At 35.9% G+C, this 288,358-nt stretch overlaps 10 protein-coding genes across 31 annotated transcripts in view; 5 read left to right on the forward strand and 5 right to left on the reverse strand.

Moving 5' to 3' along the window:
* Positions 1–3,208: 3,208 nt before the first annotated feature.
* chrm2b (cholinergic receptor, muscarinic 2b) lies at positions 3,209–7,594 on the forward strand. Its single transcript, XM_068219405.2, has 3 exons — positions 3,209–3,246; positions 4,176–5,024; positions 6,939–7,594. The coding sequence occupies exons 2-3, from the start codon at positions 4,202–4,204 to the stop codon at positions 7,514–7,516; spliced, it is 1,401 nt and encodes a 466-aa protein (XP_068075506.1). The 5' UTR covers positions 3,209–3,246; positions 4,176–4,201; the 3' UTR covers positions 7,517–7,594.
* A 6,572-nt stretch (positions 7,595–14,166) lies between these two features.
* On the reverse strand, positions 14,167–16,286 carry fbxl14a (F-box and leucine-rich repeat protein 14a). The gene is given in 1 exon segment (NM_201482.1): positions 14,167–16,286. A coding segment is annotated over 1 exon segment (1,236 nt). The 5' UTR covers positions 15,904–16,286; the 3' UTR covers positions 14,167–14,667.
* A 5,025-nt stretch (positions 16,287–21,311) lies between these two features.
* On the reverse strand, positions 21,312–48,816 carry prr5a (proline rich 5a (renal)). Of its 5 annotated transcripts, none has more exons than XM_073942081.1 (12): positions 48,677–48,816; positions 47,626–47,653; positions 45,489–45,561; positions 35,658–35,841; positions 33,297–33,407; positions 32,194–32,274; positions 30,628–30,676; positions 30,497–30,554; positions 30,278–30,369; positions 27,553–27,693; positions 27,212–27,350; positions 21,312–25,864 (listed from the first exon to the last, which is right to left on the reverse strand). In XM_073942081.1, exons 4-12 carry the CDS (start codon positions 35,786–35,788, stop codon positions 25,338–25,340), a joined length of 1,329 nt encoding a protein of 442 aa, XP_073798182.1. In that variant the 5' UTR covers positions 35,789–35,841; positions 45,489–45,561; positions 47,626–47,653; positions 48,677–48,816; the 3' UTR covers positions 21,312–25,337.
* A 38-nt stretch (positions 48,817–48,854) lies between these two features.
* Positions 48,855–66,000, forward strand: rad52 (RAD52 homolog, DNA repair protein). Of its 5 annotated transcripts, none has more exons than XR_012399892.1 (11): positions 48,855–49,204; positions 49,319–49,420; positions 50,646–50,739; positions 52,408–52,475; positions 52,548–52,666; positions 55,806–55,881; positions 57,139–57,416; positions 57,500–57,820; positions 59,850–60,867; positions 61,767–61,961; positions 65,751–66,000. XR_012399892.1 is itself a non-coding variant. In XM_005163057.6 (11 exons), exons 1-11 carry the CDS (start codon positions 49,139–49,141, stop codon positions 65,810–65,812), a joined length of 1,305 nt encoding a protein of 434 aa, XP_005163114.2. In that variant the 5' UTR covers positions 48,855–49,138; the 3' UTR covers positions 65,813–66,000. The 5 variants fall into 5 exon arrangements, 2 of the variants coding, with proteins under 2 accessions (XP_005163114.2, NP_001019622.1); XR_012399890.1 differs by having other exon boundaries at positions 57,500–57,669; positions 60,793–60,867; positions 61,767–62,294; positions 62,565–66,000; XM_005163057.6 differs by having other exon boundaries at positions 57,500–57,669; positions 60,793–60,867.
* A 116-nt stretch (positions 66,001–66,116) lies between these two features.
* wnk1a (WNK lysine deficient protein kinase 1a) lies at positions 66,117–106,015 on the reverse strand. 4 transcript variants are annotated; one of them, XM_009298027.5, is made up of 25 exons: positions 105,303–106,015; positions 102,757–103,910; positions 92,443–92,615; positions 92,132–92,352; positions 90,546–90,703; positions 86,217–86,305; positions 84,095–84,314; positions 82,774–83,038; positions 82,131–82,261; positions 79,564–79,647; positions 79,343–79,465; positions 79,079–79,162; positions 76,892–76,971; positions 76,660–76,804; positions 76,422–76,538; positions 75,677–75,790; positions 75,527–75,581; positions 75,306–75,446; positions 74,505–75,217; positions 73,136–73,228; positions 72,625–73,052; positions 72,329–72,525; positions 70,603–70,701; positions 70,342–70,526; positions 66,117–67,783 (listed from the first exon to the last, which is right to left on the reverse strand). In XM_009298027.5, the coding sequence occupies exons 2-25, from the start codon at positions 103,456–103,458 to the stop codon at positions 67,499–67,501; spliced, it is 4,902 nt and encodes a 1,633-aa protein (XP_009296302.2). In that variant the 5' UTR covers positions 103,459–103,910; positions 105,303–106,015; the 3' UTR covers positions 66,117–67,498. The 4 variants fall into 4 exon arrangements, with proteins under 4 accessions (XP_009296302.2, XP_002666892.4, XP_073799242.1 ...); XM_002666846.8 differs by lacking the exon at positions 79,079–79,162; XM_073943141.1 differs by lacking the exon at positions 79,079–79,162 and having other exon boundaries at positions 82,131–82,313; positions 82,719–83,038.
* A 7,273-nt stretch (positions 106,016–113,288) lies between these two features.
* On the forward strand, positions 113,289–203,576 carry erc1a (ELKS/RAB6-interacting/CAST family member 1a). Of its 9 annotated transcripts, none has more exons than XM_068217369.2 (20): positions 113,289–113,450; positions 116,614–117,462; positions 130,338–130,715; positions 133,671–133,745; positions 138,289–138,444; positions 141,471–141,638; positions 141,714–141,881; positions 143,506–143,643; positions 157,305–157,445; positions 159,701–159,841; positions 161,078–161,271; positions 161,556–161,567; positions 165,738–165,822; positions 165,937–166,068; positions 174,553–174,713; positions 184,399–184,546; positions 184,818–184,919; positions 192,656–192,712; positions 199,127–199,293; positions 202,583–203,576. In XM_068217369.2, the coding sequence occupies exons 2-18, from the start codon at positions 116,776–116,778 to the stop codon at positions 192,680–192,682; spliced, it is 2,913 nt and encodes a 970-aa protein (XP_068073470.1). In that variant the 5' UTR covers positions 113,289–113,450; positions 116,614–116,775; the 3' UTR covers positions 192,683–192,712; positions 199,127–199,293; positions 202,583–203,576.
* A 7,362-nt stretch (positions 203,577–210,938) lies between these two features.
* Positions 210,939–219,634, forward strand: fgl2b (fibrinogen-like 2b). The gene is made up of 3 exons (XM_021470544.3): positions 210,939–211,164; positions 213,792–217,591; positions 218,597–219,634. The coding sequence occupies exons 2-3, from the start codon at positions 213,952–213,954 to the stop codon at positions 219,298–219,300; spliced, it is 4,344 nt and encodes a 1,447-aa protein (XP_021326219.2). The 5' UTR covers positions 210,939–211,164; positions 213,792–213,951; the 3' UTR covers positions 219,301–219,634.
* A 2,627-nt stretch (positions 219,635–222,261) lies between these two features.
* On the reverse strand, positions 222,262–226,471 carry tmem60 (transmembrane protein 60). Of its 2 annotated transcripts, XM_073941993.1 has the most exons (3): positions 226,312–226,471; positions 223,897–224,349; positions 222,262–223,758 (listed from the first exon to the last, which is right to left on the reverse strand). In XM_073941993.1, the coding sequence occupies exon 2, from the start codon at positions 224,310–224,312 to the stop codon at positions 223,908–223,910; it is 405 nt and encodes a 134-aa protein (XP_073798094.1). In that variant the 5' UTR covers positions 224,313–224,349; positions 226,312–226,471; the 3' UTR covers positions 222,262–223,758; positions 223,897–223,907.
* Positions 226,472–246,402: 19,931 nt separating this feature from the next.
* immp2l (inner mitochondrial membrane peptidase subunit 2) overlaps positions 246,403–288,358 on the reverse strand; it is a 191,557-nt gene continuing 149,601 nt past the window's right edge. Inside the window, exons 4-6 of one of the 2 annotated variants that reach the window (NM_001003755.2) lie at positions 261,344–261,409; positions 256,214–256,316; positions 246,403–246,775 (exon numbers count right to left, since the gene is read on the reverse strand). In NM_001003755.2, coding sequence (NP_001003755.1) covers positions 246,629–246,775; positions 256,214–256,316; positions 261,344–261,409 — 316 coding nt within the window. In that variant the 3' untranslated portion in view covers positions 246,403–246,628. Of the gene's footprint in view, positions 246,776–253,896; positions 255,294–255,688; positions 256,317–261,343; positions 261,410–288,358 lie in introns of those variants that run through there. The other variant, XR_012399851.1, reaches the window with a different exon arrangement.
* Positions 272,528–288,358, forward strand: part of lrrn3a (leucine rich repeat neuronal 3a) — a 20,417-nt gene continuing 4,586 nt past the window's right edge. Inside the window, exon 1 of the mRNA XM_021473860.3 lies at positions 272,528–272,766. The gene's annotated coding sequence lies outside the window, so the exon portion shown is untranslated. The remainder of the gene's footprint in view (positions 272,767–288,358) is intronic.

Genomic DNA, 288,358 nt, shown 5'->3' on the forward strand with positions numbered 1-288,358 from the left:
TACACACTCATACACCTCAGACATTTTAGCCTACCCAATTCACCTTTACCGCATGTCTTTGGACTTGTGAGGGAAACCGGAGCACCAAGAGGTAACCCATGCGAACACGGGGAGAACATGCAAACTCCACACAGAAATGCCAACTGACCCAGCCGAGGCTTGAATCAGTGACCTTTTTGCTGTGAGGCGAACATGCTACCCACTGTGCCACAGCTCAGCCCTAAATTCAAATATACTTTGTCCATAATGTCCATAATGGCATTTTTGGTCCTGGTCCAAACTGAAGAATGAAGTACAGTACATGCTGTCCTGCTAAAGGTAATAAGCTTATGGCCCTTACCAGACCTTCCTGGCTACAGTAAATAAGACTATGTGCTATCAGAGTCCATTCTTCCATGCGACATTACAATCTCAGAGATCATATCACAGTCAGTTATGTGTTCTCTGCAGCATTATCACTCCCATCAATGTGATGCTGCTCTCCTTTGCCTTAATGGAAATCTGGCAGCATCAAGACCAACAAAACAATCCAGATGAACTCTCTGTTTGAGAATGATGTTTGGCAAACAGACTCCATCTGCAAAGATACACTCTAGTTGTCTTTACATGGTACAAGATGTCATATTCTGAACAATAAAATCAGGAATGGTCTTTTGCACATAGATTTTGTGCGTTTAAGAAAAAGCACTGGTACTCACTAAAAAGCCTAGTGTACAATGTATTTTAATACAGTAAAAGACAAAAAATAAAGTGGTCTCAAAAATGATATTCAGAAAAAAATCAAATAGAAATAATAAAATTAAAATGTCATCAAAATAATTGTAGTTTTGCGACAAAATATATAGAACAAATTAGAATATTACCAACAAAATCCAAATTATATACCATTGTTTTGTATGTTGCTAGGGTGTTTAAATTTTTTATACTGTTGCTAGGGTGTTTAAAAGTTTTTATCCTGTTGCTATGTTCGTAACGAACTGGTGTCCGATGACGGGTTGGATGCAATTGTCAGGCAGGCAAGGTTCAGTACAGGAGCAGACAGTAATATGTATGATTCATAGGGATGGCTGACGTGAAATTGACGTTTCGACACAGTGAAGAGATCCTGAATGTAAGTGTTTTGAAAACCATTTGAAGCCTCAACTCTACAATGTGGGGTAAAGCCAATCAATTTGCTGTTTCTTTGCTAACGCTGTTACAGAGCAATACATAAAAATGAGACGGGTTTTGAAACGTTTCAAAACTTTAACACATTTGCTTAGACTGTTTGAGTGTTTCATAAAGCCTCGCTTTGCCCACCACTAATAGTTCAAAGAGCAAACGATGAAAAACGCAAAAGGGCCAAGACATGCGGCAAACATGGCAAGGCACAACAAGAAAAACATTTAGAAATGTTCACTACAACATAATAAGACTCAGCACTGGATGTGTGTTTGAGTGGGGTATATTTAGTCCATGTAGTGATAATATAGTGATGATGTCCTTCAGCTGTGTGTAATCAGGGTGGACTTAAACAAAGACTACAAAATACACAAGACATGTGACTCGTATCTTTTTGAATAGGGACAAGTGTATCTGTCAATATGGTGAGTAAAGCCCCGATTACAATTACAGGAGCCAATCATCGATCACTATAAACTGACAATACTCTGGGGGAGGGGCTCGGACCAGACGTGAGTTTTGCAGTTTCTGCAGATTTTGGGATTTGGACGTTTAGAAATGAAACTTAAAGGGACAGTTATTGTTTAGTTTTATTGGTGATTCCTAATATGAAATTCAACCGTAAGCTTGGCAAGCAATTTTGGAGAATTTGATGTTTCCCCATTCAAAAGAGGCGTTTCAAAGATTGCCACAGAGTGAAATAACTTGCCTTAGAGAGACTTTGACTTGAATCAAGTGGAATCAGGTGTGAATCAGGAGGAATCAGGTATGTAAACCAGTGTATGACTGCAGGGCATTATGGGATTTGTAGTTCGGGTGAATGAGTGTTTTCCAGTATTGCAAACATGTTCTGAGTGTTTATCTCTGTTGCTATGCATTTGTTACAGTTCCAAGTGGTTTATCCCATTGCTTTGTACCTAGATAGCAAATAATTCTGGCTCAGATTTGGTTAAAACATGGCCCATGTTTGGCAGAAGTGGCACCGTCTTTAAGGTAATAAAACTTGGGCCAGATATCAAATGTAGTATTTGGCCCTGATGTTAAATATGTGGACCATATAAACTTGGACTATCTTGATCCACTTTTAAAATTCATTTAAATTGTAATTGAGTAAAAAATAAATTGTACCAATCGTGTCAATCCAAGATAAAAGCACTTCCATAAAGCGAAATTCTTCACGGGTTTATCAGTCTCATTGCAGTCATGTCACACCAGCATATCTGGCCCAGATCAGGCCTAGTTATGGGTTAATAACTTAGCAGAGACTTGGCCCAGATATGGTCCATGTTTGGATTGCTTGTATGGGAACCAGACATGGTCCAATCATGTACAGTAATTCACTGCTGCATGTGGGCCAAGCAAAAGCTGATTGTGTGGGCCAGATCTGGGCCAGAGAAATTTTGCTATGTTTTTTAGGTAGTTTAAATGGTTTTTATTTTCAATGCAGTCTAATGAATTTATTATGTTGCTTTGTAGTTGCCAGGGATCTGAGTGAATTTATCTCATTGCTATTACTGTACTACTGCATTACTGTATTTACCAGTGGCGTAAAGTAACAAACTACAAATATTGTAAGTAGTATCTTTCCTCTGGAATTGTGATATAATAAAAAGTAATATAAACTACTTTTACTAAAGTACATTTTTAGTGCTGTATCAGTACATTACTTTTACTCCACTACTTTCCTTCAACTTGCAGTCACTACTTTATATGTTTATTTTTTCTTGAGTACGCTGATTGGCTGAGTAGATTAATTTGTCTTGTGATTCCTCTGAATGATGAGAAGTTGAAGTATTCCTGATGCATGATGAGAATAATAACAATAACTAAATACACTACAGAATGTTACCTTTTCAAACGCATACACAAATTGCACATTTTCCCCCCACTGTTATTTACTAGGGATGTGATTGTGGTTTTATCCTGTTGCTAGGATGTAGTTGCTATGATGTTCTAAGCATTTTAGAGGTTACTACAGTGTTTAAATGTTTTTTATTCCATTGCTATGGTTTTGTTTATGCAGTCTCTTTGTTTTGTTGTTATGCAGATGCTTGGTATCTGAGAAGATTTGCAGTTGCTAGGAATGTGAGTATATTAATCCTGTTGGTATGCAGTTGCTAAGGTGTCCTCAATGGTTTTATCTTGATGTTATGCGGTTGCAAAGGTATCCCCACTGATTTTGTTTTACTGATAAACAGTTGTAGTATTTACTTATCGTTTTAATCCCATTGCTAGGCTTCAAGGCTGTGGAGTTGCTAGTGTGCTCTGAGCAATTATATTCTGCTGCTATGAGGTGCTAAGGCTTACCAAATTGCTTAATTGTTAATGAAGCCAATTATTATATGGGGATGGTTAGGAGGTCACAATGGACCGAGTCCAGTGGGCAAATTTGGCCAGGATGCCGGGGGTAAACCCCTACTCTTTTCCGAAGGACATCCTGGGATTTTTTAATGACCTCAGAGATTCAGGACCTCAGTTTAACGTGTCATCCGAAAGCGTATATGTCATTTCTACCAGAAAAACCAGGGGCATAAATTTACTAAATTACATTTATTTGATGAGTATAATTTGACAAAAGTATCAATCACAAAAAGATAGGATTTCTTTACTGTAGGCCCAGTCCGTAGCTTGAATTGGGAACTTTTAGATCCAGCTATGACTGCCGAGAAAGAAGGCAGGGGTGTAGCCAACCCCCCTAGACAGGGCAAACCTGGTTTTGGTGGGGAGGATAGTAGGTGAATGTTTGCGTCAGTATCTGTAACCATGTGAATGAAGTGAATGGACAGCTTATATACTTCTTGTGTGTTATCGTGATGAGTTATGTTACATTTGGTCTTCCTTGTAGAACTAGCAATAAAAGCTACAATTCTATGCATTTGCTAGTGTTTTTATTCAATTGCAAGCATATTGCGAGTGAGTGAGTTGCTAGGTTGCTAGTTTTTGGGACTTTTTACCTAAATCCTAACTTTCACAAATCTAAAAAGAGGCTAATAGTATTATTTTCTATCCTATAGGTTCTGATGTATTGTGGTAAGGAAAGATGGAGACTTTCAACTTAACGCTTTCTCCAAGCTCCAGCCACGCTAACAAGACCAACATCTTCCAAGACGGTCCGTTCAAACCAGTGGAGTTTGTTCTCATTGTTCTCGGACTGAGCATCTTAAGCTTGATCACAATCATTGGCAACGTGCTGGTCATGCTCTCCATCAAGGTCAACAGGAACCTCCAGACGGTCAACAACTACTTTCTGTTCAGCCTTGCGTGCGCTGACCTGTTCATTGGCGTTTTCTCCATGAATCTCTACACTGTGTACATTGTGACCGGTCATTGGCCTTTAGGAGCTTTGGTGTGTGACCTCTGGTTGGCTCTGGACTATGTGGTGAGCAACGCCTCAGTTATGAACCTTCTCATCATCAGCTTTGACCGCTATTTCTGTGTCACCAAACCTCTCAGTTACCCAGTCAAACGGACCCACAAGATGGCAGGAATGATGATTGCCGCTGCTTGGATCCTGTCATTCATTCTCTGGGCTCCAGCTATTCTGTTCTGGCAGTTCATCACCGGCAGCAGGACAGTTCCTGAAGGCGAGTGCTATATCCAGTTTTTCTCCAACGCTGTGGTCACTTTTGGCACCGCCATTGCTGCTTTTTACCTGCCGGTGATCACCATGACCATCCTCTACTGGCAGATCTCCAAAGCAAGTCGCAGCCGTGTCAGACGCAGAGACAACCGGAGAGTTTCTAGAGTCAGTAATGATGGAGGTCAGGCTGGACTCGGGAATGAGAGAAATATGGATAGGAAGTCAACTCAGGAAGGAGAGGAAATGGTTTCACGTAAGCAGAGCGCTTCAGATACCACTACAGGCAAGTGTGTGATATAGTAGCAATTCAAGTTTAATCATTAATTATTGTGTCAAACCTGGGTGACTTTTGTAGAAAATTCACAATGTACTTTTCTATACACCCACATGAAAAATACTATAGTAAATTACAGTTAAGGGCAAAATTATTAGCTATACTGTGAAATATTGATTCTTTTTCAAATATTTCTCAAGTGATATTTGTTGGACCAATGAAATGTTCACAGTATTTCCGACTTTTTCTTTTGGAGAAAGTCTAGAATAAAAACTGTTTTTTAATTTTTTAAAACCATCTATCTTTACAAACTATCTTTATACAATGATTTCTTTGAGCTGTATAAAAGTATTTTGAAAATATTATCTACTGTGATAAAACAAAACAAACAGTTAGTAGAGATGAGTTATTCAAACTGAAATGTTTAGAAATGTGTTCAAAAAATCTTCTCTTCGGTAAACAGAAATTGGGAACAAAATTCAAAATAATTGCAATTTAACATGAGGGAAAATAATTATGAAAACAGTATTTACTATACATTACTATAGTATTTTTTTATTTGGGCAGAGATCAGTGGTTGTCAAATGACAAATTATTAGAAAAAAGTAATCAAACTACTTGTTATCAAAGAAACTGAATTTTTAAGTTTTAAAAGGGTATTTAAATCGGTAGATTTGAAACAAAATAAAAAAACATAAAATGCATATAGAAGTACAAAAAAAATAGAAATGACATCCAAAAAAAGTGTATAAAGACCCATTTAAAACGCATGTTATGCATGAAAAAAATAATATTTACAATTATATATATAAAAATGAGTCAAAATGTTGCTTGCAAAGATATTAAATTACATAATTATTTGAATAATGAAATTAATAAATTAATAAAACAAATGCATATTAAATATACATTTGAAAATGTTTTTACAAAATTATTAAAACATTTTCTTTTACATTTTTTATACTTTTTAATGTTCATTATTATTTAAAAAGTACTGTATTACATAAAGGTGTTTTATATAAATACTCTCCCATACTGTATACTGTACATAGATAGATTGTATTGGGTTAATCTCTAAAGTGCCAAAATAATTTAATAAATTAGGAAAAACATGTTATCTATAATAAATGTTAAATTAAAATTTTAACATTTAAATTAAATTAATGTTAAAGCAAATTACATTTTTGTTCATTCAAATTATTCTGCAGAAATCCTTGTTAGCATTTGTACTACCATATTATATTTATATGTTTAAATAAAATAAACGAAACAATACAGAACTAAGCTAACTTCTATTTATTATTCAAAGAGTTTAAGATAAACTAAATAATATGAGATTTAGTTAAAATTATTAGTTAAAATTAGTTAAAATTATTAGCTCCACCTTTGAATGTTATTTTTTAAATATTTCCAAATGATGTTTAACAGAGCAAGGAAATTTTCACAGTGTGTTTGACAATATTTTTTCCTTTAGAGAAATTCTTGTTTGTTTTATTTCGGCTAGTATAAAAGCAGTTTTTAATTTTTAAAAAACAGTTTAAGGTCAAAATGATCAGCCCCTTTAAGCTATTTATTTTATTTGATAGTCTACAGAACAAATCATGGTTATACCTAATTATGCTAACCTGCCTAGTTAAACTAATTAACCTAGTTAGGCCTTTGAATGCCACTTTAAGCTGTATAGAAGTGTCTTAAAAAATATCTAGTCAAATATTTTTTACTGTCATCATGACAAAGATCAAATAAATCAGTTATTAGAAATGAGTTATTAAAACAATCATGTTTAAAAATGTGTTGAAAAAAATCTCTCGGTTAAACAGAAATTGGGGAAAAAAATAAACAAGGGGCGAATATTTCAGGAGGGCTAATAATACTGACTTCAACTGTATACCTGACTAAAAATATCATTGTTCCCACCTGCAGGAGAAGAGCGGGACAGTGAGAATGACTCTATATCCGGAAGTGTGCTTGCATCATCAAATCAGCGGGATGACGAGGCCGTGTCAATAAGCACCAACGGTGACATTAGAGCTCGCCAGAACCAATCAGCTTCACTGGCCACAGAAAGTTGGGTCAGATTCACATGCTTCAAAACGGCCTCCCAGAAAGACCTGCAAAACACATATAAGGTCAACAGCGAAAGTCAGGGCATGACAAATGGGAAGGAAAGATTGAGTCTGGTGTCGCAGAAGATTATCAGTCCACATTCTCAAAAGAGAAAGAGTTCCTCCTCCAGAGAAAAGAAAGTGACAAGAACCATTATGGCCATTTTGGTGGCATTCGCAACCACGTGGACCCCTTACAATGTGATGGTGCTCATCAACACTTTCTGCTCGGACTGTATTCCGAACACAGTGTGGATCTTTGGCTACTGGCTCTGCTATATAAACAGCACGGTTAACCCGGCCTGCTATGCGCTGTGCAATGTCACCTTTAAGAACACCTTCAAACAGCTGCTGACGTGCAAGTACAGGAATATTCACGCCACCAGAAAACAGTAGAGTTGGCAAAAGAGTTGCTAACTAAAAATAGTTGAGAATATGCAGAGTCTGGAGGCTTCAAGTTCAAACTGTTGAAACATTCAAGTGATGCTTCAACAGCACAAATATGAGGACGAGGCTTACTCATGAAGCAGCGGAGATGGTTTATTTCTTTGTATTTAAAAAAAAATATGGCCACACTTTTACACTAAGGTTCCATTACTTAATATTAGTTTAAGAGACACTCTGCTTTTTAAGAAATAAGCTGATTTTACAAGTCACCCAGAGGAAAACAGTTGAGTTTAACCATTTTTGAATTAATTCAGCTGATCTCTGGGTCTGGTGGAAGTACTTTTAGCCAGTGTTAGGCAAGCTCCTTGAAAAATGTTGAGAGCTAAGCTATTAGCTACTCAATACGTAACTTAACTACACTAAAAGATACCCTCTTGGAAATGTAGCAAGCTAAGCTAAAAGCTGCTTGGCAAAAATAGATTAGCTACATCTAAGCTACTTTTGCAATTTTCATTTTTAAATCAAATCAACTTAAATCCAAGTCGATCATAACTTAGTGACCAATAAAACTGTCCATAAAACATAGAGGCTCAGTTTAGTTCCAACCCTGCTCCAACACACTTAGCCTACCTGTATGGTTTCAAACAAACCTGAAAGACTCAATTAGTTTGATCAGGTGTGGTTAATTAGGGTTGGAACTAAACGGTGCAGGGCTGCGGCCCTCCAGGAATTGACTTTGACATCCCTGTTCTATATCTAGTAAGAGCCTGATTAGCGGGTTCAGGTGTTTTTGATTAGGGTTGGAACTGAACTCTCCAGGACACCGGCCCCCCAGGGCCAATTTGGACACCCCTGTTTTAGATTCATATAATTATTAATCACCTGTTTCTAAATAGTCTGTCTCTAAAAGTTAGGGGGACGTATCCCCTGTCCTCCCTGGTGATTTATGGTAAAGGGAAATATTTAGTAAAAAGCATTATTCATTTATTTAATTTCTTTTTGGCTTACTCCCTTTATTAATCTGGGGTCACCACAGCGGAATGAACCGACTTATCCAGCTTATCCAGCCCCTTTTTTCGCAGCGGATGCCCTTCCAGCCACAACCCATCTCTGGGAAACATCCACACACACATATATACTATATAATGTTTCTTTTTGGGTGACTCACTACCTACTGCGCCACTGCGTCACCCAAAAAGAAACATTATATTGTATATATATTTACGACTCTTCATTATTGAATTACGCTACATAATGTAGTATTATTAATAACTATCATGAACTAATAGTAATTACCATAGTATACTTTAGTCTTTACTACAGTAAACTATATAAATATTATATATATATATATATATTTATCTATATCTTCTCTCCCTCAGTCTCCCTCTGTTATCTTTATATCTGTCCATCAAGCAAATTTCTCCGTCGTTTTCTCTGTTGTTACAAACATAATTTGTTGATTTGCCGTTTCCCAAATCTGTCGCTCCGACGAACATTCATAAACTGCATCGCAAGCTTGAGCACTCGCTGTAGTTTGAAACATTCTGGCTGTTCTATTGCCACTTATGCCCCTATGCCCTATTTAAAACATTCTTACTTTCAATGTTGGAATTATTAAAAATTATATATATACATATATATATATATATATATATATATATATATATATATATATATATATATATATATATATATATATATATATATATATATATATATATATATAGCCGGGCTACTATCCGCTTGTTAAGTGGTGACGTGTTTGTGACGTAAGTAATACTGTTTCGCAACAATCTCTGGGCTTGCTGCATACCAAAATATCAAAAATTTTACAATTTATAAAAAATAATCACTTTCTGGCCATCGGATATTAGGCTAGGATATTGCGATCGTGATTTTCGAAAGCCTTAAATCGCTGTGTAAATGTTTATTATTACCATTTCATGAGTCTCCCCATTCAGTTGAATAGAGCGCTTGGACCCGGAAGCCGCTTCGCATGATGTCACACTTAACAAGCGGATAGCCAATGACAAACATCAATTCAATGCTGATAGCAGCAAAAATCTTGGGCTGTGGACAATGTGAAACAAAAATTGTTCTCTGATGAGTCCCATATAATGGTGAAGAGTTATGGTGTGGAGAAGCCCCAAAGAAGTGAAGCATGCCCAGAGTAGAGCATGGGTGTGGATCAGTGATGGTTTGGGCTGCAATATCATGGTATTCCCTAAGCATAATACTTGTGCTAGATGGGCTCATCACTGTTGAGGATGACCAAACGATTCAAGAGGACAATGTGCACCCATTGGTTCAAACATTGTATCCTGAAGGCGGTGCTGTGTATCAGGATGATAATGCACCAATATACACAGCAGGACTGGTGACAGAGTGGTTTGATGAACATGAAAGTGAATTTAAACATGACCTGAACAGTCACCAAATCCAAATATTATTGAGCAACTTTGGGGTGTTTTGGAGGAGCGCGTCAAAAATGTTTTCCTCTAACAGCATCCTCTAACAGCATCACCAGGCCACTGGCTACTATTTTGCAGGAAGATAGTATCAAAATCCCTCTGGCCAAAGTGCAGGACTTGTATCTGTCATTTCCAAGATGAAGTGATGCTGTTTTGGCTGCAAAAGGAGGCCCTGCACCATACTATTGAATTATTGTGGGATAAAACCAGGCGTTTCAGTTTCATCGTCCAACCCCTATATATACATATATATATAGTGTACTAAAGCCATAACCATGGAAACTGTGTGACCATCTCAATCATTTTGACTTTACTAAAACTAAATAAATAAATAATTTTTACTTTTTATTAATCAACAATAATCTATATACCTAAAATAGTTTCAGTCTTGTTGAACAAGGATTGTTTTAGGTCATAAATTTTAAGGATCACAAATAACTCTTTTAAGATTTACTTGATAAAATCTTCATAATAATTTGCACAAGTGAAATTTAAGTCAATTTTACTATCGTACATCAAGTCAATATTACATTAAATGCACTTAATATTAAACTCGACACTCCTAAATAAAGTGAAAGTTAATTGATTGTCTTTAATTTGACGTCTATATTTATTTAAATGAAAAGTAATGTCATTTTTTTGCGAATAAAACACTGAATCTTATTGAATGCAAGTTAGTTCACTTGGCGTAACGTAATTTAATTTAGACACACATCTCCAAAAATGTTTTTATTAAAAATGTAAATAGAACAAAAGAGCAATTTTACTTTGAAATGCCTACTGATCGTACAGTTAGTATCAGCACAGTTATGGCTCTCTGAGTGAAGTCTCAATAGTAATGCTGTTAATAAAAATGCAAAAAGACAAAGCATAAGTGCTACGTTTCTGCGTAATCCACTGCATAATGTCTCCTTCACTATATTGGGGCATTAGGACTCACAAAGACTGCAGGTTGAGCGTCCCCTGCTGGCCTCACTAACACCTTCAGCTACCTAGTTTTCCCATCAACCCTATAGCTTCAGTGAGTAACCGGTCTTGGGTTGCAGGGTGATATGGCTGTGGCCACTGAAATCTGATCCGGCACCTCATTTACCGATCCCCCTCATCAACTGCCTAACCCCCTGTTCATTTTCACTTTCTTCCACGACTCCCCAAGCCTCTTCACTCTTCTGGCTATTCTGCAAGAGGACTGGCTGAAAAACCCTTCATTTATTCTCAACACAAAACAATTAAGTTAAAGTGGACTAAACAGAAGAAAATAAGTGTCTATTGTACAGTTTTGCACAAGCAGCAATGTAGATGACATTTTTTTTCTGTAAAGTTTTCACTTATTTTGTTATATTTTAACAAAATTTTGTTTATATTTTCAATTTTATAACAGATGGATATGTTTTTGTAAGTTTCCTTGTCCTGTTCCTGTCCAAATCAATACTTTTCTAATAAAATTTCTGAAATATTTATTTGCAACGATTAAAAAATATTACAAGTAAATGAATATTAAAACTTTAACCCACTCATTTCATTTATTACATCAAATGAATGTGTAAATATTAAATATTTTACTTAGGAAATTCTAGTTATTTTTGCCATTTATTATATTATATCCAAAATATAAATGAATTGTCCATTGAAATCTTTATACTATTTTAGTATCCTTTGAACCTGCAGGTTTTACCCACTTTCAGCAAGAAGTATGATCCCTGTATATTTGTATATACTGTTAATACATATTAGAACAAGTTTGTTGTTTCACTGAATAATCATGGACATTATATCACAAATGTTATTTGAATCATTCGACACTTTCTATGAATATAAAATATGTCCTGTGTGTGTTTGTGTGTGTGTGTATATAATGCATCACTTGTGAACAGCTCAACTTTTGTATGATAATTAAACTGCCAGCACATTTTCTGTTGTTTTACAGACTCTGCATATTAGTTATTATACATTACATCATTTCAAACTACTAAAATGTCAATAAAAGTCATTTTTTAACTGTAGAGTTGAATTTTCGACATCACAATTTGACAGAGCAGAGATCACAGTCTCATAATGCAATTTACAACCGTATAAATAACAGATAGTTTTTAGTGTATAATTATTATTGATATTATAAGAACTATTTTGAGCAGCAGATCATTATGAAGATTTCAGTAGAATCATGTGACTCCGAAAACTGCAAAAATCATTCTGAAAAACAGCTTTGTGTCACATGATTAATATTTTACATACAATTGAAATCAGAATTATTAGCCCTGTTTGAAATGTTTCTTTTTTGATTATTTTCCAAATGATGTTTAACAGAGCAAGGAAATTTTCACAGTATGTCTGAAAATATTTTTTTCTTCTGGAGAAAGTCTTATTTGCTTTATTTTGGTTAGAATAAAAGCAGTTTTAAATTTTTTAAATACATTTTAAGCACAAAAATTTTAGCCCCTTTAAGCTATATTTTTCTCAATAGTCTACAGAACAAACCATCGTAATACAATAACTTGCCTAATTACCCTAACCTGCCTAGTTAACTTAGTTAAGCCTTTAAATGTCATTTTAAGCTGTAAATAGGTGTCAAAAAAATGTTTGATAGTCTACAGAACAAACCATCATGACCTAACCTGCCTAGTTAACCTAATTAACCTGGTTAAGCCTTTAAATGTGACTTTAAGCTGTATAGAAATGTCTTGAATAAATATCTAGTAAAAGATTATTTACTTTGATCATGGCAAAGATAAAATAAATCAGTTAATATTAAAAATGAGTGATTAAAACTATTATGTTTAGAAATGTGTTGAAAAAAAATCTCTCCGTTAAACAGAGATTGGAGGAAAAACAAACAAGGAGGCTAATAATTCTGACCAACTGTATACTGAAAAAGAAGACATTTTAAGCTGCAATCAAATTTCCACAAATATTACTGCTTTTAGACCTCCATTGTATTTAAAATGATAATCACATACAGTTCTCTAAAACAGTGAAAAGTTTTTAACGTGAACAGATTTTTAAAAAATGTTTAATGTTAATATAATTAACAGTGCATTTTAGGAATCCTGAAGCCAGAATTATTTAACCCCCTGAAGTATTAGCCTTCTTTTATTATTTTTCTACCCAACTTCTAATTTCTCTCCAAAGTTTAACGGAGAGATTTGTTCAACACATTTCTAATCATATTATTTTTTAATAACTCATTTCTAAGAACTGATTTATTTTATTTGTGAAGACAGTAAATAATATTTGACTAGATATTTTTTAGACTTTCCCCAGAAGAAAAAATATTATCATTACTGTGAAAAATTTCTTGCTCTGTTAAACATAATTTGGGAATTATTTAAATAAGAAAAAAATTCAAAGGGGGGCTAATAATTCTGACTTCAACTGTATGTATGCTGAAAATGTGTCAGTAAATGCAAACCTAAGATTCATAAAACTATTTTTCCTGCTTTTTCAAGCTACTTATTTAAAAAAAGCTGAATCAACAAAATTTCTAAGGGTTTTTTTTACGGCTTAGCTTAATTGTTTGATGTTCAACCAACTTAAATTTGCAAAAACAATTAAGTTCACCTAATCGATTTGTGATGGGGCAACATGAAGGATTTGTGTGAAACCCAGCATTTTTACAATGTAAAGATTTCAGCTTTGCACAAGCTAAACGTGTAATAGCTTTGGTATAGAATCTTGGTTTTGAAAAATTAACATACACTAAAAAAGCATCATCATTTAATTAAAAAAAATGTAATTATTGCATATTAAATTACAGAAATTTACTGTAAAATAACAGATGGTAAATTACAGAAATATACTGGAAATTAAAATGTAAGTAAATTTTTTAAATTGCAGTTAAGTTTTTTTTCCAGACACATCAGCTGCTGAAAAAATAAAATAACAGATTTTATTTACTGTGTATGTAATCAGAGGTAAAGCAAAGACTTTTAAAAAAAGTGTGATCTCCTTTCAGTTACTTTATAAATGGATAGGAAAAACATTGGATGTTTTTCACACATTGGTCAATTTAAATGTATTTTTATAGTATATAATAGTTTTAAAATTTATTTCAAAATCATTTCTGTTTAACAAATGTTGGTGTGGGAAAGTACATTGTGAAATATTATATCAGTTAATATTCTGTATTGTTAGCGGGTTTTGGAATAGAATTAACACAGTACAAAAAAAAAGTCAAATGAACAACAATTTAGTTAAAAACAACTTTAGCTTTAATCATTTATCATAGGAAAATAAACAGACATCTTGTAGGTCTTTAACAAGCAAACTGGCCTTCTTTTTTTCTCTTCTTTTTTTTTAAACAAAGTTTTAATTGCATATGTTCAATTTTACCATGGAGTAATCCCAAACAACCAACAGGCGGCTTTTCCATCCACAGTAAACATTTTCCCTCCAATCACACAGTATAATGCTGGTATTTCAGGATAAATACTTAAAGGCAGTGACAAAGTGTGTTTGTCAGTGGAAATGAGAATAAAAGTTAGTTTAACCTCAATATGAAGCTCTAAACGAGTACAGGAAAAACAACAACAACACAAAAGGCATTCAAGGGAAGCGTCATCATTCAGACTATATAGGCTGCTCAGTGTTTTATTGCTGATTCAATTTGAACTACAACAGCCCCCTTTCTTTTCAGATGTGCGTCTTAATAATATGAGTCTTTAAAACAAATCTGAGGTAGCGGAAGTTTTAGGAGGCGTATAAAGGTAGGATCTCAGAGGCGTCTCCTAAACCCTTGACCTCGGTCATCTGCCAAAGTCCCAAGTTCAACACCTTAAGGCAGGGCAGCTGCGTGATTCTCTCCAGTCCTCTTTTGGTGATTTTGGTGCAACCGTACAGGTCGATCCCTGTCAGCTGGGTTAGGTGGTCAGCAATGAGCTCCAGGCCTTTATCAGTGATGCGTACGCACTGGCCGATGTTCAGCGTCTTGAGCTCATGCATCTGCCGGACCATCCTGTTAATCCCATCATCACTAATGTGGCATGAACAAAGGGACAGGGATTTGAGTTGGTACAAGCCCTGCGCGATGTAAGCCAGACTTTGGTCGCCCACTTTGTCGCAGAAAGACACGTCGAGGCCGTACAACCTCAAAGCGCCCATTGAGAGGTGCATAATGCCTGTATCGCTAATATTATCGCAGGAACGCAGGTTCAGCGTCCAGAGTTGGGTCATGTGTGACAGGTGGATCATCCCGGCGTCGGATATCCCACCGCAGAAACTCAGGTTGAGAACTTTCAACTTGTTTAGACCCTTGGAGATGTGCTTGAGGGACAAATCGGTGAGCTTCTGACAGTCCTGAAGGGTGAGGTGCTCCAAAGTCAAACAGCCCTCCGCTGCGCTCCTGGTCATTCCTGCTAAGTGTCCGATTCCTACATCTGAAACATGTCGGCAGCTTCTCAGATTCAGGCTTTTGAGATTGTGAAGGCCCCAAGCGATAAGCAACAACCCCGTGTTGGTGATATTACTACACCCACCGAGATCCAGAAGTTCCAAGTTCTTTAAATACTGCGCGATCCGTCCCAAACTGGAATCAGTGATCTGCTTGCAAAGACTGAGGTTGAGTATCCTCAATGATGGAATGTCCTGGACGAAGGCATGACCGAGACCATTGTCGGTAAGGTTGTAGCATCCGCTCAAGTTCAGGCTTTCGATGTTGGGCATTCCTTGGATAACGTAGCTAAGACTTCGTCTCAGACTGAGGATCTGGACTTTTTTGATGCCTCTGGTTTGGAGGCTTGGAAAGAGTGACGGGTTTGCTCTTCTCAGATGGAGTTTGGCTTCTACTCCTCTCCATACGGATTTGTGATATGAAGCATCCCTCCATGCCGTGCACACTTGAGCGACTCTGCCTTTGCCTTTAACGTCCAGGTAGTTGAAGATCATCGCCAGGATCTCCGGGAAGAGGCTCGAGATGTGGATCTCCATTTCTGCGAGCTGCTCGTTAGCTTAGCGAAGTTTCTACTGCCGGCGAGGAGCGCATGTACAAAGAATGCGAGGGAAATGTTCGAATAAAAGCACGACAAGAACGAAAATAAAGGCGTTTTGTTGCATTTAAAACTTGCTTTGGGATTCATTCGACTGGAAAAGCCAGCTTACGTCGGAGTAGACGCTGTTTTCGCACCGCCGGGTCTTCGGAACGACTGTTTGCAGATCGCGACGCATGTTTAGTAAACAAAGATGTAACTTAGGTCCATGAAAAAGCTCGCCGATAAGACTCGGGAAAAGAAAACATTCGCGGTTTGAGAAAACAAACGATTTCGCTCGAATACAAATCAGCCATTTGGCGAAAACCATGGAGTCTGGTTTCCGGTAGCCTTTGTCTGCGTCTATTCAAAAAGGGGAGGGTGACTGTTCACAAGCGTGATGTTATTGTATGGAAAAAGTCGTGTGTTTTTGTTCAAAAGGTTCGAAATATATACTAAAAGGAATCATTTATGATTAAAAAAATGTCGAGCGTTATATTTGGTAAACTGAATTTCAATTCTGATTATTTAAAAAAACAACAACCCCTCTTTAAAGGATGGGATGTCCGACTCATTTTCGCGAATCGGTTCTTTTGAACAGTTCAAAACGGAGTGAATCTTTATGTCTTGACGTATAGTTACGTACGTAAGGTTCCAAGGCACGTCGTTTAATGCTATTTAATTCGTCAAAGAAAGTATTTTGTTAAAAAGAAAAATATTTACAATATTTCATAAAAACAGTAACATAATAATGTATTAATTATAATATATTTTATTCGTTTGTATTAAAAACAAAATATTTTTGTTATATGTAGAATTAGGTCGTAAATACGTATTTATATAAAGCATGTGATAGTGTAGGCCCTATTATTAAATATACTTTGAGCTAACGTTAAATGTCAAAATCTAAACATTCAGCTTATAAAACAGAACCAGGCCCGGCGCCAGGAAGTCAAAACTGAGGGGGCACTTTAAATCCATAAGGGGGCACTAGACCTGATGACTGATTTTGGTCTCTTGTTTCTTTCATTTAGGCTATTTATTCACATTTATTATTACTTTGCATTACTGCCTAAGTTACTGACCTAAGGCAGTAATATAGGCTATACGTTTTAATAGTAATAACAATATGCAGTTTCGCTATTACGAAATTTATTAACGATGGTAATGCAGACGGTACTGCTATTTCATAATTGCCTAAATATCATTCTGAAATCCCGCCAAGACTCTCAAAGAGCGTAAAAGAATAATAAGAGTTGAGCATGATATGACTTGAATACTAGTTAGCTCCCATAGAAATATACATTGGATGTCGCCTACCCTGATGTTGTCTATTGGAAGGAATGCGTCAATAGAGCCGCCATTTTAGTACAGGGTAGCGCTCCTTTTAATTGAGCGCCATCTAGCGGTCACATAATCTAATGACTAAATATTGTGACAACTTGTTCAACTTCTTTTATAAATATATATAACTTAATATTACTTTTTTTTCTCACCACCACACTGGTCTTTTTCACAAGACAAAATTTTGTTGTTGGAAACTGTATTTTATATACTTAAATGTGACTTTTGCAGGCTAAAAGTACTTAGGTAAGAGACGTTTTACTTGATTTGGGTCATTAAAAAAACTCCCTATGATGTATGTAGCCTATACCTGCTGTAGTCAACCTTAATCCTAATGTAGGTTGCCATAAAACCAAAACAACACCCATTCTTGTCTTAGGACATCTTATTAAGCAAATTTTAAAATAACAGCAAGTTCATGACATGTTAAATATTTAGTATAATTTGCTGGTTTTAATCATACAGAATAAAATTAAGTATAGTTATGAAACAACCATAACATAACCCTTATGTCTTAGGACATCTTTGATTAACTTTTTATTACCTACCGCAAATGTTGACTAATGAAAGTACATTTATAACAACCATTTATTTGTTAGACTACTGTATTGTCAAACCATGTTGCATACAAATGCATTCAACAGACTTACATGACAGTGCATTGCTGTAGAGCAGTGATTCTCAAAGTGGGGGTCGGGACCCCCTGGGGGGTCGCGGGACAATGACAAGGGGTCGCTTGGTGATATCTAAAACTCGAATAAATTTTATTAAACTATAAGAATTACCATATTTTATTGATAACCGACAGAATATAGTTAATAGTTGCATTAAAGAAACAACAACATAAAAATAACAATCAGCCATCAGCCTTTAATTTTAAAAGCAAAATGTAATTAAATCCATAAATGACTTTAAAAAAACATTATATGGCTAATAGATTGTTGCATTTTTGTGTTGTCAATAAGCTCATGTTTATATTTGCCTATAGTTGTGTCTGCAACGTTTACATATTTACATTACAACCACCTTGAAAAATGGGGGTCGCGTGCCACTGATATGATTATTTTTGGGGTTGCGGGCTGAAAAGTTTGGGAACCCCTGCTGTAGAGGACAAATAAAACATGAGACAGGTGTTTAGAAAGAGTATAGTTTATTTAGTTTGACATGCAAACAAGACAAACTTTCAGAAAACAACCCCGAAACATTATAACGCGCACGCTCGTGAATATAACCCGCAGTTGTCTTCAATAGTCCTTCTTTGCTCAACAGCTTAGCTGAAAAAAAAAAGCAAAACATTACAACAGTCAGACAAAGAGCAAATAGCATAGAATCACCAAGAGGCGACACTCTACAATTTGGGAAACAATAACGCGCTTTTTGAATAAATTAAATAAAAACAAAGCAGCTGCTTTCCATCGCGACAGCAATGAGATCCAATGGACGGCCGATTGCCTTTACTTAAAACGGCGGAATCCGGGGCTGTTGCTCTTGGTCATTCTAAGCTCTTTGCATAAATTTAAATCATAACAGTTACCATGGTGTCTATTTCAAACTATAGTAAACTAAAGTTTGAAACTATAGTTTAAAATAGACGATGAGTGGGCCTCGCTACTCCCACCCACCATAACCCTCGCAGCGAGGTCCCACTACCGGCCCCCCGTGTTTCCCTGAGGGTCCTCGGGGGTTGTTTGTTCCCTGCCTAGGGCTCAAAGGCCGCCTCGCCCCAGGGAGTGCACAAGAAGACCGGGCGCCAGGCCGTGCCAGTATTCACTGGATGTTGCTCGGCGGCACATTTCAAGCAACAAACACGTAATATTCCTTGCGATGTTACGTTTATGTACGCAAACCACAAGGAACTACAGCACAGACGGGCCCGAGTGAAGCTTCACGAAGCGGACTTCGTGAGATCGGCGTGGCTCCACTCGTACCGTCGGTATTGAACTCACCTTGGTCAAGTACAAACAGCAACACGAGCGAACTGACAACGCTGACAGAGAGCACATGAGCTTTATAGGAATGCAGATGCAAATTTTTACAAGGCAGGTCACTGCTATCTCGTTGTCATGGCAAGCGCTGAAGAGGGCTCACCTGATTGGAGCACACAGACTCTGGAATCTGCGTCACGGCGAGTTGCCGTCTGACGTACACAAAAATATATTAAATATATTCAATATATATATTTTTGACATTTTTGGTGCTGTGTAATATTTTGGGATGCAGTGGAATATGGAGACAGATGAATATAATTGGGTATATGCCGAGCTAGTGTTGTTCCCATATACTTATAAACTTCCGCTGACCGGTTATTGTGAGTTTTTTCCATTTTATACGGTTCCTTTTACAGCATTCATGTTGTAATGTAATTAAAATACATTCAGTTAAATAAACGTTGGCATTCATTACGTTGTTCAAGCGTAAAACGAGACAAAAGGCCTTTTACTCACACTCGCCCTTCAGAATCGGCAGGGTTAAGCGCTTCCGGCGAACTGTATGCCAAAGGAAAAGTCTGCACGTTTTTAAGGTCTGTTTTCTTTAAAAATCAGCGATCTCCACTGGCTGAGTGATATCCGATATGAAGTGGTTCTCAGATTGTACTAGAAGCACTGCATTAAATTACATTTTCCCCGCCATATCTTTATAATATGAGCATTTATTTTACCCCAGTATTTTCAATGTAGCGTCTGCGCTAGCCAGGTACTGGCAAATTAAAAGTCCTATTAGCATGCTTTAGCATATACCCTAAAATCCCAGAATGTCTTTCGAAAAAGAGTACGGGTTTAACCCCGGCATCCTGCCCAAATTTACCCACTGGCCTCTGTCCATCATGGCCTCCTAACCATCCCCATATCATAATTGGCTTCATTACTCTTTCTTCTCTCTCTGTGATGTGCGGTCTGGTGATGAGGAGATTGCTATCCAATAAATACCAAACTAGCTAAATTTAATAACAATATTTCCCCTAAATGCTTATTTTGTACTCAATATGATGAAACTCTAAACCATTTATTTTGGGAGTGTACTTACTGTAAAGTGTTTTGGGTTGACTTTTCCAATTTCATTTAAAAATTCTTATTTCCAAACTTCTGTATTTCCCCAAAAATTGTAAAAATTGTAGAATTCATTTGAATTTAACGTACATGAAACAATACATTTTATGGTCGCCATTTTAATACGCCAATGTTAGGCGTATTACCTAAAATAAATCAGTTTTGTTTGTTAAGTAAACAGTTAGGTGGTAAATATACATTGGTATGAAGTTACTGTTTATAAATATTCTGATATTTAGGGTATTAAACGTTCTTACATCGAACCCATTGAGGGGTCAAACCAAATGTGCTAAACAAATGGGTTCAGTGAGTCGGCGAGTCAATAGATTCCAGTATCGCATTCACATGATTCTCGAAAGAATCATTTTCTAAAGCCCTTCAGCTGGATTTTGAAGAAAATGTTCGGTTCAAAAGAACAAATCGACTCAGGAATTGAATCTTGCTTCTGCCTCAGGAGGTCACAACAAACGTTATCGACCAAAAATAATAAATTAAAGGTTGTTTTTCACGGTTCCTTCAAATGTAAACCTGTTTATCTATAAGAAATTGTTATCAACAAGATGCAAATTATACATAGATAGGGGGGGTCAACCTTTTCCGTAAGTTTGTGTTGGTTTCTGTAAAACATATGCGTTATAAAAATGTATTTTTAAATAACATCTAATATAATAATAAAACCTAATAAATTTTTCAGTGATTTATAAATTTAGTGTATTCTGTTCTACAGTCACCTCCGATTAGCTATTGAGGATACTGTAGGTCAAATAAATCTAATTTTACTTTGCTTTTAAGACATATGTAGATGTGATCAAGCGGTAATTAGCGGGGGTCAGACCCCCCACTCCACCGCCAAACCCCCATGTAATCCGCATATCAATGAAAATTACTTTCAACTCTATCAAGCACAGAATCGCCGAACCATTTTAAAACGTAGCCGTTCACACAAGTTCCCTTTTGTACTTTGAAACACTCGTAAACATGAAGCATAAAAGTATTTTACTACAAATTCGATTTTGTTGAGGTTGTCCACAGCAGCACACATGAAAGCTGATAACAAATTCAGTATGAAACAAAGTACAGACTTCATAAATGACAGTGCAAGGTATTAAAGTACCACTGTAAACGTTTTAGATGTCTAAAAATGTTGCTCGTTTAAAAATCTATGCAAGATATGCTCAAATTACTCCTATAAAACTACAGAGAAACTGATCAGTTAAAAAGATTTCATACACAGTAATAACAAACAAAAATCACAACAAAAAAAAACTCTTTAAAGTACCTTACAGTTTTTACACCATTGGATTTTTACGCTTTCAATTTCATTTTCTTAAATAAACATTTTTCAATTAAGCCCATTAAATTATGTCCTAAATTTAAAAAGAATATTTTTAAATTACACCATTTGATATAAAAATCACATTATAAAAAAAATTTTTATTGCCAGTAAGCCAACTTTCGTATTCCAGTTACATCTAACATAGCCTCTCTCTATTTAAGCTATATTATCGACTAACTAACTAAAAGGAAATATTTGTTAACACATTCAATTATCAAACCCTGTTCACTCACTGGCAGCTCATTATCACCACATAAAAAGCATGAAAGCCAGACAACATTTTCAAAAAGTACAATGTTCTGCACTGTATTATCCTTAGCGCAACTTAAAGAGAATCATTTCATTCCATACCATTAAGAGTGCAGCTCAGATTGCCAATGATTTAAAGCACTAAATGTAGTTCGTTTAAAGCCCTATGATAATAAATAGTGCACAAGAGCGACAAAAATGGAAGCAATATTTCTACTTTTAGTGATTCTGTCGCCTTCGCACATTATATTACGTTAAGCTCACTTAAAGTGCGATCAAATTGGTGAATTCTTGCGAGTCACTTTTAGACCAAAATGTTTAATTTTGATTAACACACAGCAAATTACGCTACATAGAGTTAAATTGTCAGAATAGCTGCAGTCTGAAGTGCACTAGCCTATCTTGTCTCAAAAATTTTCAAAATGTATTTATTAACATTACTAGTTTTCCTGTAGGTTGCAGCACACAACAAAGAGTGGTAAAACTGTAGTCATTAACTTAGTCCAAAATCGAATACTTCCATAATAAATAGTACGCAAAAAAAAAAAAAAAAAAAAATGCGAGCGGAGTAGGATGTCCGAATTCAAAAAATTCGAAAATCAGTCTGCGAGAAGTACCCAGGATGACCTACTACTTCCAGTGAGATTCTGAAGTGTGCATCCGATGCACGCTACACTATCCGATGATGCGCTGTGAGAGAATTCATGAATGGGAGTGAAGCGACGCTACTCACATGGGGAGGTCAAATGATCGTGACAAAATGTCGGATGTATTACATCTAAGTTCCCTTCATCCTACTCGCATTCATACTGTATAGAACGTATTTTTCTAGCAGCCGAATAGTATGTTTAAATTTAAATGCAGTACCTACTGAGTGGCAGGTGGTTTCGGACGCAGCCACAGACTTCATAGTAGCTATTTGAGAAAGTGCACCTTTTTATGTTGTCATTGTAGCTGCGTGGTTTATAGCTTTGCTTTGAAACCATGGCTATGTGTACACTAATTCATATTAATATGAAAATTGCACGGCAATTACAGATCCAATTGAAGAAATGAAATCTGAAGATTTAACAATGGTATCAAACTGAAAAGCAGCCAAAACAATGGCAGTAAAACGTCAACATTGAATGGGTCACATGACTGCTTCGCAGATTTCAGTCTACACCAACAGGAAACAATGTTATTTTAAAGATTTTTTGAAAAGCTCTGAATTCATAAACAAAACAGCCATCTCCGTGTGGACAGAAGCCAAAAGAGAAGGAAAAAAGATGCGTCGTTAAACATTACTGAAAATTAAAGATGTTTTGGACTAATTCTTTGAAACTGGTTGTAGTCATCAAGAAAATGCTAAACAACACCTTGAGTAAATTATGTTTTCTTCAAGTGACTCTCTGAAAAGACAAACTGTCTATGTCCCACCTCTGCCTCATTTTTATGCAAACACAATGAGGAGTGTATTGCGTCATGCCTATATATTGTGTAAAATAATAATAATCTTGACACCATAGGGTGACAAACGACATAGATTGTCTGTGTTATTTTACTTTCCGCTGAGGTAAATATAAAGTTAAATGTAGTTTTTTTAAAGTGTTTTATTAAACACAGAGTGATCCATTATATGAAACACGGTAAATGTCCGGAAATTGTATGTTTTCTTTCAACATACCTTCTATTATCTATTCATGTTATCCAGCTATAACTATAGCAAATCAATTCTCCATCTGATGACTCTATGCTCTCGGTTATGTTTAATTTCCATTGAGCGGTACAGTACAATATGGTTTAATTTATTTTACTTCTACTGTCAGATGTAATAACAGCGTACCATACTACTTCTTTGGGACCCTTTCATAAGGGCACCGAGCACAACAGTAAAATAACAAAAGGGTGGAGCTAGACTCGCTGCTGAATGCTATTGGTTTACAACACAACCAATAACACAACACAGGAAGCTGCATTTTTAAAAACGCAGCCAAAATACAATACTGTAATAATACAATGCCAGCGAGCAGCAATTAAACATGGTTGATCCAAGCTCAAATAAAGTCGACTTCTTGTGACAACCAGCCACATGCAAGACGAGGATCTGCTGTATGTCCTCTATTGTTGTTTACGGGGCTGTTGAAATGTCGCATGTAAATGTTTGGAAAGCGTAAGTCGCGCTGCTTCCTCTCTTTATTTGGGTGTGATTGGTACTCATCTATATTTGAAATCATGAACTTGACGCGATATGGCCAGAATGCCTTTCCTCTTGATGCTAGAGAAATAATCACAATGAAATGAATTAAAACTTTCTGGCATACATCACACTCACTGAGTAAGGGTCGAGGAAAAGTACTGGGCGACCCATAACTAGGCCCACACGGAATTATTGAGTCTTTTTATCTACTTGAGTAAATGTGTGTTCATTTATATTTATTCAGTTTTTAAATCAATTTCACTAATATTATTGACTAATATAAAAATGTTCCTATGATTTATTTACTATACAGTTTGTATAGTAACATTTTCTGTCTTTTAGTAGATATATTATATGAGAGACTTTGTTAACCTAATAAGTGGATCTAATTGGATTTGCATTGCAAACATTTAATAAAAGTTGAAAAGTTATTTTTTATTAATTTCATATATTAAGTTTTTAGTTGCAATACTCATTCCACATAAATCTGGAGATTTTTTACAAAATTTTGTGCAGAAATTGCCAAAAATGTCTGCAGATTCTGTCTGGCACTACCTATAACGTACTGTACTGAACCGCACCACTCACTGGAAATGAGACATTACTGACGATGGATGAAACTGCAACTTCACACACTGCAACTTTTGTTCTTTAAAGTATACTATCACATGACTGACTACCATTAAATAGGTTGTTTTTAGATGACGATGACTACTACTAGCGCTCAGCAATGAAGAATTAAATATGGGACAAAACTAGATTTTTCATAATAAGTCTAGACACTAAAAACAGAGCTGAAATACAGGACTACTCTGGGGAAAAAAAAGATGGGACACCTGGTCAATTCTAGCCTACAACACTGCAAAATCTTTTGTGAAATTTCTAATTTCAATACATAATATTTTGCTCGCAAAAATTCACCAAATAGAGGTAAATCTAACCGCGCATTTAAACACAAAGTGAGAGACAGTAAACTGCGTAATAATAATAATTAACGAAGACATTCGACATCTATTATCGTCTATGAAAAAACTATGTAGAAAATGTCAAAAACTCATCCACAGGTTTTAGAACGTTATGAAAAAGATCACTTTAAATCGAGTCCTCTCCCCATTAAAGCAGCCTTGTCGTTTTTGCGCAAAGCTGGAATAAAAACTCCAGTTTAAAAAATAACACGTAACATAGCTACTTCACAAGTTCACAGAAAATAGTGGTAGATAATAATCATGGAATCATCACAATCAGCTTGTTTTCCTGCTCGTTCCGAAAGAATCAGAGCGGCAGTGGGAAAAATCAATGAAGATTCCTTCGGGATCCGATTCCAGTGAATCCAGTCCTTGCATTACAATCGTCTCCGGACTGGAGGAGCAACTCGGGGGTGACGAAACCACCTTTTCTGATTCGGATGACGCAATCTGGGCGTCGGGAGCGTGTAGACACCCAGTGGAGGTGTGGATGAACACGGGTGGAGATATAAGAGAGGGTTGTCCCGCGGCTCCTCGCATCATAAGGTCGTGATCGAGTGAGAGTCTGGGGGTGGAGCTGGTCTCTATTCCCACAGATAGGGCCGAATAGCCCTGGTGCTCTATACAGGAAGTGACATCACATGCTGAGTGGCGCCGGATGCCCACGCTCCCAACTGAGCTCACTTCAGAGTCATACTCCGCCACGGGTGTCAGCATGGGGATGTTGTAACTTTTGGAGCGAACTACTGGATTAGTGGACGGCAGATCTGCAGATTTGGACCAGCAATACTGCAAACGCCGCTCTGGAAAGAGTTGCAAGATGTTAATAATGATAAACAGTTGTTTTCTACATTTAGTTGTAGTAGTTTAGTTCTGATGGTTAAATGAATTCTTGCGAGATGTTTAAAGTGGTACTTCATCTGTTGTTTTGTAAAACCTTTACATATTGGTACTTTTTGCACACTTATGTATTGGTACCTTTTAATTTTGTGATTGGAATTCATGAGATTAATCATACTAATTGTATTCTTTTACAGCTCATGTTATTTAACAGTAAGAAATGCACATTTTAAAGGGTGTCCGTGGAGTTATAAAATGTCTTCAAAATCTCAAAAACTACATTTTAGGCCTTAAAAAGTCTTTAATTTGCTGAAATGTTGACCTGTGGGTCTTAAATCATTTTAAACTGGTCACAAGTTTTCTATGGCTATGTAAAGTTACCCAATAAGGCTTACACCAATCCAATCACAACTATCCATCTCAATAAAGCTTAACAAAACTGTATTTTATGACTCCATTTACCAACATAATTTAATTATCTTCCTTACAAAAACATTTGTTTAAGTTCTCCATGTATTTATAGACTATATGTGACGAGGACACTGACCTGGACAGATCAATCTATTTTAAACCAAGGTTAGCTTGTTTTAACACATTATAAAAAATATGTGGCCAAGAAATAATTCATTAGAATATTTTAACGGGGCAAGTAAAAATCTTCTCCACTGGCCTAACTGGGCCATTAGAAGAAATCATTGGTATTTAGCCAAGTTTAAAATTGTACTCATTGGGGTCTTAAAAAGGTATTAAAAAGTCTTTGACTTGGTGAAACCTGCAGAAACCCTGTTTTAAAAGCTTTGAAAGTGTTGTTGTTGTTGAAATTTAAAATGAAAAAAAAAAAACAACAACTTTTAAATAAATTGTTTTAATGTCACATGACCAGAAGAGTTTCTCTACTCTCTGTTCACACTTCTACATGAAACAATTTAATTGTAATGTAATTCTGACTATGCTGTTTAAGCTGTTCAGTATATAAACCTAATACAACCAAAATAATATCAAAAGAACAGATGTTAAGTGTGTGTGTTCGGGAGGTCAAAGAAGTAAAATGACTTAAAATGATGAAGTATTCATCTTTGCTACGAATAAATACTGTCCTTTTGAACTTTATATTCAAAAATCGTGCAAATGACCATGGCTTCAAGTAAATAAATATATTTTTTATATTTTTAAAAATAAAAAAACAGCTTTAACTGGATAAAAACTAATATTACCAAAGCAAAAAAAAAAAAAAAAAAAAAAAACAATATATGTAATTTCAATGCTATAATATGCAATATTGTATGTCCAAAATGCGGTTCCTCTCTCACCAATAAAGCAGGAGCAGTGAGAAGCTCCACACTCGTGTGAACACAGTCCTTGTGTGCCCAGATACGGGGACACCACCTTCTGAAGGAGAGACTCCAGCTTCAGGTACTCTTCGCTCACACCTTTAGACTCGTGAACCCCCTGGAAGATGTAAAGATGACACATTTTTGACTTCATCCTTTTTTCTAAAACAATAATCACAGTCATTTAACTTGAGATGCACAAAGCTTATGAGTAATGTCTCACTCAGTATGACGCGAGTGCTGCAATGACCGGTCCTGTAGTGACTATGCTATGATTTTTGGGTGTAGCTTGTGACAGAATGGCTGGAATTTTTTGATACCTGTAATACCAGAAGCATCTGGACGATGGAGGGCGGGACCCGGGCTCGTGGTCTAGACAGAGCCTCGTCCAGCTTCATGTTAAGGGTGATGGTGTTTCGGAAGTGCAGCAGGGCCAGTTGACGCACAGACGGCTCCTTCCCCTGAACATTAACATCACACACACATTCAGTCATAATGGATTTTCAGTTTACGCTAATACGTTGTTTTAACAATATGTGAGCTTGATATGATTCACTATGGCCCCGTTTATGATCCAATTCTGATGTTTTGCTCATATGTGACACAGTTTGGATCTGTTCTATGACTGTGTAGACACGAAAAAAAAAAGAAAAAAAACATGCATTCAGATATTTAGAGATTGGTTTCAGGCCTCCTTCATATGTGGAAATAAATCAGATATGTGACAATGCGACTATCATGTATACTGGCAGATCAGATATATTGAGGGATTCCGTTTTGCACGTCATTAAACGTGTGACAATGTGGTATTTCTCCAAGGTTTGTTTATAGAAGGAGAAGCGTGTGTGTGCTCATCCTAAAATTTTGGACCCACTGCTCCTCATTAAAGCCTGCCACAATTATCTCCCACCAGACCAGAGACACATATATAAACCATAGGTGCAAGCTGCTATGACGGCCCTTTCCCTCCTCCTCCGCCTCAAAATCACTTGGTTGGGTGAACTTCGCATATTTCGCAGTACTAAAAGCAAGACAATTTCTTTCATCGTGGCTAGTGTGGCGCAGATGATAGAACCCACCTTTACGCAGGTGCAATGTCATTAATTGTATGGCAAGTGTAAACACAATTAAAAGAACGTGTAAGGGGACAGGCAAAAAAAAATCTGACAGTGTAAACGGGGCCTATGTCACTCCCTTTGCAAAACAAATTTCAAACTGAATAAACCAAAGCATTAACCGTGTGTGTTACGTATTTTCTTTAAATAATTAAAAAAATAATACAAAAATATTAATATAAATAAATATCCTAAGTAGTGAGTTTTTTGTTTGTTATTGTGTGTGCATTGCTTGTGGTTCTTTTATCTCCGCCTCTGTCTCCGAATAGGTTTCAATGTCATTCAGAGAGTCTCCTCTCTCCTGGTTTGTGTTGTGAAGTAGAAACTGTGCTGTATTTACTAGGCTAAATTGTTGAAAGTAAATGTTGAGTGTTGACTTTGAGATCTATGCGGAGACACGTGTGCTGAGGTGGGTGCCTTTTTGTTTTATAACATTTTCCTCATGTTGTGTGGTTAGTAGGGATGTAAGTGAATGTTATTTTATTTGTTTAATTTCATGTGCAGGTAAGAGGGTTAAAAACTTAGCTTTTGAGTTTTGTTTGTTACTTTGGCATTTACCTTTGCAAGCTTTTTATTGTCTCCTTTTTGAAAATTAAATGTCAAATAAATTTGACTTTACGTTATTTCCTTGGTCATTCGTCTTTGTTGTTGTTATTACTTTTAAACGGGAGATGAGACTCCGGGCTCCTCATTAATTTAGAGGTAGTTCTAGGTACCCCAGCATTAGTGAGAAACTGGACATGAACATCTTCTGAAGTTATATTTAACCCTTTCACGTGTGAGTTTTAAATACTCCAGCAGACCCTCCTTTTTTGTGACTGTTACTTAGAATTCATTGCTTTCTAAATTTCCCATGGCGACGCATCAAGTTTATCACATATTTTGTTTCTTTTTTTCCCCTTTTCTGTAAATATTGACAAATTTTCTGATTGTATTATGAAAGTTCTTACACTCTGATTCTCAAAAATGTCACTGAACATATAGTTTGTCTTTTAAACAGCTTAATAATGATCATATTATTTGTTATCTAATGGGTAATGGGCACCAGCGTGATACAGCTGCGCTTGGAAGTTAACAAGCATTTATATTATTTAATAAATTAAGCATTAATTATACTTTATTACCGTCTACCCCTTCCTCAACCCATACGGTAATGTAAAAATATTATTTGTTGTAAAGTGTCCCAAAAGTTATGCTATATTGACTCGAGTAGCCTCAGCTGTATCCCATCTAGACATTATCTGGGAGAGGAATAGAGAAAATATTTTAGTAACATAAACAGTGTGTATCCTACATGAACAAAGCACATTGTCTAGTTATATTAAAAAATTATTTATTATTGCAATCTCCTAATACATCCGTGTGTATTTTACAAACCTTATAATGGTATGTTTTGCTTGTGGTTATGTGTATTTGAAACCTAAAATAAATGTTATTTGTTTGAAAGCATGGATAAATTGTTATTTACAACAAGCTCTGCGCACCTATTTCTATGCCTCAGTGCGCATCTGTCAGATTTGAATTTTAGTAGTTGATGAAGTGCACTCTGAACGTTCTAATCACACCGGTGTGATTGTATGCTTCAGGGACCAGCCAAGATTGATCACACCAGTGTGATCGTATGCATGAAAGGGTTAATGCTGGAACTTTTTTGATGATCTAGTTCTGGTAAAATGTTTATATGGTTTATGCTTCAACAACAACAATAGAGGGTTGAATTTACAACTTTAGAGGTGGGAAGTTCAGCATTTTTGATAGCATGTATAGACCCCATTTGACATATGACATATTTTATGATCTATTGGTGGTTTTCACTTTACATTTATTTAAACCAAAAATACCACGATGTTAATGTTTGGTCAAAATTCCAGATACATCCCTACTGTACTTGCTGCCTATCAGCTTATTTCACTGTATGACTGGACTGTACCTGGACGGGGTGAAAGATGGCTTGAAGCATGGTGAGAACATCACAAAAGAAAAAGTCCCACGTCTCAGCCAAAGAGTCCAGTAACTTCTGACCTATTTCAGCCAGAAAAACAAAAAGGTGTCTGCATTGTTTGTGCAACACTGTATAATTCTGTATACAGGGCATAAATAAAATGTACAAGTGTACCAGAATGTGTTGTTTTTAAAATTGAAGAAATACCTTCGTAAAACCTTATTTTGTCCCGTAAAATGACCATGCCTTTAGTTAAAAGTTGATTCTGATAATAAAAAAATGAAAAAATTAATTTATTTACAATTAACAAACATATGACACATCAGAACAAATCTCACCTGAAGATACTCTGTAAAGAATGAGCCCAGCTCAGTCTTTAATAGCTGCCTGAACAAAAAAAGAGAAATTACAGACATATTTTTCAGAACAAACCTTTGATTTGAAATTATTGACAAATTATAATATATATATGTACATGTAGTTCTCAATGGTAAAGGCAGTACTGCTGTGTAATGTATTGCAATAAATGATTACAAGATATTTTTCTATTTCAGTGCTTTACAGGGTTTCCCATTAATTACAGTTAAAAGATGAAAGAAACAATATTTAGTTGAAATATATCTTGAAATAGTATAAAAATCTTTTGTAATTTTTCATCAGTGTCATGCATCCTTGCTAAATATAATCTTACCAAATCTAAAGGTTTCAATCATAGTACATGTTTAGAATTTTTTTCCCAAAATTGTACCTTTTTCTATGCTTTTTCTTAACTTTTATTCAAATACACACATACATACATACATACATACATACATACATACAGTGTTGGGTTAACATTACATTTAACGCAAGTAATGCCATGAGTAAAATAACACATTACTTAAAAAGTTAAGTGATAATATTTAAGTTACTTTTTAAAAATGTTGAAATGGTTACTTTTTAGATTGAATCGCTTTAAAAAACTAATTTACAGAATTACAATTAGTGTAATCATGCTGAATTACACTTAATGAGAGAATGAGCTCTCCAGAGGAAAAGACAGAACCAAGATGGCAGAGCCTCACATTTCTGTGATGGAAGTGTTATTTTGAACATGGAAGAAAAGGGGATTTTAGTCTTAATGGACATCGATTTTACTGAACTAATATGACAAAAATACAAAAGTAGCAAACACATCGCTTTTATTAATATGCATATACAGCATGTGTGTGTGTGTATGTATACACACACACACACACACACATACACACACACACACACGCACACACGCACGCACACGCACACACGCACGCACACGCACACACGCGCACACACACACACACACACACACACACACACACACACACACACACACACACACACACACACACACACACACACACACACACACACACTTGTACTTCAAGGTTGTGCTATGAATGTTAATATCTGTAATATATCTGTATTATTGTTAATATATATAAATTATTGGTAATATATCCTTATAAAAATATATACAATTCTGGCATAAACATAAGAATTACATATTTAAAATAAGGTTTCTAACATTAGGAAGTAAAATGGAAAGTGAAAACACATTGCCATAATGATAATGAGTGGAAAACGTACTTAATTAGGATAAACATATCAACCATAGCTCCTTACATTTTGGGGTGAAATACAGTGTGTTTTTCATCTTTTTGGGTTGTTATTGCTTCACAACTTTAATAGTTACGTAACAGCAAACTGAAACCATGCGTCCTCTGACAACTGTTCAGTGCTGATAATGTGATCCTCAGACATTTTTCATTTTAGACACGGCTGCACATAGACAGCTTTATTATGCTACAAATTAATTATTCACAAAACCCATTATCTGTTTTTATGAAAATAAACATTAGCTCAGTATCTTGTTTTTTTCTCACCTCACGCCTTCGTTGAGTGTATAGAGTTCATTGTCTGCCAGTCCTTTCTTTTGAAAAACAGCAATAACTGCGTTGTGAATGCTGCAATAAAATGACAGACACAAATGTTTATGATATGCAGATAAAACATATGTATAAGCCTGTTCCTTGTGGCATTTTTTATAAGATCACTTTTTCCAAACAGATGGATTTTAATTAAATATGAAAAGTAATAAGGATGCCAAACAAACAAGAGTAAAACAACAGATGCATTACAGTAAAAAAAGGGAGCAAAATATCAAATCAAATCAGGCCTTTATTTGTCACATACACTTTTGTATAGTAAAACTGAACCCCCCCCGACCGTACACAAACATTACAATTTTCAGGGAAAGACAGGTCACAGGAGGTAGCATTTAAAAAACGGAAGTACGATACATCAGAAGAGTAGGGCAAAAAAAAAAAACCTCTAACCTTGCTCTTGAATTGGAGCAAAGTGAGACCAATAATTAATTAAGACCAATAAGCGAACAACCAATAATGAGACCAATAAAAGACTTGATTAAATAATTAAAATAATAAAACAATGTAAAGACAAATAAACAAATAAATCAGCTATAACAGTCAATATAACAGTACAACAGTCAATTTGTAATTAATAAAATATTATTATTTTAAAATATATTATTATTAATTGTAAAATTAAAACTTATCCATAATTATATTTTTTATTCGTTTTAAAATTAATTTTAGTGAGTAAAAAAACGTATTATTTTATTTTATGCTTTATATACAACAGTTATATATATACTTTTATTTTTTCTATAAAATGGCATACAATGAAAACATATTAATAAAACAATATCATATTTAGTATAAGTATACAACAATAAAACACAAGATTGTTGTACATTGAGGGGAGAAACAAAAATTGAAAGACGAGAAAAAAAACTATTTTGTAAAAAAAAAAAAAAAAAAAAAAAATCTAATAAAACGTACCTATTAATTATAAATTAAAATATACTCCTCTATAGTACTGTTTTGGATGTGAAAAACAGCCCAGTTTAGTGACATAAACATGCATCTCAGTTAAGAAATGAGCTGCCTATTAAACACCCGCTAACCTGTTCCATGTGGCGTTTGGACCTGATCCTCTCTCCTCCAGTGAAGCCTTCTCACTTTTGCCCAGCTGACTCAGATTTGGAGAACTGACCAACTTCAGCCGGTACAGAGTCCTCATGGTGAAAGAGAGCAATAAACACACGTACAGTACAGTTAGTCTAGAGCGGCAACAACAACAACAAGTGAGAGAAGAGGAGGAGCTTGACAGATGCAGATGGAGGAAACTACAGTTTTATTGTTGAGCAACCAATTTCCTTCCTCCTGACATTACATTTCCATCCTTTCCTCACTCACTCTCTCTCTGTAAAACACATACAAACACGCACACAAACACACAAGGATACATTGATCTTGTTTAATGGTTATGCAACACAAAAACTCCCTTTTCTTTCTCACTCCCAGTGCAAGGGAGTGACAGGCGGCGGCTCCTGTTCAGTGTGAGCTGCTGAAAATCAAAATCAGGAGCTTTGTATTATTGTTGGCTGCACTCTGAAACTTTGCATATATATATATAATTATATATATATATGTATATAAAATTTATATAAAATAAAACATTACAAATTATTTATGTAATATTTAAATAAAATAGTATAATTAGTATTCATTTAGTAAAACATTTTTGTGTATATTTATTTAGATTAAACTAAATATTGCATTAATTATATAAAATATAATAGAACTACAAACAAACACACAGATACACACACATATATGTATACATACACACACAGGTAAAGTTAGAATTATTAGCCGCCATGAATTATTGGCCCCTGTGTCCTCCCCAATTTGTTAATGGAGAGAAGATTTTTTCCCCAACATATTTCTAAACATAATAGTTTTAATAACTGATTTATTTTATCTTTGCCATGACGACAGTACATAATATTTCACTAAATATTTTTCAAGACACTTCTATACAGCTTAAAGTGACATTTAAAGGCTTAACTAGGTTAATTAGGTTAACTAGGCAGGTTAGGGTAATTTGCCAAGTTATTGTATAACGATAGTTTGTTCGGTAGACTATCGAGAAACAAATTGCTTAAAGGGGCTAATAATATTGCCCCTAAAATGTTTAATAAAAAAATTAAAAGCTCTTTTTATTCTAGCCAAAATAAAACAAATAAGAATACTCTAGAAGAAAAAAATATTATCAGACATACTGTGAAAATTTCTTTGCTCTGTTAAAAATCATTTGGGAAATATTTAAAAAAGAAAAATAAATTCAAAGAGGGGCTAATAATTCTGACTTCAACTGTATATATATATATGTGTATATACACACACACACACACACACACACACACACACACACACACACACACACACACACACACACACACACACACACACACACACACACACAAACACATAATACACAATATATCGCATCAGCCATGTTGAGTCTGGATTATAATTTATAATTTCGTTAGTGTGCTTGAAGCCTGTGATTGTGAGGGTTTTAAAAGCGTTCAGACCTAAGAAATTGTACCGTTTGTAACTTTGACAAATTAATAACGAATTAATTATTTATAAAACAAAAATATGTGCAGGATCATTTTATCTTTGATTATTTATTTACTGTACACCTGAATACAGTTCAACTCATCAAAAAACAATAAAACGCTGTTTATTTAATTAGTATCTTTCTCTTTATTGCATGCATTTATGCTTGTAGATTATTTTCATATATTTTAACCAGATGTACTCCCCTACAGAATCCCAATCAATCTAAAATTATAAAATATTTCCAAATAGTTATTCAAGTCTTGTAGTGAAATTATGTACATATTGCAATATTTAATCATAGAATAAATAAAAAAGTATTTATATATAGAGATAATAATTATACACAGTTCACACCAAATATTCTGTAAAAACTAACCTTTATATTTTGGATGCGATTAATCTTTGCCCAACAAATATAAAATTTATTCACAATAATAATGCAACAATAAGCTAATAATAAATAATAACATTATTTTGTTTGCATACTCTTATATAAAAAAAATCAATAAATCTATTAGCTTTCATAGCATGTGTCATGTATGGCGCTGACAGTTCTCTATTGATTTTAGCCTGGAAAAATTTGATCCATTTCCCCCTGCTCCTGTCAACACTCATTGATCTGACATTCATTTTAACTAACTCATTCTGGTTCTGGGAAGTGAGTCATTTTTCTCATCACAAACACAAACAGGGTCTCCTCAGCAGTTGGTCACACTGGTATATTTTTGAATGTGGCTTATTTAGCATAGAGGTTAACAAAGGAAACCACAGGACATCACAAACAAATAACAGGATGTGAGTATGTATAGGCGGATGTGAATGTGTGATGGCTCCACTCGCAACATCTGCTGTACCTCCTGAATGGATGACTGCTTCCATCCATGTGAAGGTGGTGCGGCAGAGCGAACAGGCTGGAGAAGCTGAAGGTGGAGGAGGATCTAGAGGAGGGTCGATCGCTGTGGCCTCCACTCAAGTTCTCCAGCATTGTTATCCAAAGGTTGCCAGATCCTCTTTTTATTCAGAACATCTCTGGTGCTTCTGATGACAAAAATAAAGCAGGAGACATAATGAGCAGTGTGTTGAAGCAGAAGTGTAACTGTCAGACCCACTGAAGTGATTTCCAGGGGGCTTGACCCGCTAAATTATACCTAAACAATCCTCCCAGAAGAGCATCAAAATAATGTGCATAATTTATATGTAGGAAATATAATATCATCTGCACTGATCTGAACTTGCCTCAACACACCTGCAAGGATGTTTCTAGAAAGCTTAGTAAAGCTGCGGTCACACTGGCGTTTGATAATGCAAAATTCTGTCGTGCTGCGCTGCGAAAGGGGCGGGATTAAACAAGATAATTAGACATTTAAAAAAGCAAGCGATTGCTTCGTGGTTTAAATTTCTGTCCAGAGAGATCATGTTTTGATCCTCGATTGGTCTCACGCAGTCAAGTGATGCGATTTCGCAGGTCAGAGTTCACCAAGCTTGAACTTTGCACCGCAGCAACCTGCGAAACTTAACGCATGACCCTGCGTTTCTGGTCTGACGCATTCGCGTGTGTATGAATGGAAGTCTATGGGAGGAAAAGCCCAGTGTGACAGCAGCTTTGGAGCTTGATTAGCTAGCCCAGGTGTGTCTGATTGGGGTTGGAACTAAACTTTGCGGGGCCCTCCAGTACCGAGTGTGGACACCCCTGGTGTAGACAAATGGCCAAAATGCATAGAAAAAAAACTGCGATTTTGAAAAGTCCTGTTTGTGTGGACAGGGCCTAAAGGGTGTCGCACAGTGGATTTGCCACTCAGTGCCACGACATGCCGCACACATGACAGTTGGAAGTATAGCACAACAAGCGCACGTATTCGAATGTTATTTAATATGAAGCTATTTCGATGGCGCTCTGTGGCTCTCGACTTGCGGCATTGGTGAGCGTACCCTGATAGAAATCTGTTTACAATTCTAAAATGCATGGCGCTATGTGTGTGGTGCCGAGTAGTGCATCCAGTGTGCGACCCCCTTAAGCATACTAATAGACAATGTAATCCTAAGTTTACACTTGGGCTGGGTGATTTGATTAATTGAACATTTTTACTTAATTGCGATTAATGAAAGATTATTTTATTTACAAGTTTCATATAGTGACAGGTTTTGTGATAGTAACGTGTAGTTCTAATAGTTGTGATGTGTAGCTAAGGTTTTTTTTATAAGGGTGCGAGTGTATGCGGAGGCTGCGCCGGACCGTAGGCGTGCGATTGGCAAAAGCATAAAATCATAACAATATAAGTATAAACTATAATATAATAAGTATAAATCAGCCTTAACAGAATGGGGCCGTGAGACTCCACACACAAGAGGGAAAGAAATAGCAAAAACTGACGTGGAAAATTTTGACTAATTATAGGTTCTAAATGTTGATTTGGATTATCTTTCGATTAATCGCCCAGGCCTAGTTTACACCAAACACAGACACCACGTCACTTGCTCTTGTTTACTCATAGGATGTTTTTCCCCTCACATAATATTTTTGCTTGAGAAACGAGTCATCTATTTCATGTCTTTCATGCTGGGTAATTCACCTCTCTTCTTGCATTTGCATAGACTTTAAGTTATTTACTTGTGCAAATACTTAATTCTGTTTTTGGTGTGAATCAAGCATAAGTGTTCAAAAGACACTTTTCATGACAAATAAAGTCAAATTAGATCACACATCACTAAGTATGTGTGTATTTTAAAAGAAACCTATGGTTATGCATGGAAGTTAGAGATACAGTTTGTAATTTTGGCAGCTAGACAGTGTCTATTGACAAATAAAGGCGTATTTTGATGATGTCGTGACTGAGTGTGGAATCATGGGAGTTGTGATCTTCATTATATTACAAAGCTATTTCATCATGCTAAATACAGTTTATGGTTCTGTTATAATGCTGTTCTGTGCAATAAAACTAATAAATCTAATAAAACTCACAACATATTAAAGCATCTTTGGTGTTTTCCTGTTTTCTATAAAAACCAAACTAAAATTCGAGCATGTATGACCTCATTAGAATGATGACACAGGACACGGTCCGTGTTACTAGTTAAAATTGTTTATTTCTCTGGAGTGAACATTCTTTGAAATATTTGGGATAATGTAAGTAATTAGGTCAGCAAAATATATCACAATGTTCTAATGGTTTTTATTTTATTTTTATGTGAAATTCACATTTGTATCTTAAAAATTAAGCATTTTCAATCACATGTCTGTTGAAATGTTGATTAAAGATTACCAATTAAAGATTACTGTAGATCCGAATCAGCTTATTATTTATCAAACTGCAATCAATTAATCCACAAAAATCAATAAGCAAAATGTAATTTAACTAAAGCATGAATGGGTAATAACAAGCAAACTAATGAAAAAGGTGACCTTCCACCCACCAATGTGGGCAGAAAACAGAAACTGTAATATCTATTTATATCTCCAAAATGATTCTTGAATAAAAAAAGACTTGATTTGTCCATCTAGAAAGACAGGATTTGGTGTGGTTCGCATTTTACTGAACTCATGCGAGTGACAGGCTTTTTGTTTCTGTTATTGTTATTTTTTATAGCTTGAACTGATAAGAACCTCAGAAAGTCCAAGGGATCACAGATAGGTCTTTAGGAGGTCAATAATATACATGGTCATAAGAAAAACAATAATCACATATGCATACAAATAACATATCAATAGAGAGAAAGGGAAACAAATGACTAATAAAATAAATAAAAAATAATAAAAATAATAATTTTATAGTATTGATAATAATAATAAAATTACTCAATTAAACAAACAAAATTAGACAAAGAAATGAAATTAAAATGACACTTAACCAAATAACCATTGGGAAATCAACTAAAAACGAGGATCTTCTTTAAAAACATCTGTATAATATATCAGGAATCTTAGGTTTTTATTCTTAATAAGATTAAGTGATTTTAGGAGGGAGTTAAATTTTTTTCTAACTGAGAAGGAAAGGATGGGTAATTATTTGCGAATTTCTGAATGTGAACAAAAAATTTGGCATGTATATGTACTAATTTCATCTCTGCTTGTTTGCAGGAAGAACAGGAGCTGTCGATGTCCAAAAATTTAGAAATACTAGAATTTAACGGACAAATTTTATGTCAAATTTCTTTTGCCTTGTTGGAAAATGTAATATTTCCCTGGTAAAAGCCAGTTTATACCCTAAACCAAGGACCTCCAGTAAAACTTTCTCCTAGAAGAAATTTTCCTTTTAAATTGAAAAGTTTAACGCAGAAACCCATTGTTACATTACCTTCTAATAGCAAAGGAGGATGAATATCCACTGAGCTCCTTGGATTAAATCTAGAGTAACTAGGTTTTAACTTGGTTCTAAGGGTCAAACAACAAAAAATAAGGTCAAGAATCTTGGTGTAGTTCTGGAGTCAGATATGAGTTTCAATAGTCATGTCAAAGCAGTCAGTAAATCAGCATACAATCGTCTCAAAACATTGCAAGAATTGGATGCTTGGTTTCTAGTGAAGACTTAGAGAAACTTGTCTATGCTTTTATCAGCAGCAGAGTGGATTACTGTACTTCTCACGAGCCTTCCCAAAAAGTCAGTCAGACAGTTGCAGCTCATCCAGAATGCTTCTTTCTTACCAGAACCAGAGGAAAGGAACCTGGTCAAAGGGATTCTGACCAGAACCAGAAAATCAGAGCACATCACACCTGTCCTCAGGTCATTAAACTAGCGCCCAGTTAAATTCAGAATAGAGTTTAAAGTATTATTACTTGCCTATAAATCACTAAATGGCCTATAACCTCAATACATTACAGATATGCTCACTGAATACAAACCCAACAGATATATCTCAGATCTTTAGGATCATATAAACTAGAAATTCCAATAATTCAGTAAAAGCAGGGTGAATCAGCTTTCAGCTACTACGCCCCTCTCTACTGGAACCAGCTTCCAGAAATGATCAGATGTGCTCCAACATTAGGCACATTCACATCAAGACTGAAAACGCATCTGTTTAGCTGTGCCTTTACTGAATGAGCACTGTGCTGCGTCCGACAGATCGCACTATTATGTTTTACTTTTCTTCATTATTTTATAACCTGTTTTAACACATTTTAATCAGTTTTAATCATTACTATTTGTTGTTATTTTCTTATACTTGTCTCTTTTATTCATGTTTATGTAAAGCACTTTGAATTGCCGCTGTGTATAAATTGTGCTATATAAATAGACTTGCCCTGCCCTGCCTTGGGTTAACTAAACCGGGTGATATTGTTTTAACCACTATGTTGAATTATTTAGGAGGAGTCGGGACTGTTGTATGTTATAAAATATAAATCTAGAATCATGCTAGTAACATGCTAATTCATGCTAGTAACATGCTAATTCATGCTAGAATCATGCTAATAACATGCTAATTTGTACTAGATTCATGCTAATAACATGCTAATTTATGGTAGAATCAGGCTAATAACATGCTAATTCATGCTAGAATCATGCTAATAACATGCTAATTTACACTACAATCATGCTAATAACACGCCAATTCATACTAGAATCATGCTAGTAACATGCTAATTTGTACTGGAATCATGCTAATAACATGCTAATTCATGCTAATCCCTGCTAGAATCATGCTAATATGTTATTTATACTTTTTCAAACTGTTTTTATCTAAATAAACTATTCCCAACAGGCTTTGTCAAGCCAGCCTCAAAGTTTGTCTCGACGAACTTTACTGTCTAGTTTCATATTGTAATATCTCAGATGTGAGTGACAGGTTGCTCCACCCTCAGGCCAGTGTACACGTCATAAAGAAAGGATTTTCTTTTTGTATCCGAGAGCGGAAATTATTTGGATGAAACATTATGAGGGGCACATGAACATTCATCCATAATCACTTATACACTGCGATGTTACTTCATGTATTAACAAAACACAGTTTAAATAACGTCAGTTTATCCATTTGTTTACGAATCTGTCTGAATGTGGTCATGCACTTTACAGCACCAGTTTCCATTTAATGTTTTTTTTAAAGATAATGGTGACCAACACAGTCTTTAAAACGTTTAATTTTGAACGAAATGAGGTGCTAGTGCAAAAATATATATAATTATATTTTAGTAGAACTCTCCCTTTAAATTTTACTAACTCCCTGATGCAAGCGTATAGCGAAAAATTTTAGAAAATAAGATCGTATTACAACCATTTATCACAAATGTAAACTCTTTTCCCCCGATAATTCCGCCCGTCTCATTCATCTCGGTTGCTGTTAAATGACGGATCGATGTGCTTGTTTACGTTATTCATTCTCCATGTGTTCCTCAGCAACACAACACAGCTCGCGCCCCCTGCCGGAGCATCTAGAAAAGAGCATCGCAAAAGAAATAGGCTACTAAAACAAAAGACTTGTCTTGCATCAGGCTGTCATCATTTGCTCACGCGGCCGTAAGAGCTTTTTCTAGGCTCTTAAAAACACACAAACGCATCCCAACAGCCTCGACCCAAATACGTGACTTTGCTTTATGTTCCACTTTCCCTGAAGCATCGCGTCAGTTTCCCTTTGTTCAGTGAACGTGCCAGGACACGCGCCACGGTGTTTTACCGGAGCAGGAGGAGTCCATTTCCCTTTTTAAAGTGCAGACAGGTAAAACGACAACGTCTGGGTAACACCCGAGAAGGATATCTGAGAGGAGAGGGCATCTTTTTCCACGCTGGACTGACAGATATCGCTTGAATGCACAGTTAAACGTAGTCAGGAATCAAACAATCCGCATCATTTTCAGTTGCTCACATATTCCATCAGTATAGCTGTAAGTTATTCATGGCGGGATTGACGCACTGGGTACTCAATGTACCTTGTGGTGAACATGGCACGTTTGTTATTCATAAACAACGCAACAATGCACCATTCATCCGGGGGAAAACGAAACATTACATTAAACCCCGATTTATTTTCAGACTCCACGCAAACGGTAACAATCTTTGAACTCACCGTCATGTGCTCCGCGTGCAAAGTGAATGTGAGCAGTCGGAGATACTGAAGGAAGTTCAATGCGCGCGGATACAATAGAGATGATGGATTACACTTCGGGAGTAACTAATCCATACATGCGGATGTTGGGCTGTGCGGGGTTAATGGATCATTCCTGTGGCATTCCCAATTCTCGCCCCTCCTATTCGCTTCTTCCCGAGTTGCAGACTGTCTGACCAGACGCCAGTCCAGACTGTGGGCGCGTTCACGCCCGAACACGTGCGCGCGCGCCATTGTGCGAAGGGTCAAAATGTGCTTTAAATGAAACTGGAAAATGCTCATTTAAACTAGGGTCTCGTCATTTTTAATAAAAGCGAACGCAGGAAATGATTTATGAGCTCAATGGTTAATGCTCAATCCATATTCAAACCATTCAGTGACTGCAGGCTGCAAGCAGACTGCAATCTTTATTCGGATCCCGTATTTATATTGAGATAATCCCTGCTGAGTTGACAGTGACGGGGATGTTCTTTTGCAAACCAATAAATAATCTTGAAGAGGTGGAGTAGAGAACTCAAATGTTTTAAATACAATTTTACATTATTTCAGCAGTGCTTCTTCTCAATTTATTTTTTCTTCTTCTCAACTTATTTCTCCATTCATTTTTCCCCAAAGGAATTTAAAGGGCACCTATGATGAAAATCATCTTTTGTAAGATGTTCAGACAGAACTGTGAGTAGGTATAGTGTGTCCACAGTCATATTAGGGTGATAAAAAGACAACAAGTCAGTTTTCCTGACGTTAAAATAGAATCCAAATCCCTCGCATTTAGGCCCTGTTTACACTGCCAGTTAAATGTGACCCAATTCCGATTTTTGGCTTATATGTGACACAGATCGCATCTGTTCTATGACCGTGTAAACATGAAAAAAACGTATGCATTCGGATATTCAGAGATCATTTTCAGGCCTCCTTCATATGTGGAAATAAATCAGATATAAATCGGATATGTGACAATGCGACTGTCATGTAAACAGGCAGATTGGGTTTATTTGGGCCTTCCGTTTTGTACATCATTAAACTTGCGAAAATGTGTTGCTTCTCTGTGGCTTAATGACGTAGAAGGAAGAGTGTGTGTGGAGATGCCGACGCGGTAAACAACAACTACAGAGGAAACATGGAGGAGGAAAGTGGTCAGTCACCACAATTTGCTCCCACCAGACCTGGGATCTCTCTCTCCTCGGAATGGTGGATGACATCATCCTGCAAATAAACCATAAGCGCAAACTGCGATGATGGCCCTTTCCCACCTCCTCCGCCTCAAAATCATTTTAAAGTTGGGCGAACTTTGTGTTGTAACTTTAGCTTTTTGTCACTATTAATACACGCACTGCGGGCTACACATATAACAACTTTATTCCCTCCAACACCAGTGCGCACACAGGCAAAGGCTACATCTTCCACTACATACACACATTAGGGCCATACCATTATATAAACTGCATGGGTAAATCTGGCCTAACCATTCACTGCTTATACTACACTTCACATATTTCACAGAGCTAAAAACAAGAACATTTCTTCCATCGTGGCTAGTGTGGCACAGATGCTAAACCCGCGTTTATGCATGCAGGACATCGTAAATTCTATGGCAAGTGTAAACATGAATTGGATATGGGTCACAATTAAAAGAACAAGTAAATGGACAGACAAAAAAAATCTGATATAGGCAACAAATCGGAATTAGGCATCAAGACCTGACAGTGTAAATGGGGCCTAGAAGCCCACCACAACGTGACGTAGAGTGTGGTTTTCTCCACCCACTAAATTGATTGACAGCCCCTTATTAATATGTCTCTGTAGTGACACATATAATCATATCCACAAGACAGGACGTGCGCAAAGTAACTGTGATTAATAGATCTGTTCAGCTCACTGTGATCATAATCAAATGTAATCAAGAAAAAGTTTTACAAGCTTAAATGTCACATATCACATTTGCTGTGCAAAAACAGTGCTAAGTTAAACAAACGTGCTGTGCGTGTGTCTGTGTGTGCGTGCATGAACTTTGTAACAACATTGTCATTGTGTGTGACTCATTGTTGCAACTCCACAACAAATACATCAAATAATCATTGGGAAAGTTCTTACTGTAGCATTTCTCTCAAGCGTTACAACAGATCTGCTTCCTTCATGTCTGCCACTGTGCTGTTTATCTGATGCAGCCGAGTTGGAGATTGAGGCACACTCTGACAGGCACATGGGAACGTAGGCGGGGAGAACTAGCATTAAAGGCACAGGCAACAAAAACAGCTACACTGTGTTCAGAGCAAAAAAATCCAATATTCTGAAAATTATAATAATTACGCTGAAGGGTGTTTTGAGCTAAAAGTTTACAGAAAATTTCTGAAGACACAAAAGACTCATCTTAAATCTTAAAAAGGGGTAAATTAGGTGTCCTTTAAATTGTAATGGTGAACTAATGGTTCCTGTTTGGTTTTATTTGGTTATTTTGTTTTATGGTAAGCAAATAAGTATATTCTATAACGTTATTTGTTGTGTGTGTGTGTGTGTGTGTGTGTGTGTGTGTGTGTGTGTGTGTGTGTGTGTGTGTGTGTTTAGTTGTATTCTAACATTTCAGAATGTTGGAGGAAGTATTAATTTTTTGTTGTTGTAAAAACTTTAAAAAGAACCTAAAGGAAAATGTGCCGTTCTGTCTTAGAAACCAACATTAAATGTTCTGGGAACCAGGTATAAGGCAAAAATAAAACCAACCTTACAAATGAAACAATATAATTAAAATGAGTAGGATACACAAACTTTAAGTTTATTGATAAACAAGCAAATATAGTACATTCATTCATTCATTTTCCTTTAGATTATTCCCTTTATTTATCAGGGGTCACCACAGCGGAATTAACCACCATGTTTTACGCAGCAGATGCCCTACCAGCCGCAACCCAGTACTGGGAAACACACAACTCACGAAATACACTCTCACATTCACATACACACACTCATATACTACTGCCAATTTAGTTCATCCTATTTACCAATAGCGCATGTCTTTGGTCTGTGGGGGAAACCGGAGCACCCGGAGGAAACCCACATGATCACGGTGAGAACATGCAAACTCTATGTAGAAATGCATCTGCAACGTAAAACATATGCTGGATAAGTTGGTGGTTCATTCCACTGAGCTGGAAAGGAAATGAATGAATAAAAATAAGTTGCCTACATGCAAACATGGCTTCAACAAAAGAAAATATATCTGAGCTCAAAAATAATTATTAATTTTAAAACTATAGTGGAGTTTTATCATCCAGAACAAGGCTATTGAGCTCTGTAGATATGTGTAGATCTGAAAACAATTTGTCTTCCAACTAGAAGGCTAAAAGTGCCACCGTTTAGCATTGGTGTAATAATACTAGTTCATTCATTTTATTTTCAGCTTAGTCCCTTTATTAATCGGGGTTGCCACACTGGAATGGACTGCCATCTTGCATATGTTTTACGCAGCGGATGCCCTTCCAGCTGCATCCCAACACTGGGAAACATCCATACACTCTTGCATTCACACACATACACTACTCACCATACTATTATCAGTTATTCATGTTCTTTTCTGACTTCAGTTTTGCTAAGAGCAATTTTTATTGTGTTGTTGTTGAAAGTTTCAACCAAAAAAAATAAAAATCTTCACAAATTACCTTCGCCATTGTGGCACGGATCTCTCCTGAGGTAATCTACACCGACTGAGATTTTGATTCTCAGCTCTCGGTCCTGGATGTAGAGAGTGTCGCACATAAAAAAATTCTGCTTCAGAGTAGAGTTCTGTACTAGAATGGTAAACATAAATTTGCAAAGTGCAAACAAAATCTTGAAAAACAAAAACTTTGGCAGCGTGTTCAAAACTGAACTGAGAATGCAGCTTATATGAACACTTCTTTCCTAATTAGTTGTTTTTTGTTTCAGAGTGTTTTTCTAGTTTATCAATGTCATTTTTTGTTCATTTTCACAAAAGTTTGCTTTGTTATTTGTGGCAATCTAATTTCAAACAATCCCATCATAGACTAGCGCAAAAAAGTAGAATGCATTAGTTCTATGAAAGAGTTGATGACTGCATGTTAAAGTTGCTCTCCAAAATGGAGGCAGATGAATGTGGGATTTTTGAAGTTGACTAAAGGTACATTTTAAGCAACAAACAGAAACAGTTTGTGGTTTTCGCATCATGACACTCAAAAAACAAAATGTTCAAAGGATTCTGTGTAAGTGACTAATTGTTGTTTTATGCATGCCAGTACAAAGATAAAGGAACACTATGTGCCTGCACACATGCACAGTGCATCTGAAAAGTATTAATAGTGCTTCACTTTTTCTACATTCTTTTATGTTACAGCCTTATTCCAAATTGAATTAAATTAATTTATTTTCTCAAAAAAAAAAAAAAAAAAAAAAACCTGAAAAATCACATGTACATAATTACTCACAGCCTTTGCTGTGGCAACAATTACAGCCTCAAGTCCTTTTGAATATGATGCTACAAGCTTGGCACACCTGTCTTTGGGAATTTTTTTTCTCTTTGCAGTACCTCTCAAGCTCTATCAGGTTGGATGGAAAGCGACAGTGTACAGCCATTTTTAGATCTCTTCAGAGATGTTCAATAGGATTTAGTTCTGGGCTCTGGCTGGCCCACTCAAGGACATTCGCCGAGTTGTTGTGAAGCCACTCCATTGATATTTTGGCGGTGTGCTTTGGGTCATTGTCTTGCTGGAAGATGAAGCGTCACCCCAGTTTGAGGTCAAGAGCGTTTTGAAGCAGGTTTTCATTCAGGATGTCTCTGTACATTGCTGCATTCATCTTCCACTCTATCCTGCCTAGTTTTCCAGTTTCTGCTGCTAAAAAACATCCCCATAGCATGATGCTGCCACCACCATGCTTCACTGTAGGGATGGTATTAGCCTGGTTGATGAGCGGTGCCTGGTTTTCACCATAGGTAACGCCTGACATTCACTCCAATTGCTACTAATATAGTTGTCCTATAAGGTTCTGGTCTGTGTGTGAGTGACCATTGGGTTATTGATCACTTCACAGACTAAGGCCCTTCTCCCCGATCACTCAGCTTAGATGGCCGGCCAGCTCAAGAAAGAGTCCTGGTGGTTCCAAACATCTTCCACTTACGGATGATGGAGGCCACTGTGCTCATTGGAACGTTCAGAGCAGCAGAAATCTTTCTGTAACCTTCCCCAGCCTTGTGCCTGAGACAATCCTGTCTCTGAGATCTACAGACAATTCCTTTGTCTTCATCCTTGGTTTGTGCTTTGACATGCACTGTCAACCTTGGGACCTTATGTAGACAGGTGTATGCCTTTTCAAATCATGTCTAATCAACTGAATTTACCACAGGTGAACTCCAATTAAGCTGCTGACACATCGCAAGAATGATCAGTGGAAACAGAATGTTCCTGAGCTCAATTTAGAGCTTCATGGCAAAAGCTGTGAATACTTCTGTACATGTGATTTTTTTTCAGGGTTTTTTATTTTTAATAAATTTGCAGCATTTTCAACAAATCTTTTGTCACATTGTCATTATGGGGTATTGTGTGTAGAATTTTAAGGAAATAAATGAGTTTAATCCAATTTGTAATAAGGCTGTAAAAAGAAAAATGTGGAAAAAGTGAAGCTCAATAAATACTTCCGAATGCACTGTATATTTTAATACAGAGCAAGTGCAGACAATCAAGACAGGTGATAGTCTGTGACAGAGAAACTGTGGTTTCAGAATATTTTGATAAACAAATATACCTTTTTTTAAGTTGTGCAATGCAAAATTGCTGCTTGTATTACCTGCTGCGTCATGCCAGGGAGCCAGCTTCTACAATTAACACAAATTGATTGTCATTTGTATGCAAAACTTTTTAAAATATAGGAACATTTTCAAATTTTAGTAACTTTTGTGGTGTAAAATTCTTAAATATTTCTCAATGAATTAAAAATAAATAAACATAAACACTGTAAAACATTTCTTAAATACCAGTTTCTGTATTTTGTGATTCACAAGTCTTTTTTATTTATTTAGGCGTGTGAATTGTATCATTGATCTCTGTTTTGTTGATTTTTGATGTAGAAAATTTAACCCTAAAGTTTGACGGTGACTTTTATTGACATTTTATTGACATTTTACCTATAAGAACTAACATATAGAAAAACAAGTCTGTAATATAACAGAAAACGTGAAGCAGTTTATTGCTAGGTGTTTGTATCGTAATATACAACACTAACCCTGACAATGCATCACTTTAAACTAAGATATTAATAAAAGACACTTTTTTAACTTTTCAAGGATAAAGGTTGTCAGAAGAAAAATCAAGGTCCCGTAATCGAATTCAAAAGCATAAATAAACAGGACAAAATAAAAACATGAATCACAATTTTTTTTTTAAGTGCACAGATGAATTGTTCTCAATAAGAACTATGACATGCATTTATTCAATGATATGCTATACTGACGACAATTTAGGCAGTAACTATTAGACTGGACTTCAAATATCCTTTAAATATATTTTAAAAATGTAAGAATATATTTACTTTAATTCTGATTTTGCGAATGCAGTGAAACACTAATCTATCATTTCTAACAAATAGATGGATACTGTCATCCGACAATGCAGAGACTTTGGTTAGCAAATCAAGTCAAAGCTAAATTCATTCAGCATTGAACTTCACTGTATTATAAATGCAATTATGCTTTTATTGTAATAAGTTATCATTTTAAAAGTTATACTGCATTAGTTAATACAATTCAAAGTGATTTTTTCTGATAATTTTTAAATATTATGAAATAAATCTAGAAATTACACGTTGGCAACTTTAATGTAATATAATTTGGTATATTTACCTTCGGCACACGGCTCTCAATGACATTTGGTTTTGACCTTTCATAGGAAAAAGATTTGAGCACCCCTGCGTTGGACTGTAAAATTATAGATTAGAACCTGATTTAAACGCGACTATCGTACACGCCCTGACGTGCTCCCTGTTTCTATGACGTAGTACGCAAAAAGACTGGGCGGGGCGTAGTAAACGTCATGACGCGGGTTATTCAAACGCTTATCAAAGGGCAGGATAAACTGTTATTATGTCGGTGTTCGTTTCTCAGTATCAGTAAGTTCATACAGTAGCCGTAACTGAACGGTCAAATGTTAATATTATTGGCGCAACAGAAAGATTTTAACGCGTTATGGGTGTAAACTAACGTTAGCGCGTTATGTTGTAGCAGTTTAGCAACCTCCTCCCGTGTTACGCAACAACAATATCGCTTAAAAGACAACACTGACCGATTTAGGCATCAAACACACACATGGATTATAGCAGCGGGAGGCAAGAGGAGAGAAAACCTCATACAACAAACACGTGTTTTGGGCAGGTAGATGACTTGTGTTTGACATGATAAGAGCATCTACAGAAAGACACGAATTACAGTGTGTTGATGTTATGATATTTTCAGAATTGAAAATGATTTAGTGACTGTTTGTTGTAGTATTCATACAGTGCAGAGGAATACCAGGCAGTCCAGAATGCACTGCGGCAGAAGCTCGGACCTGAATACATCAGCACCAGACAGGCTGGAGGAGGACAAAAGGTGAAGTTTGTCTTTTTTCTATGTAATCATCAATTACATTTCAGCAATGTAAAATGCTAAAGTGTTTTTTAATCAGAAGGACAAGCATGAATTTTAATGAAAGTCAAAATATTAAATGTCATGGATGTATGTTTAATTTGTAGTCCAGGTGGTCAAAATATCTATTTTAGGGGAGAGATTTAGGCCAAATTTAGGGGAAAAGGTTACTTTAGAAAGATGGCAGCATCATTATTTTATTAAGTTAATTCATTCATTCATTTTCCTTTGGTTTAGTACCAATAATTTATTTATCAGGGGTTACCACAGCGGAATGAACCACCTACTTATCCATGTTTTGCACAGCGGATGCCCTTGCAGGCCAGCTGCAACCCAGTACTGGGAAACATTCATATACTCTCAGATTCACAATCATACACTACAGCCAATTTAGTTTTCTTCAATTCTTCTACAGCACATGTCTTCGAACTGTGGGGAAAACCAGAGCACCCAGAAGAAACCCACGCAGACATGCAAACTCCACACAGAAATCCCAACTGACCCAGTCGGGGCTCGAACCAGTGCCCTCCTTTGCTGTGAGGCGACAGTGCTAATCACTGAGCCACTGTGCCATCCTTTATTAAGTATTTATTTATAAAAAAAACAATTTTTGTTTCCCCAATTTCTGTTTAACGGAGAGATTTTTTTAAACACATTTCTAAACATAATAGTTTTAACTCATTTCTAATAACTGATTTTTTTTTATCTTTGCCATGATGACAGTAAATAATATTTTACAAGATATTTATTCAAGACAATTCTATACAGCTTAAAGTGACATTTAAAGGCTTAACTAGGTTAATTGGGGTAATTAGGCAGGTTAGGATAATTAGGCAAGTTATTGTTTATTGATGGTTTATTCTGTAGAAAAAGAAAAATATCTGAAAGGGGCATTAATTTTGACCTTTTGACCTCATTCTTACTCTCATTCTAGCCGAAATATAACAAATAAGACTTTCTCCAGAATTAAAATTATTATCAGACATACTGTGTAAATTTCCTTGCTCTGTTAAACATAGTTTGGGAAATATTTAAAAAAGAAAATGAAACTCAAAGGATTTATTAATTGTGATTTCAACTGTATTTTTGTGGCTCTAGATAAAGGGGTCTCAATGCACTTCTGATTCAGACTCAGCTGGTGGCGGAAATATTCATTTGTAATAGTTTTTCCTTGTTTTTGTGTTTGCAGGTGTGCTACATTGAAGGTCACAAAGTTATAAGCCTGGCCAATGAAATGTTTGGGTACAATGGATGGTCACACTCGATATCTCAACAAAATGTTGGTAAGTACGTACACACAGGGTGCACTTACACTATGCTATCCGAACCATGCCCAGATGCGTTTCCCGGTTTGTTTGACAAGTGTGAGTGCTCTGAATCGCCCAGACGCAGTTCAGTTGGCTGGCCCCTTCTCTGACCTGGTTAGAAGTGTGCCAGAGCGTGGTTCGTTCGGGATTTAGCGCGATACTCTTGTAGTGTGAGTGCAAAACGTGCCTGAGCCTGCAACTGACGACGTGACGTCACTTTTAAGTGACTGTTTCATATGGATTTATTAATCATTCTTACTTTTCAATAAACACAAGCTGTTGTAGTTTATTAAAGACAAAAACCCCTCGCTGCATTTTATGCGTGTCAAAAGTGCTGGTTCTGTTCAGATAAAGTGTTTGACTGCGTGTCACTGTATCCCCGGCAAGAGCACTTCTTTTCCTGTTAAACTGAACAGTCGTATCATTGATGACGTAAACATGCTCAGGTTCGGAAGGCAAAATGCAGATGGGGAGAGGGGGGGAACAATCGCGCTTCGTCACAATTCAAGGCAACTGTACATAGTGTGAGTACGCCCTGTATTACTATACTTTAAGACTTCTGGTTTGTTCATATATATAAATTGTTTTCATTAGTTTAGCCCTGATCAAAATAAAACCCCAAACATAGAATATTCATATGTATAATATTTCTTGATGTAATTTATCTTTCAGTTGAACCATATTTACATCTTGATATTTGGAAGCAGATTGAGAGTTGTCTTTTCATTGGTCTCAGTCTGCTTGTTTAAAACACACAAGATTTGTATGACTCTTTTCATTTAAAGTTTGTTTTAGTCAGATCAAGTACTTTCATTTCTATAGCATTTTGCACATTGTGTCAAAGCTGCTTCACATAGAAGAACCAGCAAATAATTAAAGCCAGATAATAAAACTTCATCATTGTAAAATATATTCAATATATTAATCAGGGAGTAAAATAGTGGTAGAATGCTTGTGTAGTTCTAGTTTAAAATGATTCAGATTAATAAGAATGTCACTGTTATTAATAAGGATAATACACTGACCTGGCACCATGGTGGCTCAGTGGTTAGTGCTGTCTCCTCTCAGCAAGAAAGTCGCTGGTTCGAGTCCCGGCTGGGTCAGTTGGCATTTCTGTTTGGAGTTTGCATGGGTTTCCTCTGGCTGCTCTGGTTTCTATGCATTATAGGTGAATTACGTAACTAATTTGGTATGAGTGGGTGTGTGAATGTGAGAGTGTAAGAGTGTTTCCCAGTACTGGGTTGTGGCTGGAAAGGCATCCGCTGCGTAAAACATATGCTGGAATTGTTGGTTGTTCATTCTGCTGTATAAGGGACTAAGCTGAAGGAAAATGAATAAATGAAAGAATGAATGAATGGCTGGGCGATGCAGTGGCGCAGTAGGTAGTGCTGTCGCCTCACAGCACGAAGGTCGCTAGTTCGAGCCTCAGCTAGGTCAGTTGGCGTTTCTGTGTGGAGTTTGCATGTTCTCGCTGCGTTCGCGGCTGGAAGGGCATCCGCTGCATAAAAACATGCTGGATAAGCTAGCGGTTCATTCCGTTGTGGCGACCCCGGATTAATAAAGGGACTAAGCTGAAAAGAAAATGAATGACTGAATGATACACTGTCAAGCATCAACACAACCTTGTTTGATCTTGTCCTCCAGACTTTGTGGACCTGATCAATGGGAAGTTTTACGTTGGAGTCAGTGCTTTCATTAAGGTCCAGTTAAAGGTAAGAGCTCTGACAATACAGAAGTACAGAGTTGTGAGTAGCATCTAAATTCTTCAGTGTTTTTCTCCATAGGATGGCTCATTTCATGAGGATGTAGGATATGGGGTTAGCGAAGGCCTCAAATCCAAAGCTCTGTCCCTGGAAAAAGCAAGAAAAGAAGCTGTCACAGATGGATTGAAAAGAGCACTCAAGTAACTACATCAGATTTCGATTGGTCATTCTATGGCAAATATTTTTTCATTTCTTTTTAAAGTAATAGGATTTTCTTTAGTTGTATTTAGCTAGTTTTATTTACCTATGTGAATTAACCATTTTAGTTTGAGTATATAAATGTTTGTGAACTGTATTATCATCTTAATAAGCAGACAATCATTGTTGATTTTTTTCCCCTATGAAATATGTCTTTGTTGGCTTTTTTATTTTGTTTGAGGATCCCCACCACTGTGATCAATTGATTGATGTGTATACCTAATGCCTAGTTCAGACTGCATGATTTTAGCCCCGATTTTGGCTCGCCGACAGGTTTTGAGAAATCGCCGACAAATGCCTGAAATCACAGGCAAATCTGTGCTCGTGCACGTGAGTGACAATCACACAGTATGAACGATCAAAGACGTGATCTGAGAGAATCGCCGATGAGTCGCCGATGCCTGTGAGATATTTGGCATGCTAAATATCTGGAGCCGTCGGTGATTCAAATCATGACGTGTGAATTGAGTTTTGACTGAAAATAACATCAGCGATCTCCTACAGCCAATGAGAGAGCAGCTTTCACTTGTGTGTGCATGTGTGTATACCTGCTGCAGGCCAGCGGGAGGCTGGGGGAGAAGTTAAAAGCGCTCTTTTTTCGATTTATTTGGACCGACGAAATGGAGGAAAAACTAGTGGAGGTTTGACAGGACTCAGGAGCAACTGTGTCTGTTTGACGGTTCATACAGAAAGAAGTTAGTTTATCATCAACGTTGAGGAGAAATAGCTAATTCCCTTTAAACCCAGATGAGCAAACATGTACATGTTCTACCCCCTTAAAGGCTTCTTTCTCATTATGTAGTTAATAACAAAAGATAAACTACGTGTTTTTGGCTGTGAGACGTAGTTGTCGGCAATTCTTCCTATAGTAAAGTCATGCAATGTGAAAGTCCCTGTCGCCAATCCATCTTGCAGTGTAAACAAAGCAGCGACGAAACGCTAGCCCAGATAGTCAAGCAGTGTGAAAACATCTGTGACATGACTACCTTGAAAATCATGCAGTCTGAACTCGGCATTACTCAAACAGAGTTGCTAATTGCCAAATAATGATGTGAAAATCGTGTCCCAAGATGTTTGGGTGGAAGATTTTTCAGTACATTAAATATATTTAGTTTAAATTGATAAACTATATAAACTGTGCATGTTTTTCAAGTGTGACCTTAAAATATGGAATGACAGTAAAGGGCTTGAGTTAAAGGGACTTAAATTTCCCATGGAGGGATTACATTTTTTTAACCAATATGATTTATGACAAGAATTGCTAATACAATAATGTGCACCTTGTAGGGTCCAGCCAGTTGGTCCAATGACGGTATCCAATGGTGGATGAAGGTTCACTACATGTTCGGTCTATCCAGTGCACAATGTTGATTTATATTAAACTTAACTCATATCTGACTCCAATTTTAGTATGAGATGGTTTAGAATATTAATATGTTTATCCTCGTTTTATCTGACTCCAATTATAAAACATTGAGAAGATTATTTTGTTTCCTTTCACATTAATTTAGATTATGATTGAATATTCTCTTCGGTTCATCATTTTATGTTATTCTCGTTCATTGGGATCTCTATAACATCCTGAATCTTGTACCGGCCGAGTATACAATTTCTTAAGCACAAGCATGTCAGTCTTGGTCACTAAACAGGGGCGATTGACCGCTATCCTAAAAAGGCAGAACCCTACTTACTCAGATTAGGATATTTTTTATGCGGTCCCCATAGGTCTGCTACCTCCTAAATCAGACAGAGCTATTTAGTCATATAACGATCATTACTATAGAATTAAGCAGACCAGTCGTACTTAAACTAGTAGTAACTTTGAATAATCACTATACTATCTAAATAGTATTAAAAGTTTATCGGGTGAAGGACTATCCCCTTAGATATCATTTTACAGCCTAAGTATACATGAATAAATGCCAATTTGTTAGTCGGAGCTCTAGAGACATCGTGTAACGTGCCGCAATGCTCCGTCTACCGTGTTCTAGTCCGCTACTAACCTGAACAGGGGCTTGTGGTGCTATGAAATTACCACAATCTACTAAAGATAATAACACGAACTCTGTTTGAATCATTCAAAACATAACAATTTATTAGTCAGGTAAATGTATTATGCCAATTCAATCAGTCAATTCATAAATGATCAATACAAAACATCAAATTATCAAAGATAAATCCAAGATGAAAAGATGCATACCTGACTTTGAAATATACATAACATGGGGCAGACCCCATGTTATGGGCTGATCTGGTTAGGCAGAATCGCCCTGAGTTTTTCTCAAACCTTGCCTTAAATAATCCAAGAATTCCCTCAAGGAAGGGGGTGTGTGTAAAAAGTCACACCCTTCACAGTGGTTCAAAAGATGCCTGAAGTTATATATTTATTGTGTTGATTATATCTATTTCTGAGAGAATGAGACCATTGTACCAATCGCACTGAGACATTTCAAATGATATCAAACATGATAGTTAAAGTCAGTTTGGTTAATCTAAAACATTGAAATGACCATATGCGTGAGTTGGGGGGATGAAGCTGAGTTTCAACATAGTCAGATGCAAATGCAGCAGGAACTGGTTTTTCACGCATTCCCCCCTGGTGGGTTGTGGAGTCCATTGGCCCTGTCTTCAGCTCATGTTTTGAATTGTCAAAGACATCAAAAATATTTGTAATATTTCAATTCTTACAACCTTTTGTAAAGCTGCTTTGAAAAAATAACTTTTGTGAAAGGCGATACACAAATTAAATTAAATTGAATTAAAAAATAATGCTTTTATGTTGCAATGATGCATGAAGTTGACCAAAAACAGCAGTAAAGGTATTTATAACCCTATATTAGAATTTTACATCTTTGATGTTTTTTAGCAAAGGTCAGGTTCCATAGAAATATTAAGCCGCACAACGTTTTTACGCCATTGATAAGAACGGAGAAATGTTTTTATATGCCAGATCATCATATTTGAATGATTTCTGAAGGATCATGTGACACTGAAGAATTTTTGTAATGATGTTGGAAATGTAACACTGCCATCACAGGAAATATAGAAATATAATTTCATTTTATTTTATTTACCAATAAGGTGTTTTGGAAATGCGCTTGGAAACTGTATTCTGAACAAGGAGTATCTTATCGCCATCAACAAAATACCAAAGCAGGTAAGAAGTCATTTTATAAGGGTTAAACATGAATGTTTAGTCATTAAAAAAAATGTACTTTTTCATATATTAGAATATGTCCTGTGCAAAAATAATGGATTTATTTATATATTATCATTAGAAGTGCTGGCCAAAGATTATTCACATGCAAAATAAAAGTTGTTTTGACGTAAAATCTGTGTGTGTATTATATTATATATATATATATATATATATATATATATATATATATATATATATATATATATATATATATATATTTGTATGCATGTGTGTGCGATGTACACACATACATAAAAACAATACTATTTTGTTATATAGACAATTAAATTTATACATAACTTCTAAAAACAAAAAAAATAGCATTTGGTCAAACATAAGCACGTATGGGTTTATTGATATACAGTGCTCAGCATATATGAGTACACCCCATTTTGAAAACTGATTTTTTTTTTGTTCATTCTTTAGTGAATATAGGCAATATTTATTGGTGCATTTGAAAAAAAAACATTTTTACTAAACCGATTTATTTATTAAAATAATGTTTTATTCACAGAACCTCTTTAGAAATGGAAAATAATAAATAAATGCTAAATATTGCAAAAAAACAAAAGACAAATTCAGACTATAACATGTTTATATGCACATAATATTGTAATGCTTCCTATAGAAAATATGAATTTTAATGGGAGATTTGTGAGGGGTGTACTCACGTATGCTAAGCACTGTATAATATGAATAATAATAAATAATTATAAATACACACAGATGTATCATGACATTTTTACTGCAGTTTATAAAAGATGCCCACAAAGAATGTAACAATAATTTATGTACCAATAAATATTATTACATCTCTATCTCTATAAGTGAGTGAGTGATTAAATGTTGAATGTGATGAGTTTTCAACAATACTAAATTGAAACTTAATTTTTTCTACATGGTTTTATAGTTTTTTGTTATTAAAATTGAAAAATTGAAGTTCCTGTTTCAAAAGTTACAGATAGATGGCTAATTTGTATGTCATTGATATGTTTAGTGCTAAGGTAAATAAACACTTTTGGCACTTTTTTCGAGTCTTTTCATTAGTTTTGTTTTCCTGTAAATTACTCAATAAATACCGTACCGTGCCATTCATACCGAGGTATTACCGTACCGTGAAATTCTGATACCGTTACATCCCTAATTCATATTGCAAAAAAACAAAATATCGCAATCTGTATGTACCTGAATACAGTGTACTTCCTGTCATCGCAGCCTCCTCCTCCTTTGGACGCAGACAAAACCAAACGTAGCGATTTGGAGCCGTCTGTAGAGAAAGCCAGGTTTGACAGCCTGGCCCAAACAAACAGCAGGCAATTTACCAAACTGGAAAACCCAGCCAACATCCCCATAGAGCAGATGGGAAATCTCCCTGTACGGGAAGGCCATGAGAGCGCCACAGGGCCCAGGACTTCATTGACAAACACAACGGCACTTCTTGGCAACACAACGACTCACCAGGATACAGAAAACAGGCCCAGCAACACCTCCAGGTAAATTTATGTGCTGCTGCTAATGCACAACGTACACAGCTAGACAGCTGCACTTGTGATAAATCCGGTTTCTGTTTTCTTAGGTCAGCATCTGATACCACGGAGCTGTCCTCGTCTGATCCTCTGCTGGACTCGAAGCAGCAGAGGAAGCTGAGACAGCAGCAGCTGCAGCAGAAGTTCAGACAGGAGATGGAGGCTAAGAAGCTGCTGCAAGAGAAGAAAGACCAGCAGCCCACGCTGCACATTAAACAAGGTAAAGAATAGTACTTGTGCATCAAAAGACAAAATGCTCAACTGGTGTTCTGTTTTAACAACGTATACATTACTTTTGCACAAAAAAAATTGTAGTTAAATGTATAAGCATCAATGTGCTGACTGCATTTAATTCGCACTAAAACTAGCCGGTGCTAATGTTGCATTGTTAGCGAATTGAACAGTATTGACAATGCATTTGTTTTGCTCTAAAATTAGTTATTGGTAATGTTGCATTGTTTTTGCAATGTGTTATGAGCTTCAAAACAGCATGTGTGTATATTTATATATATATATATATATATATATATATATATATATATATATTCTGCAAATAGTGCCGTGTTGCGAAACATTTGCATGTATTTTGTTGATGACATCATCAACGACTAGTCAACTTGACTTCAATAATATTAAAGTCGACTTCAAAAAAATCATTCAACCACACAGACCGAGGTATCAAACAGGGGTGTTCTTGGAGGGCTGCAGGCCTGCAAAGTTTAGTTCCAACTCTAAATAAACACACTTGGTCATACTAATTGACTCCTTCAAGCTTGTTTGAAACTTACAGGCAAGTCTGTTGAAGCAGGGTTAGAACTGTGTAGGGCTGTGGGTAGTGATGGTGAAATGAAGCTTTGTGAACCAGTTCGACTCGAATTGTATCGAAAAACAGTTCGTTACTCGAAGTTTTCCAAATTAGAGCTTGATGAGGACCTTTGCTGGTTAAAGTATGGAAAAGCGCTGTGTTGCAAAAATGTTAAATACTCACAACTGACTAACTCATTCATGTAGTAATACAACAATAGTAATATAAACAAATGACTCAATTACTGTAGTTCTTTACACGTTACCTCACACCACCGATGACTGCAGTAAAATCCAAGGTATTCAAAAGTATTTGTTTATCTCATTCCAGCTGGTCCTTCCCCCACCCACTCATTCCAAGCGGGGATTGAACCTGCATGGGAAGCAAATGCACTAAGGAGAAGGCTATGGGAGTGAGGCTTTCAGGCTGCACTCATCAGCTGGCCTCCATTACACACCATACTACAATATGCAGTGGTCTTAAAAATAGTTGTAATTAATACACTTATACACCTGTAGTATGGTCCTAAAGATTTTTACTATAAATTATTATTATTCTTTTTTTTGTTGAATTACTAGTGTGTGAGACCGGTGCAGTGCTTGGAAACAGTGTTTAAACCTTTAATCAAAATTTAAAGCAGTCACGTGTGTGCATAGGCGAAAATGAAGCTTCGGACATCACTAATCATGTGATGGATGGCAAAACTAATCAAACTTCTGATCAAACTAATCAAAGTTCTGCAGGGTGCCATTTTCCAAATTTTGATTGCCAATCTTAAGCCAATTTTATTGGTTTGTTTTGGTTTGGAATTTCCCAACCAATCGCAGAACTCAGGGGACCAGAGTGAGTGCTCCAACTTGGCCCCCCCTGATCCATCATTTTTTTTGATACATGCAACTTCACATTACTAGCTGTGGGTCTTCAGGAACTGAACTTGACACCCCTGCACTAGGGCATACTGGAATTTCAGCAAATAAGTTTTCTTATTGAATTAAAAGTTTATCCTACATGTACGGATAAATCATTGTATAAATTTGATGTACATCTTGGGATTTCCATTGAGCCTTTTTAATGCAATATTTCAAATTGCACATAAAGATAGGTGGATTGAACAATTGCTACTAAAATCTATAGTAAGGAAAAAAATACTACAGAGGTCAACGGAGGCTTCAGAAGAAGGAAACAAAGGGTTTCTGAACAAGTGTAGGATGAGTACACAATGGTTAAATGATTATTTTTGGATGAACATTGAAGGTCCTTGAACTTTTAAATCGTTGTGCACTCAGAGCTGGAAAATCTCACATGTTGAAAAATAAACACAACGTCATAATGTGTGAATCATGTTAACACACCGCCTCCGAAACTTCCATACGTCAGAAAAACAATTCAAGTGGGCTCAATTTTCAGTTTTTTTTTTTTAAATACAAAGGTTGCAAACATTTGAAGAGGTCTTTTGACAAGTTCAGAGCCACAGTACATGTTAAAGTGCTAATGTCAAGAATGGTTTTATGCCACAGTTTAGGGTTTCACATATCTATACCTTTTACATGCTGCCAGTCTCTGTTCAGAATTAATTGTTTCTTGGAACTTTGCAGTCTTTAATATGTGGTTCCTGAATCGCTAGTACAGCACAACACTAATCTTTGTATCTAAATCTTGATATAAAGTTTGTATGCAGTCACAGGATTGGATGGACCCAATGTTCCCTCTTACTTTTTTTTCTTTTTAGGATGAAGCATTAAGAACACTTTTGTGTGGCAAATACCTGTAAAAATGACTTTGTTCACCAATGTCTCCTCTTCCACGTTTACAAACACAATCCTCATATTGCCCATAGTGTACACGTACATTGAGACTTGATGTGTCTAAAAAGGACATGGGCAACGTGATTTTGACAGTTTTTTTGTTTTGTATCTCACAAAAAGTGTTTTTGGAGCTTCTTATGATTACGCCTGATTCACACTGGGCTTCAGTGTCAACACTTAATGGAGGGCGTGCCTGAAGTTGGGGGCCAATGAAATGAATCCACAATCGGTTACTGTCTGAGCTCGGTTATTTGTATAAAGTGATCTGATCTTTCATTGACACTTTTTTTGTCAAATTTACAACTTCTGCAGCGAGCAACTCTGCTGAAGCGGCGCAGACGGATCTATGATTCCGTTCGGCAACGCTTGACGTCACCCATTCGAAGTTAATAGGAAGCATTTATAATAGAAAGCACTGAAGCCCTGTATAATTCAGGGTGTTACAATTGAACCACTGAAGTCACATGGAATGTTTTTGGATCCTTTTCTGGACTTTGAACATCTCTGAGTGAGCTCTGTGATTTATTCTAAAATATCTTTCTTAGTCTTGAAGTTAAACAAAGGTCTCTGAGGATTGAAATGGCATGAGTGTGAGTAACTAATTACAGAATTTTCCTTTTTGAACTAACCCTTAAAGGGTTCATGTTTCAGCCATTAGTATGAAAGATTGAAGTATATACCTGCATGGCTGTCAGGTCTTTTGTGTTCTCCATCAGTGACTTTATTGTTTTAGAACAGGGTGTAGGTCCTGTTAACCATAGTACACCAAACGGACACCTGGTGACCAAGCAGGAGCAGTATCTGGCTGGTAAGGGATGTGTGTGTGCACTTTGGGGAAAAATGGGGGATAAATGATCACTTTAGCACCACCAGTATATTCAATGGAGTTTCTGCACTAGCCTGCTGATCCTGACAGCATTTGCGTGTAAAAGGCTTTTTTATCTAATTTTACGCTTAACTAAATAAATGCTGAAGTCTATTAAACTGAATATATTTTATTTACATTACAACATCGAAGCTGTAAAAAGAACTGTAAAAAGTTGAAAGAAGTCACATTAATCGTTCACCAGAAGTTTATCTTCAGGAAAGAAACACTAGCTGTGCTTATACCCTATACTTTTATATCATTAAACTACATTTTCTCTGAAAGTATTAATAATTTTTTTTCCATTTGGAATCGTAGTATTATAAAATACAAAAAAATTTTCTAACTGGCGCATGACATGATCTAGTGGGTTGTCTACTGTCATCTTTAAGGTGTGCGTTCATGATTTCAGGAGGCATGGCTTTGGGCAGCAGTAAAGGGACTGTGTTTTCAAAGATATTATGCGAAACGATTAGCATTTTGGCAGATCACAGCACCTTTAATACTATTATCTGTATTAATGAAAATATATCAGAATTTTTTTTTTAAATGATAAAATGACTGAATACTTGTCTTATAATGTTTTACGGCCATATTAAATGCATACATAAATAAAAAAAAATGAATTCTGTCAATCCAAAAATATTATTAATAAATTAATATTAATAATAAGTCTTTCACTTATTTACACCAAGAAAATATCTTTTGCATTTCACAATGACACAAAATGGACTAAATCAGTGACTGAATATTCAGATTTGACTTTAATGCGTCTCACTAATGTTAAAGTAATTTCAAATGATGTTTGGTGAACATGAACTAAAAATCTCACTTCTCCTCAGATGACCCAGAATTGTGGGACTTCACTTTGGACGGCATCGATATGCTGGACGATCCTTCAACGAGATCCACTGACCCTCCTCGTCCTTCCACACCAAACCAGCACACGATGACGACACGCAGCAAGACCCCGCAGAGACCCCAATGCCTGAGACCACCAGCCCAACCTCAGGGCCACTTCAGATCTTCCACAGCAGGTACAGTCTGACACAATCACACGAGAGACACACACTCACACAGAATATGTCAGAACGAGGCTTGTTTTCACATGCCCACCTCTGCTTTTGCCTCTTCACTCATGCAAACATCACACGTCCCCATTAATATAAATAGACGGGAACTTCACACTCTCAGAGCTGGCAGACCACAGACTAGATCAAGACTCGGCTTGTTGACTTTGTTCATTAAAAAAAATAGTTTAGATAAGATTTTATTGGTTAATTAAAGGTTAATTAAGGCATTGCTGCTGAGTAGGGTTAAATAAATGAGCAAATGACGCATTGTTTAATTAAACATGTGCTAATTTGCATGTTTTCAGGACATTGTACTGTCAAATTTAAAATCTTTTGACACAAGCATCAAAGGTTTTTATAGAGGAGGTTTCTGAAATCTTACATTAAAAAAATGACATTGTTATACCGAAAATACAACCAAACAATTTTCACAATTTCCCCTGATTCTGATTGTCTGGAAGGTGTGCAATAAAATAATTTCCTGCACAGGCAGTTCTACTCAGTTTTAATCACAATTTGAAGTAATTGCACCATTCTCCAACATTAGTAACCTTCACTCCTCTGTAGGATCAACCAACTCACTTGTATATTTTGAAGATATAGCCAACACGTCACTATGAGTGCAGGTTAATGCTCTCATTTTGATGCAAAATAAACGCGAGTGTCTTCTGGATTTTTTTTTTACATTGATATTTTTATTATAGATTTGACTTTAGACTTATATTAAACGAGAAATATGTTTGCTATGCTAATATTTTCTGTTAGAATTAGTTAATATAAATAGTTGTTTTTTCAATCGGGCTTTTTTTAAAATGCAGTTTTACTTTACTACATTTATTTTTAAGACAGACCGTGTCGCAGCAAAGTTTCACATTTGAAATATTTCAATTATTTCAAATATGTTATTAAAAAATACAATTTCAGCTCACTTAATGTCATAATATATATCCAAATTATTATGTTGGACTCAATAAAATTTTTAAGGGCGATGTATTTATCAGCTCCGAATTTAAAACTACAGATGTGCTAAAGGGTGTACTTACACTAGGCACAGTTGCCTTGAACTGAGCCTGGGCACAATTGTCCCTACTTCTCCAACGCATAATCTTTGCAACTCTTCAGCTTAAACAGGAAGAGATCGCTCTCGCTCATTACAATAGAAATTGCTTTATGCGAAACTCCGACTGCATGATTTTCATAGTAGTTGTGTCACAGATGTTTTTACACTGCATGAATATCTGGGATAGTGTTTCATTGCTGCTGTACGTACACTGTAGGATGGATTGGCGGCAGGGGGTTTCACACTGCATGACATTACAATAGGAAGAATTGTCGAAAAATTTGTCTTGGTCCCCCAACCAAACACATGTGTGACATGAAAACAATACGAGGTCTCGTAATATTTCTTTAGCTTTTAACTACATAATGAGAAAGAAGCCTTTAGTGGGGTAGAAAATGTACTTGTATTCCTCACCTGTGTTTTGAAGGAAATTTGCAATTTCTCCCTTTTTTTTCGACCTGGTTGTAATGTTGCTTAGATGACAGGTCAAACAGTCATGGGTGCTTCTGCCCAATTTACACTAGTTTTTTCTACCTTTCTTGGGCCCAAATTAGGGATGCTCAATATAATCGATTAACTGTTAACCGAAAGGCTGCGTTTGTGACCGATTAATGCTATCAGTTAAACGATTAAAATTATTATTTTATATATTTTTAGTTTGACTGCATAAGGGGCCGATTGAATGCGCCTTTGCGTTAAGAGGGGCATCTTTTGCACGCGGCTCATCCCAAAGCAGCAGTTTGTGTTGTCAAAACAACTACAGAGCTTCATTACTCTTTCAAAAAATTCAGTTATTGTTGTTGTTGTTTTTAATAGCGGATTATTATTGCACCAAAACGTATTAAAAGGTAAGTGTATTATAACAGCGCAAATTTTTCTGTAACCATATAGTGCTGTGCGCTATCTGTTTAATCCTTTGGGGTTACGTGCTGACTGACTGACATGTGCGCAATGCGTGAGCCCAGCAAACACGCAGAAGCTTTCAGTTAAGATGAACACAGTTTCTATAGTTATACTTTATTTATAGATAAAGTATGGCTCTGCATAGAATCACTCTATCTTGTTGGAGTTTATAGCCGTTTCGCTTTACTTCAGGACGCATTAATGCCGCTCTGATGGTCTAATCGCTGTTTTAAGTTATTCAGAGCTGGATGAATATACAAATCTTGAATGTCACAATATTATTAAATATTACAATTGTAACAACACAGACAGCAACACTTTTGCACAATCGCTACCCAGCTGATTCAGTCGTTTCATAAGAGGACCGCGCTTCTTCTCTTCTTTTTTCCTTGTCAACATAAAGGCAGTGAGGTGCGCCTCGCGTTTTTGGAATGAAAAAAGCACATTAGCTGTAGTCAGCCACTTGTTTAACTGCAAGGCATACTTAACTTTGCGGGACGATAACGTATAACCCGTGCCTACAGACACACTTGCCAAAGACGCAAAATAGAAGAAGAATATTGCTGTTTAAAACAGACGTGTTGATGCCAAAAAACGTGTTGATGTTGACCTGGATCTGCTTCATAAACGCAACAAATAGGCTTTACCTTTTATTTTACAGCTTATAAAGCATGTATGTACATTAATGCAATATCATATTTAACAACACAACTGTTTACAAAAAGACAACATATGTGCACGTTGTTGTTGTCTTTTCATCACGCAGCGCGCACACTTGAACCGCGAGGGAGAGAGAGGAAACCATATCAGGACATATTCTTTAAAATAATGATTTCTATTAAAAATGTAAAAAGGTTTTGTGATTATAATAATAACAGCGGGGCATTAAATAAATGCATATTTTCCGTGGAGCGAGCAATTTGAGGAAGTCAGCTGTTTTAATTTGACGGAAGAAAAAAACATATGATTGGAAAAAAAACAGCCTATGCCGGTTATTAAAAAGTATCAGTCAGTATTTTCGTTTTGTAATATAAATTAATTAAGTGAAAATAATTTAGGGCAGTCCTATTTATTTTATTTAGTTTATTCCATTCCTCTGTGCTAAACACTGCAGGTGCGTGAAAATGCCCTGTTGTGTTCTGTTATTAATATGCTAGCATATAAAAATAAATCAGTATTTTAAAATGCAATATTTAATGTGTCGGACACAAAATAGTCGCGTCAATTTGTTTAATATAAAATTAATAGTAATCTGACCAGTTAACCGTTAATAACCGATAAATGAGCGGCGGTTGTCGGTTAGCAAAATTAACCGAAATGAGCATCCCTACATTACCTCATTACTTGACTGCGTGAGACCAATCGAGGATCAAAACATGACCTCTCTGGACAGAAATTTAAAATATGGACCGCTTGCTTGCTTTTTTAAAATGTCTAATCATCTTGTTTAATCCTGTCCATCTTCACAGCTCTGCAAGCTCAAACTCTAGTGTGACCCACAGCTTAAATTGTGGTGTAATACCGCCCACTAGGAGGTCTCTGCGATGGTTCAGTTAACTTAGTGCGAGTACATCTAAATACTCTCTATGTCCTAGTGTCATGAATTTAATAGTTGATCTGGATTGGTCATCTTGTGTATTCATAATGCTTTTAATTCAAAGGGAAAGATAAATGTGTAAATTAAGATTGATTGATAAATTAAGGAACTTTTTTTTTTTTTTTTACATCTAATTACCATTGCAATTAACTTCTAAATTCAAACTGTGCTAATGTTCTAATTATTAATGAAGGTGGACCATCGAGCCCATACAGACACGGCCAGATGATGAAGAAACGAAGATTGGACACGTGATGAATTAAGCTATTTATTGCCTTTTTTTTTTTTTTAAAGATTTTTAAAGTTTTTTTTTTTTTTAAATACATTTTGTTTTATTAATTTGTGTATATGTTAAAATAATAAATGTGTGCCATTTCTTTCCAGCTGAACCTTCTAAAATGTAATTTAAGATTTCTTTTTTAAAATAAACAATATTGCCACCATGTTTGCTTTTTTTTATTGGTACCTGATATGAGGAATTACATAAATGTCAAGTTGTGTGTGACAATGTTTTGGAAAACCCCTTATTAAAAAAAAAAAAAAAAGCAAACTCTAGGGGTAGGAGAAAATGTCCAAAAGGTTTTATTAAGATTTGAATATATATATACATATACTTTTTTACAAGACAGATAAACAAAACCATAGATAGTCACCAAAAGGACCCTGGATGAAAATTATTGACAGAAAACATCTGCAGCAGCTTTTTTTTTTTTTGACCCCACAAATTAATGCTGTCTTCTATGGGAACAAATGTGAGAAGTGGAATGTGAAAACATGTCGTTTTCTAAATTTCAGTTATGTGACAGTAGCTTGTGACTGTGATCAGTGGTACTTTAACAGTTTCACTGTGTCTAAATGTGGTTCTGGGTCAATTACAGAGCACTCAAGTATCAAAAGCAACAAATAACCCTCCCCAGTCGGTTAAACCTTTAAACGGCGCATATTCTGCATTGCAGTAACATTTACCTTCTCTAGAGAAGTCAAGCGGATCATTTCCGAGGCGATTAGACATCACTTCAGCAAACGATTGGCACTCAAATAGTGGAATAGAAAACGATTTAGAGGAAAAAAAATAGGGGGAGTGATATTTCAAAATAAAAATTAAACAAAAACCTGAAATCATGCAGTGCTGTAGTTTAATACTGTCACTACAGTCAATTGCACCATCTTATATTTCCTGTCCATTTCATCAACTGCAGTACATTTGCTTGGAATATGTATGGGGAAGATGGGGAAGACATAACAATCCTGTGTTTTAAGGCTACCTTCATTTAAAGTGATAGGATGAAAAAATATGCATACAGGATGACCACCCATATCCAAGTGTCGACAGGGAATACTGGTGACTGTCTATATAAGATATACTGTATTATTGTAAGTTTATCATAAATGAAAGAAATAAAAAAGTCACGAATGAACAATGCTATGAAATACGTGCAAGTACAAAGAGCTATAAAACCCCGCGCTACCTTCCTCCAATTGCACATCCTTTTGCTTTCATGCCAAACTCAAACTCTCCAACACTTCCCTAAAATGCAACATTCCAACCTTCCAGAAATCTAAACTTGAACTTGTGTTGGTGGCACAGTCTTCTCTCCATCCATCTCTCTATCTGTTTTTGAACTTCTGTAGGTAAACTGCAAAACCATCACTGTATTTCACCAGTTACACTGCCTGACTTTATTACAATAAGGACGGTATCCATACTATAAGGCTATATATCGGATCTTTAAGACACACCAGTTTAACCCATTCGTGCCTCTATCAAAAGTACACATTCAGTCTTTTAAATAGCAGGTTAGATCAGATTCAAATAACCCGAGTCACATTTTATGGACCTGAAAGTTTTTTGTAAACTGTCAGATAAAGTGTGTCCACTTTAAGAACTAGGCCCGATAATCTAAACCCCATGAGGCACAGCTTTACCCTTCGCCAGCTGTCTCAGCTTGCCTGAGTGGTGCGCAGATTGCTTGATCCGCAGTTATTTCCGGTTTGGTGGGCTCCTGATGGGATAAGGAAACCCTGCTGTAGTCCTGCAGGTGGAGCGGTGGATGATATTGTCCCCACCTGATTCCATTGAGGCATGTTGTAGTTGGGACAAGTGTAGCCAAATTGCTGATTGGCCACACCTATTGAACCCTTCCGTCCAGCTGTGGGGTTGATGGTCGCTGGGATGTGGCCACCAGTGGAACAAAGCTGACCTGGTGCGGAGTATTTTCGTGGCATCTGAGGAGAAAGATTGAAGGCTTCGTTTAGTGATAGTTTGAGTCTTATGCCTGACTGGTTGACAGTGTTTAAATTATGGTGAAATTTAGTTTGCAGGACAACTACTACTAGGGTGCTTGTCCACAAAATATAATTTTTTCTTGAGTATATTTTTTCAGTTGTTCTGAAAGGAAGAAGTGTGTAGTGCAGGGGTTCTCAAACTGTTGCAGTAGGGCCGGTGTCCTGAAGATTTTCCCTCCAACTTGCCTCAACACACCTGCAAGGATGTTTCTAGAAAGTGAAGGCTTGATTAGCTAGCTTTGATGTGTCTAAGGTTGGAACACAACTTTGCAGGACACCAGCTCTCCAGAACATAGTTTAAGAACCCCGGTGTAGTGTTTGGAACACCAGCAGAATGGTAAGGCGCTGAGAATTCAATTTAGGCTCAGTATTTTGTAAAATTGCTCTGACATTTTAGGAAGCAACCACAGCTGAGTATTTTTGGAAGAGTGCTAGCTTTTTCAGTTGTGCACAACAGTTTGGTGTGCACACACTCTTAAAGTCAGTATAAAACACCAATTTTGTGAGCTACATCGGAGTGTAATAAATTACTCAGTAGGAAAAATGTGCAAGTAATTGGTTACTGACTCTAGGGCTCGAAATTACATCCGTTTTGGTTGCATATGCTTCCCAAATTTTATGTATGTGACCTCAAAATATATTTCAGAGCATTTGTGCAAGTGCATAAAATTGTTGCCATGCACCGTTTTCACGCAAAATGTTCCCCGCATGCGCAAATGTAGGAGAAATTCAAGCAGAATGCATCTTTGCACCTAAAAAATGCCATAAAATGCTCAAGAATGGGTTAAAACAAACTCTGCCATGCTTGCCCCGCCTTAAAGCTATTATTAGCCCACTGCTCTAAAACAGAAGGCAAATGGATTAGTTAATATCAGCTGTCAAACACTTAGATGACAGGAAGCTACACCTGTGAAAAATGTAAAGGTTTGGATACGAGAGAATGAAAACAACACTCTTAGCCGCCATTGTTGTGTTTAGGGGAACACATGATCATTGTGACACATTTACAACCCTGCTTACAGCAGTATGGGACTGGTAATCAATATAGACAAAAAGATATAATAACAATATAGATTATACAGTATATCGATAAGTAAAAAAAGGACATAAAAAACATTACATATGATCAGTTCTATTTATGATAACTTAAAATTCTTCGCCTGTGTGAGATAGGGATGCTCAAAATAAGCTATTAACCGTTAACTGAAAGGGTGCGTTTTTAACCGATTAATGCTATCAGTTAAACAATTTTACGTTTGGCTGCACAAATGTGCAACACATTTTTTAACTCACAAGATGTTAAAATGTGCAACCACAATGAAAACAACACTGACAGCTTTTGTTTTAGAAACCACCTAAAGTTACAAATAATGGCACATCTTATTACTGATCCAGTAGTGCATGTTAATCCACCATTTACACTTTTCGAAGAGCGGATAGGAAACTTCCAGTGGGTTAAAGTTCGCTATATAAAAAAATAACTTAAACCATTCACTGTTATTTTGGCTGGTGGGCCTATTTTTTTAAATTAGAAGCACCAGTGCTACCATGCAAAAAGGTTCATTTGGGCCCTAGAGTGATTTTTAATTTGTGGGTGTTTCATCCCATATTGTACACAAGTTTGGATTTTTAGGTCTCCATGACAATTGTTGTGTATAAATGGCAAAAAAAAAATTTAAATTGTTATTTTTAAAACAAATATATTGCATGGTGTAGACCAGGGGTCACCAATCTCGGTCCAGGAGGCCCAGTGTCCCTACAGGGTTTAGCTCAAACTTGCCTCAACACACCTGCCTGGATGTTTCAAGTTTACCTAGCAAGACCTTGACTAGCTTGTTCAGGTGTGTTTGATTAGGGTTGAAGCTAAAATCTGCAGGACACTGACCCTCCAGGAACAAGTTAGGTGAACACTGGTGTAGACTAATGTAAAAGAGCATGCAAATTTTATCATTATGAAAGGCATCTACAACTAAGGTGTCTTGTAAATATTGTCTGAGGGCCCCTTTCATTCTTGGAATGCTTGCAAAACTTGCTTGGACTATTATTAAAATGTTTATTGCCACTTTGGTAACTTAGTTGGTTGCAGCCTTGATAGTAATGGCTAAGTTTAAGTCCCAGGTATGAAATGCATTTTAGTCAATTTGGTCACTAGTGCATATGACTAAATACAGGCAGAAATGGGGTTCGAAGTATTTTGAGCTTGTCTATATTAAACTACTTCCAAAATAATTTGAGAACACATTAGATGTGTGAACAGCCTGTAATGACTACCTACTCTCTGCCAGATAACGGGTTTTTTCATTCATTAGTACTACACTTACACAAGAAAGTGTCTAGTGTGACACACGAGTACCATGTCACGAAACAAGAGTAAAAGGGTCTCAATAAAATCTGAACACCAGTGGTCAAGAGAGATGCATGCTAATTCCCAGTGGAAACAGGGCCTCTGATAATCTTTATCAAAACTAAATTGTTCAGTGTAGGTAAATGTTACGTACTTCATGAACATTCTTTTTGGATCCTTTCTTGACCTGTGGCATCATGTTCATGGCATCTCTGGCCCAGTTATCAACCAGCTGATGGAGGTCATCTGTGAATGTGCCCTTGCGTGGCAGATTAGTTGTCGGTGTTTGGTCCTGGTCATGGCTCTGTCCGTTTTCTTTTCTCACTGGACTTGTATTATCTACAAGTTACAATCTATATTAGCAAATTTAAAAGAACTTAAATTCTGAGACCACCTACAAGGGTGACATTCATACCTTGCACATCATTGTTTGAGCTTGGTGCTGTTTCTGAAGGTGAAGTCTTCTCACTGGCTGACTGACTGAGTGAACCACTCTGCACAGCTTGTTTGTTCCCTAGATGAAACCAAAAAACTGTATAGTCATAAGGGACAAGCAAGATGTTACAGTTGGATGTAAATCCGGGACACACCAAGTTGACGTCAAAGAACTAGGGGCCAAATGTGTTGTTATTGAAGCTAAATGTGTTGCCACTATCTGGGCTAAAATGCTGCACTTCAAAAACAAATACATGCTCGCTAACTGTTGAACCAGAAGTGCATTAACGACCTGTAGAGTTTAAATGAAATGGAAGAAATTATGTAATTTCAAACAAAATCTGTCCAAAAAAAGGTCCGTTTGAAACAGCTCACCAAAACAAACTTTTTTGGCCTATTTAGTTTTGACTTCTAAACACCTTTGTGGCTAATAGAAAACAATTTGAAGATGTGGCATGCCACTGTGCTGCTTCTCATTTACGATACGATAAGCTCTAGAAGGCAGCTTGAGATGTTTATGAAACGGTTCTCTCTTAGCCGCCATTGTTGTGTTGAGGGGAAAACATGATCATTGTGACACATTTACAACCCTGCTTACAGCAGTATGGGACTGGTAATCAATATAGACAAAAAGATATAATAACAATATAGATTATACAATAAATCGATAAGTAAAAAAAAAAGGACATTAAATATGATCAGTTCTATTTATGATAACTTAAAATTCTTCGCCTGTGTGAGATAGGGATGCTCAAAATAAGCTATTAACCGTTAACTGAAAGGGTGCGTTTTTAACCGATTAATGCTATCAGTTAAACGATTTTAAGTTTGGCTGCACAAATGTGCAACACATTTGTTAACTCACAAGATGTTAATATGTGCAACCACACATGCCTACAGACGTATTTTGCCAAAGAGGCTAAATGAAAGGATATTGCTGGTAGCGAAGTATTAATTAAATGCATATTTTCTGTGGAGCGATCAATTTGAGGTAGCCTGCTATTTTTATTTGACAAAGGAAAAAAAGACATGATTGGAAAAACTGTCTATGCTGGTTAAAAAAGGATTCGTTCAGTGTTTTTGTTTTGTAATCTAAATTTAAAATTTAACTGAAAAATATCAAGGGCAGGCCTATTTATTATTTTTCTATGCTGTTGAAAACGCTGCAGATGCTTGATGTTCTGTTGTTAATATGTTCTGTACGCTGCTGTATGCATCTTAAAATAAATCAGTATTTTAAAATGTAATATTTCATGCTTCAGACACATTAATATATATTTTTTAATTAAACAGTCATATTTTAAATATTAATCTGACCTGTTAACAGTTAATATTCGGTTAATGAACAACGGTTGTCGATTAGCAAAATTAACCAAAATGAGCATCCCTTGTGTGAGAGGATATACCTGTAGCTGTAGTAGTCTGTCCTGTCATTACAAAAAAAAGAAAAGAAACTGAAACTAGTAACACACACACACACACACACACACACACACACACACACACACACACACACAAAAAGCATCACTCTCTTTTGCCAATGGCCCTAATGCAATTCTACATGCGGAATCAGGTAAACTCCAGCCTATCAGGATCCTGATAACCTAGCCTGATATGCTGATAAGATGCTTGCTGATGGTCAGACATTGACCGATGGCTGAATGTCAGCTTGGTGTGGCCCGACTTAAACCACTAAGCTCTGATACCTTGTTGAAAAGATGCAGCCTGAGTGGCACTACCACTTCTTGGCCTGTTCCCCTTGCCCTTAGCAGGTCTCCGTCTACCAGGCGTCATGGCCACAGTGGGTGGCACAACCACAGATGGTGTTTTGCCCAGACGAGTGAAGAGCTCCTCGATTTCCTTTTTCTGTTTATTCTGCAATGCCATGATCTCAACCTTATGTCTGCAAGAAGATTTAAAAGTGACCACATGACCAACTCTAATGACAACTACAATAGCATCCCTGCCAATACCTGATGTTGTTAAAAAATATGACATGTACCTCTCCTTGAGCCTGTTCATCTCTCGTCTTAAGCCCTCATCTTCTGGTTCTGAGTCGTTGTCGCTACTGAGATAGTGATTGGTAATGGACACACTGGAAGGGGTCAATTTAGGCTCTTTGGCGGTGTCTGGTCCCTCAACTGAGGAAGACTTTCTTTCTGCTGGTGTCACTGAGAAGCGACCAAGTTTGATGTCAGTGCTGGAGGTCACCTGAAAGCGGCCAACTGTAGTGGTAGGTGGTACGGGTTCAGGGCTGACCCTGGGTGGAGGAGTCTGAGATTTATGAATTGTGTTTTCGGGGCTAGAGAGAGATGATGGTGATGAAGAAGAAGATGATGATGATGTTGAAGATGGGGTAGCAGAGGAAGATGAAACCACCACTCCTGGGTCTAGAGCAGTTGGTGGGTCTTGATCACTGGCCACAGACACCTGAAATAAGGAGAGAATATGGTTGAATTTTATTTTCAGGTAACCGGAGCCCTCAGGTAATTCTGAGAAGTCTATAAAGCTACCTGAAATCGGCCAAGTTGGAAAGCTTTCTCAAGTTGTGGTTCTTTCTCCTCAGTACTGTTGTGTCCATCTGGTTGAGTTACACCTACAGAAATCTTTAAAGAGAAAAAATAAATGACTACTATATATTAAGTGACAATATGTCGATATGACAGACAGCATTTTTAACATAAGAATAGCAGTGCTTCCCACAGGTTTAAAATATACTTGTGGTGGTAGCCAGACTGAAATACACCTCTTACCCACAGCACATAAATAGTCAATTAGTTATAAGTTAATATTCAACAAACAAAACATAATTTGAAGCTTTTGTACAAATTTTAAGTAAAACAAAACTTTAAGTGGTGTATAACATATAACAAAAATTAACTGCATGTTTATATTTAAAATTTGAGGAAATGTCTGTAAAATTGATTAAATAAAAATAAACATTTTTGTTTTTGGGAGCGAAAAGGAGCTTTCACACCACATGCGGAAAGCACTGTGCTATAACAGCCATTAATTTCACTCACTTAGATGGTTTGTTGCTACACCGACCAAAGCGCATGAGCAGCAGAGTGCACAGTTGGCATGAGATGATAACCGGTTTCAAGGTTTACCGCAGTTTGGAAAAGTGAAGGTTTTGAAATTGCAAACATTTTTTAATACTGTACCAAAAGGTATTTGTCTGTTTTTTTTATTGTGTTTTTTGAATATATCATTAGGTTTTTTAGGGCAGCATTATCTAAAGCAAAAGGAGCCTCCAAATAAAAAGCTACTGCTCAGCCCACGATTCAGAAATTGTTTAAAAAAAAAAAAAGTCACTTATACATCAACGTACAAGCATGCTTTAGACCTGAACAGTGCCATGACTTTATATCCAAAGAAAAGACAGTTATCCAAAGATGCCTTTTCGAGTTATGAAATCTGTGTTTTTGAAGATGAAGATAGTCAGATTTATAAAAATTAAGTGTGACATGTTTAAAATAGCCAAAATATTTTAAAATGTTTCTTAAAATAAAATATATTTTGTTCAATGGGGAAAAAATATTTTTTTTAACCAAGACATTTTAAAAGAATTATTCAATACAGTCAAATTGTGATATTTTTATCCAAGATTATCATACTGTCAGAATCTTAAACCAGCATTTCTATGTAAAATAGATCTTGACGCCTCTCTAATTAAAATTTTTAGTTCATAAATTACACTGTTTTTAAGCACAAGGAAATTAAAGTTAAATGTAAAATGTCTTACAAAATTACCTTTGATTATTTCATAAAGTAATAAATAATATTACAAAGCTATTTCAGTTTTTGGCCAATTGTATCTAAAATTTAAATATTTGCCGCATCCCTAGCATACATGCAAAATAAGCAGCTTTTCCCCCACACCTGTGGCCTTGGAGGGGACTGGTCGGTAGATGGTGTCTGGGTGTAGCTTGTAGGAGTACCAATGGAGGCGAAAGCACCAGGTGCAAAGTTCCCGCTGGAATTGAGCGACAAACTTGAAGGCGTCACACCAGAGACAAAGCCAGGAGTGTTAGTGCTTATGGTGTTGGGTGGAGAGGTTGTGGAAGTCTCTCCAGACCCGTCAGGTTGGCTGCAAGAGTTCTGGGATGAGTCCTTGAAAAGGGAGCGCAGCTTTTGGTCTAGAGCATGAATGTCTTCAATTCCAGGTGGTTTCCCCTGTACATCGCTCTCACTATCTCCGGTTGCACTCGGTTGAGTTACTTGCTGATTTGAGGCTTGTGCTTGATCCAAGCCATTACTCTCTCCTGGAGCAATTTGAGGTGTCTGGGATGGGCTGGGAAGTGACATACGACGTGCTGCTGGTGGTTCTGTTGGGGCTGGTGAAGGAGACGTCCTCCCTGTTATAGGTTGCGGAGTGGTAGTTGGTGTTGGAGTGGTTACTTGAGTGGTGGTCACAGTCAAAGTTGCAGTGGATGATGGGACAGGATTCTGGTATGGTGATTGAGAAGTAGGTGGAATGGAGCTCTCTGGGGCAAGACCTCCAGGTGTCGGTGGTACCACAGAAATTTGGTTTGAATCAGAGGCAAAGTTGGCTTGGTCCTGCGGAGCACTGCTGGCTGATGTTGGATCAGGTGCTGGAGAAGGGAATCCATAGATAAAAATCAGTCTGAATGTTTGAAATTATATTTAAGAATTGCTTTTCTGAGAATGTGTAAATCAGACCTGGTGCTGTATCTTCAAATGATGTGTTTGCTGAGGGAGTACCAAACAACGGCTCCCGAAGTCGTGCTTCAGGCACGGGGCTGACTATGAAGCGCCTGCCAGCTGAATGTACAACCTGTGCTGCTAAGCTAGGTGGCATACCTGTTAAATGTAGAGAGTGTGAAATATAAATGATGCGAGTGAATTAAATGTAAAAACATCACTGTCAGGTGTACACTTACCAGGCACACTGGATGTTAAAATTTCAGGTACTTGTTGGCTCGAATTACTGATCACCTGAGATGTTATGGGAACATTTTTAATTTCAAGTTCTCAAATGATATACGACTTTTGTAAATTTGTACTTTTGATTTGAAAATCATAGCTCATACCTGAGTTTGGCTATTTTGGGGAGCTTTTCCTTTCTGATCTGCATTCTGAATGACCAGTTGAACCTGTTCTATGAAGGACTCTCGTTCACTCTCCAAAATAAAATCACTTTTGACCTGATAAAAAAAAACAATTTATAACTTTAGAAATAAATTTTGCCCCTCTATTAAGGGTGGAAAAACAAATAATTCTTCAGACAAGCTATTATTAAAATGGTCACTGTGATTCAAATATTTAGGTATATAGATCATATACGTAAACAGTATAACAGTATAAACAGGAAAAAAAATGTTACACAACAAATAATTTTCCCCAAAGACATTTGACAGTTATGATTATAGTTTTTAATTTAAGCTCTGCCTAATATTTCTTCAGTGGAAGGAAATTGAGAAATATCATTGATCATTTTATATTTAAAATGTGTAAGATGCAAAATTGATAAAACATTTTTTACCCTCAAAAAAATTGGAAAACATGTGGGACAAAACATCTAATGTGTCAAAGTCTTGGAGAGTAAATGCCACCTAAATGATTATTTAACGTTGAGCATCCTGGACAATGGAAACCAATATATTACCAAATAAATTGCTAAACAAACAAACAAAAAAGTAAAAAGAAATTAATTATAAAATAATAATATAACAAATGGGGTAATTAATGGTTATGATCATCAACAACTGTTTGATTGATAAGGTTCCCAGCCTAATCCACTATGCTGAAAAAAATAAAAGTATGCAAAAGTTTTACCATAATTTCAGCGATTTCTACAGGATTATCCCCATCCAGATCAAACTTGAATGTGACCATCTTTCTGTTGTGGGTTTCCAGCTGACATTCAGCGACTCTGTCTCCAATATTAGAAATCTATAAAAACAGAACAACCGGACTACATTTTAATATGTACTTATATGCTGTGCTTATAATCAGTTAATCATTATAATGTAATGCCAACATTATAGACCAATCAGATTTGTGAGTAACTTACATTTAGCACATTGAGCTTGACCTTAGCTGTTTTTTCATGACGCGAGCGGCTGCGTACAGAACGGCGTTGGGGTCGTTTCATAGAGCGACCCTCGTGTCTCCCCTCATTCCCATCGCTTAGACCAGATGCCGGATCAGAGTGTCCACTGAAGGGAAAAAAAACTAAATTAACTCAGGTTCTCTCAACTGGAACCTCAATATTCATTCATGTGGATTTTTAAAACAGGTTTCACCTTTCTGTGGAGGCAGGAACCAGAGATGTTTGAGGTTGTGTCTGCTCTACTGGTTGTGATTGGGACACACTTAGTGGTGCCTGTAAAGAAATTACATGTTCAAATTCAGTTTTAAAATCACAGTTTTACATAAACAATCATAGGGAGTAGATGATCTTTGTTGAAAAAAAGCTGTAGTTGTACATTGCTGGCTTATGAAGAAATCTGAAGCCAGGTATATTGACAAGACTTGGGGGAATTTTGGGTAACAGGAAGCTAAACTAGCATTGGTGACAACAGGAAGATAGATCTGAAGCAGAGGGTAAGGGGAAAGCCATTGTAATGTCTACATATATATATATAAAAATAAATTGACTGTAAAAGGCACAGACACTGGCTTTTCAAAAGTTTGAGGTCAGTTTTTATGAAATTATTACTTTTATTTATGGCAAACTGCTTCTATATAGGATATTGAAGAAAATAAGTATGAACATCACAATTTTTAACAGTTTTCTCCGAATTTAACAAATAAAAAAAAATAAAAAACTTTTTTTGAAAGAAATTGCATTAAATTAGGTAAAAGAAAATTTTACACTAAAGAATACTGAAAACAAAACTGTTTAAGGCATTGACAGAAATGTTTCTTATTCAAATAATTTCTGAAGAAAATTAAGACAAGTTATGGCTTCTAAAACTGATCTTAACTAAATTTGATGAATTTAATTTATTTAAATGGAAAACAAATGTAAATTTTTAATATTTACATTATTTTTTCTACTGCTTTATCAAATAAATACTCACTTGATGAGCGTAAATTATTTTTATATAAATTATAAAAGAAAAATACCAACCTATAACTATAGAACAAGACAATATATTTTTTTACTAAATATTTACTAAAAACTACCTTTACTACAATTTTCATTGCCAGTGAAAACTAATTTAAAACAATAATAACACGTAAAGCTATGGAAAACATTAAGAGACCAGTTATGAATTCTCAGTTCCTCTGAAATTATTATATTTGGGATTGAGTAAATGATGTGTAATAAACATCAGAAGCATTATGTTTTATTATATGAAGTTCTAGGGCTGCACAACATTTCGTTTTAGTATCGACATTGCAATGTACGCATCTGCAATAATCACATCCGCAGGATCTGGAATGTCATGTTGGGATTACAATTAACCAGGAATCAGTTCAGTACACATAATTTGTGGATTACTTTGTGTAATTCAAGGGGGCTAATAATTGTTACTTCAACTGTGTATATATATGCACGCACTCACACACACGTGTATATGCTATGTCAGTTTTTCAATATGGTGCAGCCCTATAGAGTTCTAATAACATTTCTTCCAAAATTCAACCAAAAATGTCATTACTGTTATTTTAAAGGTGTAGTAGATGATTGTCTTCAGAAGCATTTTTTGTTGTGCTGGTTGAAAGTCTCTTCACAGTCTAATAGTAATGATTAAAGTAAATGATCTAAATGTATTTATATGTATTTTTATAGTTTGGGTAAGGCATAAAACTAGAAAATGTTCAACCAATTAAAAAGTCAGACCGACATCTCTCATAATTTCGATAAGTAGCCCTATCTGTCTGTCAGCAAATGCAAATTTGAACAACTGCGCAGCCTTTTGTACGCAGATCCGCAGTTTGGCTTGCAAGCCGCCGGACAAGCACTAGTTGCTTTTAACACATGAGAGAGGGTTCTTTTGCTGTGCTCGTGTTTAAGGAGGCGTGGCTATAGACAGCAGGGGAAGATCATTGTAGCATTGTGGAAGATCACTTCTGCACCTTTAAGAGCATTAGTTTTTCAGAATGACAGTTTGTCAAAAGTCAATTGTTTTTTTTCTGAAGTTAAAGCATTGGTATTGCCTTGCCTAAGAAATTATATAAAAAATAATAACTGAAGAAACTGCACTTTTTATCTAATGCAAAAAAACAATCCTTTAATTTGAAACTTGGAATACATGTCAGCAGTAGTATACAGAATAAAACAGGCTTTAATATGAAAAATATAAGCTGCTAATTTAGAGAAACAGAAGTGTTTTAATGTGTTCCATAGCTATACAGTACATCACTAATCTATATTATTTTAATATACAGAAAAAAAAACTTTTTATTAGCCACCAGCACTAAAAACCCACACTGGTGAACCACTATTTCACACACACCACAGTGTTAGGCACATCTAGTACCTGACAGGCCTGATATAGAAAATAGAGCTGTTCGGCATTTGGAGGTGGTGAGAAAACAGGAGGGCTGAGTTGACATGCCCATATCTGACAAGCATGTAAGAACAGTCAGCATGTAAGAAAGAATTGAAAAGTAAAAAAAAAAAAAAAACACACACAATGGCATTAATGCATGAATGGCCAAGAAGTTGGACACATTCATCAAGCAACATGCAGCCCAATTGGAGACATAAAGCCAACCACCAGAGGGCACAATTCATTCTGTACCTGTAAGACTTGAGCGCTGGGCAGGGATTGAGGTAGTGTGATTCCATCCTGAGGTGGCTGACGGTACTGCAGCGGGACAATAGGTTGAACAGTAGAGGGCAGAGAGGCTGTTTGACCAATCACCTATGATATATTAAAAGAGTTTATGCAACTTTGGTTCATGTTTAACAAATCCGTGAAGAAAACTGTTTTTGTCGTGTTAAGGATCACAGGAAGTGTACCTGAGGTGGAGAAGTCTGGGGGACGGGGCCCAGGGTCAAAGTACTGCTCGGCTGCTGCAGAGGGGCCTGGACTGGGTGCTGCGACTGTTGAGAAGAAATGTTTTAGCATTAGTGTTGTCACATAATGGAATTTCCAACTTTAATTAGATACCATAAAAACAGTGACACCCAATACAATTTTGGAAACCATAGAGAAATAATAAAACAACGTTAGTTTAAAAGAAAAAAATATATACTTTTATATATATATATATATATATATATATATATATATATATATATATATATATATATATATATATATATACACACACACGCACGCACGCACGCGCACACACACACACACAGATTATATGTCATTTATATATAGAAGTATATATTTAACTGACATTTTCAGTGTAGTAATATGGAAGACCTGCCTGGAGGGCCGGTGTCCTGGAAAGTTTAGCTTCAATCCTAACCACACACCTAAACCAGGTAATCAAGCTCTTACTAGTTATGCTAGAGTTTCCTGGTAAGTGTGTTGAAGCAAGTTAGGGGCCCTATCATACACCCAGCACAGTGTGGCGCAAGACGCGACGCAATAGTCTTTTGGTAGTTTCAGCTTGACGCAAGAGTCGTTTTGAGGCGTTGCGCTACGCTGTTTAAATAGCAAATGCATAAGCGCTCATTTTTGCGCCCATAGGCATTCTGGTCTAAAAAGTAAGGCGTTCTGAGGCGGACCGCTGGCGCGTTGCTATTTTAGGAAACTATAATAGATTTTTCATTAGACCAAAACTAACCCGGTCTAAACTCTGGTGCAGAGTTGCACCTCGCTTACGCACTGCTTAATACGCACAAGAGAGCAATAGGCAAATATCTACATATGAAAAAATTTAAATATTAAGGATATATATAGGATATAATAAAAAAAGATATAGGATATAAATATAAAGAATTAAAATATTACAAAACATATTATTTTCTAGCCTACATAAATATGAAAAACCACTGCTTTTATGTCTTCTTCATCTCGGGAGGCTTTTTCAGTTCATTCATAACAATTTGCTTTTGTATAATGTTATTATTATTAGCAGTGTTATTTATTATATCCATATGTATATTTGTTTTATTAAAAACAAGATTAGATTTGCCCACCTGTCAGGTTTTAGACCATATGGGGCAAAGCATGTGTTTTAGGATATAACTCAGGTTTTTGAGCACATTTTGCTATTATTATTCATTTATTCGTTTGCTGGAAATTAGAACTGAATTTAGAAATAGTTTTTAAACGAATATTTGAGCTTAACAAACAAAAGTATTTATTTATAGACTAATTGATGTCTGTGCGTAAAAGTTTCCCTATCCAAGAGCAAAAGTGATCCATTATCTCTCATTCTTACGCAGTAGATGCTCTGTTTAACAGTTTTCTGTTAAAAAACTGTTAACTGTTTGCTTGTGAAATGCTCATTTTTTCTACTTAGACTTACTTTGCGTCCTGTAAATAGTGAATGCGCTCTTGGCGCGACGCAGCTGACTCTTAAAGGAAATGGGAAATGAGACTCCAATTGGTTTATTCTTAAGACACAAAACGCAAGCGCAAGGCAGATTTCCCGTCCTTAAATTAGCAAAAACGCGTCCTGACACGCCCTGAAAGCATTTGCGCCCTACGTTTTGCGCATAGACCGTCAAAATAGAGCCCTAAGAGTTAAACTCAGCAGGACACCAGCTCTCCAGGTCCGAGTTTGAACACCTCTGCCTTAAAACATTCATCAGCCAATCAAAATGAAGCATTCAACAGCCCTGTTTTTTTTTAAATGTATATATTATTGCGCTTATTTTTTTCAGTTGCCTGGATTTTTATTTTCGGTCAAGTCAGGCCAGTTGTTTACTTGCCCTGCCAACATTTTCACAGTCTTGACTAAAAAATCATTTTCATGACTTTGAACCATGCATCTAATAAATTATGCCATGTAGCATTCTAAATTTTATTTACAATTATATAAACATTGAATTCAAGTCAACGCTCTGTATTAAAAAATACCAACTAATAACACAAATTAATACAACAAAACAAGCATACATATGAAAACTATGCTTTAATTAACACTCAGTGAAATATTAGTTGTCTGCCAAATGACTCAATGTACACCTTTACACTAAGTGTGTATACCCTTATACACTAAACTGTGTACTGTATGAGTTTAAAGTCATCTCAAATGAAATACTAATATTTTATTTAAATCATTTACAAGGTGACAGATTAATGGTTAGCAAATTAACAACATTACCAAATAACAAACGTTTAAATTTTGATTGGACATAATCCAACCTTATCGCTCATGACTGTTGAGTGCATAAAGTGTTCAACATTTTACACTTATAGTGGTCATGTAAGTTAATTTGCTATTTATACTACAAAATGGCATAGAATAGTGAACAAGAATGCAATTTGTGATGCACATAATTCTTTTGACAATACTAGTTAGCATGAAAGATCAAATATAGTGATTTGTTTTCAGACTAATATGATTTATCTATTTAAAAAAAATCTAAATAGAAAACAAAACAGACAGGAAGTGGCTCACCATGCTTTGTGGACGTATAATTGTGTGCTGTGGCTGCGGATCAGGCTGTGTGGTGCTGAAAGATGTGTTTGGCTGGACAGGATGAGCCTCGAGGATGGTCACTGAACTTTGAGGATCCACAAACCCTACAGCTGTGAAGAAAAACAAGAATTTAACAGCATATTTCATAAAATATGATATTTACTGTTTAGTTAGTAATTTAATCAGTAGCGAAAAAATTTAAAGAGAAAATCATTTACTGATGACGCCCAGAAAAGTACCATTCTGTGTTATAATAATTTGCATACCAAAAACTTTTGTCAAGCAGATTTAATCAAAAATTATTTAATGAGATTTTAGAGACTATTCAAGGATCTAACTGTCCTTCAAACTACTGAATTTAACCTATTTTCAGCCAGTCATTTAAAAATGTTACAATTTAGCATGATCACTTTATCTATGATGATTAAATTACTTTATGTATTTAAATAATATTAATATATCTTGTCCACTAAATAAAATATCCCATATTAAGATTTTGTTTTTCTCCAAAAGAGTCTAAAACATTAACAGACACTTGCATTTAATATTATTATTAACTGCAAACACAGTCATTACCAAAAGGCCCAGAGCAAAAAAAAGGTGTCACTTGTGTGACACTAACCAGAAGCAGAGGCTCCAGGCTGCTGGTGCTGGTCTGTTTCTGCTTCTTCAGACTCCATTATGACCGAGGCCAGAGCAGAACCAGGGGACTTGACTGTGGGGTTAGTTTGCTGGGCGGCGTCATTCTCCTGCTCCATCTTCCTTTTTTCCTGTTCTTCTCTCACCAGTTTTCTCTGCTCTCTCTTACGGGAGATCAGGGACACTCTGTCCTTTATGGCCTTTGCAATGGTTTTGTGGTCACCCTCACAAATGTAGCCTGATTCAACCTAGAATAAAAAACGGTTACGTGAAAATAAGTGTAATTAAACGTCAACTACCTAGTAATAACAACATAAAATGTCAACGTGATAAAACAAAAAACCAATGAGGTCAATTTAAAACGATTTTGAATCTTTAGATGTAGAGGTGCACAATTAATCAAAAAAAGATCGTGATCTCGATTCGACCCCCTAGACGATCTTAATCCAGCATTTGTACGATTCTGCCAATCATATTTTCAAGTTCAGGAGAGAAGATAAGGCGGCCACACAAGTCTTTTCATCGTTTCAAATATGTTGCTCAGCGAAATGGACACCTCCAAATGGTGTTGAAAAAGTCAAATACTGTATTTATATGGTATAATTCACCCCAAAAAATGTCCTTTTTGTCTTCATATAATGCTGTATTCGCGGCCGGGAAATCACACGTGACGTGAGCTGCTGACCGTAAGACAGGGCGGGCGCACGCTCTACTTAATAGACTCAGGAGGGTCTATTTTAGTGAACTGAACCTGCACAGGCTGTGAATAACATATAATAAAGTTGTAAAAACATTCAGTTTGTGGCACAGAGCGATCGTTTGAGAGTTGCGCAAAGTATGAACAGCACTTAGCAGTCAAAATGAAACCGAAAGCGAGCACTTCATTTAAATAATCTGTAAATGTTTACAGTGTCAGTATACCTACTCTAGCCTATATGTTGTTGAATATAATCTGATAATGACAAATGTCCAATATTACCAGTGAATAAAATTGTCTAATAATGTTGTCAATGACAGATTGCAAGCATATATCTCAAACATAATAATTCAACATTAGAATTATTATAAGTAGAATAGAATTATTCATAGAAACCATTAGAACTACACATAATACTATTATTGATGTTTTACCATATGTTTGTTTTTACCATAACTTTATTTTACATCTACAGAACCGTGAGAAAATCGTGATCTTTATTTTAAGCAAAAAATAAAAAAATAAATGAATAAAATTCGCGATTCTCTTTTTAGCCAGTATCATGCAGCTCTATTTGGATGGAACAGAACAGAAATAGGAATATTACCATTTCTTGAGCCACATCATCTGGGTTGTCTTTATCCAAGTCGAAGGAAAACTCGATGGCTTCATTCTCTTTGTATTTGCCTTTAAGTTTCTTAACATCCTCAATGCGCAGCAACAACTTTATAGCCACAAGCTCTCCATCATCCTCCTCAGCCAGTTCTACACGAACTCCAGTCTCCTCCTGGAAGAAGGCATGGCTTAGGAGATCCTTGATGCAGTACCTAAAAAATGAAGATGGAAAAAAAATGACAATGGAAATCAATTGATTAAACAAAACAAGATCAAATTTAGGACTTAAAGGCATAGTTCATCTTAACATTAAAATTCACATATTTATTCATGTCGTTTTAAACCTGTACAAAACAAAATATTTTGAAGAATGTTTGTAACAAAATTTGACAATAGCATTGATTTCCATAGCACAAAAAAATACCATGGAAATTTTCAACTGTTTGTTATCTGCTTTACCGTTCAACAGAAAAAAGAAACTCAAACAGCTTTGGAACAACTTCAGGGTAAATAAATAACTATTTAAATCAGAGGTGACCAAACTACAGCCCGTTAAATAGTTTTTGAAATGCTGCTTCTGAGTAAGGGTTTGGTTTCAGAATTAGAAAATTATTGATGCAATACAAGTGAACACCATTTCATAGCAGTATTGCACACGGTACAATTAGCGAAACCAGAAAAATTAGAACACTCTCAAATATTAAAATGCACTCGACCGTTTTTAAAAAAAAAAAAAAAAAGAAAAGTTGACTCTGAATGTTGTGTGTTTAAGGAAGAATGGACAACAAAATACTTCACCATTATCAGACAGAAAGCGCTGTCTAATATGCCAAAAGAGTATTGCTGTTAAAGAGTAAAGACTACAACGCAAGTTGCCATTTTTCATGCAAACATTCAAATTATTTTATGCGTTAATATGAGATTTTTTTCGATCAGACAATATCTTTTCTATTCTCCACTGTAAAAATTATTATTATTATTGTTATGATCATTATTATATTTTATAAGGGATTATTTTATTATGATTGATAAGTAAATATAAATAGCAGTGCAACTTAATTTGACTTGTAAATATGACTCAATAATAACTATAAAAAATGTGTTAATGTGACACATTTCTGTCCGATTTTAAATGTTCCATGCATACTGCCACTATAAATAGAAGTTATTTTTTTGAAGGATTTGACATGTGGCCCTTCACATGGTTTGCAAAACTTGATGTGGCCCTCGAGTCTAAAAAGTTTGCCCACCACTCACATAAATTGAGGTGAACTATTCTTTTAAAAACATGTATAAATAAAATCAATACAATGCATAAATAAAAGAAACAACCTTGTTTAAAAAAAAGTTATACATATGTACTTAAATGTAACTATACATTTATAAATTGAGACAAACCAAATTATACAAAATACACAAAACTGCTACCATAAAACAGTGCTTACATTTAAGTAAAATCCTAGACATTTACAGTGTATGGTGTTCTCATTCCCTTTTTTTCTATCCAAAAATGTAATCCCTCTTCCAATGAGCCAACTCAAGCACACCAATATGAAAACTGACAACTCGGCCATACCCCCCAAAAAACAGACTTAATAAAATAATATTTTATGTATCTGACTAAGCATGCAAATTATGATCTTAAATAAAGCATTAAAACTCCCAGAGTCTAGCAGGATGTAAATTGTACAAACCCTTATTCATCTCTCAAACATTTCCTTTCTATTAAAAAATCATTATTAAGAAAAATATCTTCCCTAGTAAGTTCCTGACTTGTTCAAAGTCCAGAGAAGTACCAAAAAACATTTTCAAAACAGACAATATCAATCAAATATTTATAATATTAAGCTACAACAATACTTTTGTGCTGTTTTGAAGATTTTTTTTGGTGTAATAACAATTTTAATTTAACTAACTCTTTACGGTTTTATTAAAACAAACCTAAGGTAAAAGAAAAAACAATATTTCATGTGACAAATGAAGAAAAGATTGAGGCTGCAACTGCATCACACCATAACTTTCCAGTGAACAAAAAAACAAAACAAAAAAAAAGGTTGCGGAAACTAGACCATAAGACACTGTGACATCTAGAATGTCACATTCAGTCAACACACCTCTCATCTTTATTCTGACGAATGCAACCCTCAATGATCTCCTTCACCTCTGGAATAGCCACTTTGTCAAAACTGCCAGGCTTCACCCCCTGTGAACACAGCACAGGAAACAATCAAATAATATGCATAAACAAGTGAAGATTTTATAAGTGGGGCTGGATTTTCTAAAAGTTGTCTATATTTTTAACCAATTAGAGATCAATTCCTATTTTTCTATGTAAACACACTTTATGGGCTTGTCTTGTATCTTTGGCTGCATCTTACACATGACTCACAGTAAAAAGTAAAAAAGGCAGGAGCATTCCACTGCCTGTGTCGCATGCTTTTCAAAGCAAAACTGCAATCTGTTAAAATAAGCCCGTATGCAAAAGATGCAGGCACGATGGTCAAACACCCCCATCTTGCGTGTTTGTAAAGTAGAATGAAAAAAATTATGATGTCCTCTTTGATTTTAATTTATTAAAGCACCTTTGCACAAATTACAATAAGTATAATATTAAAACATAATTTTATAAATTGTGTTTATACTTAAAAGTTTGGCTCAGTTGGCTTGTTTTGTCTGAACCAAAAAAAAAAAAAAAAAATCCATTTGGTCCTATTTCACCTAGTATTCACACCATTATTTGTAAGATTGTAACTAAATATACAATAAAAAACATGAAGTACATCTTGTGACAGAACTGAAAGAGATACCATTTATTCGCCCTCAAGTCATTGCAAATCTTTGAGTTTTTTTTTTTTTCTACTTAACACAAAAGGAAAATACCAGAAGCCATTGAAGAAAACTTCTGTGGAAGTCAATGACTACCGGTTTCCAACAGTCTTAAGATTTTCTTAGTTTGTGCTCAACAGAAAAAAAGACACTTAAACAGGTTTGGAACAACTGGATGTTGATAACAGTGAAAAATGCGTTTCTTGTATACGTGTACATAGCATGCACACTTTGTTGAGTACTTGTGAACACAACTATTAAAAATGAAAAGCTAATAAAGAAGCAGGAATCCCCCCAATTATTTACACCAGTGGTTTTCAAACTGTGGTACATGTACCACTAGTGATAAGTGGGCTTACTTCTAGTGGTACATGGAGAAATCAAATGTCATATGTACATGCTACATATATTTCAAAATTTATCAAAAATTATTTATATATAAATATGATGACATTTATAGCCTATATTTTTAAGTTCCAGGCAAATTTCCAGGTGTTGATGATTTGGCTACAATGGTAATACTTCACATTTAAGAACAGTAAACTTTCATTTTTTAACTTTTAAAAGCATATTTTAATTTAAATGTTGACGTTTTAGTTTTATTTTTGTTTGTTTGCTTGCTTGTTTGTCTTTTACATACAAGCACAGTTAAGTGTTATTGTTTTTGAACTGTGCAGTGCTGTCGCTGCTTCATTGGGCCTACTACGCTACTGTATTTCAATTCTGCTCATTATGGTAGTAATTGAAGGGACAATTCTTTTCTGAGGTGGTACTTGATGAAAAAAGTTTGAGAACCACTGATATACACAATTGAAGATCTGCTGCATAGATGCATTTCCCAAAGCATGAATTAGGCAACAGCATGACTATGATCACAAGCAACAGTTTTGCGTGAGGATTCTGTCATGTTTATTGTCCTAATTGTGACATCATGTCCTGTTTTTGGTTCATTTAAACATGTGACCTGTTTTTGTTTTTATAATTAATTGAAATTGCAACAGTTCAGTTGGAAGTGAACTTGAGATCAAGTTTCAGATAACATTCCCTAGTCTTGCATGCATGAATGAAAGTAACAAGAGATAAATCAGTAGATTCACACTTGTCCGGCATAAACGCACCCTAAATTTAACAGTCCAGATGTCCAGACTACTATAAAATAGCAAAAATTCTTTTAAATAATTTCTTCCAATTCTTCTAATAATCCATAAAAAACATTCACAGTCATTACCAATTATATGACTATGTCCAAATTGCAACAATCGTGTTTCTTTCATTTGTAGATGGCAAAAAAAAAATTTTCATTCAATTTGTCCTTACTGGCAAAATATGTCTGTGTTGGAAACAGAAAAACTGGGTTAAAAAGGTCTAATATTTATGCCACCTATATGTGACACTATAAAAAAAACAAACAAAAAAAAAAACAGCATAATCGCTGGATAACCTAAAAATCACAGAAGAATGCAATGAGCACACAAAGTCCTACTTCAGCAAACTGAGTACAGACATAAACAGTGTCTAACAATATCTGAAGAGTGTAACTGGTAACTGTTAATGCGTTTCTGTTGGTCGTACAGTTAATGCAGCATTAGCAGGTTTTGTTGTAATAGTACTAATAAATATAACAGAGCCTGAAACACAAACACAGCTCTGTAATCCACTATTATTGTTTCTCCTATGTCTGGGATATGTACCATGATGCTGGATTAGCTGGCTAGACATTTAAATTTCAGTTTATTTTACAACAATTTTAGGTAACGCGAAAGCAGCTCGGATTTAATCACTCTTTGTTGCCATTTGGATTATGGAGCATCTGAGCTAAGCTACCTTTATGGTACCTAAAATTAAATCTAATCTAACTTCAAGGTACAAGCCCCTGGTCACATTTTTTTAAATTACGTCATTAGCTATGCTTCCATCCAAAAATGCAAATTAAATGTATGTGCTACTATACTGTCTTTTGTGCGCTAATATCGCATAAGAGGTGCGAATAAAGCAGCGTTTCTATCCAATGAGTCAAGGAGAACAATATGATCACTTCCTGATTACTGATGTCAAATATCATAAGCAAAAAAATTTACTGCGATACAAGTTTTGTGAATCTTTTTTTTTATTTAATAAATTACTCACTCAGTATGCTGTCATGCCCTAAGACAGAATGCTGACATGCAATGAACATGTGGTGGTGTCTGAATACATTATTATATGAATAGATTATTCTGGAGGTAATTGTTAATATAATAACACCAATACTGAACTGGTTAAGGTGTTTTAGAAGGGAAAAACAACATTTTAGATATTTTACAATGCGGTCAGTCAACTGGTTTGTCCATTCGCACACGTTTTCATCAGCAAAAAATCTCTTATAATAAAATCATGACTTGGAATTTGCTTGGTAAAAGAGTTTCTATCGTAGTTTATGCGCATCTTTTCTTATAGAATAAAAGGTTTATCCTACTCAGTTATGCACATACATTTTTAATGCACATTTTCAAAATTTATGCACATCTTGGCGTTTTTGTCAACCATTTTTTTTATCAACACAGCTATGCGAGGGGCAATGTTTAGAGATATTTCCACAGTACCCCGTTATCCAAAAGATTTATTTTAGGGCAACGACGATAACAGAGAGAGAGAGAGAGAGAAAGAGAGAGAGAGAGAGAGAGAGAGAGAGAGAGAAAGGAGAGAGAGAGAGAGGGAGAAAAAGAAGAGAGAGAGAGAGAGAGAGTTTTAATTTTATTGCCATTTCAGCTTCTATGGCTATGTCATGGCAAAAAGAAAATAGATCAAGTTTATCACGTTTTATAAACACCAATTTTCTATAATTATAAAAATTAAAAGTCATCAACAGCAATAAATAATGTTAACATGTTGTGGATGAAAGACCGAAACAATACTAAACCTCACAGGCCTCACAGTTTACTACCAAGTCTTGTACAGTAAATATGCTCTCATATTACAAGTGAGAGATTTTTGATGAAGGGTAAATTACTTGATTTTAAAATAATTGAAGAAAACATGCACTATGATTATTTATTAAACATGATAATAGAAAATATGCCATCTCAAGGCATCTTTGGCACAGCTTCCAATTATCGTCGATATAGTGCAAACGATATTGACGAGATCGCGAAGGCTGCGCTGGACCATATCCATGCGTTCGATGCACAAGTATCAGCCTTAACACCGTTGGGTCACATGACTCCATACGCTGTAATTAAAAAAAATGGACCTGAAAAAGCTGAATCGATTATAGATTCTTAATGTTAATTTCAATTTATTTTTCTATTAAATCGCCTAGCCCTAGCATGCACTTATAATAAACAAGACTGTTATAATGGATTGGTGTGGCTATATAGTTTTCGGGGTTGTGAACAGGCTTTTACGGTCTGATTCAATTAGGTTGTTTTATTCCGAACATTATTGGTTTTGTAAGAGACCATGACTTCAAGATTTACTGGTAAAGGTAAAAAACCCGACTTACCACTTTGTGAGAAAAAAGCAGAAAGGAAACACCCCACAGAGGGCAAAAAGTGATAAAAAACTAAAACAGTGCAGCAAACAAGGGGGAGGATGAGTGCACGAGGACTCTCTCCTCCGCCAGTGAAATGTGGACTTACGCTGGTGACTCTGCGATAGATCTGAGCTGCATTCTGACACTCGGAGTACGGGTACTCAGAAGTAGCCATCTCCAGCATACACATCCCAAAGGCATACACATCCACCGACTCGTCATACTTCTCTTCATACATCTCAGGCGCCATGAACTCAGGGGTACCTTAAATTAAAAGAATGGTTCAGAACTCTCTCAGTACCCAATTACACCCTCTCTGTGAAGAGGTGAGAGGAAGATGATGTTGTCGCTGAAGACTGCTTCGGAGCAACCTGCGAGAATAGAGAGAGGTAGAGGGAAGGAGAGCAAAAGGGGGATAGAGAGTAAAACAAAAAAAAAAAACAAAAAAAAAAAAGAGGAAGGGGAAACTGCCCTCAGTTAGACTGCAATGATAAAAAGCCCAAGTTTCTCTGTGTAAGACCTTCAAGGGCAAGAATGTGTATGTGAAAAACCAAACTGGTGCACAGGACTCACTCCATAGCCTGAACTGACCACATGACTCTAAAAAGTAGAATGAATATATAACTTATTTGTACTTTTTAGCCTAAACAGGAAGTTTAAAGCGAGTCCATGGTCAGAGGGCTGTCATCACAAGACCAAACTGAAGCACTAGCTATGGAAAACATAAACCTTTCAAAATCGTCCTACCTTTGGGTTAACCTGTAAAGAGAAAAGGTTAAACAATGCAAACGTGATACACTCCATAGCTTAGCAAAAAGTGAGGTTCTGTGCACCAGGTGAACTAGTAACCAAATTACCCATTGACAAAGGTCTCACACCGACAAACTTAACACATTTATAATGGATTCAGACTGATATGTCACATAATACTGGTGGACTTACCAGGCTCATTTCTGCGTACTTACTGTCTGTACTGCAGTACACTAAATAATCCTTAAGTAGAATAAGGGGAGACCTGAAGTTAAAGCCTAAGGCTTCCAAAACAAAAAAACACAAACAAAAAAGATCTCAAAGCTAAAAGTATGAGGGAGATGAGCAGAGAGTTTAAGCTTTGAGCTCCAGACACTGACACACTGAAAGAAAACAAGCATTTCCTTGTGGGGGGAAAAAATGAACAGATTCATTAGCATCATCATCATTAAATCATTGTTGACTGAAGAAACAGACCACAAATTTCCGAACCAGAGTAAAAGATCACTCACGGTACCTGCCAGCCCAGGGCTCAGCTCTAGCTCTAGTGTTATCCCATGATCAGATCAGGTTTCCCTCCAGACGATTCACAAAAAACCTACAACCGCTTCACAACTACTTACTTTGTCTGTGGGTACCTGTAATTGCTGCAATGAGGGCAGAAGAAAGGAGAAAAAAACTATGTTTGAACTAAAAGGAGGGTGTCAAGAGACAACTTCCATATAGCAGGAGCCCTGGTTTACTGAGGTTTGAGCGGTCAGGGAAACGCTGTGGTCTGCTTTCTCACCACTGTTTTTAAAACGCGCTTTGAAAAGAAGCAGAAGAAGAAAAGAAACTTGAAAAAGAAACATGAAATGAAGGACTTTCTTTCCCCCCAACCACAAATCAGAATCAGGCAGTTCAAACAGATTTCAACTTGGAGTTGTTAATACTTAGCCGTACCTATGACGCTCTTAGCAAAGGAGGCCCTCTTGAGGGTCGCAAGGCCCAAATCTCCAATCTTGACTGATCCAGTAGGCCCAGTGATGAAGATGTTGTCACACTTCAGATCCCGGTGGATGATAGGTGGTGACCTGGTATGAAGGAAGTGTAGGCCCTTCAAAATCTGCCGGCACCAGCTGCGCAAGACTTTGATCTTCATCTCCTTAAACCGTTTTAGATACCTACAAGGGCACAAAAAATGTCAATCATTGCAGGTGGGCTAAAGAGCGTAGTTAAAAACAATACTGACAGGAACAAATAAGAGCACTTACGTCTTGAGTGTCCCAGATGTCATGAGTTCAGTCACCAAGACAATACACTTCCTCCCTTTCAAGGATGATTCCCAGGAGTCATAAAAGCGTACTATGTTGGGATGCTGAAGACCCTTCAACATTCCAGCTTCCTCTTTAAAACGCTGCCGCTCTGACTTGGACAACTTGCGATCCTAAAAAAAATGTCATACTTTAGAATAAAATATAAATTGGGTATGTATAAAGGTATGGTCACATTGGCAAAATTAGTAATGTTTTGTCAGGAGGTATGGCATTAATTTAATCTTTGCTGTGTGATTATTTTGACTAAATGTGATTTAAAGTGCTGGTAGTTTTTTTATACTACATGCAGGTTTATGTGGTTTAAATACAGTGTTCTGTATACGTTTATGAATACACCCCTCACAAATCTATCTTTTAAATTCATATTTTTAATAGGAAGCTATTCAGTATTATATTTGTGCATATACATTAGATTATTCAGTACTGAAGTCAAATCTGGAGCTTATCTAACAGGAAAAACTAACGATAACGGTCCAAAAACTAGTACATCCAAATATGTCATAAAAAAATATTAAATACAAATTTAAAAAGAGGAAAATTTTAATTGAGAAATGACTACTTTACTTTTAAAAATGGGGTGTACTCAATTATGCTGAGCACTGTATAAGTAATTATGTATGTGCATATTGATATACGTTTTACTAGGGTTGCACAATTTACCAGTACTATGGTAGTATCACGATACTATAGCTCCAAAATACTGCGGTGCCACTGTACTTTGTAAACGGTGGTATCATCATTAGTGGTCTGTCTACAAAACAATGTTGCATGTGAAAAAGTCACTAAAATGCTCACAAGTTTGTGCAACAATAGACCATTTTGCTTCAATAGTCTGTAGAGGCCTTTAAGGTTGCAAAACTGCGTAAAATTTACGCCTTTTATGGTAGCTTATTGCACGTTTTCTGACGCTTCAGTTCGAAAGCATATTTGAATCAGTTTATTTTAGTTCCTGTTAATATGATTTAGTAGCTACAACAACCGCAACAAAAAAAAAATTATGAAAAACCCAAAAGAGCAACAGGAAACACTGAAACTATTTGACCACTTCATATAGCTTAATTTTGTTGGACTATTACTATATACTATATACAAATACTATAGTATTTGTTTGTCACAATACTTCAGCTGGTATAGTATCGTTAGGGCTGGGCGATATGGCAAAAAAAAAAAAAAAAAAAATCTAGATTTTTTATAAAGTTTGACCGGTTCACGATTTTGATTTTTTTTTATTGTGTAACTAGTCAACTTAAAACATAGCAACAACATGACTGAAGTAACATTCTCTTTATAAGTAAAATAAAAAAAAAACATCTGGTTAAGGAACATTGTATTTTTAATGGCCATGCCATACATAAATTGATCAACAAGGAGTAAAGAAATGTAAAACAAATTCATGAGTTAAATATTGTTGCAGAAGATTTGAATAAAAAATATTTGTGTAAATATTGCAGTTGCAGAAATACGGAGGTATTTTTTGAAAGTTTTGCTGAGCCTAAGAAAGATTGTCTGTCAGTTCGGCTTTGACTTTGTCATTCGATTGAATGACAGGTTGTAATGCTGCTGCCTTTTACTTAAAAAGATACAGTGGAAATAAAGGACTGAACATGGAACATGGAAGCCTAATTTAACCCAATCTGTGAAGATGTGGACGTATAGCAGGAGCAAATAAAAGCACCAGATGTGTACGTCTAATATAAAATATATTTTTCTTTTTCCCCCTTTTAAATTTTGATCATTTCATGCGCTTTGCACCACTCTGTATTATCCTGCCTGATCTGTAGGTCCGCTAAATGATGTCATGGGAACGGGTACTTTCATTTTCATTGCTACAGCTGCTGAGCTGCTGCTCACCTCTGCTCATGTTCAAACCAAAATATCAGCGCCATTCGAACTAAGAACGGCACGGTTTTCACATGGCAGGTTTTTACGTCCTTCATACATGTTGAGATCGAGTTTATCGACTTGATGAGGGACTATGTCTTGACAATCCAGACGGGACTCAGACTAATGCAACAAGTAAAATCCTACATGACTTCACGCTTTAACAGACAGTCAAGCAAGTCACACACCAGATGTGTGACGCACATGACAGTTTAAAGTATCACACACCAGACGCACACATTCGCATGATATTTAATATGAAACTAATCAGATGGTGCTCTGTGGTGCAGTTGAAATGTGAACTGCGTCCTGAACCGTGGCTGGGTGGCGCCTGTGTATATAGTAACCTGTTTAGAATACTAAAATCCATGGCGCTGCGTGGTCCTGCGTGGCGCATCACCGAGGGGCACTTGTAGTGTGCAACCTGCTTCATACAGAGAGTGAACCAAAGCACATTGGTACCATTATAATGTATCAAATATTGAAGAAAAAAAATTGCGATTTCTCTATTTAATATAAAATTAAATCTTCGTCAAAACGTAAATTCAAATTAATCGAAAAAAATCACCCAGCCCTCAGTATCGTAACGTCATTTAATGGTATCGCAACAACCCTATCTGTAACAATGTTAAGTTATATGTTAAATTACTGTTTTTATTGTAAAAAATAAATAAATAAATAAATAAATAAATAAAAATAAAAGTGGGAAAAAAGTGTTGGTAGTTGTAACTTGAATTTGAAGTATCAGCTACAAATCTTTTAGTACATCTTTAAGTATTTCTTTACTGAGGACAAGTACATTAAACAGCAAATTGACATTTTTAGGTTAACTATCACTTTAAAGAGATAGTTCATTCAAAAATGTAAATTGTCATAATTTACTCATCCTTCCAAACCGGTTTGAGTTTCTTTCTTCAGCTGAACACAAAGATAAACTGAAGAATGTTGAAAAATACAGCCATTGACTTCCACTGTATTTTTGTTTATTATAAATCGCTGCTTTTTGTCAGCATTTTTCTGAAGATCTTGTTTCACGTTTTACAAAAGAAAGGAACTGAAATGTTAAGAATGACTTGAGTGTGAGTATAAGAGGAAATGCTCATTTTTGGGTCAACTATCCCTTTAAGCACATTCAACACCTCTGACTTTTCTGTGTTGAACTGTGGTTTCACAGCAGAGGAAATAACTGCAAAAAATAGTAATAATTTGCTATCAAAGTAGATGGTGCGGCATTAATATTGTCATGTACAATAAAATTGCAAAGTACTTGGATCAATCCCAATCTAGCAAATACACAAAACTGCTCTGTGTGTCAAACAATGCACTCAGTTCAATTGCCGATTCCAAGTTGACCTACATTTGGTGCGGTCAGCTGCCATCTCTGGAATGAGAAACATTTAGCTGCGAGTTTGCCTTTGCCAAGCCCTGTGGGGACGGCTGTTTGCCCCAAGTTAGGGTTCAAAGTTCCCTAACCGCTTAAATGTGCATAACTAACACAATTAGAGGTGTTTAGCATAATGTCTTTAGTAGGGTAATGCTTAACATAAAGCCATTATAGTGGCAATTGATGCGAGTTAGAGGAAGGGGGACTCGCATTGCACCCCACCCTACAGCAGACCTACTTTTTCTCCCTTCCTCTGACTATTCCAAATATGCAGTGCACTCTGTGGCCTGTGGGACCCGGCAAGTGAAGCGTGGGAGCGTCTTTCTCCAGAGGAGAGATGGCCCGCATGCTGAGCTCCAGTATGAGGATTAAGCTCCTGGCATGAATCCGACTCACGTGTGAGGGCACATACCACTTCAGGCGGGAGATAAGGAATTAGGATTAAGGAGAGGATTTGAAAGAAATTACCTGGAAATATTAAGAAATACTTAAAAACTATGCATTTCAGTTGGCTGGGATTGTGTGTAGCAATTGATGATTACAAGGAACAGCACAAGGATTGATATTCCTGGAATCACATGCTTTGTGAACAATTCTATTAGGAGCTGCATGTGCTTATTTCCTATATTAAATGACTATAATGATATTTCTAAGGAGGTATCTAAAACACTACAAAAAATAAAAATTAAAAATTAAGCAAAAGTAAACACCTAACAGACAAAAAAGTATTTTAATAAACATTTTTACTTTAAACTCATCTCATTATTGCTTCAAATAAAGATTAGAAAGGTTTTTAATAAAATATATCATAAATGATGCCAGAAATAAAAAAAAAGAAAAGAAAAAAAAATCTCTCAAAAAATCCTGGTCGAAAAAATTTACTTTTGCTAAAAATCTATCTATGTGCTTTCTTAAATATTTGAAAAATGAAAAATAAATAACATCATTTATTTGCAATAGTAAAGACTTTTACATTGTTCCAAACAAAATTCCACTTTTGATCAATTTAGTGTATTCTTTATAAATTAGACAAATCCCTTACTGACCCCCTAACTTTTAAATAATAGAGTACATACATTGTAAATGTATGACTGTATTTATAAATAAAAAAAGAGCTTTTTAACTTTTAGTAACCAGAACTTTAAGAGACTGTAAATAGGGCAATGCAATATGATAATATACATCATATGGACAAAATAAAAAGTCTATCTTTTCAAATAATGCTCTATTGTTTATTTTGTGGTGCCATAAAATACACTGTTAGAGGTAATAATTTATTTTCATAATTTATACGAGTACAATATTACACGCCATTATGGGGATGCAAACAGAAACATGAACAGCTTTAAACTTTATTAGCCCCCTTCAAATTTTTTTCTTCTTTTTAAAATATTTTCCAAATGATTAACAGAGAAAGGAAATTTTCACAGTATGTCTGATAGTATTTTTTCTCCTGGAAAAAGTAATATTTGTTTTATTTTGGCTAAAATAAAAGCTGTTTTTAATTTTTTTTAAACCATTTTAGGGACAAAATTATTAGCCCCTTTAAACTTAATTTTTTCTCAATAATCTCATGAACAAACCATCGTTATACAATAACTTGCCAAATTACCCTAACTTGCCTAGTTAACCTAATTAAGCCTTTAAATGTCACTTTAAGCTGTATAGAAGTGTCTTGAAAAATACCTAGTCAAATATTATTTACTGTCATCATGGCAAATATAAAATAAATCAATTATTAGAAATGAGTTATTAAAACTATTATGATTGGAAAATGTGTTGGAAAAATCTGCTCTCCATTAAACAGAAATTGGGGGAAAATAAACAAGCTGTCTAATAATTCAGGAGGGCTAATAATTCTGACTTCAACTGTGTGTGCGCGTATGTGTGTATATATATATATATATGTGTGTGTGTGTGTGTGTGTGTGTGTGTATATATATATATATGTATATATATATATATATATATATATATATATATATATATATATATATATATAAATAAATATAAATATAAATATATATATATATATATATATATATATATATATATATATATATAAATATATATATATATGTGTGTGTTTGTGTGTGTGTGTGTGTGTGTGTGTATATATATATGTATATGTATATGTATATATATATATATATATATATATATATATATATATATATATATAAAATGTATAAACTATTATTTGGTTAAATCACTGAAATGGCACTGTATTGTGATCTATAAACAGGATATGAGATCACATGTAGAGATGCTCTGATCGATTGGCCGGAGATCGGTATCTGCTGATTACATTTTTTGACTCAAACAGTACTTGCAAATCTGGCTTATCTCATGAATCGATTTTTAATGGGAAAAAAAAACTTTTTTAACTTGAATATTTAATAATATGCCTTTTTGTAATGTACTTGTCGCAATAAACAAATATGTATTTATAGGTGTGCATTTTAACTTCTTATGCATCAAATATGGGCTCTAAACCTTTTCGTGATTGAGACATGTTGAATTCTTCCATCATTTACAGTGTTTCTTAAATTGCATTATTAGTCATTTTTATACTATTTTTTAATCAGTTTTATCTATTAATTTCTGCATATGACATGTCCACACTAAATGGTTATAAGTAAAATGTTTAAAATCAGGATTATTTGCAAGATCCTTTATTTATTCTCTTAGGTAAGGAGACATTTCCACTCAAGTATATTTAGAGGAAAATGTGCTTTATGCATTTTAAAGCTTGAAGCATTAGTACTCTTGGTACTCTGTATCGGCTGATCAGCATGATAAGGAATCGTTACTTGGTATTGGCTGCAAAAATGCTGATCAGAGCATCCCTATAATATATAGTATTACTTTAATAGATTTTTAAACAAAATATTCAGCACATTAAAACAAAAAGTAGCCATTATAAATGCTGTCAAAGGGCCATAGAAACCTTTTAATAGTTCAAAGTTAGAACAGAAGGCTAAATGGATTTACACGGGTCTGTTAAAGGGATCAAAAGCAGGGCGAAAGCCAAATGCAGGACAACTGGGGTAAAACTTAACAGTTGCTGGAAAGTCAGTGGTATGCAATCGCAACCATGACTCAATTCTCTGGCTAGTTTAGACATAGCATTTAATGTGGTATATTCACTTGGACATATACAGAAACTTCAGTAAAAAAGAAGCATCTGAGAGCTATTTTCCTTTTCTATTTGTGGTGACCTACATATTGTTCAAATGTGTTTAGCATGTGAAAAAAGAAAAGGAGACAAATGTGGGAGGGGAATATCCCTGAGTTTAACATAAGGCGCCGAGGACAGATGGCCTTCTCGGGGAAGATATACAGGCCCTTCCCTTTTTTCTGCAGCACTGTGAACTCACAGCTTGGAACGCATAGCAGCATATCACAAAAAGACAAGCTGAGAGATAAAAACAAGGACAGTGAAATGCGAAAAAAGGATATAAATGGAGACTGAAAGCTAAAGAGAGAGAGAGGCCTTTGTTTCAACTATGTATGAGCTGGCTACGCCTGAGGGCCCAAAGCAAGAGAATTGCAGCTCACGTGGTGCTGCTTCGTCATCGCTCTGCACAAAAAAAAAAAAAAAAGAAGCGAAAAAAATAGGCAGCAGGGGGTGGAGAGAAGCTGTAGAGTCAAGCCGTGGCAAACCAGCTCGAAATACTTCACACAGGAGATTACCATTGCTTTGGTGGTTGAACTTGACCCACTTTTCAAATCACACCTCTCGATATGTTCTCAAAACTGCTTCTTCATGATAAAAACAAAACCGAGGTTGCCTCTGAATGCATGAAGGCTTGTTAGAAGTGAGCTGGTGATTTTCCGATGGAGGTGCTGTTGCTAAGCAAACCTCGTGGAGATTAGTCATGCTTTTATCATATCATAAACTAATAAAAGTCAAAAGATTGCAGGGATGTATTCACTGTGTAATTATTCTAGTGTGCAGTATAAAAGCTCATGTTTCTCACGGTTTGTCACCCATTACAATTCATTTGGAATAAATCTATTAATTAGAGAACAATTAAATGATTGTAGACTGTAAATAAGAATGTAAAAATATTTTGAGCATTAGTTAATAAACACAGCTCAGCTCTAATAAATAATTTTGTCATACATTTTTAAAAGTATAAAGTTGTAATTGTTATTGTTCACATCAAGTATGATTAATAAGTGCATGAAAAGTATTTTTCTCATTAACTAATGTAGCTAACTAACAAACAAAACACTCAGTGTTACCAATATACTTTAACTAAGAATGTCACAAGTAATAATTGAATTGTCACAAGAAATAAACTACAGTTTAAAAATAGATATACAATACAAAACAAATGTAATTATAAATTATATATATATATATATATATATATATATATATATATATATATATATATATATATATATATATATATATATATGTATATATGTATACACACACACACACACACACACACATACTTGCATATATATATATATATATATATATATATATATAGCCAGCCATTGTGAAGCAATCAATTTGCATTAAATTGTTGTTTCAACTAAATATCTTATTAATAACTCACAATCGTGTTATGTGGATGGATGGATGGATGGATGGATGGATGGATGGATGGATGGATGGATGGATAGATGGATAGATGGATAGATAGATAGATATACTGCGGTGAGGAAAAGTCAAGGTTTGAAAACCGCCAAAATGATCTGCTATACCATTCATAAGGTATGTGTAAGATTTTTTTATTTACCTTTTTTACTTTTGTTTTTTAGGACAACAGTATCTCCAGAAGAAAAAAATATCCAAAGATGTTGTTTTAAATTGTGAAGAAATAGGTGTTTTTGAAACTAATGAAGACTGCAGAAGTCAATGACTGATTTGAATGATTTAGCCTGACATGTTTACTGCTCCAAAATAGTTGATATGTTTCTTAAAATAAATTGTGTTAAAGGAGGAAAAAAGTTTTTGTTCTGACATTTAAAAAGAGTATATTTTAGAGCAGTAATCACAATACCATGAAACTGTGATATCCCAGGCTATCATACTGTCAGAATCTTATACCGGCCCATGCCTAATCAGGGATGCTCCGATCAGGGTTTTGCACCCGAAACAAAGTACCAATTCCTTGTCATGATGATCGGCCGATGCAGAGTACCGATTCTGATGCTTTAAGCTTTATAATGCATAAAGCACATTTTTCCTAAGTATGATCTCCCTAAGTGGAGATCTCACCTGCAATCGCTTACACTTAAACGTTTGATGAGATTGACCAGATTGGCGAGTACTGATCGAGTAACTAAATGTGATTATCGGCAAATACGATCTCTGGCCGATTAATCGGAGCATCCCGAATATGAATATTTATATTGTTTTTTTTTACTAATTTAAAATCAAAATAAGATATAAGTAGCAAATAAATAAAAGGGAGAGAAATAAATAATAATAAAAAAATATATGCTATAAGAATATTTTACTTTGATAAAGTAACAAGCTTTGACAGCTATAAGACTATCTAAAAGTTTAAATAAACTTTAAATAAACACCACCAATGTTTTAGTGTGTATATCACACAGCTTAAAATACCTGCCCGGAGGTCTAAAGCCTAATTAGGAATTGAGGGGGTTCTATTTAGAGATGATACTACAATACAAGGGCTAGAGCCAAAGATGACAACAGCTATAAAAACACTGGCCAAATGCCATATGGGTTAAGTGTGAAGGGTGTGTGTTGAGACGTTTCATAGGTGAGAAATGCCAAAGGTGTGACAAAAGGACTAGTAAAAGTGTCTTCCTTCTTCTAAAAAAGATTACACAACTAAATTAAGACTGAACAATACAAGCGGATGACACACCATTTTAAAAGGCCCAGGTGGGGCGCTGAAAATTTAAATCAAACTTAGTCATAAGACTGTAATAACCAGGTGCTGTACCGGAAACACCTTAAGACAGGGTTGTAAGTTCATGAGAATGAGACCGTATTTGCTGTAGAACCAGATGAACAGATCAGATAGTGATTTACCACCGTCAGCGGATAGATCAAGAGTGTTAACAACGTCAAGTGTTGCACTTTGTTATCCTAGCTGTCAAAAACTGTGACGTGCTGCCCACAGATTGCAACAATCAGGATCCATAAATGTAAAAATGCATTCATTTTATGCATGCGGTAACTAATTTTTGATGACAACCTATAAATCTTTATAGACAGAATTTAAACTATATATGTTATTAATAACTCACTATCGTGTTATTCCAATCTCTTGAGACTTTTGTTCAATTTCAGAAAACACATTAAGATATTTTAAACCAGACAGCTCTTATTCAGCATAGCCAGCAATGATCCCAAGACATTCGAAGTCCAGAAAAGAACCATTGTCAAAACTACAAGTGCCTTAATGATCTGATATGTAAGGGCCTACTCACACTATGCTATCCGAACCGTGCCCAGGCTCGTTTTCCGAATTGTTTGAAAAGTGTGAGTGCTCTGAATCGGACTCAGGCACGGTTCACTTGACTGGCCTTGGCCCGGTTGGAAGAGGTGTGCAAGAGCGCGGTTCACTTGGAGACGTGAGTTTTAAGGGACTGATTGATACGGATTTATTAATCATTCTTACTGTTCAGTGAACGCAAACTATCGTAGTTTATTAAAGACGCAAACCCCACACTGCACAACAACTGCACCTTCAGCAAAACTCCTAATTCCTGCAGCATGAGGACTTTATGATTGTTTATTAGCATCAAAAGTGGTTGATCTGTTTGTTCTAAACCACTGAATAACAACTAAACCACTGAAGTGACAATTTTTTTTGTTGGACAATATTTTTGGTTTTCTTGGCATTTGAGATCGCGACCGTTGCTGTTTATGGAGGATGAGGGAGCTCTCAGGTATTTATCATATTTTCGACATTTCAAAATGTTGGTTTCAATAACGCATTCTAACAAAGAAAAATAAATTAATATAACTTTACAAATACACGTACCTGTAACTCACACCATGCAACCTCCACTGTAGTTTCCGTATCCAGTCCCTTGTAGACCGTCTTAAAAGAGCCACGTCCTATCTCGATGTCAAACTTCAAGAAGCGGCCATCCGGTGATGTCCCAACAGCGTTAGTCTCAATTTCCTCATTGTCTTCCTCCTCCTTCTTAGCATCCCGCAACTCAGCCTCAGCACGTGCCGCCTTTTCTTTACTATCTTCATCCTCCTCTTTCTCAACCTCTCGTTTTCCATCAATGCTATCTCCAGACTTCACCTCTGAAACCAAACTAGGTGCTTCTGCAGAAAGATGCAGTGCAGCGTTTGTAATCAACACTGGTGTTGACTCAATAACCATCTCAACAACATCAGCCACTTTTTTTTCTGGTGCAGATTGTGTGATCACTGAAGCGGCTTTGGTTTCTAGGGCAGGAGGTTCACAGACAGGGGCATGGGAGTCAGTGGAGTGGGTTAGGATTGCATTCTTGCTGGGCAGCTCAAGCGCTGTAGCATTGGAGTCGTTGATGACGCTGCGGCGAAAGAAACGGTGCTCTGCCTTCAGCAGTTCTCGATCCATGGTGTGGTGGCGACGACGGACATCGACACCTAGATGCTCACCCACCAGAGTGTCTGAGCTGGAGCCGTTGGTGTTCTTCGAAGGGGGGGAAAGGAACTTGACCATCTTGTCGTTGAGATTTTCTGACATTTCTCCACCAAGTGGAGCGTGAAGTTAGTTGAACCTTATATGCTATCCATGCAAAAAAGTGGCAGTATAAATATCTGATATCAAGAAGAGGCCGCTTTAAACCAAGTGGAAACTTGATAATCCTTCCTCCTCTCGAAACAGCAGTTCAGATAAAGTCAATACTTTTGCAAAATAAAGTGTTGGAGAGAAGCACAGGAAGTCCCTGGTGATAAAAGTAGCGCAGGATCCATGCACAGTTCAAAATACTTTGATGATGATGATGATGATTGTGGTGATTAAAAGGAGACTTCAGCTCATCCATCCTTTGAAAAAATGTGGGGTGTATTCAATCAACATAGGGGGTCTCCTGAGGGGGCAGGGTAGTAAAAGTAATAAAAGCTGATAAAAGTAGTGGTCACTTTCGACCCCAAGGTCGTGCTGGGGAAAAAAGTTTAACCCTTGCGTCCAATTCCCTGAAAAAGATACAAAATATAGTTTTACAAAAATGGCTAGAAGATTAGAAAGTGAGAAAAATGATCACCATATTATGTACATACAGAAATTTAATGGTCTTCACAACAACCCAAAATAAACCTTTGAATCAACTTGACAGTAAAACATTACTATTATACAATAAAATTTGATTATTAATACAAATAAATGTACAGTAATTCAAATCATACATGCATATATGACATGTAAATCTTTATTTTTAAATACATACGTGTGTGTGTGTGTTTATATATCATAATACATATACACAAAATACAAACTTTGGATGTGATTATTCATGATTAATCATTCAACAGCACTAACTTAATGTAATAAATAAAACAGATTTAACAAATCGAGAAGCCAGGAAAGTTAAAACAAGACTGATTTCAGGGCCATAATAAGGGAATGGCTGTTTAGCAAAGGGGCAAATAAATAACTAGTCTATAATTAAAGAGTTTTCTCTCACCTACTAAAAAGATAGGATTTATTTATTTTTTACTTTACAAATAGACCTGTCATACTGAAACCTTCAGAAAAAAACAGCAGGAAGTAACACTTTGATTTTTTTTTCATCACTTTACACTTCGGGTAAATTTTCGTCAACACATTTCGCATCAAGATGGTTCATTAACGTTTGACAAAACTCATTTGACATGAATATAACTAGCAATGTGTTGCTTGCTTGCTTGCTTATATCTTTGACGTAATTTAATGAGTGCACTGTATCTATCTTCAGGACAGTGAACATATGCTGAGGGATTAGTAAATTAGATTCGCCATGTGTACAACAAACTGTCTACCGTTTTATATTAAAAACAAGTTGAATAAAATAAACTAAAATAAGTAAACATTTTTTAAAGTAACATTTATATGCTTGTTGATTGGGTAAAATACTGAATAATGCACTAGACACTTTTTTCATCAAGTAACGTTAATGCCTAAACCATAATGTTAGTTGGGATTTTAGGATGTCAAACTTTTATTTAGAGTGTCAGTTGCCTAAAGTTATCAAAAGACTAAAAAATAATTACGCTAAAATCATGTTGACTAAACTTACGTTACCTTTATGGTAACTTTGTCATTTTAAACTTGAAAGACAATTGTGGAAAACACCGGAAAAGCTAATTATTCGAAACTTATAACGTTATAGGGAAAGGAATTAAAGTTAGACAGCATAATGCTGAACAAATGAACATTAAAACCAAACTTATATTCAAATTTTTAAGATGAGCTGTCCCTTTAAGAGCTTTTTTTAAATGTATCAAAACTGCCGTTACAAATAAATAATCTAAAACATAGGTTGACTTATGTGAACACACAAACTGGATTAGTTTTACCAGTTTATCGTGACATTTAAGACAAAAACTTACCATAATGTAAAGTGTCGTCGTCACTCTTTTCAGTTATCGGCGAATAACCAACGGCTGACTCCAGGTTTAACCGGTAATTCCCCAAACGCGCGTGCTCCGTATTTGAAATAACGTTTACCTCGCGCGAAGCATGTGAGCCACTCAAATACCCTCGATTGACGAGATATTCATCCACTAAAAACCCAACATAATGGCTAAACGTCGGTTTCTGTGCCTCCGGTCCCAACAGTCTCGAGCGATACTGCGAAGTTCGAGTGTCAAACACACAACAGCAGCCGCTTCCGCTAATGGTTGCTCGCGAGACTGCAGAGCAGGTTCTCTTTGTTATTCTCTTTCAACTGACCTCGATTCATCTTCCTTGTGCACTCATCTACTGCATGACGGCGCGCGTGCAAACGTTGCACCTCAAGTTGACGCTGCAATATGTACACCTACAGGAATGACCAAAAACCCTATAAGACACGTTATATCCATTTAATGTTATGCCGACATGAAACTTGGCTTTGGCTGCTGCGCGTTCAGGAGAGCTTTGCGCCTCTATTGTTGACAGCGAAAGATCCCGCGCTGATCTAGACGATATGCACGCGCAGGGCTCAAGACCGCGGAATCTGCATGCCATCGATTCTCTAAATTTTCGCCATTGCATAAATGTATGCTTACATGAACAAACCGGTTTCGTGATCGACAATAACCCGGACTCTGTCCACTCCCCCCGGCTTCTTGTCTTTGTCCAAATAAATGTCGTAGAGTTAGAAAACAGCGCCGCCTGCTGCACCATGAAGAGTGTGAACGTGTGTAAAATGGTGTCTTTAAAGGAACAGTTCCCTCAAAATGACTCGTTAACATTTACTAAACTTGCGTGACTATTCTATTCAGTCTAGCATAAAATATGACTTGATGTGAAGATAATAAATGTTTTTGTTATTTTTATCCGTAGATAATTGGCTTTAATTAATATTTAAAGCTTTTGAGTTTCCTATGAAACTGCTGTTGCGACCCCTGATTAATAAATGGACTTAGCCGAAAAAAAAATGAATAAATGAACTATTCCTTTAACAATACTACACTGCCTGACAAAAAGTCTTGTCGTCGATCTCAGTTGTAAGAGCAACAAATAATAACTTGACTTCTTGTTGATTATTTGGAAAAAATGACAGATCTTTCAAATGAATCATCTGTTGAACCGCATCCTAATCACACAAATACCGCAGAAGACCTATTGGAACCCGCATGGACCCAAGATTCTCGTTAAATCAGTCAAGTTTGGTGAAGGAAAAATCATGGTTTGGAGGTGCATTCAGAATGGGGGCATTCAAGATATGCAGAGAGGATGGCAACATCAACAACAGCCTGAGGTATCAAGATCTCAAGATCCTTGTGCTGTTCTTTACATTGGGCAAATTCTTCAGCAGGATAGTGCTCTTCATACTTAAGCCTCCACATCAAAGTTTCTGAAAGCAAAGAAAGTCAGGGTGCTCCAGGATTGGCCAGCCCAGTCACCAGACATTAACATTATTGAGCATGTCTGGGCAAAGATGGAGGAGGCTTTCTTTGCCAATTCAGTTAACTTTATTAACAAGTTAAAAGTCCAAGCTCATTGGAGTTATACACAATGTTAATTCTTTTTCCACTGCACCATGACTTTATATTCTATACTGTACATGATTTCGGTTAAGTGCCAAGACTTTTGTCTAAGCAAAGTCAGACCTTACTGTCCTAATTAAATCCTTAGAAATCAAGCCATGATCATATTTTATTTTGGTAAATCAAAAAGAGCAACCTAGAGGCCTTTGCCTTTCAGCCACTGCTGATATCAACTGATCAACTAGAAGTCGTTATTATTTGTTGTTTCTTAAACTTGGACAGACGACAAGACTTTAGCCAGGTAGTGTATGGTGTCAATAATAAAGTTTTTTTGTTTACAATAACCATAATTCTACTGTATTCAATTTTATATGCATTTCTTAAGGTATGCGGTAAAATGTATTATACAATCTACTACTTTCTGTTAAATACTTTGTTTAAAACCTTCTGTCTTATAAATAGTCCATACTTTTTACAGACCGTATTTTATACTGTTTTTCGCATAGTATAGTGGAGTATATATTGCAGTATGCAATTTGGATGAAGTGAAATATTTTTACTTGCCTATATGGATTGTTAACATGTTATATGCAAACATCACCATGTTCAAAAATAAAATAAACAAAATCATATTTTGTACTTTATACAGAAATGGTGAAAGCCATGAAAGGTTTTCTGTTTAAAACTGCACTGTGTAAATGACCCCTAGATATTAGTGGGGTATATAATAACAATTGATGCAACTCCTACTTCATAACCATTACATGCAAAAGTACAGTTGAAGTCAGAATTATTAGCCACCCTTTGATTTTTTTTTTCTCTTTTTTAAATATTTCCCAAATGATGTTTAACAGAGCAAATAAATTTTCAGAGTATGTCTGATAATATTTTTTCTTCTGGAGAACGTCTTATTTGTTTTATTTCGGCTAGAATAAAAGCAGTTATTATTATTTTTTTAAACATTTAAGGTCAGAATTATTTGCCTGTAATGGAAATTCATTTTTAGATGAACTTTACATGTTAGAAACTTGTCTAAGACTCATTTTTATATGTGTGTGTATCTGTGTTCTCCATATGTTCATCATAAAACCTATGTGTACATTTTTATACATAACTATATTTCTTTAGGTGAATGCTTTTTAATTATCATAAGGATTTCCCTTATCTGACTATGTAGGGGTGAACACATTTCTTTTCTCTGGGTACGCATCACTGGAATTTATGGTCTATACATCACCTTTGAGGTATGGTTGCTTAAGAAGGATGTGTGGTTGTTATGAGCATATCGCACGAACAGCAGAAGACGCCTGACGTAATTGTAGATGAGGCCTTATTGGGAGTTGACCTCGTAAGCAGTACAAACTAGATAAAAAGGTGAACACACTTTGCTTTAGTATCTCACTCTGCAGAAACTGTTGTTGCTGTATGATTGTGATCTTTTTTATAAAGAATAAAACTTTGAAAAGACATCCCGGGTAAGACTTTGTTTCTTGACCACTGAGAGAGCCTCCTTAGAGAAAATAGCCACTTCAGCCCCTTTAAGCTATTTTTTTTGATAGTCTACAGAACAAACCATCATTATACAATAACTTGCCTTATTACCCTAACCTGCCTAGTTAACCTAATTAACCTAGTTAAGCCTTTAAATGTCTCTTTAAGCTGTATAGAAGTGTCTTGAAAAATATCTAGTAAAATATTATTTACTGTCATCATGGCAAAGATAAAATGAATCAGTGATTAGAAATGAGTTATTAAAATATTATGTTTACAAATGTGTTGAAACAATCTTCTCTCCATTACACAGAAATTGAGAAAAAAATAAATGGGGCGAATAACTCAGTAGGGCTAATAATTCTGACTTCAATTGTATATGAACAACAGATCTGACAATGTTCACTTGTGTGATGTTCACTCACCATTTTAACCGTGATAAAGAAAAGCTTCAATGCACACTGGAGTCCAATCGCACACATTTATACTTTTAATTTCAGACATTTTATTTTGCTCCAGTGTACTGTTAGTCATTTGAGTCTACAGTTTAACAATGTCCAGTCTGAAACTCTGCTGTTTAAATAAAAGATTAGCCCAGTACACTATTTTTTGTATTAGTATATGATATTGGAAAATAAAACAACATATTGTCTAACAGTAAAACCTTCTCTGTGGTTCCATTTGGTTAAACAGACTCCACAATTTTGTTTTCAATCATAGTACACATAGTGTATGACACTACTGGTTTGTTAAAGAGATTGTTTCACCCAATAAAGAATATTCTTTTACTCATCCGTTACCACGAGTTTTGTCTGTTATACACAAAAGAAGATATTTTGAAAAATGCTGGAAACCTGTAACTATTTACTTCCATTGTATTTGTTTTCCTACTATGGACATCAACGGTTACATATTTTCAGATTTCTTCAAAGTATCTTCTTTAGTGTTCAACAAAACAAAGAAACTGATAGGTTTGGAACTACTTGAGTAAATAGTTCAGGAAGAACTATATCTCCTTGAGTAAAGAGTCATTTAGAAAACTGATGAGAAATGATGATCAGAGCTTCAGTTTGATTCACAATATTTTATTTAAATTTTTGAACAATATATAAAAGCAATTCCTTACAAAACAATTTAAAGAACAATACATTACAAAACAATTATGAACACTTAATTATAAAACAATCAGTCTCTCTTAAAACAGAACGCCAGATTCATTTATAAAGTAGAAACATAGTTAAGCAGATCTTTGACGAAACTTTAGAGGAGATAACTGTGACAGCACTGGACTTCCTAATGGAGTTTTGTCATTAATTCAGTTTAATTCATCTTCATTTATAGAGCGCTTTTACAATGTGGATTGTGTCAAAGCAGCTTAACATAGAAGTAAACTGAAACTGTGTCAGTCAAGTTTACAGAGTTAAAGTTTAGTTAAGTTCAGTTCAGTGTGGTTTAATTTTCACTGCTGAAAGTCCAAACACTGAAGAGCAAGTCCATCGAAGCGCAGCTCCACAAGTCCCAACCAAGCAAGCCAGTGGTGACAGTGGCGAGGAACAAAACTTCACCAATTGACAAAAGTGAAAGGAAAAAAACCTTGAGAGAAACCAGGCTCAGTTGGGCATGACCATTTCTCCTATGGCCAAACTTCTTGTGCAGAGCTGCAGTATTTAATTACAATTTTTGCCATTAATTGCTCACCTCATGTCCTTAGTTCATTTTCATGTTTAGTTAATATTGAGAACACAAGTTAAAACATTTTAAATGAAATCTGAGAGCTCTCTGACCCTCAAACTGCACGTTCAGCTTACAGCACATTTACTGTATGCGTGTCACACTGCTGACATTCAACCCAGAGGCCTACGCGACTTCCTGTGACTTAAAGCGTGGGCACATCTAAGGTAAACGTCTGCAGTGCGACACGCATACAGTGCAGGACAGAGCTCTCATGGTTTAATGATTTGATTATATCTCAAATATTTTGGGAAGAAAGGTGTCAGGGGTTTGGAGCTACAGCTGTCATTTTGAAGTGAAACTTCAAAGTCTTTTTTACATAAAGAAAAACACAAAAGTAATATAACAAAAATAATGACTTCAGAAGTACTGCACTGCACTGTATATAAACCCATTTCACACATACAAATCTTTCTGTCTGGTATATATGTGTAAACAGGCCCTTTTTGAAAATACCGGTAAATTCGTTCGGGCTTTTTTCCGGAAAGAAAAGTTGTAACTTTTTTCTTTTTTTTTTTTTTTTTTGCCGGAATGCTGCTCTGTGTGAACGTAGAAGAAACATTGCCGGAAAGCTGACAAAGCTGACAAATAGTCAGTGAGTCATAAGTCCAAATTAGACATCAGGAAAAATCTTATAAGCAACTATTTGCAAAAATAAACATTTCACTCCTGCTTATACAAAATGCAAACAATTATAATAACTCATTTTTGAGTCAATATTTTGTTATATGACTAGTAAAAACTAAGTTTTACCAGTTATAGTTTGAGCTATTTAACAATCACCATCACAATGTTTAATTAAGTTTAAGAAGCCTTTTGTATTTTTGTCAGTGGGTGCTACATCTACATCTACATTCTTTCTCAAGCACCACTTCTCCACCACAAAAAAAAAAAAAAAAACTAATAAAACTAAATCAACATTTTTCAGCTTTCCATTAGCAATCATCAAACTCAAACTCAAAGTGACTCAAACTATTTCTCTTGCTCTGGATCTTCAGTTAAGAAATCTGTCAGTAAATTATAACTTCAAACATTTAATAATCATTAGAACATTTAACAAGTCTTAGAAATCCAAATGAAAAGAGAAGTCTTGCTCTAGAACTTCAGGTGCAGAAACAGAGCTCTAGACATTTAATAAGTCATCCCTGAACAAATAAAGACTTAAATATAATATTCTCACCCAGTTTGCTAAAATATAACAAATATTCCTTCACACCATCAAAAACTAAGAAAATTACTCGGTAGGTCTACACATTAAAGTAATACAAAAATGCTTTCCCCCTGTTTCTGTTGAGTGGAAAGGAGAAACTTAAAAGCTAGATTGTCAATACATAAAATGATAGCAGGGCTCAATCACAAAAATATACAAAACCATAACTAAACACACACACACACACACACACACACACACACACACACACACACACACACACACAAAAAACATTACAATTAAGAGACGTTGCATATTTGCCTCTTAAGTCTGTACACTAATAACCGTACATGGGGATATATTATTATAATTTTACTTTTTACTTAAGAATTTACTGTATTATTAAATAATATGTGGGAATACACTGTTTTTGTAAACTCTCACCTGTTGGGCTTCTCATCTTGGTAGGGGGTGTAGGAAAAGCTGTCCTGTTACTCTGATGATTTTCGTTGACAATGTCAGTTGTGATCCTACTTACTCGAGTAAAAATCACAGTTGACATAATATTTGCCATTTTGTTACTCTGAGGAAATTCTGAACAGTATGCTGTCCTGTGACATAACGGCATTCTATTTGTTCTATTTATTTGTCATAGGTGGTGGGGAAGAGGGGGGGCGCAGGCCACGGGGTGACCCAAGATGGCACTCTGATCGGTCAAGTTCGTTGAGATTGTTATGATAAAAATACAACCCAAACTATCACAATCTGTTGGTTGAGAGACGAGGCGACTTTTGCATAGCATTTCTGTGCAAATCCTAAGATTTCTGAAGCTGTTCGAGGATTTCCGAAAGAAGACTAATTTTAATGAGCACAATTTCTTTATTCAGTTTTTTATTTCAGTTCTTGTTTTCTGATTATTTCATTAAACATTTGTTTTGTTGTACTTTTTTATTTTCACTTATTTTTTTTTTCATTCATTCATTCATTAATTTTCTTATCGCCTTGGTCCCTTTATTAATCCGGGGTTGCCACAGCGGAATAACCCGCCAACTTAGCACATTTTTACGCAGTGGATGCCCTTCCAACCCACCTGGGAAACTATTTATTTATTTATTTTTGTATTTATTTATTTACTTACTTTTATTTATTTATTTCGTTTTATTTACAGTTTTTTTCGTTTTAAATTTATTTTCATATTTTATCTGTGTTTTCTTGTTTTATTGCAGGTTGGAGAAGATTGTTCATGTCCCACAAGAAAGAGTGAAGAAAGAGGAGGTGAGTGTTTTTAATTTGTCATTTGTTTGTCATTGCTCCGGGTGCTCTGGTTTCCACTACAAGTCTAAAAACATGTTGTACAGGTGAATTTGGGTAGGCTAAAGTGTCTGTAGTGTATGTGTGTATGGATGGTGTCCCAGTGTTGATGGGTCGTAAAATATATGCTGGATAAATTGGCAGTTTATTTTACAGTGGTGACCCCAGATTAATAAAGAGACTAAGCCGAAAAGATAATGAATGAATGAATGAATGAATGAATGAATGAATGAATGAATGAATGTTACAACGAGTGTGCAAAAATGATGACAGATTAAGCAGTTTTATGTTTACTGTGCCTTTAAGAGGGATCAAACCCCACCGGCTGCCGTTTATCTCTTTTCTCTATCAGACTGATGAAGTGTGGCTTGGAAATATACATGGTTAGGGGCAGGGTGACTATTGAGAGATGCAAACTAAGATAATATTTTCAACTTTTAGGTCCCATCATGACATATACAAAACATATGTATTTTTTATGAAATGAAGGCTTTCCTTCCATTTAAAATGACAGGGAATATCAGGATATCTAACTAAATAAAATTATTTAGACTAAGTTCTGAAATTGCACAACACACAAAGTGAATATCGGAAACCGAACGCCATTTTTTGTGAGAGAAAACAAAATACTTGTAGCCTATATTTGAAACAAAATGACCTTCGTAGCATGGCGTTGGCATTTTAGAGGCGAGTGTTTGTGAGCGCGCAGCGTAGGCGTTACGTCACTGAAGTCCTCCAGCTCTGGGAAGATGCTGGTCTGTGTCTGCAAATATTAAAATCATTAAGCAATAGAAAGAAAAGAAAAACAGACCGCTTCCTCTCCATCACACAATATCTTGGACGGACGGTCGCTATATCGGATGAAACATCCCAGCCGCAAGGTAAACTGATTTTGGTAAAAAACCTATAGTAGGGATTACATTAAAATACGGCTCGGCTATTCAAAATCTGCATATATTGACATTCAAATAGCGCTTCTCATTGACTGTCGCATTTGCTGGACAGCTATTAATAACAAAAGAGGAGCAAACATGTTAAGCCATGCAATGGTGGAGGAGAAGGACATTGAGGGAGGATGCTGAAGGCTGCGCGAAAGCAGGGCTGGATTTTACGGAACATTACGTTTTAGTGCTAAATTGTACTGATATAACAATTGTAGTCTGTCATTTTGCGCATTTGCAATTCTTATTGACGTGCTGTGTGGGAAATGCCGACGCTTCTGCTTGGTTTGTCTTGGTTTGTTTAAGAGCAGCCTTCACCTAAATACAACAGGATTATTGCATCGACAGCGATGGACACTGGATATATACTGTTGTAGGATATCATTTATGGGCTTGGGCTTGGTAGATCGTAATTATAATGTCGGTAAAGCAGCTGACATTAATTGGTTTATAACCTTGGAGTGTGAGGCTACAATAAAACCCCACCTTTCCTTCGATTCACTCATTCAGTGAGTAAATGGGAGATGCATTACACTATCTGGCTTGTGAATACATTTTCAATATGAGCCTCGTGTGGTGTAAAATAATATATTAACAATGCTGATGTTATAGTTGTTATAGTGGTTAACATTACTGAGTCAACACATAGGCTTTTATTAATATTGAATCATTGTCAAAATCATATTTTATTTGCTGCCTGTAATCCATTTATATAGCCTACAGTTGAAGTCAGAATTATTTGCATCCCTGAATTATTAGCCACCTGTTTATTTCTTTCCCTAATTTCTGTTTAACAGAAAGTAGATTTCTTCAACACATTTCTTAACATAATAGTTTTAATAACTAATTTCTAATAACTGATTTATTTTATCAGTGCCATGATGACAGTAAATAATATTTGACTAGATATTTTTTCAAAACACTTCTATACAGCTTAAAGTGACATTTAAAGGCTTAACTAGGTTAGTTAGGTTAACTAGGCAGGTTAGGGTAATTAAGCAAGTCATTGTATACTGATGGTTTGTTCTGTCGATTGTTGAAAAAAATATCATAAAGGGGCAAATAATTTTGACCTTAAAATGTTTTTTTTTAATTATTATTATTTTTTTAATATTAACAATTTGACATTTTTAGGGCATTTTTAAATATGTCTCAGTATGGCCAAGCATTACTATAATTATATTACTATTAGTACCATACGTTTATATTACATTACGTTTATATTACATTACGTATATTACCATAGAGACCATTTCTGATTGCTGGTTTTCTGGATTTGCCAATAAAAAGCACATGTTTCCTTGTTTTTAATTTTTAATTTTTTTTTCATTTATAAACTACTGATAATGTTTCTTCAGAATTTCGTAAAAGAATTCAGAACATTCGAGACATTTATTTGGAGAAGATAACATTAACGTATTGCATGTTTTCATACGTTATTGGAAATAATGGAAAAATAAATGTATATATCTTGTATATTTTAAATACACACATGCGTACACATATTTCTCCCTATATTTAAGCTCTAAAAACATGGATTACATTTATTTTTGAGTGTTATCAATAGTTTATTATTACATTATTATTACACATACCTGTTAATGGCACACCCAAAAAAGTGGTGATTAATTTTCTAGAGCTGTATATTAGCATCCCATATAAAATCATCCTAAATAATGCACAGTATCATAACAAATTTGAGCAATGACTATACAATACACAAGACATGTCACTCGTGCTTTGAATGGGGAAGAGTGTAATGGTTAACATGGCGAATGATGCCCTGCCTTTAAGTAAAGGTGTCAATCAGTAATTGCTACACTCTAAAAAACGTTAAATTATTTAACCCAGTTAAAATATTTGGTGCTTTGTTGGTTTATTTTTAACCTTTATTAGGTTATTTATTTAATAACTCAACCAGTTGGGTTAAAGATTTAGAATTTTAACAGTCAACTGATTTAACTGATTTGACACAAAACAGCTGTATTATTATGCGTACATAATGTTGTTTTTGCATTGTAAAGTTTATTTAAGCTATAATGCAATAATATATATATATATATATATATATATATATATATATATATATATATATATATATATATATATATATATATATATATATATATATATATATAATTTAATTAAATTACCTCTCCGTGTCGTGTTTTTTATATCCGTTTCACCAGCACTCCTAATTACTGATGATACAAACATGCGATTAGGCGATCTATAATAAACGGACAAAAAACCCTTAAGTGTCTGAAACTTAAAATGTAATGAAAATAAAGCTTTTTCAATGCAATTGCATGTTATTTATATACACAGCCATAATTATAAAATAATAGTAGCACTTGTAATAGTAGCAATAGGAATAGCAGAATGTAAAAAATAAAATTTAATCAAAACAACCCAACGCATTGGGTTAAATCATATAACTCAATGCACTGGGTTAAAATAACCCATAGTTGGGAAGGTGATATAGTAACCTATAGTTGGGTTATATGTTGGGTTTTTTTTAACCCAACTATTTAACTGAGTATAGACTGACGATTCTCTGGGGAGGGGCTTGGACTAGACAGGAGTTTCTGTAGATTTTGTGTGACTCAAACATTTAGAAATTAATCTCAAGATTCAATTGTTGTTTAATTTTATTGGTGATTCCTAATATAATATTTAATCGTAAATTTTGCTCGCAGTTTTATTGAATTTGATCTTTCCCCATTCAGACAGAATGCCTATGCATTGGGTTAGGGAAACATTTCAAAGATGGCCACCGAGTGAAATGACTTGCCTTTAAGGGACTTTGATTTTTACCACTCAAAGAAATATAACATGAGTTTAATATGTGACATAATTTTGCAAACATTTTTTGTTTTGTAGAATTTCTTTTTGAGCATTTACCAATTGTAGTGTTTTTGATCACCCCCCACCAAACTTTAAGTCAGATCATTTAGACATCTACCAAACATCTGGTAGCATGAAACCCAGAGCTAGTAAGGCAAAGAATATAATAAATAGTACTCAAATATATGTTTGATGCCATTTTGTCTCTCTTTGATATATCATTTAGTATGTTTTGCTTTTTGATTTCATTTCACAGGGCAGCACATTTGCTCCATCAGCCAGAAAGATACAGAAGACCATCTTTTGCTTGACCGATCACATTCCTTATACATGAGATGAAGATGATGACCTGGCCTTTGTATTAGCACATTCCTTCACATTCATTTTTGCCTTGGTAAATTGACCAAATTTGCCAAAAATGTACGGAAGTTCACGTTCTGTGAGCAAAATGGACAGTAATCACAGTGCGGGTCGAAACAACCAGAGCAACTCGGGAAGATCGCCTCGACTGCCTCGGTCACCCCGAATGGGCCACCGTCGCACCAACAGCATGGGTGGAAGTGGAGGAGGTCCGGGCGGCTCTGGAGGCAAGACACTATCCATGGAGAACATTCAATCTCTTAATGCTGCCTACGCCACGTCAGGTCCCATGTACATGAGTGACAACGAGGTCGCAATTGGGACTTCATCTGACCACCCTAAGACTGCCGTAGCGACGGGTCGCTTTGGAGGTAGCATACCCTATGGAGTCCGAGGAACGGTTACCGGCAGTACACCTGACATGGCAATGGTGCCGGCAGTATCGACTGACTCTATGGGCTTTGGAGGCGAGATCCATGCAGCTTCAACTGTTCCTCACTCCCTACGCCAGGCGAGAGACAACACCATCATGGAGCTCCAAGCCCAGCTCAAGGAAGTGCTAAGGGAAAACGAGCTCCTTCGGAAGGAGATTGAGGTTAAGGAAAGCAAGCTGAGCTCCTCCATGAGCTCCATCAAAAGCTTCTGGAGCCCGGAGCTGAAGAAGGAACGTGCACTGCGAAAGGACGAGGCGTCTAAAATATCAGTGTGGAAGGAGCAGTACCGCGCTGTGCAAGATGAGACACAGGTGGGTACATCTGGCAGGGTATGCTTGTTTTTTAAGCATAAGTGGACGTTTATTGCTGATCGGAGAGCTGTTTTGGGGTTTCAGTGGGATTTAGGATTAAAGCGTGTGCTTAAAGGAATGTAGTTTTAAATCAGGATCTTGATCAGTACTAAATGGTACTGCGTATCTAAAGTGTACTTATGTTTGGAAATAGATTTTCAGTGATACATTTTGTTTTCCAGCACAGTGCTAGGTTGTGGCTGGAAGGGCATGTGCTGTATAATACATATGAACATGTATTATACATGTATAGTTGGCGGTTCATTCCGCTCTGGCAACCCCTAATAAATCAGGGACTAAGCTGAAGGAAAATTATTAAATGATACATTTTAAATATCACATACTATTTATTGACATATCCCTGTCATATGAACAGCAGAAATGGTGGCAGTAAAATGGCAACTTGTTATGCTAAGTTTACACGAAAAGGATTTCAACTTTAAAGTGCAATTGGTGATTGTCTTAAGGATAGGGCTGCACGATTAATCGAAAAAACATCACGATCTCGATTCGACCCTATACACGATCTTAATTCTGCTTTTCTAAGAATCAGCCAATTATATTTTCAAGGTCAGGAGAGAAGCAAGGCAGTCGCGCAAGTCTTCACAGCAACACTGACACCTTCAAATGGCGTTAAAAGTGTCACATACTGTATTTATAAGGTATAATTCTCCCAAAAAGTGTAATTTCTGTCTTCATGTAATGATGTATTCGCGGCCGGGAAAACACACGTGAGCTGACACACTGTTTGTTTACTTCCAAGAACTCGCGTGTGCACGCAAATGACGCCTACTTTAGTGAACACAGCCTGCATAGGCTTTGAATAACAAGTAGTGAAGTTGTAAATAACGTTTAGTTTGTTGCACAGAGCAATCGTTTGAGGGCCATGGAGGAGGTTTGATTTGCAAGTATGTGTTTTTTCTTACAGTGACAGCAGCCATAAGCCGCACGTGGAAGTGAAAGTGAAACCTGTGCGCACATCATTTAAATGATCATATGGCATTTTAGAGTTATGATTACGACAAGCATTGATATTTTTTTTTCTTTCATAGTGAACACATAGTGTTGTGCATGAAAATAAATGTTTACTATAATTAGCCTATAATGTTGAATATAATGCAAGAAGGAATCTGATAATGACAAAAGTCTCATTTTACCAGTGAAAACAAATGGTCTAATAATGCTGTCAATGACAGATGACAAGCACATGTCTTAAACATAATAAATCAACTTTATAATTATGAATAGTTGTATTCTGATGTCATCATTTTACAGTGAATTAACAAACAGGACATAATGAAAGTCTGTTAAAGTCAATGACTATACAGAATTTAGCATTTTAAGCTACATTCATTTATTCATTTTCTTTTCGGCTTAGTCCTCTTATTAATCTGGGGTTGCCACAGCGGAATGAACCGCCAACTAATCCAGCATGTTTTTACGCAGCGGATGCCCTTCCAGCCGCAACCCATCTATAGGAAACATTCACACACACTCATTCACACTCCGGACAATTTAGCCTACCCAATTCACCTGTACCACATGTCTTTGGACTGTGGGGGAAACCGGAGCACCCGGAGGAAACCCACGCGAACGCAGGGAGAACATGCAAACTCCACACAGAAATGCCAACTGACCCAGCCGAGGTTCAAACCAGCGACCTTCCTGCTGTTAGGCGACAGCACTACCTACTGCGCCACTGTGTCGCCTTCAGTAGTCCTAATTTTATTATAGTTGTTTTACCATATGTTTGAGAATGTACAATAATAATTGGCTAATCATAATAATCTTTATTTTACATTTAAAGAATCGTGAGAAAATCTTGATTTTAAGCAAAAAAAAAAAATCATGATCCACATTTTTGCTAGAATCGTGCAGACTTACTTAAGCAACAAATTTTGGTTGAAAATCTTATCATATCCTGATAGGAATAATTATATTACTTGATCCAAATGTATTTATATCTATTTTAATATTCTGTGTTAGGTGTAGAGCCAAGAAAAGTTTCGATAGGCTACATGCCTGTCAAAATATGTAATTGCATACCTTATCTTGCGCCCACTGTTTGCGCAGATAAGATTGCATCTTAGACATGGACACAGAGTTGACACGGAGGATGGCAGGAAAACATGAACAACCTTGCTTCCTTTTTAAGTTTGGAATTGTAGTTACTCACTGTAAAAAGTTTTCTTTGCGGTAATCATAGTTGTATCGAGTTCCACAGTAACGTGTTACTGTATTTTAATTACATTTTTGGGGAACGCAGTAATGTAACGAATTACATTTTAAATTTACATTTTAAATTTTAAAATGTGTCACGTTACAAATATCGTTTTTGGAAGAAAAAAATGCTTCTTTTCTTTTTGCTGCAACATCAGTTACTAACCATGCGCTTTTAAATTGCTGGAATGGTTGCTGTCGAGAGTGGCTGCTTCTTCAAGTGGAAAACATTACTTTTGGTTTTATTGAGCGTGAAAACTAAAATATTTCTGGAAAATGCCGTCTATGTCCAGTCTCAAAAGAACTTTTAACTGCTTTTAACTCAACCAGCAACATGTTCAAGCACTTGAGCAGAAAGCATTCTAAGACGATACTTCTCACCAAGGAGGTCACCGGTGCCCAAAAACAGGGCGGCCCAACTAATTTGTTAAAATAAATTGTAATTTTGTGCAGGAACGGAAAAGAAGGTACCTTCTCAATGCAAAGAAAAGCGTTTCACATATTGTGTCTTTTCCGAGCACGCATCTTGGGAGTGCATATTGTGCACACTCGCATTTCTCAGGCGCCCCCAGTTGAACACCATGAGTCATGTGACAAGAACTGACCGGTTAGCTTCATACTTTGGAAAATACACATTTCAGTAGACTAATTACCTCAGACAAACACAGAACACCCACACACTGCTGTGCTTTTGCATACTATAGATGCCAGTGGTTACAGGTATCCAGTTTTCTTCTAAATGTTTTTCTTCTGGAAAAAGTGAATGATGAGAAAATTTTAAATTAAACTTTTTAAATATTTTGAATTTGTCAAGCTGCTGTGATCAACCCATTGTAATGTGTATAGGTATATTTTATATGTTTTTAAAAAAGAAACTTCAAAGTAAAGTAATTAGTAATCTGATTACGTTTTACATGAAGTAATCAGTAATGTAATCAGATTACAGTTTTCCTGTAGTAATCAGTAATTTATAATCTATTACTCTTACTTACCCAACACTGGCGGTGAATGTTACATGTATTGTAGTGATGTTGTCTAGTGTGCATTCATGTGTTCAGGAGGCGTGACTTTGGATGGAGATTTGCTGGGTAAGACGTAGTCTTTCAGTGCTATCAGGCTAACATTAGCATTTGCCAAGATCTCCTTTTGCACCTTTAAAGATGGAAGCTTTTTTGTGTTTTGGCTGTACAATAACAAATGTTGTTTTTGGGGGCCTGAATATGCAAACATATGGATTTAAAACTTAGGACAGTGATACAGTTACCATCTCTGTGTAAACAACATAAAATATGCAGAATTGTGTTTAATGCAACACAGGCTCATTGGAAATACGTGCTTCAGCATTTTTCAGCTTATTTAAAAAAATTTTTAAATGTAAAAAAATAATAGCAAAGAAACACACTACAATATTATTTCTGTAGTAAATAAAATGCACACTGTGTAGTAAGAAAGTGACAATGTGCACATCATACTTAAATGCTAATATATTTGTTATAGAGATTGCAAAACCTGTCATATCAGACATGTTTTTGCCTCACTAACAAAAATGAAGAGATTAAGTTGGAGATCAAACTGCAAAACGGCATAGATGCTATTTTTTAAACAATATATACTGCACAGTATTCAATTCAACAGTACCCCATTCCCAAAACTGCATTGAAATGCATGTACGAGGTAGTAACTGTCCAGCTTAAACTAGTTACAACCAGCAAACCATCTTAGTCTGGCTAGAATTATTTTTAGACAGCGATGATATAATCATCACATTTTTATTGCCTCAATATATTTTCATAGATTTATAGGAATGGAAATAGCGTAATTAAAGGTCCAGCTCATCTTCAAAAGAGAGGGGAAAGTGTACCTCTTCTCTGAGGTCATCCTAACGGCCAATCCTGAAATGGACATCCTGGTCCTGCTGCGTGCGGCTCACTGCTGTGTTCACTGCCTGAATTCCTGCAAGCCACAATATGCTCGATGAGCAGCACATCTGAGCTAATTAAGGATGAAAGGCTCTTTTTAGATATTCTGTGATCCTATCGAAGGGTTAGTTCACCATCAAATTATGCAATTTACTACTCACCACTTTGAATCCACAAGAAGCTTGTTCATCTTGGGAAGGAAAATTTACAATAAAATTTAATGTGATATGAAATGCTTAAAATAATTCAATTAAATCAAGTCTCATGCAGCCGTTTGGACTTTTTGACTATTAAATTTTTTTTGTTATTGAAATTTTGCATGCTGTCTAGCATTTTGACAGCCTTATTAACGATTAATATCAGTTTGTACATACTCCACATTGCCTCTGTTTAAGAGACACAAATTGTTGACAGGGAGTTATTGTTTAGTGGCGGACACAGATGACATTTTGCAGTGATGTTTCATAGAGATGGAGAGTAAATATACGCCAGGCGGAGATGACGTAGGTAAAACTAAATGAAGCAACAGTTTTTCAAGGTTTCATTAAAAATACAGAATTTGATTTGCATTTAAGTTGATTTTGACCAATAGGAACACCACATGTGTCAATTAACTATACATATTCATAGGAATGTTTCCTAAGCCTTATTACAAAACCACAAAGTAAACAGATACTGTTGACAACTAATTTTATTAAAAACATTACAAAAGCTAAAGAAAATTAAAAATACTGTGTAACTAATATATAGGCCAACAAATTAAAATATTAATGCCTTCTTAGTCTTATTACAGAAAAAGGAAAACAAGTTGATGTCAATAGCCATGTGGGTAGCACAGAGACATATAGTGCCATCGCACTTCAGAAATCCTGAATTCGGCTGTATTCGATTCCATCTCTCTGTTTCCAACTTCACTTGCACACTGTCCGATCATAATATAGGCAAAAATGCTGAAAAATAAATAAAAAAAACAAAAAAGGCAAAGAAATACAGTGGACAACAAATTAAAAAAACAACTGCAGAAAACAATGAAACCTTAAGAAAAACATAACATGACAAGATGCAAAATCTGTAATTCGTAAAATTGAGTTCATAATAATAAAATTAAACATAAGCATTTAATGGCCCCTACTGACTGCCAATGTATCTTGTTGACAAATGGATTATTTCCATCGGTCGATCCACTTTAGATACATGCATGAAAAACAGAGTTTTAATGACTGAGAAAATAAAGATCTTCATGTTTCCCTGCAGTTTCAGCAGATCTTGTTTATGGCTGTCCACTATTTTTGTTTGCAGTGTTGGGGAGTAGCTACTAGCTTAACTACATTTCTCAGTAGCATGACGGTAGCGTCACTACTTTCTAAATCAAATAGCTTTTCAGTAGTGAAGCTATTTTTTTTTTTGTCAAGTAGTGCAGTAGCATTCACACAAGCTACATTTACCAATCGCAGATTAATAAATGATGCCACCGCCATTCTCAGAGCTGTGAGGCCGGTGTCTAGCCGATGAAAGTAAATCCATATGATTATATAAATGACAATTTATTCTTCTCGTTTTATGGTGGTCGACAACAAACTTTTTGCTGCATTACTGGCACCTCTTGTTCCCGTCGGTGACGTCGCTAACACGAGAAATTTGCTTGATGAAAAGATGACTGAGGGAGAGGATTTATTTCTGAAACAGGATTCCACGTGACTACACCTCAAGAAGTACATGTTAGATTCAATAATGCTAGTTCTGATGCTGTGCTCTAAAATACTTTAGTAATTTATACAAAGTACAATAATGTTTTTGAACTGCACAATAGTAAAGTATTTAAATTTATTTGTTGTGGAACTGTAAAAAAAAAAAAAAAAAAAAAAAAAAATATATATATATATATATATATATATATATACAGTATAGAACCCTTCTTCAACATATTTACATGTAGATTTTAAACAAGCCTAAATGACTTAATTTTGCTCAGGTGTGTTTATATATGGTTAAATCCTAACTTTGCAGAGCTGCAGCCCTCCAGGAATAGGATTTGACACCTGTGACATAAAGAATAATGTGTGCTAGCAAATAACATTGTAAACACAAATTTTATTATTCTATAATATTTATTATTCTATAATTTTTATTATTTTGCAAAAAAATCAGTGGATTTATGAGGAATGATTTTGGGAGCATCATAACTAAAAACATTAAATACATTTTATTTAATGTTTACAATGTAAATTTAATTAGATTCACTTAATTGGTAAACAAAGCAAGTCTCTTATTTAATATATCTACTAAAAGAGAGAAAATATTACTTTACAAACTGAATTGTAAATAAATCATATGAACATTTTCATTCATTTATTCATTTTCTTTTCGGCTTAGTCCCTAAGCATATATTTAGCAAAGTGTTTTACGCAGTGGATGCCCTTCACTGCAACCCATCACTGGGAAAAATTCATACACATTCACATACATACACAACAGACAATTTAGCCTATCCATTTCACCAGTACCGCATGTTTTTGGACTTGTGGGTAAACCCGGAGCACCCGGAGGAAACCTACACAAACACGAGGAGAACATGCAAACTCCACACAGGAATGCCAACTGACTCAGGCGGCGCTCGAACCAGCGACTTTCTTGCTGTGAGGTAATTGTGCTATCCATTGTGCCACCGTACTGCCCCAAACATTTTCATATTTGTCAATGATAGAACTGAAATAAATTAAAAAATAAGAGTAAACACATTTACACAATTAAATAAAAAGACTCAATAGTGGGCTAAAAATCTGGGGATTTCTTCACGGACAGATTCAATGTGGGCCTAGTGACCACTAACCAAAGTTTCTATTTGAATACACCCCTGCCATTAAATGCAATATGTTGAGATACTGAGGCAGGTATTGTTAGCAGTGACAGTAGCAGAGTCCTTCATTGATGTTGCATAATTTGCAACTCTCCCTTATTAGAATGATGAGCTTCAAACTGTGATTCACTGCAACACGGCTGTCATGACAGATTCCCAGATGAAGGGGTGTACAGCGCTAAGCTAACGACAGCTTGCTAATGCACTCTTAGCATAATCAGCATTATCACGCTCCTCACACTGTTCGCTTAAGATTGAAATTATTATGCGAATCATCGGCGAGCTCTGAAGCTTGGGTTGTGTTTCTTATTCTTGGCAAGTAGTTTTGGGCCCGTTGGGCTTAATGAAAGCTTACCATTAATTATGGCACAGTTGTGTATGTGTGAACGATTAAGAAAATGTATAATTACTGTTGTTCAGTCGCTTTTTGGCTGACATCAGGTTTGCGATGTAGCATAGTCACATCTCATTGGCTGATTTTGTGAATGGATGAATAGCAAAAATAGAGAAAAGAGCAGATTGATTGTATAAATCTAGGATTGTTAGAGGAAATTGTATTAAATGAGCCTTATTTATAAAGCTTTATCTCATATTGAGGTTCTATTTCAATAGCTGAGATTGTACAGTGGGTTCATTTTAACTGATGCAAGTAGTAGTAGCAGTTACATGAGATGTTTACAACAGCGCTTACTCATATTACTGCTTCTACTAAAGATGGTGCTTTAGATTCAACTGTACTCACTGATAAATAAAAATAGTTTCAATAAGATACTTTAATAAATAATAGCTGATAAATACACTTTTACATCAAACTACAGATGGCTAGATAATTATATTAATTTATTAGAATGTAATATTTAATATTTTGCCATATACAGTGGTGTGAAAAAGTATTTGCCCCCCCCTCTCATCTTATTTTTCACACTTTAATGTTTCAGATCATCAAACTAAAATATTAAAGATGACACAAGTAAACACATTCAGTTTTGAAATTAATGTTTTTTTGTTATAAGGGTAAAACAAAATCTGAAACAACATAGCCTTGTGTGAAAAAGTTAAGTTTCATATTTCACTGTCATAAGTTCTGCATACTCTGGTATACTTGTTTGCTGTTTTTATTCAGTCTGTTGCTTTGACTGAAAGTGATGTAAATAAGGGAAAACAGGGAAGCAGAGACTAAAACCTGTTTAAATTGGCTTGACAGTGAAAACGCAGCCTGATTTTTAGCTTTGCTACTTGAGCTCTGAGGCTATTGATAAGTTGTAAGTCCAACCTGGCATAGCCCGACACCAAAAACGTTGTAATTGTAATATATATATATATGCAGTAAGACAAGAACTTACCGCCACATAGTCGTGTTTTGTTTTTGTGCCATATTAATCCATGACAGATTGAATCCTGACAATGTAGGACAAAAACACAATGAGCAAGATATAATTTACTCATCATCAGAAAATATATAGAATAGTATACATTTTATATGAGGGCGGGGCGATTTGGCTTAAAATCAAAATATCGATTATTTAAAATTTTACTTCTGTTACGATTAATGAGCTATTATTTTATTTGTTTCTTTTTTTGCCCTCACAGTTCATTGACAGGTTTTGTACAGTAAATCTGCTCATATTACAAGTGAGAGATTTTTGAACGAAGGGTGCATTACTTGATTTTAAAATAATTGAAGGAAACACACACTATTTTACTATTTATGATTATTTACTGAACATCAACGCTGAGCAACTGAAAAACACACTTTGCCTAAAACCAACAGTCACTTTTTTTCTTATATTAAAGTGAAAACAAATAACTTGCACTTTTGGAAACAAAAATAATTATTTTCAATGTTTTCAAAAGTAGAAAATAAAAATAAGTAAAATAACTCTTGTATTGTATATCTTGTAAATACTATTTTAAACAGTGCATTTTTTGAATCTGTAAACAAATATTTAAATGTAAATGATAATTTTATTGTAGTAGAAAATTTACCATCTTAAGGCATCTCTGGTTTTCGATCATCTGCAATATTATGCAAACGTGTGACGTGTAGTTAAATTTTTTGAGAGGTTTTCGGGTATGCAACTGCGCGACGGCTGCGCCGGAACATATCCGTACATTCAACACAGAAGCATAAATCAGTAATCAGTAATAGGATTGACCTGAAAAAATTAGATGTTGATTTAGATTACTTTTCGATTAATCACCCAGCTATATTTTATATACAAACTTTCAATGTTAATATTGCACATTGTGAAGTCTTCTTAATTAAAATGATAGTTCACCAAAACGCTGAAATTCGGACATTATTTACTCACTCTTGACTTATCTAAAGAAAAACAAGCTTCTTTCTAACATTGAAGACTAAAGTAGACATCTTAAAGAATCTTGAACATTTTGAACATTCTCCAAATTATAATTTTGTATCCAACAGAAAAAAGAAACAAAATTACAGTAGTTGTTAGCGCTTAAGATTGAGTAGATGGTTGGTAAATTTTCACATTACATGCTCCAGTCTACAGTCCCTATCATACATCTAGCGCAATAATGCGCAAGAGGTGTTTGGCACGATTTGATGCTATTTTCAGATCAGAGCAACCCTAGTTTTCACGTTTTGCGCCACGTTGTTTAAATAGCAAATCCATTTGAGCCACTGCCATCAATGGCATGTTGCTATTCTGGGAAACTGAAACTGACTGTGCCGTTGACCAAGTAAAAGCTGGTCTAAAGTCCAGCGCAGAGCGCATTAGTTATGTGCCTATGCAAGATCAAACGCTTAAAACACACAGGATGTACAGCAATACACAAATATCTTTACAAAGGAAAAAAAATAAAGGATTAAAATATTATTAAAATTATTATTTACTACATCAATAAAAAAACCACCACCTCCATGCCTTCTTCATTTGCGGGAGCTTTTTCAGTTTATTCATGACAATTTGAATTTGTATAATATTATTATTAACAATATTAATTATTTCTTGCATATTTATATTTGTTTTAATAAAAACAAGTTTAGATTTGTCCACCTGTCAGGTTTTGGAGACGCTTGCATCACCATATGGGGCATAAGAATAGGACGCGTGTTTGGATATAACCACACTTCATTATTATTGTTTATTAATGCATTTGCTGGAAATTAGAACTGAATTTAAAAATAGTTTTGTAACAAATCTTTGCACTTAAACAAAATTAACTATGTAGGCTAAGGGGCCGATCACACTGAATGTGCTTTTTTGCGCTGAGGCGCCTTTTTTGAATGATTTACTAACAGCAGCAAGCATTTTGCATGCTGCTCATGCAATCTTGCGTGCCTCGGGTTTTGACCCTTGCGCTGTGCGCTGGCAGTTGAAAAAAGTCAACTCTAAGTGGAAAAAAGCGTGATACATCACTCACATGTTTTTCATTCTCCACTCAAATGAAAGTAGAGGTGGGGTTTCCGTTGAGGTGCCTGCAGTGTTTGTGTTGTCAAGACAACTATGGAGACTTTTGAAGATGGAGGAGAGACTTGTGGTTGCTGTTTTGAGTTATCCAGAGCTGTATGACTTTTCAAATCTTGAATTTCACAATATTATTAAATAATAAAGTTATATTTATATCAACAGCAACACTCTCACAGAATACCAGCTGATTCAAATGTTGCCTAAAAACGTAAAAAATCCTACCACGCTTCTTTTTTCTTGTCAACAAAAAATGCAGTGTGGTGCGCCTCGTGTTTTTGGAACATAAATGCGCATTTAGGGTGATCGGCCCCTAAATGATGTATTCAGTGAAGTGCGTACAACACCGATTCCTTAACCACGAAAGTAAAGGAGTAAAGAGTATAAGTAAAGTAAAGAGAAAGTAAAGAAACTGAATGGAGGAAGCTCATTGTTTATCCTCGTTTTCTCGCCAGTGAAGCGTGCAGTTTTTCCACTTACAAAGTCCGCCATGTAAATAGCAAATGTGCCATGGCGCGACACAACTGACTCTTAAAGGGAATGGCAGATGAAACTCTGATTGGTTTACGTTTTGCTCAAAACACACCCATAACTCATTAAGAGAATAAGCAACCCTCTTAGACCATGTGCCAGTGTGCAAAGCATATTTTTCCATCTTTCAAATAGCAAAAGTGGATTCAGACACACTCTTAGGGCTCTATTTTGACGGTCAATGCGCAAAGCGCAAAACGCAGGGCGCAAATGCTTTCAGGGCGTGTCAGGACGCGTTTTTGCTAATTTAAGGACGGGAAATCTGCCTTGCGCTTCGGCGCATGCTAAAAGGGTTGAGTTTATTTTCTTAATGAGTTATAGGTGTGTTTTAAGAATAAACCAATTAGAGACTCATCTCCCATTCCCTTTAAGAGTCAGCTGCATCGTGCCAAGAGCGAATTCGCTATTTACAGGACGCAAAGTAAGTCTAAGTGGAAAAAATGAGCATTTCACAAGCAAATAGTTAACAGTTAACAGTTTTTTTTTAACAGAAAACTGTTAAACAGAGCATCTACTGCGTGAGAATGAGAGATAATGGATCACTTTCACTTTCGCTCTTGGATAGGGAAACTTTTACGCACAGACATCAATTAGTCTATAAATAAATACTTTTGTTTGTAAAGCTCAAATATTCGTTTCAAAACTATTTCTAAATTCAGTTCTAATTTCCAGCAAACGAATAAATGAATAATAATAGCAAAATGTGCTCAAAAACCTGAGTTATATCCTAAAACACATGCTTTGCCCCATATGGTCTAAAACCTGACAGGTGGGCAAATCTAAGCTTGTTTTTAATAAAACAAATATAAATATGGATATAATAAATAATACTGCTAATAATAATAACAATATACAAAAGCAAATTGTTAGGAATGAGCTGAAAAAGCCACCCGAGATGAAGAAGACATAAAAGCAGTGGTTTTTCATATTTATGTAGGCTATAAAATAATATGTTTTGTAATATTTAAATCCTTTATATTTATATTCTATATCTATTCTTATTATATCATATATATATATTTCCTTAATATTTACATTTTTCATATGTAAAGATATTTGCCTATTGCTCTCTTGTGCGTATTAAGCAGTGCGTAAGCGAGGCGCAACTTTGCGCCGGAGTTTAGACCGGGTTAGTTTTGGTCTAATGAAAAATCTATTATAGATTCTCAAAATACTCAATAACGCGCCAGCGGTCCACCTCAGAACGCCTTCCTTTTTAGACCAGAACGCCTATGGACGCAAAAATGAACGCTAATGCATTTGCTATTTAAACAGCGTAGTGCAACGCCTTAAAACGACTCTTGCGCCAAGCTTAAACTACCAAAAGACTATTGCGTCACGCCTTGCGCCACACTGCGCCGGGTGTATGATAGGGCCCTTAATGCTTTTGCTCCATGCCCTTTAGACTTTGTGCCTAGACCATTCAAATAGAGCCCTACATTTTTGCAAAACCACAAAGACATACTTAAACATATGTTTGATTGCAGTTTGTAGGTAAGAACACCATAGGGAAATATGACACCAACAACTTTTGCTTCTTTTCACACTAATGATATTTACCGAAACTTATAATCGACGAATAAAAGAATATGTTGTGCAGTTCTTTGCACAACACCAAACAAATACCACAAAACACTGACGTAATTTAATCTGTATGAAGATCTCTCTTCTTGTAGATGTGTACAATAAGGACGTGTATCTGAAACACAATAAAAAGTAGTCTAAGTAACACATTTCAGATTTACAAAAATGTATATAGCGCCTTCTAGTGGATTTGTCATCTGAAATGTGCATTGAAACATATTTCTAATAAGCCTGGGCTGGAACTATGCTGTTAAATCTTAATAATTTGCATATCTTTCATACCTCTTACAGCATCTGCAGACAACAGTGCAGGCGCTGCAGGCCGAGCTGCGTATCCAGCGTGACTTGAACCAGCTTCTCCAGCCGCCCGGGGAGCCTCTGGCCTGCGAACCCAGTGAGGAGCAGGAACGTCAGGCTCGAGAGCTCTTCTTGCTCCGCCGTACGCTGGAGGAGATGGAGCTGCGCATGGAGGCCCAGCGGCAGACGCTCGTTGCTCGCGATGACTCTGTCAAAAAGCTCCTGGAGATGTTGCACAGCAAGGGCCCGTCAGCTAAAGCCAGTGAAGAAGATCATGAGCGAACACGACGCCTGGCAGATGCTGAGATGCACGCGCACCACCTGGAGAACCTGCTAGAACAGCGGGATAAAGAGCTGGTGGCTCTCAGAGAGGTGTGTGACAACTGGAGATGAAACATACATTACAAAATATTACATTTATATCATATACAAGTAACAGTGATTATTTGGTCTAAATTTAGCTTTGAAAAATATTGAACTCTTTAGCTTGAAATCCAAAATCCCTCTGTTATTTTTATATTTTTAGATGTTTTTCTTAGACCGTTTCTTAATTTTTGATATACATGTCAAAACAGAATATTAAAAGTCTGATTTATTTTGAGTTTTAGAAATCAACTATTTGACATACTTTTTGACAAAGTGAAGTTTATTCATAAACTAATTTTGAGAGGATAACGTGCTTATGATTGACACGGCTGGCCCAGAGTCAAGCTAATGTACGAACCACTAATCAGACTATTCCTAACCCAGTATAAATAACCAAATATCTTACCTTTAGTCATCTTTGTCTCGAAGAATCTCCCCTTCCACCCCTTCTCCTCCTCTTTTCAACAGGGCAGCACGACGGCCCTGTGGCTAGCACTGCGGCCTCACAGCAAAAAATGCCTCTGGCTCGGGTATCCACCCAACCAGACAGCATTTTTGTGTGGAGTTCATGTTCTCCCCGTGCTTGCGGAGATCTACCCAAGCTCAAACTCCCCTCTCGCCCTGTAACGTGAGGGAGCTCCGGGCTCGAGGATCTTATGAGCTCAGGGCTCTCTCCCGGGACAGCATGCCAAACTAGCTTATTACCAATCATCAGCTTAGTGTGAACTCTTAAAAGGCAGTTTAGATGCTATTATAACAGAAACTAAATCAAACTATTGCCCAATTCATATACTATCCATCCTAAATAGTATTTGAAAATAGAATTAGTGTGTCCCAAACTATAGTTTGTTGAAAAGAGTATGCTAAAGGTTTCCGGATATTTTACTATTTCCAGTAAAAATTCAAAGTGCAGAACTGTCCGTACTCGAACTGCTAATACATAATGCTAATACTAACGAAAATACATTGCGCGTTGGATGTGAATTTGATTAGAACTACAAAGTATGGAAAAACGTGTAAATAAACTACAAACACGGCGGACACACGAGATAAAAGTCAAGTCAAGAGGCTTCGGTAAATTTGTATAAATGACTATTAATTAATATCTAACTAACTGGAAAATATTTAAATCACATTTTCTGTGGGCGACGCAGAGCACGTTCGCCTAACAGCAAGAAGGTCGCTGGGTCGCTGATTCGATCCTCGGCTCAGTTGGCATTTTTGTGTGGAGTTTGCATGTTCTCCCTGCGTTCGCGTGGGTTTCCTCCGGGTGCTCCGGTTTCCCCCACAGTCCAAAAACATGCGGTACAGGTGAATTGGGTAGGCTAAATTGTCCGTAGTGTATGAGTGTGTGTGTGTATGTGTGGATGTTTCCCAGAGATGGGTTGCGGCTGGAAGGGCATCCGCTGCATAAAAACTTGCTGGATAAGTTGGCGGTTCATTCCGCCGTGGCGACCCCAGATTAATAAAGGGATTAAGCCGACAAGAAAATGAATGAATGAATGAAGGAACATTTTCCGTGTTATATTTCAACTGCAAGAACTATATGAACTTGTTTAATGACTTATTTGGAAGATGACTTGTAAAAGCTTATTTATCCAAAGACCTGATGAGATTTCTATGCATGAAAGTATCACAAATGACAGATTAATCTGCTGCTGCTGAATCCCCAATATAGTAGGTAAATAAATATGACAGAAATGTGGATGATGTGTCGAGATGTTTGACAGGAGACGTAACTAAGCAACATAACAATAGCGAGGAAGTAGTATTATATTATTATATGCATGTCCTACACAAAAGAGTACATACTTTTAGGGGGTAGTATAAGTATGAAAAATGGGACACTGCATATGTAAATTACTTGTAATTATTTTATGTAAATCTATGAAACTAAATAAAGAGAGCACGAATATCTGGTTTTGGCAGGAGCACTTTTAGCTTAGCGTAGCATAGATTATTGAATCAGAGTAGACCATTAGCATCTCGCACAAACTTTAAAAAAAAAATATAATTTTATGTATTTGGTCTTAGAGGACGATGTAAATACAGAAATGTCAAGCTTTAAATAGAAAAATGATCTAAACTTTGAACAAGATGCTAATGGTCTAATCTGATTGAGTTATTTTTGCTAAACTAAGCTAAAAGATTACTCGTCAGACCCGGTGATTGGCTGAATAGTTTAAAAAATGATTGAGTTAAAACTCAACTGTTTAACTTGTAAAATGAGCCTATTTGCACAAAAGTGAGGCGTTCCTTTACATATAAGAAAAAACAATAGAAAGAAATGTCTAATTCTCATTTAGTTTAACCTGATGTGCTAAAACAATTGAAAACTGTTTAAAGATGGTAATAATTTGGCAAAGATTTAGTTACTCAATACTCTCTAGTGTCTAATGTAGTCTTTAAATGTTTTGATTACATTTTTATTTGAGAAACTAACTTTTTTAATTTACATATATATTTATATAAAATACAATCTAATAAATGAGAATCTAAAGTGAATTTTGCAATAACATAGTTTAGATAACTTGAATAACATGGTTGACAAACCTCATACAAAATGGATGACAAATAAAACCACTCATACAATATTAACTACATCCTTCTGAAGATGACGACCAGGTTTTCTGAAGGTTAAGCACCTCCTTTCTCAGGAAAAGTACAAATAAATGAAATATTAAATATCTAAAATATCTGTAGTGAATAAACAACATCACAACATCCTGTCACACAATAAAGGCATCTGCTCTCTTTAAAGCGTAAAAATTAGGATTTGTAATTGAACTAGATAGCAGAACACATTTGCACTCGAAAGCAGCTTCTGCAGTGGGATAGACACAGGCAAAAGTTAAAAAAACAAAAAAACGCTGCTCTCCCTTAAGGTATGATGGCGTATCTGAGAGCTCTATTTCTGGTACTGGTGTGAAGAAAGTGGCAAACATGTGTGTTAAATTGCAGGAGCTGCACCGCCGCCTCGAGGGGACGCCAGAGACCACCAAAACAAAAGCTCTTCAGACTGTCATTGAGATGAAGGTAATACTTTAGCCCCTGTTTTAATACTGTTTATTTATACTGTTTGCTTATCTTTTGTCTGGCAGGGAGGGAAAATAACGTTCTGTCTTCACTGATCAAAATAAACTACAGTCCCATGAAACATTGTGAACGATCTAATCAAATCAAAAAGATTCATGGGAGTGGGCGGAGCTAAAGATCTAATTTGGCACAATTTTCCTTATATGACTTCAATTGGTTTCATTTTCATCAAAAGTATATATAATTGATTAGCATTGTAAAAGCAATGGGTTGGTTTTTCGAGGTTTTTCTGTTTCCCTTTGAAGAAAATCAATGGAGTTTTGCTTATGCAACTCGACTGTCGCTCTCTGTTTAGGCTATTAAAGGGATAGTTCACCCAAAAATGAAAATTCACTGACCAATCACTCACACTCAAGCAGTTCTACATTTTTAGTAAGGAAATGTGCACACAGAATGCGATTTTTTCTTTCCAATGCGCTACTTTTCTATTGTTTTCTATTGTAAACATGCGTGTTTGACTGTTACATTAACACCATTCGCGCCACACACAATCTTTAACTTTCACACGCAGCTCTAAAAGCAGAAGAGCTGACCATTCAGAAGAGCTTTGAAGTGGGGCAAGCTTCCGTTTATAGTAGAAAAATGCCATGACCACTGGTTTTTCTTTTACTGTTATAGACCTTTTTCTTCGTTTGTTGCATGGAGGGCGCCATAGTGACCAGCGCCTTCCGGTAGGGTGCTCAGAACTTTCGTTAAAAATTTTCATCAGCCAGAGCTGCATTTCTCAACTAGATGTCAAAACTGTTTTCAGTGTTTTTGTGATGCAAAACTAATTTTGAAAGAAAGACGTGTGTTAAAACAGTTATACTTCTGTCAGATGCGCTTCAAGTATAAGAGAAAAATGCTCTCCTAATTCAGTGTCTGCCATCAGATCAGATGCTAAAATACAGCTTCATTGTTCCCGACCTGTCAGCAGTTATACTATACTCTGCGGCTCTTCAATACACACACACACACACGCACGCAGCACATACAATACCTTACTGCATTATAAAGAACAAACCATAATACTGGCATTAAACTTACCAATAAAAGTCTGTAACTAATACTTTAATGGCAAATTTGCATGTCAATTCTAATCGGGGGCCGTTTATGTTACATTTAGTTAGTTTTGTGTAGTATTTACCATGGTTTGTGTTTTTCTGTCATTTCAAAATGCCATTTTATTTTCACTTTGTGACACCTATTAAATCAATGAGTTAGTGTGACAGTAGGCTATGTATGTGTGTCAAACATTTTGGTGAAGTATATTTGTTTGGGTTGGTTATATGTTTGAAAGAAAGAGAAAATGATCACTTTAGCAATGATGAGGCTCTATTTAAATGGCACAAGATGCCGTCTGACGATGAGGGAAAAATGCCTCACCGCAGTTGTTTATCATCCCATTAGTTCACATTTTTTAAATAATCAGTCCAGGAGGTGGTTCTGATCGACAGTTCAAAGACGTTAAAAGCACATAAGATAGATTAAAGCCCTATCCCAATTCTATTTTTGTACCCCTTCCCCTTACCCCTGGCCCTTAAAACTGAGTGTGAAGGGGAAGGGTTTCAAAATTTACCCCCAAAAGAAATGGGACAGCACTACAACACCTGCACACGTCATCATATCTCTTGCTTCATATGAGTTTGACGATCGCGAATGCTGTAGTTATTCCAGTTACATTTTTTTTGGTATTTATCTTGAGGAAATAACTGAAGGCAACAATATTATGTTATCATAACGATATAATGTGACAATAAGATCGTAACTTTAGTGCGCATTTACACAGTGGCCATATTATTTTGTGTAAACACACCAAAAACAACATTAACATTGTAGTAGACACTGTAAAAAAAGCCCATTCGCAGCCACTAGACTGTTTTTGACAGGGTATTCGAGTGTCTGTCATCGAGTGTCAGAATGTTGTGGGACTGCTGTACAGGAGTTATTATTATGGATTATAGATAGCGAAATTTAGCGTTTTTTATTTTAGCGTTTTTTTAAGCAAGACAGTAAAACACGAACGTGGTTATGAATATATTTGGTTATGAGTGTGGTCCTGAAAAATATCTGTTTGAAGGGCTTATCTACCTTTTCCTCTTAGCCCTACACCTTCAAGCTGAAGAGAATTGGGAAGGGCTAAGGAGTAGAATTGGGATTGGGCCTAAAACTATCATTTCAAAGCTGTCTGAATTTGAAAGTTCTTAGCATCCTCCTTGCGCATACATGCAAAGCCTTATGGGTAATTTTGCGTTCTAAGAAAAAGATCTACAGTATACCATGGCAGAGGAGGCGCTCATTGTGGCTTTGTCCAAATTATCCTTGGTTGTATGTTGTATCTTCGTGTGCTTATCATAACATTCATTTATTTTTTTATTGGCTTAGTCCCTTTATTAATCAGGGGTCGCCACAGTGGAATAAACCGCCAACGTATCCAGCAAATGTTTTATGCAGCGAATGCCCTTGCAGCTGCAACCCATCCCTGGGAAACACCCATACACTCTCTTTCACAAACATACACTACAGACAATTTAGCTTACCCATTTCCCCTGTAGCGCATGTCTATGGACTTGTGGGGGAAACCCAGAGGAAACCCACGTGGACACAGGGAGAACATACAGAAATGCCAACTGACCCAGCTGAGGCTCGAACCAGTGACCTTCTTGCTGTGAAGTGACATTGCTACCCACTGTGCCACCGAGCCACCCCCTTATCATAACATATTGTTTTTCATTTCTAATAGGTCTGTCATTGTCGCCATGCATTTTAGAATTCTAAACGCAGATTTCTATTAGGGTATGCACACGGGGCCCCAAATAGGTGGCTGTTTGCGGCACCCAGCTACGACTTCATATTTCTGTTGCACCACAGAGTGACATCTGAATAGTTTCATATTAAATAACATGTGAATGTGCGAGTCCGGTGTGCATTACTTTTTACTATCATATACGCGGCATGGTGGTTAGCCCATGGTAACATTTGATTTGGCCCGCCATCCCATCTGAAAAGAGAGGGGGAATGATAGGGAGGTGGTTGGGGCGAATGCCTTTGATGGAAATCAGCATTTCGAATTTAATGTAAACTTTAGGTTCTTTTTATATTGAGGAGCCACAACTACAATTAAATGTTTCAATTAAATGTTGTAAATAAATCAGACTTTTAAAACGTAAATACTGTCAGTTGACAGATGCACAAGACATCGGCGAGCAAATCAAGGCAAAGGCAGGAGCAGCTCAACTGCTGTAATCAGCATTGAACTCCATTGTTCTATAAATGGGATTGTTTATGTTTTTACTGTAATATGTTCATTATAAAATGCCTAAAATGATACTGCTAAAAACTTTACTATGTTTTAAAGAAACATTTTCTAGTTATTTTTAAATATTAGCATATTACCCATGCCATAAATTTGCCATATTTCCCATGGCGAATTTAATGTCATACTGTTTGGTACATTAAGCTTTGGCCCACAGTCCTCAGTCCAGTTTGGTTTTTGGTGCTTTATAAGAAAAAGTTTGGGCACCCCTGATCTTAAGGCTGTTGGGAAAAAAAAACAACTGTTGACATCCATAATACATTTAACTCAAAATGGAAATACAATTGCTGCTTTTCCCAACATTCTTCAGTATATCTTCATTTGTGAAGATCAAAAACCACTCAAAAAGGTTTGTGGAGGATGAGTAAATGATGACAGAATTTACATTTTGTATGAACTATCCTTTTAACATTAATGCTTACTTTTCGAAGCGGTTTATTCTGCTGTGGCTACCCCTTATAAATCAGGGACGAAGCTGAAGGAAAATGAATGAATGCTTGCTTAATTTTGATGATGAATGAAACCACATTTTTTGAGTGCATGTTTTAAGAATGGCCTGACTGTAATGTTTATAAGGGTTCATATCCACCAAAGAGTGTTTTCCCAAAGTGTCCGTCCAATGAAGTGAGCATATTTTTTTCAGCTGTTGTCAATGAATATGGCCTGTTTTTTCTACACCTGCAGTGTGGCAAAGCTCTGAACATCCGCTTTAAGCGTTTATTTTTTTTTTCTTTAAGAGTTTTGGAAGAGCGCTTGCTTCGGTGGACACATACCTTAATACTTAATTTCATAAAAAAGTCATTGTAGTATAAACTGATAATAATCAAATGAACTGACTTGAATAGTTCCCATTTGACTCAAACAAATAGGACTTGGTACATCTTTACATTTTCCGGATCATGTAATACGAACACACAAAAAAGTACATAATTTTGCCAATAGTTCTAGGAACTATGAAAAAGTTCCCCTGGCTCAAAAGTCCCTTAGATGGAAAAAATAAGGTCTTCCATCAATTTCCTAATTCTCTGGAAACAACTCTCATTGATCTGGGCTGGCCTGAGGTTAAATAAATAGCTACAAAATTTAAATTCTTATGAAGTTCCTATCATTGTGAAGCCAAATTGAGACACCGGTGTTGTTCATTATTGACATTAAAGCTGGCGTGACTCATTTTGACGTGTCTCTCAGGATTCTCAGATCGGTTCTCTGGAGCGGGGCCTTAGAGAGTTGGAGGACCAGGTGATGATGCTTCGCTCCAGCAGCATGTTGAGCTGTGAAGAGCGGCAGGAGGAAGCCAAGCAGATGGAAGTCTATCGCAACCACACCAAGTTCATGAAGAACAAGGTATTGCGCACTCTGCTTTAAGATAACACATCAAGATTCTGCCATTTCCTCCTGGTTTAAACATGTGTTTTTGGTGATCGGAACACAAATGGTCAGCGGAAACGCATTATTGCATCTCTCCCGTTGTTTGCTGAGAGATCACTTCTTTTTTTTGGTTAAATATACAGTCCATTTTCAGTAAAAAGTAGTATTAGTTTCAGTTATGTCATGTTTTATCTAATTTAAAAAGTTCAGCAAGGGTAAAAATGATCCTCATAACTAAAAAAAATTTGGGTGTAGTCCGGAGTTTGTGTACTCTCCCTGTCCTGCCTGTTTACTTTATAATCTTTTGTTTATATTTTGTAAAATAATTTCAGCTTGGGAGTTCTTTTTTCTGGATTGAACATCTTGGTCTGAAGACCAAACCTTTATGGTAGTTTGGCCAAGTTTGGTTTTGGCCTTTAACAGTGGTCTTTTATTGACAAATGAAACATATCATATTGTCTAGTGCAGTGTTTCCCAACACTGTTCCTGAAGGCACACCAACAGTACCCATTTTTAACCACTTCCTAATCAAACACACTCGAATCAACTCATCAGAACAATAGAAGAGACTCCAAAACCTGAAATTAATAGGCAGAAAAGGAATACACGCAAAATATGTACTGTTGGTGTGCCGCCAGGAACAGGGTTTGGAAACAATGGTCTAGTGTATAGAAAAATGATTATATAATCAAATCAAGTTGCTTATTGGAGAAAGATGCAACTGGAATTCACAAATTAATTCACCAATTTAACAGGTTAACTGACAAGATTCAGCCTGGACACCGTTATCACATCTCAATTAACAATTTCTTCACTTCAAAATATATTTGTGATGTGTGGCAGAATAAAAAGTATAATATTTTGTTTTGGAACGTTATTAGGTAAAAGTTTCCTAAAATAAAAGTACTCTGATGAGGACAGATTATAATGTGAGGAATAATTGACTATGAGCCATTGTTAGATTATTATTAAAAGTGTTGACACAGCGATGGAGCAAAGTCAAGCCAGTGTGTATTAAGTTCTATTTATTCAAGACATTTGTCAATTTTTTGTCCTCTACCTGCTCCTGTGGGTTGTACTACATTCTTAAACATCTCACCCAAAGCCTTCTTTTTTGTTTTGTTTTGATTTTTGACAGTTGTAGGCCATGCAATAACTGAAATCATTCACAGTGCATCTAAAATCACATAATTTCTTTACTATAAAGTATGCATATAGTTTCAGCATGTGCGAATCTGCAATGGACCCTTTTCACAAGACTATTATGACATGTTTAATGGTCATCATAATCTTAAATCCTTTAAGGTTTTAAATCATTTAGATTAAAAAAAAGTATGAACATTTATATGTATATGTATTACATAATCTTTGAATCAAATTACAAAAAACAAATTACTGCTTATGTAAGACGATGCAGAGTGTATGGGCAGGACAGTAAATTTGACGTTGTTCTCTCTTCTAGGTGCTGTTATCAGTCTCACACAATTTTTTTCTTTTTTCTGAAAGTCTTGATGACACCATCGTCGAGTTTTTCTTTTATTATTTCTGCAAATAATTGTCAAAAATATTTGTTGTTCTCTCCCATTCACTGCTCTCTTGGTTTACTTAACTATGATGACTCCTGCTACTGAAAAACCCAGAAATATGAAAAGGGTCCATAGTCACATCGCATGATCTGCAATGTTGAGGTGGGATTATAATAACCAGCCACTATAGTTCAGAACATGTGATTTGTGGGGTAATAGCAACATCTGAACCCTAACAGAGTGAAAGATTTTCATTTGGATGTGATTTTAAGGTCTGCGACTATGTAAGATTTCAAGCGAATTTAAAGCAAATAGTTATAGCTTTAACTTTAAATTTAAGCTTTAACAAGGATTAATTGTATTTAATTATTTATACAATGAAGACTATACCGTGCTATTTTACATATGATTATTTAATTTATTAAAGCAGATGTGAAGTAAATGTATTATCTACTTGTAATGTGGTCAAAACCTACCTGGTACTTTAGCCCTGTGGTTCCTTAAAACTATTGGATACCTTAGAATGTTCTTCAGCCGACCAAAAAACAAGCATTGAATACCCACAGTATAAATGTTCTTAAGTACCAGTAGTGAAGTAAAAATCCTGTCCCCAATACCTCATAAGAGTTTAAACTATGAAAGCAGCCCACACTAATGCCCTTTGACAACCTTAGGAAGTGAATGAAAGTAGACAAGCTCGTGACATTTGACAGTCATTCACATTTACAATTTAACGTCACCCATTTCTGATCAGATTGTCTTAAATTCATCGTAATATCAGGTGCAGTTGTTTCACATACTGTAAATACAGTATAACAGTGTTTCTCAACTGGTGGGTCGCGACCCAAAAGTAGGTCACTGGAACATTTTCAGTGGGTCGCGACACTCCCAAGAGTGTGTGGTCAGAACAACAACAAAAAATGCGTGCATGAAAACCCTACCTTTTGACGTGAACTTTCATTTAATTATAGCAAAAGATATGTCAAAGCGCAAATACGACCCTGAATATGTAAAGTATGGATTTACATATATTGACAGCAAAAAAGACTTAAAGCCTCAGTGTGTCTTAAGTAGCGAGGTGCTCTCACAAGAGAGCACGAAACCGTCTAAATTAAAACGACTTTTATCAAAGAGTGTTTTATTACCAGTTTAGTTAATGGCAACTGAACCTATCCTTACCCTAACCACTGTTTAAAGTATTTGTCATTTTTACTTTGTAATATTTCTATAATTTGATACATTTTGTTAAATGACAGCAATAAAATATTGTTTATTTGTAAGTCTTGGTGATTTTCTTATGATTTATCTGTCACTATTAGTTTATGTTAACAAATAAATACAAATTAAGTATAATTGCTAAAATTGTATTATAGTTCCTAAAAATTTAGGTCGCGGACTGAAGATCATGTAAAAATGTGGGTGCCAACCCAGTTGAGAACCACTGCAGTATAACAACGAACTTCTTCTGTTTTGTAGATGGACCAAGTTAAGCAAGACCTTTCCAGAAAAGACACCCAGCTTCTTGGCTTGCAGACCAAGTTGGAAACCCTGACTAACCAGTTTTCTGACAGCAAACAGCATATTGAAGTGCTCAAAGAGTCTCTAACTGCCAAAGAGCAACGGGCTGCTATTCTGCAGACAGAGGTAATAGATCTCACCGGTGGTTAGTCTTCGCCCATCGGACCAACAGATTCCCTGATCTCTGACATTGTTTTGCAGGTGGATGCTCTGAGGTTGCGTCTGGAGGAGAAGGAGACCACGTTAAACAAAAAGAGTAAGCAGATTCAAGAAATGTCTGAAGAAAAAAGCACACTCAATGGAGAAATACATGATCTGAAGGACATGCTGGATGTCAAGGAGCGTAAAGTCAACGTGCTCCAGAAAAAAGTGAGGACTGCTTTTTTTAAAAGTCTGTTTAAAAAGTTTTTCATCACCTTGTGATAAAGTCAGCTTGATCCAGAAGTTGTTGAGACATCAGTTTGTTGATGTACAAAAAACTGAATATTGAGTAGAGATGGGGCTTTCTTGTGCTTATAATTTTGTCATAGCAAACTAACGGTAACGGGCGTGGTTAAGAATATTATGAATGAAGCTGTCAAACTGACGTCAACAGAGAAGGACCTCCACTCCAAATGCAGGAGCAAATAGTCAGACTTTGATTCATTAACTATGACAGATTAACATTTTGTGCTAGCAAAAAAAACATTGTTAATTTTGATTTCATCAATCATTCATCCATCTATCCATTATTTGCTGCTTATCCGGAGGTGGGTCACAGGGGCAAAAGTCTCAGGAGAGAACCCCAGACACATCCTCCAGCTCCTCTGGGATGAATCTAAGGCGTCATGTGTCTTCCTCGGGGCTTCCTCTTGGTGGGACATGTCCAGAACACCTCCCTAGGAAGGCATCCATGAAGCATCCGAAATAGATGCCAGGAACCTCAACTAGCTTCTCTCGATATGGAGGAGCAGTGGTTCTACTCTGTGATCCTTCGGGTGACAGAGCTCCTCAGGAGCTTACTCTAATCTATCTCAATCTTTAAGGGTACACCCTGCCACCCTGCAAAAGAAACTCATTTCGGCCACTTGTATCCGGGATCTTGTCCTTTCAATCATGACCATCGGTGAGAGTGGAAACTTAGATTGACCAGTATATTGAAAGCTCTGGGTCCTTCACTCACATTAAGGTGACATTCCATGTCCCAAAAGCCAACTTCTGTGTTATCGCGTCCAGAACTTTAACCACCAACTGTGCCAAAATGCCCCAGCCCCTTTTGGCTCCTCCTGGAGGTGGTGGGCTTTCAGGAGGATGGCCCCATGTTGGTTCTTCGGGCTGAGCCAAGCCAGGTTCTGTGGGGAAAAAAACAGCTTGCATATGAGCCTCAACTTCAGGCCTGGCTCCAGGGTAGGGCCCCGGCTGTGCCATACCAGGCGACGTCATGGTCCTTGATTTCATTTGACTCATAAATCAACCACACTTAGTCTGACCTGTCACCTAGAACATTTTCGCCTTGGAAAAAAGGAAGAAAATTGAGAAATTCTTTTTGAAAGAATTTTGACAAAACTGTGTGTCTGTATATATACATACAGCTATGGAAAAAATTAAGAGACGACTGTATTGTAAATTCAGTTCCAATGAATTTACAATACTTTTGGTATAGAGATTGAGTAAAATGAAAAAAAAATCTGATAAGGATTAATAACAATTATTACAAATGTCAAAAAATATTGAAATCTAGATAATTATTTTCCAGGAAATTACAATTGTTTAATATAAATGTTTTTAATTGTTGTGATTGAAAATTTTGTAATGTTTAAACATGTAACATTCCTAAGAGTAAGTGTGGGTTAAATAATGAAGCATTAATGGGGCAAAATAGGGTCAGATGCTTTGAGATAATCTGTGATATTATAGCCGTTTTTTTCAAAGAGTAAGAGTAAATTAAAAAACTTTTAGACAATTAAAACGTCTCTTCAATGTTACCAATTTCATTTCAACCCATGTGTTTCAGATTGAAAACTTGCAGGAGCAACTGAGGGATAAAGAGAAACAGATGAGCAGTCTGAGAGAGAGGGTTAAATCCTTACAGACGGACACCTCCAATACAGACACAGCCCTGACCACCCTGGAGGACTCACTGGCTGAGAAGGTGAGAAGCTCCTCTAGAGGACGCTCTAACACAGTGCTTACCAACCTGGGGCTCACCAACGATTTGACAGGGGGTCACCAAATTCACTGTAGTTTGTGGGTTAAAAGTAAAGAAGTGTAAACTAAGTGCTGAGGGAAATGATATGAATGAATTCAGACTATAGACTTGTTCATATCAATGCATAGTTTGACTAAATATTAAACCAAAATAACAATAATGTGTGCTCTAAACACATTAAAATATAAAACTTATTAAAAAAAAAGTCAGTACAAAGATAATTGTAAAATGGGTTGTAAATATTGTGAATGTTTTTCTGTTTATTGTTATTTGTTTCCAAAATAACAATGTTTTTTGGGAGAAATTATTCGGTTATGACTGTTTTCAAAACGGTCACAGATGCGTAGTTTGAAGTATGTTAGAACTGTCGTTGGTCAATGATTTTACAAAGCGGCTAATCAGCTAACCTCCATCCAGAGATGGCAAAAGTACACACATCCTTTACTCAAGTAAAAGTACAGATACTCATGCATACATACATTTTGTACTTGTGTAAAAGTAAAGAAGTACAGCCTCAAAAATGTATTTAAGTAAAAAGTACCCATTACTACTACATGTTTAAGGGGTACTAGGTAGGTAAATATCCGGTTTCCCCCACAGTCCAAATACATGCAGTATGGGTGATTAGGTAAACAAAATGGGCTGTTGTGTGTGTAATTCTATTAATGGTCACACTTTACAATAAGATTTATTAGTTAATGTTCATTAATGCATTTACTAACATAAACAAATAATGAACAATACATCTACTACTTTATTTGTTCATGTTAGTTAATGTTAGTTAATGAAAATACAGTAGTTCATTGTTAGTTCATGTTAACTCATGGTGCATTAACTAATGTTAACAAGCACGGACTTGGATGTTAATAACGCATTAGTAAATGTTCAATTATGATTAATAAATGCTGTACATGCGTTGTTCATGATTAGTTCATGTTAGTAAATGTATTAACTAATGAACCTTATTGTAAAATGTTACCCTATCAATACATTTATTTTATGCTAAAAGCAACATTCACAGGCGTGACTACAACCTACAAAACATGGTCAAAAAATTCAGGATCTTTTGCATTATAATTTTATTCATAAATTGCCTAGTATAGTTACTTTTGTTGTTTAAAAATATTTGTTAAAATAACTAATTGAAGAAAACAGTATAGGCCTATATGTAAAATCATATAGTCAATAAAAAAATGTAAATAGCATAAATTCTGTATTAGGAATTATAAACTCATCATAAATAAATAAATAAATCACAATGCATTTTTTTTAAAAGTGTTTGATTGTTTTAGAACTAAATGTACAAATCTTTACAAAAAAACACTTTTCCCACAGTTATTAGATTGAAAGACCAGAGAAAGCCTGTGTAGTATGTTTAGAAGTGGACAAAAGACTTTATTTTTTTTAACTGGAATGTGTCTTTCTTGTTTACCTGTGATAAAAAACAAAAAACAAAAAAAATGTGTCTTAATACTGTGTCAACAGGGCAGCATCAATAATGTTAAATTCGCCAACTCCCTCTGTCTCATTTGCATAGTCATCCTTGGCTTTCTCATGGTAATCTTCATAGCCTACGTAAGTTGCCTTGGTTGAAAAAGCCATGCACTGCAGCATGCAGGGGCGCAAAGACTAAAAATAGATTGATTGCATCAAACAAGCATCTAAATTGCGCAATGAAAAAAAATAATATAGATTGCGCTACTAAACACATAAAAATGAAAGTAACAACTGTGGTTAAAAAATGTAAGGAGTAAAAAGTACAGATATTTGTGTAAAAATTTAAGGAGTAAAAGTAAAAGTTGTCAAAAAAATCTACTAGGGCACAATGACAAACTGTTTGTACTTTATTACTTAACATTTCTGCCTCAATCATTAGAACCACTGTGATCACCTGCTTAAACAGGGAGCGTGCCTTGCAACCATGAAGACATTTTAAAGAGACTAATCAGAAATATTGTTAGGCGTGGTGTAATATCATTGCAGCCGCTGCAGCCATGGTATGGCAGCAATGTTCATTGATTATGTACAGTTCCTAGCCGTATCAGCCAAGAAAGTGGCAGCTTTTAAAGGTTCAGGACACCCCAGAGAACTTTTTTTTTTGTATTAACAGATGTGTGTGTGTTGAGCATCAGTTAAGACAATGTTAGCACCTGTCAGCTTTAATTGTGGGGAAAACTGGATCATTTTGAGCTTTTGTCAGCTAATTTCAGCTTCCTGGTTTAAAATGATTTTTGGGGCGGATCAAAATCGGCGACGTAGCGCAGAACTGCAAGTGCAATGATGACGCGTCGGTTTCTCATTATTATTCATAGCGGAGTTTTCTTATCCTATGAGAAGAGCCGGCTGCTTAATTATTCATGAGACCTGCCAGACCTGCCAGTGTCAAGCCCGAGCTGAGAGACACGGAAACCACGGCACAGTATTTAGCCATTCATGAAGACTCATATGCGTTTGTTTCCATCATCCACAGGTTTTGTTGCATGTTTTCCCCCGCGATCTTGTCAGGGCCGATCATACAGCAAAGCTGTGTGCGTGCTGCTAGCATTTTTGTTGGGAGAGCAGCACGAGAATTAGAGAATGGCGGACGCTGTCTTTCATCAGGAGTTCGTTCACATTCAGACACATCGCCGTGCTGCTGTGTTTGCCTAAATCCTCCAGATTACCAGCAGGGTTAATGGTTAAAATAGACGGGTCAGGAGACCTGCTGCACTGAGTCTGCTGGATACGGGGATTGAGGGAGAAGTCCTCATTTATAGTGTTTACATGAACACGATTATCTTTATAATGTTATAAATTGTTGTTGTCTGTATATGAAATTACAAATAACAAATGTAGCAGGGCATTAAATCACTGTTCATTTCTTTGCATTTTAACTTTGTAAACTATAAACTCATGCGTCTCCTCTTTGTGTCTCATTTTGTGAGCTAACTGACAACAGCAGTTATTCGCTCCCCTTCTCCCCTGCTGGCCACGCCCACTCCTGCCCGATGCTCGCAGAACTCCACGCCCATTAATCATGCATCTTTTGAAAAAATTCTGAAGTAGACTTTAACCGAAAGAGGGGGGTGTCATGGCCCTTTAACTAATCTAATCTGATTCAATATTTTATGCTAAACTAAGCTAAAAGTGGTCCCACCATACAGGAATATAGGCTGAATAGATAAAAAAAAATGTTGTAACTCATAAAAAAATCACTATTGGTCATTTCTGATATTTTGGCTGTGCGGGATTCACTTGTTTTGTTGTTTCTATTAGAATAGCACGTACAAGCTCCGCCCTCTTCTGGGAAGCAGCAGCTCATTCGCATTTAAAAAGAAGTGCATAATACAGTAGCTGAGTCCCAAATTGCAAACTTATGCACTATTCTACGCCCTTTTGTAATATAAATAGTGTAAGTAGTGTGTTCACACTGAAAACTCTAAAAATCATAAGTGCACTTTAATTACCCGGATGATGCACTCATTCAGCTGCTAAAATGAAGTGTGTAATGATGGACACTTCACACACTCAACAACCACAGGTTTGCTCACATAGTGGAAGGGGCGGAGCTATCGGGCGCACATGTTGGATTTCTTTATTTATTTTGGATGGTGAAAGCAAAATTCTCCTACGAGAGTGATTATAGCGCCTCCTGATGGTGAATGCGGTTATACTCATGGGAGGTATTATTTGATAATTCGGTTGTTTATTTCACTGATTTGGCAACCGTCAAACTTATGGAACAAAATCAATGCCTAAAGTCTTGAATTAAAAAGCTTGTTAAATATCACAAACTGAAAAAAATAATACACCGTATTAACAAGTTCTTGCATTTTAATGACTTGAATTCCAGGGTTTGTATTTTTAGGTCCTGAAATTTAACATATCTGTTTATTTAATCTGTGAATATTTCTTTGTCAAATAAGTTTTATTGATGAAGACACAGATTCAAGACAAAATTAATTCTGTTTACATATTTTGTCCACATATAACATAGGCACAGCAAATAAGGAAATTAAAAGGAGAAAATTAAAAATTAAATAAATAAAATTAAAATAAAATCACCCACCCACATAACAAGCAAACTTGTTACAAAGACCTGTTTGAAAAATAGAGTATGATGACAAAGCATGTTAAAACATTACAGAAATGATGCATTATGAGTTTTTTTTTTCAAGGTAACAGATAAAGGGATTCCAAATTTTGTCAAATTGTTCCAGTTTTCTTTTCAAATAGTATCTAATTCGCTCCAAATGTAACATAGAAGCAATTTCTCCAAGCCACAGTTTACATGTAGGGGATTCCTTTTTTTTCCAAAACAGTAGCAGTAGCTTTTTGGCAGTAGTTAAGCAGTATGAGAGCATTTTATGTTGTGCATTTGACAACAAATGTGTTTGTTCAGAGAATCCCAGAATTACAAGCATTGGATCTGGTTGTAATTGCAACTTCAACACTTCGGAAAGCACATCAAAAATTCCATTCCAATAATTCTGTATCTTAGAACAAAAAATAAAACTGTGAGATAGATCCGCATCTGATGAATTACATTTGTCACAAAGAGGTGAAATATTTTGGAAAATTCTATGTAATTTTTTCTTTGAATAATGTAACCTATGAATTATTTTAAATTGAATAAGACAATGTCTAGAATTAATAGATTGTTTATTAATATCCTCCAAACCTGATTGCCACATTTCTTCTGAAATTTTCACTCCCAATTCTTTCTCCCACTCTTCCTTAAAACATTTTGTGGAGGGGGAAGTAACAGATAGTAGTTGTTCATAAATTATTGATAATGGTTTTTTACTACCTTTACACCAATCTAGGCATTTGTCAAGGATGGAAGGGGATGTACTATCCAATGAAGACGTATGGGCATGTATGTAGTTCCTTATCTGTAAAAATCTGAAAAAATTATTCTGAGGGAGTTTAAATTTCTGCTGTAATTGGTTAAATGAAGCTAGATTTCCATCAGCGAAAAGATCTCCTACAGTATGTGCACCCATTTCCTTCCATTGCGTAAAAGTTCCATCTAATGTAGATGGTATAAATGATGGATTCTTAGCAATGGGAGTTAGAAGAGAAATTGACTTTATCTTAAAATGGTGTTTCATCTGTTTCCAAATGCGATGCATATTCCGAATTAAGATACTGCTGTTAAAAATCGAACCTTCTAAAGTTACAGGTGAGAGAATTACTGCCCCTAGATTATATGGATGACACTGATCATACATTAGTTGGAGCCATGTTGGTGGGGCTTCATGGCTATCCAAGCATATTGAAATTAGACTTAAGAAGGAAGCCCAGTAATAAAGGCGAAAGTCTGGAAGTGCCAGACCTCCCACCTGTTTAGACTTACAAAGATGTGTCTTTTTAATTCTATGATTTTTATATCCCCACAAGAACGGAAGAATGGTTGAGTCTAATTGTTTAAAAAAGGATTTTGGTAGAAAGATTGGAATATTTTGAAATAAGTAAAGTATCTGTGGTAAGAATATCATTTTTATTGCATTTATTCTACCATACAAAGATATTGGGAGTGTCTTCCAAAATTGTATATTTGCTTGCAGTTTGGAAATTAGGGGGGTGTAGTTGGCACTAATGAGTGCTGAATATTTATATGTAAATACAATTCCAAGATAAGTAAATTTTTCCATTGAAACTTTAAATGGAGAGGAATGTATTGAGGACAGATCTTTTAGTCCAATGGGCATTAATTCGCTTTTATCAAAATTGATTTTGAACCCTGAAAATGTGCCAAAGGATTGAATAGTGTTCAAAACGTTTGGTATAGTAATATGGGGTTTTGTTATGTATAGTAAAATGTCGTCTGCGTATAGAGATATTTTATTAACTGTTTCTAAAGTATTAAAACCATGTATAGTTGGATCCGAACGAAAATGTTGAGCAAGGGGTTCTATAGACAATGCAAATAACAGGGGAGATAGAGGGCATCCTTGTCTGGTCCCCCTTTGAAGATTAAAAGGACCAGACAAAGTGTTATTAGTTAATACCTGAGCTGTAGGGCATTTATATAAAATCTTTATCCAATTTATAAAGTTATCTCCCATGTCAAATTTTTCTAATACTGCAAATAGATAATGCCATTCTACTCGATCGAATGCTTTTTCTGCATCGAGTGAGATTATTACCAGATTTTCTTGAGCAGCTTTGGAGTGATGCATTATATTAAAAAGGCGCCTTGTATTTTGCGAAACATTCCTACCAGGAATAAATCCATTCTGGTCAGTATGAATTAGACCACTGATTAATTTAGCTAATCTATTGGCGAGTGTCTTTGACAGAATTTTCTGATCTACGTTAAGGAGAGAAATTGGTCTAAATCCTTCCACCTCCTCTGTGTTTTTACCTTTTTTTGGAATAACAGTGATGACTGCTTCATTGAACGTTGGTGGTAATCCGCTCTTTAATGCCTCCTTAAATGTCTCAAGAAGGTAAGGTGAGAGTATATCACTGAAAGTTTTATATAACTCAGAGGGTAGACCATCTGGACCCGGCGTTTTACCGGTCTTTAGGGACTTAACTGTGTTTTTTAACTCCTCAAGGGAAATATCTCTATTAAGGAGATTACGGTCATCTTGGTTAAGAGAAGGGAGATTACATTTGTTTAAGAATTTATCCATAGCTTGCAAATCTATGCGGGGGTCGGATGAGTATAGATTTAAATAGAATTCTTTAAAGCAGTTATTTATATTTTTAGATGAAGTACATTTAGTTCCGAGTTTTGTGTTGATCGAATGAATTGTCTTATCATTTTCTAATTTACGTAACTGTCTTGCAAGTAATTTGTGTGGTTTGTCCCCAAATTCAAAATACCTCTGTCTGATAAAAAGAAATGATTTACTTAATTTATCTGAGACAATTTTATTATACTCGTATCTTAATTTTAATATCTTTTTGTACGTTTCTGATGAAGGATTTTGAGCATTTTCATTATCTAATTGGTGAATTTGTTTCCCCAATTCGGAAAGTTTTGATCTATACAACTTATTTCTAGACCCTTGGTAGGAGATCACACAACCCCTTAAGAAGGCTTTAAGTGTTTCCCACAATAAACCTGGTGAAACTTCAGGAGTATTATTACTTTCAAAAAATATTTCCAATTGTAGTATCAGGTAGTCATGAAATTTAGGGTCGCTGACTAGACTAGGATCCATTTTCCACACAGGACGCGACAATGTTAAATCATCAAGTTCAATTTTTACTGTTATAGGGGCGTGATCAGAAATTAGTATATCATGAATTTTGTTATCCACCACGTTAGAGATTAATTTGTTTTCTACCAAAAAGTAATCTATGCGAGTATATACATTGTGGACTTGTGAGTGAAAAGTGTAATCTCTCTCGACAGGGTGAAAAAGTCTCCATATATCCACTAAATTAGAGTTGTTAATAAAGGTGTTTAAAAAGTTTCTGGAATTAGACTGAGGGGCTCTTTTGGAGGATGATCTGTCCAGATATGGGTCAAGAACACAGTTAAAGTCCCCTCCTATGATTAAATTTGTTTGAGATAAATTTGGGATAAAATCAAATACTTTCTTAAAAAAGTCTGGATTATCAAAATTTGGGGCATAGATATTTAATAATGTAATAGGGAGAGAATGAATTTCACCAGATAATATAATATATCTACCTTCTTTGTCTGTTTTTAATGTATTAAGTTTAAATGGCACACCTTTCCGTATTAAAATGGCAACTCCTCGTGCTTTGACAGAGAAATTTGACTGATATACGTTTTCTATCCACCTACACCTCAACTTAACCCTAGAGTCTAATTTCAGATGTGTTTCCTGTAAAAAAATTATATCTGCTGAAAGTGATTTTAGATGTGATAATATTTTACTTCTTTTAACAGGATGGTTTATTCCTTTCACATTCCAGGAAGCAAAAGTAAGCCCTGGTTTGTTACCTATTGGTACAGTGTTACTCTGCATCATTAAGAACTAAATGGATTTATATAATTATCACCATACATTTTACCATTTAGAAGTATCTTAAACAGGCCTCCCACAACAAACCCACCCACTAATTCAAATAAATCTCTCGCCATCCAACCAGAACCGGCGACGAAGACTAAGTCTAATAAATTAAAATTTTACACACTTAAAGAAAAGGAAAAATTATAAATGAATGAATTAAATATATAACGTTTCAGAACCGCTGTAATTTGAGTGAAAACACACAAATTAAGTAATCCAAAAACACCTTACATAGATAACTTATTCACTAACCTTCAAACATAAAATTATCACAGCTCCACATTAAGGAGACTTACAGAACATCTTAGTGTATGCAAAGAATAGTAGAAAGGAGTAAAAACCGAGTATGTTGACTTAACGAGTGATCACACTTATCTGTTTTTCACCTTACAACTTCAAAACAGTCATTCTGACCCAAAGCAGCTTTCCGCAAACTTAACAGCCTTATCTGGATCCGTGAAATAATGTTCCTTGCCGTTATACGTGACTCTTAATTTTGCTGGATACTGTAGACCATACTTGACACCGGGTTTGTCCCTCAGAAGCTCCCTTGCTCGCTTGAAAAGCGCACGGCGCTTTACCACCGCTGGAGGATAATCGGGAAAGATGTTGATTCTCTGCCCTTTGAACGTAACTTGCTGCATCTTAGCCGCTCTCTGCAGGATTTCTTCTAATTCGTGTGTGTAGTGTAGCCGAAGCACAAAAGCCCTCGGCGGTTCTTCAATTCCTGGGCGATTTCTTAATGTACGATGGGCACGATCGACAAGTGGTAGATTATCCAGCGATAATGTCTCTTTTAGAAGTTGTGCGATAAAGTCTCTCGGTTTCTTCCCAGATTCGGCCCCTTCCTTGATATTTAGGACACGGATGTTTTGCCTCCTGCTACGTCCTTCAAGATCCATGCATTTCTCCGTGAGTTGCTCTATCACCTGTTTCAAACGGCCCACATCTTGTTCAAGCTTGATTACCGTATCAGAAGAAGTAGACGCGTTGGTTTCTAGGCTTGCCAGCTTTGAAGCATGTTCATCCATCGTTATTTTAACCGCTGAAATTTCAGAGCTGACCTCCTGTTGGAACGTAGAGAGTTCCCCTCGTATCGAGACGGCAAGCTGTTCAATTTTGGCGTCTATTATTTCGCCGATGTCCGCTTTGATAGCATGTATTTCTGAGCGTAGAGAAGAAATTGCGTTAAGAATTGCTGCGTTACCCGTGTCGTGAGTATTTTCGGCCGGTGTATCATCTGCAGCCGAGTCCGATGCGGGCGCGGCCTGGTCTGTTGCTTTACGAGGTTTAGCTGGCATGTTTAATTCCAAATATAACGTTAAAGCCAACAACTCTGTGTGTATCAGTTGTAACTCGAGTTGTGTTCCTTTCCCTGACGACAAAGGATTACTAAAAGATGCTCTGATTTAATTTATTTAGATTTTAGTGCGGAGCTGTCTTATACCGCGTGCTATCCGCTCATATCGAAACCGGAAGTCCTCATCTGTGAATATTTCAACGAAAAATATTTCAAACACGTTTTCATACTTAAAAATTCAATAATTCATATTCAATTTTCAGATTTCACTTACAAAATATTCAATACCCTTTAAAAATACGATGTATAATATTCAAAAGGTCATTTTCAGTTCATTTTATTTCAGTTCTAATATTCGCTTCCATAAATTCAGTGGATCAAATTCGACTGATAAATTTCAACATTACATCCGGGAACTGCAGGAGAAGCAATAGATTGCAGAGTGAAGATCGCAGCTGCTCTAGCTTTCACCAGCAGGTGGAGATGGAATAATGTAAGATTTTTAACCCAGTAAACAGGCGAGAAAAAGGCTAATAAAGGCAAAAAAAGTAGCATTCAATTTTAATATCAATGCCTTGGACATTATAAATAATAAAAAGTATGAGTAAAATGAGTAAATGAGGTTTTAGTCATCTATATTTGCCCTTATGTAACGGAAGCCAGCTGGTGATCGCGTAAAGCTCACTCCTGATCCAGGGACAGACGTTGTTCTGCAATCTTATCGGAGCTTGTCTCCCATGCTGGCTCGTTACCTGCTCGGACCGGTGCGGTTATGTGCACATAAACCGTCTTTTGATGATGATGTTACACCTTGTCTATCATTGACTCTTTCTTCCATAGACGCTATAAGTATTATATTGACAGCTAAAGAATATAAACGTATGAGAAACAGGAGAGAAAATATAATAATAATAATACAAAATAGATAAACATTGACAGGGCTAAGAACAATTACGATCAAAGATTTTCAAAACCAGAGAGATTTTATGAGAATGTCACAAAACAGTTTACTTGGAAATGTTAAACAGAGTTCAGGTATGATTTAAGGTTGGTTATGGATGGGGCGTCTAATTTAAAATAATTTAACATGATAATGCATTAAAGGAGCGTCTTCAGTTATTCACACAGAACCGTCTAATATGGCATAACTATAAGGAGTAATGTTTGCGCTGTTTAAACGCAGCTATGTCAGGATTGGGATAGGTTATACATTTTCATCATTTAAATTATTATTATGATTGTTAATATTATTATTGTATGACATTTATTTGGGCTATTGCGCTTAAATAAGTCATCCGTGATTCTAAATTAATATTTCTATTTATCCTTTTTATCACTCTGCCTGTCGTTCTCTTCTTTTTTCTAGTTTTTGGGGTTCTGCCATGGTTAAACGTTTGCAAAATGTCTTAGTTTGTCCAGATTATTGTTTTATTGTTATGTAGCCTATAGGCGAGAAAAAGGTATTAACGCAAAAGTGGCAATGTCGCAGCCAATGATAAGTAATAAAATGAGTCGCTTGTGGTTTGATAATAGGCAGTTATAACTGACTTTAATTTGTTTTCAGTATTAAATGAGAAAACTGTTATTTATAACTTTGCAGCGACCGTTTGTATTTTATGATTAGCAATGTTGATCTTTTTTGCAGTTATTATACATATAAACTTATTTAAACTGGTTTAAATTTAATATAGTTGTCACTTGAGCTAGCTAATGCGTGGTTTGACATGCGTGGTTAAGGGGTTCCTGCAATGCAGCTCAATGTTCATCCTCATGGGGTTACTGAGCTTTAATCGCCATCTACTGGAGAGAATGTATTTGCTCATTTATTCTATTAACTCTTTTCTGCAAGTCTGTTTTATGATTTCACGAAGTCAAACCATTATGTTTTTATTTTATATTTTGAGATGATCATATTTAAATAAACAATTGCTAGGGTAGCTAATAGTTTCTTTTTTCTTGTTTTTTAAAAAAAATCAGTAGCCTATAAAATCATAATTTTTGCTTGACAAAGTTATTGGTTTAGGATTCTGGATGCATTTTTGCTGTGTTGGAAACTCATTAGCTCACACTAAATCAATTATATTATCAGAAATGACAGATATAAGAAATCCATTAATATTCATCACTCTTTTTACAATTATACAAGCAATTTCTCGCCGACGTCAGCTCCACTTTCGGAAATGGTAAACAGCGAGGTGTTATTCATATAAGCCCAAGCATGACGTATGTCATGATTAATATAATAATCGAAACACTTTTGTAGGCTATTCTTATGCTTGGCCAAATGTCATGACTTTCACTTTCATTTTACATTATTATGCACAAGCCCAGATATCATCTGAAACTTTGGAAGAATTCCTATCATATATTGGCAGCCATCCAGCATCTCTTCAGTTTGCTGTGGGGCGCTGGCTCTGACCGGCCACCGGAGCTCGCGGCCACTCGTTCGACTTTGTCGTGAGCAAGCCGCACCGCACATGCATAAAAACGTCAATCATTTCATTCATTCATCAATTCATTTATTTTCCTTCTGCTTCGTCTCTATTTTAGAGGAAAAGCGATAAACTAAAGACATTTTGCAAACGTTTAACCGTGGCAGAACCCCCAAAAATTCGAAAAAAAGAAGAGAAAGACGATAGCAAAGTGATAGCTAAAAAGGGTAAATAGAAATATTAATTTAGAATCACAGATGACTTATTTAAGAGCAATAGCCCAAATACATGTCATAAAATAATAATAATAACAATCATAATTTAAATAATGAAATTATAACCTATCCCAATCCTGACATAGCTGCGTTTAAATAATAACTGAAGACGCTCCTTTAATGCATTATCATGTTAAATTATTTTAAATTAGACGCCCCATCCATAACCAACCTTAAATCATACCTGAACTCTGTTTAACATTTCCAAGTAAACTGTTTTGTGACATTCTCATAAAATCTCTCTGGTTTTGAAAATCTTTGATCGTAATTGTTCTTAGCCCTGTCAATGTTTATCTATTTTGTATTATTATTATTATATTTTCTCTCCTGTTTCTCATACGTTTATATTCTTTAGCTGTCAATATAATACTTATAGCGTCTATGGAAGAAAGAGTCAATGATAGACAAGGTGTAACATCATCATCAAAAGACGGTTTATGTGCACATAACCGCACCGGTCCGAGCAGGTAACGAGCCAGCATGGGAGACAAGCTCCGATAAGATTGCAGAACAACGTCTGTCCCTGGATCAGGAGTGAGCTTTACGCGATCACCAGCTGGCTTCCGTTACATAAGGGCAAATATAGATGACTAAAACCTCATTTACTCATTTTACTCATACTTTTTATTATTTATAATGTCCAAGGCATTGATATTAAAATTGAATGCTACTTTTTTTGCCTTTATTAGCCTTTTTCTCGCCTGTTTACTGGGTTAAAAATCTTACATTATTCCATCTCCACCTGCTGGTGAAAGCTAGAGCAGCTGCGATCTTCACTCTGCAATCTATTGCTTCTCCTGCAGTTCCCGGATGTAATGTTGAAATTTATCAGTCGAATTTGATCCACTGAATTTATGGAAGCGAATATTAGAACTGAAATAAAATGAACTGAAAATGACCTTTTGAATATTATACATCGTATTTTTAAAGGGTATTGAATATTTTGTAAGTGAAATCTGAAAATTGAATATGAATTATTGAATTTTTAAGTATGAAAACGTGTTTGAAATATTTTTCGTTGAAATATTCACAGATTAAATAAACAGATATGTTAAATTTCAGGACCTAAAAATACAAACCCTGGAATTCAAGTCATTAAAATGCAAGAACTTGTTAATACGGTGTATTATTTTTTTCAGTTTGTGATATTCAACAAGCTTTTTAATTCAAGACTTTAGGCATTGATTTTGTTCCATACAAACTTCTTTAGGGAAATGGTTTGAATTTCTGATTAGTAAAAAGACATTACTGTTCCATTTGGGACGACACTACATACATATACTATCCTGTTGAGTGTGTAAGTGTATAAGTGCATAAGTACATAGTGCATGAGTGCATAGTGTATAGTGTGCCATTTGGGACGCAGCTAGTGTGTTTTCTAGGAACACCAGAGATGTATTTTGCATCTTTTGAAAAGGGGCATAATTAAAATGGAGGTCTCCTGAAAAAAAGGTTGGGAATCACTGCTCTAGATGACCAGACTTTAGAACAAAACACTGGTGCTCCTCCAAATGGTAACTGTCTGGAGTTGAAACATCTGTGCTTGGTTATAAACAGTTGATGCTCCTTGTATATGCTGTCTTTTTGGCACTGTGTTAATGTGAGCACTTCTCAACAGGAACGTATTATTGAGCGTCTGAAGGAGCAACGTGACCGTGAGGAGCGAGAGAAAGCCGAAGAGCTGGACACCAGTAAAAAAGAGCTGAAGGAGTTAAAGGAGAAAGTCAGTCTGCTTCAGGGAGACCTGTCAGACCGAGAGGTACTGAAAAATCACAGGAAAACATCATTCAATTTTAATTTTTCTAATCATTATTGATGCAGTCCTTGTGAAATGTGTACAAAAAACAAAATACACAATACAAAAGAATTCAGGCAAACTATTATTTTAATATTTGTCAGATCAAATTGCATAAGAAATCAGATCACCCAACTAGCAAATGGATTTTCGTATTAATCTAACAATATGTAGTGAGGTTTATATTTAGAAAATATTAAATAGTAAGATTGAAAAAAGGTTACTTAATTGAAGATACAAGATTCATTTTACTTAATTACTAATTAATTACTTTGCCAAACTGATAAATAAATCTGCTTAAAAGGGGATGTAAGGTGGTCAACCATAAAACATGCCATATTTTACATGGCATATTTAAAATATGTTTGCCACACAAAATGTTAGCATAGGCCAGGGGTGTCCAAACTCGGTCCTGGAGGGCCAGTGTCCTGGAGACTTTAGCTTCAACCCTAATTAAACACACCTGAACCAGATAATCAATCAATAGGTCAATAGGTCAATAGGTGCTTTTTAAAAACACTATTGGTTGGGTTTAGGGAGGGAAGAGGGCAGGTTAGTTGATAATAATATTTTGGCTGGAGCACTTAATAAAGTTTTGCAAAAAACTTTACAATTTTTTTTTTCCCAAGTAAATGATTTTTTATTATTTTCAAACACATTTATTTAATTTTTGAGTGGGATGCTAATCATCTGATTTAATTCAATGATCTATGCTAAGCTAAAAGTGCTAATGTCAGATCCAGAGATCATCTGAATCTATTTAAAAATGGTAAAACGGGCAAATATATTTTAATATTAATCTAGCAAAATATAGTGATTTTCTTATTTAAAAAGTATAAAATATTTAAAGTAAGAATAAAAAAATGTAACTTAATTGAAGTTAATTGAACTTAATTTTCAGAATATCTTACACAATATGACATTTATTCCAAATATGGATTTATTTAATGTGAGTAAAAAAATTACTAAATGACCAATTGAAAAAGAAATCTGTTGATTAGAGGGTGTAAAGTGGTTAACCTTGAAACAAACACAAACATTTCAGGTAAATAATTATTATTTTTAATTGTTTTCAAATAGATTTACTTCAAACCAAATTTGCAAAAGAATTTTTAAAAAATAATAATATTTTTGCTGCAGAACTTATTACATTTGTGCAAAAAACTTATTTTTAATAAATTATTAGTTTTATTATTTTCAAATACATTTATTTAGTTTTTGAGAGAGATGCTAATCGTTTTGATCTGATTCAATGATCTATGCTAAGCTAAGCTAAAAGTGCTCGTGCCAAACCCAGAGATTATCTGAATCTATTCAAAAATGGTAAAACACAACTGTTTAACTGTTTAGAAGTGTTTTAAATTGAGCCAAAGAATATTTTTGCTTCATCAAATTAAATTATTATTATTAAAGCAAAATTGCATAATAAATAAAGTTTTTTTTTTACCCAACTGGCAAATATATTTTGATAATAATAATAATTCCTCACATTTATATAGCACTTTTGTGGGCACACAAAGCACTTTACACAATGGGGAGAATCTGCTCATCCGCCACCAGTGTGCAGCATCCACCTGGATGACGCGACGGCAGCCATTTTGCGTCAGACCGCACACCACACACCAGCTGATTGGTGAGGGAGAGACAGAGTAATAAAGCCAATTATGGTATGGGGAGGGTTAGGAGGCCATGATGGACAGAGGTCAGTGGGCAGATTCCGGATGCCGGGGTTAAACCCCTACACTTTTTCGAAGGACATCCTGGGATTTTTAACGACGACAGAGAGTCAGGACCTCGGTTTAACGTCTTATCCAAAAGACAGCACTTACTGAGCAGTATAGAGTCCCCGTCACTATACTGGGGCATTAGGACCCACACAGACCGCAGGTTGGGTGCCCCTGCTGGCCTCATTAACACCACTTCCAGCAGCAACCTAGCTTTCCCATGTTGTCTCCCATCCAAGTACTGTCCCGGGAGACCACATGGGGTTTTAATTGCATTTTCAGAATGTCTTACACAATTTTTAATTTAATTAAAAAAAGAAATCTGCTCATTACGTGATGTAAAGTAATCAACCTTAAAACAAGCACATATCCTACATGACATAAGAGTGTCTGTCAGAACAGATAAACCACCAAGCCTCGACCTTATGAAGGTACATGTTTACTAAAAGTGTTTGTAAGTTGTATACCTGCGACCTCAATGCTGTTTGTTTCCAGACTTCTCTGCTGGACCTGAAAGAGCATGCGTCGTCCCTGGCCTCGTCTGGCCTGAAGAAAGACTCCAAACTGAAGAGTCTAGAGATCGCCCTTGAGCAGAGGAGAGAGGAGTGCAGTAAACTGGAGAACCAACTCAAGAAGGTGAGCCACACCATAGAAATAAAATTATTACCAGTTTTGCTACGCTTTAAAATATTTAATTGGCTAGATATAGTTTTTTTTGTTAAGTGTGTATGGACAAGGAAAAAAACTGCAGAATACATTATTGAAACATTATTGTAGCCATTGTTGCATCAAAAGAGCTATAATCATTTATGGATTTCTCACTCTGGTTCGAACCTCTTCATGCCAATAATTCTTTCCTCTTTACAAAACACACACAAATATGTTTTTAAAGGGATAGTTTGCCCAGAACTGGAAATACTGTCATCATTTTCTCACTTGTTCCAAATCTGTTCGAGAACACAAAAAAAAGAGCTGTAATCATTGACTTCCATAAAAAAAGTCAATGGTTATAGGTTTCCAGCTTTTTTCAAAATATCTTCGTTTGTGTTCAACAGAAAAAAGAAACGCATAAATGTTTGAAACAATTAAAGAATGAGTAAATAATAACAGAATTTGTATTTTTGGGTGAACTACTGTATTTGGTTTAAATGTCCATCCATTATAACGTACTGTGAGTTCTAATAATGTGCAGTCCATAAAACTAAAACCTAAAAATGAAAGTTCAAATGTTACATTATTCAAGTTTTTAACGAACCTTCAAGTAAAGATCAACAGTTTGTATTATTTTATTTTTAATTTAATATTGGAAATTTGTTTTTGAAGTACAGTTGTTTTGACCTGATGTCTATTGAAATGGAAAAACAAAACAAAAAAATCACATAAATCAATTCTTTGATTTTCTTTTGAAATTGATTTTTTTTTTGAGAATTTCGTTAAAATTAATAAATTCTTTTACATTTTTCCTGAAAGTTGGAACATAATTTAAGTTATTCAGGAAGGAGTTCAAATCCGATTTCAACATTAGTAAATGCACTGTAAGTGAACATGAACTAACAATCAATAACTTTTTATTAACTGACATCAATAAATACTGTAATAAATGTATTATTCATTGTTTGTTCATGTTAGCAAATACATGAACTTTAACATGAACATTAAATAAAACCTTATTGTAAAGTATTAAAACAATAATTATGATATTACTGTAAATGCTAAATATCGCACACCTAGTGCATAGTATAAGTATCCAAATTGGGATGTAGTCATTATAAATAACAGATGCAAAAACTAATGAGATATACATTAAACATTTTTATATGTATGTGAGATCTATTTGAGTTTGTGTAAGTTGTGCTTGTGTTTCTATCTTAGGCCCACAGTGCTGCAGTGAACGCCCAGGCCAATGCCGAGATTTCTGAGCGCATTTCTTCGCTTGAAGCTGATGTGTCCAGACACAGAGAGGACTCGGCCAAAGCCCAGGCTGAAGTCGATCGTCTACTGGACATCCTGCGTCAGATGGAGAATGAGAAGAATGACAAGGACAGAAAAATCAGTGAGCTGGAGAGGTCAGTCTTTCTCCCTCATCTCCTTTGCAAATGTGATTATTTTTCACGTTGGTGTTGCAGTCAAAACGCGTTATGGTTTCTTGCTTTTTTGCTGCCATGTTTGGGCATCAACGTCAAAACTTTTTCAGTGTTTGCGTTTGACGAGGCTGATGTTTTGACTGGACTTCTTTTCCCTCCCCTTGACTTTTGCATTGAAGCTCTGTTTTTCTCACGCTGAGTGGCCTTTGAACTTCTGTTTTTTGTCTCCCTCTTTTTCACTTTTTCACATGGAAATGTGTACCTAGTGTGGCTTCCAGGTTAGTAGATACATGTGTACTTCTACACACATTAATGGACAGAGTCTTTAAAGCAGTGGTAGGGAACCTATGGCTCGCAAGCCACATGTGACTCTTTGACCAAAAATATATGAATCACCAGCTGTCTCTATAATAACATTTTGCGGTTGAAAAAAATTATAATCGTCACTAGAAATCCAAAAGTTTCCTATTGAAAATACAATCACAATTCCTTTTTAGTGTCATTTTTTACAGCAAAATAAATAAGTACTCAGTTTACAATAAAAGGACGTTTTGATCAATGTATGTATGCTTTGCTGTGAATAAACTTGAATCAACAAAAAAAGGCAAACAACTTACGTATCTATGGTAAACTCATGCACATAAATTCAGACAACATTCATTAGAGGTGATGGCGAAAAAATAATTCTACAGATTGTCCTTCATTCATGGACTTATAGGTGTGATTTATAGAGTTGTACAAGTACATAAATGAAGGTTTTGTTTAAAAGTGTATTATTTGTTATTTATTTTTAATAAAAAAAGGTTCCCGACTCCTGCTTTAAAGGATTAATACCCTTTTAAAGATTCCATGAGATCAGTTTTGTAGCAGTTAGTCAAATACATGATGGTGTACCCTTAACCCTTTAGAGGTTATTCTTTAAAATACTTATTGTAAAATACAGTAGTGTGACTGTTTTTTTTTACAAGACTTTTAAACTTTTTAAAAATTATTATATAGTATTATAATCAGTGTCAGCAAAGTTAACATATATGTTTCTTTGCCAGAAAAAAAAGGTTAAAATGAGCTTAAAGTTAAGTAAAGTGAAAGGAAAATCCAAATTTGTATGACTTTATTATCTGCATGTTATAATCATCTTGCCCTAATATTTTCAAGGAGTGAGCAATATTATTATTGTTGACGTGAACCATAAATAGTGAAAAATACTGAAAAGCTTAGATATATTTAATATTATTTATCCTAAAACACTAAAAATGCTGAAATCGATGACTGAAAAACTATGGAGTTTCCAAAAGGACATGGTGATTCTGAGAAATAGTTCATGTTAGTTTACAAAATGTTTGCGTTTCCAGACATTTCACTAATAAACACAATACATTTGCAAAAGAATTGGAATTGATTGGGGAGTGCAAAACATTTATGATATATATAAAATGATAACTTTCTCAGGAATACACAATACCTTTGCAAAAATGAATAGTTTCACCATGAATAGTAATGGGGAAATGTCATTCATGGAATAAACCACCAACTATTCTGGCATATGTTTTATGCAGCGGATGCCCTTCCAGCTGCAACCCAGTACTGGGAAACAACCATACACTCTCACAATCACACACACATTCATAAACAATGGCCAATTTAGTTTATTCAATTCACTTATAGCGCATGTGTTTGGACTGTGGGGAAAATCGGAGCACCTGATGGAAACTCACTCAAACACGGGGAGAGCATGCAAACTCCACACAGAAATGCCAACTGGTCCAGCCAGGATTCGAGCCAGTGACCATCTTGCTGTTAGGCACAGTGCTAACCACTGAGCCACCGTGCCATCCTTTCAGGAATATTATATTTTTTGTGAGGATGCAATACTTTTATTAAAGAACAAAAACACTTTTTTAACTCCTATCTCATGTTGTTTTCTATCACCATGTTCCTTTTGGGTCTCTGTGTGCAAATCAATTTATGCAATACATAATTATAATGAACAGTATGAAAACTGATATTCATTTCGAGATTTACTAAAGATTAAATGTAATAAAATTATAAGTTATTTTAATTTAGAAGGATGTTTTCCATTCAAATCGTAACTTAAAACGAGTCCGTAATAATGGCAGTCATAATCTAAATATACAGTGCATCCGGAAAGTATTTATAGCTTCACTTTTTCCTCAAAATTCTACACACAATACTCCATAATGACATTGTGAAAAAGTTTTTTTTTTTTTAATTGCTGCAAATTTATAACTCGTAAATTAATAACCCGAACCTCATAGAAGGAAAACCATCTGTGCAGCAATCCACCAATCAGGCCTTTATGTTAGAATGGCCAGACGGAAGCCACTCCCTGTCTTTACAACAACATCAATGCTTCAATATCAATGGAGTGTCTTTACAACAACTCAGTGAATGTCATTGAGTGGCCCAGCCACAGCCCAGACCTAAATCTTATTGAACATCTCTGGAGAGATCTGAAAATGGCTGTAGACCGTCGCTTCCCATCCAACCTGATAGAGCTTGAGAGGTACTGCAAAGAGGAATTAGCAAAAATTCCCAAAGACATGTGTGCCAAGCTCGTGGCATCATATACAAAAAGACTTGAGGCTGTAATTGCTGCCAAAGGTGCATCAACAAAGTATTGAGCAAAGGCAGTGAATACTTATGTACATGTGATTTTTCAGCTTTTTTTATTTTTAATAAATTTGCAACAATTCCAAAAAATCTTTTTTCACATTGTAATTATGGGAAATTGTAGAATTTTGAAATAAATTAATTTAATCCATTTTGGAACAAGGCTGTAACATAAAAAAAGGGAAAAAGTAAGTGCTATGAATACTTTCCAGATCCACTGTATGAAATGAAGTAGTAATTTATTTGAGATTTAAACATGTATAGCATTATAGAATATGGCATTGATTTATCATGCATCCCTAATTTTATTTAATCAGAGGCTCACTAGAATGAGCACTTCCCCATAACATCACCTAATTGTATTAAAAATGATTAAATCATAGCTATGTCAAAACTTGAAATTCATGAGGTTTTCAGTAAAAAAGCAAGACAGAAACAACGAAAGAAAAGGCAATGTAATGTACTTGATCTTAAATATTTGCTCTTTAATAGTATTATTACTGTTGAAGAGTTTCAAATAGCACAAGCATTTTTCATCCGATCAGCCTTTGCAATATTTACAGACTAATAATAAAATCAATTTTTTTCCACAATAAATTTTGAACCCCTTTACTCTCCTCCACACTAAGCCCTGTTTACACTCGTGTGTTTTAGTTTTACAATGGCGTTTTAAAATGAAAACGATCCGCGTCCACACTAGCGTTTCACCCAGTGTTTCTGAACAGCTCTCCGTCTACACCAAAACACTGAAAACGCACATCACAGGACCACACACACACTCCTGGCATGTGCTGCAGCCTATCTGGACAGATGAGAGCTGTGCTGGTCAGAGTGTTCATCAAGGATCTCCTGCTGGATCTAATCTCGCTGTATTTGTTAAACGAGATACTTAATTCATTTTGTTGTCAATATCTAACAACATATTCCCCGACTTTAGTCTTTTGAATCTATTACTTGTTCTCAGTTAACGTGTTTTGGCTGAGTGCAACGATAAATTAATAATTAATGTAACCACGTACATTCTGTATATGGAGTAATTGCTTGCCTTTATTTCCTATAATGTATCAATTTATTGTATGTTATACTTTTATAATGGCCATTATTGATTATTAAAATTGATATTCAGCAAAAAAGAGGGTATGTTTCGTATTTTCAATGAAAATGAAAAGAGGCAGTGATATTATAGGCTCTGTCTTGTTATGTATACGCATACAGTGAAGATGACGGTCATATTTGCAGCACGACGCCTCAACATTTCTGCTATCTATTAAGTTGTTAATATCAAAATGAAAATAGCAGTCCCTTATATCATGGTTTTATTTTATTGTTGAGATATAGTGAAACAACGTAGCCAGGATGATGTGAATAAGGCTATAAAGTAGACTGTTCCTTTTGAAGATTTACCTGACATGTTCTCGGTTGTCTGTTTTCCATATCAAACTTGCAAAGTCTGAACTTACAAGGAGAGGATGCAGGACTGAACTGTTTGTAGGCTTCTTAATATTGAGGGAAAACCTCAATCAGAGAGGCGAATGTCGGCATCCGCGCCCTTGTTTTCAGATGTCTCCGTTTTCCCTCATCCACACTGAGAAGGATCAGCAACATTTTAGAATGGAAACGGCCTCTTCAGAGTTTCCAAAATGCTCCGTTTTCGGCGCTCGAAAACTCCGGCGTAGTGTGGACGATTGGCGTAACCGTAGCAAAACTTATGTGTTTTAAAACAAAAATGCATTAGTGTAAATGGGGCCTAAAACTCTTTAGTTCACCATTAAAATGCAGAGCGTTCTTCTCACAAAAGTATCATGTTTATGTTTCAGGCAAATGAAAGAGCAGAGTAAGAAGTCTGGCAAACACAAGGAGCCGCCGGGAAAGGGCAGAAATGTCAACGATGGCCCACAGCAGGTGAGGTGAACAGAGAGATGGTTATGACAGTTCTGTCTCTTTTGACGGCTCTCTGTATTTTTCCTAACACTGTCAAACTGTACTGTGTGCTGATGATGAGCCTGTCTATCCCAGGAGTCTCTGCGGCAGAAGGCAGAGCGTATCGAGGAGCTGGAAGAGGCTCTCAGAGAAAGTGTTCAGATCACTGCCGAAAGAGAGATGGTACTGGCACAGGAGGAGGCCGCTCGCAACCACCAGGAGAAACAGGTAAATATTAAAACGGTTGATATAATATTAATATAGTCAAAAGTACCAACTTGGATGTTGATACTTTGCAAATGTGATGATACAAGCGTTTTCTGAATGCTTTTAAGGTATTTCTATAGGTTTTTTCACACCTATAGATCGATTGTTTTGTTCTGAAACAGGAATTAAAATTGGAACAATGTTGTTTTTTGTCCTTTTTGTGGTTCGTTTTCACATGGCAACGTTTCTAAATGGTCCAAAGTGATTAAAACAAGTCACATCCTAGTAAGGTCTCCTAAAATTGGTCAGATTTGCTTTATTTTTTGAGATTACACTCAGTAGATATATGTTTTATTTTAATTTATGATGATGACAATTATAACATTATAAGCAAAAAGGTGCACTTTAATTTTGAATGGTGACAGCCACAGACAAAGGGCTCTATCATAACCCTGGTGCAATAGGGCGCAAGACTTGTTTTTACAACGTGTTGCTATTTTCAGAGCAGCGCAACCTTAATTTTCCAGTTATTCGCCACGCTGTTTAAATAGCAAATCTATTTGCGCTACTTTGTGGACTCACGGGTGTTTTGGTCTAGAAAACAGGTGTTAAGGCGCATTGTTGGCGCATTGCTATTTTTAGCAACTGAAATGGACTGCACAATAGACCTGGGGCCTCATGTATCAACGCTGCGTACGCACAAAAACTTTGCGTAAGGCAGGTTTCATGCTCAGAATCGCTCACGTTTGGATTTACTAACGATGAACTGAACGTGGGAATGTGCACAGCTCCACGCCAACTTCATGGCTGGCGTGCGTACATTTTTTGTGCGTGTCTGTTTTATTTCCATTGGCGACTCCTAGAGGCAGTTGTGTTAAATTGCACTCTACAAATTGTCTTTGAGCTGTGCAATGGCAGCTGTATGAGACGAGTTCATCGAGCAGGTATATAAGATTTCCATACCATACAGTTGACCAGCCAAACATTAAAGCGCAATTTATAGTGATCGCTGGTTTCCCCAATGTAATCGGAGCAATCTCCTGCACGCACATTGCTCTAAAGACACTATCTGAGGATGAATTTGCATGCATGAATCAGAAACATATCGATTCAATAAATGTGCAAATAAAATATGATGCACAGACTTATTAATGATTCCTACTTGTCTTCCTCGTGATAAATAGTTGGCAAAATCTGATATGTAGCGGGGGAAAAAAGAAAAAGAATGACTTCATCAGACGCTGGATTCGAACGGAGTTCATGCTCGAACGTGTCAAAACATGTTAACATGCGTTTTACGAGCTGCGCCACCCAGACTGTTAGATTTACTACAATATTTTGCACCTATACATCTCACTATTTCTTTTTTTAATCCACTCAGTGTGATGTTCAGATTTAACTGTGTTAACTGCATCAGCTAAACTCTCCCCACTCTATTTTTTTCTTTTGTTATTAATTCCGAAGGACAAACTTGCAAATAACATCGTTTTTCTCCGGTCTACCTCCGAACGGAGTACCTCCAATTCACATTCTGTTCAAAGTTTCTCTTCTTGCTTGATTTTGCCATTGCTTTTTTGTTGGGTTTTGCCAAAGTATAGTCATTAGCATATTCATATGGGGGAGGAGGCAGGGAGAGGTTTTGCGCTCGTGCATGTTGCGCTCAGTTTCACGTTCATTCGGATGTACAAAGAATATGTGTGGGATTCGGCGTACGCAGTGTTTCATATATCTGAATTTTTTTCTGCGTACGCACATTTACAGCTTTGTCCGTATGCAATGTTTTAGTATGATTTCCACGCAAGTCTTCGTACATGAGGCCCCAGGTGAAAGCAAGTCAAAAGTCCAGCGCAGAGCGCTTTAATTGTTCGCCTCGCTTACACTTTGCTTAATACACATAGAATGTACAGAAATACAAAATATTATATTTATATATAATATCTTTACAAATGAAAAATAATTTAAGAGTTAAAATATTTAAAAAATGATTACTTTTTACATAAATATAAAAAACCACTGCCTCCATGCCTTCTTCATCTCGGGAGCTTTTTTTCAGTTTATTCATAACAATTTGCTTTTGTATAATGTTATTATTAGTAGCAGTATTATTTATTATATGCATATTTATATTTGCTTTATTAAAAAAAAGCTTAGATTTTGATTTTCAATAAGATGTACTTGTGTTTACTAACTGTTTATTCAGTTAAACATGAATGTTGATCTGTAGGTATACATAAGCTCGAAACAGATTTTTGATGACCTTATTCCGACTAAAGTCATAACTAAACTAAACAAAAATTAAATTAGGACATGTGGATTTTGCATATATTAGTGGCATTACTGAAGTAAACACCACAATTAAACTATTACCGTCATGAAAGACTTTTTACTATATTTTCCGACAAGATGCACACACGCAGCTGACATTAAAGGAACGCACACACACACATACACACATCACGAAAAGCAGTTTTTTTTCCTATCCATTTGGCGTGCATTATTATATTCCATAATTCTCTCACCAGTTCTTACTCATTTGTGTCTAATACCCCAGTTTGTCATGGCGGCAAGAATTAAATGTTCATGAGTTAAAGTGAAAATTTCACATTTACAAAAGTAATAGGACAGAATAATAATCATAAATGAAACTTTTACTTTTTAAGACTTCAAATCCTTTGCAGTCAATTAAAGCCTGAAGTCTTTAATGCATAGACATCACCAGACGCTGGGTTTCATACCTGGTGGTGCTCTGCCAGGCCTCTACAGCAACTGTCGTCAGTTCCTGCTTGTTCTTGGGGCATTTTCCCTTCAATTTTGTCTTCAGCAAGTGAAATGCATTTGGATCAGTTGGATTCAGATCAGGTGATTTACTTGGCCATTGCATAACATTCCACTTCTTTCCCTTCAAAAACTCTTTGGTTGCTTTTGCAGTATGCTTTGGGTCATTGTCCATCTGCACTGTGAAGTGTTGTCCAATGTGTTCTAAAGTCTTTGGCCTAATATGAGCAGAAAATGTCGCCTGAAACACTTCAGAATTCATCCTGCTTCTTTTGTCAGCAGTCACATCATCAATAAATACAAGAAAACCAGTTCCATTGACAGTCATACATTCCCACACCATGTCACTACCACCATGCTTCACTGCTTAGGATCAGTGTAGTTCCTTTCCTTCTCCATACTCTTCTCTTCCCATCACTCTGGTACAAGTTGATCTTGATCTAATCTGTCCATATGACGTTGTTACAGCACCATGGCAGGTTTTTAAAACTGTAATCTTACCTTTCTGTTTTTGAGGCTGACCAATGGTTTAGATTTTGTGGTAAACCCTCTGTATTCACTCTGGTGTCGTCTTCTCTTGATTGTTGACTTTAACAAACATACACCTACCTTTGTATGTTCTTGATCAGGCCACGCTTAATGTTTTTGCTTTTTCTCTGATGGTTTTGTTAGCCTAACGAGGGCTTGCTTGACTGATAGTGACAGCTCTTTGGATCTCATCTTGAGCGTTAACAGTAAAAGATTCCAAATGCAAATAACAAACTTGAAATGAACTCTCGGCCTTTTATCTGCTCATTGTAATTGGGATAATGAGAAAAAAATATACACCTGGCCATGGAACAGCTGAGAAGCCAATTGTCCAATTGATTTGGACCCTTAACAAGTGGGAGGCACATATGCAAGCTTTTGTAATTCCTACAGCGTTCACCTGATTTGGATGTAAATACCCTCAAATTAAAGCTGACAGTCTGCGGTTAAAGCACGTCTTGTTCATTTAATTACAGATTCGTTGTGTTGGTGTATGGAGTAAAAAATGTTAGAATTGTGTCGATGTCCAAATATTTATGGACCTAACTGTATATTGCTATTCCATAACCATAATATACAGTGATACCGACGGGTTCGTTGGATCATATTGCTTTCTCACTACAACCGAAATACTCCAGAGTTTGTTTCAACGGAGCCGAGACCACCTCGTTCAGGCTGTCTCGGACCAATTGTTTTGCTGCAGATTCGAGCGTGATTGTGGTGTTCACATAAGCCGAAACAAACCAAGCTAAGGGGCAAATGGACCAGGTTCAAAAACAAATGTCTAGGTGTGAAAGCACCCTAACACATCTGATTGGTCATTGTGTTCACAAGCTCAACAGATATAACTGATTCACAACAATATCTCTTAACACTATTTAGTAAAGGCTTACAAAGTTACATAAACATATGAGGGATTCACTGATTAAGTATTCAAATGCTCTCATGTCTGTGTATCTGCCTGGAGAAAATCTTAGCATGGATGAACAACAGAACTTCTGGTCTTCCTGGCAACTTCAGCTATATAACATAATTTCACCATCCATCTGGGATCATTAACTATTATCCCTCCTAAGGCTGAATAGAGCGCTCTGAATTGTTATTCTGCAATAAATCAGAGCGCGAGAACATAAATTGAAGTGACGTAACCAAGTACACAATTAAAGTCAAAAGGGGATCCAAAGAAGCCGGCTGTAAATCACTACATTTTTAAAAATATTTGCAAACGATATGAATTATTTGATTATTTTCAGAAGTGAACCCCTCTGTGGTGAGTGACAAGTACTGTGGTAATGTTACTAAACCCTGCTTCATGAAAACTTTTTTATGTGTGCTTGTATGTCGGTTTCATTTTGTGGAATGAGAAAACAAACTACTGTCCCCTGTGAGTGCTGAAAGACACTCTCTCACACAGGTGCAAAACATGTGCTCTCGTTTCAGCCTGCTGCCGTCTGTTTGGTGTGTTCATGTGCAGCTTTTTGGTCTAGATGCAACCAACGAAAGCCAACAATATAGTAGTTATTCAGCTATGCTGTTTGTTGTTTGCTATTAGCTATGTTGTTTGCTATTAGCTATGCTAATTCTTTGGTTTCTGCTTGGTGTGTCTCGCCCTTAAGACTGAAGGGTTTTATTCTGCAAACAACAACCTGGATGCACTTTATCCTGCTTTTTTACATGGCAACCTGCCAAAAAATTAAAAAATTAGACATCTCATTGTTCTGAGATGTAATAGTTTATTAACTCTTTAGTTAAAGGCAAAGTTGAAAGAAATGAAAATGGCTGATAAAGCATACGCTAATGCCGAGCTCAGACTGCACGATTTTCAAAATAGTCTTGTCATGGATGTTTTCACTTTGCATAACTATCTGGGGTAGCGTTCCGTCTGTGCTGTGTTTACACTGTAGATGGATCGGCAGCAGGGGGTTTCACGCTGCATGACTTTAAAATAGGAAGATTCGCCAATAACTTTGTCCTCACAACCAAACACACACGAGAAGTGACATGGAAACAATGCGAGATCATGTAATATATCTTTCCTTATTAACTACATAATGAGAAAGAAGCCTTTATTGGGGTAGAAAATGTACTTATATTGCTCACCTGGATTTTAAAAAAGAATTAGCAATTTCTCCTAAACTGTTTTCTTTTTTTAACCCGGTTGAGGTATTGCTCAGATGACACGTCAAACCTTTTCCTCCATTTCTTGGGTCCAAATAAACTGAAAATAAGTGCTTTTGACTTCTCCCCCAACCTCCCGCTAGCCTGCAGGTACCAATACTTGTGGATGCTGCTCTCTCATTGGCTGTAGGTAATCCCTGATATTATTTTCAATCAGAACACATTTCACACAGCATGATTTTGAATTGCTGACAGGTCCAGATAATTAGCATGCCAAATATCTCATAGGTGTCGGCAACTAATTTGCGATTCTCTCGGATCTCGTCCTTGATAGTTTATACTATGTGATTGTCGCTCACGTGAACAAGCACCAATTTGCCTGTGATTCAGGGAAATTAGGGCTAAAATCCTGCAGTCTGAACTCAGCATGAACTATATATTGTTCAGTCACAAGATGGTGCCAAACAGTCAAAAACTGTGGCAGAGACAGTCAAGCATATGAACATACTCACTGACGGTCAAGATGATTTAAAGGACCCGGAGAAGCCCGTAACTGGGAATAGCATACCTTGAAATGTTGCAACTGACCAATCAGAATCAGGTATTCTGGCCAGCCATGTAATAACACTCATTAACTCTAAAGGCTAATTTATTCTTACCGTACGTTTACACCAAAAGAAGCGAGAGCGTCAAAGTAGTCGGAAGCAAGTGTGCCGCAAGCCTGCGTTTGAGTGAAGGTCTCGGCCGTTAGATCGCCCCCTGGGGGCTGGCTGCAGTACAAGTCATAAAGCCCGCCTCCTCCGTGTTAATAAGGGAGACTTGAGCCCAAATAAAAAAATTAATTACACTTGCAATAAAATGTCTCGAAAGATGGTTCTGGTTGATTAAGGCACTGGTTATTGTGCTGAAATAGGTGCAGATCTTCATTTTTGTAAACAGTTTGTTTTTAGCAGTAATTTAATGCTGGGCGTGTCATCGTGATTGACAGCTGTGATTGACAGTTTCTCAAAGCAGCGCGTCTGAGCTTCGGCAGGAGACTGAAGTGTTATTATTCGATTTCTGTGTTATTTTAACATGACAAAATGAGTTCAGCAGTAAACTATAGTTTCTGACATACATGATCCTGGTGGAACACTGTTTATTCGCTAAGGTCAGGACTTTTTTCGGGCTTTATTAGTTTGCTTATACACGCCTAACCACCCAGATAGCAAAACACAGTTCCGGCTAGATTCTCGCCTGCCGGAGACTTATCCCTTAGAGCTCAGACTGACTACCTCTGCTGGACCTACTCCGGATGCCTGGACTCACTACCCGATTCCAGCCCGAGTCAATCTAGCCAGATGCGGCGGCTGAGCGAGCCGGCGCTGCCGCATGCGAGCCGGAATCAGCCCGCGACGCCGCAAGTAGGTTATGCGCTGCGGTCCGGAGCTGGCGCGATTGAATATGTAAAACCCTCATATTTGTTAACGTTATTACATCCATTTGTGTTGATATTACAGCAAACGCATGCTGAGAAGTTCGGGGGGCGTGGTTGATTTTACATAAAGCGTTTGGTTGGAAGCTCGACTCCGCTCATTTTCGCGGCTCCTCCTCTGGCTCCATCAGACAGTCCTTCTGCGCATGTCAAGGCTCCAATTTCAGCAGTCTTTTGCGACAGTTTGTGCCTGTCAAGCAGGCGTTTTGCCCTCAAGGCGTTCAGTGGGAAAAAGGGCTGTCGCGTCGTCCATATTTTTTACAGTCATTGGTCGGAAGTCATCCATTTTCAATGATAGCCGGCGGCTTCGCCGGTGTGAGCGTCAAGGAAAATTGAAATCAAGTTAACTTTATGGTAATAAGCTATGACGTGGTTCGGCGGCAAGCAATCAGAATGAAGAAGTCCTCCGCTTGAAAGGAGTTCAGAGAACACAAACCTGTGCACTTTGGTTCTGACCACACGTTCCCAAAGGTTTGATTGTGGTTTGATTGCAGTCGACTGATTTTCAATTATTTACAATGTTTCCTTACAGGAATATGCATTAAATAAGTTACTGGCGAGTTACTGATGAGCATTAATGTTATATATACTTATCTAAAAAGCGGGAATCTCATGCGACAGTAGAAAGCAGTATTGCTGCTTCAGGATATTTCAGACATATGGACATATTGGTTAATTAAGTGGAGCAAAGCCATACCACATGCAACTTGATCTTCCATTCTCAAATTAATTTGATTAGAAGTGTGCATCATTTTCATGCTAGCAAGCAAATGTTTTATGCAGGAATGTAACTGATATGCTGCAACGACCCCTTTTAAATACGAGATCAATGTAGCGAATTCTGATGCTCTCGCCGCCGGAGCTGAAGGCAGACAGCGTTTTCGCCAAGGCAGCCAAAACGACCTTGGACGCTCTCACCGCCTTCGGTGTGAACGCACAGTTATGTGTCAAGTGCACGCATATGGTCTGGTGCAGTCTTCGCACGGTCACATACCCCTCTTGTTTTGTGTTTACCTTATGATTAAAGTTGTTGCATGACTGCAGGTTCTTGCCTTAGAATGAGCAAGGTTTAGCTACTTGCACAGCACGTAGCGTTCAGAAAAAAAACAAACACCAGCGAAGAAACTCAACACAGAGAAACACAAAAACTTCACTGCCAGCTAGTGTTTCAGAGGTGTTATTGCTGTGCAGCATAAACAGTACTCAGAAATATAAATGCACAATAACGCACAAGGCAGGCATAGTGGGTCACACCTATCACTCGACGCACAAGTATAAACCAGCCATAACCCACTCTGAGGGCTCTTGGCCTTCCACTCACTACATACAACCTAAAAAAGAAATCTCTTTCCCTTCCCTAATCTAGGACTTATTCATGAATTAGTGTTAAATCTTTTTTCATAAAAAACTTTTGAGAAAAGTAAACTATGCACAATTTTGAGAGCAAAATGTCTATTGTCAAAAGTCAAATTTATATTGTTTTCTATTGGTCAATGTGTCAATTTCATTTTACCAGCTTCAACACAAAGTGAAATCACCCCTAAAAGTGGTAAAGTTTGTGATTTACAGAATAAGTGAAAGAGACATACCTTCTCTTTTTGTCCTAAAAGATGGAAGAGCTGCTCGGAGCGATGGAGAAGGTAAAGCTGGAGCTTGAGTCCATGAAGGCCAAGATGTCGTCCACCCAACAGTCTCTGGCAGAAAAAGAAGCTCATCTGACCACACTGAGGGCCGAGAGGAGACGACACCTGGAGGAGGTGCTGGAGATGAAGTAGGTTACAAAAATCATTTTACATCCTGTCATAACGGTGCCTAAAAAGAGTCTGAAATCTGAAAATGGGAGGAGGAGTAGGGTTTGTGAACATATTGTGAAATGAAAGCCATTAAATATATATATTTTTACACATTTAATTTTTTTTATTATTTTGAGTATTTATAAAGTACTATTAAGTGAAAATGGCTTTTTGTAAAATATGAAGTTATATTAGTTTCAGAAAACATTTGTAAAATTTATTTAGCCTTTCTCCCAAATATCTCACACAGTTTGAGCACTGAATTTTGCTGATAAGCATGAAAATCTTATAGTGATTGTTTATTTATATTTTTTAATTAGAAATAAATCAAGTTTTCATAAATTTAATCAGTGTATTTCAGTGTTTAGTTGTAAATGTAAAAGAATTTAATTATATTACATGCTTTGCGTTGGGGATAAATTATATGTTCTTAAATTTAATGCAGAGATATAATGCAATAAGATTTATCATTATTATTAATAAATCCAAAGCATGATCCAAAACAGCCAGGTTTAAACTTTGACTAAAGCGATTCAAAGCTTTACAACGTAGGGTAAAATTCCTCAATTTGTGTAACTGTTTCTTTGTTGCAGCCTTTAGAGCAATTCATGGTTTTGAAACGTTTCAAAGCTTTAACACAATTGCTTCAACTGTTTCAGTGTTTTATGAAGCCTTGCACTGCCCAACACTAGTCAAAAGCAGACAAATGATCGGGGCAGGTGATAAAAAAACAGGCAGGATAAACAAAACACAGCTCAAAAACACGACAAGGCAAGACAAGACAAGAATACCGCTTAGAAATTTTACTAACAACAAGACACTGCAACTGCATTATGGTGACGCAATGGGTAGCACGATCGCCTCACAGTAAGAAGGTCGCTGGTTCGAGCCCCAGCTGGGCCAGTTGGCATTTCTATGTGGAGTTTGCATGTTCTCCCCATGTTCGTGTGGGTTTCCTCCGGGTGCTCCGGTTTCCCCCACAGTCCAAAGTCATGCCGTATAGGTGAATTAAATAAGCTAAATTGGCCATAGTGTATGTGTGTGTCTGCAAGAGTGTATAGGTGTTTCCCAGTATTGGGTTGCAGCTGAAAGGGCATCCGCTACGTAAAATATATGCTGGATAAATTGGCGGTTCATTCCACTGTGGCAACCCCTGATTAATAAAGAGACTAAGCTAAAAAGAAAATGTATAAATAAATGAAGACTCAGCAACGTGTCTGTGTGTGTGAGGTGTATTTATAGTAGGGATGTCCTGATACAACATTATAACTTCTGATATGATACCGATATTGCAGCCTTCAGTACGAACCGATACCGATATAAATCCGATATTAGCACAAATCATGAATACTTTACTTTTTCCTATTTCGTTGAGTGGAATTCATGAACAGCTTGATAAAACTGAGAACAAAAGTAACTATTGGTTGCATAAATGTGAACCTTTTACATAAGAATATATAAAAAAGAATTAAAGAATAAATATTAAGACCCTGAAAAATATCTTAATTGAATAAACAAAAATAAATTTTTTAAAGTGTAAAATACTAATTTAAGGTCACTTCAGTTATTTATTTTTCAGCATCAGCAAATAGTTGAAACAGCTGAGAGCAGGGACATAAGAAAAAAAAAACATTGTTAATTGAACAACTGCTAAAGGTTGAGTGTCCAATGTTTCAATTTCACACAGCTTCTTGATGAATTTTTGATCCAGTTTTTTATTGGATTATTGTTAAGCTAATGAAAATGTGCAGTATGGTTAGTACACAAATTTACATGATCAGATCTATTTAATCTGTGTTTGTATCATAAGAAGATTATGGCTGTATCAATGTTCCCAAACCTTATTAATTTTATAATAAAATATTTGCACATATTATCTTTAACAAATATACTTGCAGTAGCTGGATTGAAACACACCTTTTCTCCTCAGCACATAAAAAAATGTGACATTTAAAAACAATTTTATTTATCAAAATAAATTGTATTTGCATAATATATTGCACAGATTCCACCCTACTGCCCTACATGGGAAAAGTACGGCAATGTAAATAGAGACAGAACTGCAAACTGATGTGCAAAGCTGACACTGTTTATCAGAGCACTTTATCTTTCTGAGCTTTTTAAAGAAGAGTTAAATATGGGAATGCCTCTAATCAAATTTTCCTTCTGCTCGAAAGTATAACCATTCTTTCTTTTAATCTGTAATGGCCCTCAGCAACAGAATGATTTCTTTTTCTTATTTAACAGACAATTAAAACAGCAAAGATGTTTAGCATTTAACACCTTTTACACGACTGTTTCTTTTCAGTGTGTTCAAGTAAAAAAATGAACTAAAAAATAAGAAATATACTATTTCACTCCTACTATCCGTGTGCACCACTGACAGGTCAAATCTGCTCCCGCTCTCTCTCCCTCCCTCCCTCCCTCCCTCCCTCCCTCCCTCACTCTCTTCCTCCCTCCCTTACTCTCTCCCTCCCTCACTCTCTTCCTCCCTCCCTTACTCTCTCCCTCCCTCCCTCCCTCCCTCCCTCTCTCTCTCTAGTGTTTGTGCTGCTGAGAGATTGAGATGCACCGGAAAAAGTTTGCGTATAAAGTAATGCATAAACTCTGCTAAACTCTGACTGACAGACTCTGCTAAAAAAAACGAAAGCAGAATCCGGGACATGTTAGGCGATTTAGAAATCTTGGCTGAATGCATTTTTAAAGTCCCAAATAGATGACATGTCTGGGAAAAAGAGGATGTATTGTCACCCTAAATAATGAGCTGGATCAATCTATTTAGTAAAAGGCTTTTCTTCTCCACGTGTCCTCGTGCTCTTCTCAAAGCTAAAGTCATGAGAGGTGTCCAGCGCGTCTCTGTGGGTCTGCAGCAGTATTCTCACGCACACAGAACCGGGCCACTGAGGTAAAGTCTTCTGTGTGGGAAGCGCTGGTGTTAATATCCTCAGTGTGTTAGATTTCTATCGTAATACACCATACCTTAGTGTGAAGAGCATGTTAAACCCTAAAGAGACTTTGCTAGCAAGCAGTGTTATGATCACGTGGGCTTTGCACGCTGGCTCTGGACGCTGCTTGATAGAATAGCTGTAACGGAGTTTAGAGCAAATCGGACTGCTTATATCGGAGATTTTTAACGCAGTCTGATATAGTTTTTTAGACTGATATTGGACTTATTTCCGCTATCAATATCCGATCGGGACATCCCTAATTTATAGTCCATGAATGTCTTTACACAAAGAATTTGTGCAATCTGTTAAGCCTAAATTGTTGGTGACTGTGACAAAATTACTGATTCACTAGTGAACAGTGATTCTTCTGGTCTGAAACAGACCTTAAATATTAACAAAATTATATAAAGATTTTTAAGGCATTATGTGGAATAAAACAGTTTTTTGCACAGTGAAACTGGAGACCCTTTACTTTAAGCAAGTTACACATCCAACATAAACTGTTCCTGAATGACTATATCATCCATCAGTAAATCAAAAGACTTACTAAACGACCAAATCCACTTTGGCTTACATAACAGCATGAAAACAAAAGTGTTATTCATATTGAAAATAAATGATACACAGAAAGCGGGCAACATGACAACACTAGAATACTTCCATCCTGTCGTAATGTATGAGGCTGTCAATGCTCGTTTACATAGTTTCATGTGTCTGCGCACAACATGAGCTCAATGACTGTACGTGCAAGCAGTCAGTAATTAACAAACCACAATAAATCTCTTATTTGGCCCATACCTAGATTTGTTGTGTTACTCACTTGCATTGGGTGAATAAAATCATATACATAGATGCCTGATCAGCAGCTATACATAAGCCATCTGCAATAATTGAACAGTCATTATTGCAGTTAGTAATCACTAACAGTAAAATGCATCTGCGACATTATTTATATGTATCTATGAAAATCTAAATTTGCAATAGGCTTCAGCAGATGATTTTGTTAAGCTTACATTATTTAATAATGGTGCATCTCAATCAACTCCTTTGTTCAGTAGTGAGGAAGTCGGCCAGTGCACTGAAACACCAAACACATCCCTCCATGTAAAGACCCATAATGCATCATGAAAATCACAGATGCTTACTTTGTTTTCTTAACTGATGTTTTGAAATTCATTCATTCATTCATTCATTCATTTTCTTGTCGGCTTAGTCCCTTTACAAATTCTGGGCCGCTACAGCGGAATGAACCGTCAACTCATCCAGCACATTTCCACGCAGCGGATGCCCTTCCAGCCGCAACCCATCTCTGGGAAACATTCGCACACACTCATACACTACAGACAATTTAGCTACACACAGAAACGCCAACTGACCCAGCCAAGGCTCGAACCTGCGACCCAGTGACCTTCTTGCTGTGAGGTGACAGCAATACCTACTGCGCCTCTGCGTCACCATGTTTTGAAATGTGAAACAAAAATCATGAATCAGAACTAAACTGGCCATAGTGTATGAGTGTATAAATGTGAGAGTGTATGGGTGTTTCTCAGTACTGGGTTGCTACTGGAAGGGCATACGCTGCGTAAAACATATGCTGGAATTGTTGATAGTTTATTCCGCTGTGGAGACCTCTGAAACACAGAGATTAATCCTAAAGAAAATGAATGAATGAATGAATGAATGACTCTTCCCGGAGTTCAAAAAATTCAGGAGTCCACAAAATGTTGCAACATTTGTTTGATTTTACGCAAAATTCAGCGATCAACTAGTCAGCAAATTCCAGGGCCCTTGTCTACTGGCAAGATGGTATTAAAGTCGAAATCTCCACTAATACACCCACTGGGTCGCCATCGAAAAAAACTGAATTACAAACAGCTCATATCCAGCCCCGCTGTTTTCATATACTAAATTGATCACATCAGATTGATTATTTGATTGTTTCAAACTGTTAGAAAATATGGCGTTTTACCAGACTCTACTACTTCTGTTCCAGTATATCATAATCATGCATTCCCCCCTCTATCTCTGACACAGTATTCAATATTTGAAGGCTTATAAGTTATAGTCATCATAAAAGGATTTACATGTTAATAAAACATTTGCCTCATTTTCTCAACTAAAAGAGAAGTTTTCTTTTCCCACAACACAATTCTTTCGACATTTACAGATTAGAAATTAAGTCATGCGATACCCAATTTTGAATCGCTGCCAGATGAAAGAAAAGTGTCCAAAACTTTATGATTTTTGGTGTGACATTTTTTTAAATAATAATTATTTTGGGTTTTCACCCTTAATGGACAGGAAGGTATAGAGCATTGACAGGAAAGCATAGAGAGCAGAGAGAAGGAAGGGATCAGCATAGGTCCACGAGGCGGGAATCAAACTCAGGTCGCTGTGAGCACCAGAGTGTATGTGTCGATGCACTAACCTCTACAAACCTCTCTAAAAATTAAAAATATTGCATCTGCCATTTGCATACAAGACACACTTTGTGTTATATAATAAACTTCCAAGATCTTAATAAACAGCTCACAGTTTGAAATCATTAAACAGCCATATTTTCCATTAGATCTCACTCTGCGGTCAGCTTTGGCAAGCCGGAGTGTTAATGATATAAATCAGTTAATACAGAGTAAACATCGCGGTCGAAAAATAGGCTGTAAAACCTTCTGTTCTGAGTATCACGTTTTTTCATGGAGATAATAAATGTGGAGGATGATTCATTCAGCACGTGGCACTATTTCTGTCTGCACACTTGGGAGTCTGTGGAGAAACTGAGAATAAACAAGCTATTTCAGGCCTTCTCAGACTATTATGCACAATCATTTTGACAAAATCCATATTCCGCTGAGGTGTTTTGTACTTGTGAATGCAGACATACTTTAATCTGCTCTGCTGAGCGTTGTAAGACTTCTGGTCATTGTCAATGAGGTCAACCGCTTTCAAGAGCATTTCCATAGTACTCCTGTAAAGTGCAGTTTGACATTGGACTTGAATCCTTTCAACCAGGTTTATTATGGTTTTGAAAATGTAGTTTTGCTCGTTTTCATTTATTATTTTATTGGTATGTTTGTACTTTTTGTGTAATTGTCCATAGTGTTTATGTTTGAAAGAGTGTGTATAATTGTTTCCCAGTAGTGAGTTGCAGCTGGAAGGGCATATGCTGGAATAGTTGCTGATTCATTCCTCTGCGGCGATCCCTGATAAATGAGGGACTAAGCTGAAGGACAATGGATGAATAATAATAATAATAATAATAATAATAATAATAATAATAACGTATAAACAAACATATTATAATAAAAAGTACAAAATATAAGGCATATGCTAATATTAATAACAATTATAATACTACTACTACTACAAAAAATGAATGAAATAATCAAATTATTTCAACCAGTGTTATTAGTGTTTTGCAATTTTATTTTATAGTGTTTTTATATACTTAATTTGAAGTAGTTTATTAAAAGTGTTAAATCTATAATTATACTGCAGGTGATAATAAAATCAATAATATTTAACATTAGAATTAGATTTTTAATAATTTCAGCCATTTATTATAGTTTAGAAAAATATGTTGTATTAATAAATATTGAGCCTAATATGAATGCATTTTAATCTGTGCAAATAGTAATAACATTAAAGTCAGGCTTATTCACAATAATAATAATAATAATAATAATAATAATAATAATAATAATAATAATAATAATAATAATAATGACAATAATAATAATAATAATAATAATAATAATAATAATAATTGCTGTTTTTTTAATACCATTATTACTTAATATATATCTTAATATATATTTTTCATTTATTTACTTTTTTAACAATGATAACAATAATAGTAGGTAGGGCTGCTTTTTTTGACAGATATTGTGATTTCTTTTTGATTTGCGATAATTTTTTTTTGTTAAAGAACCCCTATTATACATTAAAAAGAGTCATATTTTGGTTTTAAAGGGCACCTATGGTGAAAATCTACTTTTCAAGCTGTTTGGACAGACATGTGTGTTGGTATAGTGTATAGACCGTCATATTGGGGAGAAATAAACACACACAGTCCTTTTTTTTCAATTTAATAACATAAAAATAGTGGACCAATTGGAGCGGTTTTCAGACCGACCGCAACCGCGACGTAGGAGTGTGGTCCCCCACCCACCGAATTGATTGCTTTGCGTAGCATGTCCTGGTAGTCACGTGTATAATCATGTCAACAAGACCAGATGTGTTCAAAGCAGTCGGGAATAAAAGTTTGTTCAGTTCGATAGGATAATCAATTATCATCAAATGTGATGAAGAGTAAGTTTCACATGTTTAAAATGTTTCAAAACAGTGCACGTGTGTAATGAAGTACAGTGATTCACTTCAACTTTACTTTATCAGCACAGCCGCGTGTCAATTATAAAAGAAGAGGCTTCAATCCCGGTTTGTGGACGTTAAATCAGGTTTGTTTTGTACATTAACATAACAGATATCCACACAGCAGTAGCCTGTATCCTGTCACATTTGCGTGCAAAAAAAGTGGAAAGCTAAACGCGCTCTGTCTGTCAGTGTGTGTGTCTGTGTGTGTCGGTCTGTATGTGTGTGCACGCGCGTGAACTTTGTACATTGACATTGTTTGTGGGACTTATCTGTACAACAAATGCTCATTGGTAAAGTTCTTACTGTAGTATTTCTCACAAACGCTACATGAGATCTTCTTCCTAAGTCTGTCAGTCTGTTGTCTGATGCAGCCGAGGGAGAAGATTAAGGCGCGCAGAAAGACACGTAGAAACGGTGGGTGGGGCTGACCATCCTTAAGGGTGCAGTACGACTAAATGGCCCCCTGGTGGAAAATGTTAAAAATAGATCTTGTAAAAGGTATAATGAAAAATCTGATGGGTGTTTTGAGGTGAAACTTTACATACACATTCTGAAGATGCAAAACACTTATATTAAATCTGAAAAAAGGGGTAACCTAGGTGCCCTTTAAGGGTCTCCAACAACAGGCTGATATGCATGCAAGGTCAAAAAACACTTTCATTATCTTATAATATGCATTTATTTTACCTAATTATTCCAGCGACTCCCATATGATCACCCTTTGCGATTGGTCAACAGCCTTCAGCGTGAGACAGAATTAAATGCCCACCACGACTTATAAACAATATTTAAGTAGTCAGAGTGCACACTGTATGTGTGAGCATACCTGCCAACACTGTTTTTCCCAGGAGTGTCCAGTACCTATCTACCGCCACAGTCCCGTTTTGTTATTTGTTTACTGGAAAACTCCCGTAATTTCAACCACCCCCTGGTCCTCAACATTTTGGTACAGACTGTGAAACCCCCGGGTCGCCAACATTGGTATATGATCCGATCACATCGGCCGCCCAAAACACGCTTCGTAGTAGTTACTAACACCACAGTAACCGATTTCTCAACAGTGTTATTCAGTCACGTCACCCCAGAATCTAACCTGAACCTAAAATGGAGGAAGAAACTGATCCGTGAACTGTGAAAGTTACTGTAAAGTTCCTGTCGAGCTCTGACAAAGTCCCACACGTCAATAGTCTTTTCTGATCCTTCCTTTAACAAATGACCAACGAATCCCCCGTTGTAAGAGTGTAGATTACTAAAGCACTCTTCAGAAAAATTAGGGCTATAATGCTGAGGTATTTTTACAAAAATAATCCTCAATCACATACTCTTCAATTTCATCATTGGGTATGGAAAATAACACTAACTTTCCCTCACACTTCCAGTAATATCCAGATGAGCACAACGTCTTCATGACTTGAAACAACCGGGATCTGCTATAGTGTTTGTGGGCAGGGCTGTAGATTTAAATTTTCCCGGCTTTGTGCGTGCAACAATTGGGAGGGGCTTAAGTTTTGTATCGATGTCACGCCGAAACAGCTAGACTCATTATCAAGATGACTGATTTTAAGCTCTATGTATCGAATCTTTTTTAAACAAATCAATAGTTTTAAACACTGTCCACTTTCGAATTTAAGCCTTAGCTGGATATTTTACTTCACGTAGAGCTGTGTTACACACTACATGGCAGGTCATTCTCAAAAACCCATAATAGGGGGTCTTTAGGCTTCAGCTCAATCACACTCCTTTTATAGCCGCCTGTGGTACTTTTTTAGGTGCTGGTTGTTGTATTTCCTCATGCTGGAAAAAAAATCTGTGACAGCTCTTACAATTACCTGTTTTTGTTCGGTGTCTTTGCATTTGAAATTAAAATATTCCCACATAATACTGACGTACTGTTTTTCTTTGATATTAATAAAACTATTAATCCTTTTGAAGCAGCACACGCCATCATCCCACTCGTCTGCACTTTCCTGTTTGATTGTTTTTTTATTGTGGGAATTCCGCATAGTTCTGTTGCACAATTCTGGCCGAACGAAAGTGTGCTCAACCGATTGGCTAGTAATACTGTTGCACAAAGACGACGGTCATGCATTTGCTCTGGGTGGGGGAAATTTAAAAAATATATTCATTTCGCAGCCACTTGCGATAATAAACTTGCTAATCGCAACATTTTAAAAAGCGATTGATTTCAATTAATATCTCTAGTAGTGGTAGATTTCTTCAAAATCTTTTTCAAATTTTCACTTTTTTTCAAATCTTTACAAAACTCTTTTTTGCTACTATAATCCTAAAGATTTACTCGATGATAATATGTTTCTAACCTGGTTTGATCAACTGTAATCCACAGACAAGAGGCTCTTCTGGCTGCCATAAGTGAGAAGGATGCTAACATCGCCTTGCTGGAGCTCTCTTCATCTAAAAAGAAGAAAACACAGGAAGAAGTGGCTCAGCTGCGAAGAGAAAAGGACCGTTTGGTGCAGCAGCTCAAACAGCAGGTACGGCCTGCGTCACCGAGCGGATCTGACTGTCCTCAAGATTACTTTGTTTATCTGAGTTCTGTCAACAATAACAGAAGTTGCAGAAAAACCTAAAAGACTTAGACAAAATACATCTTTGTTTTGACTGCTGCACTTTTATGTCTATAAACAAGGTCTATTGATGTGCTTTTTTTAATTGATCTTTTCTTGACCCCAAATCAACCCATGTTTTCATCCGTTTTTACCCTCCCAATCTTTCCTTACATCTGTGCCTCCTCTTTTCTCCTAGACACAGAACCGCATGAAGCTCATGGCGGATAATTATGATGATGGATACTTGAAAACACCACCTGACCAGACCAATCACAAACCTCCGAAATCACCTGATCAGGTCATAATCCAGTCCTCTGCAAACATCAGCAAAAGGGACAGTTCACCTCGAAAAAAATCCTGTTACATTTACTCATTCTCATAATATGCCCAACTTTTACAAAACATGAGTACTGCTTTGTCCAGAATCTGGACCTGTTTACACCTGGTCACTTTGTGCATTTTCTCTGATCGAATAGCTTTCTGGTTTGGGAAAATGGTTATATTTACATTTGACTACAGAAATGTGTCGATTATATGATTCCAATCTTTAAACGCCACACTATATGCACATTTAACTACGCTATGATTGGTAAAGCATCAGATACACTGCATTTTATTTCATTATATGAAACATAAGCTATACCGTATATATTATTAGGGATACAAATCATTTTGGATTTAGGCTACAGGAAGCTTTGTTCTTCACCTGTGTCCCAGTAAAATATCAGTGCACAGCGCTAATGAAAAGCTAAATGAAGCATCTATCTTTGTCGTACAGACACAGTTGAAGTGAGAATTATTAGTCCCCCTTTGAATTTTATTTTATTTTTTAAATATTTCCTAAATTATGTTTACCAAAGCAAGGACATTTTCACAGTATGTCTAATAATATTTTTTTCTTCTGGAGAAAGGCGTTTTTTTAATTTTTATTTTGGCTAGAATAAAATCAGTTTTTAATTTATTAAAAGCCATTTTAAGGTCAAAATGATTAGCCCCTTTAAACTATATTATTTTCGATATTCTACAGAACAAACCATCAATATACAATAACTTGCCTAATTACCCTAACCTGCCTAGTAAGCCTAATTAAACTACTTACGCCTTTAAATGTCACTTTAAGCTGTATAGAAGTGTCTTGAAAAATATCTAGTCAAATATTATTTACTGTCATCATGGCAAAGGTAAAATAAATCAGTTAATAGAAATTAGTTATTAAAATGATTATGTTTAGAAATGTGTTGAAAAAAAATCTCTCAGAAACAGGGGCCTAATAATTCAGGGGGGTTAATAATTCTGACTTCAACTGTGTGCAAGACACCATTCAGAACTGTAAAGAATTGATATTAATTTGTGTATAACCTACTCTCCCAAAAACTATGCCCCTTTTAAACAAACTAAACACTCTACTTTTCTATTATTTTCCCTCTCCATTCACAGAGATAGGCTAGTACAGTTGTGTGATGCATCTCTGTTGTGAAAGCTGCCATTTGATATTCACTTAACATTCTAATTGTATCTCTTAAAGATTACCCCTAGTGCACTGTTCAGATGTACTACCCTTTTGTTATGTTAGGAATAAAAACATCCACTGAAATAAACTGCAGTAAAAATGCATCAGATGAATATTTTTTTCTAATTTTTTTGCATAAATCTGTTAATCAGCCTCAGTCCTGATCAAAACTACTAAATAGTCTTAAAAATTACAGGTTTTTAAACTCTTTAATTGCCAAATTCACAAATGATGTCACTGATTTGGTGGAAAAAAACCAACACAAAATGATGTATTTTCAATATAAAAAGTAATTGTAGACTGGATTTTTTGACCTTTTATCACAGCCTTGGACATATGAAAGATTAATAACAAATGGCATTGATGCATTGATAGATTTTATATTTTTCTTCATAATTTACTGTTGGTGGCTGTTTTTCCCCATTGACTTCCATTATAACCACATGATGGTGCATAAATACAGTCTTTGTTTTTATTTACTTCATTTAGTTCTGGCTGTATATTTTGATTTTTACAACACATCAAGGTAAGCGTGTAAAGGTCACTCTTACACACTCACAGACACACATACACACACTTTATTTTGCTGTTTTACGCCATATAAACACAGAAAGTAAGCTTTTTTTGCACAGGCCTATAATAGTTCTAACTGATGATCAACAGTAAAAATTACAAATTTTACCCATTCCCAACAGGGAAAACCACCAACAATCAAAAATGCAAGATTATATAGTGTCATGGTTTTGTAATAAAAAAAAGTGGTTATAATGAAAGTCAATGGGGCAAAAACAATGCATCAAAGGCTATGCTGTTTCACACGTCAAAGACTTTCATTCATTAATTTTCTTTTCGGCTTAGTCCCTTTATTAATCTGAAATCACCACAGCGTAATGAACCGTCAGTTTATCCAGTTTTTAAGCAGTGGATGCCCTTCCTTTCTTTACACTACGAACACTTTTGCCTTCCCAATTCACCAGTACCGCATGTCTTTGGACTTGTGGGGGAAACTGGAGCACTCGGAGGAAACCCACAGGAACACAGGGAGAACATGCACATACATAGAAACACCAACTGACCCAGCCATGGCTCGAACCAGCGACCTGGTTGCTGTGAGGCGAACATGCTACCCACTGTGCCACCATGCCTCAAAGACTTTGATAAAAGGTAATAAAAATAAATCCAGTCCACAATTACTTTTTATGTTAAAATACATCATTTTGAGTTTTTTTCCCCACCAAATCAGTTACATCATTTATGAATTTGACAATTACAGAGTTAAAATCCTGGAATTTTATAAGCAATTTAGTAGTTTTTATCAGGACAAAGGATGATTAACAAATGGCCCATAAAAAAAAAAGAAATAAAATTAAACAAATCAAACATCCTAAACCATCATCTATGTGTTGCGTGCTGCATTTATGCTGTTATATTTGAATATGTAATAAAGCCAATAACACTCGATCACATGTTTATTTATTTATTTTTTTACATTTTATGAGAAGAAAAAATTACATTTGTGGTTTCAACAACCAGATGCCCTGAGACAAGTTTTTTTCTAGAATGCATGCCAGGCCACCTCCTGAATTGGTTAGAGTGACATGATTAATATCTTTTTAATGATCAGATAGCTTCCCGATAAGAAAAAACTTGTGACCAGGTGTAAACAGCTACATATTTTAGTGTCTGAAATATGCTGTGACTTTAATATTTAAATTTTTGAATGTCAGTATTTATAGTGCATTTTCCACACAGCGCTAGTTACATTTTTTTTGTTTGTAGGCTTGACATTTATAAGAAATGTCACAATTATTTGTTCATTAGTTTTATACTAATATAGAAGAAAATGTGAACTTTAAAAAAATTTGGATTTTGCTCCTTCTAGTGACAACATGCTTATTGTTATAACGTAACCCTTTTGTTTCTGATTTCTTCAAATTAATTTGTTTTCGCCAGTTCCTGAAAATTGGACTGATTTGAGTGGATATCAAAGCAGATCATCTTTAGACCATTTTGGCAGGAAAATTGTTGATTAGTCAAACCATTGTTAAATAATCTGCAAACAACAAGCTCATTAAATTGCACAAGAGGCTTTGTTTTTTTTGGTGTCAGTGTTGGGTGTGTCTTATAACAATCATTACTTGAGGTTAGTTGCACAGATTTGGCTCAGCGCAACAGAGGTCAGGGTTCTTGCAATAATTTGCCACAAAATCTTTTCTCTTTGGATTTGTAGCTTATAAAATACAACGCCAAATCAGAAAAAGTTGTGACAGTATGGAAAATGCTAATAAAAAAGCAAGTAATGATTTCTAAATGTATTTTGATTTAAATTTCATTGCAGACAATATGAACGCAAAATATTCATTTCATTCGTAAACATACTTCCTTTCCTGTCAGTCAAATCTGCAACACATTCCCAAAAAAAGTTGGCACAGGAGCAATTTAGGTCTAGTATTCATTCACTTTTTTCAGCTTAGTCCCTTTTTTATTAATCTGGGGTCACCACTGCGGAAAGAAACTGGCAACTTTTGCAGCATATGTTTTACACAGCGGATGCCCTTCCAACTGCAATCGATCACTGGGAAACAACCATACACACTCATTCACACACACACACTAAGGACAGTTTTAGCTTACCCAATTCACCTGTTCCGCATGTCTTTAGACTTGTGGGGGAAACCAGAGCACCCGAAGGAAATCTATGCGGATGTAGGGAGAACATGTAAACTCCACACAGAAACGCTAACTGACCCAGCCGAGGCTTGAACCAGTGACCTTTTTGCTGTGAGGGGACAGCACAACCTACGGCAACCACCACGTCTCCCATAATTTAGGTCTATTAATACGGATAAATTGGTTAAATAGTGATGTGATCTGAAACATGTCATGTCAACAGGTGATTGTAATTATGATTTGGTACAAAAGCAGCATCCGAGAAAGGTCTAGTCCTTTAGGAGCAAAGATGGGCAGAGGATCACTAGTTTGCCAACAAACACACAAGAAAATGATTGAAATGTTTATAAACAATGTTCCTCAAAGAAAGACATTTGGATATTTCACCTTCAACAGTGCATAACATAATTAAAAGATTTAAGCAATCTGGAGGAATTTCAGCTCGTAAAGGACAAGGGTGCAAACCGAAGCTGCGTGATCTCTGATCTCTCATGTGGCACTTCATTAAGAATAGTCATTATTCATTTATAAGCGACATCACCAAATAGCTCCGGACTACTTAGGCAAACCTTTGTCAAGTACCACAATATTTAGGTACATTCACAAATGTCCGTTAAAACTGTACTGTGCCAAAAGGAAGCCCTATGTTAACAGTGTCCTGAAGAGCGGTTGACTTATTTGTGCTCTGAGGCATCTAGGATGAACTGTCACACAGTGGAAAAGTGTACTGTGGTCAGAGGAATCAGTATTTTAGGTATTTTAGGGAATAATGGACGTTGTGTGCTTCTGACTAAATAAGAAAATGATTGTCCAGACTGTTGCCAGCAACAAGTCCAAAAGGCCGGGTCTGTCATGATGTGGCCTTTTGTCAGTGGTAACTTGCGCTTCTGTGATGGCGCTATTAATTCTGAAAAGTACATGGAGATTTTGGAACACAACATGCTGCCTTCTTTTCCAGGGACGTTTATGCATATTTCAACAAGAAACCACATTCTGCACACATTACAAAGTCCCAGCTGCAGAGGAAGAGGATGCAGGTACTTGACTGGCTTGCCCGTCCTGACCTGCCTCCAATTAAGAATGTGTGGAGCATTTTAACGTGCAAAAACCCACAACAAAGACCACATACTGTTGCCTAAGTTAAGACTTGTTTGCAGGAAAAAAGGAACAAAATTACATCTGAAACACTTCATCACTTGGTTTCTTCAGTCCCTAAATGTATTTTAAGTGTTGTGAAAAGGAATGGCAGCATTACAAAGAAGTAAATGCTTTACTGTTGAAAAGTGTTGCAAGAACCAAAATTGGAACGTGTTCTTAAAAAAAGAACAATAAAAAATCATGAGAAACACATTAAATAATGTTTGCCATATTGTCTGCAATAAAATACAAGTCATAGTAAATTTAGATATTACTACTTTCTTTTTTTATTTTTGTTTTCCATACTGTCCCAAGTTTTTCTGATTTGGGGTTGTAGCTTTGCTGGTCTTGATAGAGTCAGAGGTCAGTGATAAGTTATGCCATTCTCAGCCTTCTCAACTTTTTGTTGACTACTTGTAAAAAAAAAAAAAAACTTTTTAAAACTTTTCATACAGGGTGTTAGATTAGGGCATAGGGATGAGCCCTTGTAAATGGAAAGTGCTGTCCGACACCCGAAGTGTCTATTTTTACCGCTTTGAAATCAAACTTTTTGAAGGGCCCTTCAAAGTGGCAGTCTTGAGCAATTTGGTTTAGAACGACACCTTAACATGGCAGCCATAATTGTTTTCACTCATTTGGAAGGCTATAATTCCCATTTGGAATTTACATACAAGTACAACCAAATCATCTTCAGCAAATGCAATAAAAAATGGTCAAATTCAAAGGTGCAATATGTAAGATTGACACCCTATGGTTGAAATAGGTACTGTCAAAGTGCCTTTAAGGGAAGTTATTTCACTCGGCGGCCATCTTCAAAACGACTCTCGGGCAGTATGCTCAGGCATTCTGTTTGAATGGGAAAACATCAAATTCTACAAAACTCCTTGCCAAGATTACGAATAACCAGTAAAATTAAACAACAACTGTCTATTTAGGATTATTTCGAAATGTTCATATCACACAAAATGTGCAAAAACTCATGTCTGGTCTGAGCCCCCCCCTTGGAGAATTGTCAATCTATAGCGATCACTGATTGGATCCTGTACTTGAATCAGAGCTTTATTTGCCATATAGCAACCGCTGATTGGCTCCAGTACTAGAAGGCGGGGCTTCATTCCCAATATTGACAGTTACACTTTTCCTTTTTCAAAATTATACAAGTGACATATCTTATGTATTCTATAGTCTTTGGTATTGTACTCCTAATTCAAAATACTTTTTTACCCAGCCTCCCCTCTGATAACTCCACGCAAATGCAGGTTGCCAGATTGACAACACCAACCAGACCAAGCGTGCCTGACTATCAAGCTAACACAGTGTCCTAACTACAATCCATGACACGACCGAAGTATTATTTTCCATGTTAAAAATAATTTTTGTTCTAAACATTAGTCTTTTAGAAACAGCTTTTATTTCTCGCTTCTAAATGGCTAAATTTAAATATTTCTCGTGTTGTTGGCCAAGGACACATACATTAAAAGCCTTCATGACAGAAATGAAATAGACAGTTTTCCACCAAGGCCGCCCTGGGTACTGAAATATAATTGGGTAAACTGGCAGTGGGCTGGTTATAGAGACCAAAACAAAGACAGACATTCCGGCACAGAAAGCACTTTTTCAAAGAAGAATAACTGACTTTAGCAATGTTTTTCAGAAACACAAATATGTTATAAACATTGTTAAATATCTGCAAACATAGTATGGTATGTATATGCTTTAGAGGTGAAAAACGTACATACAGCACCTTTAAGCTGTTTAGTCAAACAATTCTTGAATAACGTCCAAAACTAGATCAATAAAAAGCTCACCAAAGTAGACATGAGCCTGGATCATTACAAAGCCATGGTCACTTACACTAACCACAGCACATCAATTTGGTAACAGAGCCACTTATTGCTGATAAACCATTAACCATACTAGTAGTGACTGTATTCATAATATGATTTTTCAGCCATTAAATCGCCTGTTGTCTGATCATCCCTGCTATGCTTTGCTCCTCATCTGCCTTTGATGTGTTTGGCCCCTTTATTACAGCTTGCAGCTATATTTATGAATGATATTATACATGTATTCACTTATGTAATTTATAGTAAGGTGTGACTTGTTTTCTAGAACAAATTGTAAATGATAACAGTGTGTTCATTTTTGGTGAACTGTTCCTTTAAATTAGTTTACTACAGTCATCAGCTCTTTTTGTTTTGTTCAGTTTCAATTCAATATGGCTGAATAGGAAATAATAGTACCATTGCTGTATTTTGCTTATCTCATATTCATAGGAGCTTAAACTTGACAGCAAGCCGAAGAAAGACAAATTGGAGGTGTGGTCAGTTTCATACTCATTAATAAAACATTAAATAGCGGAAACTGAATTGGAAATGAACGCGCTGTTGTCCGTTTCCATTACAGTCATGTTATCGTAAATAACGTGAAGCTGCTCTCACCTCCAATGCAACTGCCATCATTTCCTTTTTACTGCCTTCATATTGATCATGACTTCTCAACCCTATGGATTTTATTCTTATTCATGACTGTAGAAACTGTCCCTAAGCGCAGATCCAGGATCAACGTTGTAATGCTATTATTTACGTCAAATACATTGAAAGCTGATCTTGCGTTTGCGCTTACAGGTCGCTTCTACTTGGATTTCTTCGCATACTAACCTGATCTTTTTTCCCATGCTGCACTTGGCTAAACCCTTGCCATCTCTTAACCAATAGGATGATGAGGAGGGCATTTGGGCATAGCCTCACTGGCAGCCATTTTGTTTTAGAAGGGTGAGCATTTCTTTGATGGACATGTAAAAAAGCCAATCTCAGCTGCCCTGTTCCTTCCCATGTGCCATCAAATCCTGCCTGTCTCGCTGTGCCTGCTGGAGATCATTGACCATTTCTTAGCAGTGCTTTTTTAATAGCATATGTATTTTTCATATTTCAGATGACAGTTGTTTTGATTGAAGACATACATATATGTGATTTATTTATGATCACACCGCTATGAAATGGTCTAGAAATCTCATTTACCCTGGTTTTGATTTTTCCCTTCCCTTTTTTGAGCCTGTTATGTCTTTGTATGTTTTTGTGGTTAAATGTAATCCCAGATGGTGCATTTAGGCTGTCGATTTTCTACACACACTCTGCCACCCTGCCTTCACACAGAAAAAGCTCTTTTGAAACCTTATGGTTAATATACTTAAAAAGGTTTTTACATTATTTTTGTATAAGGAGCATCTACAAAAATTAAATGTAAATGTAAAGTACATGTAATACAAATGTCTAACGCAAAACATTCAAAAATCATATTTGAAATTAATATTTTACCGATACTCAGTAACCTCTAGCCCATGCTGATTTCTGGAGAACTCCAAACCTGACATACCCAGTCAAGCATCACTCACGCACCGGGCCGAGATCCCCATTATTGCAAACAGAAACAGCCGAAGCTGTTCAGGACTAATTACACAGACTATTTATCCACCTCTCAAACACACACACATGGCTGAGTCTTCTTTAAATGTATGTAAAACGCTGACAACAGAGGCGCGGATCTAAGCTCAGGATTATTAGAAAGGTCAGACAAGCAACGGTCACAATCAGTAGTGATGGTGAAATTAAGCTTTCTGAACCAGTGAAGCGTTCGGCTCAATTGTATCGGAAAAAGGTTAGTTACCCGAAGCTATCTAAATCCGAGCTCGATGAGGATCACTTCTGGATAAAGTTTGGGAAAGCACTGTGTTGCAATAATGTCAAATGTTCACAACTGACCAACTCATTCATGTAGGAATACAACAACAGTAAACAACAACAAATTACTCAATTACTGTAGTTTAGATATGTTACATTACACCACCGATACCTAGTAAAATCCAAGGTATTCAAAAGAATTTACATTTATCGTGTCCCAACTGGACCTTTACCCACCCTCTCGTTCCAAACTCAGGTCTAACCAGCGATTCCTGCATGGGAGGCGAATGCTCTTGGAGGAAGCTATGAGAGTGATGCTTTCAGGCTGCACTCCCCAGCTGGCCTCAGTTATACACTATACTACGATATTCTGTGGTTTTCTTTTAAGATTGTAAAAGATATGCTAATACACTTTAGCATGGTTCAGAAACTTTTTACTATAAATTAGTATTGTATTTTAGTTTAATTACTGGTGTGTGGGATCGGTGAAGTGTTTTGAAACATTAGAAATGTATGTAATTGAAGCCTAATCTCTCGCTATACACTTTACTAAACCATGAGGGTGTTTAAACCTTTGAATCAAAATTTGAAGCAGTCACATGGGTATAAGCGAAAATGAAGCTTCGGACGTCAGTGGTCACGTGATTATGGCAAAACGAATCAAGCTCCGCTACACTGCTTTACTGCGAGATGTATCGTTTTTTTGATACATACTTCAAAGCGTGAACCATGTATCAAAGGTGAACACGTCGTAATGTTCAAAAACAGTATAACAAGACTCAGCCGTGTGTGTGTTTGAGAGATGTATAAAAAGTCTGTGTAATTAGTCCTGAACAGCTTCAGGTGTGTCTTTTTGCACACTATGGGATCTAGGTCAGGTGTGTGAGTGGTGCATGACTGGATATGTAGTTTTTTTGCTGGTAGATTTGTAGTTCTACAGTGATCTGCATGAGCTAGATCGCTGGTAACTGTGACAAATACAATAAAATATAAATGTAATATAAGTAGAATATAAATGTTTATTATTAGAATATAAACATTTATTTTAAAAAATCTGTAAAAAAAAGAAAATGAAGTTTAGTAAAATGCATTTATGAACTATATCAGCTTTCATTCAAAGACTGTTTTTTTTCTTTTTTTTTTTCTTTTTACCTAAGAAATACTTTCATTTGAAAAGGATTCATTAAATTGATCAAATGCAGCAGTAAAATATATTTATAACGTTACAGAATCAGGTTTTGTTTATAAAATAATCTTGAAAACATGTTTTTTTACACAAAACTATTAAGCAGCTAAACTGTTTTCCAAATTGAAAACAATAAAAAATGTGAGCTCTAAATCAGCGTAATAAATCTATTAAAAAGCACAATAATAACATTTCTGACGGATCACATGAAGATGAAAACTGGAATAATGACTGCTAAAACTTAATCAAGCCACTCGTTTTCCTACTTGCCTAAAGTTAAATAGTTGACTTTTACTATTTTTGAATCCATTCAGCTGATCTCTTTTCTTTGATTTTCATATTTAAAGCTTGACTCTTCTCTAGTTACATTGTGTAATAAGACAGATGAAAATTAAAGATGTTGTTTTCTAGGCATGTCTACGATATGGCTAGGAACTATACTCTCATTCTGGCGTAATAATCAGGGAACTTTGCTGCTGTACCACGGCTGCAGCAGGCACAATTCTAACTGGTGTTGCAAGTGTAAGGCATGGTGCAGAGACTATATTTTTCAGATGCTGCATAAAATAATTGTGCCTGCTGCAGCCGTGGTATGGCAACAAATCTTCTTTATCATTACCTAAATGACAGTATCATTCTTAATTTTTCTGTCGGTCTTAGTACATCATGTGTCCACAGAAGAGTCGAGCTTTAAATATGAAAATTATTAATAATCTTTGATCATTTTTGTGTGAGATGCTAATGGTCTAATCTGATACAACGATGTATGCTAAGCTAAAAGTGCTCCCATCAGACACAGAGGGCTCTATTTTGACGGGCCATGCGCAAAATGGAAAGCGCAGGGCACAAACGCATTCAGGGTGTGTCAGAATCTATATGTGCTAATATAAGGACGGGAAAATCCGTTTTGCGTCATGGTGCATGGTCTAAAAGGGTTAAGTTTATTTTCTTAATGAGTAATAGGTGTGTTTTGAGAATAAACCAATCAGAGTCTCATCTCCCATTCCCTTTAAGAGCCAGTTGCATCGCGCCATAAGCGTATTTGCTATTTACATGACGTAAAGTAAGTTCACTTTCGCTTTTGCTCTCTTGGATAGGGAAACCTTTACGCACAGACATCAATTAGCCCATAAATAATTAACTTTGTTAAGCGCAAAGTTTCTGAATTTGAATTTCTAAATTCAGTTCTGGCAAACTAATAAATTAACTATAACAACGAAGTGTGCTCAAAATACTGAGTTATTTACAAATATACCTGCTATGCCCCATACGGTCTAAAACCCTAAAAAATCTAAGCTTGTTTTTAATTAAACAAATATAAATATGGATACAATAAATAATACTGTTAATAATAGTAACATTATACAAAAGCAAATTGAATGAACTGAAAAAGCCTCCCGAGATGCAGGATTCAAGGCAGTGGTTTTTAAATTCATGTAGGCTAGAAAATAATATGTTTTGTAATATTTGAATTCTTTATATATTTATATATATATATATATATATATATATATATATATATATATATATATATATATATATATATATATATATATATATATATATATATATATATATATATATATATATATCCTTAATATTTTAATTCTTTTTCATATGTAAAGATATTTCTACATCTTGTGTGTAAGCAAGGCGCACAACTAACGGACTTTACACCGGGTTTGTTCTGGTCTAAAGAACAGACTATTACAGTTTCTCAAAAAAGCAACGCACCAAAACACTCCTGCTTTTTTAGACCAGAACGCCTATGGGCGCACATATAAGCGCAAATGCATTTGCTATTTAAAAAGCATGGCGCAACACCTCAAAATGACCCTTGCGCCGAGCTGACAGTAGCAAATAACATTTGCGTCAGGCCTTGCGGCTCATTGCGCCGGGTGTATGATAGGGCCCAGAGATTGGCTGAATGGATCCAAAAAAGGTAAAACTCTACTGTAAATTTGTAAATACTGTTAATATGCGAGCAGCTAACGGGGAGTGTTTTTTATGTTCTGGGATGATTTCTGCAGTGTAAGGTCAATAGGAGCTCTAAACCAACTTATTTATGAAAGAAAAAGGACCAACACTAATTGTTACCTCATAAGAATAATTCAATAAAAATGGAAGAACAGGACCTCAAATTTTGTTTTAGATTTACTACATCTTTTTAGTAATGATTATAAAAATGTTTTCCAAACCCTGCAGGCATTATTAAAAATGAAAACTGAGTTGGTCTAAAGATTTCTGCACCAGATTTCTGTCAGGTCCCACTACCATCAAGAAAATGAAGGAATAAATGAAATGAACTAATTACTGTTCATCAGCATTTACCTAAACCAGTGCGGTCTAGAAGCAATAAAATATGAACAAATAAACTAAAATCACATTATAAGACAATGAGAATCACTGAAGTCACATCCAGACATGATTGTAATAATGATTGTTGCCCTTTCATTAAAACAAACAACAAAAAAGTTTAACAAGACAGTAAAGCAAAATCTAGTATTCAACAATTTGCCAGATTTCGTGATTCATGTGTGTTTTTCATTTGTTTACACATTTGTTTGCATTATGGATTATTGAGCTCTCCTCAGACAACTTCTTACTTTAAATAAATAGCTAAGCTAAAAAAAAAATACTTTTTACTTAATAATACTTAAAAATAAAAAAGCTAATTTTTTTATACAGAAATTACAGCAATGAATTATTCTCCTTTAAATTTTTTAATCATTTTTTTTACCTGATTCCCAAGTGCTGTTTAACAGAGAAGTTTTTTTTTCAGACTACTTAAACAATTTTAATAAAAGTTTTCTAATAACAAATTTTTTTTGTCTTTATCATAATGATTGTTGATAATATTTTACAATTCAGCTTAAAATGCTATCCCAGCAGGCACAGGACGTCATCATGACGTCAGATTGACATTATACCCCAACGTTATGGGACATTGCATTTTGTTTAGAAATGAAAATTGGGTTGACATCAGAACCCAACATCAGACCAATGTCAATGTTCAACATAGGACAGATGTTGCATTTTGGTCACTTTCCAACAACCTAAAAATAATAAAATATCAATGTCTAATGTCTAATAGACATTGTGTGGACATTGCCAACATGACGTTTGTCAGACATTGGATTTTGGTTGCCAAACCTGACAAATTAATGTCAGTATTTGACATCATTATGATTAATTATGATTAAGATGTTGGCTCGACATTAGATTTTGATCACTTTCCAACACAACCTAAAATCAACAAAATATCAGCGTCATTTCACATTGTTAGTGGATGTCTAAATAACATTGTCCTTAGACCCTGGCGACCTAAATGTAACTTAACATTAATGTCTTGTGACATTGTGTGTCTGCTGGGATGTACTGGCTTAACTAGGTTAATTAAGTTAACTAGGCATGTTAAATAAATTAGACAAGTCATTGGACAACAGTGGTTTGTTCTGCAGCAAATCGGGGACAAAAATAAATCTTAATTGGTCTAACACTATTGACTGTAGCAGATTTTACATTTATTTTTACATTGTTTTGTTCAAGCCAAGTGAAAAAAATAATACTTTCATCAGATGAAAAATAAAATACTCAGAAAATTTGTTCAGTGTAACATCTCTTGGGAAATATTTAAAAAAGAATTAAGATTTCACAGGAGGTCTAAAAATATTGTCTTTAACTGTATGAATTTTATCTATGCTGGCTGGTCGTGTAAATTACAGCACAAAAAAATACTGTTAATTATTAGGTATTTTGTACTAGAAAACAAGTACACTAAAAAAAATCCTGGTTGACTTAAGTACCTTTATGAGTTCATTAAACTTTGAATATTACTGTATGTTAAACTGACTTAAAACAGATTGTGTAACTTATAAAACTTAGTTAGAACATAATTAGCTTAATTTAATAAGTTACAAGAAACTAAAAACATATGCTGTCAGGACTAATTGATCATATATTTTTACAGTGTACTATCAAACTACTAAAAAAATCAAGAAAGTATCAAGAGTCCAGATCAAGGTCTAATAATGCAATTTAAATGTAGAAATAAACAGATAAAACACCTGAATCATGAGCTATGGACAACTGTTAATTATTATAAGATATCACGTCTTGTCTGGTCATGTCTACAAACGCATGTGTTTGCATGCCAACATCTGTTGTGTCTTTTAAAAGTGCCACGCAAAAATGATGTGCTTGGATAATGAAAAATAAACGATATCAAGATAAAGTCTGCAGATGCATGAGAACAGACTGTGTGTGTTTCCCATGATCCTCTGCTGTGTGGTGGTGACGGTGTGTGTGTGTGTTTTCTATAGATAAGATCTGGACGGAGAGTGACGGTGCGCAGGAGCTCTACACTGGCCACCTGATTACCCCATTCAACTACCCATAAACCCTTCTGACACATTAACACATCATCAGCCTACATCATCACACCAGTAACCAGGAACCACGGCCAGTGAAACACACACACACTTCACAGGTAACGTCTAGATGTGCTGTAGGCATTTGTGAAGGAATTTTTTCATTTTTGCAGCATTTGACTATTGAGCATTTGACTATTATTGCCTTTAAGGGAGAATTCTTCATTCATTCATTCATTCATTTTCCTTCGTCTTAGACCTTTATTAATCGCCACAGTGGAATGAACTGGCAACTATTCCGGCATATGTTTTCGCAATGGATGCCCTTCCAGCCGCAACCCAGTACTGGAAAACACCCATACACTCTCGTATCCACACCCACACTCATACACTATGGGCAATTTGATTTATTCAATTCACCTATATCGCATGTCTTTAGACCAGGGGTGGGCAAACTCGGTCCTGGAGGGCCGGTGTCCAGCACAGTTTAGCTCCAACTCTAATCAAACACACCTGCTTATAGATTTCTAGGGATCTTGAAGACACTGATTAGCATGTTCAGGTGTGTTTGATTCGTGTTGAAGCTAAACTATGCAGGACACCGGCCCTCCAGGACCGAGTTTGCCCACCCCTGCTTTAGACTGTGGAGGATACCGGATGAAACCCGCGTTAACATTAGGATAACATGCAAACTCCACAAAGAAATGCCAACTGGCCCTGTCAGGACTCGAACCACAGACTTTCTTGCTGTGAGGCAACAGTGCTAACCACTGAGCCACCTGAAAATTCACCAATAAAATCTTCTCAGTGTAAATGTTCTCACCATTATTTGTACACCCAAACATATGAGTTTCTTTAATCTATTGCACACACACAGATATTTTGAAAAATGCTGGAAACCAGTAGCCATTTACTGTAATTTCATAGTAGGGAAGAAAATTGCATGGAAGTCCATGGCGAACACTGCAATATTTATTTTGTATTCAGCTAAAGAAGAATTACACAATCAGTTTTTTAACAAATGGAGGGTGAGAAAATGACGACTGATTTTTATTTTGGATGAATTTTCCCTTTAAGCAATTACAAACTAAATGCTATTCTAAGTAATATTATTATTTAAGATTAATATTTAATGTTAATAAAAATAGATGCCCATTTGTGCCATAAGAGAAAAAATACTTTTTACATTTTGATTGAATTGCAATAATGTGCATCTTTTCTAAAGCTGCTTAAACTTCAATTGAACTGAAATAAATCATTACAAATTTAAAATAATTTAGACATAAAAAGTTAAGATTCTGACATAATAGTAATATTTTGTGTTATTGAAGCCCATTTTTGCCAAAAAAGAACAAATATTGCATATTGGTAAAACATAACCTGCAATAAAAGTCAGGATTGTGAAAAACAACAAGGGCCTACTCACACTATGCTATACGAACCGTGCCCAGGCCAAGAGGTGTGCTTAAGCAATTTAATGGATGATTATTAAATCCATAGGAAACAGTCCCTTAAAAGTCACGTCTGGCTATCAGTTTCGGGCTTTGGCGCGTTTTGCACTCACACACAAGCGTACTACGCCAAAGCTCAAAATTGGATTTAAATGGATTTAAAAATCATTCTTACTGTTCAGTGAATGCAAACTGTTGCAGTTTATTAAAGATGCAAACCCCTCACTGCACAACAGCTGCACCTTCAGGCAAACCTCCTAATTCCTGCAGCACGAGTACTATATGGTTGTTTATGAGCGTCAAAAGTGGCTGATCCGTTCGGCGAAATATTTGACTGCATGTCACTGCTTATCAAACGACTTAAACAATATTACTAAAGCAATCTCCACTGTGCTGAGCGAGAGAGCTTTTTTTAATCGATGATTCATTGAGAGCGCTTCGATGAATCATCGATCACCTAATCGTGCCCAGGCCCTGAATGTAATGTGAGTGCGGGCTGTCGGGGGAGACCGAAGGGGGTACAAGCGTGCTTTTCCCCGGTTCAAGGCAACTGTACATAGTGTAAGCCCTAAGACACTAACAGGGAAAAAAAAAAAATCAAACAAAAAAAATGTATTATTATGATTTTTATACAATCTTTTTTTTTTTAATTTGCTTTTCATTTTTAACTTTTTTAAATGCAATAGTTATACTTTTCACTTTTAGAAATATGCTGTTTTTGTTGATTTTGTGGCTATATAACTGGTATGATTATGATATTTAAAAAAAGTTTCATTCATACTTATTGCATTGGACAACGATTCAAATTTTTTAACACAATTAACTCTACAATAAATCTAAATTAACTTTTCGGAATTATTATTTGCAAAATGTAATAACGTACATTACTACTCTACACTACACAATAGCAGTGTCTACTTATGGACAAACCAGTGAACTGATGACATTGTTATACTAAAACCCCTCAGCCAAAGTCCATCATCAAAGTGGTTCAGTATTATTATCTTCCAGAACTTGCACTGTCGAAGAGCGATTTTGTTCTCTTTAAACATTAGATGGAATCGGTGCTTTATTCGCAAATGTTTTTAAGCAACATTTAAGTTATGCCCATACGTCTAATTTGAATCTTAAGGAAAATAATTTTTTCTCAAAAAACATAATTCTAAAAGTGCCGTTGAATTTAAATTTGCCGTGGATGTTGGTAATAAGCAAAGAATGTGAACAAATGTAATTTGTTTACAAATTAAGTTATGTGGAATAAAATTAAATGATGCTGGGAAAAAGAATTGAACACATGAAGAAAGGGAGGTAAAGAAAAGCAGACAACAGCAGAAATCTTTCAGTAATTCTTCAGCAACCCTCTTCCCTTAAATGAATATTAGCTGGTTCAGTCCAACATCTACATTAGCAGGACGATGAAGATGAAACCAGGGTGGACATTTAAGCAAGACAATGATCCAAAACACAGCTTAGGACACTTAAAAGGTTTTAGAAAAAGAAAATCAAGCTGTGAAATGGCCCAGCCAATCACCTGACTTTAATCCAATAAAAAAACACAAATTAAAGATCAGATTTGATAGACGAGACCCACAGAACCATCAAGATTTTTGAAGCCTGTGAAAAACTCACACCTGAGCAATTCATGTGACTTGACTCTCCGTATGAGAGGTGTTTTTAAGCTGCCATAACCAAAAAAAGCCGTTTATATAAAGTATTAAATACATTTCAGTAGTTCAGTACTTTCTCCTTCTCATTTTTTAGATCATTGTTTTGTTTTATTTTTATGTTTGTATTGTTTGGTTTTTTACTAAAATCTGGTTCAATTTCATGTCAACAGCTCCTTTAGAAATATTAATCCCCGGAAAAATCTCATGTCCAATACTTATTTTCCCCGCTGTATGCATATGATCCTGCATATGATCTGGATGACACACCTGTAACTGTTTTTGTCTTTCAGTGGGATCCTGGGACGGTGAGTCAGTGTGGAGCTGCAGCTTTTTGGACCTCCAGAACCAAACTGGCCATAATGGACCCTCCTCCACTGTCTCTCTGCCCTCATCCAAACTAAACCGGAGCCCTCAAAGAGCCTGCAAACGTCCGCGGTCCTAATACTGGTGCAGCACAGAAAATATGCAGTGTTAGTCGAGTCGTGAATGCAACTTTAATTTCGTTTTCTTGATATGTCATCATGGTTGAGTAAAAACAGATTTAGAATGTTAACCTGATCAATGGGTGGTGCTATATAAACATAACTGAATGCCAAACTGTTGTTAACAATATTAAAAAAAGTGTTATGCTACTTTAAAACTGCGCTCAGTATTAAGACTGTCGGACCCTAGGTAGTGTCTTGCAATGGTTACCCTACCCCTTTATTAAAAAAAAACATTTAGGACACCTTCAAGAGCATGACGTAAACATTTTAGATAGTGGTGCGTCTATTTTGTCAAACCTGATGCTAAGTCAGAGGAGAAAATCAGGTTTTGTGTGTCCTTTAATTCCAGCTGCTATAAGGATTAGATATAAAACATCTGTGGAAAAAAAAGTGCTCAAGAAGGAGTCCATCGAGGGGGTTGTGCAAGAAATTACAGTGAGACTAGTTGTTTTTCTAGCAGCTCTTAGACAGGACATTGTAGGCTCCCCGAATATCTTCATATTATGTCCTGATAACCAGTTTCTGAGAGCTCATTGCTGGTTTTATGTACTCTCATAAACGTGGATATCATTGTGTCTCTCTCTCTCTCTCAAAGTGGATTTTTTTATGTTGCATTTGTGGCCTAGTGTCTTCGTGTATTAAAACTACAATAAAAAAAGGAAAGTCCACTAAAAAAAAACAACAAAAAAAAGATTAAAGAAAAGAAATGAAAATAGATGATCAAATCTTATAAAAGACACGGGTATGGGTGTTCTGAATTTGTATAAATGTGTATGTATATAAATCTGTATTATCAGTGTTTTCACTCTCCGAATTTTTCTTTTACTGCTTTTGTTGTTGTCTAATACACTTCAAATGTATACATAAATACACTACCCGACAAAATTCTTGACACTTATCCAAGTTTTAGTTTCTAGTTGATCATTTGGTATTTGAAGTGGCTTATATGAAAGACAAAGGCCTCTAGATCACGCTTATTCTACCAAAACTTTTGCTTAAACAAATCTTTTTTCATTTATTCATTCATTCATTCATTTTCTTGTTGGCTTAGTCCCTTTATTAATCCGGGGTCACCACAGCGGAATGAACCGCTAACTTATCCAGCACGTTTTTACGCAGTGGATGCCCTTCCAGCCACAACACATCTCTGGGAAACATCTACATACACATTCACACACACACTCATACACTACGGACAATTAAGCCTACCCAATTCACCTGTACCGCATGTCTTTGGACTGTGGGGGAAACCGGAGCACCCGAAGGAAACCCACGCGAATGCAAGGAGAAAATGCAAACTCCACACTGAAACGTCAACTGAGCCGAGTATTGAACCAGCAACCTTCTTGCTGTGAAGCGACAGCACTACCTACTGCGCCACTGCATCGCCAAATCTCTTTTCACTTAACAGAAATAATTTACAGTAAAGAATATAAAGTTATGGTGCAGTGGAAAAAGAATTAATTTTGTGTATGACTGCCATGAGCTTGGAGGACAGCATCAATACATCTCTGCAATGACTTGGATAACTTTTTAATAAGGTCATCTGGAATGGCAAAGAAAGTGTTCTTGCAGGACTCCCAGAGTTCATTAGGATTCTTTGGAATTATCTTTAATGCCTCCTCCATCTTATCCCAGACATGCTCAATAATGTTGATATCCAGTGACTGGGCTTGCCAATCCTGGACCTCATTTACCTTCTTTGCTTTCAGAACTTTGATGTGGAGGCTGAAGAATGAGAAGGAGCACTGTCCTGCTGAAGAATTTGCCCTCTCCTGTGATTTGTAATGTAATGGGCAGCACAAATGTCTTGATACCTCAGGCTGTTAATGTTGCTCTCCAGATCTTGCATGCCCCCATACTAAATGTAACCCCAAACGATAATTATTCCTTCACCAAACTTGACTGATTTCTGTGAGAATCTTGGGTCCATGCGGGTTACAGTAGGTCTTCTGCAGTGTTTGTGATGATTGCAATGCACTTCAACATGATTTATCAAAAAAAAAAAATCTACCTTCTGCCACTTCCAAATGGTCAAGTTTTTTTTTTGTTGCTCCTATAACTGCTTATAACTGGGATTGACAACAAGACTTTTGTCAGGTAGTGTACATATACGAACAAACATCACACACAAACACACACAAACACACACACACACACACACACACACACACAAACCTACACACACCTACACACACACACACACACACACACGCACGCACACACGCACGCACACACACACACACACACACACACACACACACACACACACACACACACACACACACACACACACACACACACACACACGAGTAACGGAATAACGGAGTGACATGCGCGTGAAAGTTACGAGTGCACACTAAAAACATTTGCACACAACTTATTATGATAAACTAAACTGCACATAAACTACAAAGGAAATAAATTTACCTAAATAAATTCCAGAACACACATAAAAAAGTCATAACATAAAATGATGGAAAGTGATGTATATTTGGTTGAACGAAGAGGTTTGAACTTTCTAAAAATGTATTTGTAAAAAAGTTGATGGTTTCCTGGCCATTGGAAAGAAGAATGCAGAGAACTGAGAAACTCTTAAAATCCCTTACTGAAGCTAAGTAGGGCTGTTCCCGATCAGTACGTTGAAGAATAACCACATGGGAAAGCTAAGTTGGTGCTGGAAGTGGTGTTAGTGTGACCAGCAGGGGGCGCCCAACCTGCGGTCTGTGTAAATCCTAACACCCCAGTATATTGATGGGGACTCTATACTGCTCAGTGAGCGATGTCTTTTGGATGAGATGTTAAACTGAGGTACTGACTCTCTGTGGTCATTAAAAATCCGAGGATGTCCTTCAAAAAAAGAGTAGCGGTTTAACATGCTGGTCAAATTTGCCCTCTGGCCTCTGTCCATCATGGCCTTAGCCATCCCCATATCATAATTGGCTTCATCAATCCATTGTTTCCAGAGCTCCTCCTTGGGACGTTAACACTCCTGCCACAGACCTCGTTCTATTCTCACGGCTTTCAGCCCCATCCCCACTCGCTATATGGAAAAAAGTCATGACAATTTATCCGTCATCAAAGGAGTTCGGCAAAATAATTTCCCATAATCTTGAGCGTCTGTGCTCCAAAAACCACCACATGTTGATCTTAGTCTTCTGAGGCATGTTGGCCCTGGTTTACTTTAAAATAAAGTTCTTATTCTATGTTTGAGGGCAAAAAGAAGTTTGAAAAGGCTGACTGGTGGTATACTGTTCTTCAAAACCTCTACGCTGAAGTAGGCAGGGTTGTAAATGTGTCTTGCTGTGCTCGCACATACCCTTAAACACAAAGATGGCGGCAAAGAGAGAACAGAGTCATAAACATCTGGCAACAGCCTTCTCCATGAAAAGTGCCACAGCAACATGCAATATCTTTACATTGTTTCTTTTTGTAATGGACAGAGACCGAACGGTTCCACCAGTGTGAGTAAACTTATAGAAAAGACAGAATGTGACGAGGTGGGCTTATCGTCTGGTGTGTGACCCCCTCCAAGTCTTTCAAATCTCTTTGTGATCGAACGTACAGGTGAAGATACATCTGTATCAGCTCTGAACCTCAATGCTCCAGTGCATTCATGTGGCTAGTGTTGTTTTTTTATGGTGGATGTTGTCTGACCACTGTGGAATAAGATATGAATCGAGGAAGGAATCACACTTCGCCACGGATCAATGGTACTGTAGCTCAAAGGTGTTTAGAATTCAAAATATAATCCCCCAAACTTTCCTTTGGTCAGCTGTTTCGAACCGTGGAAACAAACTTAACATGAACTTAACTTCGTTCAGATTATGTTCAACATTACATCATTTCAGTTTATTGTTTGATTTTCATTTGAAGTATTGACCTTATTCTGCGAAGGAGACATTAGCTCGCTTTTGCGATTGTTTTAGTATGACACAAAACGATCAAACTGCTTGCGCTACAAAACAAGCGTGTTCATGACTATACTTAAAAACTAGAATAATATAATATGAAACGATCAGTTTGCAGCATGAAACGGCACAACATGCTATTTTAAGCATATAATAATCAACGGAAGTGAAAGAAACCAGAAGTCGTGAGCCAAAAAGATTCCAATAGCTTTGCCTGCTAGTATGTAAAGAATAAGGTCAATACCAAGGCCTTAAGTCATTTACACAGAAAAAAGGTCCACAGTGGCATCTTCTACTACAAAAAATATCTGGAGGTGGCGATTTTGCTCTCTTTGACTCACTGGATGGAAACTGTGGTTTAATTAACAAATGTTTTATGTGATATTCCAGTTTTTCATGTAAGTTTAATTCACATATTTGAATGGAAACATAGCTAGAGTTTTCTACATTGGTAGAAATGATAAGTAGCTACACTTTTAGAAATAAAGGTACAAGAGCTGTCACTGGGGCAGTACCTTTTCAAAAGGTACATATTTGTACCTAAAGAGTCCTTAGTGGTACATCAAAGGTACATATCAGTACCCAAATGCACCTAAAATGTACCTTTGAAGTACTAATATGGACTTTTCAGCTCCAAATATTTACCTTTTGAAAAGATACTGCCCCAGTGACAGCTCTTGTACCTTTATTTCTGAGAGTGCAGATTCAATAAAGATGTCTACAGGTCTTATACATAGCAGTCAACTGGACAAGATTGGTCGCTATAAATGTAGTGGTTTTGGATAGGTGTAAGGTGATTAACCTTTTAAGAAAATGACTATTTGTAGAATTTACTAACGCAGTTTGTTAGTAAAAAAATGACATACTTGTTCAACACTTTTTCATCATGGTACAGTTTTGATCCTTATACATCTACAATACCTGAGCATTCAGTGTTATTATGAATAAGATGAAAGTGTTTTTTTTTTTTAATGATCGTGTTGCAATTGTGTCGCTTTATTTTTAGTATATTTGTCCAAGTACCTAGTGCCTCGCAAGTCCTAAAAAAGTAGCCCAGCGTATCTCCAATTTATTCGGTGTACACTAGCCTATGCATTCATTTAAATTCACACCCTATCAAAGTGCACTTCATTTGAATCCTACATGTACACAGGCATTCACATTACTGGCCTAATGATATGTTGCCACAACTGTTACAACCCATACAACGTTTTTGTATTGTTTCATGCTAGTGTTGTACGAATGGAGGACATTTCTTTGCATAATCTCAACATACATGGCAACAGGAAACCTGCTCCTGTCAATTAAGAATTTTAGGTTGATATACACGTTTTATTCTGTAGCAGTTTTCCACCTCTATTCAAAAAATTTGTTTAAAGTATTATTTCATTTTTATGTTGTCATATGTGGTTTGTGACGAGAAAAAAATACGAGAAAAGAGAAAAGCCTGCCCCTCAGCATCCCCCTGATAAATTATGGTCCCATGGCAGTGTCTACAGGTGAATCCATTTTGTGAGTATTCCAGTCTGTTCTGTTTAGGAAGTTGGTCTTTGACAGCCCCAAGGCACATTTGCCACATTGTCCATAAAAAAAAAATAAAATAAAATAAAAATTCTTTTATGTTTGGTTTGATATCGTCATTTGGATTCTGATGTTGGCGTGATGTCATAATTGTGTATTTGCAAATGTACTGGAGGAGTTTGGGAGAGATCATGATACCGGGTTGCTCTCTCATGATCAAACATGAGCACAGAATCCAAAGAGTCAAAGAAATTTTAACTTCAATTGGCTTTAGTGAAAGGAAGTGGAGACACATGATCATCTGTATTAAAAAATAACAAAATGGAGGTGGCAAAAAAAAAAAAGTGCATGAACAAAATCATGCACATTTAAAGGTTTCTAATTTAGTTTCAATAGGAATCCATCTAAACTTTTTTTTTCCCACATAAGCTATAAAATTTTCAGCATAACATTTTCTATAACAGTGTTGCTGTGCTTTGTTTTAATATTTTGTTGTCTAATAGCCTACTCTGCTTTGATTGGTCAAATGGTCCAGTCTGTTGTAACTGGTCTACTGCTTACATTCACTGTTGGAAACCAAATGGCCGTTACCATATTTGGATTTCACTTGAGCAGTGATATGAATGGTAACAACTTTTTTACTGCATTAGTTGTTTTACCATATGACTTTAATCTTAATTTCTCTACTTTTGGAATTGCAAACAGTGCCTTCATAACATATTAACATCATAATCCAAACTTTTCCAGATCATTTAGCTACTGGCAATGAAGACTATAGACCGGTATTAAGCAAGAATCTATGTGCTGCAAGTAAAAATAGCTGACAACTTGTTTCTAACATAAAATTGGTTATTTTATTGTGGAGACTAGGCATGGGTTGATATAAGATTCTGACGGAATGATAACCGAGGATAAAAATATCACGGTTTCACAGTATGACAGTATTGTAATTACTGCTCTAAAATATATTCTATTTAAATGTCTGGGTTAAAATTCTAGGTCACACTTTATTTTGATGGTCTGTTTGTGGAATTTAAGTTACATTGCATCTACATGCCAACTAATTCTCATTAGATTATAAGTAGACGATTAGTTTAGGGTTAGTGTAAGTTGACATGTACTTGCACGGTTCATATAGTCAGTTAAATATCTGTTTAAAAGTGCAGTATCAACAGATATTAAGCAGACAGTAATACTCAAATGGACCATCAAAATAAAGTGTTACCAAAAAGTAAAACTTTTTTCCCCTTTGAACACCATATATTTCAGAAACTTTTAAATATTTTGGAGCAGTAAACACATAAGGCTAAATATTTCAAATGAACCATTGACTTCTGTCTTTGTTTGTTTCAAAATCACAGATTTCTTTGTAAATAAAAACAGCATATTTGGATATGTTTTCTGCTGGAGATACTGTTGTCCTAAAAAACCAAAAACAAATTTCAATAAAACATCTTACACATACCTTATGGTATAGTGGAAAATTTTGGCGGTTTTCAAACCTTGACTTTTCCAAACTGCCTTATACCTTGAAAACGGTTATCGTCCCATGCCTAGTGGAGACACAAATCATTTTTAGGTTAGCAAAAATCTATTTTACACACACATAAAAAGGGGGAAGGGCTTAATGTCTTAAGTTTAACATTATCATAATTTATTTTTTGCAAAGAAATTTGCAATTTAAGTGTCATCCTAAAAAAATATATATAGAGAGTAAGAGAGCAAAACAAAGTCTCTAAACATTTACATGTAAGATTAAAAGTTAGAAATTAGTCATTTCATTTTAAGGTTTTTTTTTTTTTTACAGGTAGGCTACATGCATAAATACAGTTCTCTAAATAATTAAATCCACAAAAAAAAACAAAATACTAAACAACCAAACCAAATTTTTACGAAACAATCAATTTTTTAACTGCTGCTTGAACACCATCAGATGATAAAGTTTATTTTGAGTTTTGGTGATTTTTGCAGATGTTATGCAGCAGCCGAAACAGATTGGTAATCAAAAATGAACTTGATTTGTTTGCAATCTACACTGATTCCCAAGATAAAAAGGTAATTGTTTGGCAGAGTAACTCTGCAGCTAACATGTGCTTTAAATTGCAGCGGACTTAATGCAGACTATGATGTCTTATGAATTCCAGCTGAAAATTAATCAGCTAAACTAAATTATTATCCAGCCTGTTATCAAAATGCTATAGATCAGTTCCTGACATTAAAAGTGCTAGTTTATGCCAAAAATTAAAACTCTGTCATCATTTAAACTTCATAGACTTTTAAGTCTCACAGTTTGTGATCTCTCATACTGCCTGCCTGACACCATTACCGCTCCCAAAATTTGATATGACATATTTATTACATAATAATTACTGTAATTCCAGACTTTCGTGCAGATCCGGCACGCATTTACAAAAGCAAACTGTTTCAATTGACTCCAAGAAGATCATCACTGAAAAACAAAAGTCAAGTTGTCGCCACAGTGAGAGGAATCTGTGCAAGCGTTAGCCAGCACTTTAATGAAGTCAAGGCTTTTGTAATGCAAACAATCGCTCTTGACGTTATCTGTTGTTGATGCACTGTAACCATCAACTCCAGATGTCCCCTCTACAGTCTGAAAATCTGGACAAAAGCCGGCAAATCACTTTCATTGGGTTTCCCACACAATTTGCCTCATTTGTGTTATATAACTGTTAGGAAAGAGGTTGAGTGCACTTGTCTGTTCTTGAATCACAATTACATAATAATCACTACCACAACATGCAGATGTGCTGGCGTAACGGTCGCTAATGTGGTACTCAAACCCATCTGACAGGTCAAATGTTTCTGTAAGATGGTTTATGGAAAAATTGGAGTGTTTACACAGACTGCGACACCGATGGGCTGAATCATCCCAGAGGGATTTCAGACCCCGACATCTAAAAGGGCACTGCACAATAACCGTCTTGTCCATAAATGGTGAGACTTGATTTGTGCTAATAAAACAGGGAGTTGAGTTATCATTTCTCTATTAAAAACTTGAGAAGCGAGCATTTTAAAGACAATCACTTCTGTCTGGAATCTGTAAACACTGGGATTTCAAAATATTAAGAGACAATTGGACGCAACAGTGTCCAGTCTTGCTTAACGCCTTGGACTATTAAAGCTTCAATGTTTATATGGTTGTTACAACATTTCTCGTAATGACATTTTTAGTTTGTTTTGAGATCGCCAAAACTCTTAAAATCAACATTTGAGTTGGCATTGTTAAAAAATTGTTTTTTATTTTATATCCCTTGTTTCAATGTGGGTATTCAAAACTATTTAAATGATTGTTCATTCATCGTTCATTCAGCCATCTTGGTAACCAAACTGCGGAACTATTTGTAGTCAAGCAATCTTTCAAAATGGGAAAAATAAACATGGTTAATAAATATGGTTGTTACAACATTTCTCGTAATGACATTTTCAGTTTGTTGTGGGATCACCACATCTCTTAAAACAAATATTTGAGTTGGCACTGTTAACAAAGGATGTTTTTCATTTTATATTCATTGTGTCAATGTGGGTATTCAAAACCCTTTAAACTATTTGTAGTCAAGCAATCTTTAAAAATGGGAAAAATAAACATCTCAGAATATGCTTGACTTAATGGCATGCAATTAAATGAGAAATATCCTGTCAACATTTATCATCACAGATGCTTCAGAGTTCATGCAGTATTATACTTCACAGCGGACGCCTGAAAACATTAATGTGTTTCCTAATTCTAAGGAAAAAAACAATAATTTTTAATTAAACATGTTTAAATTTGGCATGAAGCCAATAGTGTACTTTTTCTGTATGTTTTCTCGTGCCATACATCTGATTGACATGGTTTCTGAAATGAGAAAAAAATATAGGGTGGTGGATGATTAAGTCTATTGGAAACCGATTGGATTGCTGGAAGATGGTCTTTACTTTCAAAATGGAGGAAGATTTTAATTTTGGACTATTGTGCTTCATTGTTTATATGGTTGTTACAACATTTCTCCTAATGACATTTTCAAGTTGTTGTGGGGTCAGCACATCTCTTTAAAAATCAACATTTGAGTTGAGACTGTTAACAAAGAATGTTTTTCGCTTTATATCCTTTGTTTGGATGCGGGTATTACCAAAATCCTTTAAATGAAAGTTCATTCATTTTGATGTTTGGCAGCCATCTTGGTAACCAAACTGCAGATCTTTTTGTAGTCAAGCAATCTTTCAAAATGGGGAAAAATAAACATCTCAGAATATGCTTGACTAAATGGCATGCAATTAAATGAGAAATACCCTGTCAACAATATCATCACAGATGCTTCAGTCAGTGCAGTATTATACTTCACAGCGAAGCCTTAAAACAATAATGTGTTTTATGATTGTAAGGGAAAAAAAAACAAGATTTTGTGATTAAGACATGCTTAAAGTCGGCATGAAACAGAAGCTAATATTGTCCCTTCCCCACAAACGGACATTTGATTTGATGACATGGTTTTTGAAATGAGAAAAAAATATATATAGTGGTGAAAAATTTCATCTTTGGTTACTGATTGGATTGTTGGAAGATGGACGTTGCTAACAAAAAGGAGGAAGATTTGAGTCTTGGACTACTATGGATTCATGATTTGTATGGTTGTTACAACATTTCTCATAATGAACGTATTTCATATTTGTAAAAAAAAAAATTGTATTGTATAATTAAGACATGTTTAAATTAGAGCAACATAAACATATACCTTCAAAAAAATCCAAATACTTTGTTCACACAGCTTTGAATCTTCTGTGGCTTGGATGCATATGTCTGTGTGTGTGTGGCGTGTTGCTTTATTGGCAGGATGTTGGGAAGCTGCTGCCATCAGATTCTCGTGCATTTGCATATCTGCACATGTGAGAAAGGATATGACATATGCATAGAATGCATTGTATGTTCTAGATTAAAGACTGATCATAACTGGGATGGCTTTGATTAAATGTCAGGGTCAGCCAATGCAAATGACAAATCACATTCTGCTTAGTTCTGACACCCTTAAAAAGGGTTCAGTAACTGAAAACATATTAAACAGCAAATATTGGAACCCAGCTTAATAAAGTGAAAGTAACAATGACACAAATAAAAACCCAAACTTAAACCCCTAACCCAACAACGATTGTGCAAAAACACCTACAAAACTCAATTGGTGTGATCCAACAAGCGTGGGTTAAATAAAAATAGTGTAATAATTTGAAGACCCTAATTGAAAAAAAAATAATAATAACAAGATTGTATATCTTTGTGGCAACTGCAACATTGCACAAAAATCTGGATTTTTCTCCCTTTAAATTGTGACTACTTAAAAACAAGATATATTTACACTATAGTACTTGTAAAGAGATAAAGCATAACATGTTGTATGTTTAATACAAATGCATTTTGGTCTTGTGGAATTTGAAGATCAGATCACTCGTTAAGAGACATTTGCTATAAAAAGTCCTATGCAGTAACTAATTTATCCTGCTTTAAAATCTCAAGTTTTTATTTGTTTATTCATAATATACTCAACCAGTAATGATAGACAGTACAGAATGTATTTTGATCATTCTCATAGGAGGCTGCTACACTCCTCTGTTGAGAGTCATCACTGAGCATCGCCCCTCTCTGAGCTCTCACACTTCTATAAAGGGAGGTGGTCCTCCAGTCCCTCCTGTTCCTTCTCACTCATACACTTCTCGACAAATTGAACAGACCTGCTCACCACAAAGGACACAATGTGGTTTGCTGTGTTTTACATATGGGGAACCATCTTGGCATTTTCTGTATGTGACATCTGCCCAGAAACCTCTGAGGATGCTGCTTCATGGGTAGAACTGAAGCCCCAGAGACACTGCGGGGACGAGGAACACTTCTGCCCTTATCGACTCACCCTCCCTCCTCTCTCCATCCAGCTACCCAGGCCTTTTAGGGAGCTGGAAGAAATGGCTAAGGAGCTGCAGAACCTAAAGGAAGTTGTCAACCAGCTGAGAAGAGACTGCCAGGAATGTAAGGACAGGCACAGTGACAGGAGGGGTGGATGGACGGACCATAGTGACGAAGAGGAAAGGAGGTATCAAAGTCCAAGGCATAATATCAGTGTTAAGAACAAACCAAGTCCTGATGGAGAAAAAGTTGCTCAAATCTTCTCTTCAACCTTACCACAAGGAGACACATCAGAAAGTGAAGGAACCATCAAGGGGTTTGAGAAAAGGCCTAATCATTCAACACTGGAAGTTCAGGAATGGGATATTAAATCGAGGATTGATCTAAACCAAGGCACAACAGATCCAACATCGGAGATGAATAAAGATGTAAAAATATTTAACCCCTTACTTGAGGTATCTGAGGATATTTCAAAGGTGCCTACACCTTTAGGGACAGAAAGGGAACTAAAGCGCAGTGGATTAGCAGAACCCTCCCTTCCCGTAAAAAAGGATGATGTACAATTTGTAACCCATGTGAAACAACAGCCAAATGTTCTCAAGGATGGAGATGCTGGGAACGTCAGCGACATTCTGACAGTGAGAAGAAGAGTGCAGAATGTGCCTTATCAGGATAGATTAAGAGATCCTAACATAAGGACAACAGATTTAAGCACATCAGCAGTTAACAAAAAAGTTCAGAACTTTCCTGGAGGAGATAGACCATTGAGGCCAAGAGGTTCCTACATAAACAGTAGAGTTGTCAAAGTTAACAATGAAGACAGATTGAAGAACCCTGCTGTCATGAGAAAAACTAATCCACAAGTCGGGGAAACGATGGGTATGATTCAGCCAGAAGAGGCTGGATTTTCTCCAGCGAGGAGTGGCATTATGCGGGTAAAGGAAACTAGTCCTCATATAGCAAACACAAAATCTGGGACAATCAGAGAATCAAGTCCATTAACAGATGACCAAAACAAACAAGACTTCAGTAGCGTTTCTGGTCCCAAAACAGACGATAAACATGTAAGCCAAGTCCCTACAGTTAGAGAAGACAATTCAAGAAACATAAACATAACTGAGATTACAAGACTCCCAACAAATCTGAGGAAAGAAAAGCAAGGTGATGTGAGTCACACGGACACAAATAAATCGGACTTCAGTATTATGAATCAAGCTGGACAGCCAAACACAGTAAAAGAGGAAGAGAAGCACATTGGACTGAGTGAAAGTCTGGTAATTATTAGTAGCTCCGCTGTGAATAGAGAGGACTTGCCTTCCCCAGGAAGACAGGTGGAAATTGAAAAATATCTAAACCCAATCACAGAAAGTAATAATGGACAAATTGGTTCCAAAGTTTTAGATAAGGCTGACAGAACTCTTAATGCAGGGACAGTTAATCCAATGTCTCCAGATCTCACAGATAAGATACAGCCAGAAACGTTCATCGTAGGGACAATTGAGGAAATGGGTTTTAACTCGTTAAATGCAGAAACTCTAAAGATAGACATCCCAAGCCACAGTGAAGCTACATTTTCAGAAGATCTTGTGAAGCCCACTATAGTCCCAGCGGTAAAGAGCAAATCAAGAAATGGCAATGTGAGAATGACCAGTAGGTTTAAACCACCCGTGGGAGGCCACGGGGCAAGAAGATCTTCAATAACTCCACTCAAAGCTGTGCCAGAACAGCCTCAGAACGGCAAGAAAAACATCAGCATGACACATGAAGTGAGACAAGAACTAAAGTATGTAATGCCAAGACTTCTAAGCAACTCAGACACCACTGTTATTTCACCTACAGGCCCCAAACTGAGACCTAACATAACAAGTAAAACATCAGCAAACAGAAGTGTTGGGGAACCTTCAAAGTTGCCTATCCCAGTCAGAAATGGACATGTTCCCCGGAAAAATGTCTCTGGAATACTGAAACCAATTTATACAAGGAGGAAGCCAAACTTTCAAACTGAGATGAACACAAACAGAGGCATCAAGACAAAGGTAAGCACAAGGAATCAATTTTTTAGCCCCACTGGTGCAACACCTACTGTAAGAAGAGGTGAAATCAAACACATCCCGCAGGTAATAACATCAAATGTACTGGATAATCAGCAGTCGACAAATAACATTACAGAACCAAAATCACAACCAGAGTCTCAAAATCCAGGTGACATAAGAGATTTGGATAAGGTTCAAGAAGCTATGAACAGACCTGGAGACAACAGCGAGATTGTGTTGATCTCAAATAATGAGAACCGTTCACAGGATCCTAACACAATGCAAAGGGGCACATCAAATTCACCAGCTGGTGAAAAGGAAGGAAAGATCTTTAGTTTAGGAGGTGCCAGTATTAGTGGTCAAAATCCATCTGAAGAGGACAAAATCAGAAGTGGGAGGAAAAGGCCAACCACATCCACCTTAAAGAAAGAGTTACCCAAGGAACCAGGTGCATCTCAGTTTATAACATCGAATGTCTCTTTTACAGACATGGAGCATGGAGACAGTATGAAAAACATTCACACAGTGACTAACACACATGTTGAAAAGTCTAATAACCCCAGTCAGGATACACCCAGAAGTTTTGAAAATACTGGACCAGCACCAAATGTGAGGTCAACCGTATTGCATAATCTCTGGATTAAAAACAACAATACAGAGTCAAAATCCCCTCCAATCTCTCAAAATGCAGCTAATGTGCAAGATTTGGATCAGGTTCAACAAGGTAAAACCCATGTTAGAGACAATAGTGAGGTTGTGTTGATACTTAACACTGAGAATAGTGAAGAGGATCCAAACATACAGCAAAGTGGAGGATCTAATGTTCCTACTAGTGGAACAGAACGCAAAACATTTAGTTTGGGAACAGCTGATAAATTGGAAAGAGGAAAAAAAGGGACAAATACACCAACCCTGAAGAAGAAAGAGTTATTTAAGGATCCGGGTACAACACAATTCATAAACTCAACAGTTTCTTTTACAGACATGCAGCACAGAGATAGTACAAAAAACACTGGTTCAGTGACAAATGCGCATGTTGAAATGCCTAAAAACGTCAGTCGGGATACACCCATTAGTTTTGAAAGTATAGGAGCAACAAAAGAACTGGAACATATTAAGCTTAATAAAGACAGAGTGGATGAAATCCCTGAAGATGTATTATCTAACCCAAACACTGTGGACACAGCCAATGGTTATAGTGGAGAGAAGTATGCAATTCCAGTTGTTTTGGAAACGCTTACAAATACTGAAGAAATCAAGGGCTCAAAAGTTTTCTCACTTAGCCCTGAGGACACAGCTGAGGGATTTAAATCCCATGCAGTCAGCGATGAGGTAACAGAGAGAGAGAAAGCAGAAAACAAAATCCACAGCACCTGCCTTGGTAATTGTAACACTACATCAACTCCACACTCACAACCCAGTACAAGCCAGACCAGGACTCCATTGGCCCCTGAAAGAGGTGAGGAATTTTCTTACCCAACACATGTTCTTAATGTTTATTTAAAACATTTCAACCAAGTTGAAGGAGTATTTGCTCTTAATTCACACTCAAAAAAGCACTCCAGAGTGTTTGGAGAATGGCAGCAGTGCATGTTTATTTGACACGAAGCTTACGGTATAGTGGAATAAGTCACTGTGACACTTTGTATAGATTGCACCAAAGGTTTCAGGAGAGTTCAAATAGGGACACCTCTTTAAAAACAACCACAGGTAAAGGGAACTCAGACAAACATTACAAAGAATCCTGTGACCCCACAATTTATCTTGGTAGTGTGATAGGATTGCACATTATCCATAACAGGGATAAGTGGACTTGGATCGTCATCTGAATAGCAGATGTTGTGGTTTTTGTGAAGAGGACCAGCTGTGGGCGTCGTCTTTTGTCTGATGTATCAGGATGTGGTGTCTTTGTTGAGCTTGAGTAAAGGTTCAAAAGCTCAAACAATTTTCAGCAATGCATAATTAATTACAGACAATACTGTGCATTTACTCTTGTATTGACTGGAGACCAAAATTTATCTTAGTGTTGCTTAATGTAAACTTATGAAACAATGAACAAATAAATCCCGGCGGTCAAAACAAAACCCTCTAAAATATTAAGTTTAGTCCAGAGCGCAGCTTTGTTGTTGATGCATCATCTTCTTTCTGCTTTTATTTAAAAATTCATATGATCCAGAGATTCATCTGAATGTTTATTTTTCCAATTTCAAACCTATTGGATTTATTTGTACTGAACTTTCCGCAATGTTTCCACAAAGTATTTCGTGAAGCACTTTCACAAATAAAAATGCTTTTGTAAATGTAAACAGCTCCTCTAGTTGTAACATGACAACAGCAAAGAAACTCTCCCTGTAAGACATGCACATAAATATAAGCATGGAGATTTATGTTGTTTACACACGGTAATAGCATATTTCTTTAACAGTGGGGTGAGGTAACCTCAAATTATTTTTATGATCCACAGAAAAAAGACCTGCTCAAGACTGTGCTGATTACATTACGAAATCTCGAAGGAATGGTGTATACAGAGTAACGCCGCGACCAAAAAACACTACATTTCCTGTTTTCTGCGACATGGCGTCCTCTGGCGGAGGTTGGACGTTGATTCAACATCGCTTTGATGGTAGCACAAGTTTTAATCGCACATGGGACGAGTACAAGAATGGATTTGGGAAACTAATAGGAGAGTTCTGGCTTGGCAATGACAAGATTCACTTGCTGACAAAGGCGAAAAACATGTCATTGCGAATTGAAATTGAAGATTTCGAAGGGATCAGAGAATACGCCCAATATGACCACTTCTACATAGCCAATGAGAGCCAACAATACCGCCTGTCCATAGATGGCTACTCGGGTACAGCTGGCAATGCCATGCAATTTAGCAAAAAGTACAACCATGACCAGAAGTTCTTCACCACTCCGGACAGAGACAATGACCAGTATCCCTCAGGAAACTGTGGAGCCTATTACAGCTCAGGCTGGTGGTTTGATGCATGCATGTCTGCAAACTTAAATGGGAAATATTATCAATCAAAGTACAAAGGGGTACGTAATGGAATATTTTGGGGTACATGGCACAACATTACAATGGAATATTACCCAACTAATGAAAGACAATCATTCAGGACTGTTAGAATGATGATAAGACCTACAAACTATGCAAACTAATACGAATAACAAACAGAACTAAATTAAGCTATCTTTTGAATCATAAAGTAACTGCTGCAATAATATCAGATTTCAGTGTGGTGTCAGAAAATTGTTTTAGTAAATATGTTGTTTAATAAGCTGTAAACATAAGCATTGATATACAAAACTGAGCACTTTTGTGATGCTTCGAAAATACTGTAGTGCATAAACAATAAAAACATGCTTTTACAGATTTAGCTGTTATTTTGTATATTGTATTTTTTTTTTTTAATTCTGGGGCAGTCCATGACTGTTTATGCTCTTTTTTTCCAATGCAAATATTTTACGTTGAATAAAAGCATCTGTAATTTTGTTTGTTTTATCATTATTAAATTTTTTAATGGAAACTAAGTGCTATTTTCCATCATTATAAGTCAAAAAGGGGTTTCAAGCATTTTTTTCTTTTAAATAAAAATGTGTCCTATTTAATTGTTTAAAAAAAACAAAACACTATTAGACATTTTTACAGAAGAAACCTACAAAAAAGTCATTGAGTTAAACAAAAAAATCGTTACAGGCATATTTAGATCAAGAATGATTCAATAACATTAAAATAATTTGAAATATTCACACTTAACCAATATTCTTCTAACCAATGGGTTTTACTTTTGCCTATTTGTCAAGATGTTTTTAATACATAAAATATATACTCTGGTCATTTTTTAAAGGTCAGAATAAGCCAGATTAAGTTTGCGGTTTCAGTTTTACATAAATATGTGTTATGATAATGAGGATGGAACTTGCTTTATGTATGTATAGATTTTCTTTTTTAGACACTATAATTGCATTTATATTATAGGTGGGCACAGATTAATTTTTTTTATTGAGATTAATCTCACTGTAATCTTGGAATTCATCTAGATTAATCTAAGTGTTAAATGTGCGTTACCCAAAAAATGACTCGATAGAAGTCTTTGAGAATGGGTTTCCCAAGCCAGGTGGCGCATTAGACCAGGGGCTTAACTGATCTACTATGATAATTGGTAATGAAAATAAATTATGTTCAAAAGATGTACTTGTATTTACTGTTTTTTTAGTTAAACATGAATTTTGAACTGAAGGCCTACATAATCTCCAAAACAGCAAACTTTAATCACCTTAATCCAACAAAAGTCATAATTGAACTAAACAGAAATGGAATTAAGACATGTGGAGTTTGCATATATTAGGGGCGTTATTGAAGTAAACACTGCAATCAAACTATTACCATCATGTAGGCCATATTTTACCACAAGATCCACACAGGTGGCTGTCAGTAAAAGACCACACACACACGCACGCACGCACACAGTGAAATGCAGTTTTTTTTTTTCATTTGGCGTGGGTTATTAACTTCCATAACACTCCTTACTCCTTATTTATTTGTGTCTAATACCCCAGTTTGTCACGGGAGCATGAATGAAATATTCATGAGTTAAAATGAAACTCCCAAACTCCAAAATTACAGGAAACTCTTACATGAAAGCACTAAGTCAAACATAGTCAGTAGTGTCTTCAAAGCAAGTGGAAGATTCAGAAGGACACTTTTTTTTTTTTTTGTCAGAGGGCCCACCGGTCAGGTATACATCTGCGCTAAAATATATATATATATATATAAATATAAAAATAAATTTTGTATATGTAAAATTCATGCAGACACTGAAATGGGGTACTGACCCATAGGTGCAAACCCCAACAAATGCATCTTTTACAGTAGAACCTTTTTAAAAGTTTAATTTTTAATTTCAGTAGAAATAAATGGGAATAATAACTTGCTTCAATTTACCTTCGGCTAACAGAATTTATTAAATGTCAACAATGAAAGAAAACAACAGCACAGATATTTAAGTATGTACTGATTTTCGACACGTGATTACAGCTTACATTATGGGTTATGCTTCGCAGCTGAAACAAGTGATTTAAAAAGAATATGTTTGGGCCACAAATACTCATCATCTGTAGTGAAAACTGATTGAGAGGTACATCCTCATTACTATTCCAGTTGGTATTTTAAACCCACATTAGTATCGCAAGCATAACTATGGCCAAAGCACTTTTGATTTTGTGTTTTGTCCCAACGAATTACTTTCTCTTTGTATTCTGTACAATATATTAAGATTTTACACATCATAACATTCCTTCAGAAAAATGTTTTGAGTTTTTGTATTATTCGTGATCTGCTTAAAGTTATTTGCTAATTGTAATAATTTGCAAGTTTTCAAATACATTTCAAAGACTGCTTACAATTGTAAATGACTCATTCATGACTATTCAAAATAAAAGTTTGCATTTACACGTGTGCTGTGTATATGTATTGTAGCATAAATTTTTTGAGAGCATAGGGATTGAGCCAATTTTAGCTTGTTCTCATTTAATTTTGTTAAATACAAACATACATAAAATACAACAGACTACAAAATAAAAATATTTACATATATTTTCATATCTAAGCTAAAATATTTTACATATAAACATATACAAGCATCTGTGCATTTATATATTTATAACCTGTGTTGGGGTAACACATTAAAAGTAACATGCGTTACGTAAAAATGCTACTTTTTTTAGTAACGGGTAAAGTAACACATTACTTTAAAAATAAGTAATAATATTTAAGTTACTTTTTAGATTAATTAATACACTTTTAACAAATAGTATATTTATAGTATATAGTATATTTAATAGTATATACATGTAGAATTACACTTAATGGAAAAATTAGCTCAACGTGGAAACAGACAAAAACCATAATGGCAGAGCCTTACATTTCTGTAATGGAAGTTCTCATTATTTTGAACACATGGAAGAAAAGAGGATTATAGTCTCAATGGAAAAAAAAAAAAAAGTAATGAAACTAGATACATTTTTGGGGGGAGTAACTCAATATTGTTATGTATTACTTTCAAAGGTAACTTTCCCCAACACTGTTCATAACAAATATGCACAGCACAAACATATATTATGTAAATACAATTTTTAATTAATGTTTTGACTGCATTCATTTCTAAATTTGCATCTTTTGAGCCCTGATGTATTGACAATTTCTCCACATAAAGCCATGGTCACACTGCACTTTTCTCTCCATAGACTTTCATTCACACGCAAGGAAATGCAGAAGACCAAAAACAAAAGCTCATGTGTCAAGTTTCGAAGTTTCTTGCATTACAAAGTTCAAGCTTGGTTCAAGCTCTGACCTGTGAATTGACCTCTCAAGTACACAAATGTAAAAATATGCAGCATTTGCTCATTTTTATAATGTCAAATCATCTTGTAACAATAATCAATATATCATATATAACTTATTGCAAAAAAAATATTTATAGCCCAAACATAATAACCAAATTCTAGCAGCATTTTAGCTGATTGTGCAACATCTTTATCTCTATTGGAGGTATCAGTATGGTTAAAAAAACACAACATTTACAATAAGTTACTTAAGCATATTTTCATGTGGGTTAATGACAACTGAAAATAAATCTGGTAGCAAATAATTGCAGCCTTTTTTACTTTTTACCTTGCCATTTTTTGTTCAAATTTCAAGATTTCACATTAGATATTGCTTGATACTAATAGCAGGTTTGGCATGCTGTCCTGGGAGAGAACCCAGAGCTAGGAGATAACTGAGCCCAGGGTTCCCGCCTGGTCATTAAGTATATAAGAAGATGATGGGGGTAGATGAAGTGGATGGGGGATTCTTCAAAAACAAAAGGTAAGTAAGATAAAATGGGCTATTTTATTGTAGGTCTGGATTAATCTGATTGTTTTATTGATGATTGCTAATAAGAGAGCATCAATGTGATCAAAATGGTAATAATATTGTTTATCGCAATATATTTTGGTGCGATATATCATACAACAAAAAATGAATATCGTGACAGGCCAAACCGTATGACTGATTTTCAAATGCGTGAACTCTGCTGTGACCACGGCTTAACTCTAGAGATATCGGAAATTTATGATACCTGTGCACTTTACTGACCATAAAAAATAAATATGCATCTTTGAATCACGAAGATGTTGTTGTTTATTTTATTACTATTATCATTCATTCATTTTCTTGTTAATACTATTAATATTTACACAATCTGTACAAGATGAAAACAAATATTGTAAACATATTATGCAAGTTCTGCAACGCAAAACATAAATATACGATAAAGAAAGATTTATAAATATATACACCATCATTCTAGAACATACGTTTCTCCTGCTAATAATCCATGTCTTGTTACAGTACTATTTAGGACAAAAAACAAACGCAAACAGTGTGTTTGCATGCAGCACATCAACTGTCTTTTTTGATTGATCTGTGTTTAACCTAAACGCAACAAATATTGAGCTCAACAATTAGTCATTTCTGTCACCTGAGTGTAAACTCACCACTGAGCCAAAAGTTGTAAACCTCCCTGCCTCCCTGTCAACATCAAAAAGCAGAATATTCAGCTTCACTTCCTGTGCCTGAAATAAACAAGCAGTTCCTGTTAAAGAGTTTTACACAGCTGTACATTCTTGTCCATTATATATCCCCTTTTTCATGAATAAAAACTACTTTCAAGATGATTTAACTCCTGAAAAATACAGGCTTCCAGATAATACCGTTCCCGAGTTCAGTCTCTTCTGAAGTGAAAAACGTTGAATCCCAGTTCCACCATAGCACCGATGAGCAAACCCCATAAAGGAATGCACACCGAGCTCACCATGATGTCCATTAGGCTTTCTAATTTGGCACAAAGCGTCAGACAGAAGGCCAGTTTTAGCAGCATGGCGATAAGATACCAAACGCGCTTCTTCAAGTTCTCCGCTCCATTGCGAGGGTCGAAGCCTGGTTTGCATCGACCGGCCATTTTGACAATGAGCATGAGGAGCAGGATCAGATCGAAGGTCCAGATGGGAAGGAAAATGAGGAACCAGCTCCAGTCGATCTTCCGGTCCAACTTGAGGACCAGCATGATGAGGAAGATGAGGGTGAAGATCCATGTCAGGAGGACTCTCTGTGCAAGGGACATGTTCATTTGAAATGCTGGCCGAAGGGCACAGCAATGAGCTGATCTGAGGAGAGACACAGCAGATGTTATTATGAGTGTTGTGTGACAGAGAGTTCATTTTATTTGATCTTTTAGGATCATCATGCTGCTGTTTAATAAGAAAAGATGTTAAAATACATAAATTTAAGACACTATTAGTACCGATTAAAATCAAGTGAGCTTACGATTATAAATATCTAAACAAATGAACACAAATATCTGTTAATGGTAGGGCTGCAAGATTGACATTGAGATACTTTGTTTTGCTGCAATATATATTACGATATAAAAATATTTTTATCAGATGATATGAATAGCTACATTCGGGAAGATTTTATTAGACAGACTGGGGTGATCAAGTCTTTGTTATGCAGTGCATCTACATAAAATTTAATAAATCGCAAGGATACATAAGTACAAGAAAAAAAGTTAAACAGTGGTGACCTGGGGAGTCAAACAATATTTAAATATAGAAACTGAACAATCAAACTTGGAATAACACAGTCATCATTGTGTAAATAATTTTATAAAATAATATTTAATAATATGTTTTAATCTTTAATAAAGAATCTAATACTGCAATGTGACACACATTGCAAAATCAATGCTCAAACGAGCAATGGGTTAATGGGTTTAGAAATAAAAGATATTTGTTCTTGTTCAAATATATTTTTATCTAACAATTGCATACATGTTTGTTTCATTTGTTAAATAACGGTTGTTAACCTTAGAGACATATAAAATGGTTTACACTTGAAGAAACACTCTTACAGGCGCCGCAGTGGCGCAGTAGGTGGTGCTGTTGCCTCACAGCAACAAGGTCACTGGTTCGAGGCTCAGCTGAGTCAGTAGGCATTTCTGTGTGGAGTTTGCATGTTCTTCCTGCGTTCGCGTGGGTTTTCTCCGGGTACTCTGGTTTCCCCCACAGTCTAAAGACATGCGGTTCAGGTGAATTGGGTATGTTAAATTGTCCGTAGTGTATGTGTGTGTGAATGAGAGTGCACGGATGTTTCCCAGAGATGGGTTGCAGCTGGAAGGGCATCATATGCTGGATAAGTTGGTGGTTCATTTCAATGTGGCGAATAAAGGAACTAAGCTAAAAAGAAAATGAACGAATGAATGAATGAAACACTCTTACATTTGAACATAATAAATATTTTGTTAAAATAATATAATAAAGATTAACTAATAATAATGTTATTAAATTGGTGACAAACAGAGAAAAGATTAATAAACAATACTTATTTATTACTAATATTTATTTATATAATAAACAAAATATAATGAATAAAATTTGTTTTATTATTAACTCCTATATATTTTTAAATAAATTCATCAATTTAATACTGTATGCTCCACGTTTAATACAATCTAAATCAGTAAAGCCTGAAACTTGAAAATTGCAACAATGTTTCATGCTAATCGTTTTTTTGTGAAGATTTTATTTTACAAAGTGAAAACTGCTGAATTTATTTACTTAGAATTCTTTTTTTTTTTTTTTTTTTTGATTTACAAGACAGTTCATTTCCATTAAACATTGCTTAGCATGAAAATTTATTGGGACACTTGATTTTCTCATCTTAACAAAGTAAAAACACATTTTACTATTATAATTTTGAGAAGTTATATAATAAAAGTAAATTTACTCTTACTGTTACATTTAATCCAACGTGTTATTTGCTGTTTCTACGCCAATTTTCATTTCGGTGTGGCTCGTTGTCAAGCGTTTCTTCAGATGTAAACCGTTTTAGTTGCTTCTAATGTGGATTTAACAACCTATCAACCAATATCTGACATATAAAACAAACACACATGCTGTCTAACCAATAAACAACATTTAGTTTATTTATACGTGATTTATATTGACTGTCCCATCCTGACAGATTTTCAAAATCTAGCTGTCCACTACTAGCACACAACTAGCATAGACAAACCAGACTGATTTATGTGTGTATAAAAGCAAACCGGCGGAAAAGTGAAGGCTTACCGATGATGAAGACACCCCGGCTGGACTTCTTGTTAGAGAAATGTAAGTTTAAAGCCGATATTCCTTTCCAGAACTGTGTGTGTTTGAGCGCTGCTACACACCAGACGCTTCAAAACAACTTCTCACGAAGGACCAAGTTGGCGTGTACGCAGCGCTACCTGCCGGTCTGGATGACACGTATTAACAGTTTAAAGCAGTGGTTCCCAACCTGGGGTCCGCGCCCCCCTAAGGGGGGCGCCAGAGTTCACAGGGGGGGGCGCGGGAGAGGATAAGTATTGAGGTAAAAAAAGGCATAAAAATGGTCCACTATTATAAAGGGCTTTGCAATTAATCGAAAATCCGATTTAGATTTCGGTTTCAAACGATTATAAAAAAGCATTAATGGAGATAAATGATTATTGCATCATATTTCGCCACAGTTGTACACGTGTTGCTCTTAAAAGCGCGAAAGAGCTTATGTGTGTGTGCAGCACGATCACCCAGTCAGAAGCATGTGGCCGGTCAGCATTCACTCTCATTCACACACTGAGACGAGCAGAGGAGCGCAGACATCTAAAGTCATCTTAACGTGAACGCTTTAATGGTCAAATAGGTGTCAAAACGCGGTGTTTAGTGATTATTTACATTAACCCTCATTTGTGTAATAAACAAACGAGTTGAGGATCAAAAGACGTGAAAGAGAAACCATTAAAGATACAGCGCGCTATAATCCTTCTGCCGCCTGTTTTTATCATTATTAAACAAACATAACGAGAAAACCCTCGCTGCTCTTGACTGAAGGAATGCTGAAGCTAAAGTGTTTTTCTTACAGTGAAGATGCTTAAAGCACAGTTTGCTTCATATTTTTATTTTATTCTATTGTATTTATTTCTCCTTCCTTTGCAGGGTGGAAAATAACGTATGTATACAGTTGAAGTCAGAATTATTAGCCCTCTTGAATATAAGCAAACCTTTTCCTGCCCAATTTCTGTTTCATATAAAGAATATTTTATTAACTTATTTCTGAACATAATAGTTTTGATATCTCATTTCTAATTACTGATTTCTTTTTGTCTTTGCTATAATGACAGCACATAATATTTTACTAGATATTTTTCAAAATACAAGCATTCAGATTAAAGTGCAGTTCAAAGGCTTAATTAGAGTAATAAGGCAAGTCATTATAACGGTAGTTTATTCTGCAGACAATCAAAAATATATATTGCTTAAGGGGGCTAATAATATTGACCTTAAATTGGTTTCAAAATATTTAAACCTGTCTTTATTCTAGCTAAAATAAAACAAATAGAAGAAAAAATATTATAGGAAATTCTGTTAAAATTCCTTGCTCTGTTAAACATAATTTGGGAAATATTTATAAAAAAAAAAAATCTCAGGAGCGCTAATAATTTTGACTTTAACTGGCAATGGTTTTGAATAATCGTGATTACAATTATGACCAAAATAATCGTGATTATGATTTTTCCCAAAATCGAGCAGCCCAAAAAATAAAAAATAATCTAAACACATGCTTAAAATTCCAACATAATAGTGAAAATAATTAAAATAAATAAATTTAAATTTTGCTCACTCGGGCAATCTGCTTGTCAACGTGTCGTAAAGGCAAAATCAAAACAAAAATGGCAGACAAACGTAAATGCAGTGATTCTTCAGAGGCGAAGAAAAAGATTAGACAGTATGACAAAGCCTACCTAAATTTTGGTTTTATTGTAGGCCAAGACAAGTTAAAACTGATTAATTAATATTTTCTATACATATTACTATATATTAATATTACACAAACACACACACACACACACACACACACACACATATATATATATATATATATATATATATATATATATATATATATATATATATATATATATATATATACACACACAGTACATATGTGTGTGCGTGCGTGCGTGTGTATTTATATGGTGGGGGGGCTCCAGTGTTTGTATATGTTTATAGGGGGGGCCCCAAAGAAAAAGGTTGGGAACCACTGGTTTAAAGGGTCAGTTCACCCACAAATGAAGATGGTTAATAACTTTCTTTCACATCGTTCCAGTTCCCTGAGAAATTATTTCGTTATTTTAAATGATATCCGAGAGCTCTCTTCCTCCATAAAGAGCAACGGTTGATGTTTAAGATCCAGACAGGGAGCCAAAAACATTGTCAAAATTTTTACTGGTTCATAGATTCAGTGATATCAGCGGTTTAACTGTAGTCATACAAAGCTCCAAGAACACAGCGCCTAAAAAAAATAATAAAATAAACAGTAAAAAAAACAACTGTGGTGACCAAAGAAATTGATTATTTGTTCATCTTAAGGGTGGTTTACCTCTGCGTCGAGTGATCGCCGTGGCCCATGGCACATGCTTTGCATGTAACCGTGCATTTATACTTTGTGCTGTTTGCTAGGCCGGATTAACCAATGGGCATTATGGGCACAGGCCTAGGGGCTTGTGCGCACTTGGGGCCCCTGTGAGCGGGGGGAAAAGCCGATTTTGGAGTGTCTATTTAGGCTAAATGCAAATAGCGCACCTCGTTGGAATAAGCTAATAGAGTGATTCCCGCCCCTCACTGTTTCATTAACAGAGACTGGATTGGAGAGGTGTTATCCAAATTATATATATATATATATATATATATATATATATATATATATATATATATATATATATATATATATATATATATGATTTGGATAACATATATGTAAAAAAAAAATTTATGTTATAGTTTAAACATCTTGTGGAATAACACTGACTGTCAATCAAAAAATAAAAACAATTAAAAAACATTAAAACTCATTTTATTGTTATTTTCTGGGGGGAAAAGCTTAAAATTAAAATGTCTCTTGTTTGAAATAATTTGTTAGAAAATGTTATCACACATATAAAAGCAAAAAACTTAATTACCAAAACTCCTACCTATTAATTCTAGACAAACTGTTTTTAAATATGTATAACATTTAATGGCTTTTCTGTGTTTAATAGAAGCTGTAATAACCTTTTAATTCTTTATGTGCTTTTGGAAATGGATCTTCGCAATCCCCAATTAGATTAAATAATTGAACATTTTACTCTCATTTCGTGCATGCTTAATATCCAAATGAAGTGAATAGTTAACTTATCACTAAAAGCACCCATAAAGTCTTTATACAGCCTCAAGATGGCACTGTTTCACTATTTTAAGTTGTTGAACAGCATATATGGACTGTGCAAACTGTTCCTCAGTTACTTTAACAAGATGCAACTCCTCTAAAAACCTAAATATAAAGTGTTGTATCCTTAAATAACAGGAATGGAATATTGCTTTAAATTCAACCAAAATCTCCTTTTTTAAAAATCTTAAATGTGTCAATGTTATTGTTAATTCTCTTAAAATTGAAAATTCTGTGAGCATTTACCCACCATTGATTTGTCCAATTTGACATGTTGAATTAAAAAGAAGATATTCTGAAGAATGTTGGGAAGCAGTAACCACTGACAATAGTAAGAAAAACAAATACCATTAAAGTCAATGGTTACAGGTTTCCAACATTCTTACAGGTATGTTTTACGTTAAATAGTATGAAAAAAGCTTTTTTTGGATGAACTATCACTTTAAAGCAAACTCTGCGGGTGATAAAACAGTTTCACCATACTTCATTACATTAACAATTATTGTTTGCAACCTTTTTGAAATGTTATGTCTTAATATGCAATTTTTGCATTATTCATAAAAATAGGTTATCCACCATGCACATATTTCTAGCATCTGATCACTGGTTGAAGTCAGGGTCACCTATTATAGTAAAATGGCAAATCTTTTACCAGAAGAGATTTTGGGAATTTCATTTTGCCAGAGTTTTCTTTTCGTTGTTGTTAAAAATATAAATATTCATAATACAAATATGAATAAAACTGCAGAATTATGGCACACTTAAAAAACAACATTTTTTTTTTTTGTATTTTGTGATTTATGTATTAGTGTTTTATTCATTTATGTATGCTTTTGAATTGCATTATGGGAATTGTGTCTTTCCTCTGGCAACCTTTGATGTTTTATAGGCTATTTGCACAGCTTGTTTTTTTTTTAGCCAACAGTAAACCTCCGGTGAAAGGTTAATGTGACTAATCTAGATTTTTTAAGGTTCCTTTTATAGCAACGACATCATGATGTAATTAAGATACAATCAGTTAAATAAACTTAAGCATTTATTTAGCTCTTCAGGCATAAAACGAGATGAAAGACTGTGTGAACTCTAGCGCCATCAGTGGCAGCCGGCTAGTGCAGAAACTCCATTAAAAATAAAGGGGTAAAATAAGTTTTTATAATTTAAAGAGAGGCAGGGAAAATTTGAATTTACTGCAGTGCTTCTTCTCTGATCTGAGACCCACTTTGTATTGTATATCAATCAGGCAGTGAAAATTACTAATTTTTAAAGAAAACAGATCTTAAACGTGGCGATTTTGTATTGAGAAGACTGGCTGTCTGAAAATTAAATGTCTGTGTGCATGTACTCTATTGGCATTGACAATAGTTTGAAGTGATGCAATTTTTTTTTACTGGTGATGTAAATATATGGTACAAAGATACAGTAATAAACTGCCTGGTAAAATACTCTCTCTGTAATTTTAAAGACTTATTTCTTTATATTATTTCTTATACAATATGATGTTTAGAACTACTTGATAAAAGTCCCTTTGATAAACTGCACAAATGAATTTTCAACAAAGCAGGGATCAATGTCCCATAATTAAATGTAATCAAATGTAACTGAAACATTTAATTAATGGACATTTTTTACAATAGACCATTTGATACCGTAAATATCTGGTAAATTACTGAAAAACTTTACTGGTAAATTCACAAAAGCGCTGTTCACACAGGCAATAATGTTCCTGCATATTTCCGAAAAAGACCATTCACATTCCAAAATAATGGTGAATTCTGACATCATCAACCAGAAATGAGCTCAAAATGGCTGCACTTGTATTGGTAAACATAAGAGGGGTCTTTTGTTGATGGTTTCACTTTTATTTAAAGCTTTAGCATTCATACAGCTTCTTTGTCCTAGAGGCATCCAAAGGCAGAAGCGCGAACCGCAACTAAATGTTTACACATTTGACGACATTACAAATTCTGAGGAGGGCGAAGTATTGTGAACAACTTCAATGAAAATATATGGAGAAACACTTTTGCATGTCGAGATGTACATAATATGTGTGTGTGCTGGCGCTCACCGGCTTCTTCACATGCACACGCATCAAACAACTGAAGCATAGCTTGAAGGTAAACAAACAGCGTTTTATCATAAGCATTTTATCGATAATTTTTAACACAGTTGGCATTAAAAGGGAACGTAGAAGCATTATCTGACTAACATCTTTTAGCTAAACAAGTCTGAAAAAATATTCAAAGGTTATTATTTTCCTAAACAGCGTGTGTGAATGGGTCTGAGTGTTCTGATTGGCTGGAGTAGACGTCTTAGGTCAGCGTGTGGTAATCGTTAAATCGATCTTTCTGGGATTTTCCTTCTGCGTTCACACAGCGCAGCATTCCAGCAAATTACCAGTAATGTGACTACTCCTTTCCAGAAAATTGCCAGAACGAATTTACCAGTATTTTCAAAAAGGGCCTCTTCACACATACAGACCTTTACAGACACTACTGGCAATTTTCCGGAAAGGTCTGTATGTGTTAAAGGGGCAAATGAAAAGTTTATTTACGAATTTATTTTTTCTCAAGGAAAAACTAATATATAGAAGTCAATAGCTAGGTTTTCAGCATTTTTTCTAAATATCTCCTGTTGTGGTCAACAGAAGAAAATCAAACAGGTTTAAAACAGGTGAATTTTTTATAACATTTTCAGTATTGTGTGAAATATCTAACACAATCTCACGGCAATTCGTAACTTTTTAATTTATATGAATTCGTACGATCTAATTCGTACAATTTAGTACGATTTGCTTTTCCCCCAATGACAGTTGGGGTTAGGGGTGGGGTTAGGTGCCACGCCTCCTTTTTAAAATCGTATCATTTCGTACGACTGAAATCGTACGAATTCGTACGAATTAGCCACTCAACTGGCAAAACGTAAAATACTTACGTTTTCTCGTGAGATCAGGCTGAAATATCCCTTTAATAGTTCATTTCCGATAAATGGATGCTAAAAACAGTGTTGCTATGCTACAAACAAAGCTCTTTCATATTCCTCTCCAGTTAATGCCACAGCTGCGATAACCATCAAAAAATCTCCTAATTTATGAAACATTATAATAATCAGCAATTTTCTGAAATGCTGTTCAGGGTCCAGACATGAAGGTGCGGGCATTTCAGTACACAATAAGCCACATGCGTGCTGAATCAGTTAATGAGCTTATTACCCTTTGCAAATGTCCTGTTGTGGCTGCTATTACTGAAGCCTTAAGGGGACGTCAGCACAAAAGCCAGGTAATAATAATACAGCGGCTTCTTTGCTCCGTGTTGCTTATTTGTGAAAACACACAAGTGCGAGTCGCCTTGAGGCCTGAGCTGAGCTGAGGACGCGCTTTTAATTGGGTCAGTCTGATTCTGCTGCCTGTTGCCATCATGAGCCAATAGAGAGCGAAAAAAAAGCCTTTTTCTGGCTTTTTAATGGGACGCACACAGTGTTTCAGATGACACTCATGCTGGAAAAGTCTGCTACTCTATTATGAAGATTTACCATCATCCTAGGACAGGGAACAGAGTTTTTATGGGGTATTTACATATGGGAGTTTATGAAGCTGCAGGGTACAATAATGAAAATTGCCCACAACCATAATTAGATAAATCTGACTCAACTATAAGGGCAGCACGGTAGCTCAGTGGTTAGCACTGTTGCCACACAGCAAGAAGGTTACTGGTTCGAGTCCCAGCTGGGCCAGTTGGTGTTTCTGTGTGGAGTTTGCACTGAGATAGTTCTTCCCGTGCTGTTGCGACCCCTGAAAAATAAGGTACTAAGCTAAAAGAACATGAATAAATTAACGATCGACTTGACTGTTTTCAATAACTATACATTGTAAAAAAATAAAATAAAACTGTGGCCTTAAAGTTGAATCTGCAACTATTACGTTTAGTAACTTTGTATCACGGCGACGCAGTAGGTAGTGTTGTCGCCTCACAGCAAGAAGGGCTCTGCTTCGAGCTTCGGCTCAGTTGGTGTTTCTGTGTGGAGTTTGCATGTTCTCCCTGCGTTCGCGTGGGTTTCCTCCGGGTGCTCCGGTTTCCCCCACAGTCCAAAGACATGCGGTACAGGTGAATTAAGTAGGCTAAATTGTCCGTAGTGTATGAGTGTGTGTGTGTGAATTAATGTGTGTGGATGTTTCCCAGAGATGGATTGCGGCTTGAAGGGCATCCACTGCGTAAAAACATGCTGGATAAGTAGGCGTTTATTCCGCTGTGGCGACCCCGGATTAATAAAGGGGCTAAGCCAACAAGAAAATGAATGAATGAACTTTGTATCACTAAAAAAAAAAAAAAAAAAAAAAAAAAAACATTGAGTCGAGACCTGTTTAACCTATTTCAAATTTAAGTAACCAAAACATTTGTTGTTCTAACTTTTTCCCCATAGTGTTATCTATGCAATTTTAAATTAAGTACATTTATTTATACAGTTTTATTATTGTTTTATTCTGTAAACTACTGACAATATACACTTATTAGGTACACCTGTCCAACTGTTTGTTAACACAAATTTCTAATCAGCCAATTACATGGCAGCAACTCAATGCATTTAGGCACATAGACATGGTCAAGACGAGCTGCTGCAGTTCAAACTGAGCATAAGAATGTGGAAGAAAGGTTTTATATGTTAAAAGGAGAGGTTGAAAGATTTTAAAGTTTTAAGATTTAAGTGACTTTAAACGTGGCATGACTGTTTGTGCCAGATGGACTGGTATGAGTATTTCAATAACTGCTGATCTACTTGGATTTTCATGCACAACCATCACTAGGGTTTACAGAGAATGGTCCCAAAAAGAGAAAATATACAGTGAGCAACAAATGCATGTTGATTCCAGAGGTCAAAGGACAATGGCCAGACTCGTTCCAGCAGATAGAAGGGCAAGAATAACTCAAATAAGCACTCGTTACAACCGAAGTATGCAGAAGAGCATCTCGAAATGCACAACACGTCCAACTTATGGGCTACAGCAGCAGAAGACCACACCGGGTGCCATTCCTGTCAGCTTAGAACAGGAAACTGAGGCTAGAATTCGCACAGGCTCACCAAAATTGGTCAATAGAAGATTGTAAAAACATTGCCTGATCTGATGAGTCCTCATTTTGCTGTGATAATTTGATGTCAACAACATAAAAGCATGGATCCATCCTGCCTTGTATCAACGGTTTAGGCTGGTGGTAGTTGTGTTGATGTAATGGTGTGGGGGATACTTTCTTGGCTTACTTTGGGCTCATTAGTACCAACTGAGCATCGTGTCAACACCACAGGCTACCTGAGTATTGTTGCTGACCATGTTCTTCCCTTTCTGACCAAAGGGTACCCATTTTTCGATAGTTACTTCCAGCGGAATAACACACCATGTCATAAAGCGTGAATCATCTCAGATTGGTTTCTTGAAAATGACAATGAGTTCACTGTACTCAAATGGCCTCCACAGTCAACGGTTCTCAATCCAATGAAGCACCTTCGGGATGTGGTGGAGAGAAGATTTGCATCATGGATGTGCAGCTAACAAATCTGCAGCAACTGTGTGATGCTATCAGGTCAATATGGAGCAAAATCTCTGAGGAATGTTTCCAGTATTGTTGAATCTATGCCACAAAGGATTAAGGCACTTCTGAAGGCAAAAGAGAGTTCACACCGGTACTAGCAAGGTGTACCTAATAAATTGGTGAGTGTATCTTTCAAATTGAAACAAAAATGTTGTCATTTAGAGTGTTTAGCATAAAATAACCAAAAAGGTGCCATGTTTATATTCATTTTTAGACAAATTTTTGTTTTAACAACAGAAGAGTTAAGAAACTTGGAAAATGTCTGACTTTGATTAATTAAATTAATTAAAGGAAAAATTTAATGAAAAACATTTGTTGTTCTGGCCAATTGTCAAAACCTCTTAATACCAACATTTGTATTAGAAATGATTAAGACGTTTAATCAGAAATGTATCAAATAAATAACACACATCCATGCACACACAGTTCATAATATAGTGAGAATAACTGAAATTAATTTTCCTCCAGTTTTATTGACACAGCATTGATTTTAATATGCTGATTTGCTACTCAGTAATTAATTATTCATATTCCCCCTGCTTAATATATTTCTTAATGAAAACCATGATGGACTACCTATCAAAAGTCTTTGAATTTCTATTCAACAAATCCTTAAAACATGTATCACATTGCTCTCACAAAAGTCATCACTGACTTTCATCACTGACAGTAATGAGATATGTTATTAATAACTCAATAGCAATAATAACTGAACATATTAGAATGATTTCTGTGAACACTGAAGACTGAACATTCAGCTTTATCATCACAGGAATACAAAACTAAATACTGTATAAGAAAAACAGCATGAAATAGATAACTTTAAATTATAAATACACTCTGTAAAATACTGTTTTATTTGAACCAAAAACAAGCAGACAATAAGAGACTAGTAGTTTCTAGACTTTTCAGCTTTTTTGTTATAAGAACTTTCATTATATCTTCACTCTGAGTACTGAGAAAATATGATCCTTATCTTGCCTTTGCATAATTTGTTTATGCAATCTGGCATAACTTTATGCATTGACTTTGAAAATTAATTCATATATATCATTGCCAAGCGCAGATGCACAGTAAACATTACAAGCATTCCCTCTAGTACTGTATCACACATATAACTGAGCTTTGTGGATTTTTTTAATCTATTTTTGAACATATTTTTTAAAGAAAATAAACATTTAGTGAAACCGATTTGGCATTCTAACCTGAACATATGGCATGACAAAATCCAACTTCTATGAATATAAAAATGAAAAGGATAGCTTACTCACCATTATGTCATTCCAAACCTTTTATTTGATTTAATATCTTCTAAAACTTAGCTAAAAAGCTGCTCTTTTCATACATTGAAAGTGAATGATTTGGCGATCCCAGACAAATTTATTGTAAGAGAAAAATAATTTTCTATTTTTCAGTCAATTTGAGAGATTTGCAACACAATGCAACATTTCATGAATGATATCTTTCACATGTTTAAAATGACAGTGAATCTTTTAAATGACTGATTAAAGTGTTATGAAACATGACTTGCTCAGTACATTGTGATGACTGACTCTCTGGTATCCACAGTCTGGCATCTTGCATATTAAAGTATATATCGCTGCAGCTCAGATACTTTAAAGTGGGAGGGACTTGCGCTGAAATTAGGTTTGAAGACCCACAAGTGGAAGGGACTTATATTGAAAATAGGTTTGAAGACCCACAAGTAGGAGGAGCTTATGCAGTAAGTAGGTTTGGAGACCCACAAGTGTGAGGGACTTATGCAGTAAGTAGGTTTGGAGACCCACAAGTAGGAGGGACTTATGTTGAAAGTAGGTTTGGAGACCCGCAAGTGGGAGGAACTTATGCAGTAAGTAGGTTTGGAGACACGCAAGTGAGAGGAACTAATGCTGAAAGTAGGATTGGAGACCCGCAAGTGAGAGGAACTAATGCTGAAAGTAGGATTGGAGATGAACAAAAGGGAAGGACGAACACCAAATGTAGGTTTGGAGACCCACAAGTGTAGAGGGACTTATGCCGAAAGTAGGTTTGGAGACCCACAAGGGGGAGGAACATATGCCGAAAGTAGGTTTGAAGATCTGCAAGTGGGAGGGACTTACACCGAAAGTAGGTTTGGAGACCCACAAGTGGGAGGGACTTATGCCGAGAGTAGGTTTGGAGACCCAAAAGTGGGAGGGACTTACGCCGAAAGTAGGTTTGGAGATCTGCAAGTGGGAGGGACTTACACCGAAAGTAGGTTTGGAGACCCACAAGTGGGAGGGACTTATGCTGAGAGTAGGTTTGGAGACCCAAAAGTGGGAGGGACTTATGCCGAAAGTAGGTTTGGAGATCTGCAAGTGGGAGGGACTTACACCGAAAGTAGGTTTGGAGACCCACAAGTGGGAGGGACTTATGCCGAGAGTAGGTTTGGAGACCCAAAAGTGGGAGGGACTTACGCCGAAAGTAGGTTTGCAGACCCACAAGTGGGAGGGACTTACGCCGAAAGTAGGTTTGGAGACCAGCAAGTGGGAGGGACTTACACTGAAAATAGGTTTGTAGACACACAAGTGGGACGGACTTACACTGAAAGTAAGTTTGGAGACCTGCAAGTGGGAGAGACTTACGCCGAAAGTAGGTTTGGAGACCCACAAGGGGGAGGGACTTATGTCAAAAGTAGTTTTGGAGACCAGCAGGTGGGAGGGACTTATGCTGAAAGCAGGTTTGGAGACCCACAAGTGGGAAGGACTCATGCTGAAAGCAGGTTTGTAGACTCGCAAGTAGGAGAGACTTATGCTGAAAATAGGTTTGGAGACCAGCAAGTGGGAGAAACTTACAATGAAAAAAGCTCTGGGCACCTGTTTGGAGTGGGAGGTTCAAAATTTGTCAGAAAACAACAAAAAAGCAAGGCTCCATCTGCTTTGTATCAGTGTTCTGAACTGATGCTGTCTTTGTAATGGTGGACACTGTTTAATGGCCCCAGCCTACCTGAGTATTGTTACTGACCATGTCAATCTCTTTATGACCACAGCAAACCCAATCTTATGATGTTGCTTCCAGAAGGATAACACACCATGTTACAAAGCTCAAACTGGTTTCTTGATTATGACAGTGAGTTTACTAATCTTAAATGGCTTTCACAGTCAGCAAATCTCAATTCAACAGACCCCTATTGGGATGTGCCGAAGTGGGAGATTTAATAATAATAAAAAAGTCAACTGTGTGTTTCTTTCATGCAAGTATTGTCACGTTCACACAAGGAAGACAAGGAAGGTTATCTTTTAAGGGTTTATTTCAAAACAAAGCAGCTGATTTATAAAAATGAAGCAGGTGAATGGTGTGCTGAGAGTGAGCAATCTTAAACAGTTTATAAGGTAAACATCAGAAGGTGAGCGATCTCACACACAGTTCATCAGTACATCAGATCTTTAGTTAGACAATAGATAAGCTTTAGCCACTTCCCTTATTTGGTTTATTGACATCCATAGGCTAGGAGAGACATCCATAGAAGAAGACGAGAGACATCCATGGGAGAAGAAGAGGGAGAGAAGGTGAGGTGAACCATCTGACTTCGATTCTGGCCGAAGAGTGAGTGCAGGTGTGACAAGTAAGATCAGAAATGTCTAAGGAATGTTGAGCACCTTCTTGAATAAATGCCACAAAGAAAAGGGGCGGCATAGTAGAAAGGGGTAATCAATAAAGTGGTCGTGAGTGTATAATATAAAGACGTGCAAAGCTTAAGGACCTTGGGGTTTAATGGTGCAGTATAAAATCTGGGAAAATGCTAAGTTTAGCATGATAGCACTGAAAACCCATATCCTTCCCTGTCATCAAAAGATATGCCTCCTGAAGTAGAGGTCTGCATTCCCGCTGCGGGAGCTGACCAGATTTCTTGCAGCTCGGGAATAAATTTCAGAATAAAATGCGGGAACGATCGGTAACTGGTGTAATTTGAATGTGAGCGGGCGGTCTAACAATATCACTCCCGACTCCCGAGCGAGTGAGTGTATGTATGTGTGTGAATGAGAGAGAGTGTGATGCTGTGTGTCTATGTGTGCGTGCGTGTGTGCGAGTCCAGCAGCGGGACAACAAATGCTGAATATAAGCGGGGGTGTTCGTGCTCGGATTAAAACTTTGCGGGAGTGGGCTTAAAATTTAGTCCTGAGCAGATCTCGATCCTGAAGTCATGAACACACACCAAATAGACAACCTTATTATAGCACTACATTAATAATCATTTGGCAAGACTTTATAATAACTACATGAATTATGATGTTTTAATATGTAAACTAAACATTATTTTATAATGAATTAATAATGAGTCAATGTATGTCACTAATCATAAACTAGTTTTAACTACAACATGAGTCACATGATGTCATGTGTGAATGACAGCTATACCTTAATTACTTGTTAGTACATGGTTGTTTGTTAATTCATATATTAATTACCACATTAGTTTATGCTTAATTTAACCATCATGAACTCATAATAAGTTAATGTATAATTATATCATGACTTTACTTTGGGGGGACATCATCATTAACTCATTCTTAACTGCTTATAAACTCATTATGCATGTCTGACTAGTGCGTTTACACTCAATAAAAAATAGAAAAGTGTTCAGTCAACATCAACATGAACTGTTTAAACACAGAAGTTCATGAAGGATGAGTCAATGATGATGTACCCCTTCAAGTAGTCAAGACATAATTATATATTAACATATCATGAGTCCATGATAAAAAATTAACTTAAAAGTTAATAAACACATTAAATAAACAACATATACTAACAAATGATTAACATAGCGGTTATTCACACGTGTACCCTTATGACTACAACTTATGTTGTAGTTAGTTCATGATTAGGGTGCGCTTTAACTCATCATTTATTCATAATGAAGTATTGTTTAGTTTACATATTAATGCGCCATTATTTATGTACTGTTATTGTAAGGTGTAACCAATCATTTATACCTTAAAGTACCACAATAACAAACTTAAAAAACATTTAAAAACATCTAGCATGTTTTCAGTTGTGTAGCAAGCAAACTCGTTGTTATTGTGTAATAATATGGCAAGGATTACAATTATTTACAAGCATATTGCAAGAACTGTGCTTGGATTCCCGACATCTATATTGAGACGAGCACTTTGTGTGAAGCATAACTCTTGAGACAGGTTGACAGGGTTGCCAAATTATACTAATTACTGCCGGCTTCTCCACAGCTGGCTAGGTGGAAGAGTGATATTTACTACTTTATTTATGTTTTGTTATTCAACTAAATAAATATCAGAAAAAAAGGATTCCTAAAAACAGAAGTACATTACACTGACATTACCAAGGCAAATACTGAATCTACGTATGTTGACAGACAATGTGGGCTGCCTTTTGTAATATTCAGCCCGAACATTTAGATTTTTTAGTTCTAGACTTTAAAAATACAGATAAATACATTTGGAGACTTTCAACTACCACAAAAAAGGTCACACTTTAGTTTGATGGTCTGTTTGTTGAATTTAAGTAATGTTGCATCTACATGCCAACTAATTCTCATTAGATTATAAGCAGGGCTTGACATTAACTTTTTTGATCACCAGCCACTGTGGCTTTTAGTTGTACCTTGGCTAGCCACTCGCCATTTTCACTAGCCACAATTTTATTGTTGGTAAAATATATTTTATACACATTAATATGACTTTGACGTGCTAAATTACTGGATTTTAGACATTGTGTTATGTCCACATATCTCGTAGTTTATTCCACTTTTTTGTTTATGAACTTGCTTAATGTGCATGAGCAAATATGCTGTGGTTTCTTTGTATCACATTGCAGTTTGTGTTTATTTCACAAGACTTTTCAGGGCTCAACACTAAAGATTTACCAAATTTATCTCTAGCCACATAAACAAATAATTATTTCGGTAACACTTCAGAATAACTATCTGTTATAACTAGTTAATAGATCATTAATAAATTGTTAGTATGAAAAACATACAGTGTGATAATGGAGGGATGATCACGCCCACACGGGTAACGTTAGGCCCATAATCTGTTCTGTTCAAAGACTAGTTAAAGCAAAAACCGGCAACTGCTGCTGCTTACAAAAATACATATTTTAAAAACATCCGGAGCTTTTGTAAGCAACAGAATTGTGGGTGCACGAGCATCACTTTTCGTCCAGTCTATTTCAAAGAGAACCGACCGAAGCAGTTGCGTTTCCAAACACGGTTGCTCCGCGCCATGAAGCGGGAGCGTGCATGCTTTTTAAACAGTATGGAGCATCACATCACCTGTGCGCGTGAGTGATCATCCTTTTATTCCAACCCAGGCTCATTGTGTAAACGTAGCCCCGCGGACGTTTCTGCGGACCGCGATTTACATCCCGGGAGGTACGTATTCTAGCGGTTTTTGTTTTCGCGGAAAGCAATTTTTGTAGGGCATGCTGCTTCTTGATTCTAAGATCACATTTGCATGCATGTTGGGCCAACTTTATCGTCGAACCCTGCTTTTAAGAAAACTATCATTTAATTAGCCAAAGTGGCTAGTGAGAGTGTCTGTCTAACCCACCGCAGCAGAAATCTACCCGCATTTGTCGGGTGTTAATGAAAAGCCCTGAATATAAATAGACTGTTAGGTTGGGGTTAAGGTTGCAAAGCTTCTTATAGTCAGTTAAATATCTGTTGAAGGAACAGTATTAACAGATATTAAGCATACAGCCAACTAATACTCAAATGGACCATCAAAATAAAGTGTTAAAAAAAATCCCAAAACAATAATCTATTGCATCTTTAACTGAAGTATTTCAGGAGTGAAATGTCCTGTGATGTGATCTACATGCAAGTATCCAGTATAAGCCTGTTCGTGTGTAAGATACACAATTCAGCTTGCATTTACATCAACATCTGAAAGCACACATCGCTTTGACTCTGAAAGGTAAATTCAATTTAGGGCTTCAATTTCCTCTTGTGGGTATGTAATGCGGTTGTCATGTTCAATGAGAAATTGCTTCCCCTCTGAGGAGCTTTGTGGGAACCGAAATAGGCTGCTATGACATGCTCGCTCCCCGTGTCCTTCTAGAGAAGATTAAAAGCTTGATATTGAAATCATGCTTCATCACTAATGCAAGACATCTTATTTACTTGCAATGGGAAGAACGTCAGACGTGAAAAACACGTTTCTGTCGTATTCGCGCACGCAGCGTTTCAAATCAAGGATCTTCAAGCCCCGCTTGGCTGCGGCTCCATTATCTTCGCTTCCTGCAGTACCCTAAGATTTGTGCCTATTCCCTGGCGTACTTCAGCCCTAGGGCTGTCTGTGTTGATTTATATTTGACAGGCATTGAACTCATCACAGCCTTGTGCGAATATCCGTATTGACCTGTGGCCACTCGCATTAAATCTTATCGAGTTTAGTCTTGCATGATGTTCGACCTCCTCGAGGAAGGCTGTCTTAGAGGAATCGGAAAATTCATAGCTATAGCATTTAAGGACAGATCCATCTTATAGGCAGCATGGGGTCGATATGAAATTGCAGCTATTTGTGCTTTTACATTGGATTTGTGCATATGAAAATGCCTCTTCTGCAGCACAGAACAGGTGGATATGCCAGACATGGCATTAAGCAGAACACGGAGGTTTTACTTGACTTTGAATGAAAGCGTTGTCCGAAAATTGAAGTTGCAAATAGCTGCTGCATAAAAAAACTCAATGAGAGTTCATTTATGTGCAAGTTAGAGTTTAAGGTTACTCAAAAGCCCTTTTCCATAAATACATCTATTGAAAATCAACCTGTAATTTAAATAGTAATGCATCTATGTAATCTCATACTCAAATACACTCACCAGCCACTTTATTAGGCACACCTGTCCAACTGCTCGTTAACGCAAATTTCTAATCACCCAATCACATGGCAGCAACTCAATGCGTTTAGGCATGTAGGCATAGTCGAAATGATCTGCTGCAGTTCAAACCGAGCATCAGAATAGGGAGGAAAGGTCTACTGGGATTTTCACACACAACCATCTCATGGTCAGAAAAAGAGAAAATATCCAGTGAGCGGCAGTTCTGTGGGTGCAAATGCCTTGTTGATGCCAGAGGTCACAGGAGAATGGCCAGACTGGTTCGAGTTGATAGAAAGTCAACAGCAACTCAAATAACCACTTGTTACAACCAAGGTCGCATAACATGTCCAACCTTAAGGCGGATGGGCTACAGCAGCAGAAGACCATACCGGAGGCCACTCCTGTCAGCTAAGGACAGAAAAATGAGGCTACAATTTGCAAAGGCTCACCAAAATTAGACAATAGAAGATTGTAAAAACGTTGCTAATGTCTAATGTGTCTTAATTTCTGCTCTGACATTTGGGTGGTAATTTAAATCCAACAACATGAAAGCATGGATCCATCTTGCCTTATATCAACGGTGTAGGCTGGAAGTGGTAGTGTAATGGTGAGGAGGATATTATCTTGGCACACTTTGGGCCCATTAGTACCAACGACCACAGCATACCAGAGTTTTGTTGCTGACCATGTCCATCCTTTTATGACCACAGTGTACCCATCTTCGGATGGTTACTTCCAGTAAGATTATTTGCCATGCCATAAAGTGCGAATCATCTCAAACTAGTTTCTTGAACATGACAATGAGTTCACTGTACTCAAATGGCCTCCACACTCAACAAATATCAATCCAATTGAGCACCTTTGGGATGTGGTGGAATGGAAGATTCACATCATAGATCTGCAGCCGACAAATCTGCAGCAACAGTGTGATGCTGTAAGAGGCTAAATTATCATATGCATTTGTTTATATGACAAAACATGTATTTTTGACTCAAGAAAGTCCATACTGGGAGTCAGTATAGTAAAGGCAGATACTGATAAGATCAGGGCCTAATATGTTGACTTTGGGGGTTTTATGATGTAGTCACATGTTGATTGGTCAGTTTGAATGTCTCAGTATTTGGGCTTTAGTCACATGGTCAAGAAAGATACAAAATAGGTGGTAAACTTGGGCCCTGTCTGTCTTGCCCTGCCCTCGTCTTTTCCTGCTCTGCTCCTCTCCTCCTCTGGAGTCTATCTTCTCTGACTCTACTGCAATCAGGCTAACTTCTGGGCCTGCTCTCTTTGTCTCTCTCTCCCTCCCCCTGTGTCTCTTCGTCACCTCTGGTAACTTTAATTTTACATTTAAGCAAGGTACAATTTATATCATATGTTTTATCATTTCATATTTTAGCATTTTATACAGTATTTTGTAATTAATTCAGTTGTAGCCATAGAGAACTATTGTCATTAAATCATCTCATTTTCAAGTATTTGTGAATTACTTTTGATTTAACATCAACATTTAATTGTTCCATATTGCAATACAATACAATCACATAATATCAACGCTCTCCCACATTTATAGCTATTAATACTGCCCTTATCTCGTTTTTGGTATGAGATTGTAGAAGAATGGTTTGACTAGAAATGTACAGTTTTTTACCGTTATGCTGATAACTTTTTAGTCGCTCGACAGAACTACAGTTCGAACCACTATGGTTAAAACCCATTCTTACAATACTCTCATGTCAATATGGACCAATATCTCTGGGGAATGTTTTCGGTACCTAGTTGAATCTATGCAATGAAGGATTAAAGCAGTTCTGAAGGCAAAAGTGGGTCTAACCCAGTACTTGTAAGGTGTCCCTAATAAAGTGGTCGGTGAGTGTATGTAATCTAACATACAGTAGGAAATCACTTGTCTCTTACTAGTCTTTTACTGTTCACTAGTGTCTCACAGACACCACTAGTCAATCACTCTGCTCTGCTGGGATCTTGATCTGCTCTTCTTCTCTGACTGTTGTGTGTGTGTGTTTTTTTAAGGGATTTTCAGTAAGGTTTAGATCAGGGCTCTGGTCAGCCACTTCATTATTTCAGTGTTTTCAGCTTCAAGCAACCATTTTACCTGTTTTGCTGTGTAATGGTTTTTTTCTGTCCTGTAAAAAAAACATACTGGCTGATTAAGTGATGAACACAGGAAGGAAATGCATGTTGTTTAAGGAGCTTCTGATAAACATTTACTGCAGAAAACCCCACCAAACTATGACCCTTTACTCCAGCTTTACTGACTTCTGCACACATCAGAACCGCATAAATAAAACAAACTTCATCACTGAAGTGAACTTTGGATTACTTGTCTGTTAACATTCCACAGCAAAGGTTTTCCATCCTTAAAGGTTAGTCGAGCCTTTTGATTCTTTCTACTGATAAAGTTTTGGTCTCTGCTGAGGCTTCCAATCCAAATTCTCTTTGACACTGAGACATTGTATGTCAAGATACAGACCCTAATGTCTTTTGGCTGCAGTGTTCAACTGATTTCCATTGAGATACTCCACATTATCCTGTTCCTCTGCGCATTTGTCTTTTGTGGATGATCAACCTTTTTGTCGGACTTGAATGAGATTGTGATAAAGTAAAGGTGCAATATTCTATACATTTGGAATGACCAACTTCTCTCGAGAATCGTCTCTTTAGTGTTCATTTGAAAAGCTTCAGAGCATTTCAGTCATTTCAGAATGACTCTCCATCTTGCAAAGTCAGTAAAAACTGGAAAGTTTGATAGACAGTTAAATAGGATTTTTCTAAGAATTATTGACATATCAACCAGGTAACAGACTAACACCAATAACAGAGGAATCTGAACATGTTCTCTAATTCTGATCAGAGCTTTTTTTCAGATATCTTATTTAGTTTTTTTCTACTGTGCTTCAAAATGCTCAATAAGCTTTAAACAGGACTTAGTAGGAGAATGTATAATACTGCAGCTTGTTCTCTGTTTTTATGTCTATATATAAGGTTATATAATACAATAAGATTCCATTAGTTAAAATTAATATATTTAATCACATATACCAGTATATTTTGGTGTATTTAAACTCAACAGTATTATAAAACCCTCATATTCATTTAAAGAAAAGTATACTAAAAGTTTACCTAACATCTTTGGGAATAGAAACATTGAGATTCAAATGAGATTTAGCAATAAATAAATAAATATTGCTACAAACTAAAAAAAAAGAATTACTTTACTATGGTTCTTTTGATTTTCCTCTGTATTAAAATAGCATTTATTATTTTCTCTAACATATTATTTGTGGTGTACTAAGTTTTGAACTGTTAAGCAAGTTAGCTCTGGTTTTGGGTAAAACAGTCAATGTTTCTAATTCAAACTGTCCAGATATCCCCTGTTGTTAGTTTTACTGCTTGTTATTGGGGAATATAAGATACCTGGAATGATGTGATTGACCAGTCAGGATCAAGTATGCGAGAGAATTTTGTAATAAATTAAAAAACCTTTGACAAAAAAAAAAGAAATAATCATTTGGCAAAGGATTCTACAACAATCTGTTTTATTACTAAAACTAAAAGAGTATAATAGATTCTGTTTTCATCTTTGTGTCAAAGACCTGCAAAAAATTCAAGAATATAAACAGACAAAATTCACTTAAAGTGAGGCTAAAAAAACTGGAAAATTATCTTGGCTTGTGATATGACCATTAATGTTTTCCACAAGACCATTTTACTGTACACGTGGATTGCACAACAGCGATTGTCCTTCATTTTAGTCATCGTCATACTTGTCCTCTGCTGCTCTATCCCAGTTTAACAGTGGTCTTCTGTCTGGAGGGACAGACGGCTCGATTCGCTGCCACCGACTGGGTGGCCAGATGATGTGAGACGCCCGACCGTGAACAAGACCCAGAGAAACCTGCGGAGAGCACAATCATCAAGCTGCTGCTCATAAACTACCATGAAGAGCTATAAAATCAGACAAAACGGCCCATTTCTAAAGGAGAAAGTAGCTTTTGATAGACTGCCGTTTAACAAAGACCTACTGGAACAAGAATTACATGCTGTTTGTTGCGAACTGAATACAAAGCGATACAGAGAATGGCACTTCCTTAAGTTTTACATCCAAAAAGACACAAGAGAGATTCCCAAAAACTTTGATTTGGAGTGTGTACTCACTTGAAGGGAAGGATATACTGTTGTGTACACAGTAGGAAACACAGTAGGAAAAGACCACAATACTAGTTTAGAAGCAGTTACTTTAGAATTCAATTGGAATACTTTTGAAATTGTGTTGTTTTATTAGTTCATTTTTTTTTTTTTTTGCTTTTTTAATATTTCAGCTTAAAATGTTTGTATCGCCAACCTGGATACTAAATTCACCCCTTAGAAGCCAGAATTTTACATTTAAAAGCTGAAAATATGACATACAAAGTCAACAAAACTTTGACATTCAAAGTTAAATTATGAGATAAAACGGCAGAAAGGGATTATTTATATCAGTTCTTTTTTATTTGAACTTTTAATAAATTGTATCAAAAATTGACTTTATATAATTTGCCAATTGTGAATCAATCATCATTTTCACTTGTTTTAAGTCACAATTCTGACAAATGAAGTGATAATTTAGATTGCTTTATCTATATCTATGTTTATTTTTAACTTTTGATTTAATCATTTAACTTTATCTGACAATTTCAACACTTAAGTCATAATTTCATACATTTTTCATTAATTCGTTTGTTCATTTATTTGTTCGTTCATTCGTTCATTCGTTCATTCATTCATTCATTCATTCATTCATTCATTCATTCATTTTCTTGTTGGCTTAGTCCCTTCATTAATCAGGGGTTGCCACAGCGGAATGAACCGCCAACTTATCCAGCACGTTTTACGCAGCGGATGCCGTTCCTGCCGCAACCCAACACTGCATTCACAGTCATACACTATGGCCAATTTAGCATATGCAATTAACATGTACCGCATATCTTTGGACTGTGGGGGAAACCGGAGCACCCGGAGGAAACCCACGCCAACATAGGGAGAACATGAAAACTCCACACAAAGATGCTAACTGACCCAGCCAAGACTCGAACCAGTGACATTCTTGCTGTGTTGTGATCGTGCTACCCACTGCACCACAGTAATGCCCTTCTCATTTTTCAACAGTGACTTATATCACACTTTTTAATTAATTCATAATTTTCATCACATAATTATAATTTTTGTCATAATTTTTAGTATAATCATTATATATATATACATAAAATTTTCATCATTATTTTAATGAAAAATATCATTTCATAATTATAAAACAATTATGAATAATTAAATTAATTAACATCATTAGGCTGTTTCCAAGGCAACATTTCTAATTTTTTGTTTTAAGTAGAAGTAATAAAGTAACTAAAAGCTAGTGCTGTGCAAAGATTGTATATAATCCAAAATAAAAGTTTGTTTTGACATAGTGGGCTCTATTTTAACGATTTAGAAGCAAAGTCTAAAGTGCAGGGCGCAAAAGCATTAAGGGCATGTCTGAAACCCCTTTTGCTATTTTAGTGATGGAAAAATACGATCTGCGCTCCGGTGCATAGTCTAACAGGGTTGTGCTTATTCTCTTAATGAGTTATAGGTGTGTTTTGAGAATAACGTGCATTAAACCAATCTCACTCATCTCACATTTCCTTTAAGAGTCAGTTGTGTTGCGCCATGGCACATTAGTTATATGATGGACTTTGTAAGAGGAAAAACTGAACGCTCACAATGTTTATTTTGCTGTGTTTTGTATTTGCCTTAATAATATTTTGTGTTTTTTAATAATTTACTATTTTTATCTTTTAAATAATTTTCCCAGTATGTAACACTTAAGAACGTAATTTGTAGGACTTTCTCATTTCAGTGCAACACAATAGAAGGTATTTCATGAACTCAGGCCTGTACTAATAATAAAGTCTTACACAATGGTGAGTAAATAATGATCGAATCTTCACTTTGTTGTCTGAACTGTCCCTTTAAGTCCACAAATTGGACGTCTGAGTCGAATGAGTGTGACATTTTGCAGTGTTTTGTGAGCAAAATAAACCCACAGTCTCAGACAGTCAGGCTTTGTGACCTGACTTTCAATCAGAGCTTTGTGAAAAGGCTGGAGTCTTTTCAGTGCTTCCAAAACAAAAATAGAAAGATTTTGCAGAATTAAATATCGGTCTAAAGTCTTCTAAACATTTAAAGCAAGACACTGCAGGCAAAAGCACAGCATTTGAGGAATATTTCATGCCTTCATAGTATTTTTTGTTTCCATTTAAATGTAAAGAAAACATCCAAAATACACTTTTAAGAGCTTCTTTTGTCAACTTTTTTAATTTAAGTGTCCAGATCACAATACACATATTTTAAGGACGGAAAAATATGCTCTGCGACCTGGTGCATGGTTGTGCTTATTCTCCTAATGGGCCCTATCATACCGCCGGCACAATGCGGCGCAAGGCACGATGCATTTGTTGTTTGCTAGTTTCAGCTTGGCACAAGAGTCGTTTTGACATTTTGCAGCACGCTGTTTAAATAGCAAATGCATTTGTGCTTATATGTGCGCCCATAGGTGTTCTGGTCTAAAAAAGAAGGCGTGTTGAGGCGCATTGCTGGCTCGTTGCTATTTTGAGGAACTATAATAGACCAGATCAAAGCAGGTCTTTAGTCCAGCGCAGAGCGCGTTAGTTACACACTGCTTAATACACACAGGATATACAGCACATACGCAAATATCTTTGCATATGAAAAAGAATTAAAGGATTAAAATATTACAAAATATTATTATTTTCTAGTCTACATAAATATAAAAACCAAACTTTCATGCCTTCTTCATCTCAGGGGGCTTTTTTTGTCTATTCAAGACAACTTGGTTTGTATAATGTTTTTATTATTAGCAGTATTATTTATTATATGCATATTTATATTTGTTTTATTAAAAACAAGCTTAGATTTGTCCACCTGTCAGGTTTTAGACCATATGGGGCACAGCATGTGTGTTTGGATATAACTCAGTTTCTTTGACCACACTTCATTATTATTGTTCATTTATTAGAACTGAATTTAGAAATAGTTTTGAAACAAATCTTTCCGCTTAACAAACGATATTAATTATGTATGGGCTAATGGATATCTGTGCATACAACACGTTTTCCTATCCACAAGAAAGTAAAAGGAGGCTCATCTCTCATTCTCGCGATGTAGATGCTCTGTTTAACAGTGTTCTTACTAGTGAAGCGTTCAGTTTTTCCACTTACAAAATCCGTCATGTAAATAGCGAATGCGCCATGGCGCAACGCAAATGACTCTTGAAGGGAATGGGAGATGAAACTCTGATTGGTTTAATCTCAAAACACACCTATAACTCATTAAGAGAATAAGGTCTGCCCTGTTAGACCATGCACCACGGTGCAAAGCAGATTTTTCCATCCTTAAAATAGCAAAAGTGGATTCGGACAAGCCCTGCGCTTTCGACTTTGGGCATGGATCGTCAAAATAGAGCCCAATGAGTTATGGGTATGGGTTATGGGTACAATCAGAGTCTCATCTCCCATTCCCTTTAAGAGTAAGTTGAGTCGGGGCATGGTGCATTTGCTATTTACATGGCGGACTTTGTAAGTGGAAAACCTGAACATTACACTAGTAAGAAAACAGTTAAACAGACCTTCTGCAGCACGAGGATAAAGACTGAACCTCCTCCATTTGGCCTCTTTACTTGCTCTTTCACTTTTACTCTTTACTCCTTCACTTCTGTGGATAAGGAAACTGTGTTCTCCACACTCCACTGAAGACATCCATTAGCCTACATATTTAATTTTGTTTGTTACAGGCAAACATTAGTTTCAAAACTATTTCTAAATTCAGTTCTAATTTCCAGCAAATGAATAAATGAACAATAATAATGAAGTGTGGTCAAGAAAACTAAACACACATTCTATTGTTATGCCCCATATGCATACGTCTCCAAAACTTGACAGGTGGACAAATCTAAGCTTGTTTCTATTAAAACAAATATAAATATGCATATAATAAATAATACTGCTTATAATAATAACATTATACAAAAGCAAATTGTCATGAAAAAGCTGAAAAAAGCCCCAGCACATGAAGAAGGCATGGAGGCAGTGGTTTTTGTTTATGTAGAAAACAATCATTTTTGTAATATTTTAATTCTTATTTTTTATCATATGTACGTATATTTGCGTATTGCTGCACATCCTGTGTGTATTAAGTATATATGCGTTTAATGTGCTCTGTGCCGGACTTAAGACCTGCTTTTAGTTTTCAATTGCGCAGTCTATTTCAGTTCCTCAAAATAGCAACGTGCCAACAATGTGCCCTAACACACCTCCATTCTAGACCAGGATGCCCATGAGTCCACAAAGTGGCACAAATGGATTTGCTATTTAAACAAGTGATGCAAAACAGGAAAATTAGGGTTGTGCTGGTCTGTAAATAGCAACAAATTGTGCCGGGTGTATGATAGGGCCCTTAATCTCCTAAATACTTTTTTTTTTTTTTTACAGAGTAGTATATTCATACATAATCTGATTTAAACATTTTATTTTATTCGTTTTAGTAGTTGAGAGTATTTTGTGAACTGTGAAATAAAATGACACTCCCAAAATCCTCTCTTTAAATGTTTTTTGATTATAATGTGTCAAATAAATAAATAAATAGATTTTTGGGAGGAAATGTACACTACCTGACAAAATTCTTGTCGTCAATCCCAGTTGTAAGAGCAACTTATAATAACTTGACTTCTAGTTGACTTCATACATGCAGCAACATAAACAGCCTGTGGTATCAAGACATTTGTGCTGTCCATTACAATACAAACCACAGGAGAGGGCAAATTCTTCAGCAGGACAGCGCTCCTTTTCACACTTCAGCCTCCACATCAAAGTTCCTGACAGCAAAGAAAGTCAAGGTGCTCCAGGGTTGGCCAGGCCAGTCACCAGATATGAACATTATTGAGCATCTCTGGGGTGAGATGAAGGAGGCGGCATTGAAGATGAATCCAAAGAATCTTTATGAACTCTGTGAGTCCTGCAAGAACACTTTCTTTGCCATTCCAGATGACTTTATTAATAAGTTGTTTGAGTCATTGCAGAGATGTATGGATGCAGTGGTCCAAACTCATAGGTATCATACACAATTTCAATTCTTTTTTCCACTGCACAATGACTTTATATTCTATACTGTTAAGTGATCTAGAGGCCTTTGCCTTTCATATAAGCCACTTCTGATGCCAAATGATCAACTAAAAGTCAAGTTATTATTTGTTGTTCCTAAAACTTGAATAGAAATCAATACTTTTGTCATGTAGTGTATGCTTTTAACTAAATAATGCCTAATTTGCATTTTGAAACAACATCATAGAATTCTTTCATTTACTCACGCTTGACTTGCTCCAAACCAGTTTGTGTAGTATTATTTATTGTTTGTGAGTTCTGCTGAATATGATTAGGTTAAGCAGAACAACAACAACAACATAACTCAAACGGGTTTGTAAGGGTGAGTAAATGACAGAATGTTCATTTTTGGGTGAACTATCCCTTTAAATATTGCCTTGAAAAGGCGTTTAGTGGAAAGTCACACACATAAATGCACACAAACAAACATTTTGCTGCATAATACATCAAGTCAAGGTAACAGCGCAGTCTGTCCTGACAAAAGTGAAAGCAATTGCCTGAAACATGTAACAAGAATATTTGCTTATTGATTTATGACCCAATGGGTTTTCTCCAAACACACTCCCTCCTGGTCTCTAAAAAAAAAAACCTAAAACATTTTGAGTAATGGATAAAAAAACAAACCTAGAAAGTTTGAGATTTAACAAGAATCCGATTCATTTGCTTTCTGACAAGAAGGACAAACGTTCAGTGACTAAACAAACGGGACAGTTTGTTTTTCTGAACACCCAAACCAACATTTAAAAAAACTTTTCAAGGACTAATGGGAGCGACAGAGTTTGACGTATTGGGAATGACTATAACATGACTGGCTGCTCTGTTTAATAATGTATCTGAGGAGAAGCGTCTTCAAAGAACCAATAATACCTCAATCTCTGTACATTACAGAGCGGCAGATCAAGGCTGTTAACAGAGTCCCGAGAAAGAGGCAATCTTTTGTCTGATTGTTGAATTTTTTATAATCGCGTCCCTATTTGTGGCTGAATCTGCCTACAGTGGCAATGTCCGGAAAAGATCTTTTGAGATGGAAGCTTGAAAGCCACTCGCACTGATCACCTGTGGATCAGGCACAGACAAATGTGTCTAAAATATATTGATGTGTAGGAGAAAATAAGAGGCTGGATACTTTTGCATATACAGTTCCTTATAAATACTGTAAAATGTACTTCTGAAAGCAATACTACTACTACTCATAATAATAATAATAATAATAATAATAATAATAATAATAAAAAATTAAAATAGAGTGTTTAAAGGTGGCGCAGTGGGTAGCACAATCGCCTTACAGCAACGTCACTGGTTCAGTTGGATGTGTCAAGTTTGCATGTTCTCCCAATGTTTATGTGACTTTCCTGTGGATGCTCCAGTTTTCCCATAGTCCAAAGACATGTGCTATAGGTGAATTGAATAAGCCAAATTGGCAGTAGTGTATGTCTGTAAATACAACAGTGTATGCATGTTTTCCAGTGTTGGGTTGCAGCTGAAAGGGCATTTGCTGCGCAAAACATATGCTGAATAAGTTGGCGGTTCATTCTGCTGTGACGACCCCTGAATAAGTAGAAAAAGAAAATGAATCAATCAATAAAAATAATAATAATAACAATAATAAAACGATTGTCACTACAAAACTACTATATTATCATTATTATCATTGTATTATAATAATAATAACAACGGAAAACAACAATAATAATAATTATATTATATTACAATACTGTTACTATATTTTTATTATTACAAAATAAATAAATAATAGAAATCTACTCTAAAGGAATAATGGCACGGTTTGAGAATTATTTTGACTGAGAAAAAATTTTTTTTTGTACATCTTTAATATACTGTTGTTAAAAAAAATTTACACACATTGAAGACAAGGATGGTTATCTCTTTTTGTCAATTATTTCAAAACAATGTGGATAGTTCAACAGGAGAGGCAGGTAAGTGATATTCGTGGAATGAGAGCAGTCTTGTAAGCAGTACATAAGGTAAACAAGGATCTTCATTCAACCACCAGAGTATTATAGTCACTTCCCGTAATCACTGCATGTGCATCCACAGGATAGGAAAAACATCTATGGGAGAAGGGAAACATCCATTGAAGAAGGCGAGCAGGAAATAAGGTGAGGTGAACCATCTGACTTTGATTCCAGCTGACTGGAAATGGTGAGTCTTTATAGTGACTGCGATTGCTGTTGCAGGTGTGTGTAATTAGAATTCTGGTGATTATGCACAGGTGTGGTGGGAGGTGGCTGGAGAGGGAAAATGGTGATTGAAGCAGCAGGAGCGAGATGGTGAGGGAGAATGGTGATTGGAGCAGCAGAAACGAGCCGGGAATGTGACACATATTGACCTTATTCTAAAATTCGGAAATGCGCCTGTTTTCGCGATTGTCTTAGAACTTCCGATTCAGTTGCCCATGGGACAAATGACTAGAAATAATAAACGGCAGAAAATGGTCAAAATACTTGCTCTACAAACAAATGCTTACATGACTATACAGACCAAGTAGAATAATATAATAAGAAAATATCAAATTGCAACATCAAGCAGCGTAATGAGCAGTTTTTAACGTCAAAAAAGGAATGGAAGTGAAGGAGAAGAGAAAATAAGGTGAATAGAATAGAATATTTTATTTGTTTTAAGCCTTGAGATATTTAAAATATTATTATATACCCTGCGCAATTAGGCAAGATGTGTATGGCATGATTTGTTGCTATTTTCAGACCAGCGCAACCTTAATTTTCACGTTTTTAGCCACTTTGTGTTTCAGCATTCAGTGTGCTGATCTAGAAAGGAAGTGTGTTAAGGCGCATTGTTGGTGTGTTGCTATTTTGAGGAACTGAAAGTTCTAAAGTCCAGCGCAAAGCATTTTAGCACAATTATATGCATATTTATATTTGTTTCAACAAAATCAAGTTTAGATTTGTCCACCTGTCAGGTTTTGGAGACATATTCATCATCATATGGGACATAAGAATAGGACATGTGTTTGGAAATAACTCAGTTTTTTGACCACACTTCATTATTATTGTTTATTAATGCATTTGCTGGAAATTAGAACTGAATTTAGAAATTGATTTGAAACAAATCTTAATGTATGTTATTCTCAAAACCCACCCATAACTCATTAAGAGAATAAGCACAACCCTGTTACAGCATATTTTTCCATCCTTAAAATAGCAAAAGTGGATTCGGACATGCCCTTAATGCTTTTGCGCCCTGCACTTTGGACTTTGCGCCTAGATTATTAAAATAGAGCCCACTATGTCAAAACAAACTTTTATTTTGGATTATATACAATCTTTGCACAGCACTAGCTTTTAGTTACTTTATTACTTCTACTTAAAACAAAAAATCAGAAAGGTTGCCTTGGCAACAGCATAATATTGTTTATTAATTAAATTATTCATAATTGTTTTATAATTATGACATCATAATTTTTATGAGATTCATAAAAGATATTCTGAGACTCTGATTGGTTTAATGCACGTTATGCCATAACTTATTACGAGAATAAGCCAACCCTGTTAGACCATGCACCAGGAAGTAAAGCACTTTTTTTTAATCCTTAAAAGAGCAAAAGTGGATTCGGACATGCCCTAATGTTTTTGCACCATAAGCTTCAGACTTTGCGCCTAGATCGTTAAAATAGAGCCGATAGTCTTCTTAATGTTTTTCAGTTTTGTAATTACATTTTTATCCTTTAGTTGAGTTAATCCTTGTATTGTACGAAGCAAACACTGTTCAACATTAATTAATTTCAGGCAAATTAACACTGTTTGCATGGCACATGATACTTCGATTACTGTGAATATAATTTTTTTCCTAAAATGAATACATTGTACAGAGCTACAGTACATATGACTGCACCCTAGGCACAGTATGTAATTCTTCAGTATTCTTCATGTAATTTTAATAATAATGCCACTAATTAAATGGCTAATTTTCTGGATTTGACCATACTTTGAAACATTTTGGATAATGCAACTACAAAAGTCAGCAAAATATATAATGCTGTTCTAGTGGTTTTTGTGTACTTTAATCAAAACAAATCTTACATATTGTGCCTTTACCTTTCTCCATCCTTCATTATATGTATATGAGATTTCCTCTTAGCAAGCACTTAATTAATTCATTACCGGCCCAAATGCGTTGCTGTCGAAACTGTGTCCATGATGGTCCCCCTCGATCCACAGATGTCCATCTGGAACTCTTACATAACGGTTTTTATATCCCAGCGTTCTGATAAAAGAAAAACAAACGATGCGTTAACACAGTAATGAATTCCGATTGCTCTTAATGCAGGAAAACACCAGACTATTTCCCAGTTTTGGGTTGTTTATGCTACAGTTGACCAGCTACATGCATCCAGCAATCCTGCATTTGGCTCTTGGCCCGCTCTCTAAATCTCAGATCAATAATTAATGTTCTCACAGCTGCTGCGGTCTTTGTTTTATATTTAAGATGACTTTCTGACAAAGCAATAGCTCATATCCATTGCAGGCAGTGCTGCGAGCGTTATGGAGCCAGGAAATTTTAGGATTTTTAATCGCTTTTCTACCTCAGCCATCACAGAACCAAATTAACTTCATCTCCTTATGAATCGTAATGAAATGAAACTCTTCAGTCATCAAACCTGGGATTTCCTCGAGCGAATCCATCAGGATCACCTTGAGATGCAATGTTGGTGGCTGTGAATTACCGGATGAAACATAAAAGGCACAATATGAAAGGTTTGTGTAAAAAAAAACACAAACCACTGCAACAATGCTACACTCAAAAAATAAATCACGACAGAGCTTATTATCAATAGTTTGGAACCTTTTGATTTCATTGAATTTGTCAGTTTTTATGTATGTTATCAGATTCCTTAGAATCAATGTAAATGTGTTAAAATACGGATACTATTAGTTTTATTAGGTTATGAATGTAGTATGAATACAGTGCATCCGGAAATTATTCTCAGTACTTCACTTTTTCCATATTTTTTAATGTTAGAGCATTATTCCATAATGGATTAAATTCATTTATTTCCTCAAAATTCTACAAACAATACCCCATAATGACAATGTGAAAAATTGCTGCAAATTAAAAATAAAAAACCTGAAAAATCACATGTACATAAGTATTTACAGGCTTTGCTCAGTACTTTGTTGATGCACCTTTGGCAGCAATTACAGCCTCAAGTTTTTTTGAATAAGATGCCACAAGCTTGGTACATCTGTCTTTGGGAATTTTCGCTCATTCCTCTTTACAGTACCTCTTAAGCTCTCTCAGGTTGGATGGGTGTACAGCCATTTTCAGATCTCTCCAGAGATTTTCAACAGGATTTAGATCTGGGCTCTGGCAAGGCCACTCAAGGATATTCACAGAGTTGTCGTGAAGCCACTCCATTGATATTTTGGCAATGTGGTTTAGGTCATTGTCTTGCTAGAAGATAAACTTTTGCCCCAGTCTGAGGTCAAGAGAGCTCTGAAGCAGGTTTTTATTCAGGATGTCTCTGTACATTGCTGCATTCATCTTTCCCTCTATCCTGACTAGTCCTTCAGTTCCTGCTGCTGAACTGGGATGGTATTAGCCTGGTGATGAGTGGTGCCAGGTTTTTTTTCCAAACGTAAAGCCTGGCATTCACTTCAAAGAGTTCCATTTTAGTCTCATCAGATCAGAGAGTTTAGTTTCCGATGGTCTGAGAGTCCTTCAGATGCCTTTTGGCAAATTCCAGGTAGGGAGTGGCTTCCGTCTGGCCACTCTACCATACAGGCCTGATTGGTGGATTGCTGCACAGATGGTTGTCCTTCTGTAAGTTTCTCCTCTCCTCACAGAAGTACGCTGGAGCTCAGACAGAGTGACCATCGGGTTATTGATCACCTCCCAGACTAAGGCCCTTTTCCGCCCATCATTCAGATTAGATGGCTGGCCAGCTCTAGTAAGAGTCCTGGTGGTTCCAAACATCTTCCACTAACGGATGAAGGAGGCCACTGTGCTCATTGGAAGTTTCAGTGCAGCTGAAACTTTTCTGTAATCTTCCCCAGCCTTTTGCCTTGAGACAATCCTGTTTCGGAGATCTACAGGAAATTCCTTTGTCTTCATGCTTGGTTTGTGCTTTGAAATGCACTTTCAACCCTGGAACCTTATATAGACGGGTGTTTGCCTTTTCAAGTCATGTCCAATTAACTGAATTTACCACAGGTGAACTCTAATTAAGCTGCTGAAACATCTCAAGAATGATCAGTGGAAACAGAATGTACCTGAGGTCAATTTAGACCTTCACCACAAAGGCTGTGAATACTTATGTACAGTTGAAGTAAGAATTATTAGCCCCCCTGATAATTAGCCCTCCTGTTTATTTTTTCGCTCAATTTCTGTTTAATGGAGATGAGATTTTTTCAACACATTTTAAATCATAATAGTTATAACCACTTATTTCTAATAACTGATTAATTTGATCTTTTTCCATGGTGACAGTAAATAATATTTTACTAGATATTTTTCAGGACACTTTTATACAGCTTAAAGTGACATTTAAAGGCTTAATTAGGTTAACTAGTTCTATAGACTATCAAAAAAGTATATAGCTTAAAGGGGCTAATAATTTTGACCTTTTAATCTAGCCAAAATAAAACAAAGAGGACTTTCTCCAGAAGAAAAAAAATGATCAGACATCCTGTGAAAATTTTCTTGCTTAAAGGGGGGGCTAATAATTCTGATTAGAGTTAGGGTTAGCTTCAAAGACAATTACAATGTTTAATTTACAATATTTAGACGGCAGAGAGACAATACGCTGTTTTGCCAACTGTAATAAAAACAAGTGGAAGAAGAAGAATTGTTTGGAGACATGGGTTATCAGTGTTGTGTTTATAAATGTGCTGCAAATAAGGTTTTGTTTCCATTTGTCCGCTATGATAGCGCAGCTGGACTCACATGTGAATTACAGTGGTCTGCTATGCAACAAAAATATGTTTGTAAGGAACTTTTTTTTAGAGGTTTTCGAATCTGGAAATGGTGAAATCCGGATTTGCTACTTGTCTTCTTTTAAATAAAGAAGCAGTTCCAGGTTGTGTTAATTGTCCTGTCTACGGATTTGGTAAGTGTGCGATCAATGTTCTCTGTTTATGTTTATTCAGATGGCAAAGATATTTAGTATAGTCAGCAGTACTCTTTCAGTTTTTAAAGACATACCTTTGTCAAAATGATTTATTTACTAAGTTTACAGTACGTTAATATCACTACAATATTATGGACTGAAGATCCGCTGTAAATGCTGCTCTCCGAATGTAAACGCTTTAGTCAAACTATTAACATTGTGTATGATTTTTGCCGCATTTTGTGACAGGATAGTCTATACACACACATTTGTCTGACACTATTCTCTGCACCTACCGAGTGCATCTAAGTTACCGAGAAGTTCAGAGGTTTTTTTCTCTGATACGCTGTGCAGTATTAAATTCCATTAAAACAACACTCTTCCAGCAGCTCCTTGCATCCAATATCTTTTTTGACACGGGGAGCATGTATGAAATTTTCCTGAATTAAAAAAAGTGCCAAACTGCAGTTAAAGTCAATAAATAAAGAATAAAACACCCAAAATGACATAAAACTCTGGAGGAAATGTGGATAGCATGGTGACGTGATGATGTTAAGTAACATGTAAAATGGGATCATGAAAGGAACATTCAAAAAGCAACTCAGGTAAACACCTGAATTATATTATTGTCTTATTCACATTAAGGCAAATTATTCCATTACTGATTACTTGTATTCGACAAGTGACATTACAATATGGCACTAAATGGAACAATGTTAAGAACTTCATTAAATATGTCATGATGCGGTTGCGCTTCTCATCTGGTGTGTGAAATCTTTTTTCCAAGTCTGTCTGCGAGTGATCATACATCTGTACCATAATCTGTACCAGCTTTGCTACTCGACACTCCACCATTCATGTTTTTAACTTGGTATTGTTATGCTGGAGGTTTTTCTCGTGTCTGACTCTGAACTGCATGCATATGAAGCACGTCAAAGAAGGCAAAGTTCCAGCACTCAGCAATTGAGTAATCGTCGCGGACCAATGGTAATTCAAATGTTCTTAAGACCAATACAAACTCCATAAAAAGTTTGCTTTGGTAAGGGTTAGGGTTTCAAAACAAACTAAAAAAGAACTTTGTTTTGAATGGATTTTGTTGAAAATGATGTCAATTCAGTTTCTTTTTCTATTTCATTTGTAATAAACTGGGGCCTTAACCAGCAACCAGCTCTGCAATTCTCACATGATCACACACTGAAGCTGAGCAAGGCTGCGCCTGGTCAGTATCTGGATGGGAGACCACACAAGAAAGCTAGGTTACTGCTAGAAGAGGTGTTAGTGAGACCAGCAGGAGGCACTCAACCTGCAGTCTGTGCGAGTCCTAACGCCCCAGTATATTGATGGGGACTATATACAGCTTAGTGAGCCTCGTCTTTCGGATGAGAAGTAAAGCAGAGGCCCTTACTCCGTGGTCTGTAAAAATAATTGAAAACGAGTAGGGGTTTAACCCCGGCATCCTGGCCAATTTTCCCCACTTGCCTCTGTCCATCATGGCTTCCTAACCATCCCCATATCGAAATTGGCTTCATCACTCTGTCACCTTTTTACCAATCAGCTAATGTGTGGTGTTCGGTCTGGCACAATATGGCTGCCGTCGCATCATCCAGGTGTATGCTGCACCCTGGTGGTGGATGAGGAGATTCTCCACAAAAATTTATAAAGCGATTTGAGTATTTAAAAAGCTCTATATAAATGTAATGAATTATTAATAATATTAACTCTGATTCACACTACAATGGTAATACTCTAAGTTTTCAATACTTTATCTCATTCATGAAAATGATTTTGAATCTTGAAGGATGTAATGAGAATGACAACTTCAATGATTCCACACACAGTCAAAAATTCCATTGTTTGTTGTGAATATGCACCCTCTAGTGGTGAAAATTGCACACTGTGCCTTTAATTTTTAATGATACTTAATAGTATCATTAATAGATACTAAATGGTGCATTTGTGTAATACAAGCATTTAAAGCAGGCCAAGCCAGAACTGACATCTTTAAAAAGCTCAATCAAATCTTTCAAGCTTTATTTTTATGGTGATATCAAGGCCTGTTAGTCTGTGTAAACACTGTTCAGGCAACATTTTAGTGGCAAGAAAACACGCTCTGCCATTAAAACCCTTTTGGCCTCATCAGATTTAAACTGTATGTTTATTTTTAACAATTGTTCAACAAACTTACTTAATGAAGTCCCCTTCGATCCCGATGACCCGTTTGATGATCTTCTGCTGAGGGTTCTTTGGGCTCCTGTGAAGAGATATGAGATTGTACATTTGCATAGTGATGACAGACCTGCTAGCGGTTTATTTGAGGATGCTGCTGAGCTCAGTGGATTATGGGGCATTAGGGACAGTTTTCAGAGACCAGATGGGTCTTATCTATTGGAGGAAGTCAAGAAAAGGCTTCATGAAATGTCAAAACTCTTGATTTTCGGGGTACTGTGTTATTAGACTGTATTTCATTTGATTTAGTTACTTTACAATGTAATATGCAGAGAGTGGTGCTAAAACTGTTTGTAATTTTAATGTTAACAATTTCTGTAAAAAACAAAACATTTCAGCAGTTGAGAATCACATGTCAAATTAGTTGAGCTAAAAGATATATTATAGCTTATATTAAATAATAAATAATATTAGCTGCATCTTTAATCATTTCAAAGTGAAACTCCAATAAGTTACATAAAAAATTGTGTTTAATTTTCCTATAAACAGCTAAACATTACTGTCACAACACTTTCATAACTAGAACATGCATCTGCATTTTGGAAATCAAATGTTTGATATAGTTAAGTAATTAGCTTATATTAGCTGCATATTTTAGGTAGAGTGGAGCTATAAACCTTTTAAAATTGTTTTAAAGATGTCTCAGATAAACATGGACATGGCAAAGGTATGCACACACTGCACAAGTTCAAAAACAGCCAATCAGTGGTGCTAAATGGCTAATGTTAGCTGCACGTTTCACAATAGTTTCAAAGTGAAAGTCCAGTAAGTTGCATAACATTTTTTTTCTTAATCTACAGTTAAAATATCCTTATGAGAACGCTTGTATTCCTAGTTCACGCATGTATTGTGGCAGTATGAAAATCAAATGTTTGATGTTGCTAAATAGCTAACATTATCTAGCTGCACATTTGAAAAAAACTTTTGTTTTACCTTTCTCAGAAATGTCTAAATGTATAAATGTGAATATGCCAACATGTTATTATGCTGATTCAAGCACATATTGTGCAAGTGTAAAAATAGCTGATAATATAGGGCTAATACATTAGCTAATATTAGCTGCACATTGCGCAGTAGTTAAAAGTGAAAGTCCAACAAGTTGCGCTAAAATTAATATTTAGTTGTTTTTTTTTAAACAGTTAAACGTCACTGAGACAACACTTTCATAACTAGTTCATGCTTGTTTGGCAAGTCCAAAACCAAACATTTAACGTTGGTAAAAAGCTAATATTAGCTGCACATTTTAGTTTAGGCCTACAGTGGAGCTATAAAACATGTTGTTTTCTCAGAAATGTCTCAGATAAAAGTGAATATGTCAACATTTTGAAATGATGTGCAAGTGTCAGATCAGTGATGCTAAAAGGCTATTAGCTGCATGTTTCAAGGCACTTTGCATGTGGAAAGTCCAGTGTGTGCCATTAAAAAGTGTGAATTACCGTGGCAACAATTTATATGTTGATTCATGAATGTATCATGCCAGTTTGGCCAATGAGTTGTGCTTAAAGGCTAACATTAGCTATTAGCAACTGAATTTTTCCTTCCACATTAAAAATAAAATGTCCAATGAGTGGCACCATAGAGTGTGTTCAGTTTTGACAGAAATACACTACCTGACAAAAGTATTAAATGACACGCAAAGGCCTCTTGATTAGGCTTATTTTACCAAAATAAAATATGTAATAAAACATGCCTTGATTTTAAATTATTTAATTAGGACTGAAAGATCTGACTTTGCTTAGACAAAAGTCTTGTCACTAAACAGAAATAATGTCCAGTATAGAATATAAAGTCATGGTGCAGTGAATAGAGAATTAATATTGTGTATGACTCCCATGAGCTTGGAGGTCTGCATCCATACATCTCTGCAATGACTCAAATAATGTATTAATAAAGTCATCTGGAATGGCAAAGAAAGTGTTCTTGCAGGACTCCCAGAGTTCATCAGATTGTTTGGATTTATCTTCAATGCCTCCTCCTTCATCTTACCCAAGTTAGCCTAATAATGTTCATCTCTGGTGACTGGGCTGGCCAATCCTGGTGCATCTTTGCTTTCAGAAACTTTGATGTGGAGGCTGGAGTATGAAAAGGAGCGCTATCCTGCTGAAGAATTTGCCCTCTCCTGTGGTTCTATTCTAATGGACAGCACAAATGTCTTGATACCTCAGGTTGTTGAAGTTGCCATTCACTCTTCACATCTCTCATATGCCCTCATACTGAATGTAACCCCAAACCATGATTTTTCTTTCACCAAACTTGACTGATTTCTGTGAGAATCTTGGGTCCATGTGGGTTCCAATAGGTCTTCTGCAGTATTTTTGATGATTAAGATGCAGTTCAACAGATGATTCATCTGAAAAACTTACCTTCTGCCACTTTTCAAAATGATCAACTAGAAGTCAGGTTATAATCTGTTGCTCTTACAACTGAGATCGACAACAAAACTTTTGCCAGGTAGTGCGGTTGGATGTAAATGTTGCAACATTTTATTATCCAGATTCATGCATATGTTGTGCCAATTAAAGGATCAAATAGCCAGTGAGTGGTGCTAGAAGGCTAAAATTACCATTATCCCTCAGCATAATAGCCTTATTTTTTTTAATAACAAATAAAATACACTAAACTTTACCATAAACACGTAAATATTCACTCTTCTATTTTTATTTTATGAAAAATTATTATTTTATATTATTTATAATATTATTATTTTAATATACAGACAGACAGCATGTACATCAACTGCTGCAACCTTCTTACTGTCAACAAATTACAGATTATTAATTGCAGTCTAAACTGAAAACAATGGCGGCACAATCGTTCTTGCAGAAAAATTGGTGCTTCCCTTGTTTGATATTTTATTAACGCAACATATATTATAGATCAATTATAGACTGTTTATTATAAATATCATCATCTATCACCACACAGTCCAAACCATTTCAGTGAGAATTTATTTCCATGACCTTTCCAAGCCTGTTTTGTAATATTTTAGAGTTTTTCTCTTACTTTGAATACCACATTTGGCTTACTTTGAGGTCAGATCACCAGAAGTGTCACATTTGTAGCTTTAGTTCCATCAGTTTTGACCTGATCCCTCACATCATTACCCACAATGACCCTGACAGCGACCGAGCCACAACCTCGTCATCCGCAAGACTGCAAACTTCTCATATCATCCACTTCTGAAACTTTGGTTGTCACTCGGTGCTGTATGGAATTTCATGTACGGTAATCTTTTCTGCTTGTTGCCTTTCCGCAAGAATGCTTTCTTAGCTGCAACACGCCCTGTAAGACTTCTTATAAGATGACTTTTCTCTGGGTTGAAATGTGTGCTTTGGTGCCAAATGTCTCTCAAACGCTGAGCAAGCACTTCAGTGAGAAATTGCCTACTTTCTTTGTGACAGTTTGAACACCATGTCTTGAAAATCTAAACGCTGAAGAACCAAAACTGGTGTCTTATGATGACAGTAAGACAATTTTTTTTTGTTATCTTCTTTTGAATACTGCTTATTTATATCATGCATTCACTGCAGAAACTATTTTTATAAAACAAATTGATATAGAAGTTCACAAATAATTTCACATAAATGGCAAGTAAAGTCAACATCTTGCATTTAACACTTTGTTTTATTAACTGACTGCAAGACTATAGGTTTTTATAGCAAGTTTTTAGGCAACCATAACACCCCAACCACCAGCCTGAACTTGTACCATTGATACATGTATAAGGCAAGTTGGATCCATGCTTTTATGTTGTTGAAGCCAAATTCTGACCCTACCATCCGAAAGTCACAGCAGAAATCAAGACTCATCAGACCAGGCAACGTTTTTACAATCTTCAGTTGTCCAATTTTGATGAGCTTGTGCAATTTGTAGCCTCAGTTTCCTGTTCTTAGTCGACAGGAGTGGCACCCAGTGTGGTTTTCTGCAGCTTTAGCCCCTCCACCTTCCAGGTTGGACATGTTGTGCATTCAGAGATACTCTTCTGCCTACCTCGGTTGTAATAAGTGGTTATATGAGTTACCTTTCTATCAGCAGGAACCAGTCTGGCCATTCTCCTCTGACCTCTGGCATCAACAACATTTGTGCCCACAGAACTGCAGCTCACTGGATATTTTCTCTTTTTCGGACCATTCTCTATAAACCCTAGAGATGTGTTGTGTGAGAAAATCCCAGTAGATCAGCAGTTTCTGAAATACTTAGACCAGCCCGTCTGGCACCAAAACACATGCCACATTCGTAGTCATTTAAATCACCTTTCCTCCCCATTCTGATGCTCAGTTTGAATTGCAGCAGATCATCTTGACCATTGTTGAGTCCGAAACCGCATACTTCCATACTATATAGTACGCTAAAATTAGTTTGCGAGTCGAGTTGTATGTCCGAATGCATAGAATTTGAAAATTAGTAAGCGAGAAGTACCCGGATGACCTACTATTTCCTGCGAGATTCTGAAATGCGCATACCATGCCTGGTGCACTATCCCATAATGCCCTGCAAGAGAATTCATGAATGGGAGTAAAGCGACACAACTGAAGCAAGTAGGTCACATGACTATGAGAAAATTGGGGTTGTAGTACGTCCAAATTCCATTCATACTTCTCCCATTCATACTCTATAGAACGTACTTTTCGTAGTACGTTTAAATTCAAATGCAATATCTACTGAGTAGTAGGCGGTTTCGGACGCAGCCCATATCTACATGCCTAAATACACTGAGTTGCTGTCATGTGATTGGCTGATTTTAAATTTGCATTAACGAGCAATTGGACAGGTGGACCTAATAAAGTGGTCGGTGAGTGTAAATTGTCAACTGTATTGTCAATTGTATTTTCACAAGCAAGATTTTCTCTTAAAAAATCACAATTTTCAGAATTTACAAGAACTTTGACTGGAGTGCGTGTCAATTCTGACTTTATATCTTGCAATTGTGCAAAAATTACTTTTATATTCTCTGAATTGTTACATAAAAACTCAAAATTATGAGACAAATTGCAATTGTGATATTTTAGTGCAACTTCATTACTTAAAATAGAGGTAGATAACTTTGAAAAAGTCTACAACAATAAACTTACAAAAGCATTTTAAAACTTTTATGTTTATTTTATTCTGCAAACAAACTTGCATATATATTTAACTACACAAAGTCTAAAAAGAATGGCTTTTTAACAGTCTTTCCATGCAGATTCTTCTACATACATTAATCCTTTTTATTTCACAAAATTTTCATTAGATTGTAAACTGTTCTTTTCATTTAGAATTTTTTCATGTAAAGAAATATATATTTTTTTAAGAACCCCTGACTGAAAGGCTCTTTGTGGAACAGAATAGTTCTTTTATGGCATCCCTGCAATAAAACTCTTTTGGAATTGTATATACTGAAATAAAATGTTCATTAAAAATAACACAGTGAAATAGTATTTTCCTGCAAAACACACAGTACTCTATTAATGGTTGATTTATTAAATAAAAACAGTGCAATGTTTTTGGTTTAACTACAGTACAACTCTTTATAACTTTTCTGCCTTAGAAGTCATTTATTTTCAGATTTAAATGAAAAAAAATCTATCAATCCTACTGTACATCACTTCAAGCTTCCTGTCAGATGCGATGCAGTGTTAAAGCTTCAAACAGCTCCAGCGCAGCCTCCATCCTTCATACACACACACACGCACACACACACGCACACACACACACTCACAGTTCCTCTGCAACAGCCCAGACGCTCAGCCTGATTTGTGATTTTCATTACTTCTGCAGGCCTGAATGTTGTTGGTGTTTATCTCAAGTGTTACATACCGCATGCTGGGAGAATGTATTCTGATTTGTCAAGGATTTTACAAGAGTAAAGGCAAGAGCCTGGTCGAGTGTGTGTTAAAAGTGACTTATCGGAAGCCTCCCAAAACTGATTATGTCTTGCAAAAAACTTTTGGACATACTGGAAGAAAGTGCAAGAAATGAAAAAGGCACTATTATGAAGAGTTTCCAAAAATATTACTCTACAAAAATGCTTGAGTTGTTTTAAAAAGCAGCTTAATATCAAGCAATAACAGCCCAGACTCTTTGAAAGCTTTCATTTTTATAGAAATAGAAATTATGTATGCTTTTTGCATATTTCAAATGACAAATCAACTGAAAGGCACTACATTTTTGTGAATATAAAATACATTACAGTAATTAGGGTACGTGTTGTTGTACGTTTCAGATACACGTCATTGAGAATGTCGGGCTTGTCTTAGGAAACCACTAGGATACCACTGACCTCAAACTTTCTCTAAACCAACCAACCAATAGTATTTTTTAAAAGCAAATATAAGCAAAAAAAAAAGTGTAGTTTTACCTTGATTTTGATTACTTTCATCTCTATTGTTGGACCATGCTTCACATTGACTTGAACGACTTGGTACTAAAACTATCTATCTAACTATCTTACAAAAAGCCCCATAGCATTTAGCATTTACGTAGAAAAGGTAAATTGTTTCTATAAAAATGTATGGTTTAATAATTGAGTGTGTGCGACACAATTGTATAAGTCAAAAAAAAAAAAAGAAAAAAAAGAAAAAGAGATGTGACAATAACTGTGTGTGCATATTATGTGGACTTTGTATCCACAAACAGTTTGGCGATATTTTTGCGACCATGAGCCTGCATTTTAAACATTAAAATAGTGCCACACAGAAAAAAAAAAAACGTTTATGTCCACTAAGAATAATCGAGATGCCGCTTGCTATCATGTCCACTTTGACCATTAAAAGGCAAAACCACTGCAAAAAAGGGAGAGCCGACATGAACAAATGGAAGGACAGAGTAAGGAAGGTTTTGAGGGATGCTGGGAAACCATATTTGACTCAAAGAGGAAAACAAAAATCAGGGAACAATCCACCGAAAGAGATGAGTGGAAGATCTGTGTGTAACGTGATCTCTATCGCTCTCTGAACGCGCCGAGAAGCGCTAACCACCAAAAAAACATTTAACCTATCCATATATAACCATATATCAATGGATATTTCCTGCCAGTCCTGTGTAAATATGGCAAGCAGAGTTTATTTGTTTATAGATTTATTTATATCATGAGATAGCAGAGCGCAAAAACAGTTTGAAGTAGTACAGTATATACACAGGTGTGCTGCACCAGCTTTTCAAAATAAACGACAAGGGGCACAACTGGACCTATCTAAAAATAAAAGAGGTGATCAAAAGTTCAGAGACTAAGCCAATCACGATAAAGATTTATTTATTTATTGTTAATAACTGATTGATATTGCCTGTACTGTAAGAAGGTCTATGCATTGTACATTGCACATACTGTGTTTTCTGTTTTTGAATAATAATAATAATAATAATAATAATAATAATAATAATACAACAACAACAACAACAACAAAAACAACTACTACTACTTCTAACTGAGTTTGCATGTTCTCCCCGCGTTCGTGTGGGTTTCCTTTGGGTGCTCTGGTTTCCCCCACAGTCCAAAGACATGTGGTACAGGTGAATAAGGTAGGCTAAATTGTCTGTTGTGAATGAGTGTGTATGGATGTTTCCCAGAAATGGGTTGCAGCTGCAAGGGCATGCGCTGCTTAAAACATGTGCTGGATAAGTTGGCGGTTCATTCTGCTGTGGCGACCCCGTATTAATAAAGGCACTAAGCCCAGAAAAAAATGAATGAATAAATCAATAATAATAAATATTAATAATAATAAACTTGAAAAAAAAAATCTTAATATTAACCTGACATTTCTGTTACTGTATTAAAACTAAGATAAAGGAATCAGATCTTCAGTGCGTTAAAGTGTTGAATTGGAGTTCTAATGTTATTCCACACTAACTAGCCATACTGTTCCTCCACATTTGAGAAATATAAATCACAGTAACTGTATTTTTAATACTGACAATGAAAAATCTCCTTAGAATTGTGAAGCTTTTGTTGTCTATCTTCAAGTAAAGCAACAATATATAATATAATGTACACAACCCAAATGAAAAAAAATATCTTTTTTGATATGGACTTATGGTTGAACAATATGGACTTATTTGTTTCTTTGTCTCAAGGCCTCAGTTGTGGTTTTACAAAAATGTCGGTTGTAGCACATTTTTTTAATGAGCCTGCATTTAAGTAGTAAAAAAATTTCTTTTTGTTTTTGTGTTGTTGAGGTTTATGTTTGTCTGAGATCTTCTAAATCCTAATCAACAATAAACAAAGTTTTTTTTACATGAGCATGAAGTGTTTACATGAGCATTAGCTATTAGCAGCTATTAGCCAAGAATGCTACTCATTACTTTTTTTCTGGCTCGTTACTCTATATGGTCACTTTGGTTCACAGCTGAGAGTTTATTGTAAATGCTCAATTATGGTTTTTGTGTAAAAACAGTGGTATAAATCTTACAATTTGTCTTAGCTTGATGCTTGATCTAATGCATCGGTCAAACAAGTGTGATCATATTTTAATGAGGTTTGCTGTTAAAAGAATCCACAAGGTCATATGAAAGTGTTTTATTTTGTTTTCTAGAAAGGTTTTTGCTGGTGAATATTTAAAGGCACCAAATATAGGCTTTTCTAGCTTTAAAGCTGGTTTGCTACATGTCTCAGCTAGCATGGAAGATATTTTCAGATTTTCAAAAGCATTTGGTCTGGATAACATCTGTGTACAAAGGCCCTGTATAAAAATCTTTAAGGAGGTGGTCCTTTATGATATCATATTTTAAACTTTAGTGGATGTGTAATGTAACTGTGTGAACATAAACAACATCTTTTTATGTAATACCCTCAAAGTTCAATGCAAAGGGGGAGACAAAGGCTTTTACACAGTTAGCTCAGCAAAGCATACACTGAACAAAGTTTGGGGAGTAAAAAAAAATACATTCAGGTTAATGATGTAATAAACCCTTCAGGTTACGCGCATTCACCCCATGCATTCACCCCGCATGACACAAAGAGAGAAGAGCTTACTATTTCATTTTAATCATGCTCCAGAGAATTATAAGAAATATATAGTTCTAGCATTTGACAAAGGACAGCTTCCAGAATATCGTCCAGTTCAGTGCTGGATTCAGCTAAAAACTCCTCAGAGAAGGAACAGCTTTAACCATAATAGACAAAGCTGTGGAATGTGAGTATGCTGTAGGAGGGACATAAACAAGGAGGCAAACAACGGGAAATGCTGTTTGCCATCGTTAAATTTAGCTACAAATTCATATTTATCCGTCAAACTGATGTAAACACCCACAATCTTCACCAGCGCTGCAGCGTCTCTCTATGCGGCTGCTTTCCGTGCTTTCTACATCTCAAATAACAAACTTGCAAAAGACGTGTGAACATTTCCTATTACTTACACATGCTTATAACCCGAATACATATGAAAGACACTTGTCAGATTTAATTTTAGAGAATTAGTTCAGCTGCGTCCTTTAAATTTTCTGTCTGATTCAGGCTCAAACTGATACTGCTAATAGTTTCTCTGACAGTATTTACACAGTGGCAAAGCACGTGTCTAGAGGCGTGATGCTTTCTGGTGACGTGAAGCCGATCCGCAAATCACAGCACATTAGGTTAGATCAGACCAATCGGAGTCTCTTGTGGGAAGCATTAGGAGGAACTAGGAAATAGGAAAAGCGAAACTAGGAAAAAGGACAGTTGTTTTCCTGTTTGCTGAGTAGTAGTATATGATTAAAATAAGATATGTGAAAAAATAACATTATTTATTACAAATGAAGCATGAGCACACATGCTTAAAAAATACATGCTGGACCACCCTTTTAGGTCCTGTGAAGGAGCTAAGAGAGCTGTAATGAGTTGAGAAAACCCGTGCAAATAGAAATATCATCATCAGTTACGCACACAAATTCTCACAACTCTTTCGAATACAGAAATGTTTTGCAGACTATAATAGAAATGCATTGGGGATCCCGAAAAGTCGTTAACCTGCTTGTTTCCAGTTTAGAGTCAGACTCAGCAGTATTGTTAATTGTGCCAGACGTCAGATTATTAGGACTAAAAATATACAAACATCAAAGAACCGTGACCAGGATGTCAAAATATACCTAAAAATTCACCTCTCTTATTTCCAACAACACTTTTGATTCTAAAGAGGAAGCAGCAGGGTTCTAAACATTTTTGTTGTTGTTTTGGTGTGTTTATTTGCAGCCCATTTCTGTATTTGCGTGTACTATGATAATCTGCATGCACGTATTTTGACCAAATTGATAAAGATGCAAAAGTTTTCTCAACTTAAAAGATGTTAAGCTCTCTCAGACACCACATCCGACAGAATATCCAACAAATATTTATTTTTTAATTCAAAACATTTCTGTTAATAATTTTTTTGTATTTATTTTTATAAAATGTCACATTTAATATTAATAATAATAAGAAATGTGGGTGTGTCAATATCCTAGTGGGCAGTGCACCCCCCTTCCCTCCCAAAAACAAAAATGTTTCTTGGGCATTAAGATATGAAGTGTATTAGACTTTAGGTAATAACTGTTGAAATTCCTTAACGTCATAGAATATATATATATATATATATATATATATATATATATATATATATATATATATATATATATATATATATATATATATATATATATATATATATATATATATATATATACACATATATATATACATAATCCTCTTAAATCCTATTTACTTTAATACTTTTAAATACATATAATATGCAAAACACCTATTGTTATAGTATTTCATGCCTTTTTCCTGTATTTTAAACCAAATAAATGCAGCTTTGGTGAGCAAAAGATACATCACAATTCACACTCTTGATGTTAACATTTTAATTATTCAGTCAGAAATATTATACATATAATATTACAGTCTTGTTGTTGCCTCACCACTTATTATCAAATGTCAAACCTAAGCAAAACCACAAATCACAAATATTCCAGCGACATTTTCAGAGATTAAAAAGACCCTCTATATTGACAAGGCATAAATAAAGTAAAAGAGGGGGTAGCAAAACAATAGCCCCGCCCCTTCTTCTAGCTAACATATGCATGAGGCATCCATCCCCTGACTGACAGCTCGCCTCGACCAATCAGCTTGCACCAAACGCGCGAACGACAGGCAGCAATTTGCCTGTCCCCGGGGAAACTGGGAGGAGGGAGCGCGCACCAGCATGTGTGTATCATCAGAAGCGCGGCGCTGAAGGCTGGACGGACACGCGCTTCTCTTCTCCTCAGTCCGCCGAGCGCTCAGCATCCTTTTCCCGTATGGAGAGCGACTCCACATCTTACAAGCTCTCAAATAAAGCTACAATTCACGTGGAGCTAAATCTCAACAAAACCACACGATTCTGGAGCTCGTCCACGCGAAGGAGCGGAAAGGAATACATTATGCGTTTCAAACAAGGAATCTCATTCTCTCCGGTAAGCGCGTCTCTCTCACGCTTTCGTGACTCATGTGCATCTTTTCTGAGGGGGGATTTTAATAGCGAACCAATGCAGAGGTCGTACTGTATGCGCTCTTGATGTTTTAATAACTACATATGAGACTTGTATCACTTCTAAAATCATTTATTATCAATTTTTTTTATCATGTTTGTGATAAAAAAAAATCTATGCGTAAAAACGTCTTAATCTCGAGAAGAGACTCTACAGGTATCAAGAGGAGGAATAACGGAATCTAATAATGTGATGGAGGTTGTCATGAGGAAATTGAATTTTGTATGTGTTTGTGCGTGTGTGTGTTGGGGGGGTCATAAATTTGGCAATGCCTACCTTCATTATGCAATTAATTTGAGAATATATTAATATCAGTCTACATTTTTTTGTTATTAGTAGATTTGTATGATTATTATATTTTAGTCAAATTTTAAAGAGATTTAAATGTCAACTTTTAGTCAAAATGTATTATTTTTGTACAAATAAACAGCTGAGAAAGGCTGCTCTGTGTCTGCTCCAATTTTTTGTAAAGACGCAATGTCGCATTAAAGCCAGACTAAGTTAAAGCGGACACCTTAGTTTAAGTGTACAGTTGTAATTGCAGTCTAAATGCATTTATGCCACCTCAGAGCTGCATTCAAGTCTGCTTAAAAGCTTTACTTTGCCACATTTGTGGGGTAACATTGGCAATATAAACTGCTGAATTAAGGTGCCGCTGTGCCTGCTCAAAATTTAGTTTGAAGACGCAATGTCACATAAAAGTCAGACTAAGTTAAAGCGGCCACCTTGGTTTGTAGTGGAAACGTGTACAAGTGCAGTATAAATGCATTCATGCTACATCTGAGCAGTATTAATCATTCTTGGTAAATACATCAATTCTGTTGAACAGTTCTGTCCCACACTGCAGTGCAAATATGAGAACACTGAGCCGAAATTCTCGTATTAATTTACTATTATTCACCCTTATTTAACCTCCTGAGACTTTCATTACTCTTTAAAGCAATCTGAGATTCACTGATCCTCCATGGTCCCAACTTGTTCAAAGTCTAAAACGATGCCAAAAAAAAAAAAAAAAACAGGCAAAACCAGCCTGATCTAATGAGGAAACGTAACTATTTTAAATTTTGTCAGTTTAGTCGCTAATTTATACAAGTTCAGCCATACGAAAATGTAAGATTTTTAAAGGAGGCGTGACACCAAACCCCACCCGAAACCCAACTGTCATTTTATGAATGAGATTGTATGAATTCATACGAATTAACCACTAAATCAAAAAGTTACAAATTATCGTGAAATAGTTGGTCAAAACAGTCCATGTCTTTAGTGGTGCAATCAAAATATAATCGAGCTACGCGAACTCTTTTGTGCAAACATTAATAAAAAATAATGACTTTATGCAACAGTTTGTTCTCCTCAGTGTCAGTATATTGCGCATATTCATGAACACTGTGCACTGGATGCATTGCGTTACTTCCTCTATTTGAATCAAAGCACAGGTGAGGTAATAAGTAGGCCCATATGGAATTTGTGCACGCAGAAATCCACAGATTTTGAGCCCGTCAGTGAGTCTATTTATTTACCTGTGTAAATGTGTGTAAATTTACTCTTATTCAGTTTTTTAATTAATTTTAATATTATTATGATATAAGAATAATTAAATAAAAATGTTCATATGATTTAATTACAATACAGTTTGTAAAAAAATGTTCTGTCTTTTAGTAGATGAGAGTGAGTATCAGTATGCGAGACTTGCTTTGTTTACCAAATAAGTGGATCTAATTGGATTTGCATTGTAAACATTAAAAGCAACAACAAAAAAAAGTATTATTTGTTTATTTCGTATATGAAGTTTTTAGTTATGATACTCCTAAAATCATTCTACATAAATCCACAGATGTTTTACAAAATTCTCCGGAGAAATTGCCAAAAATGTCCGCAGATCCTCTCTGGCCCTAGTAATAAGTCAGAGTTATGACCAGGCACGATAATCATGCCCCCTATACTGACACTGAGGAGAATGAGCTATTGAAAAAAAACATTGTTGAACAAAATTATTCTTGTAGTTTGATAATATTTTGAATGAACCATGGAAGAAATACAGTCTGTTTGGAGGAAGTTTTGGAGGCGAGACTGTCTATGGAGGATGAGAGTGCTCTAAATCATCTTAGTTTGTATTTCAAAGATGATTGTAATTTTCATTTTAGTGTAAAGAAACATTTTAATGTGAAGATGCAATATTGCATAAAAGCCAGAGTAACTTAAAGCAACCCGCTTATTTTGTAGTATTTAATTGAACTGCAGTGTAAATGCATTCATGCCACCTCTGGGCTGCATTACTCAGTCTGCATAAACATACCTAAATGCTGCTCCAGAACAACTTCTGTGCCACTATTGTAGTGTAAATATGTCAATATACACAGCTGAATCAAGGATGCTTTTGTGCCAGCTCAAAATCTAGTATGAAAACCCTATGGGGTAACAAAGTTTCAGTGTATGGATTATAATCAAAATCTACTAACAAAGCTTAATGGAGGATAAAAATGACACATATTTAGTTTAAGCAGCACTGGTTCATGCCTAATGCGTATGAACAAAGTGTAGATGGGAGCAAAGAGAGAGCGAGAGAAAGAAATCAATAGGGACAATAGAGGGAAAAAATGCTAACATGTCTTGAGACAGGGCTGAAGAATATGCGACAGAAATAGCTGATATATCTATAGGGATTCTGTCAGCAGTGCTGAAGCGTAATTAATTGCTGTCATGCGGTGTGTTCACCAGCAGTGCGGAGAGCAGGTGAGAGCTGTTCGACTATATAACACACACACACACACACACACACACACACACACACACACACACACACACACACACACACACACACACACACACACACACACACACACACACACACACACACACACACACACACACACACACAGGCCATGTCAGCATAGTATCTTATCTAATTACACTACACACTAGGCGTTTGAAGTGACGCCATGTAGGGTGATAGGAAACAATGCTGATATATTACAGCACGCTGGGGAAAACACACTCACCTAGCCATGCCGAGCTCATAACTCATGAAATACATTTGGTTAGTTTGTTGTATAATATGTGGACAGAATAGAATTACAGAGTAGAGAGAATAGAACTGAATAAGCATAATTGGAATAGAATAGAACTGAGTAGAACAGGATTAAACAGAAATAACAGAGTAGAAGAAAACCAAAAGGCCAAATAGAGTAGGCTACTGTGTCTGCAAAAAAAACAAAAAAAAAAAAAAAACAATTTTGAACTGAACATATCAGAAGATAAATAAGTAGGGATGCACTGATATGGGCATTTGGCCGATATCCATAACCGATAATTCTTAAGATTTTGAGGCCAGTAACCGATATATTTTAGCCTATAAATATAAATATTTCATCATTTGGCATTTTAGTTTCTTTTGAACACATATAGCTGCTGCTTGTCAGTCAATCAATACTTCTATGTTCGTTCTTGCTGTCTATTGCAGAAAAAATGATTGATAAAAGGTTTATGATCAACTGCTGTGAGTTTAAAACTTTAACTGCAGGCGCTGCATGATGCACATGCAGGTGAATCGGAGTCAGTTTGTCCTCGGAATTAGTATGAGGATAGCCATTATGTGCGCTCGTTGTAATCATTATAAATATGCTAATCAAACTGAATACAATCTTACGTTAACTACACATAGTAAGCATCGCGTTGATAATAACAAATAATCATATCAGATTCAAACCACCCAATGAGTTCTCGCTGCTATTATTTTTACACATTTAATATTTTTCCTGAGGTCATTTGAACCAAAATACACAATGACACTCTATCAAACATATCTACAATGATAAGGAATATGATTACTTGCTGAGTTATTAAAGCACAGCAATACCAAACAAGGCAAGGACAGACTTTGAAGGAATAAACATTGTGAAGAAAGCTCCGTTAAGTAGCCTAATTTTCATATCCAACATTTAGCGATAACATTTAAAATAGCATTTTTCGGCCGATATCAATATGGCCTCCAATATATTGTGCATCTCTAAAAAAATTTGATAAGAATATTATTATTGAGTAGAATAGAATGAAATATCGAAAACAGAGAATGCAGAACATCACAGAAGAAAATAATAGTTTATTTGCCAAAAAAAAAGAAAAAGAAAAAAAAGAAATGAAACCTGTAACAGAACACACAATAAAACATAAATATATAGGAGACAAAGGGATGAAAAAGAAAAATAGTAGAACTGAGATCAGTAGAACAAAACTTAAAAGAACAAGTTAAAATGGAATATAACAGAATATAGAACAATGCAGAATGCAAACTATTAAAAATAAATAAACTAGAACTGGACATACTGTACAGTAAAGCAGAGCAAACCTAAGACACAGAATAGAATACAAAAAGAAAGAATAGAACAGAATAGAGTACAACAGAATTAAATCACAGTATTCAATACCACAGTACAGAGACTTGAACACAACAGAAGATACATCAAAGTAAACCACAAAAGAATAGAGCGGAAATCAAAAAAGTAGAATATGACATTTTAAATAGAATCCGGTGAAATAAATTATATCATAATATAAAACTGAATAAAATGGATTACAAAAAAGAAATAGAACAGAGCAGAATAAATCCTCAAAAGAAATGGAGTAAAACTGAGCACAGCACATATTGAATAGAACATAATTGAATAAAACACAGATTAGATTGAAATAAAACAAAATTTAAACAGTGAAGAATAGAAGAAAACTCTATTATTTAATAATAATTTGACATAGCATGGCAGAGCAGACTCAGAGTAGGCCAAATTAGAAATGAGCTGAAAACAATATGATTTTGTTAAGTAGAATAGCATGGAATAGATAAACGAGAAAAGAGTATAGCAAAGTAAAAACAATAATAAAAAAACAAAATAATCAAAATAAAACAGAACTGAAAAATGCATACTGAAACAAAACACATCATGAACAAATATTATAAATATATTATAATTTAAAAAAGAATGAACTAGAACAGAATATAATAGAATTTCAATTATGGGTAATAGCATTATTATATAATAGAACTGATTTATAATAGCAGTATGAATAAACCCTAACAGAGTACACTGAGCTGAGCTTAAAATGAGCTGAATCAACATGATTCTTGAGTTTTTTTTTGGGACAACTTAAATGATTTATGTTCAATCCACTTAAATTAGTAAAAACAATTAGGTTAGTGTTATGGATTTGTGTTGGGACAACATGAAGGACTTGTGTGGAAACTTGTTTTTTTTTTGTTACAATGTAGAATGCATGTAGAAGTCATCCTTGTATATTCGACTCTTCTTGTATATACTTGACTTCTTAACTCCTAATGTCGCTAGTTAATAGACAAAATTCTTTTTTTTCAACACATGCCATAATCTGTAAAATATCAGCATCTACCAAATGGTTGATATGTCGGTTTATGGTAAAAGTACTAGAATCAATACATATACTATGTAAAATCTGAAAATATAAAGCAGGAGAGCAATTTATTTAAAAAATATTCAAAATAAAACATTTTTTGAATGCTAAATCATCTTTTTCCCCCCTAAAATATGCCATAAAACATTTCAGATTTCAGTTTTCTTGTTTTTTTTTTTACGGCTAAACCAAATTCAAGTGTACCAGTGCAACAGAATTGTTTGTTTGATTTTTTTTAGTAAACCAACAATGCTGTGTGTTTAAACTATTATTTAAAACAGTCATTCTTTAAATTACTTTAACAGTCATTATTTAAAACAGTAAAAACATGGTCAACCGTTTAAATTGAAAGATGAAATGAAAACATTTCCTCAGCTAATTTTACAGCTTTTCAAGCCAAACTAAAAGTGGATTCGAAACCACGCAGGTGAACACCAATGGTCAAGAGTTAAATGTACAATCCATCAGTGGTTTGAAGAGTACAGAAAAATTATACTCAAGTACTATTACTTGCCACAAAATGTAGTGCAAGTAAAGTAAACAAACGTGTTGTTAATACTGCTCAAAGTATTAGTATAAAGTAAAATTTTTTTTTTAAAGTGAGTATTATGCTGTGACAATGATTCCACCTTATACCCTGCAGATTAAAAATGTAGCTTAAGTTTGATGCGTTTACATGGGGAGCAAAATCTGTGTAACCTTAGAGGCAAACAATAAAGCTGTAACATTATGGTAATGCTTAGGTCAGTGTTTCCCAACCCTGTTCCTGGAGGCACACCGACAGTGCATATTTTGAACATCTCCTTTATCTAATCCATTCATTTCAGATTTTGGAGTCTCTTCTACTGTTTTGATGAGTTGATTCAGGTGTGTTTGATTTGGGAGAGGTTGACAATGTGTACAGTTGGTGTGCCTTCAGCAACAAGGTTAGGAAACACTGGCTTTGGTTACTAATTTTGAACCCTGACTAACAAACTACGAGCATCCATCAGGTGTGGCACAGCAAACCAAGCTCATGCAGCACTGCTAGAATACATGCCACTTTTGCATGTGCTTGAAAACGGAAGATTCTGTAGTGCATTTAGTGACTGTTTTTAAATTAATTTTGAGATTTCAGCCATTATCCAGTAGAGATCTTTTATCTTTTCATCAGTGATGTTGTGTTTAACAATTTCGCGTCTTTTTGGACATTTTTGATGCTTCCAAACTGCAAATTTTTAGGACATCTGTGTCTTGAAGTCAGTCTGGCCGCATTTACACTGCAGATCTTGATGGTCAATTCGGATTTTGTGACTGAATCCAATTTTTGGACGACCTGCTTACATCATCTTTTAAAAGTGAATCAAATCTGATTGTCTGCATTTACACTGCACATAATAACAAGACGCAATGACCAGGAAAAAAAGAGCAGGCGCTGACTGACATTTGACAATAAAAGAGCGCCCATTTCTCCATTCCTGTGTTTAATCTGTTAGCTGGGTTTCATTTTTTTATTCTTTTTTGACAAGTTGTTTTACTATCGTTTATGACAGAAAAGTTCTGATTTGGCCATCTTCTTTTAATCTAGGCTTTTTTAAACCAAAAGACATGTTAATGTAATGTCCATGGCGTGATTTAAGCATGTGATGTATGCAACAGTTTTATATATTGTTTATGTGGCGGATGTTGTGCTCTCTCTCTCTCTCTCTTTCTCTCTCGTTTGCTAACATACTTGAATACTTGTGCTTTATGACAATTTAAAAGCTTCTTTTGTTCTAGTAAGGATGCTCATTTCGGTTAATTTTGTCAATTGACAACCGTCGCTCGTTAACCAAATATTAACCGATAACCGGTCAGATTAATATTAAATTACTATTTAATAAATAAAAAAAATGACGTGTCTATTTTGTGTCTGACACATTAAATATGGCATTTTAAAATACTGATTTATTTTAACATGTCAACCACATCATACAGAACAACGGCACATCTTCAAGCACCTGCAATGTTTCCAACAGCAAAGAAAAACAGAATAAACTAAATAACAAAATAAGTAGACCTGCCCTAGATATTTTCACTTAAATGACAAGTTTAAATCAAAACACTGACTGAATTCTTTTTAAGAACCAGCATAGACTGTTTGTCCAATCACATTTTTTTTCTTCCGTCAAATAAAAATAGCAAGCTACCTCAAATTGATCGCTCCATGGAAAATATGTATTTTATCAACAGAAACTCTGCCTCTGCTTTCATTTGATTGGAGAATGAAAAAGACACAACTGACGTAACAAGCTTTTTCTGCTTAGAGTTGACTTTTTTTTAACTGCGACCGCACAGCGCGCAGTGGCAGGGCTTCGAAAAGAACTCACGTCCATTAGTAAACCATTCAAAATATGCACCTCTCTGTTTGCTGTGATTGGCTACTTATGCAGCCGAACTTCAAAAATATGTATTATAATATTTTTTAATCATTTAACTGACACCATTAATCGGTTAAAAGCGCACCCTTTCGGTTAATGGTAAATCAGTTATTATGCGCATCAATAGTTCTAGTAAATGAAATGTAAGGTTTTAAGACTCTGCTGAAGTTTGTTTTAAAATTAAATCGCCTGTGTTGACATCATTCGTTACGGTTTTTAATGACGCGCGACTCACATTGGTAGGTGAAAATCTGATCTATCTGCTTACACTGCAGACACGAGAGCAAAGATCTGACTCATATTGGATAAATTTCCACATATGAACAAGGCCTGAATCTGATTTAAATCCTGCTTACACATACATGGGCCGAATCCTATCTGTGCTACATGGAAGAAAAAATCGAAATTGGGTCACTTAAACCATGCAGTGTAAATGCAGCCTTTGTCCGATGCAATTTTTCGATGCATGATTTGATTGGACAGGAATCACAGAACTAATTATTCTACTGCCAATCTGCGTAGGCAAGAAAAATTGAGAGACTGCAGATTGAAAGGATTAGCGGAGTAAAAGAACAGGTACAGCACAAAAAAAAAAAAGTACACACTTTTAAAACTACTACGTAAAGTGCAATCCCTGAGGAAAATTGACTCAATTAAAGTAGTTTGAGTATTTGTAATTTGTTACTTTACACCACTGAAATCCATTAACTGTTTGTGTTTTGCACACATTTATCGTTCTTACTTTCATTCCCTGCGAAGTTTGAAACCAAACCCGAGCAGCACTTCAGATCCACTCCACTCCTAAACACAGACCAAACGGGAAGGCTTTTTTTTTTACATCGTACTGTGACAAGGTGTCACCTCAATTCCAGATGGCACCCCACACACACTTTGCTAAAAAAAAAATGCTACCCGCTGCCCGAAGTACGGCAAGGTTTCAACTCATTCCATCCTAGTGAATAAAACATTGCGCAGCAGGGCTATTTTATGTGTTGTCTGTTGCTTCAGATGAGTGTTTGTGTGTCTGTGTGTGTTCGTTTCATGAGTGCTTTCTCTAAAAGAGGCAAGCCATAAATATTTCAGGTAAAGTGGATGGACTCTTGACTCTAGGAAAGGGGTTGTCAACAAAAATGTGTGATTAATGCACATGGACAGAGGAACTGCTGTTGGTGTTGTTCCGACAAAATACACTACACACTTCCAGTCAAAAAGAGAGAGAAAAACACGTAGACAAAAACTCACAGCACTCAGTCATTCAGTCAATCAAAATGCACTTTGTGTTTCAAATATGGCAGGATTTTAGATTGATTTCACTATTGAAAGGACAAACAGGCATCTTACATACAACTTTGGCTTTATTTGGAATCATTTTTGTTATAAATCACATATATTTTTCTATAAATCCATTTTACTTTTGGTCTTTAGATTTCAGTTTTAGTATCGGAAACTAATTTAAAAAAGCATATTTTTTCCCTTTAATTAGGAATGTTACCTTGGGAACAAACTGAAACAAATTTTACATAAAGGCCACAAAATAATTAAACTGAAAATAACCCAATTTATTTTTCAAAAGGTGCTAATATTTATATATTTTAATATTTTTTATCTCATTTAATGGCATTTAAAAAGTAATTATTTTAAAATGTTTTTAAATACTTTAAAATACTTTTAAAATTAAGTACTGTATAATATTTTAACAACAGATTATATTTGATATAAATAACCTTTTTAAGAAGAATTTAAAATAGAAAATATACAACAATATAAAAATAAGCCAACCATAAAATTATTAAATAAATGCATTATATGCATACATAGTATAAATTTAACATTAATTTTCATTTAAAATAAAATATGTTACAGTTTGATCGTTACAGATTAATTTAGATTTTGAGATTAAAGTTATTAAATGCTATTAAAAAGTCGCAGCTTTTATCTTGTGTTTATTTTTAGGATCATACAGTGCATGTATCGAGTTACAGTGGGTTACAAAAATAAAACACATCATACGTTAATGCTTTTATTTTATAGTAGGTTATTTATTAAGAAATGTAGCCTACTGTATATGACATGGGCCTGTTGGTTAGAACATTTCTGCAGTGGTATAAATAGCCTCATTATTTATTTGTTTATATGATTTATACATAATATTAAAATAAGTGTTAGCTTTTGTAAGTGATTTTATGTTTTAGTATAGAATATGTATAGTTTTCAAAAATATTTGTAATGGAAATTCTTTAATGTGTGTGCGTGTAAAACAATATAATTTGCACAAAAAAATTATGGGGTTCTTCTCTGAAGAATAGTTACTCCACCCTGTTTAGAGCACCATTATGGGCGTTTTATAACTAACATGGTTGAAACGATAGATCTGCGACAGTGAAGCTACGGGTTTTGGGAAACACTCATCGTTACATCGTTCTTTTCCCAAATAATGCATCGTTCAATAATAGTTCAGCCACTAGTTACGTTGTTGTTTGGAAAACGCAGCTCAGATTGATCAACACAATCTCATGGCAATTCGTAACTTTGTGATTTTGTGGCTCATTTGTATGCATTTGAAATCTCATTCTTACATTTTAGTATGATGTGCTCATCCACACCTTGGGTAAGGGATTGAGATTGGGGCAATATTTATCTATGAATGAAATCAATTCATAAAAATTAGCCACTTTTCTGACAATACAAATTATTTCTGCAAAATTGTTGCAAACAATTTATATAGGTTGAATTTAGAAAAAATAAATAAATAAATTGAGTATTGTTCAACTTAAATTGTTTGTTTAATTTCAACCCAAACAAATTGTTCACAACAGCTTACCTTACAAAAGTAAATTTAAGGAATCATCTTTGAATATATATATATATATATATATATTTTTTAGCGTACTTATGTTGTTACATTTTTTCATGAAATTGGGATGGATTGATACCCTCAGTGAAACTTTCCAGTAGAAATCCATCTGTCCACTCACATTCAACCACTGTTTCACAAACCATAATATATCATTGATAAAAACCATATCATTAGAGCATTACATTAACATTCTGCAACACACCATGTAGCCGTATGCATGAATAATGCGCATGTCGAGCCATGATGCTGGTTAACTGACCCTTTGACCCTTTCCTGCATTCAGAAACAGAAGCACTCTCTACTATTTCAATCACTATTTGCCATAATGAAGTGAGCAGAACAGTGGAGGCTCTCAGTAACAAGGACACATACAAGAACATGGCAGATTAGTGTGTGTGGGCATCTTTACAGCAAAGCTCTTAACAGAAAATGGACAGAAATGGGAGAAATGAAGAGAACACGACATGTGTTTGTATATGTGCGTGTGATGACACATCTGCAGTTTTTTTGCTACTAAACAAATCTGACATTTGAGAAATATATCTAGACAACTTTTAAAAGAAAAGTGCACAATATACTTCTTTTGAATTCATAATACAATATAATAATTTAATATACAGTATATATATATATCACATGAGTAGCAGTGTAATATGGCTGTATATCGGCACTGGTGGGAGGCGTGTGTTGGCATGAGACCACAGGCAGAGGCCAATATACTGTACAGCCATATCACACTGCTACGAGTGTGATATTGTGTTTATACAATAGTTCGACAGCATAATCATGTGTATAAAAAAGAGAAAAAAACAAAATCAAACACGGACAGTCTAAAAATCTTTTTGTAAGAGAACTACTTTCTTCAGCCATTCATTCACATCTACAGCTGACATTAAAACAGCAGAAACCGTTGCTACTTCACAAACATCACTTTAAAGCTAGTATTAGAATGATTCTCTAGCGTAATGTCCAAACAGGTGATTCTGCTCACATATTAAGAATATAAGGCTGAACGGCATGAAATGCCATCAGTCTAAAGACATTACCCTATTATTTGCAATCGAGAGATCAAAATAAATAACTCTGAAAAAGCCAAGCACTACTAGATTACTGCTGTGTTTGCAATAACAATAACAATTACAATAACAACTGTTAACACATGCAGGCATTTCTTCTTTCTTTCTTTTTACTTAACTAGTCCGCAGTAACGAAAGCAGGAGACTTATTAGAAACAAACAGATGGCCTACCAAAAGGCAAATCAGGGTTATACAAAGAGTGGCCAACTCAAAATACATACATTCCTTTAATGTTAGTCCCATCTCACACTCAATACACTACAATTATGTAGTATCAATACCGCACTACGACATGCAAAAGAAAGAGATCGACTTAAGGGCGTCATACACCCGAAGCACCGCTCTGCGACGCACGCATTTCAGAATTCTAAACATAAGTCTCTATCAGGGTAAACACATCGGCTCTGCAAGTCGGCAGCTGTCCGTGGTGCCCAGCCATGACTCAGGACACTGCTCATTTTTCTGCCACACCACAGAGTGCCATTTGAATAGTTTAATTTTAAATAGAATGCGAATGTACGCGTCTGGTGTGCGATACTTTTAACTGTCATGTGCAGGCCGTGTCGTGGCGCATCCGGTGTGCGACAAACTTCAGAAAGTCTCTTACCAGTTTAATAATGATTTGATCAGCTGTAGTTAGAAATTATGACATTTTCTCCTTTAAGGGCTTATTATGTGGTCTCTGTCACCATCTTATGGATGGACAACGCCAACTGTATTTGCTCTGTTTAATAACAAACTAATGTTTCTCTGAAATTATAAATATTTAAAATAGGCACTGTCTTTATAAATAAACTGCATAGTTGCAATCTAAACAACTATATTCTTCCCTAAAAGCCTCAAAAGTACATTCTGTTGTCCAACAGCTGCATTATTTGTCAAACTGTAGTGAGTTTATTGATTTGCTGTCACTCTATGTGGCAGAGTATTAAACAAGATTGAAAAGGCAGATATACGAGTTCTGATATTGCAGAATATCACACGGCTATCAGCCAATCAGATTCGAGAACCTGACAGAACTGTTGTATAATACATATATAATATAATATATAAATAGTTTTCTGCACAGACTACATTTTTTAAAATCACGATTTATTGCTATCATAAATTCAAAAGTAGTACGTTGTCCACTTTGTTTTAAAAGGTAATGTATATGGAAGAAAGTGCAACAACACTTTCAATATCTGATTACTTCTAATAAAAACTTGATAACAATACTTTAACGTAAGCTGCGTCCCAAATCGCATACGTATGCACTATTCTACGCCATTTTGTAGTATAAATAGTGTAAGTAGTGTGTTCACACTGAAAACTCAAAAAAATCATAAGTGCACTTTAACTACCCGGATGATGCACTCATTCAGCCGCTAAAATGAAGTGTGTAATGATGGACACTTCATGCACTCAACGACCGTAGATTTGCTTACGTAGCGGAAAGGGCGGAGCTATCGAACGCATACAGTATGTTGGATAACTTTATATATTTTGGATGGTGAAAGCTAAATTCTCCTAAGAGAGTGATTAGCGGCTCCCGATGGTAAATGCGGCAATACTCACGGCAGGTATTATTTAATAATTCGGTCATTTATTTCACTGATTTGGCAACCGTCAAACGTCATCAGGGAAACGGTTTGAATTTCCGCTTAGTAAAAAAACATTAGTGTGCCATTTGGGATGCCACTACATACATATACTATCCTGTTGAGTGTGTAAGTGCATAAGTACATAGTGCATGAGTGCATAGTGTATAGTGTGCCATTTGGGACGCAGCTATAGACATTACTGTAATCAAATTAAATCTAAAACCAACTGCCACAGCAAATATTTAGTGATATAGCGATTTGGGTTCCCAGTTCCTGTCCTTGCACCACGCTGTTTTCAGATATAATACTATAACACTGTTTACAGAGAGCTGCTTGTGATAGAAGTACAGATGTATGAACTGTGTTCAGAATTACAGGGTCCTTACAAGATTTCACTACTCCATACTAATCTGACCATTGAAAATCTTTACTTCAGAACATTTATTCATTGATTTGAGACTGCCTGCAGCATATGTATCATAATATGTTGGGCTCACACCAAAAGCAAACTTACTTTAAAGTATTACCTTAAAGGTAAAACAAAGTCAATGCAAACACACAAATATATGAGAATTGATTGTAATTATAGAAGAATCCATGTATGCAATTAGCGTAATGTGAAATATATCCCATGAGTATGCTAATGCGAGTGATATCGCTTTCCATTTGGTGTGATCTCAGCATTAGGCCAATTACAAATGTTCTCATTGGTTGAGACACGAGATGACGCCCATCCCAGGCTAGAACTGTTACAAAATAACAATTAAGCTTTAGTAATAATACTAATTTCTTGACATCAAAAAAGCCACTTCTTTCAGTCAGCCTTTCCTAACACTTCAACACACCACCGAATTCTCATACATCAGATAGTAAGCAGCTTCTGAAACAAGTTTTACAACCTCATCATTTGCACTGTTGTTGGGATGAATGGTGATCTTTGCGCAATCCTGGCAAAAAAGCGGACTACAGGACCAAACAGATGGCAAAGCAAGGAGAACAGAGGAAAAAAAAATGCTCCCACCTGCTTGTGTTGACTCGCTGCCATAGTCAGACTAACATAAGCACACTGTCCTAGAGGGCTTCTTTTGCAAACCCGCTCCTATAGTGATCCTGACAGCTTCATCTAGCTTGGCCAGGCTGCTCTGTGCTTTTTGTCCTCAAGGTTGCAAGCCAATCATAATTTCAAAATATAAAGTGAGATCTAGCAAATATACTGTACAGAGATTTTCTGTGTCAGCGTCCACATTTTTTATATTTATATATGTAAGAGCTGTCAATCGATATTATTGAATGTAAACCTTATCACAAACCACACAGTCTATAGCAGTACTTTTTTGGTAATCAAGTTGTCAGCCTGTGCAAGACAGAGAGTTAAAGGGCACCTATTTTACCTCTTTTTCAAGATTTAAGATGAGTCTTTTGTTTCTCCAGAATGTGTCTGTAAGATTTCAGCTCTAAACACCCATCAGATTATATATTATAGCTTTCATAATATTGAAATTAACTGCTCTAAACAAAAAAAGTAGCTGTTTTTGTTGCCTTTGCCTTTAAGGCTAGTTCATCGCCCACCATTCCCCAGTGCCTGTCAATGTGTCTGTCTCCATCAGATAAACAGCATAGTGACAGACATGAAGGAAGCAGATTTCATGTAAAGTTTGTGAGAAATACTACAGTAAAATACTACAAGAACTTTCTGCAATGAGTCATAAACAATGTTGTAACAAAGTTCATGCGCACACACAGCGGACACACACTCGTAGCGCACACAATTAACGGCAAATGTGACAGGATATAGGTTAATATCCTTTGCTGTATGGATTTATATAAATATATATATATATATATATATATATATATATATATATATATATATATATATATATATATATATATATATATAATTATTATATACATATAATTTTTTATATTTATACTGTATATATATATATATATATATATATATATATATATATATATATATATATATATATATATATATATATATATATATATATATATATCCAAATTGTCCACAAATTTCTGTGAATTACCGCCGTTTATCAGTCATTTCACAAAAAAAAATCACAAAAACAAATCGTGAAAAACTAAAGGGGTCTGCCTGTCTTGTGGATATGATTATACACATTACTATGGAGACATGTTAAAACACGTTTGGCAATCAA

Source organism: Danio rerio, chromosome 25 (genome assembly GCF_049306965.1).
Source record: "Danio rerio strain Tuebingen ecotype United States chromosome 25, GRCz12tu, whole genome shotgun sequence".
NCBI classification, from domain to species: domain Eukaryota; kingdom Metazoa; phylum Chordata; class Actinopteri; order Cypriniformes; family Danionidae; genus Danio; species Danio rerio.

Coding starts and splice junctions, on each gene's coding strand:
- chrm2b (XM_068219405.2), top strand. CDS start 4,202: ATGGAGACTTTCAACTTAACGCTTTCTCCAAGCTCCAGCCACGCTAAC. Junction 5,025..6,938: donor CGCTTCAGATACCACTACAG/GCAAGTGTGTGA, acceptor TCCCACCTGCAG/GAGAAGAGCGGGACAGTGAG.
- prr5a (XM_073942083.1), bottom strand. CDS start 35,788: ATGCTGGAGAACTTGAGTGGAGGCCACAGCGATCGACCCTCCTCTAGA. Junction 30,555..30,627: donor TCTTTACAGAGTATCTTCAG/GTGAGATTTGTT, acceptor TTTTATTATCAG/AATCAACTTTTAACTAAAGG. Junction 25,865..27,211: donor TCACTGCTCCTGCTTTATTG/GTGAGAGAGGAA, acceptor AACTCTTTCCAG/AGCGGCGTTTGCAGTATTGC.
- rad52 (XM_005163057.6), top strand. CDS start 49,139: ATGGATTATAGCAGCGGGAGGCAAGAGGAGAGAAAACCTCATACAACA. Junction 50,740..52,407: donor GATATCTCAACAAAATGTTG/GTAAGTACGTAC, acceptor CTTGTCCTCCAG/ACTTTGTGGACCTGATCAAT. Junction 60,868..61,766: donor GCAGGAGCAGTATCTGGCTG/GTAAGGGATGTG, acceptor ACTTCTCCTCAG/ATGACCCAGAATTGTGGGAC.
- wnk1a (XM_009298027.5), bottom strand. CDS start 103,458: ATGTCAGAAAATCTCAACGACAAGATGGTCAAGTTCCTTTCCCCCCCT. Junction 84,315..86,216: donor CGTCAGAATAAAGATGAGAG/GTGTGTTGACTG, acceptor TTCATTTTTTAG/GTACTGCATCAAGGATCTCC. Junction 75,582..75,676: donor CCCAAAATAGCCAAACTCAG/GTATGAGCTATG, acceptor ATAACATCTCAG/GTGATCAGTAATTCGAGCCA.
- erc1a (XM_009298003.5), top strand. CDS start 116,776: ATGTACGGAAGTTCACGTTCTGTGAGCAAAATGGACAGTAATCACAGT. Junction 165,823..165,936: donor TCAACGATGGCCCACAGCAG/GTGAGGTGAACA, acceptor TGTCTATCCCAG/GAGTCTCTGCGGCAGAAGGC. Junction 184,920..199,126: donor CTCCGAAATCACCTGATCAG/GTCATAATCCAG, acceptor TGTTTTCTATAG/ATAAGATCTGGACGGAGAGT.
- fgl2b (XM_021470544.3), top strand. CDS start 213,952: ATGTGGTTTGCTGTGTTTTACATATGGGGAACCATCTTGGCATTTTCT. Junction 217,592..218,596: donor TCCATTGGCCCCTGAAAGAG/GTGAGGAATTTT, acceptor TATGATCCACAG/AAAAAAGACCTGCTCAAGAC.
- tmem60 (XM_073941993.1), bottom strand. CDS start 224,312: ATGAACATGTCCCTTGCACAGAGAGTCCTCCTGACATGGATCTTCACC.